The sequence below is a fragment of the Schistocerca piceifrons genome, chromosome 4 (genome assembly GCF_021461385.2).
Source record: "Schistocerca piceifrons isolate TAMUIC-IGC-003096 chromosome 4, iqSchPice1.1, whole genome shotgun sequence".
Taxonomy (NCBI): domain Eukaryota; kingdom Metazoa; phylum Arthropoda; class Insecta; order Orthoptera; family Acrididae; genus Schistocerca; species Schistocerca piceifrons.
In genome coordinates, this window is record NC_060141.1 from 509,528,384 (window position 1) to 509,816,741 (window position 288,358).

Below are 288,358 nucleotides of genomic sequence, written 5' to 3' on the forward strand. Positions count from 1 at the left end.
AAACTCGTCACTATACGAAAATTACACACAATGACTCTTTATCTCCAACAATACCATTCACACGAAATGTTTCCCTCAAACACGATTAACGAGCAATTGAAATAATTGCACTAAATTGTCAAACCCGTAGACAAGACAACAAAAATTAAATTATGCAAAAAAAATACCATTAGAAGAAAGACAATTACCAAATCTACACATGCAATATAGACTACAATTACTAAACTACAAATTACTACAACAATACTACTGTCTGCTATTTTTACAATCAGAAGAATTCCAAGGGACGATCCGAAGCAGCGGTCGCCACGTGCATGGGGGCTTAATTATTAACTTTGAAAATAATTTTTTATTTTTCGTTCGTAGCTGTATGTCCGATTACGCTGTGTCTCGTAAACGGTTGGCCCTGACTAGTTTTTGTCCGCAATCTGACTGCATGGAACAACAACAAAGAATGAAATGAAAATTTTCGTTAATACAATTAATTAATTAAGTCCCCAGCAACTATAAAACCTACGAGTCCAACAAAGCACAAGTGTAGCTGTTCTGTGTGTGGAAGTGTGATTCAACGTACACATCTGGCACGGTTCTTCTTCACTAAGACAAGAAATTTTAAATATCATTTATACTGAAGTAATTAAAAAAATAGAAATACTATAATTGCGTAAGGAAAGCAGAACTACACTCTAATACAAGAACACAAGCCAGATGCTTTGTTGACTGAACCTGTAATGCTGCATTATTTAAGACACTGAGATAATAAAAAGAAAAGGAAAATTTTTTTTATTTTACCTTCATATATTGACCAAAATCACTCTAATCATTACAATATATCTCCACACCGACTCTCTACTACCACATCTCAACAAGAACTCTCCACCACGACCTCTCGACAAGCCCTCTTCACTACGACATCTCAGCAAGCACTTTTCACTAGCACATCTCAACAAGCACTGACTACTACGAGTTCTCCCCAAGCACTGCCAGTGGAGGCGGCTGAATAGTACTCTTTGGCGCAATCTCTGGCGCAGTGGCTCAGTGTAGCCACCTTTCAACCCATGACTATTACATTTCCGTCTCCCTTAACTATCTAAATAATTTCTTTTATCTCTTCATACATTTCCTCAATCTCGTGTCATCTGCGGAGTTAGTTGGCGTATAAACTTGAACTACTGTGGTGGGAGTGGGCTTCGTGTCTATCTTGGATGCGTTCATTGTGCTGTTCATAGTAGCTTAACCGCGCTCCTATTTTTTTATTCATTATTAAACCTACTCGTGTATTACCTCTATTTTATTTTGTATTTATAACCCTGTATTCAACTGCCTAGAAGTCCTGTCCCTCCTGCCAGCGAATTTCACTAATTCCCGCTATACCTAACTTTAACCTATTCATTTCACTTTTTACATTTTCTACCCTACCTGCCCGATTAAGGATCTGACATTCCACGACCCGTTCCGGAGAACCCCAGTTTTGTTTCTTCTGGTGACGACATCCTCCTGAGTAGTCCCCACTCGGAGATCCGAATGGTGGTGGGGGGTGGGGGGGGGGGGGCTATCTTACCTCAGAAATATTTTACCCAAGTGGATACCATCATCATTTAACAATACAGTAGAGCTATTTGCCCTCGGGAAAAATTGGGCTGTAGTTTTCCCTTGCTTTCAACCGTTCACGGTACCAGCACAGCAAGGCTCTTTTGGTTGATGTTACAAGGCCAGATATGTCAGGCATCCAGACTGTTGTCCCTACAGCTACTGAAAAGGCTGCTGATCCCCTTCAGGAACACAGATTTGTCTGGCCTCTCAACGGATACCCCTCCTTTGTGGTTGAACCTACAGTACGGCAATCTGTATCGCTGAGGCATTCAAGCATCCCCACCAACGACAAGGTCCATGACTGATGGGGGGAAGAAGGGAAATGTGAACTATTGTATCAAAAATTCCGAACTGCACTAAACTACGAACTAATGAAACGTATACTATTTACAGATGTGTAAGTAAATTTCCTGTGGACATCACAAAAGGTGGAACATGGTTCTTAATAAGGCGTGTGATCAGCACAGACTGTAAAGCATTGTCTGCATCGTGCTCCCGTGCTGGCCACAATGTTGGTAAGGAGACTTTGTGGTAGAGCTAACCATTCCTCCGCCAGCATGGCTGATGACTGCTTGTGGGAATATAGTGTCACAATGACGTTGAACGGTGAGAGTACCCTGCGCAAAGATTTGGCAGTAAGTACGACCACACAACATTAGGCCTTTCCCACCTGGACTACCCTAATGGTCATGTGCGTCAATGTTTCTGGGTGCATACATGTTCCTCCTCTCGCCATAGGAAGGTAGGTGCAGCATTGTCGAAGATGGTTGGTTTTGTGTTTCAGATGTTATGGTGTGGGGACGCATAATACTGCATGAGCGTACTGATCTCCAAATCTTTTAACAGTGTCCACTTACCGATCATTGCTATTGTGACACTGTACTCCTTCTCTGTGTGCATTTTTTCAGCAGTGCATTCGATCATGACTTCATTTTTATCCATGACAGTGCGCGACCACAGTGAATAGCGCACATGGAGGAGCTCTTAGAACGAGAGGATGTTTGGCGAATCGACTGATCTGCGCTCCTCAAACGCAAATCCCATCGAGCATGTTGGGGAGACGAATTGCAACACGTCCACAAGCACAAACGACCATCCAGCAATGAAGGAGTGGAACACCCTTCCACAAGAATTCATTACAAAACTTGTGGCCATCATGGGAGCACGTTGCAGAGCCTGCATTTCCGTTGGTGTCTCTCGCACGCCCCATTAAGAATCATTTTGCGATGTGCAGGGGACCATCATGACTTCAGTTTAATTATTGTCTTTGAATAAATGTGTAATTTATCTTTGTCTTACTGCATATTTCTCTCAATTACCTTCTGTAAAATAGTGTAGTAGTTCTTTCTGTGTGTGATCCATGTTTCATCGAGCTTATGTTATGCAGCAGTCACAAAACATGCGAAAGTTTCTTCGCCCTTAAGTTTACACACTAGCGTACACTGATCAACAAGAATGGTCTAACCACGTACCTAATAGCTGGTTTGTCCAACTCTGGCACTGATAACAGTAGCGATTCGTCGTGGCACGGAATCAATGAGGCGTTCGTAGGTCGTTGGAGGAAGTTGGCAACACATTTGCACACTTGTCACCTAGTTGCCGTAAATTCTGGGAAGGGGGTCGATGAGTTTGGACGCCGCATTCAAACACATCCAAGAGGTGGTTTATAGGGTTCATATCTGGAGAGTTGGGAGGGAAACACAAGCACATCAATTGGAACCCTCCACTGTGCTCTTCAAACTATTCCGTTACACTCCTGCCCTTGTGACAAGTCGCATTATCTTGTTAAAAATGCCACTGCCGTCGGGACCATGATCGTCATGCCGGGGTGTACATGGTCTGCAACCAGTGTACGATACTCCTTGACCGTCATGATGCTTTGCACGAGCTCCACTGGACCCACGGATACCCGCATGAATGTTCCTCAGAGCCTAATAGAGCCACCGCCAGCTTGTCTCCGTTCTGCAGTACAAGTGTCAGGGAGTTGTTCCCCTAGATGACGACTGATACACGACTTCCCATCGGCATGACGAAGGTATCGGGATTCGTCATAATATGCAACGCTCTGCCACTGCGGCAACATCCAGTACTGATGATCACGTGTCCATGTCTGTCATTGTTGCCAATGTCGTGGCACAAGCATGGGTTGTCGCCTGTGGAGGCCCATTGTTAGCAGTATTTGGTGCAGAACGTGTTCAGACACACTGTTCTGTTTTACCAGTCTGCCCAACCTACAATGTCACATCTGTAACGAATGGTGGTCGCCCACCCCCATGCCATCTGGACGTGGTTTCACCTTGTGTTGAAGACACTCACCACAGCACCCCTCAAACAGCAAGCAAGTCGCACAGTTCCCGGAATGCTCGTGCCGAGCCTCCAGGCCAGCACAATCTGCCCTTGGTCAAACTCTTGACAGGTCGCGTACCTTCCTCAGTAATAGTACATGTACCGTGCGTGTGTCTGACTAGCAGTCATTCGTCTAAAGGTGACGCTGCTATCGCCAGGACGGGTTTATATCGATAGCAGGTCGGTAGTCATAAAGTTCTGGCTGATGAGTGTTTGTTGTCTGAGCAGGTGAAGATAGAGGCAAAGCTTTGTGTCCCTGTTAATTTGGCCTACAATGACACTGTAATAAACACAGTCAATGACGTAAGTGGACCCTGCACTTAACATCAATTAGCAATTCCAACATCTTCGTCACAGTGGTATCGCATAGACAGATCACTAAATCCCTGGAAAATCTGCTATGGGAGATGGTGTATGTTGTGTCTGCATCCGATATTCTCATTGACTTCATCACTATTTACCACAAAGGATGTAATGAATATATGTGATAGAAAGGACACAGCGTATGTGAGGTTGTTGAATTATCTGATGTGTCAAAAGGCATGATTAAACACCCTTGTTACCAGTGCAATAACTGCAGAAACTTCAGAAACTGTAAAAATAGGAAAAAAACATAACTTCGATGATCGACGTAGACTTTTACGTGTACATGTGTTTAAAGAAAGTGTAACACATTCATACAGCCGAAATAATTGGCCAAAGCCTTTTAAAATTACGTCTCGAAATAAATATCTTTTGAGTTGTGGGCCATTACACTCTATAATTTCCAACAGCGAACGAATGAAATATGACTTAACTGAAAGCAATGTTTCGCACTCACCTTACTTAGCTAAAAATTACACATAAGCTCAGATAATAATGTTGTTGCCATAGGCAGTATAAGAAATGTTGCCTCTGCTGAAGTCAAAGCAAGAAGTATTTCAAATATGTTGCATGTGAGCATGGTGCTTTCATGACCAAAGCTTGAATGAGCACAGTGCGGATGAGGATTAGAAAATGTCTTCCTGAGGAAGGAATTCAATAGAAAAATGTTTGATACCCAGGGATCATTCAGGGAGTAGACACAAAAGCTCATGAATAACATATACAAATGACATCTAACACACCACAGGGGGCTACAGAACCACACATTTAGAAAAATACAAAAATGTAACCGCATTTGCATAGTAATCCCTTAAGTAGGGGAACAGTGTACGGAGGAGAGGCAAATTAATGTCAAAATATGTACTTAATTGGTAATGGTTTATTAATAAGCGGTGGACCACCATTTTCCCCTAATACCTGAGATTTTTCTTGGAATACTGGCATATAAGGATTGTATAGTCTCCAGTGGAATGTTATGCCACTCTTCAACCAGAACTGCTTCTAACTCCTGTAGTGAAGAGGGAGGCGGAAAGCTGCCACGCCACGGAGTCTGCGCGCCATTACATCCCACAAGGGTTCCACAATGTTCAAGTCCGGGGACTGCGCTGGCCAGTGAAGACACTGCTGTTCTGTTTCATGCTCCTCATACCACGATTGTACTGTCCTGGCTGTGTGAATGGTGCATTATCGTCCTGAAATATGGCATTATTGTTGCGGAACAACAATTGAATTACGGTGTGCACCTGATCACCTAAAATGTTCGCATAATCGTTTGCTGTAACACGGCATGACACGGCCTTTGAGAGTAATGATGGGACCAGCAGAATACCGTGATATGGCTGCCCACATCATCACACTTACACCTCCATGCTTAACCGTTGGAATCAAGAAATCAGGATTGTAGGTTTCTTTTGGCGTTCTCCCAACGTAAACCCGGCCCAATGTCGGAAATAACGGAAACGTTGACTCGTCGGACCATACGACGTGTTTCCACTGATCAGCCGTCCAGAATTTATGCTCCTGACATGTTTTACGCTTCTTTGCGTTGGTTGTCGTCACCAATGGTTCTCGCTCGGGAACCCTGAAAATCCATAATGAGTAAAACATAAAAATATATCTTTCAGAAATTGATCATAATCTCTTTTGTCTAAAATTTTCAGAGATCAAATAATTGACCGCTGGGATATCGTATAAAAATAATTAAATATGATTGGTAATCAACAACAGTACTATGTTTATTTTTTGATTTCTTTTCTGGAGGCGGCGAATGACTGACACCATATTTTCGTTGATAAATAGAGTTCTTTATTCATTATGAATTAGACTCCTATTGGGTAGGGGTCTAGAAATATCTTCACATTTACTCTAATCGTTTGATCAGTATTTTCTCCATTTACTCTAATGGTTTGATCAGTATTTTCTCCATCTTTTAGAATAGAAGGCAAAACTTCTCATAAACCCAATCTTGAAAACCTTCTGCAAAGGGTATTTTGTATTTCATAACTAAAGAATATAGACCAGGTACATTGACAAATTTTGTTGAATTTTGAATGTATTTAGGTAGATTGATTTCACTGCTAGTGAAATTTGCATATGTTTTACAATACTTTTCTTTAACTTGAAGTTTTACAGCATCTCGAGGACGGTTATATCCTAGAAGTTCAGCGACTTGATTTCCATAAAACCATGGATTGCTATATTTTTTGAATAGCTCTTTGACTGCGACATGTTAGCACTTTGAATTTTTAATATCGGTTAATATTTGCCTGAGAAATTAATTCTCAGCGACTAAATGAATAAAATGATCGTAGGTCAGTGGCTCTGAAAAGGCTAGCAGATGGAGAATGAGTATGCATCGAATCGCTGATTGCGCTTGGCCTCTGATCTCTGCTGATAGTGATAAAGATAACTGACCTAGCTCAACGCACCACAAGTGTTGTCTCAAGAACGGACTCGCGTGCGCCTAGGCAATTAGCGAGCATGATGTAGCCAAAGACTGCTTTAGCTGTCACTGAGGAGAAACGTGAAACCTCTTTACACATTCTGCTATCCTAGTACAGCGTCTCACAATATTCAGTATAAGTTAAAATTAGTGCAAAATTCTGTTAACAGATGGCGGTGCTATTTGTTTCATTTTTAATTAATAGGGTCCCTTTCTTGATTTTAAAATCGAATAACATTTTTCCTAATTTTAATTTGAGTATTTTGACTGTCGTTACATTTTATTTACAATTCGACCCTTCAAATAAAAGTATATTTTGATAAAGTAAGTCGTATTTTGCTCCAAAATAAATTGATGAAAAATAGCACTTTTAGAACATGCTTTGTCACTCAAATACCAACTATATATACAATCTTCGAGCATCTTTGCTCTGTCAAGCCTGTTAACCTAGTACGTAGACTGAAGGATTTTGATCCTTATCTCATGGAGTCATTAAGTGCCAGTGGTTTGACGAGAGCTAGCCATTGGACAGAAATTTTCTATCCTCGCTTCTGTATGATTTATCGCCATCGAGGCGGGTTTAGGACCTGTCTGTTGGTGGGATGACATGTTTCAACTCGAATGATGGGGGTTGATCTGTTAATTCAGAGACGGGACTCTGTGCTGAGTGAACGTACAGGATGCAGAGGCCTGAAGCTCAGTAATCACTGTGTGGATGGTGTTCGATAAGAAATGTTTTGTACTTTTTAAGAATGAATTCCTTTATTTTCTTACGTTCACCTGGGGAAATGAGTCATTTACGAGCCATTTACTTTGGTTCACCAATTCATTTTAGTTATTTTCTTACGTTCACCTAGGGAAATGAGCCATTTACATTTGTTCACCAGTTGATTTTATCTATTTTCTTACGTTCACCTAGGCAAAAGAGTCATTTACCTTCGTTCACCAATTCATTTTTTTTTACGTTCTCCTTTCATAAAAATTGTATTTACTTCATTTTCAATAGTGGTTCAAATTGCTCTAAGCTTTATGGTATTAACATCTGAGGTCATCAGTCCCCTAGACTTAAAACTACTTAAACCTAACTAACCTAAGGACATCACACACATCCATACCCGAGGCAGGATTCGAACCTGCGACCGTAGCAGCACCGCGGTTCCGGACTGAAACGCCTAGAACCGCTCTGCCACACCGGCCGGCGACTTCATTTTCTTATGTGCACCTCTTTAAAAAAAAGTAAAATTAATTTTTCTTTTGAATGAATACTGAGTGAGTTAGTCCTTAATTAGTTGAGTATAGTAGATGAATTTGGCGGGTCCTAGATAACTGGATCAATTCCTGCAGGAGGCAGGAATTAAGCCAGTGAGCCAGAAGCCGCCAATTTCATCTACTCATATGTATTCCTACTGAGTTGGTGATTACTGAAAGTGATGACTAAGTAGTTTTGCAAGCTCCAGCTTCTCAGGACGTGTTGATGTGAAATTTTGGTTCAAATGGTTCAAATGGCTCTGAGCACTATAGGACTTAACTTCTAAGGTCATAAGTCCCCTAGAACTTAGAACTACTTAAACCTAACTAACCTAAGGACATTACACACATCCATGCCCGAGGCAGGATTCGAACCTGCGACCGTAGCGGTCACGCGGTTCCAGACTGTAGCGCCTAGAACCGCTCGGCCACCCCGGCCGGCTGAAATTTTGGACGAACATTCCATCTACTCGTCGAACTGAATGTCATGTGTAAACCAGTACCATTGCTACTGCACAAGTGTTATACTAAAACACCATAGTAAATTCAGACATTACTGGATTATGAATGAACCCTACAAACAATGTTATTTTGTAGTTACTAAGAAAAAGGACTGGTGCACCTAATGCAAACTATTAATACCTTTCTATAGTTTTAATTATTTAATGTTGAAATTGAGACTCTGTTGTGTCACATCTTGCAACATATGGTTGATATATTTTGTGTGTTAAGCTCAAAATGGTTTATATGGCTCTGCGCACTATGGAACTTAACTTCTGTGGTCATCAGTCCCCTACAACTTAGAACTACTTAAACCTAACTATCCTAAGGACATCACACACATCCATGCCCGAGGCAGGATTCGAACCTGCAACCGTTGCAGTCGCGCGCTTACAGACTGTAGCGCCTAGAACCACTCGGCCACTCCGGCCGGCTTGTGTTAAGCTTCGATTTATATCTACAACATTTACCATGCATGTACAAAGTTGATATTGTACTTCTGTGCTGTTAGCATGTCCGCTTGTCACCCTTGTCACGTGTTACCAGTTGTAATAAGTGGTGGAATACATCAAAATGCAATAGTAAAAAATATTGGTAGAATTAGGTGCCTGACATTAAGATAAAACATATCCTTCTTGAGTAATTGCATGGTTGCCTTTAAAACCAGTAGGGGCACTGCCTTCACTGGAAAGAAAGATTAACTTTTACTACCCATCAAAGAGTTGATACTTCGTCTGCAAGCTCATCAAATCATGGCTACCGCCCAACTTTTACATTCTTGCACCATAAACGGATGCCTACAGGAGAAAAGGTTCCGTATATGTACAATGTGATTCACCGTGTCATATGACACCCCACCAAATGCATAAGACACATGCTGTCGAGGTCATGGTCATCTCACCTGCCAAATCTACCATCTGAGCTACCCACTGTAGAAAGTCTTCAAGGTAGGTAACAAAAACGCCATTTTATAATTACTTTTTTTTCAGAATACTGGAATAATGCACATCCTGCATCTATGTAAATGTCAGCACAGTGTTAATAACTACCTACAAAATTTACATAGAGAGACTGTACAGCACCTGGATGTCATGCAGCTGACCTGTTTTCAGTTTCTTATTGAGTGGTTTTTGCGAGATACTGCATCTCCTTTCCTGTCTCAACTCGCCACTCACTGCTGCATCAGTGAGTTTATGGCTAGTGAGAATTCAGCACACAGCCGATTTTCAGAAGCCTATTCGCTGTGATATTTTATGGCCCTCAACACACAGCTACTGTCAGCGTGGACACGTCCTTACTGCCAAGTACAGAAGCATATAGCAGTCGTATTTCCCTCAGCCTTGATATTTTACGTAAGCACACGTCCTGCCCGCTGTTATACACACTAAACAAGCAGTCTATATATGTACATGTATATGTTCGTATTTCCGGCGCTGGGTTAATATTCTTACCATCCATTCAAATTATCAACAAACTACACATCTTCCAAACGTTAACCCAGTACAATACTGACTGGCAAAGCCAACACTTATAGAGCCCCTAGAGAAGCACACATGGATTGCTGAGCACACACATACCCAAAATACGTGTTTACGCCTATTGATACTTGCAACAATTCACTCCAGGGTCACAGAAAAACAAGTGTCGATATCGGTATGTCTCTTGGTAAGCTAAGGGCACTACAAATACCCACATCAAAAAAAGTTTTGCACCACCTCGGTTTCGAAAGTTCCGGAACCTGTACAGAAAATTGGAATCGAGATCAACATAAACATCATTTCTGCCCTTTATACTGCTCGTGAAAACCACACATCGCAGGAGACCTTCACAGGTGGTGGTCTAGATTGCTGCACACGCCGGTACCTCTAATACCCAGTAGCACATCCTCTTGCGTTGGTATGTGCCTGCATTCATCGTGGCATACTATCCTCAAGTTCAGCAAGGCACTGTTGGTCCAGATTGTCCCACGCCACTCCTCAACGGCCATTCTGGCGTAGAGCCCTCAGAGTGGTTGGTGGGTCACGTCGTCCATAAACATCCCATTTCAAACTATTCCAGGCATGTTCGATAGGGTTCATGTCTGGAGAACATGCTGGCCACCCTAGTCGAGCGATGTCGTTATCCTGAAGGAAGTCATTCACAAGATGTGCAAAATGGGGACACGAATTGTCGTCCATGAAGACGAATGCTTCGCCAATATGCTGCCGATATGGTTGCACTATCGGTCAGAGGATGGCACTCATGTATCATACAGCCGTTATGGCGCCTTCCATGACCAACAGCGGCGTACGTCTTCCCCACATAATGCCACCCCAAAACAGCAGGGAACCTCCACTTTGCTGCACTCGCTGGACAGTGTGTCTAAGCCGTTCAGCCTAACCGGGTTGCCTCCAAACACGTCTCCGACGGTTGTCTGGTTCAAGGCATATGCGACATTCATCGATGAAGAGAACGTGATGCCGATCCTGAGCGGTCCATTCGACATCTTGTTGCGCCCATCCGCACCGCGCTGCATGGTATCGTGGTTGCAAAGATGGACCTCGCCATGGACGTCGGGAGTGAAGTTGCGCATCATGCAGCCTATTGCGCACGGTTTGAGTCGTAAGATGACGTCGTGTGGCTGCACGAAAAGCATTATTCTACATGGTGGCGTTTCTGTCAGGTTTCCTCCGAGGCATAATCCGTAGGTAGCGGTCATCCACTGCAGTAGTAGTCCTTGGGCGGCCTGAGCGAGGCATGTCATCGACAGTTCCTGCCTCTCTGCATCTCCTCCATGTCCGAACAACATCGATCTGGTTCGCTCCGAGACGCCTGGACACTTCCGTTGTTGAGAGCCCTTTCCTGGCACAAAATAACAATGCGGACGCGATCGAACCGCGTTATTGGCCGCCTAGGCATGGTTTAACTACAGACAACACGAGCCGTGTACCTCATTCCTGGTGGAATGACTGGAACTGATCAGCTGACGGACCCCCTCAGTGTAATAGGCGCTGCTCATGCATGGTTGTTTACATCGTTGGCCGGGTTTAGTGACAACTCTGAACGGTCAAAGGACTGTGTCTATGATAAAATATCCACAGTAAATGTCTATCTTCAGGAGATCTTGGAACCGGGATGATGCAAAACTTTTTTTGATGTTTGTATTTCGTAATGTATTCTCGTTTTTGTTTATGATATTAAGAGATGATGCTCACACTATTCCTATATCAGGTTTAATGTTGTGAAAGTCATTTGTTCTTTCAGATGCTATGCTAGGGATATTAGAAGCAGTGATTTTCTTCTTAGCATCTGCACTTACGGTACATTGACTGACACTTTACAGTTATTTGATGCATCATAAAACATAACATTAGAGATGGTAGATGAAATGTCTGTCCGGAGTAAGCCAGGCTTTGAACAGAAATGTGTGTTGTGTGTGTAGAAACAGCAAAAATATGGGAGGTTCCTAAGCGACATGTATATACAGTGACGGGATAAAAAATCGCAACACCAATAGGCAGTTGTGTGACATAAACGAAAGTTGGTAGGCATGTTTCTACATCTGAATATGATGTCTATTCAAATGTCGTGCCAAAAATCGCAACACCAAAGAGCAGTTGTGTGACACAAACGAAAGTTGGTAGGCATGTTTCTACATCTTAAAGATGATGTCTATTCAGATGTCGTGCCACCCGAATGAGAGTGGCGCTAGTAACACCAATATGTGGATGGATATCCGGTTTGCTTTAAGAACACGTCGTAACAGTCGCGAACGTTAGTAACCTTTGAGATTGGACGTGGTAAGTTGATATTAACCAAGAATGCCTTTAAGGCGACCAAGAAGTCATTATCAACACCCCACTGAGTTTGAACGAGGTCATGTTTTAGGATTACGAGAAGCTGGATGTTCCTTCTGCGATACTGCAGAAAGACTTGGCAGGAATGTATCTACTATGGTCACGAGAATGTACAGTCACAAGAAGACTGGGCTCCAGGTAGCAACATGGCACTACCAGGAAGAAGCCCATCGTATCTGGCATATGGCTCTTGCGTACCATACTGCATCTGCCCCAGCAATTTGAACAATAGTTGGTGTCATAGTGACACAATAAACTATTACAGATCGCCTACTTCAACGACAGCTCCGAGCCAGACATCTTATACCAGGCATCCCACTGACCCCACACCGCCGCCATTCCCGATTTCAGTGGTATCAAGCGAGAGCTCATTGAAGGGCAGGTTGAAGTCATTGTGTTTTCTAATGAAAGCTGGTTCTGCCCTGGTGCCAGTAATGCCTGTGTGTCGGTTTGGATGAGACCAACTGAGCGCCTGCATTCAACCAGTCTGCGTGCTATACACACGGGACCTACATGTGGAGTTACCGTCTGTGATTATACCTCTTATGACAGAAGAAGAACTCTCGTATTTGTCCCATGCACTCTAACTGAAAATTTATACGTCAGTCTGGTGATTTGACGCTCTATGCTGACATTCATGAAGAACATTCCACACGGGTTTTCCGACAGGATAACACTCACACATATGCCGCTGTTGCAACACAACATGCTCTATAACAGTGTGTCGGCATATTTCCTTGGCCTGCTCGATCAACAGACCTGTCTCTATTTGAGCACATACGCGACATCACCAGATGACATCTCCAGTGTCATCCACAAACAGCATTAACCATCCTTTTATTGACTGATGAAGTGCAACAGGCATGGAACTCAAAATGGTTCAAATGGCTCTAAGCACTATGGGACTTAATATCTGAGGTCATCAGTCCCCTAGACTTAGAACTACTTAAACCTAACTAACCGAAGGGCATCACACACATTCATGCCCGAGACAGAATTCGAACCTGCGACTGTAGCAGCAGCGCAGTTCCGGACTGAAGCGTCTAGAACCGCTAGGCCACAACGGCTGGCCATGGAACTCCATCCAACAAACTGACACCTAGTACCTCTATGACACAATATATGCGTGTCTGCATGCTTGCATTCAGCATTCTGACAGTTACATTGATTATAAATGTACCAGCTTTTCACATTTGTATTGGATTATCTTGCTCTTACCTGTGATCTTGGAATGTTAATTACTTAAATATGTTACCTAGATAAATGTATTCTAGAAATTTCACTAGTCTACATTAATTATTTTTTGGTGTTGCGATTTTTTCGATCAATGTATTAAGTATAACCCTAGGTGTCTCTTTTTTATGCAAGATATCACTTCCAAGTGAACGTTAGGTCCCACCCAGGCTACTATATAGAGCTAACTGTGAACGCTAGAAGTTACCCTAGCATGCATTCACTTTATTATATTGTGGGTTACTGCAAGTTTTTGTTATAATAAGATATGAAACAATTGTGTTTGATGCTTGCATGTGACCAAGATTAGGGTATGAATATATCATCATTGTACCCCCTTCCTAAAGACTGGAAAGTTATTTTTAAGATTTTCGAACATATACTGTTTTCGTACATCAAGAAATATTGTAAATTGAAGAAAACAGCATGATATGCAGGAAATCAAATTTCCAGATGATTGATTTTTAAATCGTCAACCACGTGCTAATACTGTGTGTACACAGAGCCCTCACAGTAGCAAAATACCATAAAAATGTATATTCAATTGATGTGCTGATAATTATGAAGTAAGAATGTAACCCATGTGTTACACAATTTGTAGTGGTGTGTAGATAAATATCAGTCCACCATAACTATGGAACAGCATGCACAAGTGTTTTCCAGTATGATGCACTGGGGTAGAGAACTGAGTTTCTTTTTTTTTTTTTTTTTTTCAAAATTTCAGTTTCCAATATCTCCAGCGTCAACATCATGGGTACCTGGCTAAATTTATTCAATACACGGCATCAGTTCGTGTTTCATAATATTACCAATAGAGAAAAATGGGTAACAAGTACCGTCCGTCTTGCTGAGCGACTACCAAATTTTGGTATAACAATTAATATGGCTGACAGATTGGTCTATTATGCAAAAATGATTTTATGTAGAGTAAAAAAGGTGGAGCGATGCCAGCATTAGTCGTCAATCACCACAAATTAACAGGTTCCTGTGTATTGAGTCAATCGGCTACACAGAAAGGATCTCACCCCACAAGGCTCATTGGCGAGGAAAAAGCGTATGTTCGTCATCTAGTACCAGTTTCCTTGATGGCGTGTATAAATTAACAGCATCATTGATGAGTTTGGTCAGTTGCCTACCTGTGGGTGATATCAGGCATCTTGCTCTTTTCCTGCATTACCTATGCTGGTAAGTCATAATAAGTACATCTTATTAAGTCACATTCTGTTTATAGGAGAGGGACGAATGGAGTATAATGTTCCATCGCACCAACATATTTAGATACCTCGATATTAAAGTTTATACAAATTAATGACATTATGGTACATAATGCAAAATGCCAGGAAAAAATTTGGAATGTGGAAGACGCAAACATATCCACTAGAAAGCATAACACTGCTTCTAAATTTGATTCTTGAGAGCTACCTCGACGTTACGGTGTATGTTACAAATTAATGGTGTCATGGCTTGTTCTGCAATAGGCAGTAAATATTAACATAAGATACTTTGGCATTACGATGTGTATAAATTAACGCCACTGTGGCATCATCTTACCCCTTTTGCATTATGGTGCATATAAATTAACGCCATCGTAGCATCATCTTAACCCTTTCCTAACGATTGCAGAGTTGTTCTTAAAATTTTGGAAGATGTACTCTGTTCAAAAATTAAGAAAGAAAAACTTCGAAGGAAACACCATGAGATTCAGGAAGTGTCCAGATGGTTGCGTTTTTAAATCATCACGCCGCATGCAAGTACTGATCGCACACAGAGCTCTTATAACAGCAAAACCTTGAAAAAAAAAAAAACGGATCTTCTATTGCAGAGCTGAAAATTTTGAAGTAAGAAGGTATTAACAAGATGCAACATTATATGTAGTGAATGTAGATAAATATTAGCCTATAACTATGGAACCAAGCAGAAATGTTTTCCGACAACCTCCACGGTTCTCTGCAGTAGAATACATAATTGTTTTCCACACTTTCAGTTTTCCATTATCCCCAACATCAACGCCACACGTATCTATTCGATACATTTCATTAGATAGGTATTTTGTAATATTACGAATACAAAAAAATTACCAATGACGAAATCGTTATGTAAGAATTAGTACAGCAGAACGAACAGTGGATTTTGAACAAAATGATTTTACCTAGAATAGAAAGTGTGGAGCCAATGCCAGACATATTTGTCAGTGGATCACTTCAAATAAACATATAACCCTGCCTTGAGTCAATCGACTTAATAGCACAGATCTGACCCCAGTAAGTTATCTGACCAGAAAAAATAAATGCCCGCCATCTAGTACCCCCATCCATAATGGTGCTTGCACATTAACCTATCATGGGTAAGTTTGCTTAGTGCCCAACCTGTGAGTGACGTCCGATACCTTGCTTTTCTGACTGCATTACAACTGCGTTGTTACATCAATAAATACATAGTGTTAGCCTTTTAACACTACGAGTATATGGGAAAGCTATCATCCACCTAAGGCTGATATTGAGGAGAGCTGAATTTGATTGCTTGGCTGGGTGTGAGTCAGTGGTATGAGGACTTCGTGCAGCTGCCCCAGGTGATCTCAGATGCAGAGCAAAAAGCACATCACTGGAAATGGGCAAATCCCGGAGTTGGGAATTTGGAATGCTGTGGTTTACATGATCTCTGTGCACGAGATCCATCAAACATGCTGGAGCATCACACAAACTGAAAGGTGCCTTCTTGCCTTCTTACAGCTCTTTCAGAATCTACAATAATTCACAGTCAAATATTATAGCAAACCTGCACACATTTGCGAGCTTAGAAAAATAGGGTGCAGCCAATGACACAACAGTATTTCAATATCTTTAAAACTACAGAAGTTAATATTTCACAGTGAAGAAATATTTTCACAGTGAACATCTCAGTTAGCAACTTTTAAGTGGTTCATGCAGTTTCAACACGCAATAACTCAGATGACAGCATTGCACCATAGCTATCATTTCTGAAACAACGTTCTGTATGTATTTTATTTCTTGATTTAATATATTTTTTATGTCTTTTCATTATGCATATATTTGTCAAACACTGTGTTGTCCACAATTATACCTAAAATGAACATAACATGAATACCTGTCATATTGTCATATTTGGGAAGCTATTTAGTAAACAACTTTATTTAAATACTGATTGTAAGTGCTATTAAAAACTGTGCTAATTAAAAGTGGCCAGTCGCAGGTGTTAGTGAACCCCACAACTGAAAAGACTGACAAGTTGTTACACATCTGTCAAGAAGATGTAAATAATTTTTAAAACAATGTTTAACGACAAACTCTTATCATTTATAATTAGCACACTTGTGCAAGAACTATTACTTATATTTATTGTAAATGATCTAGATATAACCAAATGTTTATGACGTTTCTTTATTTAAATGTTGTTGTAATATATTAGTTTAGTCCGGGAAGTGATCATGAGTCAAGTGATGTCTGTGGTACATAAGAATGATGTATTTTTGGTAGGGATGGCCTTCAGGCAATGCAAAAAGGGACAGCAGTGGAACACCTTTTGAAGTGAAGAGCTCAAGGGAGCGATTCCGGAGACTTTTAAGTTTGTACCTGAAGGAGGCAAATCTGCTTGTGCTGACGAGTGGTACTCGATTGTGTACGTGATTGATTCTGGGGAGCGAACGACCACTACCATACTTTAACTTCTGACGAGACTTTATATTTTGTGAGGTCTGAATTTATAGGATTCTAACTTTCTCCACTTGTATTACGGAACTAAGGATAGATAGAGTATGAGTTACTATTCTTTGTATCACGTATGATAATTTGTAAATCATCACATTGAACTCTGAACTGGTTTCAGCTAGTGAATATTTCGTATATTGTGATTGCAAAATGGATTTCGTTTTCGCATATCTTTGATGACTATTAAATTTTGAGATTTTGCTACTGTTTTCGTATTGCTCTTAACGTAATTTTACTGCATGTGTTAAGAGTATTTTCTGTCTGCAATTTAAGTGAATATTGTAGGACCACTTCCCGTTTACTTGAGATGCTCTTTCTCTAATAAACATTATTCAACGTGAAACTTCCTGGCAGATTAAAACTGTGTGCCCGACCGAGACTCGAACTCGGGACCTTTGCCTTTCGCGGGCAAGTGCTCTACCATCTGAGCTACCGAAGCATGACTCACGCCCGGTACTCAAAGCTTTACTTCTGCCAGTATCTCGTCTCCTACCTTCCAAACTTTACAGAAGCTCTCCTGCGAACCTTGCAGAACTAGCACTCCTGAAAGAAAGGATATAGCGGAGACATGGCTTAGCCACAGCCTGGGGGATGTTTCCAGAATGAGATTTTCACTCTGCAGCGGAGTGTGCGCTGATATGAAACTTCCTGGCAGATGGTAGAGCACTTGCCCGCGAAAGACAAAGGTCCCGAGTTCGAGTCTCGGTCGGGCACACAGTTTTAATCTGCCAGAAAGTTTCATATCAGCGCACACTCCGCTGCAGAGTGAAAATCTCATTCTGGATTATTCAACGTAATTCTCTGTCGTCTACATCGGTTACTGACTGACTGTTATTAAATCATTCGTTTAACTTTTATTTTGTATTTCTGTGTATTTTATTAACTCGCAACTGTAGCCAATGCACAAACTGTTTTACTGCAGGATCACAGCTACAGGTTATCATTTGCAGCGAATCGGCTGCCAGGCATGAAAGCAGATTTGCTCAGCTCGACCCTATGACTACATAGAGCTATTCTTTTAAACTGACCTATGCATTGCCCAAGTACCTAAAGTACTTGTAACAGCAGGCGAAGATACAACTGGTTTACTGTATGGGGGAGCAACTACACTAGAAGTAACCGTTAGGTACCGTTGCAGCCTGATCATTAGAATACATTTTGTTTACAGGAGCGATGACTGGAGTATAATGCTTCCATCACACCAAGACAGTAAGACACATGGAGAATCACATGTGAGGTGGTAAAATTCCCCGCCACTTCACAAGGGTCGCCGCATTCAGCGTTCCTATCTGACGTATCGATCACCTCATTCAATGACACACTACCCCGGTGTCTGGAAGTTAATCCAAGACAATGGACCTCATTGCCCACAGATTAGGTCTATGCATGGGACATACGCTGCTCGCTGCTGTAGCGAAGGGGGGGGGGGGGTGTCTCTGGCGTGTGTTTTTAAAATTAAAACCGCAAAATGCAGAAATTCATAGTTTAGGATCTGTTGAAAGGGGACACCACACTATTGGACCGCTGCGAGTAATCAATCGTTAATTAAAGCTTTGGGTTAAGTACTGTCCCACCAGGTATAGAAAATTGGACAGTGCCCCTTTTTTCACAGATTACATCAATGGTTGATCGGTAAGGGTAATGCTCCCAATAGCGCATGTAATTCGTCGTGCAGAAATTGTTGCTCTATTAATGTGAATAGTAAAGTAGAGTTCATACCATATTATGCAAAATGTCACAAAATTTTGAAAAAAAAATAATTGTTCAGTAAGGTGGAAGACTCCTACATATCCATTACAAAGCATGACATTGCTTCTAAATTTGATTCTTGTGAGTTACTTTGACATTACAGTGAGTGTTATAAATTGACGACATCATGGAATATTATACAACAGGCAGAAACTATTAACATAAGGTTCTTTCATTCTACAGAGTGTATAAATTAAAATCATGACATTTCCTGTAAAATGACAGAAAATTTATCCAATCCACAATTTTTTCAATTTACGCTGAAACACACATGGAGTGCTGACTTAGGTATCTTAAATGTTACTCCATGACTACATAGAAACAACGATGATATTCATTTATACTTTTCTGTCACATGTTAAGAACACAGAATACAGCCCAACTAGGAGGCTGTCAACACTTAGTGTGTGTGTGTGTGTGTGTGAGAGAGAGAGAGAGAGAGAGAGAGAGAGAGAGAGAGAGAGTGTGTGTGTGTGTCCTAAAGCTGTAAGATTTATGTGATAGATGGAAATAATAATAATAACAACGTTCAAGAAACTGACTCTACCCTATTGTGAAACACCCACATAGCTCAGTCTCATCCCATGTATGAGTGGAACTGGAAAGGGAATGACTGGTGGTAAATATTAAAATAAATATAGAGTATAATAGCCCATCATACAAACTGTCTGAGGGCAATAATTGGATCTATTAATAGCTTACTTTGTTGTTAATGCCTTTATCGTTTTGATAATTAGAGGAAAACAATGGACAAATACTTACTGCTAGACTTCTATGCCTTTAAGTAGAGTTAAAGTATTGCATATATGAAAAAGAATACTGGAAATGAACGAGAGCGAAATCAAAAAACGAAAAATTGAGTATGACAAAGACAAATGCCACAAAGGATGAATATAAACTGATATCGGAAACTGATGGAATGGTCGCTGCAACACCTGATCCCCTCACCACAAAGCAGAGCCTTTGAATGGAGAGCAACAGCAAATGTTGGCGCACATGTAGTTGAATTACAGAAATTAAAATTGCTCAAAGGTTGGGGGAGGCAATCTTACACACCTTTGGCAGACAACACTATGTTCGTCAATAAGCAGTCGTGTGATGAGTGCGAGGGAATTCCTGGAATGCTGATGCTGATCAGTGAAATGTAGCAAATGCAACTGCCTGAGCACTGGATGCTGATGATGGTGGTTCTGGCATTGCTGATGCTCATGTCATCGATTCCTGGAATGTTTATGCTGATTGCGACTACTCTCGGGCCAGAACATGCAATGATTCCCTACTCCTGGAATATTATTAAATGGCTGAGAAAGTAATGTGGCAAACCATTGATATTATGCTCAGATGACCCAAAGAAAATCAAATACTAATCTCCATATATTCTAGCAAAGATGCAAATCGAAGAAACAACTAAATTGCGTATGTCGAACTCATTTGCAAAGTATGGCTCATATGGCTCTGAGCATTATGGGACTTAACATCTGACGTCATCAGTCCCCTAGAACTTAGAACTAGTTAAACCTAACTAACCGAAGGACATCGCACACATCCGTGCCCGAGGCAGGATTCGAACCTGCGACCGTAGCGGTCGCGCGGTTCCAGACTGAAGCGCCTAGAACCGCTCGGCCACTTCGGCCGGCTTTGCAAAGTATGTCCCGTAAACAAATCTGAAAAAGTTATATCATATAACCATGCATGAGCAAGCAGCTGTCTCTGACCAATATCTTGGATTAAGTAGCTCCAAAAAACCCATTTATACCTCACGTGGAAGGTGTCTATATTGTACTTTCTAGGTAGGCAGCAAGTAGAAGATGTTCACAGCTACAGTAGCAAAAGTAGAGTCCTTTATCTGCCAGTCCAAATTACTGCAGGTAACTCAATCCTCGGCTCCAAGCAATATGATTGGCCAGCGTGACTCTGCTATCAAAGTCCTTGGTAGAGACATGCTTTACTACAAAACCAAAGATTAAGGTACGCTTAGCAGACGGAAATCTTGACTATAGTGTCTTTGAATTACACAAATGCTTAGCACTTGTGAACGAATACACTACATGAAAATCGTTTATAGCTGATGGTTTTCACAGTCTTTCGTTGAATTATGTTGCTTACGAATTATTGTTTTTTTTTTCTCTGTACTCATTCCATTTACTGTTACCCTGACGTCAATCATAGTCGACACCTTTCTAGCAGTGGCTGAGTGCTGAAGTTCAGCGCCTTAGATCTGCAATTGGTACTAGCATTTTGTCCACAAATGAGGTGGAATTTGTACATAATGGAATAATAAAATACCACGAAGCTTTTGCACGTCAGATCATCGAGCTACCATGAGTGTAAGGCAAAGTGTTCACTTCTTATCAATATGTGGGCAAGAACTGTAGATGCCAGATCTGTATCGTAAGCCGTACACATTTACTACTCACATTAACAGAGCAACAATTTCTGCACGACGAATTACATGCGCTGTTGGGAGCATTACCCTTACCGATCAACCATTGATGTAATCTGTGAAAAAAGGGGCACTGTCCAATTTCCTATACCTGGTGGGACAGTACTTAACCCAAAGCTTTAATTAACGATTGATTACTCGCAGCGGTCCAATAGTGTGGTCTCCCCTTTCAACAGATTCTAAACTACGAATTTCTGCATTTTGCGGTTTTAATTTTAAAAACACACGCCAGAGACATCCCCCCCCCCCCCCTTCGCTACAGCAGCGAGCAGCGTATGTCCCATGCATAGACCTAATCTGTGGGCAATGAGGTCCATTGTCTTGGATTAACTTCCAGACACCGGGGTAGTGTGTCATTGAATGAGGTGATCGATACGTCAGATAGGAACGCTGAATGCGGCGACCCTTGTGAAGTGGCGGGGTATTTTACCACCTCACATGTGATTCTCCACGACACCCCGATTCGGTTGATACGGAATGTGCCATGCTTTGGACGTAATTAGCTTGATTTGCATAATGAGGAGTGCAATAAGCGGTAGGCACATACGAGGATTGGCTTTCGTGTACATGGTATTAACACTACCTTCCTACTTTGTATGCAGATAAATGCATATATTTTTATGGCAATTTGCAACTGCAGTGAAAGTCGCTCAGGACGCAGAAGCGCGACATGGAAAACCACTTTAGGAAACATTTGCGAGGCACTACAAACCGACCCTCACCGCTGGAGCCAGTTTAAGACGACAATGGTTTGGGCCCTCACCTCAGCGCATTTCTAACGGAAGTGGAAAACAACCTCTGCGTCACAATTTTAGTAAACACTCGGATCATATGATGCTGTCATGAATAACGCGTGGACTTCACATGTAAAGAGACATGCTCTGGCGTAACTTACGCGCAAAAACAAAAACTCGGACGCTGATTGATCGAAAGGAAGACCAGGAGGGAGAAGGCGACGTTACTAGGACGCAGAAGACTACTAGGAAAATTCTGAATGGCTCTAACAAGCAAGTACAGAATGTACCGAGCGCTCCCATTGACCGATACTAGTATCGGCAAGGCCGCGGTACAGTGGGGAAGTTCACGACAATACAGTCAATTGCGGATGGATAAATGAAGCTCTCTCTTCTCTCGAGAGGCGTCGGATATTGCACGGGGCGCTTAATGCCCTAAGGTGACGCAGATAGAGGTTCTTCTGCGAACAGTAGTAGTTTATCCTGTAGTGAAGTAGAAGTGGATAGTTCCTGTGAATTATTATGGGTGGAGGTTACACTCAACAACCGAGCTAGGTTAATAATTGGCTTCTTTTACCGATCTCCCGACTCAGCAGCATTAGTGGCAGAACAACTGAGAGAAAATGTGTAATACATTTCACATAAATTTTCTCAGCATGTTATAGTCTTAGGTGGAGATTTCAATTTGCCAGATATAGACTGGGACACTCAGATGTTTAGGACGGGTGGTAGGGACAGAGCATCGAGTGACATTATACTGAGTGCACTATCCGAAAATCACCTCGAGCAATTAAACAGAGAACCGACTCGTGGAGATAAGATCTTGAACATACTGATAACAAACAGACCCGAACTTTTCGACTCTGTAAGTGCAGAACAGGGAATCAGTGATCATAAGGCCGTTGCAGCATCTCTGAATATGGAAGTTAATAGGAATATAAAAAAAGGGAGGAAGGTTTATCTGTTTATCAAGAGTAATAGAAGGCAGATTTCAGACTACCTGACAGATCAAAACGAAAATTTCTGTTCCGACACTGACAATGTTGAGTGTTTATGGAAAAAGTTCAAGGCAATAGTAAAATGCGTTTTAGACAGGTACGTGCCGAGTAAAACTGTGAGGGACGGGAAAAACCCACCGTGGTTCAACAACAAAGTTAGGAAACTACCGCGAAATCAAAGAGAGCTTCACTGCAAGTTTAAAAGCAGCCAAAACCTCTCAGACAAACAGAAGCTAAACGATGTCGATGTCAAAGTTAGCGTAAGGAGGGCTATGCGTGAAGCGTTCAGTGAATTCGAAAGTAAAATTCTATGTACCGACTTGACAGAAAATCCTAGGAAGTTCTGGTCTTACGTTAAATCAGTAAGTGGCTCGACACAGCGTATCCAGACACTCCGGGATGATGATGGCATTGAAACAGAGGATGACACGCGTAAAGCTGAAATACTAAACACCTTTTTCCAAAGCTGTTTCACAGAGGAAGACCGCACTGCACTTCCTTCTCTAAATCCTCGCACAAACGAAAAAAAAGGCTGACATCGAAATAAGTGTCCAAGGAATAGAAAAGCAATTGGAATCACTCAACAGAGGAAAGTCCACTGGACCTGACGGGATACCAATTCGATTCTACACAGAGTACGCGAAAGAACTTGCCCCCCTTCTATCAGCCGTGTACCGCAAGTCTCTAGAGGAGCGGAAGGTTCCAAATGATTGGAAAAGAGCACAGGTAGTCCCAGTCTTCAAGAAGGGTCGTCAATCAGATGCGCAAAACTATAGACCTATATCTCTGACATCGGTCTGTTGTAGAATTCTGGAACATGTTTTTTGCTTGAGTATCATGTCGTTTTTGGAAACCCAGAATCTACTCTGTAGGAATCAACATGGATTCCGGAAACAGCGATCGTGTGAGACCCAACTCGCTTTATTTGTTCATGAGACCCAGAACATATTAGATACAGGCTCCCAGGTACATGCTATTTTCCTTTACTTCCGGAAGGCGTTCGATACAGTTTCGCACTGTCGCCTGATAAACAAAGTAAGAGCCTACGGAATATCAGACTAGCTGTGTGGCTGGATTGAAGAATTTTTAGCAAACAGAACACAGCATGTTGTTATCAATGGAGAGACGTCTACAGACGTTAAAGTAACCTCTGGCGTGCCACAGGGGAGTGTTATGGGACCATTACTTTTCACAATATATATAAATGACCTAGTAGATAGTGTCGGAAGTTCCATGCGGCTCTTCGCGGATGATGCTGTAGTATACAGAGAAGTTGCAGCATTAGAAAACTGTAGCGAAATGCACGAAGATCTGCAGCGGATAGGCACTATGTATTGCGAATACATAGAAAGAAGGATCCTTTATTGTATGATTACATGATAGCGGAACAAACACTGGTAGCAGTTACTTCTGTAAAATATCTGGGAGTATGCGTGCGGAACGATTTGAAGTGGAATGATCATATAAAATTAATTGTTGGTAAGGCGGGTGCCAGGTTGAGATTCGTTGAGAGAGTCCTTAGAAAATGTAGTCCATCAACAAAGGAGGTGGCTTACAAAACACTCGTTCGACCTATACTTAAGTATTGCTCATCAGTGTGGGATCCGTACCAGATCGGGCTGACGGAGGAGATAGAGAAGATCCAAAGAAGAGCGGCGCGTTTCGTCACAGGGTTATTTGGTAACCGTGATAGCGTTACGGAGATGTTTAACAACCTCAAGTGGCAGACTCTGCAAGAGAGGCCCTCTGCATCGCGGTGTAGCTTGCTGTCCAGGTTTCGAGAGGGTGCGTTTCTCGATGAGGTATCGAATATATTGCTTCCTCCTACTTATATCTCCCGAGGAGATCACGAATGTAAAATTAGAGAGATTCGAGCGCGCACGGAGGCTTTCAGACAGTCGTTCTTCCCGCGAACCATACGCGACTGGAACAGAAAAGGGAGGTAATGACAGTGGCACGTAAAGTGCCCTCCGCCACACACCGTTGGGTGGCTTGCGGAGTATAAATGTAGATGTAGATTTAGATGAACATTTTGGTTCACTAGGCTCTCTTTCAGACACATTTGTGCTGAATCGTAGCACTCCAAAGCGGAGAAAACGGGACGAGTTGTTCTAGTTCACGTTCTTGCTAAAACTTCCGAGGGCAATATTGTGCACGTCGCCCAGCATTGGCGAGTGTACAGGGCCATTTTGTCTTAGCCTAGGGACACTTCACGGAAACTTAGGGAAGTTTTCGTTTGGTTAATTTCAGTCAGAGGCAGCACAGTGTTATTAAGTTAGCAGGCACAAGCCACGTCACACGTAACAGCCGGGCATCGCCGCTACTGTCGCTGTGCACTTCGAAAGTTAAATGACGCATTGCTGAGGCTCAAAATGTTGAAGTCACTAGTGCGCTTTCAATTCAGAGCTTCGTAAGCTTTAAGTAATAGTTAGAATTTCCTCGTGTTCGTGACGGCCTCGTTATCCTGAGGTTTAAATTCTGGAAGTCATAGAGGTGATGGAAAACATTGCTCCGCTACAGTAGCTTAGTTTATGTTGTTCGGGTGAATATTTCTGGCGGGAATTTCAGATGCGAGTTTTACTTGCACTTTTGTCATATTTTTTCGTATTAAGTTTTGTTAAATTTTATGAATACACTTTTCTTGCCTTATGTTTTTTGACACGAGATCTTTCTAGACTGTATAGGATTTTCCTAAGACTATCGTTTCCGCATCCTGAAGCCGAGTGTTTATGGCAATTTGCGTAATAAAAAAGTTCTGTGTACAGGAAATAAACTGTTTGTCCTAAAATAGAGATCCCTCTCTTCTGATGTCCAACAGTGGGCGTGTCTGAGATCTCCCAACCTGGCAGGGCCTGGGTTCACAGGCTTAACATTTTCCTTTTCAAAGCACTCCTAAGTGGTGGGATAGATTACACAAAAACCCAGAGCACTCTGCACCTTAGACCCTGTTGCTGCAGCTCATCAATTCCTTCCCGACTCCATTCACGTATTGAAACCGTCTGTTTACATGCCTACGTAACCACCTTTATTTCTCTTACCTTATTCTCGTTATTCCTATGCGAGATACGTGCTGGTGTCAACATAATACTCACACAGTCTTCTTCGAATACAGGTTCTCTAAATTTAACCAACAGCATTCCGCGGGAACTATGTCCTCTTTCTTCCGAGGAGTCCCATGTAAGTTGCTGTAGTATATCGGTTATGGATACAATGATCCCAGCAGCACGTCTCTGAATGTGGTAGCTGTGTCTTATCAAGCGTGTTTGATAAGGACTCCAGGCACTGGAACAATATTCCAGATTCGCTCGCATTACCGTCTCGTATGTTATTTGCCGTACTATTTGACTTCCCCCAAATAATCACGTGCTGTGACGTGCCCAAGACATTTTTCACTAATCTTGTGATCAGATGCTATACGATTCTTTTTTTTCTGTGGCCGTCATTTTACGTTTATACATGCGCCATAGGAATGTGTGATGTCATGGTCACCATTTGAAATCATGTCTATGTTAGTGTCGATAAATGAAAATTGTGACCAGTGAAATTTGCGCCCGTAGCGCCCGTGCAAAAATCTGTAAAATTTACGCACAATATTCATAGTAATGAAAGTGTGTGTTGAGTGATAGTGACAGACGGTCACCGAAGAGAATTGTGAAGAAAAACTAGGGAACTACAGCTACAAAAGCCACTCCAGATCTAAATATCAGACCCTAGAACACTATGGGGAATGGAAGCAATTCATTTGGTGGGATGAATCTTGTTTCCCAAGCGTGAAACATGGAGAGGATTAAGTGATGATTTGGGTAGCCTTATCGTGGTATCCCAGGGGCCCCATAAATATTCTCCAAGATAACATAATTCCCAAGGATTACGGGAGCATTTTGGTTGATTAGTTGCATCCCCATATACAATGTTTGTTCTCCCACGCTGACGCTATATTCCAAAACGAAAGGTCCTTGTTGACATAGTTCACATCGACCACGACTGGGTTTGTGAACACGAGGATGAACTGTCGCATCTCCCATTTCCACCACAATCAGCAGACTTTTATATTATTGAGCCTTTATGGTACGCTTAGGAGAGAAGGTAGCGTGATTTTTGTCAATCTCCATCATCTTTACCTGAACTTGCCACTATTTTGCAGGAAGACTGGTGTAAGTTTCCCTTGAAAACCAGTCAGTACCTGTATTTATCAATTCCGTGACAAACTGGAAGCTGTTTTGTAAGCCAACGATTTTCCTAGAGAGTATTAGGCATGGTAATGTGTTGTGTTTTTGATGTTTCTGTATGTTCGTCCACCCCTGTATCTTCCACTTCATAGATCTGCAGAATTATAATTATAAACAAAATCATTGTCAGGTGTTGAAGTCACATATAGCAGACACGCACATGTAACGCTAGGGGTAGATGGAGAAGATTTTTACAGCTTGTGCGATGCATACACGTGTATACTCTGTCCTTTCAGTTTGTGTGACGAGGCATCTTAAGTACATTACTTTTAGCATGTACTGATCCACCGTATGAACATATTTTGTTTCATAGTTATTTTAAAATATGCTTCGCCACGATGGTACAATTTTTAAATTCTGTGCTTGTAATTTGGTGTATAGACTGAGATGACAAAAGTCATTGCTAACCTCCTGATATCGTGTCGAATCTCCTTTTGCCGGGTGCAGTGCAGCATCGCAACGTGGCACGAACTCAACAAGTCGTTGAAAGTCTCCTACAGAAATATTGAACCATACAGAATCTACAGCCGTCCATAATCGCGAAAGTGTTGCCGATGCAGGATTTTGTGCACAAACCGACGTCTCGATTATGTCCCATAAATATTCGATGGCAGTTATGACAGGCGATCTTTGTGGCCAAATCACTCGCCAAAATTGTCCAGAATGTTCTTCAAAACCAATGCGAACAACTGTGGTTCTGTGACATGACGCGTTGTCATCCATAAAAAATTCATCGTTGTTTCCTGCAAATGGTCTCCAAGTAACCGAAAATAAACATTTCCAGTCAATAATCGATCCAGTTGGACCAGAGGACCCAATAAATTCCATGTTAACATAGCGCACACCATTATGGAGCCAACACCAGGTTGCACAATGCGTTGTTGACAACTTGGTTCCATGGCTTCGTGGGGTCTGCGCCATACTCGAACCCTATCATCAGCTTTCACCAACTGAAATCAGGATTCATCTGTCCAGGCCACCGTTTTCCGGTCGTGTAGGGTTCAACCGATACGGTCACGAGCACAGGGGAGGGGCTGCAAGCGATGTCGTGCTGTCAGCGGAGGTACTAACGTCGGTCGTCTTCTGCCACAGCCCATTGATGCCATATTTCGCCGCACTATCGAACGTCCCACATTGATTTCTCTGGTTATTTAAGGTAGTGTTGCTTGTTTGTGACCACTGCAAATTCTAGGCAAACGCCGGTGCTTTCGGTCGTTAAGTGAAGGCCATCGACAAGGGCATTGCACGTGTTGAGAGTTAATGCCTGAAATCTAGTATTCGCAGCAGACTCTTGACGCTGTGGAGCTCGGAATATTGAATTCCCTAATGACTTTCTAGACGTAATGTTCCATTTCAAGTTCAAAGTAATTCTGGGATGTGTGGGTATAGGGATATATTCAAGCTTTACTCAGACGTAAGGACAGGGTAGAGCTCATAGCCTGTGACCTTACTAAAAATGTTGGTTATCATTAAATCCAGTTAGTGGGGGGCCTCGATGATTGCACGAGGATCCCCGCTCAGTGCTAACGTTGTGGAGAGATAGAGCCAGTATAGTGGAGGTGTCAGGTAGTGGGCCTGAGTTCATCGACCCTATGAAGCAGTTTCTGCGTTGCATATGTAATGTGATTGGAGATGCGTGAAATGTTCAGTTCGGCCTGAAGGCCGGCAGTCCAGGCCCATCTTGGAGCTCCTAGTATGAAGCGGAGGCATCTGTTTTTAATGACTTGTAGTGCTCGAAGATTGGATGGGCTGGTAGTTCCCCACATGGAGCAGCCATAAAGGAGTGGGTGTAAAGCTGTCGCTCGGTATAGCCAAAGCTTCTTTCGAACATTCACCTGGCAACTGCTCAACAGTGGGTACAATTGGTGTAGGAGGTATAATAGTTGAATCCTCTTGTTGTTGATATGATGTCTGAAAAGGAGTGTGCTGTCCTGGGTGACCTGCAAGTATTTTACTTCGTTGCGAGTGAAGAGGACGACCTTCGTTGTGCCGGCGTTAAGACGAAAGTGATCATCTGTTTCCAACAGTTCCGTCAGCATGGGCTGACGCTGTAGTATCCCCACGACTCCTCTAATCCGCCGGCTACCAGTGAGTAAGGCTGTATCGTGCGCAAACTCAGCCAGAACGACCTGGGGCAGGATGGGTGTCGGGGAGTGAAGACTCTACACACTAGTGAAGTCAATGAATCAATACAGTAAAACTTCTGCTCCCACACATTTATTTTCACAACGTCCATTTACAGTGGAGAAGTTATATATCTGCTGCAGAGGGCAGCACAATCTACAGTCCTAACACAAGACCAACAGATGGCGCAAGAACCTTTATTCCCTGACATCCTCCCCACCCTGGCCCATCTCGAGGGGGATCACCAGCTGGACCGCTCGACAGATCTTCATACCATTTGGCTGGCGGAGGACGATGCACCGTATTTTATTGTCTCTGTCGTGCCGCACTTCTTCCACCAGAGTCCTCTTTCACAAGTACCGTGGTTTGCTGTCTTCTTGGAACAGAACAACCTCTCCAGTTCTCGGTTTCCTTTGCGAAGGGTATCCCTTTGCCTGATGGTATTGTCTTAGCAGCAGGAGGTATTCGGTCTTCCACCTACGCCAAATGTCCTCACTGACAAAGTACCTTCTAATTGCTGGCTCTGGCCCACATGGAATTTTTACTAATTTCCCACCATTTAGAAAGAGAGCCGGCTTCAATACAGTATCGCACTCTCCTTGAGTGATGGGTCGGGACTTTTATGCTGATCCAGGTGGTCTTCAAACTCTCTTCATCCATCTGGGAGCGACCAAGAACTTTCCTCAAGCAGAGCTTGACAGAACCTACCATGCATTCCCACCAGTCTCTACACCAAGCCGCACGTGGTGGTATTAATTTCCAAGTGATTCCATGGTGAGCATAGTAGAGCTGTACGCCAGTATGCTGATAAATCGAAATACAAAGGCTGTTATATGCAGTACTCACCAATATGAACTAAACCTTGCTGTGTCCAGTAGTGGTTCAGTGACGGTGATCTCTATTACATTGCAGGTTCAAATGTTGAAATGTGTGTGAAATCTTATGGGACTTAACTCCAAAGGTCATCAATCCCTAAGCTAAATTATCCTAAGGACAAACACACACACAGCCATGCCCGAGGGAGGACTCAAACGGATCAGCCGCACAGTCCATGACTGTAGCGCCCTAGACCGCTCGGCTACTCCCACGCGGCCATTGTAGGTTCAAATGGTTCAAATGGCTCTGAGGACTATGGGACTTAACTTCTGAGGTCATCAGTCCCCTAGAACTTAGAAATACTTAAACCTAACTAACCTAAGGACGTCACACACATCCATGCCCGAGGCAGGATTCGAACCTGCGACCGTAGCGGTGGCGCGATTCCAGGCTGTAGCGCCTAGAACCGCTCGGCCACCCTGGCTGGCCATTGGAAGTAGAGGCATCATATACGATTTAAAACGTCAACGCAAACATTCAAGACAAAGAAGGTATTCTACCAGACCAGCAACGTCTGATTTTTGCAGGCAAACAGCTGGAAGATGGAAGAACATTCGCTGACTACAATATCCAAAAGAAGTTATATATCCACTGCAGAGGGCAGCACAGTCTACAGTCTTAACAGCAACAGATGTCTTAAGAGTCTTTATTCCACGACAATGGGTAAGTCGTTGACATAAATGAAGAAAAGAGTTGGAGATAAAACCGAGCCCTGTGGGAGGCCTTCCCGTAGGCGTCTATCGTTGGAGCGTTGCCTATGAAAATGGTTCAAATGGCTCTAAGCAGTATGGGGCTTAACATCTGAGGTCATCAGTGCCCTAGACTTAGAACTATTTGAACCTAACTAACCTAAGGACATCACACACATCCATGCCTGAGGCGGGATTCGAACCTGCGGTTTTAATCGATCGATTTTTCCTATTCCGATAGGGATGTCAGCAACCTACAATTAAGGGCGTGGCATTGAATGAGCCGGACACAGTGTACTGTCCTAAGTGGTTTTTTTGTGTCAGGGAATAGATGACCTAGATGGCTAAGCAGGGATTATCGGTGAAAATCGATACGGGCGGGCAGCGTAAACCCGGAACAATAGGCGAAGAACAAGGGAGGCGATCTGCTGGTTCCGCGGTGAATGCGCTGGTCCTGCCGGCCGCGCTGAGCGCGTCGCGGCGCGCAGCCAGCCCCGGCGCGGCGGCTGCTGGGGGCGGTGTTTGCGCGCTGCCGTTTTTCCGGCCGGCGTGATTGGCGCGCGCCGGATTAGGCCCGCTGCAATAATGATGAAGCATTACGCAACAACGGCGCATTGTGTGCGCGCCCCGGCCTGTTTGCTCCCACGCGAGAGCGACAGCGGCAGCGACAACGCCGCTGAAACGACGCCCCGCGCCGCGCCAGGCCGCAGCGCGACTATTAATTAGGGCCTATGCAAATCGCGCCCTTGCGCCCCGTAGCGGCGGCGCCCTGAAGCTCCGTGCACAGCTCGTGGCACCGCCTGGGCGGTGCGCTGCCGGTGCGGCTGCGATTACAGGGAAGCGTCTGTCAGGCTACGATACTGTGCGTGCGTTAATACACTGAAGCGACGAAAGTCATGGGATGGCGGATGCACATATACAGATGGCGCTAATATGACGTACGCAAGATATAAATGGGCAGTGCATTAGCGGAGCAGTCTATGCTCTTGATCAAACTCCTAGACCTGACAACCTTGCCTGACTATTGTTTACCTGGCATTGGCAGTTCTTCCCAACACCGTCAGATAATGGTCCACATCGATGCGCAACGGGCCGGCCGCTGTGGCCGAGCGGTTCTAGGCGCTTCAGTCCGGAACCGCGCGACTGCTACGGTCACAGTTCCGAATCCTGCCTCGGGCATGGATGTGTGTGATGTCCTTAGGTTAGGTTAGGTTAAAGTAGTTCTAAGTTCCAGGGGACTGATGACCTCAGATGTTAAGTCTCATAGTGCTCAGAGCCATTTGAACCATTTGAACAATATTGCATGTGCTACCATGTGGCATGGCGTATTAGATGGTACACGTGTATATGCAGTGTGTGCAGTGTGTAGTAGTTTAGCACTGTTGTTGCTGACATTACTTGCATTGTACAGTGCACCATTCCTATTCTGCAAGTATTTCACGAAGTGTAGTGTCAGTTAAGTACAATGCCCCATTGGCTTTAAAAGATATAGAACGGGAAGAGCTACAACACACTTCCGATTACATGCAAGAAAAAAACTTGAAACGCAACAGTTCACTCCTAGTTCACAATACAAATACAATACAATACAAAATGTGTGATCTGCTGTCTGTGTCTGCATAATACGTCTTTAACTGCTGGTAGCTTATGAAACCGGACAAACTAACATGAAAAGTAGAGTTCTTCAACCTCAATTTACACGCTTTAGCAGTGACTACTCGTAATGCCCAAATAGTGATATTATCCTCGATTACAACACTGTTTTTCGCAGAGTATCAAAAAATTTGAATGAATAAGAGAATATTGGAAACTTTTTGTAGTATCGAATCACTTAGCACTTTTCGAGGAGAGCAGCGAATGGTGGACCCACTAAGTTTTCTTTTATTTGCCTATTTAATGTATCTTGAAACTGAATGAGTCAGTTTTTTTCAATCTTTGTTCAGTTATTACGTTCATTACAGGAAATAAAAGGAATAAAAAACAGTAAATCGGTTATATCAGAAAACAGTTATTTTCAGGGATTTTAACGATCCGGTTATATATATACAATCAACATACTAAATTAAATAGGCAAATAAAAGAAAACTTAGCCCGCGCTCCGTTCGCTGCTTTTCTCGAATAATAATAAGTGGCTGAATATATCAAAAAAATCGCCAGTATTCCCCTATTGATTTTATTTTTTTGAAACTGATAAAAAATCAGGCTTTAATCGGGGATGATAACACTATTTGGCCGTCATGTATAGCCAGTGCTAAAGGGTGAAAACTGAGGTTGAATAACTCTTCTTCTCGTGTTAATTTGTCGGTTTTCAAGGTCTACGATTAGATAAAAGCATATTATATAGACACATGCAGCAGATCGGCTACTTTTTATTCTTGTAGTATAATATGAATGAACTATTATTAAGTTTTTAATTTATTATGAAACCAAGGCCCAACGATACCGACCGGCGGCCGTGTCGTCCTCAGCCCACAGGCGTTACTGGATGTGGATATGGAGGGGCGTGTCGTCAGCACACCGCACTCCCGGCCGTTTTGCCAGTTTATGATACCGGAGCCGATACTTCTCAATTAAGTAGCTCCTCAGTTTGCCTCACAAAGGCTGAGTGCACCCCGCTTGCCAACAGCGCTCGGCAGACCGGATGGTCACCCACCCAGGTGCTAGCCCAGCCCGACAGCGCTTAACTTCGGTGATCCGACGGGAACCGGTGTTACCAGTGCAGCAATGCCGTTGACAACCAATCGCTTACTGCTGGAGAAATTTATTATTTCATAGAAATGGCAAACAAATTTTTAATCCTGTAAAGTAAACGACCCGTTGTACTTCATTGCGAAGTCACTTCGTAAAAATATTTCCAGACTATGGTTGGTGTCATTCTGCAATACCATAGACGTCCGGTGACGACAGCGAGAAACTTCCGTTTAGAACAGGCGGGAGCAACTCTAGCACACTGAACACACACGCATATCTTAAGCCATGACACACGCCAACAGGGACATTATTCTCTCAGAAATGCTGTCTCAACTCTTATACTATGTGCTTGTTGCTCTTTTCTGTCGACATTGTTACTAAAATACCTTTTCCCATTTTGTATAATAACGCAATATTTTAAACCAATACAGATTTTACCATTAAAAATTACTTCCCTTTTATAACCGGTTTATTTCGAAACGAAATATGTTACCCTTACTGCTATTGTTCATTAATATTTCGGTTTTTTTACACGATTATTAGTACAAAATAAAACAACCACCTGCTATATCCGAGTCCAAACAAGTACTGAAAAAATTGTTTATTCCGAACTGAAATACCGGTATCGGTTTTAACTGCTCGGTTTTTCCCATCCATAGTGTGCATTCCTCTGCCTCGGTGGGTAATTTCCTGTAGTGCTGGCTAAGACAGTCGCACCACTTGCCTCTCTCACTCATCAAAACATCTCTTCGTTAATTTTCCTTTATGGATCAAAACTAAAGTGAATTAGGATCGAATGAAATGTATTAAAGAAGAGAAATAAATGTTAATTTCAGTAATCGCAGATCGATTACTGTGTGAAATATTTTAAAACGTGGTGATGCACACTAATAAAATGCCTCTTTTTCGATTGCATAGGGTCGCCAGATTTCTCAATTTCCCGGGTCAGTCCCAATATCAGATTACGGAAATAGGTGTTCCGAAAAATACTTCCGGGATGCAGATTGCCCTGGACTTCGGATTTCAGAGAAATATTTTCATCCTACCTTTTGTTTTTCCAAATCCTTGTTGTGGATCTATATTTCTTTGAACATTGCTTTCTCCGAACTTTCCATACATACCTTACCTCCATTCTTGTTCAAATCAGATTGTAGATACTCCTACGTCCCGACACAATGGATGTCTTGTGAATTAATAGATCATTATGATTTTATTTTGTACTGATCACCATATTGCACTGACAATTAAGCCCTGCAAAGTGCCCCTACATATCGTCAAATATGGAAAGGCCCTTACCCAATTACACTGCTCTCTCACTGAGGGCTTGAATATCAGAGCGCGAAACCAACCTCCAATCATATCGATGTAGTAAACATACAATTCATATCCTGCGCCACACAATATCTTCCCTTTTACATCATTCATGCATATACTGCGAAGACAGAAAGCACCGTATATACTCCACGCAGCACTAGATATTTCCCTGCGAGACTAGGTGGTCATCTATTTAGTTGAGAGAAGATCGATTGTTGTATGTGCATCTAGCATGTGGAAGACTTGTTGCCAGTTCACTAGACATGAGAAACACCTTAGTTGATGTTGTAAATTATTGGGATGATTTGGAATCTGTTACATCTCCATCATCGGTATTCGCAAGTGGAAATATCAGTTTCCTCTATTTGTTTCGAGTTTTCACGTAAAGGTCTTCACAGACGGGATAAGCGCTAAAGTTTCAGGTTTGTATAGCATAATTTCCAGTCTACATCTTCGGAATTATGTTGAGCGAGCGATCGTGAGGGTACTGCTGTGTGATTGATATCGAGAAGTACCTCGAAACTGGTATAATATCATGGCAAACCATGCGATAATACACTCCTGGAAATTGAAATAAGAACACCGTGAATTCATTGTCCCAGGAAGGGGAAACTTTATTGACACATTCCTGGGGTCAGATACATCACATGATCACACTGACAGAACCACAGGCACATAGACACAGGCAACAGAGCATGCACAATGTCGGCACTAGTACAGTGTATATCCACCTTTCGCAGCAATGCAGGCTGCTATTCTCCCATGGAGACGATCGTAGAGATGCTGGATGTAGTCCTATGGAATGGCTTGCCATGCCATTTCCACCTGGCGCCTCAGTTGGACCAGCGTTCATGCTGGACGTGCAGACCGCGTGAGACGACGCTTCATCCAGTCCCAAACATGCTCAATGGGGGACAGATCCGGAGATCTTGCTGGCCAGGGTAGTTGACTTACACCTTCTAGAGCACGTTGGGTGGCACGGGATACATGCGGACGTGCATTGTCCTGTTGGAACAGCAAGTTCCCTTGCCAGTCTAGGAATGGTAGAACGATGGGTTCGATGACGGTTTGGATGTACCGTGCACTATTCAGTGTCCCCTCGACGATCACCAGTGGTGTACGGCCAGTGTAGGAGATCGCTCCCCACACCATGATGCCGGGTGTTGGCCCTGTGTGCCTCGGTCGTATGCAGTCCTGATTGTGGCGCTCACCTGCATGGCGCCAAACACGCATACGACCATCATTGGCACCAAGGCAGAAGCGACTCTCATCGCTGAAGACGACACGTCTCCATTCGTCCCTCCATTCACGCCTGTCGCGACACCACTGGAGGCGGGCTGCACGATGTTGGGGCGTGAGCGGAAGACGGCCTAACGGTGTGCGGGACCGTAGCCCAGCTTCATGGAGACGGTTGCGAATGGTCCTCGCCGATACCCCAGGAGCAACAGTGTCCCTAATTTGCTGGGAAGTGGCGGTGCGGTCCCCTACGGCACTGCGTAGGATCCTACGGTCTTGGCGTGCATCCGTGCGTCGCTGCGGTCCGGTCCCAGGTCGACGGGCACGTGCACCTTCCGCCGACCACTGGCGACAACATCGATGTACTGTGGAGACCTCACGCCCCACGTGTTGAGCAATTCGGCGGTACGTCCACCCGGCCTCCCGCATGCCCACTATACGCCCTCGCTCAAAGTCCGTCAACTGCACATACGGTTCACGTCCACGCTGTCGCGGCATGCTACCAGTGTTAAAGACTGCGATGGAGCTCCGTATGCCACGGCAAACTGGCTGACACTGACGGCGGCGGCGGTGCACAAATGCTGCGCAGCTAGCGCCATTCGACGGCCAACACCGCGGTTCGTGGTGTGTCCGCTGTGCCGTGCGTGTGATCATTGCTTGTACAGCCCTCTCGCAGTGTCCGGAGCAAGTATGGTGGGTCTGACACACCGGTGTCAATGTGTTCTTTTTTCCATTTCCAGGAGTGTACATGTGATCTTGTAATCCCAAAGTCTGGAGATGGATGTAGAAAAGCAAGCAAGCGATCTGGTCCAGTCCAGAAACAGTTACGCGTTTGTGCCGAGGGGAAACGAGTCCGAATTTGTAGAACAGTTCTGAGAGTGACTTCAGTCACTTTTTTGCGATGTGAACGTTTAACGTTTCTGAAACGTATATTGACAGCAGGACGAACATTTCGCCACAAAGCGTTAGCCGCACTGGATATGCGTGCATGCTAGACACAGCTCACAAGTTCTGTTAGGATCACGAGGAACAATGTACTATTCTGGAAACTATTTCTACAGCGTCTGTGAGGGTGAGTCGTTCAGCAATTAGGTCTTTGCTGGACCACAGGTAGAGAGAGAGGGTTCACACACCAACAGCGATGAAGGCATGCATGCAAGGCCCAGAGGATGACTTGGCACTTATTTAGACAGACATGCGACGTCGCAGTCGAAAACTTTCACATGCTGTTGGCAGTGCCCCTGCACTGATTTGCGGTGGCTGGCCTGGCGGAGCATGTTGGAGTTGATGATAGTTTGGAAGCGACTTTTACATGTACTGAGTGTTTCTGCAGCGTTAGACATGCATTATGGTTTGAGGATTTATTAGATGTTTTAGTGTATGCTGCATTATTTTGTGAATGGGTGTGCAGTGCACGATTTAGAAAGTTGATGATTAGCAAGCATGTTTGAAGAGTCTTTTAAATGGAGCCGAGACACACGCTCCCCAGTAGCATCTGCGCTCTGCAAATAGGTCTTCACTCCCATCTGCTCGCATCAGCAATGGTTCCTAGGTGATCATGTATTTTGAGAGGAATTCTCAGGTGTCAAGTAAGAAAGGGGCGCTGCCGGCTCATGCTTCTGGGTACCTGTGCATCACTTTGCGGTGGGTGCCGCTGCATCCCGACTTCTGGGAGCGTGTGCAGTAGCCTCCTGTGTGGTCCAGTGGACAGCGGGGGCTGCAAGCAGTGTCTGTGCACGTTGTTTACGAGCATGTCTGTAGGCTGCGCTATGCATTATTTGGATGGTTTACAAGTTGTTTTCGTGTCTCCACATCACTGTACTGCATTATTTAGGAGCAGTTTGCATGTCTGTATGCTGTGCAGCGAAATTATTTTGGTAATTACGAGTTGTTTTTAGTGCATTATTTAGAGGTCTGTAGGCTGTGTGGTGTGACCCCAAGCATGTCAGAGCTTGTGTGTTGTATCAGTGTGATAAATATACTATCCCCTCAAAATCCATCACTAAATAAATTGTTGGAAAATAAATAAAGTACATCCTGCCTCTCTCCAGCAGCCCAGAGCGGGCTGAGTCATTTTCCCCTGCAGACAACCATCTTGGGTAATGTCACAGAATGGATGACACCACTCTCTAGTGACAGTACTGTGTACTAGGTCAGTTGGAGTTCGGACCCCATTGCGACCACACTGGATGGCGGTAGTGCCTCAGATTGTTTGCATAAATACTGGATGCAAAATAAAGACTCATGCCCAGCACAGGCTGCGTCCGTTTCCCCACCAATCCCTAGGAAGAGGTGGCGGTTGGGTGGCTTAGGTTAGTGCAGGTAGTCCAAGTGTCCTTTCTTTCCCACCATTTTCTTAGGTTAGTAGAGATAGCACAAGTGGTCTTCCTGGTTCCTTCCATTTTGCCCCACCATCTTGGATTATGTAATGGGAGGAATGACAGTGCACTCTGGTGACAGTACTGTGTACTAGGTCCAGACCCCATGGTGAACATACTACTTGTGTCATCAACTACCATCATGGCAGCCATCTTGGATTACGTCATGGAACGGACGACAGCGCCTTCTAGTGGTGGTACAGTGTACTAGGTCAGTTGGAGCCTGAACCTCCTGGTGAACACACAAGATGGCTGTAGTGCATCAACTTGTTTTTAAATAAACAGTGCATGCAAAATAAAGACTTATGTCCAGCACAGGTCACGTCCTCTCTTACCTATTTCCTAGGATGAGGTGGCAGTCAGGTGACTTAGTTTAGTGGAAGTAGTCCTAGTGACCTATTTTCCTGACATTTGGTTAGGTTACTAGAGGTTGCATTATTGTGATGGAATTTGAACAGCCCACCATTTTCTGGTTGAGGATGCAGTCGGATGACTTAGGTTAGTGGAAGTAGTCCAAGTGTCCTTTCTTTCCTGCCATTTTCTTAGGTTAGTAGAGATAGCCCAAATGACCTTTATTTACTGCTAAAATTCAAACTTCACGCCAATCTGTAGGAAGAGGTGGCGGTCGGATGATGGGTTAGTGGAGGTAGCCCAATTGACCTATCTTCCCGCCATTTTTCTTACGTTAGCAGAGGCTGCATTGTCCTGATGGCATTTGAACTTTCTGCCACTTTCTGGGGGAGTTGGTTAGGTTAGTGGAGGAAGCCCAATTGACCTGTCTTCTTGCCAAAATTCAAACTTCCCGCCAAAATCAGCCATTTTGAATGACGTCATTGCCGCCATCTTGGATGACGTCATGCACTGTTGCCAATTCTACACGCCGCCATCTTGGATGACGCTGTCGCTGCCATCTTGGATACATCTGGCAACAATGCAGAGTGCACTCGTGTCCCCCTTGTCCCAATTTTACCAGCCTGTAGTCCGTCATTCCCATCAGCTACAAGTCACAGATCACTGCAGCGAGTGTACAGGATGTAACAGAAAAGCGTGACCACATTTCCAGGTAACATCCCTGATATGAAGATGAATGAAATGTGTTATATAGGGGCTGGGCCTGGAAAAGCTTTACCTCATGTAAGAGCCCATTTTCTACTTTTCCTCATATTCATATTTATCCTTGCAAAGAAATAGAAACAGAACGTACCAGTATTACATGAAACGATTTCGTATATGAAATGATCAAAATAGTCTCTTGTTATGTTTGGCTAGAATGTAAAGTACGTCGCAATTCTTAGATAGAGCGCCAGTGTTTGCCGTTCCAGTTGAACGAAGGTAATGCTAAAATGCGACTAACTTCAATGCTTATGTTGCCATGCGACTAATTTCAGTGCTCTACTGGCCTCAAGCACATACCATCAGCTGTTTAGTCTTCAAAACGGACTTGATTTCCAGTACGGTGCAGTGGATGTGTTCGCAGATGCAGGTTGGCAAATTGGCAGATGGTAATAGGCCGTGGCGCTCAACGTATATATTGGGAGAGATTTTTCAGAACGACACTCCCCCCAACAGGACGACTTTTGAAGCAACTAATGGTCGATCTCCGGAGCACGGGACTTGTAAGTCTATTACTTAAGAGTGGGGGAGATCATGAAGGACGAGGACACCTCACTTGGAGAAGGAACTACTTCTTACAGTTGACGGTAGCCCTAGTGTCAGCGTAAGACCATCAGCTGCAACAAGTAATGTTGACCACAATGAGTGAATGGAAAGTGCTTCATGAGAACCTGCTGTAGCAGTACTACGTACGGCGTGTGCAGGCGCTATCAGTAGCTGATTTCCCTGCACATGTACACTTTTGTGAATGGTTCATTCAGCAATGCGTCATTGCTTACTTTAGTGTGAGAATGTGCTGTTCATGGACGAGGCTTCGTTTCAACGTGGTCAGATTGTAAATTTTCGCAACCAGCACATTAAGGGCTGTCGAGAATCCACACGAATTTGTGCAATCACGTCATCAACAAAGATTTTCTGTCAACGTTTGAGCAGCGTTGTTAGTAACTGTTAGGGGCCCATGTTCTTCACTCAGTCTCAACGGAGAAACTTACAGTGTTTCTTACATAATATTCAACCTCTTCTGCTAGCACATATGCTTTTACAAGCACGACAGACTTATACGTCATGGGCGGTGGTGCTCCTCCTCATTCCTGTGTTAATGTTGGTAGCCTTCTAAGTAACAGATTCCGACAAAGATGGATTGGTAGAGGTGGACCAATTCCTTGGACGTCACGTTCTCCTGACCTATACCCACTAGACTTTTATTTCTGGGGTCATTTGAAAGCTCTTGTGTACGGAACGCCGCAACAAGTTGTATAGAATCTTCGTGCTCGTACTGTGAACGATGCACAGTTTTCTGGGCATACATCAGCACATCAGGGATTCTGTGCTACGGCGGATTGATTCATGCATCCTTGCTAATGGAGGGCGTTATGAACGTTTCATTTAGAAACGTGTTTCATACTATGCTGATACGTTCATTTCCTATGTTTTTGTATGATTAATCTGTTAAAGAGTTATAGAAAGTGAGCTCTAACACGGAAATAAGCGTTTCCGTACCTATATCCTTACATCATTTTCTTTCTCTACGTATGAAGAATGTTTGCTGAAAGTTTTGCCATGCCTTTTTGTTACAACTAGTATCCATCGAACCGACTGATAATGAGCAATATGTGGTGGATATATGAGTATCACTCAACGCCACTGAAAGGGTTACGGATAGTTGATTTCATTGGCTTTTCCTACCGCCACTAACGAGGTTGGCAAATGCGTTAGCAAACTCACTCATCACATGTTTGTGTTACAGGGTCGGAAGGAAGATTTGATTTTTACAATTCGTTGACTCTGTGATCATTAAAATACGTAGCACCAACCCGTTTGGAGGGAAAACCGTGAAAGAAACTGATCGTGGCCTCGTTGAAAGAAATTTATGAAACTGTTTAGGAAACCTGGGAAAACTTAAATCAGGATGGCTAGAGATAGATTTCAATTCTCCTTGTCGCAAATACAAGGAGAGGAAGAAAATTTGAGTTTTCATTTCCCGTCGTTGATTAGATCATTAGGGGCGGCTCATAAGCACTAAAAATGGTTCAAATGGCTCGAGGTTATCAGTCTACTAGAACTTAGAACTACTTAAACCTAACCTAACCTAACCTAAGGACATCACACACATCCATGCCCAAGGCAGGATTCGAACCTGCGGCCGTAGCGGTCGCGCGATTCCAGACTGAAGCGCCTAGGACCATTCGGCCACAGCGGCCGGCTCATAAGCACTAATTCTATTTTGTGTTAAATACTGGGAAACATTGAAACTGTCGATACCACCAGCCTGTTTTGATTCACGACGTCTTTAACATGGCAGACAAGAACCAATCATCGAATTCCGATATCCATAAAATACATGCATCACATTTGTTGGTTTCGTCAAACGACAACCCAGGTGTACGCTACAGATTAAGTCTGTCACCACAACCTACATCCAAAAATATAATATAAAAGCAAAGTAAATATGTTATGTGTTGCGTTCTATCTCTGCCTGTGCAGGTAGGACGTTATCAACGAGCGAGATGCCGCAGTGGCTAGCACACTGGACTCGCATTCGGGAGGACGACGGTTCAATCCCGCGTCCGGCGATCCTGATTTAGGTTTCCCGTGATTTCGCTAAATCGCTCCAGGCAAATGCCGGGACGGTTCCTGTGAAAGGGCACGGCGGACTTCCTTCCCCGTCCTTCCGTAATCCAGTGAGACCGATGACCTCTCTGTTTGGCCTCTTTCCACAAATAGCCCAATCCAACATTATCATTCCGTCATGGGTTGTTATATGTACAGCACTGAATGCTTAGGAATCGTGGGAAATAGTAATCTGCAACCGTAGCAGTCGCGTGCTTCCAGACTGAAGCGCCTAGAACCGCTCAGCCACAACGGCCGGCAAAATTTTGTAATTTCTAGATACAAACTTCTTTTCCTAAGATTCTCGGACTATTTTTACAATTTATGCTTACACATTACAAAACTTCTATTGGAGTGTAGCATTTACAGTTCTGTTCTTATCCTGTTTCATACGGACATGTTCCAGGTATACAGAAAATTATTCGTTGGTTACGCCGGCATAGAAGTATCTGGTTAGATCCGTCAATATTTTTTTTATCGCGTGGATAACGTTAAGAGTACGTGGCTACAGTGATGCATGTTTGAGGAACACACAACACACACTCCTGTGTAGAACGAAAGTAACTTCTTCGTGGTGTGTCGCTGCCGAATAGCGCAGCTCGATGAAACTTGGACGATAAATAAAAAGAACTTCTACATTATAGTACACATTGTAACTGAAAGAAATGTGCAGTGAGACGAACATAAATGACACTTTTATCCCAAGATAATAATTACACGAAGTCAAGGCGATTTATGATGGCATCGTGGACATTAAAAAATGCAGGACATTGTTCCTAAGTGGGTGGACCTCTTTGGATTTATTTATTTATTTTGCTTGAAATGTTCCCTGGTATATCTACTTTATTGTAATGTTCATTTCAAGTTCACCAGAAATTCTGTTATCGAGTTACAAGGAGATTTGTGAAAAAAATGTATCTGATAGCCATTCACAGCGGGAAAACAATAGCTGTCTTCGCGGCCAATGTGGAGGCGAGTGTAATATCAACGACGGCCTAAAAAGCATTATGGAAATTATAAAAGTACTCGAAGTTGAAATCGGAGCTGCTTGCTGAAAGTTCTGCTCAAAAGCGAAGGAAAAGCGTATCGAGCGAGCAGAGCATTAGGTGACAGAAGCTAACGAAGAGGACCGCGGGACCACCGTCGCCACTAAAAAGATGGAGGAAGACCTCCTTTTGGATTTTTAAGGATTTCTGTGTAGTCAAGGAATCTCTGACTAGAGGTATGTTGAACCTAGCTACATAAAAGTGCCGTGCCGTAAGCCAGAATTTCAAACGCGTTTTTCTCGAAACTGTATGTGTCAAATTGGTGAGAAACATAACTTTGGAACGGCAAAAACGATTTTGATCGGAATTTGATGCCGGCATTATAGATGGAATTCTTTATCAGAATATGCAGTCGATTTCCGTTTTGTGATATCTTTTGTCTTGGGCAAAAACCATGATATTTATTTCTCTACGGGCCGGCCACTGTGGCCGAGCGGTTGTAGGCGCTTCAGTCCGGAACCGCGCTGCAGCTACGGTCGCAGGTTCGAATCCTGCCTCGGGGATGCATGTATGTGATGTTCTTAGGTTAGTTAGGTTTAAGTAGTTTATAAGTCTAGAGGACTGATGACCTCAGATGTTAAGTCATAACAGCGCGCCGACTACACCAAAGACTGAATAATTCATACTGTGCTTGAAAGATTCTTAGCTCTTTGGAGCGTAGGTTCGAGGCGATGCAGCACACGCAGCGAAGAGATAATGAATTGTTAATATTTGGTTAATTGGAAGGGACAATATTGGTTGGAAATGCAGACTGAAGTGAGTGAGCAGTCAATGAAAAATCACTAAACCTGTGGTGATGAGCAACCCAATACAGGAGTAGTGATGCTGTGTTCTCCTTGGGGCTACCTCAGCACACAAAATACAAACATGGAAGCGGCCAACAAGTGCGCTGGGACGTTACGAATGGCACGGATATTTGGAGATTTCACCGATGTTCAACCATTTTCAAACACACTAGAAAGTCTAACTTCTGTAAATTTTCATCTGACTTCTTCACATCTTCATTGTAATAATTTTTTCTGTGTAACTTAAATATTTGTTGGAATCTTTTTTTCTGTTTGATGATGCTTTGCTACGGTAATCTAAAGTTGCATGTTTGGTGTTTAAATGAAATTAAATTTCAGATTTATTCCACGTTTTTTACCATTGGAAGAAACATTAGCATATTTCTAGCTGTCTCTTTCTCAAGTATTTTGGTATTTATTACATGGTATACGCTCTTGAGTATCTTCTCACCATGGATCTCTGAAATTACCTGCAATAAAGAGAATATTTTGAGTTGCTTCCCAAGTTTAATTTTTAAAAAAATCTTTAAATTCATCTAGAGGTATTGGTTCGATAATGTGAAAACCGTGACGCAATCTGACATATTTGTGTGCTCTACCTACTATGAAAAATTGAAATCTGGAGGAAGCTATGCTGCAAATGGAATAATAAATAATTATTTGGTGAATGTACTCAGTGGTGTAAGATGTTGTAGCAGCATCAGAATACGCTTATCATATTCTTGAATGGTGAAAACTAAATAAGAAACAGGAAGAAAAATATTTAAATTTTGTAGAAATGAGAAATATTTAAGTCCAATAAGTTAATCACTGTTTCTACAGACATCAGCTGGTCGATATTGCAAAGAATACTAAGGTAGTCATTTTCCTTAAATATTTTAGTATTACGTATTTACAATTGCTTTTTATTATTTACAATTATTATTATTATTATTTTACTATTTACAATTGTTTCTGTAAGCAGTCTTTGCTGTATGTTTTATTTATTTACTTATTAGCTTACATGACGCACTGCTTGGTGCAACCTTTCTAATTGATGTCAGTCAAATGTCATACTTTTAAGTGCCTTTACTGTTAACTATTTCGTGAGTTCGTGCAGGTGACTCCTATACGTGCTTGACAGGGAGAGCGGTTGAGCCGGGGGGGGAGGGGGGGGAAGGGGGGGGGGGGGGAAGAGAGGCTGTAGCCGTAACAATGCAATGCTGGTACAGACTTCGCGTTTGGAACTTCTGCGCGTAGTCTCTCTTACAAGTTACCAGGGAGCGGTCGGCGCGGTAGAAAGAGTACAGAACGGTAAGTGGAACATTGCGGGGACGATTCTCTGTGCGAAAACATTTTCCGTTATTTTCAATTGTTACGTTACTCACAGTGCAAATAAACCAAAGAATGTTTAATAAATTGTATTTAGTAATATTTTGATAAAAAGCATGAAAAGGATAGGCAAAGGAAAATTTGGGACTGCAGATACATTTCCAGGAAGGTATTGTAAGGCGTACACGAGAACTTATGTATAAAATTAGATACTTTATATTTTACACTTGATGATTTACTCGTGCTGTAGTGATATTAATCCTAAAGACAGGGGAAGCTGTAACGCACTCGGCATCTTGCCACGTTTTAAAAATTACATTGTAGTTTTAAAGCTTCTTTAGAAAAATAACATTCCCGAAAAATTTACGTAACTCGGTAGAAAGGTAGCAAGCGAATGAGCACCATAGCCATTGTCCCCCACAGCTGATGTGCTGATTCTACCTGCACCGGGAATTTATTATTTGCGTGCAGCTGCCGAGGACTGCTCGAAGGTCAAAGTCCTCTACACATTAATTACAGTCCCTTGTTGGTAAGTTATTTGCAGAATCCTAGAGGATGCTGTAAGTACAATCCTTTCTTGGAAATTATTTGCAGTCCCAGATTTTTCCTTTTCCTTTCCTTTACATACCCGTTATGAAAATATTAATTGAAATAATGTATTGAACATTATTTCGGTTTATTCGGAGCGTCAGTAACATAAAAATTGAAAATAAAGTTTCCATACATGGGCTCGACACTACGACCTTCGTGTTCCGGTTCTGCACTCTTTCCGCTACGCCAATCGCCGCCTGGAATTTACGCTAGCATAAATGGCCATGACTCACCCGATCAGCACCATAATAGCTATCTTTTTTGGACATTTGTGGCTAATCCCTGCATATATCTTAAACTTGGACGATATCGGTGATGACGAATAGGCGTGGTTCATCCATTAGTTAAGAAATTTCTGAAATCTTGATAGTCGCAGTCTCAATAATCCTCACACTTTCCTACACTTATATGAAAATGTACTGTTTCACAATTTTCTACATTCAGAAGCAAATAGCAATACTACCCGCAGGGAATAATCATTAGTGCAATGTTCAGCGGCACTACTTCCATCAAGTGTGCACTCAATGAAACAGTTACGTTATCCTGATATATGGACATCGACGGAATATTTGCAACTGAAGACCGTGCTATTGTGTCCTTAGCCACACTACACTCATTCCTGCCTCAGTGGTTTCACACCCGGAAAAAGTAGGTGACCTCCCTTCCTTTCGAAAGCTTCTCGAAAACTGAGTACTTGTTACGTTATTTGAATATGTTTCTATAAGTAAATTAGATGTCTTGTATCGGTGGGGTGATTTTAGCTTCGTAAAGCTTGATGCTTTCCGGATGCACGTCGCAGTGAGGAGGAAAAGGAATTTACACTACTCACTAGTGAATGCACATAACTGCATGAGACACGATAGAATCTAAAGTGCCATGTTTGGTTGTCTTTCTATCAATTCTGTTAGTACGATGACTGACCTGTAATTTAGTACTGTCTTTGTGTCGCCACATATGGGAAACTCAAAGTAAGTGGTGAGAACCAGGAGCCAACTTATCCCCCTTTTTCATCGAATGGGTCCGAAGGACCCTTCGAATTTAGCGGATGTAGCCGAGGAACGAATCAACATCAAAAAATCTTTCTTAGTCTTACTGTTTGTGACAGAAATGAATATTTTAGCCATTGCTTTACGATGTAGGCAGGCTCAATTTTGATCAGGAGACACATACATAATTTCTTTCCAAATACCGTTGACGAATAAATTTACCATCAGCTGTATTGAATCCGTTACATTCGCAATGGACTAAACGCGTAAACCGTAAACCATTTTGAGACATATAGGGGCAGGTCACAGATGCTGACGGCGCACAAATGGTAATCAAGAGGTGGTGTTCTCTCTCTCTCTCTCTCTCTCTCTCTCTCTCTCTCTCTCTCTCTCTCTCTCTCTCCCTTTCCCTCTCCCTCTATGCTCAAAAGTATTCTCTCTGACAGTTTTTCCGACGTCAAAAAATGATTACGTAACACCTAAACTCCTGTCTCATAAGTTAATTTTACTCTCCCTTTGTAATATATTGCAGAAGATGGAATAGGGGAAAAATGTCATTATATATGTATGAAACGCCTGACAGTCTTGGTGCTGTAAGTAAAAATAGCAGCCGTATAAAATTATTTTTGAGAGTTCTAACAAATCAGTTCGGCTGATATGTTTCGATCGACGCTATTAGAAATGATAGATTTCCACCATTCTTTAAGTTATAATTCATCAACTCTCTTCGTTAATACATTTGTTGTCGTCGTCGTCGTCGTTGTTGTTGTGGTCTCCAGTCCGAAGACTGGTTTGATTCGGCTCGCCACACCAGTCTTTCCATCTCCGAATAGCTGCTGCTACCACCCGCATCCATCAGAGCGTACTTATCGTATTCAGGCCTAGGATTCCCATCTCAGTCTTTTACCTCAAATACTTCCCTCCATTACCAAGGTACTATTCCTTGATGTCTCATGATGTCCCCTATCAACATAAAAATGGTTCACATGGCTCTGAGCACTATGGGACTTAACTTCTGAGGTCATTAGTCCCCTAGAACTTAGAACTACTTAAACCTAACTAACCTACGGACATCACACACATCCATGCCCGAGGCAGGATTCGAACCAGCGACCGTAGCGGTCGCGCGGTTCCAGACTGTAGCGCCTAGAACCGCTCGGCCACCCCGGCCGGCCCCTATCAACATATCCTTTCTTTTAGTCGAGGTGTGCAATAATTTTTGTCCCCAATTCCAGTCAGTACCACCCCCCCCCCATTAGTTAAACGACCAACTCATCTAATCTTCAGCATTATTTTTTACACAACATCTAAAAAGTTCTATTCTCTGCTTGTCTGAAATGCTTGACGCCAATGTTTCACTTCCATATAAGGTTGCACTTCGGACAAATGTCTTCATAAACGACTTCCTAACACTTAAATTATTTTAGATGTTTACAAATTTCTCTTTTTCAGTAATGCTTTTCTGGATAGTCACAGTTAGTATTTCGTATCCTCTCTACTTTAGACGTCGTTAGTTATTTTGCTGCCCAAATAGCAAATACATCTATTCCTAGTATTCCATTTCCTTCCCTTAGTATCACCTGATTTACACTGACTACATTCCATTATCCTTGTTTTATTTTCGTCAATGTTCATATGATAATTTATTTTCAGAACAATATCCATTCTGTTCAGCTGCTGTTTGGAAATTCCTTTGCTGTCTCTGACAGAACTATGTTATCAGGTATCAGCGAAAGGTTCTATTTCTTCTTTTATTTTTTTTAAACTGCTTTTCCAGATTTATCCTTGGTTTTCATTACTGCTTGCTCAATGTACGGATTGAATAACATCGGTGATGGCCTGCAACCTCTACCTCACACTTTTCTCAACCACGGTTTCCTTTTCACGTCCTCTGACACGTATAACTGTAACCTGTTTGCTTTATAAGTTGTAAATAACCTTTTGCTCCCTGTATTTTACCGCTACTACCTTCGAAATTAGAAATAGTAGAGGCTAGTCAACATTGTTACTGATGTAGGTCTGCTAAGATAAATTCGTAGGGTCAGTATTATCTCAAGTATTCCAAAATTTCAGCTTCTATCAGTTTTTCCATTCTCCTGTTAAAAAAAATCGTGTATTTTTCAACCATGAGTTAATGCGTAAATGAAGCTTTCCTAAACCTGAAGGGTGGTTCGACCACCATAGTAGGTTTCTACGCGTAGCCGTGTTAGAAATAATAATTATTCCCTTGCTTTCCTCCAAATTGAGGTCTGACTGAGACAGTTAATTTTAGGACGACCTAGGTTTAATGTGGAATCGATCCACGTTCCTCATTGTTTTCGCATAAATGAATGGAGGAAGCAGTAAGTACCAAACAATTTTTGAGCTAAAGCCCATGTTATTTTAATCTTATACTGCATGGTATGAACTAGATTGTCCTAAATACGTATTGGCATTTAAGTGAATAAGCTGACATGTGCGGTATTCACTCAGCTGTTACTGATGATTTGCTTCTTGACTCAAGAGGTAAGAACATCTTAACATTTTCCACTTACATTTCTGGAGATCGTTCTCGTACATAGATGTTTTTTTAAATATCTCGTTTACGAGCAACTTCCACCATGAGGTTTGAGGATTAGCATGCATTTTCATAGTTGCTTCGCATGTACCACTTTACTTAAGTCATGAATTGTAAGAGAACACATTTTAAACTACTATCTTGTTGTGGGACGTGCTTTTCCTCGAGTGTAGGTGTAACAACTCTGCAGATCTGCAAATTGAGGGGAGGGGAAGCGATGAAACACAGCTCATGGAGTTCGGCTCATTTCGAAACATGTGTGTCACTTTTTATGTCTATTAGTTTATAAGATGAATCTTTCGTGGGACGACATTTGTTTGATATATCCTTATTTCCCTTAAACGAAACGAAAGAGCCAATAAAATTTATTGCCATCTGTATTTCACAGGGCAGTAGAAGGACACTGATCTGAGATCCAGAAATACGGTTAAGGATTAAAAGCGCTGCTAATTAGCTTTAGAGTGTTAAAATTTTAATTTGGCAATGTAACAAATATTGCTGATCTACATAGCTATTCGTCTGCGTAGAATGAGGGCTTACAGGAGTTGAAATCGGCAGGTTACCATGTTAGCTTTAGTAGAACTGCTATATTGAGCGTGGAACGACACATCGTAAGAAATCCGAACAAAAAAAATGCGGAAATTATGGCTTACTGTTAGCTATAAAACAGCAAAACAAAAAAACGCTGTGTATGAAACAAACTCCTGTTGATCCCCCCCCCCCCCCCCTATACTTGACTTGGCAAACATTTGCGAAGATAGGACATAAGGACATAGTTTAAATATTTCATGTACAGAGGTTTATTGTGAGGGACTGGCATTGATCGTCTTGCCTATTTTTACACAGACCAAGCCACCACAGTACTCAACCTCAGGGTGTAATGGGTATAAGTGCAGATATTTTTGTTTGTGATGCCTGAATGCATACACACATCAGTGTGTTGGGTGCATGTTTCCCTGCATCAAAAAATCTTCCCACAAACACGCTACAAACTTTACGACCTGATGTCTCCTGCATGACGGTAACTGCATTATCAAGTGAACTACACCTGGCAGTATAGACTAACCGTTTGGCCGCCATGTGTCCACATTTCAACGCCAGACCTGCTCCCCAGGGAAACATTAGCGCTAATGGCTTGCTCTTTCCACATGTACTTGGAGGTATTAACCAACCCAAAAACATATGACTTGGAATACTACAATTATTATTATTTTGCAAGTGACACAAATACTGATGTAATGCTGTTCAGTATATCGTCCTCAGTCACCGGTAGCAATATCTACACTTATACTCATTACACCCTGTATAACTCATTCGCGAATTGTGGTTGCCTGTAACAGCTCGGAAACAGGAGATTTCAGATCAATGTACTTGCCGTCTTGATCATATTTACATGATTGTGATAAATCGTTTCATGATGTCACAAGTATCCGACTTGGTCTTTTGAAAAGGACTTGGGGTAGGGTGTAAGTTACATGAAACTTGGCTATCTGAGTGATGTTCTTACTTCACGCCACATGTGTATGCCTCTGGTTGTGTAGCTGTATTTTTTGATGGTGACAGTGACAATATTATTTCAGTGTCTGCTTGTTAACAATTTTTGCAGGTCGAAAAAGTTTATGATAGAGTATGAATGTATGGTCGAGTGTAAAACTAAATTCCGCAGACACTGTCGTGACAATTTTACTTTCTAGGGATATTCATCATGTGTAACGATCCATTCTTAAATTGAGTTCTGCTCTGTCACTTAGAACATTACAATGTGTCCTCTGTCTTCCGCCTAGGATTACTTCCATTGCAATATGCTACAGCTAGCTGACACGACACACACAATACGAGTGCTGGTTGTAATAACACGAAGACGTGATATTAACATATACTCACACCAAACAAATTAATTCGTAAAATTTTAATATGATTATTTTTGTAAAGGAAATGCTGAGAAAATACAGCACGTACTAATGAATACTGAGAAAAGAAAAGATTTACAGCGATCCATTTAATTTGTGCTTTTTCAATTTGAATTTAAAGTAACTTAATCATATTATTTAATTTAAGACAAAATATATTAAAATACAAGCCACAACAACACATCACTATGATTTTTACATTAGCGTCCTTTTTTTTTTGGAAAATTCTACAATTATATGTACGATTTTGTACAATGAGAATTATTAAATTTGTTTACAAAGACAACCATTAGAAGATAAAGACATTGCGAGGTAGTAAGAAAGTTTCTGAAAATAATTAAACAGCGTTAAGAAGGTGACAGTACTAATAACATGAAATGAGGTAATTAAAGACTGCACTTTTGAGTTCCTCTAAGCGATAATCAGAAGTAAATCGAAAGTAATTAATTTCGAATTTTGAGAATCTTAATACAGCTGGTGGTGAGTTGAGTGGTGGCCAGTCCACGATGGGCAGGGTGTACTGCAGGTTTCTCGACGTTTTCCACTGCCATTCAGTACCAACACCTCTTCCCCATTATTTCTTCCTTTTTTGAAACACGGAGACCACTGCTGGCTGGAACATCAGCTCACCAAACGCACAAAGTAAAAGTTGCTGGAAACAGAGCGAGTTGCGCTTCCTATAGTACAAAAGGCACTGAAGCTGCCAAGAGTCACAGTCTCTTAGTAACTGTATTTAATGCAGATCTTCCAGAAGGCTAACACATCACAGGTCTGGGATGGTCCTTTGATAGACGGCGAAATCCATGAAATTTCAGCGGAATTTAACCGTTATAGTGAACAGACTCGCTGCATTCTAAAATTTCTTCTCGTAGCTGGTAGGTTTATTTCGTACCTAATTTCTCGTCAGTGAGACAAGGAGTCATTTTTTCTTAACATAACGCTCGCACGCGTCGAAAACATCATAGCAAACGTTGGTACGTTTTTGTGAATATAAAAAGCTCTTCAGTTGCTTAAAAAACAGAACACACAATTCACTCCAGAATAAATTACGTTAATAAGGTACAGTCCAGGCACCAGCTCTGGTAACAAAAAGGAAATCTACCCCACGAAGAAGTGTGGGATTTAAATCTGTCAGTGGCGCCTCGACATTTCGTTCTTGCCGACTGCAGCGTTACGACAATGTCCGAGCACAGTTTTTTCTGGGGCTTATGACCTGTGCATCTGAGTCCTGCAGAGAACTTTTGCAGGGGTGAAAATCGTGTGGAGATTCCATTGTGTGGTAATGGAAGCTATCGACACGGTGTAATCCATTTCTAGGAAGTGGTGGTAAATCGGCATTTGGTTTGTGTCCTTTGCATTATCCCACAACTTAACGTTTTTTAGGACGCTCCCAGAACGATATCTATTAGAACTGCTCTCGTGTATTAACCCGGTGGCGACGACCAGATAGTAAAGTGTTTCGGCAATCTATCCTGTCGCCTTCCTCCACAGGAACACACTGCCTGTGGGTGACTACATCTCAGATTTTGGAAGTACTGCAGCATTTATAAGATGGCACCCGCGGGTAGGGATAGGGGTAAACCGGGAAAGCCTAAAACCACACAGAACGCCTTCTGCCACCCGATGAAATCACGAGTGCGGCGTCAGACACACTTAGGCTCGACACACGTCAAGACCAGAGACGCAGAATAGCGAGACGAGCGTTAGACCATCTGGTACTTGTCCGGGGTGATCTGGTAGTCGAGCGAGCAGTCCGGGTGCCTGGCGGTGTTGAAGGCCTGGTGGTGGGCGCCGGCGTACGATCCCATCTGGTGGTGGTGATGGTGGTAGCTGTGCGCCATGACGTGGTTGTGGCCGTGGTGGGCGGAAGTGTAGTTGGACTGGTGGTGGCCGGCCGACGGCGGGAAGTAGTCGACGCCCATGTTGCCGTAGTAGGGCGAGTACGTCTGCGAGTAGCAGTGCGTCGAGGACGTGGAGGCGGGCGTGCCCCAGCAGAAGCCGTTGTAGGCCGTGGCCGAGGAGGCGGCGGCCGCGGCGGCGGCGGCGGCGGCGCCGGGGGCGGCCGTGCTGGGGGCTGCGTCGTGCTGGTAGCCCGAACCGGGCGTCACAGGCGGGCTGGGTGTCGTCAGCACCGAAGACACCGAAGCCGCGCTGGCAGAGCCCGCCCGTTGCGGCTGCGGCTGCTGGGGCTGCGGCTGCGGCTGGGGGAGCGCCAGCGGCAGCGCCGGGAACGTCGTCGTCCCGGGCTCCACCTGCCGACAGGGTCACAACACCGTAAGTCCTACGACATCTTTTCTATATTAACAACCAAGCTTTCGATGAGAAATTTATGCGATCAGTTTGGCTTTAGGAAAAGAAAAGGGACGAGAGAGGCAATTCTGACGTTACGGCTAATATTGGAAGCAAGGCTAAAGAAAAATCAAGACACTTTCATAGGATTTGTCGACCTGGAAAAAGCGTTCGACAATATAAAATGGCGCAAGCTGTTCGAGATTCTGAAAAAAGTAGGGGTAAGCTATAGGAAGAGACGGGTCATATACAATATGTACAACAACCAAGAGGGAATAATAAGAGTGGACGATCAAGAACGAAGTGCTCGTATTAAGAAGGGTGTAACACAAGGCTGTAGCCTTTCGCCCCTACTATTCAATCTGTACATCGAGGAAGCAATGATGGAAATAAAAGAAAGGTTCAGGAGTGGAATTAAAAAATAAGGTGAAAGGATATCAATGATACGATTCGCTGATGACAGTGCTATCCTGAGTGAAAGTGAAGAAGAATTAAATGATCTGCTGAACGGAATGAACAGTCTAATGAGTACACAGTATGGTTTGAGAGTAAATCGGAGAAAGACGAAGGTAATGAGAAATAGTAGAAATGAGAACAGCGAGAAACTTAACATCAGGATTGATGGTCACGAAGTCAATGAAGTTAAGGAATTCTGCTACCTAGGCAGTAAAATAACCAATGACGGACGGAGCAAGGAGGACATCAAAAGCAGACTCGCTGTGGCAAAAAAGGCATTTCTGGCCAAGAGAAGTCTACTAATATCAAATACCGGCCTTAATTTGAGGAAGAAATTTCTGAGGATGTACGTCTGGAGGACAGCATTGTATGGTAGTGAAACATGGACTGTGGGAAAACCGGAACAGAAGAGAATCGAAGCATTTGAGATGTGGTGCTATAGACGAATGTTGAAAATTAGGTGGACTGATAAGGTAAGGAATGAGGAGGTTCTACGCAGAATCGGAGAGGAAAGGAATATATGGAAAACACTGATAAGGAGAAGGGACAGGATGATAGGTCATCTCCTAAGACATGAGGGAATGACTTCCATGGTGCTAGAGGGAGCTGTAGAGAGCAAAAACTGTAGAAGAAGACAGAAATTGGAATACGTCAAGCAAATAATTGAGGATGTAGGTTGTAAGTGCTACTCTGAGATGAATAGGTTAGCACAGGAAAGGAATTCGTGGCGGGCCGCATCAAACCAGTCAGTAGACCAAAAAAAAACCACGGATTCATTGGGGGATGGAGGCGGGACTGCTATGGGAAAGGGGGAGGGGGAGGACTGTGGGGAGGGGCATGGACAGGAAGGAGAGGGGGTGGGGTGGGGGGAGGTTAGAGATGTAGGGGTGGAGCAGGGGAAGAGAAGAGGGTGAGGGTGAGGGTAAAGGGGAGGGCGAGAGGAAAAGAGGAGGAGGAGGAGGAGGAGGAGGAGACTAGTGTTTAACGTCCCGTCGACAACGAGGTCATTAGAGATGGAGCGCAAGCTCGGGTGAGGGAAGGATGGGGAAGGAAATCGGCAGTGCCCTTTCAAAGGAACCATCCTGGCATTTGCCTGAAGCGATTTAGGGAAATCACGGAAAACCTAAATCAGGATGGCCGGAGGCGGGATTGAACCGTCGTCCTCCCGAATGCGAGTCCAGTGTGCTAGCCACTGCGCCACCTCGCTCGGTCTGGTGAGGGTAAGGGTAAGGGTAAGGGTAAGGGTAAGGGTAAGGGTAAGGGTAAGGGTAAGGGTAAGGGTAAGGGTAAGGGTAAGGGTAAGGGTAAGGGTAAGGGTAAGGGTAAGGGTAAGGGTAAGGGTAAGGGTAAGGGTAAGGGTAAGGGTAAGGGTAAGGGTAAGGGTAAGGGTAAGGGTAAGGGTAAGGGTAAGGGTAAGGGTAAGGGTAAGGGTAAGGGTAAGGGTAAGGGTAAGGGTAAGGGTAAGGGTAAGGGTAAGGGTAAGGGTAAGGGTAAGGGTAAGGGTAAGGGTAAGGGTAAGGGTAAGGGTAAGGGTAAGGGTAAGGGTAAGGGTAAGGGTAAGGGTAAGGTTAAGGTTAAGGTTAAGGTTAAGGTTAAGGTTAAGGTTAAGGTTAAGGTTAAGGTTAAGGTTAAGGTTAAGGTTAAGGTTAAGGTTAAGGTTAAGGTTAAGGTTAAGGTTAAGGTTAAGGTTAAGGTTAAGGTTAAGGGTAAGGGTAAGGGTAAGGGTAAGGGTAAGGGTAAGGGTAAGGGTAAGGGTAAGGGTAAGGGTAAGGGTAAGGGTAAGGGTAAGGGTAAGGGTAAGGGTAAGGGTAAGGGTAAGGGTAAGGGTAAGGGTAAGGGTAAGGGTAAGGGTAAGGGTAAGGGTAAGGGTAAGGGTAAGGGTAAGGGTAAGGGTAAGGGTAAGGGTAAGGGTAAGGGTAAGGGTAAGGGTAAGGGTAAGGGTAAGAAGGGTAAGAAGGGTAAGAAGGGTAAGAAGGGTAAGAAGGGTAAGAAGGGTAAGAAGGGTAAGGGTAAGAAGGGTAAGAAGGGTAAGGGTAAGAAGGGTAAGGGTAAGAAGGGTAAGGGTAAGAAGGGTAAGGGTAAGAAGGGTAAGGGTAAGGGTAAGAAGGGTAAGGGTAAGGGTAAGAATGGTAAGGGTAAGGGTAAGAAGGGTAAGGGTAAGGGTAAGAAGGGTAAGGGTAAGGGTAAGAAGGGTAAGGGTAAGGGTAAGAAGGGTAAGGGTAAGGGTAAGAAGGGTAAGGGTAAGAAGGGTAAGGGTAAGGGTAAGAAAGGGTAAGGGTAAGGGTAAGAAGGGTAAGAAGGGTAAGAAGGTAAGAAGGGTAAGGGTAAGAAGGGTAAGAAGGGTAAGAAGGGTAAGGGTAAGGGTAAGGGTAAGGGTAAGGGTAAGGGTAAGGGTAAGGGTAAGGGTAAGGGTAAGGGTAAGGGTAAGGGTAAGGGTAAGGGTAAGGGTAAGGGTAAGGGTAAGGGTAAGGGTAAGGGTAAGGGTAAGGGTAAGGGTAAGGGTAAGGGTAAGGGTAAGGGTAAGGGTAAGGGTAAGGGTAAGGGTAAGGGTAAGGGTAAGGGTAAGGGTAAGGGTAAGGGTAAGAAGGGTAAAGGTAAGGGTAAGAAGGGTAAAGGTAAGGGTAAGAAGGGTAAAGGTAAGGGTAAGAAGGGTAAAGGTAAGGGTAAGAAGGGTAAGGGTAAGAAGAGTAAGGGTAAGAAGAGTAAGGGTAAGAAGGGTAAGGGTAAGAAGGGTAAGAGTAAGATGGGGAAGGGTAAGAAAGGTAAGGGTAAGAAAGGTAAGGGTAAGGGTAAGAAAGGTAAGGGTAAGAAAGGTAAGGGGAAGGGTAAGGGTAAGGGTAAGGGTAAGGGTAAGAAGGGTAAGAAGGGTAAGGGTAAGGGTAAGGGTAAGGGTAAGGGTATGAACTGAGAAGGAGCTAAGAGGTTAGGGAGAGGGGTGAGAGGAGGGGAATTGAGGAACAAAAGAAGAGGAGGGAGTGGAAGAAGGGAGAGAAGGAGAAGGATGGGAGGGGGGACAAATAATTGAGGTAAAAAGTCAAGTAAAAGTGTTTACATTTTTTCATGTATAACTTTCCAAAATATCAGTTAATCTTCGGAGAACAAGGCAAATTGTTAACTAGGCTAATAGAAAATAGCATGGAATTCTAGAAAACCAGTAATCCTCCCCTTCTTTAAAGACACGAACCCTTGCATAAAACAGGTTCAAACGTCTAATTACTTAACAAATGAGTTAATGTGTTAAATATTTGACGTTAATCATGTGAAACCTTTATTGTTGACGAAGCACACTCGTAATTATGTTAGTTTTATTATTTTCGGATTATTCATTTACAGATTAACGAAAAAGTGAAAACAAAATTGTTTTGTAGGGCTGTAAGCGAGAAAAGGTTAAGAAAAGGCATGAAATGGTGTTTCAAGTTGGTTGGAATCACTACGTGCTTTGATAATCAAACCCTGGATGAATATAGTGCTCTCAGTTCCACGAAAAACTAGTTTTTCGACGCAGCGCAATGTTTATGAATAATATCTCCTTAACTATGTGTCAGGCAATGACATAATTTTGCAAGTGTTGATGGGTATATGTGGATACTGTCTGCAAAATGAGTTGCTAATTGAGTTGCTAGTAAAGAAGTAATAAAAACCTCATACCTGACGCGGAGGTTTGCCTGCATAGACACTTTTTTTTTTCCTTTCATCATTTAGTGGAGGGGATTTCAGCAAGAAAATGTTAGGAAATGATTGAAAATATGGGTAAAATTTATTGGAAGCCGCTAAGTTTTTTTTTTTTTTTTAATCAAATAATGGATGAGTATACTCTGTGTACGTTACCTCAAGACAAACACACGACTCTAATTTCAATACAGGATTTATTATCTTAAACTTTTAACTTAAGATTATACCTCTTATACCTCTTAGTAAGTAGATTACGACAGCATTTTATTTTTTTAAATCAGTCGATAATTATACGAAAAACTGAAAGTTTTTGTAACCCCTGGAAGACGTTAGAAAGGCAGACTGCAACTGGGATCGGCTGACCATTTAGTAAAACAGATTGCAAGCTATGTTTAATACTGGCTGCTTTCCCGTTTCTCGCCAACGAAGAACGGCTTATCTCCTGGCCACCTCTAGAGGATCTCACACCCGGGTGAAAGCTCCATTAACTGGCTAAGGATGCCTTCGTGCTGACAACAAATCCGGCACGGTTCATAGTTGCAGAGACAGGACTGGAAAAGCGCAGGAAGTTGAGGGAGTCAAGACAGAAAGGTAAACACCAAGCCCTAGATCCACAAATAATAATAATAATAATAATAATAAACAGAACTACTGGGTGCTCGAACGTAGGTGGGAATGACATAGAAACAGCCGTAGACTACAGACCTTGAAATAATCGTCCTGCTCCATGGTACCAAAAACACACACAAGACATCACAGAACCATCACTGACGTTATCTATATTCTCCACACACTGCCAGTTAACCACCTCCTCGGGTCGTCGATGCGATCTGCGCCTTGCATCGTTTGAAAAGAGGCGGGATTTCGACTCATCGGGCCATACTACACGCCTTCAGTGAGCCGCTGTCATAGCTACTGTCAAGTTTCTGTGTAGTTTGACCCGTTGAAGACGTCCAGCTTTAGATGCAGCTGAGAGCAATGGACTTTGCGAGTACCCCAACTCCTAATATCTACTGCACGAAATTCCTTTCGCAGCGTTATCTCGGAAACTGATTGAGATGAACGTGTAATCAACAAATCAGGCTTTTCATTCACAGTGTGCTCACTCGCAGGTCCAAACACGATAGCTCCTTTCAGTCATTCTGTCAGGTCTATAAGTCTATCCGTCTTACTGTGTTGATTCCATACAAACAGCGGCGCCCCCCCCCCCCCCCCCCCACACACACACACACACGCACACGCACGCACGCACGCACCACTTCACTGTCATGACGTAAGTCGGTTGTGGAGGCTCGAATGACGACCTGGTTCCATTTCACCGCCTATAGTGCTCCAAAGTGGCCAATGCGCTTTTTTTAAATGTGTGATTTTTAATTTACCGATTGGGCTTCGATGTACAACATTGAAGAAAGTAAGATCTGCAGTGGACGTTTGCTCAGATACAAGAATGTGATTGGTGAGCAGTTGGGGAAGACTGTCCGCCAGTCGTATCTCCAAGGTATGAACAATATTGTTAGAGGCAGATGGCTGATAGGATGTACCGAATACGTTGTCTGTGGAAGTACTGACCTTGCACTTGGGGGAGCTGTTGGAGAGGGCGGCGGCCGTGGGAGGCGGCGGCGTGCTCTTGGAGGCTGCGGTCTTCATCTTGGGGGTGACGGCGGACACGGCACCGGGGGCGGAGCGCGTCTGCGACTTTGACGCCAGACTAGACGGCGGCTGCTGCTGGTGCTGCTGCTGTTGTTGCTGCTGCTGTTGTTGTTGTTGCTGCTGCAATTGCTGCCTGCATTTCGCCCGCCGGTTCTTGAACCACACCTGTAAGCAGTTGCCACTGTATACGTAACGGGTCAAGTAATAAACCATACATATATATCGTAAGAGGCGACTCATCACTGCAGTTATTTCGGGAGAAGGGTAACGAGCTGAGACACACACCACCATCTCCCGTGTTCTCACAGATTATCACTGCACTCTCTATCTAGCAAGTCAACGGTCTGACATTGACACTGAGGGCCTGCCACATCCGGGCAGAGCACTAAGCGACGCCACATTCTTGCAGGCAGTCACGCGGGAAGAAATACGCATGGCCCTGTCGCGGGTCACGAGAAACTGGACCTGACTGTCTTCCGCTTGAATTTTATAACACCTTTTCTGACCGGACGAGGAAAGTTTGGTGGCAGATGTGCTCCGAACTCCTGGATCCAGACTTTAGCCCCCCCCCCCCTACTTTTTGGTGGCAATGATCATCCCTGTGCCAAAACCAACTGGTGGTGGGGATGGGGGGGGGCCGCAGACCGCAAAACTTTCGGCCTTTGACATTAGTGAATTCCGATTACAAGCTGTTCGACCGCAGACGTCGTGCTTACCTCCTTGCTACTATCAAAGACGTCATTCATGCCACCAAACATGTGTAGGAAGTAGCAGTAGTATACACAGGGCCTTAAGCTCTTATAGAGATGTGGGTGGCGCTCATCTCAGCACGCCGCTTAGAAGGCACTCTCGTGGTAGTTCATTTGGACCACGCATTTGACCGAGTTGAGCGCTATTTCTTGTAAGGTCTCTTATAGAAGATAGGCCTGTCTCCAATATCGGCAGGTGTTGTTCTCCGTCTCATCCAAGGATGGCTACAGCTCGCTACCGTTCACTAATGAGAGTTCAGTGCGGCAAGGCTGCCCTCTCTCTTCGCCGTCGCCCTTCAATCTGGCCGGCCGGGGTGGCCGAGCGGTTCTAGGCGCTACAGTCTGAAACCGCGTGACCGCTACGGACGCAGGTTCGAATCCTGCCTCGGGCATGGATGTGTGTGATGTCCTTAGGTTAGTTAGATTTAAGTAGTTCTAAGTGCTCAGAGCCATTTGAACCGTTTTTGAACCTTGAGCCTACACTTCATGGTCTACGGCAATCTTTGGAGGGTATTCACCTCCGCAATATGGATTTCAAATTCTGTGTCTACGCGGACGAAGTATGCTTCTTGGCGAGGTCGGCAAAAGATATACAGGGTGGTCAGAAATTCCCGTTACAAACTTGTAGGACATGTATAGGGTAGTGAGTACATAACGTTTTGAACAGGAACCTATGTCCGGAAACATATCGTTTCCGTTCTACGACAGTTTCAATGCAAATGATCATCTCATCCACACCCAAGTGAGGAATGTACTTAGGCGTGACCCATTACAAATGTTTACATTTGAAAAGAATACTGACTCGTTCCGTTATTACTTACGCATTTGCATTACAACTTACACCTTATGGTTTACATTAGTCGACAACAACAATAACCCAGCATCTACGGCATCAGCCGCAACGTACCGATGCATTACAACAGCGGCTCGATGTGGCGACCACCGACGTTATTACACACATTGTACTTCCGAAGCGTGTTCTGGTACACACTCTCCATCCCACCTGGTGTCTCTCCAATGTCTTGTGCAGCGGCCAGAACTCGTGCCAGCAAATCTTCCTCTGTCTCTACAGCTGTCTCATAAATTAGGCTCTTCATAAGACCCCACAAGATATAGTCCATAGGGGTTAAATCCGGAAATCGTGGCGGCCACGCGGTTGGACCACCACGGCCTATCCATCTTTCACCATACCGTCTGTTGAGATGTCTCCGGACAGCCAGTGAAAAGTGAGGTGCTGCTCCATCATGCTGAAACCACATTTCCTGACGGACATTCAATAGCACAGCTTCCAAGAACGGGTCCATTACGTGTCGTAGGAAGACTAAGTATGCGGGACCCGTGAGCTTGGATGGAAGGAGGTATGGTCCAATCACATGACCGTCCAGAATACCTGCCCACACGTTAATTCAAAACCTGTCTTGAAATACCTGAACATGCGTGGCATGAGGGTTTTCATCCGCCCAGACATGGCTATTTCGAGCATTCAGAACACAATCCCTTGTGAACGTACATTAATCTGTGAAGAGAACTCGAGGTGGAAACAGGGGCGCGTCGATGCAACGGTGCAGGAACCATGTGCAGAAGGCGACGCGTTGTGGAAAGTCTGCTGGACCCATAGCGTGTACCCTTTCTAAGTGGTACGGATGTAATTGTTGCTCATGCAGGACGTCCAAGACGGTACTGTGACTAACAGCCATTGCACGCGCAATTGTTCGCGATCTCGTTGACTGGCTATCTTCAATGCGACGCAGTACATCATCTTCAAATTCGGGAGTGCGGCGTCGCCGTGGAGCACCACAGTCCTGCCTCCTCACGATGAAGGTACCTGTTTCTCGTAGGCGTTGTGTAACTTGGGCAAACAGTTTGTGCGATGGAGTGTGACGGTGTGGAAAACGCTCGTGATACAGCCGACTTCCGTTACCTCCAGCTTCGCCACACACATGGAGCATCTCTGTGTATTCCGCAAACGTGTACTGCACCATGTTTCCTCTGTTGGAGATGCACTCGGTCTCACAGCAAAGCGGAAAATAATTGACATCTGGGGATCGTTCGACGTAGTACACGTCATCGTGTCTACCCTGTTGCATACCAGGACAGGGAACTCTGAGACGTTTCTCTCGCCTCTAAGCAGACGTTGACGAGGTACTCATCTGAACTGAAACTGTCGTAGAACGGAAACGATACGATTCCGGACATGGGTTCCTATTCAAAATGTTCTGTACTCACTACCCTCTACATGTCCTAGAAGTTTGTAACAGGTATTTCCGCCCCCCTGTATGTGCGGCGATTGCGTGGCCTTAGGGGTATGGCGAGATGGCCGGCAGCCTATCAACCTGCGGAAGTTGCACTACATGGATGTGGGCAGAGGACTGAATATGAATACACCAGTGCCCATTACGAAGGTCCCGACGATGAAACGCTTGGGAGTGACCATCCGTGGGAACGTGCAGCGTACATCAGCAGATTACTTAATGTGATCCTCACGCAAGTACGTCTCGATACGTTTCGAACACTTGACTTGATCGTGCGGATACAGTTTGTAAATTTCTACTTCGATCCGAAATTTAATCACTACACACACTTTCTCCCAATGGCCGTACGGTAGCTGCCAAGCTTCAGGCGGTCTTAGGTCATTTCGGCAGCGGTGGTAGGGTGTTCAAGAATCGTTACGAGACACTAACGTTTCCCACACATGTAGGCTGTATTGGAATGATAAACGTGCACAATAGAGCGCGCACTCTCTTCCTGCGGACGATGCATCGCCTACATACTTCGCACAAGAACATCCTCATTGGTACGCTGATTGTGGAGGTGGCGCCCCACTCCCTCCAGCCGCCGATTCCGCGCCAGCACTGTGTCACATTTTCAACTATCTGGTCGACATGAGGTATCTGTTGGATGTCCTACGACCATGTAGGCTCCTAGAAGCAAGGACTTCTACCGCTAGTTTCAACGGACACAGCCTGCTAATGTGATTGACTGGAAGCGGGTGTAGAGTAACATACAATCGCCTTTCCTTCTCACCGCGGTGAAGGCGCTGTGGTTTGTGATAAAGCTGAAAAATTCCCCACCCGATAACGTTTATACACTATACATCTTGCCGAGGACCCTTTCTGTCCCATATACCCCGCTGCCGACACAGACATGCACCGTTTCGTTTGCGATATGACTCCTGGCTCTTCACACGGCGCATATTGCCATTGTTGCTGAGACGGACGCCTCAGTCCGTAGAACCCATCCAACTGATCCATCCCAACGTCAGTTACTACCTGCTACTCGTCACACGGAAGGACCTATATCAACATATACAGGGTTCGATGGTACGAGCAGTAATATTAACTTTACGCTAGCAAATAATGCAGGAATGGCATACATAACAAACTGGACTGGACACGACACCACAACCAGTAGTGATCACAATGTCAGAATACACACACTGACTCTCACTCCGAACAGAACGACCAAATCTCACACCAGACACTTATTGTTGCACAAAGCAGACTGGAACAAATTACCGGAAATTACCCAACAACTTGATCTAGAAAACATCATAGCCGGCCGGAGTGGCCGAGCGGTTCTAGGCGCTACAGTTTGGAACTGCGCAACCGCTACGGTCGCAGGTTCGAATCCTGCCTCGGGCATGGATGTGTGTGATGTCTTTAGGTTAGTTAGGTTTAAGTAGTTCTAAGTTCTAGGGGACTGATGACCTCAGCAGTTAAGTCCCATAGTGCTCAGAGCCATTTCGCCAAAACATCAGTGGAGGTATCGATTGTAGAGCACCCAAGCCAACATAGGTAATACAACATGCACAAAACACATCAATTCCGACAGCAAGGAATACAAAATGCTGACCAGTACCATAGGCCTTCCTATAGGCGTATGGCAACGGCAAACCACCTCCATTAGGACTTTGCCTAGTAAGGCGGTGCGGGTCTCCCGCATCGTTCCCCTACGCTCTGTAAAGAAGCATGGGACTTCATTTCCATTTTCACCATAGGCCAGCGAACTCACGAGACTCAAACAAGATGCCAGACGCAAATGAAAATTATGGCAAAGGGGGATAGTAGATAGGGACGGACACATAAGACTTTAAGCAAACAGGCAAGCACAAGACTTATACAGACAGACCCTATACAACACGCGTAGACAAGAACTATTATAACAACACAAACAGAGAAAAATATTTGAGGGGGGGGGGGGGCGGGACCATACAAAATACTGACAGAGAAGATAAAAACCCAACAAATTCTGGGAACGGTAAGGCAGGATGACGGCACGATGACGAGGGGATGGAGGAATACAGCGGAGTTTTTGCTGTATAAACTGTTCCCTGACGACGTCATCGATACAGACGCACAGTGTCATACAACAGTAAGAGAAAACCAACACACACCACACAACAGTGCAACTGCACTTTTGCGCAAGAAGAGGTTGCGCTAGCAATCTCCGAGCTCAAAAACAAGAATGCACCTGGACCAGATGGTATCCACTCGGAAATACGGAAAAAAACTAGCACTGCAGATCATCCCGTTCCTAACGACGTTACTGAACGATACCTTACGGCTACACAGGATACCTACAGTATGGAAAACCTGCTAAACAGCCATTATTAAATAAACAGCGGACAGGGGTCCTTCAGATCCAAAGACTTACAGGCCAATATGCCTAATAAACACCCTAGCAAAGATTCAGGAGAAGCTACTATGTAAGCGCTTGCAAACACACAGAGCTCTCAGGGGTATGAGCCATCACCAATTTGGCTTCAAAACAGGTAGATCAATAGATGATGCCGTCAACCAGGCCCTACACGTAGTTAATATTAGAACACAGAAATACGACATGGCAATAATGATTGACACTGCCGGGGCATTCGATAATCTCTGGTGGCCCGCAATATTTCAGAGGTTAAGACATCTGGAGGTACCACAGTCACTGTTCAACAGTTTGCTAGATAACTGTACAGACCGAGTAGTCTAATGGCAGATGGACAGCCGGAAAGTAATAAACAGAATTACCAAAGGCTGTCCTCAAGGTCGGTCTACGGCCCCATCTTCTGGAACATAACAATCGAACCCATCCTCTTACAACTTCTGGATCGGGATAACAGGTTAGATGGAATTGTCGACTATGCAGATGACCTATTAGTTGTAGTCAATGCAAACAACAGAGCCCAGTTATAAGAGAAAGCCAGTGGAATACTACAAACAATTACACAATAGTGTCACAACAATAAACTCAGGATAGCCGAAAACGAAATAAAATACACATTACTGAAAGGATCACTCCAAAGGGATCCTTCTGTTAAAACTGGGGGCACAAACATCGAACGAGTACACATAGATGAAAAATTGAATTTGCAAGAACACACAAGACTAACAACAGACACAGCAGAAAAAATGCTACAAAACTAGTGAGGAATTCAAAACTGTACACCAACAAAGCATCGGTCAGACGGGGGCATATAAGTGTCCTACATAGGCCATCTGGAGCCTTGGCACCACCTCAGTGGTGCACTGTCTGTGATGCTCGGAATATGCCGCATAGATATCACGATCAATTACAGAGCTGCAAGGTGCTGGTTAAAGATGGCAAGACTAGATAAGGTACGCGCAATTACTGGTGTATCGATAGAGACGATATGTCACCTTAAAAGTTGGTGTTTGGATACGTGGCAAGATGAGTGGGACGTAAGTGATAAGGGACGCAGAGTGCACGACTTCCTCCGTGACATAAGGAAACGGTTGAGAATGAAACATATCTATCCCAGTTGTGGTATGGTAAATTTTTTAAGCGCGTGAGTCTGAGGCAGACACCTACATGCACAAGCGGGGAAGAAGGTGGCCCAGAACACACTGTCTTTTTTCTGCGGGCAATACGCGAACGATAGACATACACTACACTTAGACTACACAGAAACAGACATAGATATATAAGAGACGAAGAACAATGGGCACAATTAAACCTTTGACAAACAGTATTTCAAAAACAGCGCATTAACAGTACATGCGGACACGACATAACAGACATATCTATGTGCAACGTAACAACAGTCTCCAGAGGGTGGACAGCAATACCCACAGTGAAAGCGAAAACAGTGACAATGAGGAGGAACAGGAGGAGGAAGACGAGATGTGAGAGTAAATAAGCATAAAGTGCTGGCTGGCTATCTAGCCAAGAAATCACCAAATGGTTCAAATGGCTCTGAGCACTATGCGACTTAACTTCTGAGGTCATCAGTCGCCTAGAACTTAGAACTAATTAAACCTAACTAACCTAAGGACATCACACACATCCATGCCCGAGGCAGGATTCGAACCTGCGACCGTAGCGGTCGCTCGGCTCCAGACTGTAGCGCCTAGAACCGCACGGCCACTCCGGCAAATCACCAAATGCTGTACGCGGATGGGCACCTAAAGTTAATACATAGGATTAGTAATAAATAGGATTAGCAATACTATTTCTCTACTAATAACCGTGTGTGTGTGTGTGTGTGTGTGTGTGTGTGTGTGTGTGTGTGTGTGTGTGTGTGTACGTAGTCACCGACAGTCAAAATCGGTGACGGTACTAACAAATCTCTCCTCTATCCTATCATCTTTTTTATATTCTTCTTTAAAAAACAACAAAATTTTATTTGTATTTAAACCTCAAATTGTTATTTTCAAAAGTATTATTCTTTGTAAATGTTCTAGATAAAACAAAAGAAAAGAAAACCGCAAAAAAATGAAAAACGAAAATTTTAAGATGTACGACCTGTTTTAAAATATCAGGTAACAGGTCTATAATTTGGCAATAAATAAATAATACTCGTCATAACGCCACGGTGTGGGTTAAGGGTACGTCACTGTCATACTTTTTAGTGAGAGCTTTGCAGGGTTGTTAGGTTTTTGACACTATTTAACGAACAACTACACGATTTTATGGCGCAAGGCGTCGTATGGTTCGCTCTTTGCGAATTACTTGTTTACGCGCCCTCAAGACCATTGGGGTGTACCGGGTGTGACAAGAGATTGATGAGAGACATCAACGGTACTTTTAGGGTGTTTCACCCTCGTTGAACGAGTTTACAACCTGAACATCCCACCGTCTGGCTCCTGTGGACACCCCCGGAAGAAGATTTTTTTTAAAAAGGAAAAGAGAACATAACATAACAAAATTAAACAAATAAAGTATAATAAAAATATTGTATCCGTTCCTTTATCCTTTTATTAAAAATAAAACGATCAGAGGCGTGTTTATTTTTTTTTTGCGGGTGCAGACCCTCAAGTGGTGGCAAACAGCCGTCCTAGTTAGCTTTTAGGGTAAAAGTAGCTGTGGCACTTGCGTTGTTTTTGTTTTTAGGTTAGATAGGTTTTTGGGGGTAGTATATGTGATAGTGGCCAACGCCTGAAGGGGAAGAGGTCTAGGGAAGAAAAAAAATGCTAGCGTGATCTGGCGGAAACCGATGTTACCACTGCGGCAAGGGCGTGGGCTACTTCGAACAATCGTTGTCTTAATCTGTGAAAGAGGAGGATGAACGTGTAGATACAATTATGAACTTTACACTGAATATAAAGATCCACGTATTAGAAGAACAGTGAAAGCCCCATATTGTGTTGGGAGGGGCACACGGCACTGACGAGTGACTCGGAAGTAGCTAGAATGATGTTAGATAGAAATCCATCGAGTCAAATAGTACGGGGTCGACCGAGAACTAGACGGATGATCGAGTCATGGGAAACCTTCAGAATACGGGGTTGGGGAATGGGAAGCTCAGCCGGCCGAAGTGGGCGAGCGGTTCTAGGCGCTACAGTCTGGAGCCGAACGACCGCTACGGTCGCAGGTTCGAATCCTGCCTCGGGCATGGATGTGTGTGATGTCCTTAGGTTAGTTAGGTTTAAGTAGTTCTAAGTTCTAGGCGACTGATGACCTAAGAAGTTAAGTCCCATAGTGCTCAGAGCCATTTGAACCAATGGGAAGCTCAAGCGTTGGATCATGAAAACTGGTTGAGAATTAACTGAAGAGGTCAAGTTTCACAATGAGCTGTACAGCCACTGAATAAGACCTACACTACTTAAATCGGCAAATTCCCTTAAAAATTTCACCCTGACGTCACTGTTTTAATTCATTCATTATCATCATACCTGTGCGATTCATTTGACGCCTCATTTGGAGAGAAAAAAAAAAGTGTCACCGATAGTTGGTCTCGACTGGAGGGAAAAAAAAAAAAAAAAAAAAGGAATGAGAAGGCTGGAAACGTCCACGCCCTTTAAATCACCGTATCTAAAATAGAACCATAAATCTCAGTTAAAACCACACCGAAAAATCTCTCCCCCGTTTCATGCGCGCACGACCAGAGCTAAGTATTATTTGCAGTGGTGCAGCGGCTGAATACAGAGGAATAAAGAAAGAGGAGGAAAGAAAAAAAACGGTGAAAAGAACTGACGGATGGGGTGAGGGCGACTGGGAGCGGGGCAGAACAGCAGAGCAGAGCAGGTACGTCGCAGCTCGCCGCACGCAGCTGCGCCCGCTCACACGCGACGCCCCGCTCTTCCGGCCCGCTTATTGAATATTGATAACAGCGGCCGCCCCGCAGGCAGGGGGGCGGTTTTTATTTTCGCCCCCTGGCCTCGTCGGCGGCGGCGATGAGCTTTATCAATTCATTGCGAAAATTGAAACTCAATTTGCGCGCGCGCTCTCCCGGTTCACGCCCAGCCGTCCCATCCCCATCCCCACTGCCGCGGCCGCAACCGCCGCCGTCGCGGCCGCCGCCTCCCTATCGGTTTTCACGGTGAAGCCATTTTAAACAGTTGATGTGATTTCATTATTCCGTTGAGCCGTGAGCGCCCCCCCCCCCCCCCCCTTCTCCCCGCGGAGCGTACGTCCCTTGTAGCAAGTAGCGCCCTCGCGTCCCCGGGCAAACATTGGCCCAGTCATTTACACCCCTGTAGAACAGGCCGTCGCGCCCTATTCTCCGAGGACTAATCCTCTTCGCTAATGGAAACGGCCCCTGCCCCTCCCTAGGGAAAGCTGCGACCCGTCCCGTCCCGGCCGGCCCCCTCCCCCAATCTCCGCCTCGGCCCATCGCGCGGCATAAAAGCTACTGTGTCTGCCGACGCGGTACGGTCCACAGCGGAAACAACAATGGGATAAGGGGGCGGCCGGTGCATATCGGAACCCCACAATGGCACGCCTCCTGCGGCGTGTCGCGCATAAAAAAAATATACGCCCCGTCTTCTGCGCGCTCATAAAAATTGCATTCCGCCCGAGATCGGGAGAAAGGGACACCGAGGAGAGACAGATCTTTATGCTGCCGGCATAAAGCCGGCGAGGCACGGCATCCCTCCCTGCGGCTCAGACATCCCGGACCGGGGCAGCTGGGAAGTGCGGAGAGCCCTCCACGGTTTTCCAGAGGAGATCCGCGGTTCGGTCGTTCAACGCCTACGCCTCTTGAGCACCATCCACGAGTTAACGAGCTTAACAGCACAGTTTGACATCATCTCTTTTCTTGAATGTTAGTCTCTTCTCAGTTATACAGAGTCACTTTCCGATGTGTACTGAAAAGTCACCGGCCAAAAGTACAGATAATATGCAGGCGAAAATTCCTCTTGCATTTTTGGGGTCCCGTACCTCAGTCTGTACGCTTTTGACAATGTTGATTGGAATACTCTCTTTCAAATTCTAAAGGTCGGCAGGGGTAAAATACAGGGAGCGAAAGGCTATTTACAATTTGTACAGGAGATGAAGAAGCTTGCACAGGGTAGAGTAGCATGGAGAGCTGCATCAAACCAGTCTCAGGACTGAAGACCACAACAACAACAACCACCTCAGTCTGTAAAAGTGCAACTCTTATAGCAGTTGTCGTCAAGCTATTTTTCCTGAAGAGTCAAAATACTGAAACTGTGCTGACGCATCTTGGACACATATACCACGACTTAATGAACCCCCCAACAGACCAGTTGGTAGAGTGTAGCAGCAGCAATAACAACAACACTATCAGCTGGTGTACTAGTTTCATTTGATTTTTAAAAGAAAATCAGCTATTTGACTGTGTGTTACTACATTTATCTCCTGTACTATCTAGATTTCGGCTTTTATGCCATTATGAAGCACAGTGCTAAAAGTTATATGCTAAGGCAGTCCAAACAGGTAAACAAGTCTTTTTTACCTGCTTTGGAGTGCCTTAACATATGTGACATAATAATGGTCTAACGACTTTTAGCATTATACTTGATAAAGGCAAAAAAGCGGAAACGTATACAGGGTGAGACACCTAACGTTACCGCTGGATATATTTCGTAAACCACATCAAATACTGACGAACCGATTCCACAAACCGAACGTGAGGAGAGGGGCTAGTGTAATTGTTTAATACAAACCATACAAAAATGCACGGAAGTGTGTTTTTTAACATAAACCTACGTTTTTTTAAATGGAACCACGATAGTTTTGTTAGCACATCTGAACATATAAACAAATACGTAATCAGTGCCGTTTGTTGCATTGTTGTATTTGTAACCACATCAAATAGCGACGAATCGATTCCACAGGCCGAACGTGAGGAGAGGGGCTAGTGTAATTGGTTAATACAAACCATAAAAAAATGCACGGAAGTATGTTTTTTAACACAAACCTACGTTTTTTTAAATTGAACCCCGTTAGTTTTGTTAGCACATCTGAACATATAAACAAATACGTAATCAGTGTCGTTTGTTGCATTGTAAAATGTTAATTACATCCGGAGATATTGTAACCTAAAGTTGACGCTTGAGTACCACTCCTCCGCTGTTCGATCGTGTGTATCGGAGAGCAACGAATTACGTAGGGATCCAAAGGGAACGGTGATGGACCTTAGGTACAGAAGGGACTGGAACAGCACATTACGTCCACATGCTAACACCTTTTTATTGGTCTTTTTCACTGACGCACATGTACATTTCCTTGAGGGGTGAGGTACACGTACACAAGTGGTTTCCGTTTTCAATTACGGAATGGAATACAGTGTGTCCCGACATGTCAGGCCGATAGATGTTCAATGTGGTGGCCATCATTTGTTGCACACAATTGCAATCTCTGGCGTAATGAATGTCGTACACGCCGCAGTACATCTGGTGTAATGTCGCCGCAGGCTGCTACAATACGTTGTTTCATATCCTCTGGGGTTTTAGGCTCATCACGGTACACATTCTCCTTTAACGTCCTTACAGAAAGAAGTCCAGAGGTGTAAGATCAGGAGAACGGGCTGCCCAATTTATGCGTCCTCCACGTCCTATGAAACGCCCGTCGAACATCCTGTCAAAGGTCAGCCTAGTGTTAATTGCGGAATGTGCAGGTGCACCATCATGCTGATACCACATACGTCGACGCGTTTCCAGTGGAACATTTTCGTGCAACGTTGGCAGATCATTCTGTAGAAACGCGATGTATGTTGTAGCTGTTTGGGCGCCTGCAATGAAGTGAGGACCAATGAGGTGGTCGCCAATGATGCCGCACCATACATTTACAGTCCACGGTCGCTGTCGCTCTACCTGTCTGAGCCAGCGAGGATTGTCCACGGACCAGTAATGCATGTTCCGTAGATTCACTGCCCCGTGGTTTGTGAAACCCGCTTCATCGGTAAACAGGTAGAACTGCAACGCATTCTCTGTTAATGCCCACTGACAGAATTGCACTCGATGATTAAAGTCATCACCATGTAATTGCTGATGTAGCGACACATGAAACGGGTGAAAGCGGTGACGATGCAGTATGCACATGACACTACTTTGACTCAGTCCACCGGCTCTCGCAATGCTCCGTGTACTCATGTGTGGGTTCATGGCAACAGCAGCTAACACACCAACTGCACCTGCTTCTCCTGTGACGGGCCTGTTACGGACCCGTTTGCGTGCTACGACCATACCTGTTGCATGCAGTTGGCGGTAGATGTTTTGCAATGTGTGGCACGTTGGATGCTCTCTGTCCGGGTACCGTTCTGCATACACCCTGCAGGCTTCAGCTGCATTTCGTCGACACTCGCCATAGATGAGTACCATCTCTGCCTTTTCAGAATTCGAATACACCATGGTCACAGTTCCTACTACACTATCACAGACGTCTGGTAACACGGTGTACTACAGTTGGTCTGCGTGCGGAGACGAATGCAGAATAACAATAGCAGCAAGCGCTACATGCGGACACTGCGACGGCTAGACCAAACCACAACAGTGCACTACAGCCACACTCGTAAACACGGTCGTCATCGTAAACATGTCCCTGCAGATGCTGCTCGCCGACCGTGGCTCGTGTTTGTTACAACACGCAACTGAACGTCGGAGGTTTCAAGCGTCAACTTTAGGTTACAATATCTCCGGATGTAATTAACATTATACAATGCAACAAACGGCACTGATTACGTATTTGTTTATATGTTCAGATGTGCTAACAAAACTATCGTGGTTCCATTTAAAAAAACGTAGGTTTATGTTAAAAACATACTTCCGTTCATTTTTTTATGGTTTGTATTAAACAATTACACTAGCCCCTCTCCTCACGTTCGGTCTGTGGAATCGGTTCGTCAGTATTTGATGTGGTTTACGAAATATATCCAGCGGTAATGTTAGGTGACTTACCCTGTATAATACAAAATGCAAATATAGTAATACTCAGTCAATTCGGTTTACTCTTTTAAAAAGTATTGCGTGGCTATGGTTCACCACCATCGAAAACTTTTTAGTTTCATTTGACTGCAACCGGTTTCGAGGATACAACAGACTCTCGCCAGGCCCCTCTACAACATAGTTTGATGACGCTCACATCAGGCATCAGCACTATATCTGTAATAAAAGGAGCGGAAACGATTGGCGTTCGCGAAACCTTTCGTTAATGGTGTATCTGGCTGCAGCATAAACAAAAAGTTCCCCCGGCGCCGGTGGTTTTTGCTCCGCTTATTAGAGATAAAGTGATGATGCCCGCTTTAAGCGTCATCACACTATGTTGCAGAGGGACCTGAAGATGTGGGTTGTATCCCCAAAACCAGTTGCAATTAAATAAAAGTTATACAGCGGGCTACTTGTGTTGTTATTGCTGCACATAAATAAGGCAGCTGCTCTCACATCATCCATTAGAAGATGGATGTACGGACATTACCTAAAGTAAGGGTGCGATAAAGTGGCCGCTCGTCCCTGAAGTGCTGATCGTTGAAAGGCAGCACTATACGGAACACATCGTCGACTGTGGTGTTTCAGATTGTTGTCAGCCTCAGAGATCCAACAATTGTGGCACTACAGCTGCGTGTTGAAATGTTGTCAGTTTCGATGTGTGTGTACATGATTTTGATTTACAATAGTATTTGTACTTATACACTGAAGAGCCAAAGAAACTGGTACACTTCTCTAATATTGAGTAGCGCCGCCGCGAGCACGCAGAAGTGTCGCAACATGACATGACATGGACCCGACTAACATCTGAAGTAGTGCTAGAGGGAATTGACACCATGCCGTATTCTGTGTGTTTACGTATACCTGTATTTGAATACGCATGCCTATACCAGTTTCTTTCGCGTTTCAGTGTATTTAAATGTAGTACTGAATATGAGACACATCACAAATGTTCCATAAATGTTTAAATGCCAGATACCTTCTGCTCACTGAATTGATTACTGTGGTGTCACAGCCAGACACCACACTTGCTAGGTGGTAGCTTTTAAATCGGCCGCGGTCCGCTAGTATACGACGGACCCGCGTGTCGCCACTGTCAGTGATGGCAGACCGAGCGCCGCCACACGGCAGGTCTAGAGAGACGTACTAGCACTCGCCCCAGTTGTACAGCCGACGTAGCTAGCAACAGACACTGACGAAGACTCTCTCATTTGCCGAGAAGATAGTTAGCATAGCCTTCAGCTAAGTCAATTGCTACGACCTAGCAAGGCGCCATCACCAAGTTATATTGAAATGATAATACTGTATCAACAAGACCAATGTTCCCCAATTGTGGATTAAAGTTAAGTATTCCAGCAGCTACGTACTTTTCTTTATAGCATTCATTACGTATCCTGTTTCAGACCTCTCGCCATCCTGCGTGAGCTTATAGCGTGCATTTCGGCTTCCTCAAACAACACGGTGTTGGCACTTCTGCCGACACTTCAATTACAACAACCCTAAATAATTCAGTGTTCCTTGTTACAAATAATTATGATACTTGAAGTTTTACGATTCAGCTGTTAGCTGCTAGATGCGGTATTATAAGAAGCGACTGAGACCCGCGGGCCACACGAACACTTGATTCGGGCTGCATGCGGCTCGCGGCGGCAGTTTGACGACAACAGGATAACATTGTAGAGTTTCCGACTGTCCCATTGCTGAGAACCGTTTTTCTCTAGAACGGGCAGGCGTATCAAGTTCAAATTTTTCACATACTAACATCTAAGGTGCCTTGGCGGTGTATAATATTCGAGCTTCTATGTCAATGCAACTGAAAGCTACGGCGTTTTATGTCACATATTTTGATACCCGCAATCTCACTTATCAACACATGGAGGGTACTTCCAGTTGGTCTGTAGTCATGAAATTTGGCAGGAAGCAATGTTCCACAGTATCAGTAAAGGGAAAAGTATGAAAAATGTTAAATTCTAATTCATTACATTAAAATATATTATAATTTACAATGTATACTTCATACATCAAAAACTTAATAGAAAAATATTACTGCATTCAAAAATAAAACTTAAGTATTAGTCATGTTTTAGTATGTAAATAAACATATTTTATTAAGTGTTCTATCTGTACTTATATAAACTAAATAACCCTGCTCGGTTCTGTTGCTGTGTCCGGACTAGTCTCAGGAACTACTGTAGAGATTCTGATACAGTCTTAGAATTCCCCGGACCGATATCTTGCCAGGATCGATATCAATAACAGGAAATATTTGTTCAGAGTCTGGATCCCGGGATGGATGAATTGTCTACATACATAATCAAGTTTGCACGGAACACTCATTGCGTGAGTCCTGCTAGCTCTTGGCCATTTTTTTTCTTTATCCAACGATGGCGTCAATAATTAACAACACACCGTTTTTGTTTATAAGGATGACCTTCGGAAGGCGTCTGTGGCTGGATTATGCAGCAGTGCCAGAGAACTACACGGGAATCTTTCTTCATTTTAACAATACATACAGATGCATACAAAGAAACTTATGCCATATTTACTCTGTAAGCCAAACCCACGTAAGTTGGTGTGCACGGTGGCAGTAAATCAACTGACGGTTGGTGGACTGTCACCACACACATCACAGGCGCTAAGTATCTTCAGATTAGCGGTCACTAATGTTTTGGACCTTCTACAGAAACTATACACGATTCTATGGAGCAGCGTGGCCAGCCAGAGTGATTAATTTGCCTGACAGTGGCGCACTCTAAGACAGAAACCGTTGGCGTGTAAAATAAACAAATACTCCTGACGGTATCATCGTTACTACAAGTAACACACAATCGTAGCTGTTGTCCTAGTATCCACCAGAGGCCAGGTGTACAGAGAGTAGACCGAACAAGAATCTATCTTACTAAGCAACTCTCCCAGGGCACTCCTCCCCCGCCCCCTTCCCCCTTCCCACCCCAACACACACAGAACGAGGAGAGAGGAAATCTTTATCACTTTCTATATTTTGGTAATGATCCAGCAAAACTTCAAAATCTGGCATCATTTTTTAATTTATTATCTCTTTACTACTAACTGCACTCACAACGCCTTTTTCAGACGGTATCCAAATACAGAGTGATTCACCTGCTTGCTTCCTATGGTTCTACGCAAGCCGCAACGCCTTCAAAAACCTCGTGCGATGTTTTCGTATTCTCTCACTTGCTATGCACAAACTACTCGCCCCACAGAAGAAATGGACAGGAGCTTTTTGTAGCAAATGTAACCTAGTTAAATCTTGGACTGGGATACATTTCCTCTGGCGGCCACAGTTTTCGAGTTATTGAAGAAAAAACCATTTGGAGGAAACTTTTGTATGTTTTTCATGAAGAATTCGAAAACTACGGCATCTATAGAAAAGTTATTTCAGAAAAAAATTAACTACATTAATTTTCATACGGAAAGATGCTGTTCATTTTTTCTGTAGGAGTAATAGTTTGCGTGTGGCGAGTGAGAAAAAATGAAAATTTTGTGCGTGGTATTTGAAGGCGTTGTGGATTGCATAGGTAGAGGCAACTGAATCAAATGGTTCAAATGTCTCTGAGCACTATGGGACATAAAACTGAGGTCATCAGTCCGCTAGAACTTAGAACTACTTAAACCTAACTAACCTAAAGACATCACACACATCCATGCCCTAGGCAGGATTCGAACCTGCGACCTTAGCAGCAACGCGTTTCCGAACTGAAGCGCCTAGAACCTCTCGGCCACCGCGGCCGGCGGCAACTGAATCATCCTGTATACCACTGAATATAAGAGAGTTGGGGCAAGTCATTGTAACTACTTTTTACTTGCAGATGTGGGCAGGACACAAATTGTTACTTGTCGCGTGGAAGCTATGCAGGAATAGTACAGGATTCGCAACAACGGATCTGTCTGTGATTGCTGGTAGTAGCATAGATTGAGCTGTGAAATCAGTTGGGTGGCCAGCGTCGCGCGAGATGAAAGTAACTCACATTGAGCAGCATGCCTACTTCAAAACAGCTGTTCTCCGAGGAAGGATCGCGAGAGAACGCCACAGTGAATTGATGGAAGCCTATGGGAATAATGCCCTCCCATACCAGTAGCATGGACGGTAGAAATGTTTCAGCAAGAACGTGTGACAACTAGCGTCCAACAACGCTCGGGACGACCTGTCACTGTAAGGATCGAAGTGGCACGTGCAGTCCTCGACCAGCTGCTGGAGGGAGAGACAGACAATGGACGCTACTTGAGTTACAGAGAACAAGTGGCGTCGAGAAACGCACCATCCACAGTATATTGCGACAGAGCTGCCTTCAACTGCACAAAATCACCTCGCAGGGGGGTACTGCTTGAACTGACGGGAGTTCAGTGGAAGCGATATGCAACATGCTCCAACTAGTTAGCACGCTGGCAGTAGGATGGTAACCACTTCCTGTTACGAATAATCGCCATCGATGAATTTTGGAGCAGGGCATACGGACAGGATCTAAACGCCAGTCCGTAGAGTGGCGACATGCCGCATCACGAAGTTGGCAGAAAGTTCCGTCAGACTCCTTCCCCCGGGAAATTGATGGTGATCGTCAGGAGTGTGATTGTCTCCACTTCGTGCCATACGGCAAAACAGTGAGCGCAAAGTACTACAGGCAAGGGCGCCCAAGTGATAGTGTTTAGGGGCGGGGGATGCTAAACCTAGGGGTATGGAGAATTTTTAATATTTTTTAAGTCGAATGGTGACATGTAAGTGGCCATAAAAAATTCCATTTGCAACCCTCTTAAAAACCAACATAATACCAACTTTTAAATAATTTTATTAAAAGAAAAACCCCTGCCCCCAGGTAAGGCTGCCCTTAACTACAGGGACTTTCTGGTGCGACAGGTACGATGTGGCGTTCGGGAGAAACGTCCGGATTTTGCGGACAGTGCACTCACGCTACACGACAGCGCAAAGCCACGTAAAGAAGCGAGCGTACGGCGGCAGTTGCGATGCTGGGAATGGTAAGAATTGGGACACCCAAAGGACTCTCCTGACCTTACGCCCTGTGACTTTGATCTCGTACGAAATGTAAAGGAACCGCTACGCGGTAGGCGGTTTGCAACAGGAGAGGACAACTGCCAATGCTGTGTCACAACAGATGACCCTTCTTCAGCGAAGGTGCGGCAAATGGTGATGCAGATGGTATTCAGCGCCTCTCCATCGTTGGCAGCCTGTGGTGAACGTTGTAGGGGACTGCTCAGAGTGCCTTTAGACCCGGCTGCGCCTTGTCAACTGCATGTGTGCTAGAATGAGATTTTCACTCTGCAGCGGAGTGTGCACTGATATGAAACCTCCTGGCAGGTTAAAACTGTGTGCCGGATCGAGACTCGAACTCGGGATCTTTGCCTTTCGCGGGCAAGTGCTCTACCAGTTCTGCAAGGTTCGCAGGAGAGCTTCTGTAAAGTTTGGAAAGTAGGAGGCGAGGTACTGGCGGAAGTAAAGCTGTGAGGACGGGTCGTGAGTCGTGCTTGGGTAGCTCAGTTGGTAGAGCACCTGCCCGCGAAAGGCAAAGGCCCGAGTTCGAGTCTCGGTCCGGCACACAGTTTTAATCTGCCAGGAGGTTGCATGTGTGTTGTGTGGTAATTATTTTGCACCTTGAAACCCGTATTGTCCTGTAAACTACCGTAAAAATTATGTAATGCACGAAGTTCGCGTGTTCTTGAATATCTACAAACGCATTTCCCACCTCTTCCTTTCACTTGTAAGCCTACATGTCACATTTTCTAACCGAGATGGCATGTGCTAGAAGCAAAATAGTAGCAATGTCTTTTGTCCTAAACCTCGTACTTTCAAAATCATATAATTCTACCGCACGAAGTTTAGGAAATATGACGTCATAAGCAGGCGTAAAAAGTAGCTTCTGCTTAGAGCGGACCGCAAATTACCTAGATTACTCAACCAGTATTTGATTATGTGAGCTCATCGCGACTTACAACAAACCTGGAACATAGTTTCAAACCTTTTCTAAAATTTTTCTCGCTTACGTGCTTATCGTCAAAGATTTAACACATTAATTGATTTGTGAAGTAATCAGAATTTTGATACTCTTTTATACATGAGAGTTTGATTCTTTAATGAATCGTGGGTTTATAGGTAGTCTATCAGACAGAGGTTGATTTTCTTAGGTACCGTTCTTCATCCAACATACTTCTTGAGTAAGATCTAATCTGACCTATAGACACACACATTCGCACATGTGCAATGCAGTATGTTTGTTGTTGTTGTCTTCAGTCCTGAGACTGGTTTGATGCAGCATTCCACGCTACTCTATCATGTGCAAGCTTCTTCATCTCCCAGTACTTACTGCAACTTACATCCTTCTGAATCTGCTTAGATTATTCATCTCTTGGTCTCCCTCTACGATTTTTACCCTCCACACTGCCCTCCAATGCTAAATTTGTGATCCCTTGATGCCTCAGAACATGTCCTACCAACTGGTCCCTTCTTCTTGTCAAGTTGTGCCACAAACTCCTCTTCTCCCCAATTCTATTCAATACCTCCTCATTAGTTATGTCATCTGCCCATCTAATCTTCAGCATTCTTCTGCAGCACCACATTTCTAAGGCTTCTATTCTCTTCATGCCTAAACTATTTATCGTCCATGTTTCACTTTCGTACATGGCTACACTCCATACAAATACTTTCAGAAACGACTTCCTGACACTTAAATCTATACTCGATGTTAACAAATTTCTCTTCGTCAGAAACGCTTTCCTTGCCATTGTCAGTCTACATTTTATATCCTCTCTACTTCGACCATCATCAGTTATTTTGCTCCCCAAATAGCAAAACTGCTTTACTACTTTAAGTGTCTCATTTCCTAATCTAATTCCCTCAGCATCACCCGACTTAAATCGACTACATTCCTTATCCTCGTTTTGCTTTTCTTGATGTTCATCTTATACCCTCCTTTCAAGACACTGTCCATTCCGTTCAACTGCTCTTCCAAGTCCTTTGCTGTCTCTGACAGAATTACAGCGTCATCGGCAAACCTCAAAGTTTTTATTTCTTCTCCATGGATTTTAATACCTACTCCGAATTTTTCTTTTGTTTCCTTTACTGATTGAGCAATCAACTGAAATGACTGTGACACCGTTTCGCTGAGTCGTTTACTGCCGTAGCATATCGGAATGCTGCCTCTCAAATCGTGCAGCGCAATTTAGCACATTAATAAATCCATTGACTGCTTAGCAGCGGTAGCACGAGTGGAGTGGAGCGTTAACTGTGAGAAGTCGCATCGGCGAAGTGACTCGGCTGTGGAGGCGGCGACGGGAGGGCGTGCTGAAAAGGCCGCGGAGGTGGCGACAGCCGCGAGGGTCCGCGGGCCGCAGATCCGCGCGGGGAGTGCCGCCTCACGCCTCACGCCCTGCGCTGCCGCTGCCACTGTGTTACACGTCTGGAGCCACTCCGGACAGCCGCCGTAGCAAAGTCGTCGCGCGACGGACTGTTTCGTTCGCCATACAAATTCTTCTGCACCTGTCCTTCATGGGCCAGGTACAGTAACAGGTCTTTGCGTATTCGTTCGGCGTAGATCGAATGTTTGAGCGAATGATCCCGTTTCTCAAGGCTCGTTACCCGCACTAGAAACTAACATTATAGTACCATCTCGAAAATCGTGGTGGGTCCTGAGTCGTACCTGGGAAGCTCATTCGATAAACAGCGTAACTTGACATCGTTCCCGGTTCGAGTCCAGCTATATCACACAGTTTTAACCTTCCGGTAAGTTTCATTCTAAATGCATTCGCTGACGCTTCATCCCCTCCTCCCTCGGACGGTATTAATGACTATTATCATTTAATCTCATTCACCGCGAAGGAATCGTTTTCTTCATTACGGCCCAATTTTTATTTTCTCATGCTTTTCCTATTTATAAGATACAATGAGTTCCTGCCTCTAAAGAATACATTCAAGAGGGATTGGGTTCGATGTCGGACGGAGACGTGCGAGTTACAGCATGCTAAGCTGACATCGCACTGGCCGTCGGAGTCATTGTCAAGCATATGGTGAGCAGGAAGCTTCTTATCAATGCTTTGATCACAACCATGACACTTCTGTGTTTGAGCAATGTATCTCTGAGATTGAGCAGTCATTGTGGTTCCAGGTGCCACTATGTCGAAGGTGTACCGCCGGTTCCTCCGTTTGAAAACACCTACCGCTGCCAGAATTAACTGCCACATGAAAGTACAAGCTGATGACGAGGTTCGCTATCAGCTATTGGAGGTTTAACAGTGGAAGGCTGGGCATTACTGTGAACCCATTCCGTGTTCGCAGCCTATGTAAATTGCTTGGTGAATAACGGCGGAAGAACCAAGAGAATGTTTGATGATAGAGTTCCTGTGTACAGGGCACTTACACAGCAGAAAATTGCAGTGAAATGTAGAAATGCTGAGGACCAATTCTTGATCCTGAAGCTGTTAGTTGACCCTAAACATAATCTAATCTAACATACTGAGCAGAAATAGGCGGAAAACCTATTACCGTTGCTTATGTAACTCGCAAACAGTCACTAGAAACTTTTAGTATACTGGTCCACAATTTAAAGTGTATCGCCCGCATAAGATTAGTTGAAGGAAAGGCGATTGCCAAACACATTGACTGGAAAAAGTCTCGAGAAAAAAGGTACCCTAAAATCTGTCGCCGGCCGGCGTGGCCGAGCGGTTCTAGGCGCTTCAGTCTGGAACCGCGCGACCGCTACGGTCGCAGGGTCGATTCCTGCCTCGGGCATGGATGCGTGTGATGTCCTTAGGTTAGTTCTAAGTCCTAGGGGACTGATGACCTCAGATGTTAAATCCCATAGTGCTCAGAGCCATTTGAACCATTTGAATTAAAATCTGTCATTTGATGGGTTCTTGAGTAATGCACTTTAATCTGCGACCCATACCAGGTAAAAGTAATTGAAGATGTTGAGCAGCTCGAAAGAAGAGCCCAATGTTTCATGACGGGTTCAATTAGCTAGCGCGAATGGTTCATCATGATGTCCACTTATCTGCAAGACATGCCTTGTGTTTCCTGGAAAGATTTACAGTTAAAATTCCGAAAACATGCATTGCAAGAAGGGCGAGGCATTCCCTTATAGCATACGAAATGATCACAACGAGTTAATACAAACCGGCATCGTTCTTTCCCCTTACCATTCGTAACTGAACCTCGGAATTGGAAGAGGGACGTGAATTCTGGGGGACAGACAAGACACACGAGAAGTACCTTAAACCATTCACCATAAGGTCCTTTTTTGTGTGCATGTAGAACAAAGAAACTCTAAATACAACACGTAAGCTCTAAAAACAAGTGCAATATATACTGTTCGTTTTTGGAGCATCACCTGTGACCAGCTTTGCGAAAGAAGCGGCGACACTTTCTGCGTAACCCACCCAACATTTTGCACGACAATGCGCGGGCGCATACAGCGCAAGCTGTAGCTGCTCTGTTCGGTCGATGGGACTGGGAAGTACTGTACCATCCCCCGGACTTAAGTCCTCGTGACTTTGATTTGATTCCTAAGATGAAGGAACCACTTCGTGGCATTAGCTTCAGAACTGTTCCAGAGATCCGACAGGCAGTAGACCACTCCATTCGCACCATCAACAGAACAGACTCTGCTAACGGTACACTACGCCTTCAACATCGCTTGCGACGGGTTCTACACAACGCTGATGACTACTTTGAAGGACAGTAACAGGTGCAAACATGTAACTCTGTTGTATCGGTTGTGAATAAATAGTTGCCACTATTTAAGTTCCAACCCTCGTATTTCCACTGTGCACGAGGTCCCTCACAGGTGGCGGTGGTGGTGGTGGTGGTGGTGGTTAGTGTTTAACGTCCCGTCGACAACGAGGTCATTAGAGACGGAGCGCAAGCACGGGTTAGGGAAGAATTGGGAAGGAAATCGGCCGTGCCCTTTCAAAGGAACCATCCCGGCATTTGCCTGAAACGATTTAGGGAAATCACGGAAAACCTAAATCAGGATGGCCGGAGACGGGATTGAACCGTCGTCCTCCCGAATGCGAGTCCAGTGTGCTAACCACTGCGCCACCTCGCTCGGTCACAGGTGGCCAAGCCCGGGATATAAGTCGGAAGTCCAAAAGGTTTGCTCGAAAACGCAGCAGAATGTTGGCGAGCATTATTGGCATAATATGTGAACGGTACGACAGTAGGCCGTTGTATTTCTGGTCTCTCCATTAGGATAAAACAGATTACAGCGCAGATCCCGAAACAATCTGACCATATCATTTCTGGCGTTCAAAATTCGTTTGGCTTTTTTTTTAGGGATCTTGAATGATGCCATTCCAGTGACTGGACCTTTGTTTCCTGGCTTTTATGTGAAACGATGTCACATCACCAGTAACAATATGGTTCAAAAACTCCCGTTCTCGCTTCCCACGCTCGGGTTCCCGGGTTCGATTCCCGGCGGGGTCAGGGATTTTCTCTGCCTCGTGATGGCTGGGTGTTGTGTGCTGTCCTTAGGTTTAAGTAGTTCTAAGTTCTAGGGGACTTATGACCACAGCAGTTGAGTCCCATAGTGCTCAGAGCCATTTGAACCATTTTTCAAAAACTCCTCGCCATCCTTCTCGAGTAAGAAAAGTCTGTGCAGCTCCCACTCGTTAATTGAGTTCAACTGTGAAAAGTCAAGGAATCCACAAGGCACACGAGTTTCTATAGTCTAAATCATCACTGACAATTTCGCATTTGAAATTTTAGGAAATCACAATTTCCGTCCATCAGTACGTTGTAACATGTGTAAGGTGGCTAAAATTTCGCACCTTACTAGAACTCATTTACATACTTTTCCGTGATTTACAACCGCAATTAGGTATCATTTGATAGTTTGTATATCGTATATATGAATATTTAAATAAGTCTGACATAGTCACATACATCTTGTAAATAATTGTTAACGCTTATTGCATGAAAGGTGACGGAGTGTCTTTATTATCAAAACGGCGTAATGAATGATTGTCTATACTAGTAGAGGTTGGAATGCCAATGGAAATGAAACGGCAGGCGTAACTCAAACTATGGGTAAAAAAGCCCGCACAGGTGTGTTGGTCTTGCTTCACACAGGAAGAGCCAAGACGGACGGTCTGGGCATCTGAGCGCGGAAGCACAGCGGCGGCCGGCTAGTAATGTAGTAGGGCCGGAAGGATAACCAGATAATATTTCAGAAACTCTGAAAATCTTCGAAGCAGCAGAGACGAACGAGGAAGCGTTACCTAGGAAATCACAGGCTGGGCTATTTCCGAGGATGTTTTACTCTGAGAAGCGTACCATTGTATGAGTATAGGTATTTCCTGACAAACTTTCCGCGCTGGACGACAAAAGATTAAAATATGGTTGGTCGGCGTTCGGAAGAATCTGTAGAGAGGAAGAATATTCCGTAGTTTCGAGAATATGATTCGCCTTCTGAGGGAGGGGAGCCGAGCTTTGCTGGGAAGTCAGCGGTGGAGAGAAGAGGTCTTCTGTTTTGAGCACCCGAGTTTGACGGTCGTTCAGTATCAGCTTTTGTTGGTACAGACGGACTTGCTTTCTTTGCTCTGAGAAGATTTTGTAGTTAGAACGGTTAGGCACTGCACTGTTGCGAACTTATACAGTTCTGGACTTCGTCTCCGGGTAGGGAGTCATCGTTGAGTATACAGCATTCAGTGATTGAGAGCACTTCTCCTGCCTATACTCACGTTGAGACGTTACCTGAACTCCGTCCTTGTGGCTGGGAGTTCGCGTTTCTCGTTTGTAGAACACAGAGAGGAGAAGACAGTATTAGATTACGCTTGTCAGCGGACAGTCTTATGCCGTCCTAATGTTTGAATGAGTTTTCTGTATGTTTAATGGCTGGAGTTTTCCCGTCGTCGCAGACGTGTACGAGAACCATCACTTCGAAAATTCAAATGGTTCTAAGCACTATGGGACTTAAAATCTGAGGTCATCAGTCCCCTAGACTTTGAACTACTTAAACCTAACCAACCTAAGGACATCACACACATCCATGCCCGAGGCAGGAGTCGAACCTGCGACCGTAGCAGCAACGCGGTTCCGGACTGAAGCGCCTAGAACCGCTCGGTCACAAGGCCGGCCATCACTCCGACGCACCGGACGCAGTACATACGGTGATGTTGCTAACTGCTTCGGCTTATTAGGGCTATAAAGCAAAACAGCTGTGATCACGTAAAGTTTATTTCCACTGAGGCTACACACCACTGTAGATCATCTTTGAAAGTAGTGTCTTCTAGTATTTGGTACGTAGACGATGTCAGTCGTCTCGCGTTATTTATATTAGACCGCGTAGCCATAAATAGGGGCAGATTTGGACAATTAATCAATAACATTAGGTAGGAAGTTAACTTGTACCTCTTTATGTCCATTGGACATTGATATATAAACAGTTGTAATATAAAGGGATTTTAATCTACAATAAATGTATAAGCAGAAACAACATTTATTATTTTATAGTTACTAGTTCCCCTAATCATCCATTTATGTTTATGTTATAATTTACATGTTGGACATCGCATAATTGTATTATGTAGTAGTTACAGTATGTTACATTTTGTCATCTTTTTATCTTGTTTTTCAGATTAGAAACAACTTTTGTAGAACAAATTTCCTGATATTAAATTATCGTTTGATGTTGCTTACGATTTCCAGTGTTGCTAGTCCATATATGTGGTACCGGAAATGGTTTCAAAAATGGTTCAAATGGCTCTGAGCACTATTAGACTTAACATCCGAGGTCATCAGTCCCCTAGAACCTATAACTACGTAAGCCTAACTAACCTAAGGACATCACACACATCTATGCCCGAGGCAGGATTCGAACCTGCGACCGTAGCGGTCACGCGGTTACGGACTGAAGCGCCTAGAACCGCTCGGCCACACCGGTCGGCGAAATGGTTTCATTCGGTCCCCTTGTGACGGTAACTACCCGCCGTTAAATAGCTGGGAGTGAGGGGAGAATGAAAACCTTTCTTCACTCTGAAAATTGCGCTTACATATGCAGCAAGCAAAATCTGAACTGGAAACGTAATAATACCCTGTAGTCTACTGGAGAATTCTTGAGTCAAAGGAGTAGATGCATTCCGAGATACCTTCAGTTATCTGGCTAAAAATTTTCGTCGGCGCCATGGAGTGTTCACAACATTATATGTTTTCCTTTGATTTGACAGTTTTATTGATTACTTTGATATTTACCAATTATTCACATTTAAAAAGGAGAAAAACTTGCTTGTGGTTTTTGTATCCGTCGTTCACAAGAACCTACAGCCTTGTCTTACCGTATTGTAGATGTAAGGGTGTGCCACAAAACCAAAAATGAATTCTCTCATATTCCCCATTCTTATTTTCAACGAGATGTCAGAGCTGTATAGATACATATACACACCGTCCGTCCAAGAAGTTTCGAGACCACCTTTATAGCCGGCCGGGGTGGCCGAGCGGTTCTAGGCGCTACAGTCTGGAACCGGGCGTCCACTACGATAGCAGGTACGAATCCTGCCTCGGGGATGGATGTGTGTGATGTCCTTAGGTTAGTTAGGTTTAAGTAGTTATAAGGTCATCAGTCCCCTAGAACTTAGAAGTTAAGTCTCATAGTGCTCAGAGCCATTTGAACCATTTTGAACCACTTTTATTCCTAGCGTATAAGCCACGTCAGCTCAGTAATTACGGTGGTAGCTTGATCTGACAACTGTAAACATAAGGTGTGCATTTGACTAGTCAGTTGTGAGCAGGCAGTTTTAAGAATTTGACCGTAGTGAGTCAACGTTGCTGCGTCACAAATAGTAATGGTGCAACATCTCTAAATCAAATATTGAAAACATTCTCCGCAATGTTAGAAGAGAAACGTGCGTGCAGAGCTGACCGACACTAAATTCCTACTGCATAAGAACTATACCCTGCAGACGCCTGCTGCGACTTCATTGAAATACGAAACGTGGACAGTTCACTCCGGGTACAAATCACTGCGGCTGGTGAAACTTTACGTTATCAATACGGACCTACCACAAAACGAATCAGTCCACAAATTTGTAATGAAGCCAATGTGACGCCCGAATTGAACAATATCCCAAAGAAGGACTTTTCTGACACACACGTGAAGTTAGTACGGACGTATTTCCCTGTCTCTGGCCAGGAGTACGTTAAAGGAGGCAGCAGGATCCCTTATTACAAAACGACTGAAAGTAAAATGTGCACATTCGTGTAACTAATAAATGAATGACTACTTTATCTAGACAGAAAATCCTGATGTGTGTTGTTGAATCCCCGCTTCAGTTCTCGCTGTCAGGTAGCAGCTGACGTGTACGCTGTGTGTCAGACATGCAGAAGTGGTTCCAAACGAATCGGCAGCGGTGTCTGTGGTGGGGGCCAGCAGTGGAAGCTGTAGTGGTGGGGGGCCGCGTTATGAGGTGAGGAGGCGGGGAACTAGCCGTGATTAATGCGCGGCCCTACTGGCCAGAGAGTCCGTACGGCAGCCACCCCGGTCTGGCCGGCCGTTGGCGTGGATTATAGGACTGCACCGCCCTATCAGCCGCAAACACGCCTGCCGCGCCAGCTGCCAGTCACTGCTAACACCCTCGCCTTCCCCTCTGTGTACTGGTGTAGCGGAAGAGGGAAGGGCGCATGTCTTTCAAGCGGCGGTACTCTGTTTCCCTTAGACGTCACATATATACAGACCGCCTACGCCCCACCTCTCCCGTTTTAAGGTTTGAAACTACAACGACGAAAAAAAATCGCTACATCAAGGAGGAGTTATGGGGCTTAAGCTCAGGTTCTCATTCAGAATGGTCCAAAATTCGATATTTTTATAGCATTTCTTGAAAAGTATGTGTGTCTAGAACGTTAAGACAAAAACGTTTATTAATCCGTGCGGTACTAAAGCTTCTATAGCACATCGTTCGAAGCTCTGTCACTGCCTCTGTGGGAAGCTCTCAGCCCGCGACATACGGCTCAGGTAGAAATCTTGTCAGGCCGTGACGCACGTCCACAAAATGATTTATATTGCAGTATGCATGCGAACGTAACTGCCGAAAAACTGACGAACACCGTGTGCACGCTGCCGAACGCAATATATCCACCAGCTCAGACAGATGGGCTATCTCGCCGAGAAGAACGAGGAAGTTGCTCTCCAGGAACAATTCGAGTTAGAGGAAGGATTAATATACGGTCCTAGAATTGCAAACTAAACGTAAGTAAGGAAAACACTTTTTATGGTCAAAATTGGTCAAAGCATAATTTTTGGTCCGCCATACTGGATTTACCATTTTGAATTTTGAAAACCTATCCTCACATTTGTGGTCAACGACATTAAAAGTGTTTAGTAACTTCTAGTTTTTATGCATATTATACTACTAAAACGTATAAAATTTTTCCCTATGCTTTAAACAGGTTTTTTCGAGAGACGATTTTTCACAACTGCGTGCAACATACGATAGAAACGGTACAACCTTTGACCCTCGAAAAGTATACACTTTGCGTGGGAGCTTATAACTATTGTAAGTTTGTTAATACTTTTTTTGTAAAGCCATAAAGAGTGAAACAAACCCGCAAAAACTGAACTTAAGGGTTTGAGTTAGCATCATATCGTTAAATTTAAGATTATTTCATTGTAGTTAGGTATAAGCTCCCATATATTTAATGTAGTATCGACTGATGTTATCATTTATTTCAGATAACCTCAGAGGGGACTACATTGCACGCAGTCTACATACTTCAAACTCTCACGAACTCGATCAAGCCACCATTATGGGGTCAGGTTTTTTTCTGAAAATCCGAAATAAAGTTCAAAGTAGATCAATCATAATACCCAAACAGATCCTTTGTATGTCTTTTCATCGTCAAAAAATTTTGAACCTTGGCCGATTTCTTGCTTTTTGATTGAGAACCTGTCCATAAACGAAAGTTGGTAGGCGTGTTGCTGCATCTGAAAGAAATGTGTATTCCAACTTCGGGCCAGTCGCATGAGAGTGGCGCTAGTAGCACCACTATGAGGAGGCAGATGACGTTCTTTAAATACACGCTGTGACGGTCGTCAGTGTTAGTTACGTTCGAGGTAAGACGTGGCGAATTGATGTTAGTCAAACATGCCTTCAAGGCGACAAAGACGCCGTTGTCAACACCTCAGTGAGTTAGGACGAGGTCGTGTAATAGGGGTACGAGAAGGTGTATGTTCCTTCTGCGATATTACAGAGAGACTTGGCAGCAATGTAGTCACTGTACTCGTAAATGATTGATGGCAGCGGTGGCCACAGGAATGTACGGTCGACCGATCACGGGGCACTACCGAGAGGAAAGAGCATCGTTTTCAGCGTATGGCTCTGGCGAATCATACTGGAACTGCAGCAGCAATTTGCGTATCATTTGGAACCACAGTGACACAACGAAATTGTTACAAATCGGTTACTTCAAGGACAACTCCGAGCCAGACCCCCGTAGGGTGCATTCCAATGAATCCAAACCACCGCCATTTGCGACTTCAGCGGTGTCAAGCAAAATTCCATTGGAGGGACGGATGGTAATCTGTTGTGTTTTCCGATGGAAGCTGGTTCTGTCGCGGCGCCAGTGATGACTGTATGGTGGTTAGAAGCTAGCCAGTTGAGGGCTTGCAACAAACCTGTATGCATGCTAGACGCACTGGTCCTACACCTCAAGTTACGGTCTGGAGTGCGATTTCTTATGACAGCAGGAGCACTCTCGTGGTTATCCCACACACCCTGACTGGAAAATTGTCGTCGGTCTGGTGATTCGACCTGTTGTGCTGCCATTCATAATCGGGATTCCAGGGGTGTTTTTGAACAGGATAACGCACGGTCACATACCGCTGTTGTAACTCATTATGCTCTTTAGAGTGTCGACATACTGCTTTGGCCTTTTCGATTACCAGATCTGTCTCCAGTCGAGCACATATGGGACACCTTCGGGCGGTAACTTCAGTGTCATCCACGACCAGCATTAACCGTGCCTGCATTGTCCGATCAAGTACAACCGGCATGGAACTCCTCCAGCCCACAAACTGACATCCGGCACGTGTACGGCAAAATGCAAGCACGTTTGCAAGATTTAGTTCAATTTTCTGGCTGTTACATTGGTTATTAATGTACCAGCATTTCACATTTGCAATGCCATGTACACTGATCTATGATCTTCCAATGTTAATCACTTAAATATATTACCTAGACAAACGTATTCCAATAATTTAATTACTCTACGTGAATAACTTTTCTGGTGTAGTGATTTTTTTTCCGTCAGTATAAAGTCTAAGTCACGTGACGGAGGGCAGAAATTGGAGTTCCTATCATTATGGATTATATGATATGGAGATGGAGTCGACACTTAGACATTTTCATAGTTTAAATTAGATTTTAACAACTGAACGACTTATGGTATCAGCATTACACAGTTAGTAGTACAGTTAAAATACTTCCTCCAGCATTATGCGATTGGTTCCCAACGACCTTGCCGCAGTGGTAACACGGGCTCCCGTCAGATCACTGAAGATAAGCGCTGTCGGTCTAGACTAGAAATTGGATGGGTGAGCACCCGGTCTGCCGAGCACCGTTGGAAAGCGGGTGCACTCAGCCCTTGTGAGGCAAACTGAGGAGCTACTTCACTGAGAAGTAGCGGCTCCGGTCTCGTAAACTGACATACGGCCGGGAGAGCGGTGCGCTGACCACATGCCCCTCCATATCGGCATCCAGTGACGCCAATGGGCTGAGGATGACACGGCGGCCGCCCGGTACCTTGAGGCCTTCATGGCCCGTTCGGGCGGAGTTTAGTGTTTCTCGAGCGATTGATTATCATTTTTACATTCGGTCAGGGTAACAAACAGTCAGACACTGTATTGATAGTTCTTTCTTTTCTTGCAAAAGATAGATTTGCAGTTCTTCAGTGAATTACTGTTGTTGTTGCAATGTGGCTCGCTTTCACGGGAGTAGAAAACGAAATATTAGCCTGACAGGAAGCATTAATCCCCAGCACCACGTTTGATACGATTTATAAGTAATCACGTTCGCTTTTATCCGTAAATAAAAAAGTACTACAGGAATAGTGTTGGAAATTCATTCCGCACCCACCTTATTCAACTGATCTTGCGCCCTCAGATTTTCACCTTTTCGGCCCTCCATCGAATAATCTTCAAAGAACTTCCTTTATGGATGAAAATGCGCTCCAAACAGCCGCGCGGGTAGCCGCGCGGTCTCAGGCACCTTGCCATGGTTCGCGCGGCTCCGCCCGTCGGAGGTTCGAGTCCTCAAATTAAGTAGTGTGTAAGCCTAGGGACAAATGACCTCAGCAGTTTGGTACCATAGGAAGCTACTACCACCACCACCGCGCTCCGAACATGACTCGACGAATTTCTTCGCCTCAAAACCGCGTGATTCCTACAATCGCGAAATCGAAAAGTTACTCCGTCGTTAACAGACTGTTGTAAAAAGTGAAAGAGAATGTACTTATTATTAATGACTTAAGTCTTTTTCTGTCGATCTGTTGTAACTTATGGGAAAACTCTACGAATTTGAGCTCCAACACAGTACTCGCTGCACAACATGGCCTATGCCGCCGCTACTGTGAACGCAGGCCGCCCTCCCCCCTCCTCCAGCGTGGGCGAGGACCATTCTGGGTGGCGTCGGAGCGTACCGCGGAGGTCACAGATGTGTGAAATGAATGCTAACCGAGTTTATTCCTGGCAAACAGATCGTAATTCACTGGCGCGGGGCGCGTCCCCGGAGCGCATAATGGCCGGCGAGGCTGCGCGTGACAAATTGTGTGCGCATTGTGCGCGCCCACCACCTCTGACCTCCGGCAACAGCGGCCAGCCAGCCGGAAGGCAGCCACCCGCCACCCGCTCTAATAGTTTCCTGCCTGCCCACCCTCGTACGTGTCGATCTGCTGCGTTGAAAGCACCGCTGACAGCCAGCACAATTGTATGCGGCTGGTGAATACGTTTTTGAGAGAAATGGGGTACGTCATAACCAGTATTACCTTCACTTGAGACTAAGTTCTTTAGAGTGAAAGGAGTCATTATGCACATTGTTTTATGTAAAGGTGATCTGTACTGCCAGACCGTTACGTAATTCGAATTCCATGTACAAGCGACACTGAAAGACAGTTGGCTTAACTATTTATTAAGACCCGTTGCCACAGACAGCGAAAACTTTGACGTGCTTCTTCCCACCACTGCATCGGACAGCAAACTCGTCTGCAGAACGCACTTGTGGCTAACTGCTGTGCTAGCTGGCCTGACAGTCAGAAAAGTTAAAACCCTTTTAATTAACTGCGATGGTGTACCTTCCCCCTTATCATCATCAAAGAGCTTCACCAAATGCCTCTCTATTGTCCTGCTCTCATTCTGCTTTAGGTCATTCGTCAGCATGCATCTTTAATCGTTGGTCTAGTAGTTAAAAACACACAAAAAATCATAAAAAGTGGGTTCCGTCATCATATAAGTAAATAAATGTTCTGTAAGTTGCCAAAAGGTTCTTAAGCCTTGTAGTAGAAGTCTCACTCTATTTTTCAGCAATTGGTTGTAATGACTTATCTGTAATAAAGTAACGCAGCACCATTTGAAGTAATGATATGTAGTGCAGAAGTATTCTAACTGTATCGTTATACTCAGATACATACTGGGTGATCAAAAAGTCAATATAAATTTGAAAACTGAATAAATCACGGAATAATGTAGATAGAGAGGTACAAATTGACACACATGCTTGGAATGACATGGGGCTTGGAATGGCATGAGGTTTTATTAGAACAAACAAAAAAATACAAAAGTTCAAAAAATGTCCGACAGAGGGCGCTTCATCTGGTCTGAATAGCAATAATTAGCATAACAAAGTAAGACAAAGCAAAGATGATGTTCTTTACAGGAAATGCTCAATATGTCCACCATCATTCCTCAACAACAGCTGTAGTCGAGGAATAATGTTGTGAACAGCACTGTAAAGCATGTCCGGAGTTATGGTGAGGCATTGACGTCGGATGTTGTCTTTCAGCATCCCTGGAGATATCGGTCGATCACGATACACTTCCGACTTCAGGTAACCCCAAAGCCAATAATCGCACGGACCTGGGGACCTGGGAGGCCAAGCATGATGAAAGTGGCGGCTGAGCACACGATCATCACCAAACGACGCGCGCAAGAGATCTTTCACGCGTCTAGCAATATTGGGTGGTTTTTTTTTTGTTTCTAATAAAAACCCATGTCATTCCAAGCATGTGTGCCAATTTTTACCTCTATATCTACATTATTCCGTGGTTTATTCAGTTTTCAAATTTATACTGACCTTTTGATCACCCGGTATTATTACACAACAGTCAACATAATAAAGATAATTCAATTACAGGAAAATAATGATAATTTTTTGCTTGTCATTGAGTACCAATATTAGGATGAATTGGAAACAGAAAATTTATTGGTACCTTCAGAGATGTAAAGCTATACTTGAGCGTATTAAATTCCATGTACGTATAATAGTGTCTTATTGCCGCAATCAGTTAATTGCGGGTGTTCTGCACAGGAGTAGAGTAAACGTCATATTTATAGCACCTATCACCTATCTGAACCTTGTATAACTCTAAAAATAAAAACAATATTTCTGTGAGCATGGGTCTTTCGTAAACGCTCTCGTTCTAATATCTGCACAATTACATTTTCTCCTGCACGATTTATTTCATTTGACACCATCTCGCAGGCAAAGTCAGTGGAAAACCAGATCTCCCGTATGAAAACGCACATTGTCCTCCGAGAGCAATGAGGGGGCATGCTTGTGCAAATTTTCACTGCCTATGGAATCGCTGATTACCACTATTTCCCTCGTCAAGTGGTTTACGTTTCTGGCTCTACAGAAAATGGTTCACGTGCGCTTCCGATCATTTTAACGATTCACAAGAGAAAAATTGCCTCTGACGAAGTTTGCTTGATTTCGTGACACCCACTTCGTAGTGCATTGAAGCTCCCCGGTACATTTAAACTGCGTTACGGATCGGGATTCGACTCTGCCTTTCCCGGACAGTACTCTTACTTACTAAAGTAATCAGTCATAACTCACGCCCCCTCTCCCTCCAAGGTTCCAAACTCCACTGAAGCTCGCTCTCTCTCTCTCTAGCATAATGTGCTGGAACAGCACTCTTGGAAGAAACGGTGTTTCGGGAAAAAGGTTTAGCCTTAGCCTAGGGATTTTTTTCCGGAAGCGATCTTTCACTCTACCGCACTGTGTGAGCTGTTTTGATACGTGCTGCAAATAATCCCTTTGTCTGTGCCTAACCACCTCCCAGTAACATCCTTTCTTCCATCAAGTTACGGAAAGGAGCTTCTTTGAAGTATGGCAAGAATGAGAGAGATATGCCTACGAGGACAGGGCCGGGAGTCGTTCCTGGATACCTCGACCAGTAACGGCATTGTCTGTGAAAGGCAATGTTCCGAATTAGAGTTCCTGTTCGGCACACAGAGTGGCAGATATGTTCTGACTACTTGGGGGAGGACTTCAAAACCACATAACATTGGCAGGCCAAGTAACTTTTATTGTATTCTGGACAACACCTCAAGTGAAATAGATACACGAAATTATTTTCCAACATGGCCACGATGTCTCTGCAAACACGGTCGCAAAGTTCTACCAGTCGTTCAAGTCTTCGACCATAGAAATCCGTACGTTGCTCTCTGTGTCATTAGAGAAACGCTGTGTGAACGACGTCCTCTTTGGAAAAGCTCTCACCCCACCTTCCCCTTATTGTCTATTAGCTTGTCGAAAACATGGAAATCGCATGGTACAAGATCTGGAATTCCTGATCAGAATCACCCAAGTCTGCCTGGTCTTGGTCAAATTGTTGGTACGATTTCAGCACTCTTGGACGCGACGTTGCGTTTGGTCCATATACCGACAGAATTTCGCGGTGAATCTGTGTGCAGTTTAGACATTTTGCATTCAGGGATCGTTCTGTACTGCGTACTTAAACTTTGGAGTACCTTTTCAGTCGCCGCGCCTTTCACTCCAACACTTTGATGTACCGGTTATCGTTATTGATGCAGAACTGTGTCTGCAGGAAGCGCAGAATACCCCCTCTCTTATAACAACGCGTCACTCTTGTCGCGTTATGAGCTTAGCGTGGGACGACACGTGTAGTGTCTGAAGTCCCTTCGTTGACTTAAACTACATTATATTAACACTGTGACGCAGCCGGCGTTTTGACATTTTCACGAAATTTAACTATAATAATAATTTCTTATGACTGTCGAGGTAGGGAGGATATAAAATGGAGACTGGCTATGGCAAGGAAAGTGTTTCTGAAGAAGAGAAATTTATTAACATCCAGCATATATTTAAGTGTCAGGAAGCCTTTTCCGAAAATATTTCTATGGAATGTAGCCATGTACGGAGGTGAAACGTGGACGATACACAGTTAAAACAAGAAGAGAATAGAAGATTTCGAAATGTGGTGCTACAGAAGAATGCTGTAGATAGGATGTGTTGTTCACGTAACTCATGACGAGGCTCTCAGTAGAATTGGAGAGAAGAGTAATTTTTGGTACAACCTGACCAAAAGAAGGGATCGGTTGATAGGACAGGTTCTGTGGTATCAAGGGATTACCAATTTAGAATTGGAGGGAAGCGTGGAGGGTAAAAATCGTAGAGGGAGACCAAGAGATGAATACACTAAGCAGATTCATAAGGATGTAGGCCGCAGTGCAGTAGTTATGCGGAAATGATGAGGGTTGCACAGGATACAGTAGCATGGAGAGCTGCATCAAACCAGTGTCTTGACTGAAGACCACAACAACAACAATAATAATGATTTCAATCACATATGCAACTGAAAGACTCATTGAATCGAAAACTAGATTAACAAGAAATTCAGAAAGTAGAGAGAAAAATTATTAGAAAAATTCAAGACCATGATACACACGAGATGGATACAGACTGCAAACCATCGAGACAACACAAAGTATCAAAGATCGAAACTGACATCACGAAGAGAAGAATGAAGTTCTATGGACACCTACACAGATTACCTGGAAACAGGCTAACCAAACGTCTGTCGGACTATGTGACATACCTTGGGTAACTGAAGTTAAGAAGGATTTGATAAAAGCAAAAATTGACGTAACAAACATATCAGACAGGGATGTATTAAGAAGCAAAATTGGTACGGGGAAGCTTATTCCAGAGATGGAACCAAACCCATAGCGACCAAAGTGAACGGAAGAAAGAAAGAAGGCCTTCGGTGAGAAAATGAAGAAATGTTGGGAAAATAAGAATCCTAAGAAAGATTGAAAATCATCTGCTTATCGTTCTTCAATGGGGAAATTCAGTAATAATAATAATAATAATAATAAGGCTTGGTTGAAGAAAGACATAAATTTCTTGGTCCGGCCGAGATTCGATTCTGCGACCTTAATGTTTCCAGGCATTCTCTTTACCACTGGGCCACGACACCTGACTATAGAGAATGTAATTGAAAACGTGGAACAGGGTGTGAATCGTAGCAGCCTTCTACTGCAATCATAGCTTAAAGATATATTGTAGGCGAAATACCGTTCCTATATGGGGACGTTTCGTCCAGTACTCACTCTCTGCTTTCCAGAAGTAATATGTCAAGAGTTAGATGAATCGGGTTAACTTGCAGCTCTTTTAATTTATGCACTCTTCAGTGTTTGTCTGAAACGTAGGCTACTGTAAATGTTCCGAGCATAAATAAATTTCTGTCCCTATTTGGGACAATTCAGCAGTTAAAAACATCCGATATTATACTAGATTCTCGTTGAAACTTATACTAAAAACGACTAAAAGAATAATGGAAGCTCCCGCCCCGTCTATGGTTTTTCTCCCTATGCGATGACGTGTGAAAAGGGAGTAATGTGTCCTGGTCCATTATTATAGGGTACACATTAGGATGTATGAGTATATGCTTACGTTAGGCAATTAAAACAACATCATAATTAGAAAGTGGATCCTAGAGTATCTATCAAAACAATTCTTTGTCTACAGCTGTCTGACGACTTTTCGATCTATAAAACACACCAGATGATAACGAGTGGATAATGTTACGCTAACTTCCCAGGTGACAAATTCAACGTAGACAAGTCAAAAGCAGTAACAAAGAAAGAGAGAAAACCTGTTGTACATAGAATCTTCCCAAACACTCTTGTATTCACAATTTTTTGCGTCAATGGTATGTACAAATCTGGCATATTTCACACGATTGGTGATTTGAAACAACTTCATTTGCTAAGCCGATTAATGTACACAACGACGAGGCTAACATCTGAAGGAAAGGTGGCGGGATATAGAACTGTCTTCCTCATGGAATGTGAACATTTTGAGATAGCCCTTTATTTTCGCTCTAACCTGTTTTCGTTCATTCAGTCCTTTGTAGGTCTGTCATTGTCTTCGTAAAATTATTATCTTACCTGCCTTCTCCTTAAAACCTACAATGCTCAGGAATACAGCTGACACCTTCACATACTACCTCAGGGGAGGTGGATAATAGTGTGGCTACGTCATCGCAGTTTGACACAAAGCCGCACTGCAGACTTAACGAATGACTGAGCGTACGGAATAGGTTCTCAAATATGTGAGTGGCTCGAAGATATTTATGTAACAGAACCCAGGACGTTATCCTGGGTGGTGAAAGTTCATCGGAGACAAAGGTATCGTCAGGAGAGTCAAAGCGGGGTGTAATAGGACCGCTCCTATTCTTTATATACGTAAGCGATCTTACGGATAGGGTTAGAAGAAGTCTGCGAATGTTTGCTGATGACGCTGTACTGCATGGGAAAGTATCATTGTTGAGTGACTCTAGAAGGATACGGGCTGACTTTTATAGTACGTCTAATTGGTGTGATGAACGGCAGATTGCTCTAAATGTGGACAAATGTATGTTAATACACACGATCGGGGAAAACAACCCTGTATCTTTCGATTACAGTACCAATGACGTGCTGCCTGATACAGTTACATCAGTTAAATATGTAGACGTAACGTTGCACAGCAATTGAAAGTTCACGTAAGTCGGATTGTTGGGAAGTTCTACTATAGAGACTGCCTACACTACGATTGTCCGTCCTTTTTTTTTTTATTACTGCTGCGTGGTGTAGGATCCTTACGAGATAGAATAAACGTACCACATCGAGTAAGTTCAAAGAAGGGCAGCACGTTTTGTATTATCGAAAAATAGGGGAGAGAATGCCACTGCCATGATACAGGATTTGAGGAGGAAATCGTTGAAACAAAGACATTTCTCGTTGCAGCGAGATCTTCTCACGAAATTTCTATCAACAACTTCCACCTCCGAATGCGAGAATACTTTGTTGACGGAGACTTACATAGGGAGAAATAAGCATTATAATAAAATAAGGAGAATCAGAGTCACACGGAAATACGTATATAGGTGGTCGTTTTTTCCGCGCGGTCTTCGAGAGGGGAATGATAGAGAATTACTGAGGTGTTTCTATGAACCCTCTGCCAGACACTTAAATGTGATTTGCAGAGTACCCATGTAAATTTAAATGTAGATACAGCTTAGGAGCATTTTAGGAAAATGTAGGTTCCATAAAGAAAATTACGCGCAGAAAGATTATTCAACCAGGAAGAAGCTGCTTCTCTCACTACGAGATAGTGAGTTGTTTTTCAGACTTATAACCAACATTTGAGTGATACAATGGAAGATCGAGTTTCAATGGCAAAAGTTATCTGAAGAAACAGTTCTGCTTGAACGAGATGGTATCGTTGCCTGGAGATGCTGTTTTTTGAGGGCAGTATATAAGTGAAAGCCTCACAAAATCGTGCCGTTGGACGAACCGTGGGTAAATGTTGGTCATTCCAGATAGACTACAAGGAGTGATGACACTGCACAACGAAAGGTCCGGTTTGTAAAAGGCAATTGGCTCGTTCTTTTACATGTTGGAAAAATTGGCGGGTTTATTCCAAGTGCTTTGTTGTTGCTTACACTAAAGAAATCTGTGGCCTCAAAGAGGAAATGACGGCAACAAAATTTGAAGAGTAGTTGTATACCTTTTGCTTCCAAACGATGGAAGGAACTCCAGCATAATTTTGTATTATGCATCATGTAACTCCATTCATTTAAACGAAGTCTCTAAATGCAGAAGCAGGAAGAGTGGGAAGGAGGACTTGATAGAGAAGAACGGCGTAGATTTATCTGATAGGGAAATGAAAAAGGCAGAAATGGTGCAAATCGCAAATGAGCATAAATCACGTAAAATCACTTAAGATAGTGACAAAATACCAGAAGAAAATGGTCGTAGTGTGTGGCCCTTTCCATTATATCATTGCCACGTCAGTGTAATAAAAGTGATGTGTGCTCAGGTGAAATCATATGTTGCAGATTGAAATAAATCTTAAATTGAAAAACGTCGAAATTTTAGTGCCTGAGACATTCGCCAGTATTAATCCCACAAGATGGAACAACACTGTTAATGTCTGTTAGAAGAGGTTAGGGGATAATAGTAGTAGTAGTAGTAGTAGTAGTAGTAGTAGTAGAAACACAGTAACCTTCACTTTGTTTTGACATATATTTCCAGACCTTAATTTCTTTGTAGTTACGTCGAGAGTATGTCGTAATTCCCGAAGGTTATCAGCGGTATTTCACGCTTCAGTAGTTCGGCAATGCAAAAGCTCTACAATTTTAAGGTGTGATATTCGTAACGGGGCGACCGACGCGGCGTAACGATAACAGCCGCTTGTAGCATTGGCAACATGGCTGCCGGCTGTCAGCGTCGTTCTTTCGGCGGCTCGACTGTACCTTTCGCGTGCACCGCACGATGGATTGCGGAGTACGTACGCAGAGTGAACATGTTTTTGCTGAGTGCTGTGGCTGAGGAGCAGGGACACTTACCTGTACCCTGGACTCTGGGAGGTTGATCTTGAGGGCGACCTCCTCCCTCATGAAGATGTCCGGGTAGCGCGTCTTGGCGAACAGCGCCTCCAAAACGTCCAGCTGGGCGCGCGTGAACGTCGTGCGCTCCCGACGCTGCTTCCGAGGGTTTACACCTGCCACACACAGACAACACACACAGTAAGCTACCTGCCTGACAACTTACAACCAGTCTCTGTGCTCACAGCAACTGAACAAGTGTCGCATCTGCCAAAAACCGAACAGCCGGACGCTCAAAAAGACTAGCAAAGCGAAGCGAGGCCGCAATGCAACTTCAGTGAATCACAGTTTCTAATGTTCATTCATATTCGGTGCCTTTCTGTAAGTTAATTGATTTTACTTCGTGGGGTATATTTCCCACTGTCTTGTTTATGAGCGCAGCAATAAACAGTTGGCTACTGAAAATTAGCTAGAATTTCTAATTTCAGCGATAATAGCTATGGCTAGGAGTTGAAAAACCGTAATGCAACTTTGAGTTCCACCGACGACAGAGATTTATGTGGTCTGGTATTGTCAACCCCCATCTCATTGGCTCGTATCTGTATAATCTGCTCAGGTACTAAACTACCGTTTCTTTCTCCACAAACACCATCGGATATGTTGGCGAATTCCCGCTTGAAGACGCAACGGGTATGGTTCCAGATTGACGGGGCCCACCACACTTTGCCACTGACGTCAGCGAACATTTAGAAAATGTTTTTCCCCATTTTTGGATTCAGAGGAATGTATCTGCACCGTGGCTACCACGTTCTCCCGACCTCACACCTACGGTTTGTGAGCGTGTGAGCGGGAGGGAGGGGGAGAGGGGGGGGGGGGGGGGATGAACCGGTTGGTGTGTGAGAGACAGCCCGTTTGGATGGAACTACAGAGAAGCTTGACCTCACTGCATTGCCTGTATAGAGATAGGAATTAGTGATCATGATGTGGCACCGACGTGGTTACAAATTGTAATAACTCTATCATGAAGGATGGGAGAGTATTTATGTTGGAAAGAACAGGTAAGCAATTGTTAGCATCGTACTTGGACATCATTTAGTTCCAAACTTTCTGAGACCATTATCCCGGAGTGCAATCAGATATTAGGTTGTATTCGCTCCCCCCCCCCCCCCCCCCCTCCCATAATCAACAGTAACGCCTAGCTAAACTTTATAACGAAAAGAACTTCCTTTGAACGATATTATATATTATATTAAAATGAGAATATAATGAAAAAGAACTTTCTTTGAACAATGTTATATTAAAATGATGAAAGATACATGTAATTTATTTATTTACAGAAATATGAAGCAACTCTCAGTGCTCTTTTGAAAAAGATGAAACAACTCCCAGTGCATCGCTGGTACTGCCTAGAATTCCTTCTCAGAAAGGGGACGTAACTACCCACATTGAGGGTACACCCGCGTCACAAAACGTGCTTCCTCTGCACCAGTGCTGTCCCCAGCAACGCTTGCTTCATCTACACCGTACAACCCAATTTAAAATGAATCAAGTCGAAATGTATGCACTATACATAGGCCTACGGCTTGTAATTCACTTGATTGATGCTCCTTACTTCTGAACTGACAAAGGTTGGAAGACTTCAGGCTGACAAAGCTTTGTGTATGGTAACTTCCACTACTACTACTACTACTACTAATAACAATAATAATAATAATAATATGTAAGCCCCAAGCAATGCGGTAGTCATTATGTAGTTGTCCGCAGGTCGTGGTCTACTGGCTAGCGTAGCTGCATCTGGATCACGGGGTCCCGGGTTCGATTCCCGGCCGGGTTGGGAATTTTATCTGTCCGGGGACTGGGTGTTTGTGTTATCATTTCATCATCATCATCATCATCAACAACAACATTCGTGACAGTGGCTAGATTGGATTGCGTAAAAAAATTGGACTATGTAAAACTTGGGAATTTGTACCGGCGCTGGTGACCGCGCAGTTGAGCGCCCCACAAATCAAACACCATCACCATTATATAGTTACTGTTGTGCTTTCATGTAGTGCGTTTATTGTTGTTAAGTAAATAACTAAGCAATTTATGGTCTATTGCTGGAACTACCTGGAAGTCCGAGAGCGCATTTTCGTGATATACTTAAGTATGTTATGTCTCAATTTTACTGTCATAGATGCATGATATAAAACAGAAAGTATGGGTGTAGTGGAAGGACTATGTCAGAAATGAGATGTTTATACATTCATTTCACCAGCAGTAACCTTTACCACATTGTATCACATGTTGAAGCTAGTACTTGAAGTGATAACTTACGTAATCAGTATTGAGTTCTTATGAAATAGTGGTAATAGTAATGTATTTTGAAAAATAATTTAGTTTCATGACTGAAACACAATTGAATCTTTTTGCTTTTACCCCACAGAAAATTACACTTTACCCGCAGCGAATAACACCTAATGATACATGTACTTAAATGGGAAGAAGAGAAGACGAGGTGCTTTTCGCAAAACACTGTTAAGAAAATTTAGGGTACAAGCATTGGCAGCTCACTGCAGAACGATCCCCCTGCCGCCAACGCGCAGGGTGACAATTACTGAACTATATGAAGAAAAACTTAAATTAGTTACAAACTAAGGCGTGCACACACTTTCTTTCAACATGTGGCCGTCACTACAGATATTCGCATTTTGGTTATGACGTGTTTGATATGGCTGCCATCATTGGCGATGATGGGACATAGACAAATAGCGAAATTCTGCAGGTTACGCTGAAGTGTCGGAACATCGATGCTGTCGATGACCTTCTGAATGGCTGATTTCAGCTCAGCAATGATTTTGGGGTATTTGCTATACACCTTGTCTTTAATATAGCCCCACGAAAAGGAGTCGCACGTGTTCAGATCTGAGGAATATGGGGGCCAATCGAGGCCCATGCCAGGCGCCTCTGGGTACCCCAGGGCCAGAACGTGGTCCCTAAATTGCTCCTCCGGGTCATCAAACATTCTCCTGCTTCGACGGGGTAGAGTTCTGTCTTGCGTTAACCACATCTTGTGGAAATCAGGTCACTTTGGATAATGGGGATGAAATCATCTTCCAAAAACTTCACGTACCGTTTGGTAGTAACTGTGCCATTAAGGGGAGGTTTAGAATCTTTTGGTTCAAAAAATCGATTTTTTTAATTGCAAATTTGGATCCATAAAAGTGTTTAGAATCCACCCCTAAAACGGTTTTTCCGAATACGGAGCGGAAAAAACGCACCTGCCCGCAATCGGCCTTTTGCACGCACCAGTTTTTTTCTTTCGAAGGACAAGTTATTGTACTGGTGCTTAGGAGGAAACACATAAAATTCAAATGCAAGTTTCAACGCGTGTGTTTGGAAGTTAGCCCCCAAGCATTTGCATTCTGGTGCGAAAACTGTGGAGACTGCGACTTTCATGCCAGTGAGCAGCTTCAACGAAAGGTATTCAGCAATTCTGAAGACCATGACAACGATGGACGTCACCCTAGGATTCTATTCGACGCAGTTCGCCAAGCATTCGGACGACCACCGGATTCAAGCGGCCGAATACCGCTTGTCACCGGCCGTACGAACAGCTCTGGAGCAGCGCAGGATGGCCCAGAACGCCCTCTATGAGGAAGAGAAAGGACTAGTTTATGGACCAGGAATAGCAGATTGAACGTAAGTTGGATAATATTGCATTTATATGTAGTCAAAACTTCAAACGCGTTCTTCTCGAAATGACTTTTTTATCGCGCGGTATGGTAACATCAAATCTACTGAACCGATTGGCATGATTCTTAGTTTCCGACGAAGCTAGCTAAATTGTCTAGGAGTTGCAGCACTTGTATTCCGATCCATCAACTATAAATATTTTTACTTGGCCGACGAAGTCTAAAAATCGATGGAAAAAACCTATTTTTTCAAATGGCTGCCATTTTATTTCCTATGGTCCAAATAACTTAAGCGAGGTACAGCTCCTAAAGAATCTTACATACTTCGCTAACGTCAACTCAATTTTGATTTCAGACGATCCGGCTGACCTGAGACATAACGGGCGTAGAGGTCTACATCGAAATTTTGTTTCGTTCCGACGGCACTTCCGTCTTTATTCTTCAACATCTCCGGTCTAAAAAAATCCAGTTTGTAGAGGAGATATCAATAAACGTTTTGGCCAAATTTGACATTGATATCTGTAACACATCAAGAGAAAACAATTCTCAAAGAACATGCTATTTTCGGGCCAAAGATAGTAAATCATCCCTTAATTAATGTTCCACCGATTATTTGGTGACTGGACATTGAGCACCACACAGTCACCCGTTGAGGATGAAGAGACTTCTCGATCGTAAAATGCGGATTCTCAGTCCCCCAAATGAGCCAACTTTGCTTATTGAAGTACCCATCACAGGAAAGTGGGCCCCGTCACTAAACCAAACTATACTTATTCCAATCATGCCCCGCGGCCAACTGTGCATTTAGAACGTCCTAACGCAAAACGTCCGGAAGTTAATGACGACTTTATTTCATATAGTTCAATAATTGTCACCCTGTACGTCTCGCATAAGGACTGCGAAGACAAGATAAATTAAGGCTGGTACGGGGGCATACCCACAGTCGTTTGAAAATTGAGGAATGTTGATACAAGGTACTCCCCGCCACGCACCATACGGTGGCTTGCGGAATATGGAAGTAGATATAGATGCAGATGTAGACGAAGCTACAGCTATTATTTGTGGAACATCTAGTTTTGAGCCTGTCAGACAAACATTAGTACACAGATGTCAGTTGTGCATTAAGGAAAACGGGCGACATTTCCAGCAATACCTCTAAAACAATATTCATTACACGGCAGTTCGAACATCATAAGTGTCAAAACTTTCATGGATCCCTAGCGGGGAAACGATGCACCAGTGCAGTTTTTGCCACATAAAAAATGTTTATCTCCTCTTTTATGTATCTTTTTTCACTTGTTTTGTCAAACAATCTGTAAGATGAAAGTCAAATCAGCAATGAAAAAGTGTATAATAACGTCTGAATCACAATGAAAGGCAGCGAAGCAGATACCAGGGCAAAGGATGGTAGACGATCTTTTCCGGTGGGGCCGAAAGAAGGGATGCTCACTGAATGACTGTTCAAAGTAACTAAACCTGTAGTAGACTGCCTCAGAGGACAAGCAAACTTGTTGAAATGGATACTTGATGAGCAACCGCTAGAAGTGAAAGAATTTTCGTGTGTCGGGAGACAGATTACATGGACTGGCTATAGAAAAATGAAGAAGTGAATTGACACACTGAAGGAATGTTCAAATTAAATGGACAACGTCGAAACGAATAGGTGAAAATAAGATATTGTGAGATACACGAAGGAAGAATCGAAGTACTATGACGTCTGGGAATAGTTAACTTGGAGGTGGAAGGAGCAATACATGAAATCGTCGTATAGTAACTGTTGGACAGAGGGGGAGAGGGGGAATCGTCAGTGTTATGACTGGTTCGATTGAGCCAGCTACAGTTTCCTATCCTGAGAAAATATCTTCATCCTAGTGTCCTTTGTTACTCGATAAAGGTAAGATCATCACAAGAAATGAAAAAGAGTTGGAGGGTGTCATGACACCATCGAAAAGTTGGCGCCTAAAAAAATAAAGTTATGTTATTGTGTCCGTATGTTAACATATTCAGGTCTCCTAGGAGTCATGCTCTCTGATTCTGATAACTTCTTCCTGGCAATAACGTAGTACTGTTAGTACAGTTTTTAGTCTATCTAACGTATAGTCAGTAGCGAGTTGCTTTGGCACTTGTACTAACTCATAGATGGAAGGATGAACCGCAGCCTAGCCGAAGTAATTACCTAAGCGTTTACCGAATCTGATTTAGAGAATGGTAGTAAACAAAATATTCATACTTAGATTTGGACGCAGGATCTTCCAACCCCTTCCCCAGACTGCAGATTAGGAATACCGTTGTCGTTCAGAGTGCTTGTAATGCTTCGAACGAGCTGTGATAACGCAAATCTCGACGGCGCTCCTGTTAGTATAAATTGAGCGATTTTGTTGTCTGTTGTGTAGTCTACTAAGCGGATAACGGGCGATAATTTTTCGCGAACTGTGTTTGGCCAGAGGGAGTGGGGAGTGGGGGGCGGCCTCTGTACCTGACAAATGGATGTCTTTCTGTTGATAAACCGCCCGGCCAGCAGTGCATAACAGCCTCCTTCTGGCCCCCCCCTCCCCCCCCCCCCACACACACACTCCCCTCTTTTGTAACTCTTTTTCTCCACCCGCACTATAGCTTTCGCACAGTTGCTATGCAACTGCTCACATCGTTACTACTAGTTAGAGCGTCCCTTATCTTCATCGCACTTTACACAGCACCATGATTTAAGGTGTTAAATTCGTAAGTTTAGTTCATTGGCGTGTATTAACGCGTAAGTTTAGTTCATTGGCGTGTATTAACGCGTAGTGAAGTACTGATTCTAATCTGTGGTTCTGAGCGACCGAGAGACTTGGTCACTGGACAGCGAAACTATGGACAGTCGCCCCCATTTGTCCGGACGAAAGCGCACCGTAGAGCACTTTGTTCACACGATCTGTAAAACACAGAACGAAGTGTTCATGAATGTGAGAACAGAGTGTTCAAGGTTCTTCCAAAGGGATGTCTATACTGAAAGAACGTTTTACGTGTACAGATTTCTAGACGTGCCGTTGTAAATGCGCGTTGGAAAGAAATAATCGATGGCGTTCATCAATGTTTCTTTTCAATTATCTCAAAAACGAACGGTTGCTGGACAATTTTAAACACAATATACATTATCTCCATTAAGTAAAACCATTAGAGTTTAACGTCACGTCAAGATCATTGTCATTAGAGATTCACGACTAACTCGATTGACAAAGACAGTGGCTAAAGGGCGTGGAAGAGAATTATGGTACATGCGTGTGGCAATCATTATAAGTAATTTCTACTTTTTCTTTCTCATTTCAACGTAAGGCTTACTCTGCAGCTAACTGCCCGTAATTATTTACTTTGTTGTAAACTATATACCAAATGTAAGCATAAGATGTTACAATTCGCAGTTGTAAAATTAGGCTTCCCTACAGTGCAGACGCTTGCAGACTATCACGAGGCTAGCCGCTATGGCCGAGCGGTTCTAGACGCTTCAGTCCGGAACCGCGCTGCTGCTACGGTCGCAGGTTCGATTCCGACCTCGGGCATGGATGTGTGTGCTATCCTTAGGCAGTTAGGTTTAAGTAGTTCTAAGTATAGGGGACTGATGACCTCAGATGTTAAGTCCCATAGCGCTCAGGCCATTTGAACTATCACGAGGTATCGGCGTATTTACAGAAAATTATTGAAGATAAGTCTGCTTAGCTTCAGCGTTGTTTTGGCTGTGCAGCACCGTAGAAATCGAAGAAAACAGAAAATACAGAAAAATATGAGACTAATTATCACATCAAGCGATGAGTGTTCTTTGACTATGCGTGAAGATCAAAACTCGCTACAGACATAATGGCTGACAGTCGTTGCTGACTAATAAGATTTTTCAGAGACCACCGCCAGTCACAATATTTTGTGAACTTTCTTCAGTGATGAAATGTTCCAAGATATTTCGATGTATAATCGCGAATTTAAGACCTGTGTGTATTTGGTTAAGTGTTTTTGTATTGCCTTTTGCTGCCTGATGATGGGATTGTTACTCGAAACATATTGAAATGTTAAATATTTAAACAAGTTGACAAAGAACTGTGACTAGAGGCGGTCTTCGTAAAACATGCTTCTAAACATAATAAGAACTGTATAGTTACGGGAAGTTAAAAAAAATCCCCTGTTTATTAGGTTAACCATCCACGACTCAAGAAAAGCGTTTATCATCGTGTTATATTCCTTCCTTTGCTGCCAGTCTCTAAATGATAGCATCGCCATTGTGCAGGGAATTACTCTTAGTTGAGAGCATTAGTCTCGTCCAACAATAGCTTAAGAAGATTGTTAAACGAGAATCTCATTACGGCGGATTCCGACACTAAGGCTGTTAGCTAGCGGCAGGGCACTTGTTTGTTGAATGGCTGGAGCCTACGGGATAGATTCCAGGTAGCGCACAGGTGAGGGAGATGGCTTCCAGATAATCAGAAAGAAGGAACGTTCACAGCTTTCTCTGCCCTCTTAGAAAACAGTTGGTGGCAGTACTACCCGTATTTCCGCAATTACTTTTGTCTGCTAATAATATCAATTTAATACTGTACTAACCAGCGTTGCCAACAAGCCAGAAGCCAGTAAACGTATCAAGTTGAAATTTATGACACATACTAAGGTCCACAGTCCCTTTACGGTGTAGGACATTTAAGCTACTGAGTCAATGCAATCAAAAGATACGGTCATTTACGTCACACGTTTTGATACTGGAAACTCAGTCATCATAACCTATATAGGGTACTTCCCATTGACCTAGAATCATGAAATTTGGCAAGAAGCAAGGTTTCACAGAACAAGTGAGGGAAAAATTCCGAAAATTGTTAAACTGTAATTATATCACATAAAAATACCTTTTCGCCATTAGAATTTACATAGCATTCCTCATCCGTCAAAATCATGATAGGAAAATGTTACTGCATGCAAAGAAAGAAATGTAAGTTGTTGTCATGTTTTAGTAAGTAAAAACATTTTATTAAATCTTCTCGTTTTACATATATAAACTGAAGCCTCCTGTTCACAGGTTCGAATCCTGCCTCGGGCATGGATGTGTGTGATGTTCTTAGGTTAGTTAGGTTTAAGTAGTTCTAAGTTCTAGGGGACTGATGACCACAGATGTTAAGCCCCATAGTGCTCAGAGCCATTTTGAACCTCCTGTTCGCTTGTTTTTGTAAGCCCTGGCTAGTCTCAGAAACTACTGTAGCGAATTTGATACGATCTTTGAATTCCCAGGACCGATACCTTGCCAGTACCGATATTGATAAAAGACAGAAATCTTCGAGATTCTCGATTCCCAGAATGGATGAACTATCTGTGTACATAATCAGGTTTGTACTGAACCACCAGCGCAAGGGCTCTACTCGCACTGGTCCACTTTCTTCTTCTCTAGCAACGCCAGTAACAGCAATAATATAAATGTACTGTGTGCGTATGTGTTTTACTATAGCTTCACAATAGCCAGTGGAGTGTAAGTGATGAGACAGTTTGATTCCATTGACAAGAGTACATTACAACACGAAAGTGAATATTTCCAGGCCGATTCAGTTGTTAAAGCAGTTCTGATACGTAAAAATATGTTTATTTCCTTGAGAGACAACATTTCACAATAAAAATAAGGAGGCACGAAGACGGAAAATAGAGTTCGGTTTGAAATGGCGCTGTTAATGCAATATGCCGGGAAATAAGTTCATGTAGCCAACTGGAGGTATTAGGCATTGAGCTGCCAAAATATCTTATTATACTATACTTTTTTTTTTTTGAGGCTCTGTTCATGAAGACAGAACACACGCTTTCTAACACTCCTAGCTCTCATCTCTGAATACGTTGCTGGTGTGGAGGTATTCAGACGGTATTTTACAACCTGATTTTCTTTATGTCTTACGTATCTGCCTTCGGTGTGGATTAATTCTCTGCCCCGCTGCACTTTACTAACAGTGTATAAAAGGTTAGCTAGCCTCGATCTGACCTGCGAGACAAGGCTAAACTCTCACTACTCCAAAGTCAATTATATTGAAGGCCTGTAACTAGCCAACTATTCACAGGTAGATTCCCAGATAAAACCACTGGAATAGACTGTACACAGCCGTAACACCTCATATATCTCCCCGAACTGGTTCGTAGCAACTTCCACCGGTAATCTTCACAAACAAAAAAAAAAATGGTTCAAATGGCTCTGAACACTATGCGACTTAACATCTGAGGTCATCAGTCGCCTAGAACTTAGAACTAGTTAAACCTAACTAACCTAAGGACATCACACAAATCCATGCCCGAGGCAGGATTCGAACCTGCGACCGTAACGGTCACTCGGTTCCAGACTGTAGCGCCTAGAACCTCGTGGCCACTCCGGCCGGCCTTCACAAACACAAAATAGGTAAACAGATTAAACTTAAATAGGAAAAGGATACACGTCTCTCGAAATTATCACAATGAGAAAATTAGCGAAATTATGTCATACGGAGCTTCACCGACAATCATTTCTCCCACGTGCCATCCGTAAATGGAACAGGAGAGGGAGGACAGATGCTGGTAGAGGAGTATGCTCTCAGCGCGGCTGGCTGCCATGCACAGGACACAGGCTCGATTCCTGGTACTGCCAGAGATTTTCGTTGGTGGCATGGTGGAAGGACTAGAAAGGGGTGTACTCAGCCTCGTGATGTCAATTTAAGAGCTGCTTGACCTAGTAGTAAGCTGCTACAGGTCACGAAAACTAACAGCGGTCGGGAGGGCAGTGGGCTGGCCCCACGCCCCTACGTAGCCGCATCCAGTGACACTATTGGCAGAGGATGATACGGCGGTCGGTCGGTCTGTCCCGATGGAATCGCCAGGGCCTTTGGACGGAGTTTACATTTACGTTACCAGATGTATGCTCCGACGCACACTGTAAGTTAGTTTGCGGATTCTGGATGTAGATGTAAAGAACACTGTACTTAATTTCCACTGCTATAAAGTAATTTCACTGTCTCACACTACACCTTCTCAAATCAGCTTCTTTCACTGAACACCATTTCCAACTAGCTACTGAATGCGCAATTTGATATAGAGCCTGTGCCTACACTCACCTAGATAATAGGGAATGATTCGAACAGAATTCTATGGCCGAGAGCTGGAACGGAATGGTGAACTCTTAAGAGCGAATCCTCTAAATAACTCTTTTGGATCACTCATGAGCTAAGTGATGTTAAACACTTTTAAACAATCACCTTTGCCTCTGAGGGCACAGGACTCTCTTCCTACGTCCGCTAAGGTTGCTGGCTGAGTTCCTGATTTCGGGACTTGTAAAACCGCTGCATGAATTTAAATAACTTTTGCAGCCTTTCAACCAGTCACCAGCAGGAACAGAAATCATACGTATCAGTTGGACAATCCGTGCTCCCACTATTCGCAATATTTTGTATAGTGCTGCTTCCGAACAGCACTTACAGAATGTTTTGTCCAATGGGTGCTGCAAAACACCGACAGTCCTGGAAAACTTTAAGCCCTTAAGCCTTGTAGGCCTTGACAAAAACCCATTTAGGAAGACACAACAAATTTCAAGACTGAACGAAGTCCCTTTCCGGGATCTGGCTGCAACGCCCACAACAGTGACCCGTCTAGCATCCAGGTGCGGCCAATGATATGTAACAGTTTCTTCTTCGCGTTAATCTCGTTTAGCACGGGGTGCGCTGTACTCCAAATATGACAATTTTATTCAGCTCTGCGGCCGAATGCCTACCTTGTCACCGCAGTCGCGTTACGTGAGGGAGGGAAGTCGTGAGCTCCATCTGCCTGTGAACTGTGTAAACTTCGTCTGTGTGTGATTATATTTTCGCTGATAGCGTTCGTATTTTCTCGGGTGTGAATTGGGGACGAGCTTAAAAGAGCGTGGGAAACCGACTAAAAACCATACTCAGGCTGGCTGATCTTCCTCTCTCGGAAGCTAGAGTGCTTCCCGTTACCCTAGACGAGCAGTTTTCTTACACAGTGTTTAGCCTAAGATTTAGGCTATTTATATTGTATGCCACCGGTAGTACTAATCAGTCATCGTTATTACACATTATTGGCGGAGTTATGCTATATTGGTTTGTAGTGCAGTGTCCTGGAGAGTTGGGTTGGGTTGTTTTTGGGGAAGGAGACCAGACAGCGTGGTCATCAGTCTCATCGGATTAGGGAAGGATGGGGAGGGAAGTCGGCCGTGCCCTTTCAGAGGAACCATCCCGGCATTTGCCTGGAGTGATTTAGGGAAATCACGGAAAACCTAAATCAGGATGGCCGGACGCGGGATTGAACCGTCGTCCTCCCGAATGCGAGTCCAGTGTCTAACCACTGCGCCACCTCGCTCGGTCCTGGAGAGTGTAGATGGTTTTTGACATCTACAGAGGTCAAAGATACGGTGACATTTTCTGATTTCTCTCGTTTTTTTTCTTTTGTGCAAAACCACATTTGCATTCTACGTCCGTCGTGCCAGCAGCTGCCTAATGTTTGAGTGATTCCTCTGTGGAGACATTTCCTACTAAATCAGCGGAGCAGTGCGTCGTGTAATGTACCTCAACCGCTGCACATCGTTAGCAGTGCGGTGATTACAGTCGTGCGCATGAGCAGGACTGGCGCTATGCTACGTAATCTCCGAGGCCGGACAAAAGTAAAGTTTCAACTATCCCGTAATTTTAATCAAAACGGACGAGGTGCGTTCAACAAGTGCTGCAACACATTTTTTTTTCTGAAAACTGGTTGGTTTTATTCACGATTCCAATACATCGTATTATTCCCCACTCTTTTGGCCACGAAACTCTAATTTTCAACATAATCTCTGTTCCATGCGACGCCCTTACGACACCTTATTGGGAAGGTCTGTATGCCCGCATGGTACCACACTACCAATCGATGTCGGAGCCAATGTCTTGCTGCATCAATAAACTCCCATCATCCGCGTACTGCTTCCCGCGTACTGCATTCTCCATTGGGCCAAACAGAGGAAGACGGCAGGTGCGAGATCCGGGCAGTAGGGTGGATCAAAAAGAACCGTCCTATGAAGTTTTGTGAGCTCCTCTATGGTGGGCTGTCTTGTGTGTGGCTTTGCGTTGTCATGGAGAAGGAGAAGTTCGTTTGCATTTTTGTGGCGACGTACAAGCTGAAGTCGTTTCTTCAGCCTTCTGAGGGTAACTCAGTAAATTTCAGAGTTAATCGTTGCACCACGAGAGAAGACATCATATAGGATAACCCTTTCAGAGTCCCAGAAGGCCGTCGCCATGACTACCGGCTAAGGGCGTGGGTTTGAATTTTTTCTTCGGAGGAGAGGTGGCGGTTTGTTTCCGGTTCGAAGAGATGAGCCCATGTCTCATCACCTGTGACGATGTTCGGCAAAAAGCAGTCACGATCAGCCTTGTAACCCGCTCCTCGCAGAAAGCCCTTCTTTGCCCTTTATGGTCTTGTGTTAGACAGCGACGAACCCAGCTTGCACACAGCTCTGCGTAGCCAGTGGTGGACGAGCAAGTGTATCAGCACTACCAACAGAGGCTTCCAATTGAGCAGCGATCGAGGTGTTTGTTTGTGTTGTGTCGACCATCTCCAATGTGTGTGTCGTCTGCACGTTCCAACATTGCAGGAGTCACAGCTATGTGCGGCCGGTCGGCGCTCTGGAGATTGGAGAGGTTTGTACGATCTCGTTTCGACAATGAGAGACGTCTCGCCCAACGATTTACCGTGCTTTTGTTCACTGTCATGTCTCCTTCGACTTTTGCAATCGCCTATTAATATCTGCGACGCATCGGTTTTCTAGCAAAAGAAGCTCATTGAGAGCTCTCTGCTTGGAACGCACCTACGATAAAAGAGGTCATTTTGAAGGCTACGTATAGCGTCACCACCTGTCGGAACGCCATGAAATTGTAGGCGCCGAAGCGGGAATATTCTGCAATGTCCCACAACAAATTCTCATTTTTTGCAACGCCCCCCGTAAGTAGTATTGACGATAATCGCAGTGGTGCATGCTTCCACGTTATCATTACTGCGGAAATCCGCGTAAGTCGGCATCTCCGCAAATCTCTTGCAACAGCCGTTCCCTTCCACAACTGGCATTGCGTATAATTTAGGCTTTCTGGGAAATTGGGGGTTTTTTGGACACCAGGAGTGGTGGTGGAGAGGTATCACAAGTGCCGCGGTCGGCTATCGAGATGAGACCACAGAGAGGGTGGAAGGGAGAACACGCGCGGTGGTAGCGGCAGCGGGCAGCGGCGCACTGTGCCGTGCTGGTCGGCTGCAGACGTCCGCTGCTCGCTGTCGGCAAATCCGGCTTAGCGTCGGCCGCTCCAGAAGCAGCGGCGGGCCGGCCCACTGATCAATACGGCGCGGAGCGGGCGCCACGGAAGAGCGGAGCCAAACACAGCACAACAGCACAGCGGCGCCGGTTGGACGGCTGCCTGCTCTGTCGGTGCCCACTCTGCCGCAACAGAGCGCCCATTGGCACAGCCGTCGGCGAACGAAATTATCCGCCATCTATACTAGCCGCAGCCAGCCGCATTTACTCTGCAGTTCCGAGACGTATTTCGGCTGAAGAGAATGCAAATATGGTCTTCTTTTACTCGTACACACTTGAGCACTTTGTACTATCTGATTAGAAGTATCCGGACACATATTAATGCTCATTAATATGGTGTGTGTCCAACCTTTTCCTTAATGACCACGTGAACTCGGCTGGGGACACTTTTAAAGAAGTATCAACGTGTGCAGAGAGAAATGGCAGTCCATTATTCCTAAACAACCGAACCGGAGAAGATAGTGACTTTAGTCGCTGGTGTCTGGAGCAAGGTCGACGTTCTCACGCTGCCGAATGTTCAGGACGGGACTCTGGACAGGCCTGTCAGTTAGGAAAGTTCCCAGAATGAGATTTTCACTCTGCGGTGGAGTGTGAGCTGATATGAAACTTCCTGGCAGAGCACTTACCCGCGAAAGGCAAAGGTACCGAGTTCGAGTCTCGGTCCGGCACACAGTTTTAATCAGTCACAAAGTTTCAAGTTTCAGTTAGGAACGTTATTGCCCACAGATTATTGCTTCATATATATTGCTTCATGATGGGGTAGACAGTCATCTTGACACAAACAATCGTCGTCTTCAAACTGTTCCTTTACAGTACACAGTTTACAACACTGTAAAATACATGGGCGATTCAGATGCCCCTATCAGTTGGTTTTATGCAACCCGCAACATTTTTTAACATCAAATGTAAGATTTTCATATTCTCTCGCTTACATCGCAAAAAATTTCAGTGCAACAAAAAATGAACAGCACGTTTTTACAGGAAGTTTAATGTAATAATATTTTGTACTGGGAAACGTTTTCGCTAGGGCTCTAATTTTCGAATGATTCAAGAAAAATATACAAAAATGACCTTCGAACGCGTTTTTCTTGAATAACTGGAAAACTGTGGCTTCCAGCGGTAGTTATCACAGTACAAAATTTAACTTTTTTTTTTTTTAGAAAATCTTCTCTTCATTTTTTCTGTGGGACTAATAATCTGTGCGTAGCGAGCAATAGAATATGAATATCTCGCCTGTGGTTTTTGAATGCATTGCAGTTCGCATAAAACCCTTCAGTAGGGGCAGCTGAATCACCCTGTTTGTTCATATCTTTCCAAATTCAGCATTTTCTAAAGTGCATTAAGGGGACCATATCCTAAACACGCAATATACCCACATAATGTAACATCACTTCCTCCATATTTCACTGTTGGCAGTACACATGGGGGCAGCCAAACGGAGAACCCTCCGTCTGATTGGCATAGGTCACAGTGTCGTTCATCACTACAAACCACTAAATTCCAATCGTTCACCGTCCACTGGATCGCTCTCTGCAGCACCTTAGTCATCACTTGGCAGTGACTACAGGAATGTGTGGCGGATGAGGAGCTGCTCGACCACTGCACCCTGTCCTTTTAAACTGCTAGCTGGACCGCTGGTAGCACTTTGCAACTCACGAACGAGGCCTCCTGCTGAATTCATTAGATTTTTTGTAAGTAACCTCCGCAATGCTCGGCGGTCTGCCTGGTCTCAGTTCAGCTGTTTCCACTTCACACTCACCACATCACCAAAAGTCGACACGGGTAGCATTTGAACGGCTTAAATGTCCCAGATGGATCTATTACTCAGGCGACATCCAATGCGTAACCCATGTTCCAAATCACTGAGCACTCCTGACCTACCCATTTTGCAGCTTCTGTTGTTCTGCTGGCATCAAAATACTCCCTGTCTCTTTTTATACTGGCGGGTGTGCTGCTCATGACATCTAGTGTTCAGTTCCGCTTTACATAAGAGTGTTTCAATACTTTTTATCAGTCTGTGTATCTTGAATGTTTTTGCCGGCCGCGGTGGCCAAGCGGTTCTAGGCGCTGCAGTCCGGAACCGTGCGACTGCTACGGTCGCAGGTTCGAATCCTGCCTCGGGCATGGATGTGTGTGATGTCCTTAGGTTAGTTAGGTTTAAGTAGTTCTAAGTTCTAGGGGACTGGTGACCTCAGATGTTAAGTCCCATAGTGCTCAGAGCCATTTGATTTTTTTGAATGTTTTTAATTATTATTATTATTATTATTATTATTATTATTATTATTATTATTATTATTCCTGAGTTTTTTGTGAAAACTCAGTGGAGGCTCATATGAAACTAACTTCAATATATTTTTATACAAAAATAAGTGATAATCTAAAAACAGTTGCTTTATTCTATAGCCACACTTTTTTTTTAATGAGATTACGCGTTTCGCAGCAAGTACTATCATCAGACAATCCCACAATTCAAAACATCATACTGCATAATTTAAAAAAAGGCACAAAATTCAACATACACAAACCCTTACTCCTTGTGAGCATTCGTCAAGCTCTATTACCGAAATAGATCTGTCATATACTAAAAGTAAAGATCAATGTTTTGCTTTAAGGTGCAAATTGCGGCCAGAAATAGCAAGAGTGTCCCCTATGTACATTGGCCTTTTTTCTAAAAAAGAGTCAATGTACAAGATATGTAAAAGTAAAAATCATATAAAACTGTAAGAAAACAAATAATAAAATAAAAGTATAATAAAACAATCCCCATGTAATTAAAGATTAAAAGTATATTAAGCATTTAAGTTGCTATGTTTTCATCAGCTGTTTCTGTATGGTCCGTTCTACCATAAAAAAATTGGCCAGGCGCGAGTAGAGCTCGTCACTGAGGTTGCGAACCCACTTCGTTATGTGTACGGACAACTTATCCATTCGGAGCGTAGAGGATCTCGACGATTTTTGCCTGTTATCGACATTGATACTGGCAAGACTCCAAGACTTTCGCGAATGTTTTAATTTCAAGTTTGAAGTCGCATAACAAATGACAAAAGAAATACTGTTTTCATATGTTATTATAAATTAACAAGTTCCTGATTATTTTCATTTACTTGTGCTGTCAAACTTTTCTTTTTGCCAGTTATCATGACTACGACGAAGGGCAGTACCCTACAGGTTTCAATGATTGAGTTCGAAAATATCAGAATATCTTACATAAATGGCCGTATCTTTTCATTGCATTGACAAGGGAGCTTCACTTTTTTGCATCGGCAAGGGACCGTAGGAGTCAATAAGTCATTAATTTCGACTTATGTCTACCAGTTCCTTAGAAAAAGGGTTTCGAACAATCGGACAGACAGGAAGACAGACGGACAACAAAGTAATCCTATAAATAGATCTGATGATGATGTTGTCCGTAATAATAGCATTATTTCTTTAGTACTAAGATTATTTATATCGAAAAGATACCCAGCATCCTCAGGGAACAGCGGTACAGTGTGGCTATACAGTACTCTGCAACTGTCAGTTGACGATGCTTGATCATGCTTCCTGTTTCCTGATGATTTGAATAATTTACATTATTACACTTAAGGAGCTAAAGACTGTGACAGGTGTTGTACAGTAGAAGCATGGAAAATAACACGTGTTTCTTCGTGTTAAAAATTAGGCCTACAATATTATATTGGTAAATAAGATGGTTATACTGTACCGTATTATTTACCTAACGTGACAATATCAATTACTTTGTATTTCAGTGTGGAATGTAAACACACTTTATACTAGCAACAATCCCCCAGGCTGTGGCTAAAGCATGTCGCAGCAGCATCCTTTCTTCCAAAACGCTAGCCCTGCAGCTTCGTAGGCGACCTTCTGTGAAGTTTCGAAGGCAGAACATCAGGTACTGGCAAAAGTAAAGCTGTGAGAATTGGTCGTGAGTCGTCCTCGGGTAGCTCATTTGCCCGTGAAATGCAGGAGTCCCAGATCGAGTTCCGGACCGGCATACAGTTTTAATCTGTCATGAAGTTTCATAGCAGCGCGCACTCTGCTGCAGAGGAAATCCCATTCTAGAACATTTTCTATTTTTCTATTTCATATTTCATTACTTACTGAAAATCGCTACACCAAACAGATTGTTACGGCTCTGAGCACTATGGGACTTAACATCTGAGGTCATCAGTCCCCTAGAACTTAGAACTACTTAAACCTAACTAACCTAAGTAAATCACACACAGCCATGCCCGAGGCAGGATTCGAACCTGCGACCATAGCAGGCACGCGGTTCCAGACTGAAGCGCCTAGAACCGTACGGCCACACCGGCCGGCACAGATTGTTACCAAGAAGCTCCCCCCCCCCCCCCCCAGTATTACAGAATAGAACTACCACGTATAAAAATAGCTTTAAACGCCTTATTACTTTACAGATGAGTTAACGAGTTAAATGTTTACGTTAATTATGTGTACCTAAGGGAGGAGCAATTTAGAAAACTTTCAAGATTATGTGCAAAGTTTGTTGGAAGTCACTAAGAGCTCTCACTCTCATGAGTTACATTGCCCCGAGACATACTCACAGTTTCTAACTCCACCGCCTATGTTCGACGTCAGCGTGCAATAATCACACAGAGACGGCAAGTGGCACACTAGCAGTGGAGGGTATATAAAGCGCATTCGTGGGTCGTGGGACACAGTGCAACCGTTATCGTAACGCGCATACTGAGGGATTTAACTGAAATCCAAGTGGGCATAATTGTTGGCATTTGGGCCAAAGGTAGAAGTATTTTCCAAAACGGCTATGTCTGTATACTCTTCGTATGCCTCCGTGGTCAAAGTGCACCGTCCACGTCAAAATGGAGCTATTCGAAGCCAGCACCGAGGCAATGGAGATGCACCATGGGCCATATATGAAAGGGGTGAATGACGGTTGCGGAGATGTGTACGTGCAAACAGACGTGCAACTTTTGAGCAACTGACCACCCAGATCAACCAAGGAGTCTTCTCAACGACCGTTGAGCGAAAGATGCTGCGTGTAGGCCTCCGCACTAGATGCCTGGTTCATGCACCCATACTGATTGGTGTTCGTCGGCGACAAAGACTGGAATTTGCACGCCAATACCGCAAATGGACGTCCAGTGAGTGGTGACAGGCGGCCTTTTCAGATGCATCTAGTTTTATGCTCCATCGGACAGACGGTCGTTGGCGTGTCCGGAGTTCAACGTCTGAAAGCAAAGTGTTCAGGCCTGATGAGGGACCATTACGGCTTGGGGAATGTTTTAATGGCATTTACTGGGAGGCTACATCGTTCAGGAAGACACAATGTATCAACACAAGTATGCATCCATCCTTGGCGACTATGTCCACCCCTACATGAAATTTGTTTTCCCTATGCGCGATGGTATCTACCAGTAGGATAATCCAAGTGCCACACAGTCGCAGTGCATGAGCGTGGTTCTAAGGTCACCAGGATGGTTTTACCGTACTCCCCTGGTCACCAGACTCACCCTATTTAAACCCAGTTGATAATCTGTGAAACCACATCGATCGGGCTGTTCTCACCACAGGTCTTCAGTCGAGAAACATAGCGCAGCTGCCACGGCATTGGAGTCGGCATGTCTCTACGTCTTTGTCGGCTCCTTCCAGGACCTCACTGACTCTTCCTGCACGTTTCGCAACGGCCCGTGCTGCAAAACGTGGTTATTCAAGCTTCTGACAGGTGATCACATTAATGTGACGGGAAGGTGTAATTGCGCCATCTAGCTTTGTTTCTGAACAATAAGTCTAACTATCACTAAAAAAATATATTCTCATATTAAATTAGAAAGCGTTCTATCGTAATAGAACAGTCTGGTCTGGTTTTCCTACTAACAGTAATAATCTCAAATTTTACGTTCGTAATCAATGTTTGATATTGTGCAGCGTGTTTTAAATCTTAGCTCATGTTCAGGCGATAGTTCAGATACTCCTTTTTTAACGCGAAATATTCAATTATGCCCGTAATAATATGTTGCAGTCTGCAGATACAATAATCCTAGGCGAAAATATCTAACACCTTTGGGGTGAAGAACTAAATAAATTCAAATAATTTCGACCAAAGTGTCTGCGAGATTTTGTGTAGTTGTGAGGCGAATGCCAGAATTGCAAGTTCCCTAGCAATTAATCCCAACTGAGGACCTATTCACACCAATCTTGCAAGCTGAGATCCGACTGTAAAGATCGGAGCTCCTCTATGGGGTGAGATCTTAAACACTCCGCTCTTTCCACTCTGAAAAGGAATGTATTTAAGAAAAGAGAGCACCATCCTTCTCACCGTAACCACCGTCCTTTCTTTTGCATTCATATCCTACAGCGCTGCATTCAGGTTATTCGGAAGAGAACGTAAAATACGTTGCATGTTCTACGAGTCTGACAACGTTTCAACAAATCGCGTTTGCCATTGACAGTAATCATCTTTGTTTGAAACAAAGACTTCGAACTGTAAATTATGTCACTCTTTGAGTCATGGAGGACAAAGTGTACCTCTGTGTCTCGGTAATTTTACACCATGTTTCGGCATTTTGCTGCGTCACTAAGACCATGCCGCTTCTCATTAGAAAAGTAATAATTATAAAGTGCCTTTCGAAGATCAGAAAAATCAAGACAGTAACAGTGAAGTATGGGTAACGTAGCATATTTCCTATAGATGTAGAAGAGGAAGTAGATACTTCAGCAAAAGGTTTGTAGTCTGTGGCGTCGCAGAAAATGGCATGCCACAGAGATATTTCACAATTAAACACTTATTTCTGGAAAAAGTCAGCAGAAAGGTAGGCCAGGCCTGAAACGAAAATAAACTATACCTATTGTCTACTGTAGCAAATAGCAAAAGCTGCCTAAACGTTTTTCCTAAATTTTGCTTTTAAAAATTATAACCACACCTGTGTCATTGTCACTGACTCAGAACTTCAGTGAAATGTATAAGCTTTGTTTTTGCTTCCGCATGTCAGCCTCGTACGAACTAAGACACGCCATTGTTTACATACTCTTAAACAACTTGAAGTATTCTTACAGACGAATGTGTAACTACCTCCTTTTATTTTAGGAAAACAAAGAAATTTTTAGAAGCGCAATCTGTTAGTAGTTTGCGGATATTACGACTAAAATCTGTGACCTATCCGAGAAAGGTGGGCTACAGGTTCTACGCACACTGAAGCAGCGACTAGGTATGAAAGTACACACATGTAATGAGGCGCGTAATCTTAGAGGAGTAAAAATGACGACTTAGTCTTTTTCGTTTATATCGAATATCGTGTTGTAGGACTCAATGTTTTAAGAGCATTTGTTTTAAAGGTATTACAGTCAGCACAGCTGCAATAATGGTTTAACATACACAAATGAGTTCGTAAACACTGGTGTGTGTGTGTGTGTGTGTGTGTGTGTGTGTGTGTGTGTGTGTGTGTGTAGAGAGAGAGAGAGAGAGAGAGAGAGCGTTCTAGGAACGATGCACAACCGCAGATTAGTTGGTTAATTACACCTACTTTCAAATGACTACCGAAAGCGGGATTATTTGTAACTGGCGCGGGTAGTGCGAAACCGGGAGCTCAAAAATGCATTTTCAGTTATTAATGTGCATGCAGTTTAATTGCTTTTCGAACGACTGGATGAAGCTTTTGCATCGAGGTTCAGTAAAAATTAAATACAGATTGCAAGCTCGTAGGTCTGTACTATACGATCGGTGAAATGTTATGGAGCGGCACATCAGCGCCAGCGACAGAAGATGACTGTGCCACGATTGAACTTTATAATTTAAAAGAAAATGTCCTGACAAGTATTTATGTTGTTAAGAAACTTTATTCCAGAATTACAGGGTGTTTCGAAATGAACATACCGGTTTTAAGGCGTTGTAGCATTTATTACGTTGAACTTACGATTGTAAATGATACACCAAATGAAAGTGGAACTCAGACAGTTTTGTTTATATACCTGTGCGCAATGGGGAGAGTATGTAATGACAAAGACTAACTGAAAAACGTGTTGGACGAGTGCGAGTCTTTAAAGCTTAGCCCCAAGAAATATACCCGCGGAAAGTTTATGGGCCTTTCTTTTTCTGTGAACCAACTGTAACTGATGTTTCATATCTTGATGTGCTACAGTTATGATCCGTGCCTCAATGGTAAGAAGCTGAAGAACACATCTTTATTTGGGAACAAGATGGTGCGCCGCCTCACTGGCGTAACGCAGAACGCGACTGGTTAAAGAACATTATATCCGACCGGTGGATTGGGCGCAAGAGGCCGGTTGATACATCATTTTATGCATGACCACGTTCACAAACTATCTAACGCGATCACGTGTATGTGCCTCCGATACCAGCTGATATGTCCGACTTTAGAAACAGTGTTATTGCAACAGTTACTCCTGACACATTGATCAAGGTTTCGGAACAACTCTCTTATCGACTCGATGTGTGATCGGTATTCACACTGAATAACTATAAGAAAAACTGAGAGATTCTTTTTCTTTTGGTGTATTATTTATAATTGTAAGGTGAATGTAATAAGTGCTACAAAGCCTTAAAACCCGTATATTCATTTTGAAACACCATGTATTTCTGGATTTTTGTTGTTAGCTCATCAACTTTCTTCGAACGTTTACAGTTACTACAGGCGTAACCGCTAATTTGCTTTCTTACCTTTTTGAGTATAAAATTATTTTCAGCAACCATTTCAACCACTTTCACACTCTCGAAGCTATCTAATCTAAATACTGTGCTTCTAGTGAGTCAGTCAACTGCACGTACTTCAGAGCCCTGCTAGGTTGGAGTGTACGAGACAAACACAGCAACTATGAACGAACAGCAAAGTCGAAATGTCTGCCTACAAACATTGTTTCTCCAAACATTGTTTACATACAATCAAAAGTGGTTCAAATGGCTCTGAGCACTATGGGACTTAACTTCTAAGCTCATCAGTCCCCTAGAACTTAGAACTACTTAAACCTAACTAACGTAAGGACATTACACACACTCATGCCCGAGGCAGGATTCGAACCTGCGACCGTAGCAGCAGCGCGGTTCCGGACTGAAGTGCCTAGAACCGCTCGGCCACGCCGGCTGGCTACATACAATCCATAATCAAACCAGTTTCTAGAGCAACGAGAACTAACACATCATTCTTAAAGCACATTTGTTGAGCTTTTAGGGAAATAGATATGCAGCTGATCTGTCACCTCCAGCAGAGTGCTCCTATGTACAAACACACAGAATGTTCTACACTTTTCCGATTTTCATACATACGTAAATCCCTGAAACCTTACAGAAATGGCACATAAAATTGCAGGTGAATGGGATCGAGCCAGTGATCTGCACGTCGCCACCTGAACGTTAAAACCGTTACTTCACGGTGGACGATGTACAGCACGCGATATTCTCCCGGAGTGGACTAGAACCTCCTGGACGTGCATCTCGGCAGTAGATCTTCGTATGGCGGCGCTTGTGTATCCTCGCGATATTCTTGTATTGTCATATCCCCGTGACAACCGCCACAGTCAAATCCAGTTACCCTGCTTTCGTGGAGGCATCAATCGTCGAGCAAGCGCTTCACATTAATCTGCTCTTCAATACTGTGGTAGTAGGTCTCTAGTCTGTGGACTTCACGATATAGGACCACCCTCCTCCACTTCACCGCTGACATCTGACAAGCGACGTAAAAGCCGACGCGGTCCAGAGTATCGATTTAAATGTTTTATCGCTCTGTCAGATCGACCAGGTTGCCTGTATTGTAGTTTGCATGTTGGTGTTTGGACTTACAATTTCACTATCCTTATGCTGGACACACAAGGTCCATTTGCACGTCAGCTATGCTGTTCCTTCAGTTCTGGTGAGAAGCTGGTTGGCTTAATCGGGCTGAGCATCATCGGATTGAAATGAAAACAATGTATTGTTTTTTCAGTCTCTCAGCCATGACAGGAAAACTGTTTACACGTCACAGTATTGTAGCCTATCTGCCGTCCGCACAGCACGCGGCAATGTCTCTCTCCCCTTTACGAACAACTCTGACAAACGCCACAAAAATTAACAACTCAATAGCCCGTGTAATATAGCAACTAGTACTTACTTATCCTTAGGTGATAGCGACAAATGTGTTTCCGTCTTCAGAAGTTTGTACTGTTTTGTGGGAAAAATAATTAGCCCTCAAGCACCCTTTACAATGAGTCGCGTAAACAAAGTAAGCAATAAAATAGACGTTAAGAAAGACGTAAAACCCACTAATTAAACATGAATTCTTGTTCTGTGGTTCTACAATTCATAGTGAACCTATGCCTCTTCAACGATTCACCGCCAGATTATCACGATCCAACGCTCGAGCTGTCCATCCCCTGCATCCCTTTCCTGATGGTCCTCCATGACTCCATCTGTCCATCTGGATTTGGATCCCACCCGTCCTATATGACATCCTGGCTTTCCATCTAGTGACCTTTTAAGCATTTATGTTTCACCCATCGGTGCAACATGCCCACGATCTGAATGTGGTTGATTTTACTATTCTTCTTATGGTGTATCTTTACACACTGTCTGTTAAGTAAGAGCGTGGTCAGCATTACACGGATCGGAAAAGATATCGCCGCGTCTGATTTGTCAAAGATGTTTGATGCCGACTGCGAAACGTTGGTTCATCGACAAAACTGAAGACTGGATACTGCAGGGAAACAATGATTCGAAGCATCGCAGAAGGCTTCGCATCAAATGGGAACGGGAGAAAGGTGTGCAGGGACTGGATTGGTCCTCAGAGTCGCCTGACGCTAATCCTATTCAAAATGAATAACCTCATATCAAAAATAAGTACGGCTGAAAAGGGACGTCAGCATGCCCTCAAACAGCCCGCCTTCCTCCTTCAAAGGAAGGAATGAAAAGCGCAAAACAAAAGAAAATAAATAAAGAAACAAGTTGCAAGTAAAAACGATCTTCATTTTCATACAGCTGTCAAGCCAGATTCGACGCATTTGGTTGTCTTTTCCACATGAATACGCGGAAAACCTGGTTTCAATCATGACTTGGAGATACCAAGAAGTTATCGACGCTGCGGGTGTCTGGACGTATTATTAACTGCAGTTGCATTTTTTTGTTGAAAAAATGTATGAATATGTTTACGTTTGTTGTCAGATGCATTTTTCTACTGATTAACCCAACCACAATCTTACTTAACAGATTGTACAGCGTGCATCTCATGATCGTACCTCACCTCCAAGTTACTCTTTCACAGGCTGACCCAACGATTCTTCGGAGAACATTTCTATCAAACGCATCTAGCATTCCAATATTCACTGATGCTAATGACTTTAATGTCAGTTATCACAACAAAACTACACTGCCTGACAAAAAAAATAAACATCCAGAAGCGATTATGTAAATAATCCGAGCTGAAATTATCTGTGACAGGGAGGACGGCCACCAGCGTAAATTAGTGTTGTTCGTATGCACTGTTGTTGCCAGGCTTGGTAGGGTATATATGGTGTGTGAACAGCGTCGGATGTTGAGTGATCAGTGTGAAGGACACGCAGATGCCGCGCATTCGTATGAGACAGCGTTATCAGCACCTGACAGGGATCGTAAGCATCCTCATTGTGGGGCTCCATTTGGCCAGCTAGTCTAATAGTGGAATATCTATAATTTTTGGGATTTGGATGTGAGAGTGGGCCCGATGTTCCACTGCACAGGAATGAGAGGGCAGACATAATCTCATCAGACACATCGTAGCCCGTTCACATCTGTGCTTGCCATCGAAGAACAAGTAATGGCCTCCCTGCAATATTTTATCTCATCCCACACCATTCGTCCGATACCAACCGCGGCCGGTAAGGGAATTATCATCTCATGTGCAGGATACCGTTAACAGCAACGCAAAACGTTGATCTTGCAATTGAGTCGTGATCGGGAGACATGGCTTGCTGATGAATGTCGCGTTCTGTTTAGGAACGAATCGCGGTTTTTCACTGGCCCAGAAGAGCATCGTTGACGACAATAGTGAGGACCTGGGAAGAGATTCCATTCTTCCAATATTTTGCAGAGGCGCAGCGGTGTTACTACTGATGTCATAGTATGGAGAGCTACCGATTATGCCTGCTGGTCACGGCTTGTAGTGACTGAAGGAACTATGACGCTACAACGGCATGTCACCGACGCATTGCGTCCACGTGTGTTCTCACATGCTACAATATCGTGATGCTACTTTTCTGCAGGACGATGATCGTTCACACTTGCTATATGTCTCTATAAACTGTCTGCGTGACGGTCGAGGTACTCCCGTGGCCAGCAAGACGCCCAGATCTGCTCCCGGTGGAACACGTGTGGGACCATGTCGGACACGAACTTCGCCCCAGCGCCAGTAGCCAGAATGTCAACGGATGTGGGCCATCTTGCTTCAGGAGAGCTTACAGTGGCTTAGAAACACCCTTCCTAACAGAATAATTACACACATCCGGGACAGAGGTGGGCGCAACGCCTTGCTGATAAGTGGAATTCAAGTTGGATGAAAAGGACATGCGCCGATGACATAAACCCTGTTCAGAATTGTGTGTTTGTGACACTCCCATAGCGGGACAAAGTTTTCGTCTCAGACGAATGTGCAATTTATCGATCTTGTTGGAATTGGGGTATTTTTATTTCTGGAACTTGAAAAGGGCATTCTATTATGAAGAGCTACAGAATAAGCCCTCACAAGTTATGAAGTTAATGATCTGCACTGCAGTGTCCAGCAAGTACCTCATAAGGCCGTGTTTCTTTCACGGTGCAGTGAATCAACATTCTTACCTGCAAATGTCGCGTGAATGGTTTATTCCAGAGCTCCAGAGACTGAACACTCATGGTGACAGTTGGCGTCAACGTGATGCGGTACTGCCTAGTATTCGAGAATTCTTGGACGAAGTGTTATCCCAGAGGTGGATATGAAGAGGATCAGTGCATGTGCTAGCGCCGATCGAGTGGCCTCCGAAGGCATGCGACAATTCCCTGTGAGGAATATTAAGCAGGATGTCCCGAAACAACGATACTACACGATTGATGAACAGAATCAAGCTGTTAGGGAGGCATGAAAGGAAATCACACTGCCTATGCTTCGAAAAATTTCACATTGGACCTGGCGCCGTATAATTTTTGCCGCGACAGTGATGGTGCCCATATTGACGTTCTGTACCACTAAACAAGCTGGAACGTAAAGCATCAACGTTTATCACACATATGCTATGACACGTCCCAAATAAATAAATAATTAAACGTCATTCCCACAAGAAAGGTGGGGGGAGGGGGGGGGGGGGGCAGAACATTCACATTCACTTCAGAATGTAAACTGAAAATAGAGATGTCTGATTTTTTTCAGAATTTTTACTAGCTTTTGACATTTCCACTAACTGGCAATACTGTACGACGGTGATATGACCTTTAGGCGCCTATTTTCGTGACGGCCACTGTAGGAACCACGTCGGCCACGTCGGAAGCTCGTGGCACTGTGTACTTCAACGCTGCAGCGAAGCAGCCGCCCGCGTGCTGCCGCTGCGGCCGGTCTCCTTGCCCTTCCCGCTCTGCCACACGTCCCCGGCCGAGGCTGCGCCGCGTGCGCTCTCTCCCACGCGACGCGCCGGCCAATCAGTGCTGCGAAAACAGTGCGGGGCCAAAACAAACGAGTGTCAGTGTCGGCGCCCCCGGCCGTATGAATGATTCACGGCGCGGGGAGTGCGAAGCCTTGTCGCCTGGGCGCGCCCCTAATAGGCGTGTAGCGGCCACACACTGTGTGCACACGGCGCCGCAAGTCAGTGCAGGGGCGGCGGCAGCAGCAGGGGGACAACAGTCCGGTCTTCTGTCACAGGAAGAAGATCGGTTCGCACTGGAAGTCAAAGTAATCGAACACGACATCGTCACACTAGGCGGAACGCAACACAATTTCGCTTCCCTTAGCCCAGTACCGAAACGCGAAAGCGAATCCGGAATATACACCGATGAAAAAAAAAAAAAGAATCGTAGCACCAAGAACTAGTGCGACATAAACGGAAGTTGGTAGGCGTGTTTCTACATCTGAAACATGATGTCTATTCTAATTTCGCACAAGTTGCTTAAGAATGGCGCTAATAGCGCTATTATGAGGATGGAACACGTGAGGCAATACTGACCCTACGACTTATCTTAGAAAATAGATTACGGAAAGGCAAACCTACGTTTATAGCATTTGTAGACTTAGAGAAAGCTTTTGACAATGTTGACTGGAATACTTCCTTTCAAATTCTGAGGGTAGCAGGGGTAAAATACAGGGAGCGAAAGGTTATTTACAATTTGTACAGAAACTAGATGGCAGTTATAAGAGTCGAAGGGCATGAAAGGGAAGCAGTGGTTGGGAAGGAAGTGAGACAGGGTGGTAACCTCTCCCCGATGTTATTCAATATGTATATTGAGCAAGCAGTAAAGGATACAAAAGAAAAATTCGGAGTAGGAATTAAAATCCGTGGAGAGGAAATAAAAACTTTGAGGTTCGCCGATAACATTGTAATACTGGAAGAGCAGCTGAACGGAATGGACAGTGTCTTGAGAGGAGGATATAAGATGAACATCAACAGAAGCAAAACGAGGATAATGGAATGTATTCGAATTAAATCGGGTGATGCTCCGCGAATTAGATTAGGAAATGAGAGGCTTAAAGTAGTAAATGAGTTTTGCTATTTGGGGAGCAAAATAACTGATGATGGTCGAAGTAGAGAGGATGTAAAATGTAGACTGGCAATGGCCAGGAAAGCGTTTCTGAAGAAGAGAAATTTGTTAACATTGAGTATAGATTTAAGTGTCAGGAAGTCGCTTCTGAAAGTATTTGTATGGAGTGTAGCCATTTATGGAAGTAAAACTTGTACGATACATAGTTTGGACGAGAAGAGAATAGAAGCATTCGAAATGTGGTGCTACAGAAGAATGCTGAAGATTAGATGAGTAGATCACATAACTAATGAGGAAGTATTGAATAGAATTGGAGAGAAGAGAAATTTGTGGCTCAACTTGACTAGAAGAAGGGATCGGTTGGTAGGGCATATTCTTAGCCATCAAGGGATCACCAATTCAGTATTGGACGGCAGCGTGGAGGGTAAAAATCGTAGAGGGAGACCAAGAGATGAATACACTAAACAGATTCAGAAGGATGTAGGTTGCAGCAGGTACTGGGAGATGAAGAAGCTTGCACAGGATAGAGTAGCATGGAGAGCTGCATCAAACCAGTCTCTGGACTGAAGACCACAACAATAATAACATGAGGATGCAAATCAGGGGAATCTTTAAATATAAGTTGTATCGACCGTGAGCGATAGTTAACTTTGAAGTGGACGTTTTGAGTTGATGTTAGCCAAGAATACCTTTAAGGAAACATAGACGACGTTATCAGTAAATCGTAGAGTTTGAAGAGGGCTCGTGCAATACGGTTACGAGAAACTGGACGATCCGTCTGTGATATTACAGAAAGACGCTTCAGGAAAGCAGCCACTCTACATGATGCCAGCGTTGGTTACGAGAATCTGCGGTGGAAAAAAGACCGAGCGGCCATGTGGCACTACCGAGAGGGAAGACTAACATGTTCGGCGTATGGCTCTGGCGCATCGTACTGCATCTGCAGCGGCAATTTGAGCAACAGTTGGCATCACTGTGACACAACAAAGTGTTCAAATCGGTTACTTCAAGGACACAACCGAGACAGACACCCCGTAGCGTGCATTCTTCTGACCCCAAATAGATGTTTCAGTGTTGTCAAGCGAGAGCTTATTGGGGAGCAGGGTGTTTTTCTGATGAAAGCTGGTTCTGTCTCTGTGCCAGTGATGGCTGTATGTGTTACACAACTAACGGGTAAGGCGAACTCTAGACTGCTGTTTATTGGTAGAATCCTGAAGCGATGCAGTCTTTCAACAAAGGAAATAGCTTACAATACGTTAGTTCGTACGCACTTAGAGTATTGTTCGTCTGTATGGTATCCTTAAGAGTTGGGTCTGATTCAAGAGATTGAGAAGGTCCAAAGAAGAGCGGCAAGATTCGTGACTGGTACATTTAGCCATCGCGAGAGCGTTACGAATCTCATAGAAAGTTTGAAGTGGGACACACTTGCAGATAGACGGCGCGCTTAACGGAAGGGGCTGCTCACTAAATTCCGAAATCCGATCTTCGCCGAAGATGTAGAGCATATCCTACCACCAACTTTCAAATCGTGCAATGATCACCATTCAAAGATATGGGAAATTAGAGCTCGTACTGAGTCGTTCAGACAGTCGTTTTTCCCTCGCGCGATCCGCGACTGGAACAGAGGGGGGGAATGATTTTGGCGCGAATTGTGCCCTCCGCCACACACCGCTTGGTGACTAGAGTAGTATATATATATATATATATATATATATATAGAGAGAGAGAGAGAGAGAGAGAGAGAGAGAGAGAGAGAGAGAGAGAGAGAGAGAGAGAGGTTAGAAGGAGGCTACTTGAAGGCCTACAACCAACTGCGTACTAGACATGCTGGACGTACAACTGTAGTTATGGTCTGGGGTGCGATGTTGTGTGTCATCAGAAGCACTCTCGCGGTTATCCCACGCACCCTGACTGCATTTTTGTACCTCAGTCTGGTGAGTCGACTTGTTGTGCTGTCAACCACGAAAAGCATTCCAGGGGTTTTTCCAACACGATAACGCTCATATACATACCGTTGTTGTAACCCAACATGCTCTGCAGAGCGTCGACATGTTACCTTGGCCTGCTCAATAACCAGACCTGTCTTCAATTGAGCACATGTGGGACATCAACGGACGACAACTCCAGCGTCATCCAAAATCAGCATTAACTGACCGACCAAGTGCAACAGGCGTGGAACTCCACCCCACAAACTGATAAGCGGCAGCTGTACAACACAATGCATGTACGTTTTCAGGCTTGGATTCAACATTCTGGCCAACATTCTGGCGGCTGCATCAGCATTTCACATTTGCAACGGCTTATCTGATGATGGTCGAAGTATCTGAAGAATAGAAATTTGTTAACATCGAGTATAGATTTAAGTGTCCGGAAGTCGCTTCTGACAGTATTTGTATGCAGTGTAATCACGTATGGAAGTGAAACATGGACGATAAATAGAAGAATGCTTAGGATCAGTAGGGTAACTCGCACAACTAACGAGAAGGTATTGAATAGAATTGGGGAGAAGAGAAATTTGTGGCTCAACTTGACTAGAAGAAGGGATCGGTTGGTAGGACATGTTCTGAGGCATAAAGGGATCACCAATTTAGTATTGGAGGGCAGCGTGGAGGGTAAAAATCGCAGAGGGAGGCCAAGAGATGAATACACGAAGCAGATTCAGAAGGATATAGGTTGCAGTAGGTACTGCGAAATGAAGAAGCTTGGACAGGATAGACTAGCATGGAGAGGTGCATCAAACAACTCCCTGCATTGGAGACCAAAACAACAACAACAACACCTCGCTCGCACATTAACGTGTGATCTCGCAACGTTAATCACTTAAATATGTTAACTAGCTAAATGTATTCCTGAAATTACATTACTCTACATTAATTACTTTTTGGTGTTGTGATTTGTTTCCGTCAGTGTAGCATCAGAATTAAGAAACTACCAATGATGAACTATATTAATGAAGTAGGTACTGCTAATTCCTATTGTGTTAAGTAGCCTACTGGGTAACAAATATATTCCAGTGTACTCGATCAGCAGTTAGTTTTTCAGCGTCCTCCCAGTTTACGTCCATGCAATGAAAATGCTTTGCAAAAGTTCCAAGTGTTGCGAGGTCTTCCCCAGCTTCTACATTCATCCATTGGTTTCCGCATCAGTGCTGATTTGGGGATTCTTCCATCTTTCATGCACAGAACATGTCCTACAAGCTACAGGCTTCTTTTAGCAACGTTTTCGTGCAGGCTGCTTAGACCACATTTTCTCAGGACTTCATCTCAAACTGGTCGCAGTAATTGATCTTCAGAACTAGCTCCAAGTATCGTTGGTGAAAAGCATTGATCTTTCGTGCTGATTTTACTGCCAAGCCTCCCATTGGTGTATGTCCATCGGTATGATGATAGAGGAGTACAGCGAAGGCTTTGTAGACGTTTTATCGAGTATGGAAGATGGCAGGAGCCTTCCCAGTTCTGCTGCTGATGTCTGCATCTATGTCCGCGTTGTTACAGATAAAGCCGCTGACATATGGAAATCAGACATCTTACAGTACCTTCTTTCGCACTATAATTTTAGTAGATATATGTCGAGTTTTTATCCACAGTGTGTTTGCCTTATCACCGTTTATTTTTAGCTCTATGTAACAGGCCATTCTGTCCAGCTTGGTAGTCATTAGATGTAAAATTCGTGGTTTTACGCCAGAAGAACAATGTCACCAGCAAAATACAGATACTTAAGTCTAAATTGCTCCTTCGAACGTACGACCATGTTGGATTTAGTTTTTCTCGTAAAGAAATTTATGAGAAATATGAAAAGAAATGATGACAAGATGGAATCCGTGGGCGTACAGCCGGCCCTACAGTCCGACCTTGCATTCGCCTATTTCGACTTTGTAGGCCGAAGCTCTTCGATCAATTCGAATTAGGACCTGTCTTGAAAATTAAAATTCCTCAAACTTGAAATCAGAATTAAAGTACACCCGTCTGTAAAATCTGAACTGCATTTCTTCCATTATGTATGCCAAACATATTCCCGTACACGACTTAGTGCTATGCCAAAGCATTACTGAAAGCTAAGCGTATGGGGATTTGCAACTAATGGAAGCGAATCTCGATTCTGTTAGTAATTTTGAGATATGTTTTTATATAACTACAGTCCACTTGACGCTCCAACATCCAGTGCTGTTACAAATGCCGCACGGAAGGCTGAAGGACACCTGAGCTCGGCACCAAGCCTGGGCAGGTGGCCGCATAGGTGCTGAGCGAGCACAACAACTACTCGAATGCAAAATTAGTGAACATGATGCAGATTTATGACCAAATACATCTTCCACTAGAACGAATTTTAGTTGTGAAGCTAAGTCTCAGGCATCACCAAATTTGCAGTAAGGAGATATTTTGTACCTTCGAAGAATTTAAAAAGCTTGTGAAGCTATGGAACGTAAGACTCTCTTCCAGATTCTGAAAGAAAAAAGTCCGGGTCTCAAAACCACAGCACTTCATAGTGATACACTGAATGGTGGATAATCTAAGGTAGAATCAGTGGGAAAAACCGGAAAAATTTTGAAATTAAAACATTGAGAAAAAGTGATGAACTTTCACAATTAGTTTTGAGCTGTCTCTTAGAAAATGAAATCCAAGAGTGGCGAAAAGTGAAATCAGACCATAAAATTGATGAACTCATTGAATTAGAAATATCCATTATTCAGATAAATTGCTTAATGACCTGGCGATGGAGTGTCAGGACACTGAAAAACCGAAAAAACAAATTTGAATTCTTAAAGCTACAACCGAAGGAGAAGCGCTCAAAATATCAGTCGAAAAAACATAATACATGTCTCTCAACTACTCGGCACACAAAAATCCTCAAAACTAAAAACGAAAAAATCGAGTGCTTCTCAGATCAAATATTTAGGCGAAACCATTCACGAAACTATACTACAAAAGAAAGGTTACGAAATTTGTTGCCACAAAATCGAAACAGCTTTCAGACTTACAAAACGCATCTATAACAAAAATGCATGCAAACTGAGGCACTACAGTTGTGATATCAAACCAGAGTGGCTTTATGGAGCTGAAACACTCGTTTTAAATAGAAAGATGGCCATTGAAAAAAATAGAAAAAAAGAACGAAAAGCCGAAGAAGCGACATAAAGACGAAAACAAAATTAAGGAACTGAAAAGTATACCAACTTTTATTGGGCTATGAAAGCACATACAATAAAATTTTGTAGTTGTATTAAAATCAGTCAGATTAGACCAGTTGTGGAATTGTGCAAAACTCTCAGTAAAGCAATCACTGAAGTAATAAAATTGATCTGTGTAGTTAGGGAGACCTGGAAGCACGATTAACACAATGTAATACACCAAACAGAAAAAAAAGCTTAGGCAGAAAATTTACGGCAAGACAGTTGACCTGGAAGAAGGACCTGAGAAGAGGTGAACTCAGGAATGTGCCCGTTCTGAGAGAATGAAAGTAATATGGACCCAAATAAAAGCTAAAAAAGAAACTCTGAAAATGCCCCTTGTTCTACATCGCATGGTCCAGTAAAGCTCAGATGTGAATAAAATATATTTTACATTTTTGATAAAATTTTTGGGAAAGAGCAACCTTGTATGCTGTGTGAAACAACGAAAAAACAGTCTACATAGCAATGGTTATTTTATTAAAATGACCAATTTCGACCTGGTCTTAGGCCATCTTCAGAGTAGCACCATCAGCTGAAGTTGATGATGTCTAGAACAGATGGTGCTTCTCTCAAGATGGCCTAAGACTAGGTCGAAACTGGCCAGTTTAATAAAATAACCATCGGGACGTAGACAGTTTTTCCACCTATTTTAAGTATATATTCTCTCCCTTCTTCCGACATACCCCGTTAGAGAACTTCTGGATGTTGGGTTTGAAAATCTTCTATAAAAAACATGAAATGAAAGTGTGTGCTACTCTTGAAGATATGGTACTTTTAGCCTTTCGTTGCTAAGGGGACACTTTTCCAAACATTTTGTATAAGAAAAATGAAATTTAGCATTCCTTAAGAAAATGAGACACTACTTGCACAGAGACAAAAATAATGTGAATTTGCGGTGCTTGAGGAGCAGAAAGCCGTAACTCTTAAGACAGACAGACAGGGTATATAGTAAAAGAGGAAAGGCAGACTACGATAGAAAGTATTATTGAAAAATCATAATTGAGTTACCAATGATCGACACTTCACGAGAAAGATTTTCGGCTAATTATATAAGACTTACGACCTGCATTTGTGAAAGAGAATGGAAAACAATGATACTTAACATATCCAGGTGAATTTTCACTTTTAAGAGGTGTGTGCAACGAGTTTAAACTACGTGGCAGATTAAAACTGCCTGCCGGACAAGGACTCGAAACTGGACCTTTGCCCTTCGTGGGCAAGTGCTCTACCGACAGCTCTGTACAAGCCTGTTCCTGATCCCCACACCCTGACACAGCTTTAATTCTGCCAGTAGCTCTTCTATATAACGGTCCGGGACTCCAATAACTTTGCCTTTTAGAGGGCAACAAGTGGCTCACCAACTGAGCAATCCGAATTTGGAAGGTAGAAGAAGAAGTATTGGCGGGAGCGGAGCTGTGGGGGAGAGTCGTGAGTCGTGCTTGGACAGATCGGTAGAACAGAGGCAAGGTCCTCGGTTCGCACCCTAGTCTGGCATTGCTTTAATCTGCCATGAAGTTACGATAGTTAGCGTAGTTTGTAGGGTATCCTATCGGTATGTGAAGTAGTACGAAGTGTGTCCTCCGATAAAGCTCCTGAACCCTATCGCAGCCAGTTGACAGTTCCGGAGGCATCGACGACTGCTCAGTGGGCGGCACAGAGACTGCTCTCCCAGCCGGCGCCGCCACACACGGGCAGAAGAGGCTGCGGCCGCCTGCTCGTAATTTGCCATTGTATGGAAAGGCAGCGCCCCTGGCGCCATTGTCATGCAAAGTGCGGACCGCTGAGAGCGCCCTCGGCTTAGGCCTGTGGTCCACCGCCGCACCGGACCGCGTCGCCTCCACAGCGACTCTATTTTAGAGGCGAAGGACGCGGGTTCTTCGTACCCGCTTACGTACAAGGCGGCTCGTAAATTGTCACTCCACTGCAGGAGAGCCTTTCTCTACCGTTATTTACTTCGCGGAGTTTGTTCGCTCTGTCTGCATAGCCGGCTCCCGATAGTGACAACAGACTGGAACCGGGGCTGCATGAAATATTTTAACCTCAGTTTAACATTTTCTTTATGGAGGTCGCACAAACGTCTGTTAGTGTAGTATTGATTTACTGGGTAATAGCCGGTCGTGGTGGCCGAGCGGTTCTAGGCGCTTCAGTCTGGAACCGCGCGACCACTACGGTCGCAGGTTCGAATCCTGCCTCGGGCATGGATGTGTGTGATGTCCTTACGTTAGTTAGGTTTAAATAGTTCTGAGTTCTAGGGGACTGATGACCTCAGATGTTAAGTCACATAGTGCTCAGAGCCAATTGAACTGGGTAATACTGCTAAAATCTTTTGACGAGCAGGTATAGTGAAAACTTTCTCCTATGTGTTGCGTCAATTTATCAGCGACGTTATAGGTTAGAATGAGTTATTATACATGCATTGTCCCCAAGGACATTACCATACCTGAATAATAATAATAATAACAATAAGCTGCTCGTGGTTCTTTTCTTGTACTAGCCAAACACTAGTCCATCTACACGTGCACTGACCGAGATGGTGAAATGGTTATGACATTGGGAACATGTTCGAGAGGACTTCTGAGCAAGAACCAGCCAGCTTCTTTAAATTTTTGCCATTAAATAAAATAAGTAGGGTTTTACTTTAAAATCACGTAAACAACATAGAAATGTCATTAAAGAGGAACCTCTAGCATAGTTGGAGATAGGTAGGGAAGAAATCAGACTGTCAAAGAAACAAATGGAAACTGCCCTTAAATAACTTTAGGAAACTACAGAAAATGCATAGCTCGATAGCTGGGCGGAAATTTGAAGCTCAGTAATCCCAAATACACATACAATGCCTTAACCGGTGAGATAACTTCCCTTTTTAGATTTTTCCTTCTGGTGACAATGCCACAGAAATACGCAGCGTAACAGGTGACTAGCGGCTATAATAAATTATGTAACTACATGTGAGGAAGTGACCAAGTTGCGAATTTACTCAGACACAAAATGGTGGCCCACTTGTTGCTGAGAAAAACAGACGCGATGCAACATGAGGAATGTTGCTTTTGTGCCTGATTTGCTAAACACGAATTACTCTATAATTTAGTTGAACGCGCCTGCGGCGATAACCCAAAGATTTAGCTTCCACAATATCTCTCTCTCTCTCTCTCTCTCTCTCTCTCTCTCTCTCTCTCTCTCTCTCTCTCTCTCTCTCTCACACACACACACACACACACGCGCCATGTTTATGCCTGATATGTATCCAAATATGTATACTTCATTCAAACTTAATGTCACTTGTCGCTATGCGAGACATGATGTAAATATATTTCATACTTTTAATTCATTTTCCTTCAGGGTACTCAATTTGTAGTTTCGCATGCAATAGATATTCTAATCGAATCAAGTTAACTATGAACTTTTCATTACTTTCCAAATGTTTAGAACTGTTCGCGAACACTGTTTTCGACGAATGTCCTGTATACGTGTGTTTTACTGGGTCTCATAAAATTGTTCCTGTGGAAAAAAGTTATCAGACAAGTTCGATGAAATTTTTCATTCTCAAGACATTTAGTACGAAGTAACAGAATATTTGGAGGAAGAAAATGAACCAGATTCTAGCGAAACAGTGGTGAAAGAGGAAAAAATGCCACAACAGTGACTTCGAAGAATTAACAGAGGAAATCCAATGTAATGCATAGAGATTTGTATTTTCGTATATGAAACGATGGAGCAGCTATTAGGGTAAGTGAAACATTGTTTTCAAATTCAATGACGCTGATAATGAGGAGGGGAGATTACATTATTTTTAACTGGCTTCTTCCTGTGCAGATCAAAGAACATTTAAAACAACGAAAATTATTTGAAACATATATCCAGAGAATATGCACGCCTTGTTCGCGAGGTTTAGGTGCGTGGAAGCACCAGCTGAAGAACCAAGAAAATCTAGTATCTGTTATACATATGGCAAGCGCATAAACAACAGAACACAGACACGCAAAATTTGTTCATCATGGAAGTGAGCGGCAAGTTTGTTGTTCACGACAGGTATATTCTTTCTTCACAAAAGTATAAATCATAATTTCTTTCTGAGGTAAAATATTTCTCAATGTGGAAAAATATGTAAACTAATCATTGCGGTGGAAAAGCCACAGGGCACGCGCTTATAGAAGTTTTAATGACGCGATCAGCGAGGTGTTAACTAAGGAAAGCATTAGCGGTCGTAAGGCTGCACCGATAACCACAACTGATAGCCATGTTATTAGTTTTTTTTTTTTTTTTTTTTTTTTTGCAGTGCCTTTGGCTCTGTGAGGAGCTGTGGCTTCGCCTCTGATTACTCCTACCCCCCCTCCCCCACCTGAGCAGTGCCCTTTACAGCGCGGGGCCATCCGACGAAGCTCGCGTTGTGTAAACACAGGTCGCGTGACGAATGTTGGGCGCCGAGGACGCGGCTGCTGGCTGCATTGCGCACCGCTCTTGTTGGGCGCTGTTTGCTCAGCTGGCCAGACCTCAATGCCCCGGCGCGGTCCCCTTCTCCCGGCTGCGACAAGACGACGCTGGTCGTCTCCCACACGATTTTCGCAACTTGTCCGCTAATGTCAGCTACCGCGTGAACTTCCCCGTTGGAAAAACAAACTGAAGCGGACCGCTCTGGGGAAGGTGCTCTGTCGGCTCACGCTCTCTTCAAATGGTAGAAACCTGCTTCTGGCATCGTTCGCAATGTTAAGAACGCTGATATTTAAATGTCGGAAGGAGACAGTTTGTAGCGCTCTCCATTCGGATGTGAACTACTTGCAATCTAAATAAACTTAAGATTGATCAGAATAGAAGTCTGTGTAGTTGTGAGTCACTATATAGGAGCTAAGTGAATTCGAATGTGGGCAGATTATTGGTGCTCTTATGGTAGATGCTTTCGAAATCAAGGTATCCGAAGAGTTTGGTGTTTCATGAGGCACCTTTTTTATCGAAGATTTCTACCGCATACAGGAAAAGTGGAAAAACGCCAAGCGCTAAGTAACAACGCGGGTGATAGTGCTTGCTGAGTGATCGTGACTGACGGTCATCGAAGATGATTGTGACGAAATATAAGAGGACGACAGTTACATAAGTAGCTGCAAAACTGAACCTCGCGCTAAAACAACACAACCGGGGCTCCAGAAACAGAGGAACTGTAAGGCGAGCTGAAATCCCAAAACCACTTATCAGTGGCTCAGACGCTCCTAACTGGAAAGGTGTTGCCGAAGCTATAAAATGTGAAGGATAGAGCAATGAAAAATAGGCTTCTGGTCAGATGAGTCTTGTTCCGTACTGTTTCCAGCTTCCGATCTAGTTTATGTCGCAAGACTGAAACATGGCAGTGGTTCGCTGCCGATTTGAACAATCACATCGTGGCATTCCCATGGGTTCCTTGGTTACTCTGCAAGGATTCTGTGTTCCAAGACGAGAGGTCCGCCGTGTGCACAGCTCGCGTCGTAAAGAGCTGATTTTGTGAGCACGAGGATGAATTTTTACGTCTCTCCTTGCCACTAGAGTCACCAGATCTTTAAATTATTGAGCCTTTGTGGTCCACTTTCGAGAAAAGGGTGCGCGATCACTATCCACCTCATCATTATTTGACCTTGCCACTATTTTGCATGAACAATACTGTAAATTCCCTGAGACGACTGGAAGCTATTTTGAATGGCAACCGGTGTGTTACACAGTATTAGGCACGAGAGCGTGTTACGTTTTGCTATTTACATATTTTTATCCAACAGCTGTAGATGCAGGTGTACTGGTAGATGGTTTTACGTGCTCGTTACAACAGCATAGAAATTAGACTTATGCTCATGAAATCTTATCCAGACGTACAGCTGCACGTACTGAGTTAGCAAGGGTAATGTTGCTACGTGAAAATGAAATGATCGTATGGCATTTATTGGCCGGGATACCCCTTCGAGGTTCGGCCACGGTATTGCAAGTGTTTTTTTAGGTGACGTCACATCGGCTACTTGAGAGTCAATGATGATGAAGGACACAGAACATCCAGTCCCCTGCCGGGAATCGAACCCGGGCCCCCTTGCTTGGTAGGCGGTAACGCTACCGCCGCGGTACGGAGGCGGCCATGCTGCTAGGTGAAATGAATATAGACTTATCCATACGTATTATAAAAAAGGATGTGTGTATACGTGTGTGTATGTACGCTCCACATCTCCTCCCAAACCACTGCACCGATTTCAACCAAACTTGCTACACTTATACCTTACTGTCAGGCAACAATTACACCTCCCTATCAAAGGTGTGGGGATGGGGGTGAGTAATGATAAAGGTGCGTAGGGCGTGACGCGTGAATTCACAGATTTTATTCACGCAGTGTTTGAGAATGGGAGCACTTTAGGGACTTGCAACAAACTTTACTCTCCGCCAACACCTACAAAACGATGAAAGGAAAAAAAAGTTAATCGCTTACTCCTTTTCCGGTGTTCCTGCAGTAAAAGTACCGCTTGAGGCATGACGTTGTAACTTATTACTTCTTTACTACTAACTGTATTCGAGATACGTTTTGCAGGTAATACTCACATAAACCGCTGAATGTAACTGCAAAATTATCATTGTGCGACACATAGTTCAGGAAATATGACATCATTAGGAATGACATGGGTGAAAAGCTGCCGCACAATGCATGATGTTTAATTTTGTTACATCTTTGCTGCTAACTCTATTCGCGATAAATTTCACAGACAGTATAAACTTATCCGCTGAATGTACCTACAAAATTATACCATTGTACAGCACATAGTTCAGGAGATATGACGTCATAAACTGCCCATATACCAGTTGCTGTCGAAGTCCTACGGTGTTGCATTTCCATCAGCTGTTTGAACATTGCATACACCAGGAGAAATTAAAGTTTCACAAACAAAAAGTTAATTACAAATCTTTATTTTTTCGAAGTGATAATTAGGACTGTACGAATACACCTAGTGCTTTGTATACCTTTGAGAACGTTTCGGAGAATAAATTCATAAGGCTAGTTGAAAGGGTCAGCAGGTGAAGTTTTTAGTACACAACGTTTTGAGAACACCGTCGCATCGACAGTTCGCAAACCATCCTACGGCATATGGCGGAGATTACTTCTCGTGCAGTATAACTTCCCAAGGGTCTGTTCCATTTACAAATATTGCACGAAAGGAACTACGGGCGGTGATCTACGGTGTGATGTCGAATTTCCCTCATGTTACGGCATGTATTATTTTGTTATGTCTACGAGGAGCATTCAATAAGTCAGGGAACACATTTTTCTCTGAAAGCAAATTGGTATTATTCAAGATCCCAATACACCCTGTTATTTTCCGTTCTTTTGGGGCTAAAAAATCCAATTTTTCAACGTAACCTCCGTTCAATGCGACGGCCTTACACCAAGTCACTGGGAAAGCCTGTATGCCCGCATGGTACCACTTTACAGGTCGGTATCAGAGCCAACGTCTTGCTACAGACTCCCTCGTAACGAGCAAGCAATTCACCACAGGTGGTCCTTCATTGTTCTCTACAGTCATCTGTTAGGCGACGAAGAACCCAGCGGACAGACACCTTTGAGTACTCCAACTGATGGACGACTGTGTCAGCACTACCAACAGACACGTTCAGCCGTGCAGCAAGGTGTTTAACTACCATCCGTTGATCACCTCGCATGAGTGTGTCCGCACGTTTCAACAATGCAGGAGTAATATGTGTATGGCCGGACCGCACGCAGGAGATCGGACAGGTCTGCGCGATCTAGTTGCGATGATGACAGATACCTCGTCCAACGATTCATTGTGCTTTTGTTCACTTTAAGGTCTCCGTATGCGTTCTGCAAGCACTTATTATGATCTGCGATGCACTGGTTTTCCGGGAAAAGAAATTCAGTGACAGCTTTTTGCTTGGAACGCACCTCCGTTACATAGACCATTTTGGAGGCTAAATACAGCGCCGCCACATATTGTAACTTCATGAAACAATAGAAGCTGAAGCGGGAATATTCCAGTATGTCACAAAAAAAATTACGCATATTTTCAACCGAAACTGGCGAGAAAAAAAATTTGTTGCATTACTTTTTGTACGCTCCTCGCAAATAGCAGGACGTAATACGTTAATTGACTATTCCTAGACATAAGCTTTGTGAATTTTAACAGAAAACTTTTTTTTTGTGAAATACCTTTCTTGTAGCTTCTTACACTGATGTTTGATAAACCTCCGTAAATCTCTTGCGCTTACTAGATGAACCGGTTACAAATTATTACTTTTTTTGTCGTGTCTCTTGGCCGGAAGGCAATACAGCCATCTCCCAGTGTACTAGCAATTTACCAAGATTCTGCATGTTAGAGTTACATTTATTTCTAAATTACGTAATTAGTTTTAAAATTAATGTATTCTTTTGATGAAGATGAAGTTGGTAATGGTTGATGAGATCTGATTAACTGCTGCGTGAAATCAGTTTGCTGGATTGCATACAGTTTACGTCCGAAAGAAATGTGACGTGTCTCTTACTGTTACTCTACCACATTCATAATAACGAAGATGGCTGGGAAATGACCGATGATAAATCTCTTGCGTATTATAGAGCTTATGAAATTTTTATCTGCATTAATTGTATAGCACTAGGTCTCCGACGGAATGTTTGACTCTATTTGTCCTTAATATTTCCCTTTACTGCGTTTCCATGATGATATTCGCCTTCCCATTTGGCGTCCTGCTCTTCTAAATGATATAGTCTGATCGAGGTTAGTAAAATGTTAGTTTAAATGAACCGGTTTGAACGGTAGTCTTTACTAAGTAATAGACTTTTTTTCTATTTAATGCAATCGTATCCTTGGAGCCGCATAAAGTTTGCCTTCTTACAGAGATTTTAGTTTTCCTTATTGGATTTCATATTCTCTGTTACCGGTGGATTAGCTTTCTTGAGAAGGGTTGGCATCTGCTTATCTTGGAAAAAGCTTCTACAATCCGTTTAAATCAAAATATTTTGTACCGCGAGGTTCTGTAAGTAATGTAAGGCTGTTGCTTCTATAAAATCGATTCCTTGTGACCTGTTAGGAGACTCAGGGACGCAGAACCCGCTCTACCAAGACCTGTGATTTTGGGGCGTTCTACACATCTTGGAATACTCAGTGGAATTATCGGCAATGCAAGTTTTTACTGAATGAGATTTTCACTCTGCAGCGGAGTGTGCGCTGATATGAAACTTCCTGGCAGATTAAAACTGTGTGCCCGACCGAGACTCGAACTCGGGACCTTTGACTTTCGCGGACAAGTGCTCTACCATCTGAGCTACCTTCGCAGGAGAGCTTCTGTAAAGTTTGGAAGGTAGGAGACGAGATACTGGCAGAAGTAGAGCTGTGAGCACCGGGCGTGAGTCGTGCTTCGGTAGCTCAGGTGGTAGAGCACTTGCCCGCGAAAGGCAAAGGTCCCGAGTTCGAGTCTCGGTCGGGCACACAGTTTTAATCTGCCAGGAAGTTTCAGGATTTTACTGATTGCTCTACTCCGGCGAATGTTTTTGTTGTAAGTGTGGAAAATGTCGGTTGTTAAAGTTGCTTCGTAATGCTGGTAATTGAAATTGGCATATGTTACCCCTCTTCGGATATCAGGCAAAATATCCATTAAATCTACAGATATTATATTAATTCCGGTTTTCGGGCACTGTCTCTGGGCATTCATTTCTCCATGGGAAAATTTTTGTACTTTCTGTATTAGTGGGAGGTCAATTGCAGAAAATCTTTTCAGAAGGAATACGCCCGTCACTGATTTCCATCGAAGGGAGTAGGGCATTTCTGCAGCTTCCGTTAACAGTACGTTTGTTTGTGTGGAGCACACGACGGGGCTTTACAGGCACCGTGCTTCACGAGCAGGCGGTGAGCACAGGCGTGCGAGCAGCACTCACCCTACCCCCTCCATCGTCACAGGGAACAGGGAGGCGATCCGTATGCACACCTTTGTAAGCGACGAAATAGATCTTGAGCGATATGCTTAAGAGATCTAGAATCTATACACGTATTCTCTGTCGCACTGCAAATCAAATTACTTTCAGCTCCAGATTATGGCGAAACGGGTACAAGTTGTAGAAGGTTTTTCCGTTTTCCCATTCAGATGGCACTACAGCTAACGACTTATATCAGAATGTGAATGGCGTTGCGTCTGTAGAAACACAAACTAAAAAATTCCATGGCAAACCTACATTTTCTTCAACTCTGTTACGAATTTCACATCCAGCTGTGTGACTGTGATGTCTACCATTTCATACAGCGGTAAATAGTGTGCAATAAATTCTTTACAAAGATTTTTCAAGTTAGCTCTGAGCGTCGTCTTATGGGGATCGTTGTGTCTGATAACGGCAGCTTGCGAAACTGTTCTCCTGAAGTTGACATAAATGTTCAGGTCCAACTAGGACCAAATGGCTCTGAGCACTATGGAACTTAACATCTGAGGTCATCAGTCCCCTAGAACTTAGAACTACTTAAACCTAACTAACCTAAGAACATCGCACACATCCATGCCCGAGGCAGGATTCGAACGTGCGACCGCAGCGGAAGCATTCTTCACATCAGTGAAACGGCAGAAGGAATTTGCTAAAAGTAGCAGCTCACAGCAACGGCACGCTTATTTGATTTTACTTCCTCTTCGTCAGAAAGCTTCCTTATACGTTTTATAATCTCTTGTAAACGCTCACGTTCTTCACATATTTCATTCCTTGTATTACGACGTGGTGAGACATGTTGCGTCTTCGTAAACTGACCTTCCTGAAAATATTAAATGTTTTGTGATAGACCAAACATTTTGCGAAATCATCTCTTTGTAAAAACATAAGATTCCTCACAGAACACATTGAAGTGCGAAAACATTATAATATACAATGCTCGACGCCGTCAAAATTGGCCCTTCTCCATTTCAAAATTGGCGCTTCTCCTGTGTTTTCGTGGTCACATGGCGCCCGCACGTTTTCCTCACTCACCACCACACCGCCACTGCTTTGCTCGCAAACATGAACCTGAGAAGGCATGGGTGCTTGTTGAGCCCTGTCCTAAAAAAGTGCTAACACTGGATTTTTCTACTTTATAAACTAATTTTTCTGTTGCGTCTGCAGAACAACAAGCTATCACAGTCAATTTTAGATCTTTTTAGTTTCATGCACGGAGCTTCCCCTCTATCTCTTCTATTTATCGTATCTGGCAGTTATCCAGGCTGATGAGTACAGTTCAAAAATTAGCAGGAGGAGGATTTTCTGACCTACCTGCTCTGTCTGTGAGGTACTTTTTCTTAGGACTCATCGAGAGAATCTCAGCCTCAGATATGCCTTTCTTGCGACTATTTGTATGTGGTCGTCTTTCACTTACAGCTGCACACACGTACTGACCACAGATCCGTAGACAAAACAGTTCCCTACAGCGGTACAAGTACGTTATTACTGCATCTGGTTATGGAGATGTGAACTACGGAACGCACCGTGGAGATAAGACACCAGTGAGCGTCTGGAGTAATTAAAGTGCGTTTGAGTTCGGGCGCGTCCCGAGCTAACCGGTGGGCGGGGCACCTAGCGGCGAGACGGCGCGGCCCGCCTCTCATTTGTTTAAACGCACAATCACGTCGTTACGGAGAGAGGTAATGAAAGTCCAAGTCCGTGCGCTGATCCGCTTACCGCCGGCCAGGGCTGATTGCCAGTTGCCAAGGGAACCGCTTCCAAATCCCATCTCTTAATAAGCGCCGGTTAATGACGGCACAAAGGTTGTCCATTCGCAAACACGTCCCCCCTGCCCCCCCCCCCCCCCCGCCTCTTCAAAAGTCGCTCAGACGCGGCTCATTAAGCGCCGCTGACTCCCCCACCCCTCCCCCACTTCCTTCCCCACCGCTCCTGTGCCGTCGCTGCCGGGGCCAACGCTTTCTGCGTCCTCCGCACTCCTAATGAAGAGTTCGCCGTGTCATTCTCTTATCATCCAGACGCAGCGCCACTTCTTTCCAGCTTCGCAACTTTTTTTTTCCTGGTCGCGTCACTTTTTACTTTAATGTAATTAGTTGCAGTTTTTCGTCTTCACCATCATCCATTTGATCCTCACTGCTGCACAAAGCCCCCTATAGTAATAATAATCGTTTCTGTGAAAAGTCATATTCAGGTACACTCATCGACATCGCTCCAGCATTTTTTCACCTTCCATTAGATGGTCGTTCTGTCTCCGTTTTTTCAATGACAAGACGGCAATGTGTCACACGTAGGGGCTTTAGAATTCACGTAGCAGTTGATCTGAAGATGACACTATAACTTGACTGAAACTACTAATTAGGATATGTATCAACTGCGACCTAGGCACTAAAACTTATACTCGTACTTTGGAAGGTTTTTACATTGATATAGAGCCCCCTTTCCTGCTGACAATGTCAGGAAATTACCATAATTACGTTTGTTTCATCATCCAGTTGTTTGTAGGGTTGTCAAATGGCTCTGAGCACTATGGGACTTAACATCTGAGGTCATCAGTCCCCTAGAACTTAGAACTACTTAAACCTAAGGACATTACACACATCCATGCTCGAGGCAGGATTCGAACCTACGACCATAGCGGTCGCGCGGTTCCAGACTGTAGCGCCTAGAACCGCTCGGCCACCTCGGCCGGCGTAGAGTTGTCAGATTTTCAAATTGAAAACAATGGAGATTCTGAAACCTGCTAACAAGTTATACGATGTAGGACGTTACACTACATTACCGACGTTTTCTATAGTATTTCAATTTCTAGCTTCGATAGGTCCAACGGAATTTTTATTCTCACACCATTGAAATACATAAAACACTTGAATGCACAAACGTGGTTGCAAATGTTTCTCCATGTGAGGTGACAACTCTTCACTGTACAAGGAACAATAGTTGTTTTCACCAGGCCAATCCAAAAATAATTTTACTCCCAGCGTGAAAGATCGGCATACATACAAAGACGTTACTTCTTTGGTAGTGTTTGATGCTATTCCTCATAACTTTCGTCACACACTACACTAAGGCGAAAAAAGCCATCCTAATATCACGTCTGATCTCCTTTTGCGCGAAGTAGGGCAGCAACTCGACGTGGCATGGACTCAACAAGGTGTTGAGAGTCCCCTGCAGAAATATTGAGCCATTTTGCCTCTGTAGTCGTCCATAATTGTTGTCAGTGCAGGATTTTCTGCAGGAACTGACTTCTCCATTATGTCCCATAAATGATCGGTGAGTGGCCCAGTCATTCGCTCGAACTGTCCAGAATGCTCTTCAAACCAATCGCGAACAATTGTGACCCTGTAACAAAGCGCATTGTCCTCCACAAAAAATTCATTATTATTTGGGACAAGAAGTCGATGAATGGCTGCAGGCGGTCTCCGAGTAGCCGAACGTAAACAGTTAGTCAGTGAGTAAATCAGTTGGACCAACAGGAACCTGTCTATTCCATGTAAACACAGCCCACACCAATGTGCAGCCGCTACCAGCTTGCACATTGTTCTTGTTGACAATGGTTTTGTGGGACCTGTGCCACACTTGTACCCTACCACAGCTCTTACCAACTGAAATCGGGACTCATCTGACCAGGCCACGGTTTTCCAGTTGGCCAGGGTTTAACGTAACCGATATGGTCACGAGCCCAGGAAAGGCGCTGCAGACTATGTCGTGTTGTTAGCAAAAACACTAGCATCGGCAGTCTGCAGCTATAGCCCATTAACGCAAAATTTCGGCGCATTCTCTTAACGGACGTTTGTCAAACGTCCCACACTGATTTCTGCGGTTATTTCAAGCCGCCTTGCATGTCTCCTAACACTTGCAACTCTGCACAAATACTCGGTCCTTAGGAGAAGACCGTCGGCCACAGACTTGTCCGTGGTATGCCTGAAATTTGGTATACTCGGCACACTCTCGGCACTGTGGATACTGAATTCCTTAACGGTTTCCGAAACAGAATATCACTTGTGTCTCACTGCAACTACTATTCCGCGTCGGAAACCTTTTCACATTAATCACCTGAGTACAAATGATAGCTCCGCAAATGCACTGCCATTTTATACCTTGTGTACGCAATACTACCGCCAGCTGTATAAGTGCATATCGGTATCCCACGACTTCTGTCACCACAGTGTATAACAGACACACCATAAAGAGAAGACAAACACCCAGCGATCCAACTGCCGCCAAAACAAAAGCAAAAGAAAATTCGAGGCGAGTTCAAGGAACATTACCATTTCCACATCTTCAAATTCCCCCACATGAACCATGGACCTTGCCGTTGGGGGGGAGGCTTGCGTGCCTCAGCGATACAGATGGCCGTACCGTAGGTGCAACCACAACGGAGGGGTATCTGTTGAGAGGCCAGACAAACATGTGGTTCCTGAAGAGGGGCAGCAGCCTTTTCAGTAGTTGCAGGGGCAACAGTCTGGATGATTGACTGATCTGGCCTTGTAACATTAACCAAAACGGCCTTGCTGTGCTGGTACTGCGAACGGCTGAAAGCAAGGGGAAACTACAGCCGTAATTTTTCCCGAGGACATGCAGCTTTACTGTATGATTAAATGATGATGGCGTCCTCTTGGGTAAAATATTCCGGAGGTAAAATAATCCCCCATTCGGATCTCCGGGCGGGGACTACTCAGGAGGATGTCGTTATCAGGAGAAAGAAAACTGGTGTTCTACGGATCGGAGCGTGGAATGTCAGATCCCTTAATCGGGCAGGTAGGTTAGAAAATTTAAAAAGGGAAATGGATAGGTTATAGTGGGAATTAGTGAAGTTCGGTGGCAGGAGGAACAAGACTTTTGGTCAGGTGATTACAGGGATATAATTACAAAATCAAATAGGGGTAATGCAGGAGTAGGTTTAAGAATGAATAAAAAAATAGGAGTGCGGGATAGCTACTACAAACTGCATTGTGAACGCATTATTGTGGCCAAGATAGACACAAAGCCCATGCCTACTACAGTAGTACAAGTTTATATGCCAACTAGCTCTGCAGATGATGAAGAAATCGATGAAATATATGACGAGATAAAAGAAATTATTCGGGTAGTGAAGGGAGACGAAAATTTAATAGTCATGGGTGACTGGAATTCGTCAGTAGGAAAAGGGAGAGAAGGAAACATAGTAGGGGAATATGGATTGGGGGGAAGAAATGAAAGAGGAAGCCGCCTTGTTGAATTTTGCACAGAGCATAACTTAATCATAGCTAACACTTGGTTCAAGAATCATAGAAGAAGGTTGTATACCTGGAAGAATCCTGGAGATACTAAAAGGTATCAGATAGATTATATAATGGTAACACAGAGATTTAGGAACCAGGTTTCAAATTGTAAGACATTTCCTGGGGCAGATGTGGATTCTGACCACAATCTATTGGTTATGAACTGCAGATTGAAACTGAAGAAACTGCAAAAAGGTGGGAATTTAAGTAGATGGGACCTGGATAAACCGAAAGAACCAGAGGTTGTAGACAGTTTCAGGGAGAGCATAAGGGAACAATTGACAGGAATGGGGGAAAGAAATACAGTAGAAGAAGAATGGGTAGCTCTGAGGGATGAAGTAGTGAAGGCAGCAGACGAACAAGTAGGTAAAAAGACGAGGGCTAATAGAAATCCTTGGGTAACAGAAGAAATATTGAATTTAATTGATGAAAGGAGAAAATGTAAAAATGCAGTAAATGAAGTCTGCAAAAAGGAATACAAACGTCTCAAAAATGAGATCGACAGGAAGTGCAAAATGGCTAAGCAGGGATGGCTAGAGGACAAATGTACGGATGTAGAGGCTTGTCTGACTAGGGGTAAGATAGATACTGCCTACAGGAAAATTAAAGAGACGTTTGGAGAGAAGAGAACCACTTTTATGAATATCAAGAGCTCAGATGGCAACCCAGTTCTAAGCAAAGAAGGGAAGGCAGAAAGGTGGAAGGAGTATATAGAGGGTTTATACAAGGGCGATGTACTTGAGGACAATATTATGGAAATGGAAGAGTAGACAACGTTCCATTAGAACTACTGATGGCCTCGGGAGAGCCAGTCATGACAAAACTCTACCATCTGGTGAGCACGATGTATGAGACAGGCGAAATACCCTCAGACTTCAAGAAGAATATAATAATTCCAATCCCAAAGAAAGCAGGTGTTGACAGATGAGAAAATTACCGTACTATCAGTTTAATAAGTCACAGCTGCAAAATACTAACGCGAATTCTTTACAGACGAATGGAAAAACTGGTAGAAGCAGACCTCGGGGAAGATCAGTTTGGATTACGTAGAAATGTTGGAACACGTGAGACAATACTAAACCTACATTTCTAGCATTTGTAGACTTAGAGAAAGCTTTTGACAATGTTAACTGGAATACTCTCTTTCAAATTCTGAAGGTGGCAGGGGTAAAATACAGGGAGCGAAAGGCTATTTACAATTTGTACAGAAACAAAATGGCAGTTATAAGAGTCGAGGGGCATGAAAGGGAAGCAGTGGTTGGGAAAGGAGTGAGACAGGGTTGTAGCCTCTCCCCGACGTTATTCAATCTGTATATTGAGCAAGCAGTAAAGAAAACAAAAGAAAAATTCAGAGTAGGTACTAAAATTCATGGAAAAGAAGTAAAAATTTTGAGGTTCGCCGATGACATTGTAATTCTGTCAGAGACAGCAAAGTTCTTGGAATAGCAGTTGAACGGAATGGACAGTGTCTTGAAAGGAGGATATAAGATGAACATCAACAAAAGCAAAACGAGGATAATGGAATGTAGTCGAATTAAGTCGGGTGATGCTGAGGGAATTAGATTAGGAAATGAGACATTTAAAGTAGCAAAGGAGTTTTGCTATTTGTGGAGCAAAATAACTGATGATGGTCGAAGTAGAGAGGATATAAAATGTAGACCGGCAATGGCAAGGAAAGCGTTTCTCAAGAAGAGAAATTTGTTAACATCGAGTATAGATTTAAGTGTCAGGAAGTCGTTTCTGAAAGTATTTGTATGGAGTGTAGCCATGTATGGAAGTGAAACATGGACGATAACTAGTTTGGACAAGAAGAGAATAGAAGCTTTCAAAATGTGGTGCTACAGAAGAATGCTGAAGATAAGGTGGGTAGATCATGTAACTAATGAGGAGGTATTGAATAGGATTGGGGAGAAGAGAAGTTTGTGGCACAACTTGACTAGAAGAAGGGATCGGTTGGTAGGACATGTTTTGAGGCATCAAGGGATCACAAATTTAGCATTGGAGGGCACCGTGGAGGGTAAAAATCGTAGAGGGAGACCAAGAGATGAATACACTAAGCAGATTCAGAAGGATGTAGGTTGCAGTAGGTACTGGGAGATGAAGAAGCTTGCACAGGATAGAGTAGCATGGAGAGCTGCATCAAACCAGTCTCAGGACTGAAGACCACAACAACAACAACAACAACAACAACAACATCTTCAACTTTCGGTCTCTAGCTTAACCAACTTGATTAATAATTTTTTCCCATGTGGCAGCTCTAGAAACTAATACCGACATAAACGTACATACATGTACATTTGTGTACACGCTTGTAAAACTAATTTTATGTTGGCAGTGACACTAATGCGCTGCTTAGTAGTTTCATTACGGCTTTAGAACAAAGCTACGATGCCAAAGCACAGTTCGATCTATCACTCAGAATATTTCGATAACCGAAGTTGAATCACTGAAATTCGAAAGCACACAATGTCATATCAGAATGCAGTAAGGGAGAAATGTTCTTAACTACGTGAGATGGGAGACTGAAAAAAATAATTTCAAAATATGTGAATACCCAGGGAATACGGAAGGTATGGCAACCCTAATTGTTTGTTTTAGGTCCCTCTCAGAATTATTTCTCTACAATACAAATGGGTTATTGTGGGCAGCCTTAGCTATCATTATCACTGTAAGTACCCTACAACATACCACGAAAAAGTAATCGACTGCAAATTGTTTAGCGTACTACCCGATACTCATACTTTATATCTAGGACATTGTCTCAGACACAATATAATAGGAGCTCCAGTTCCTTGGTTCCAACAAGATTCTCGGGTGGTTTTTCTAAGTTGTAACGCAAATACCGGAGCCGTTAATACCCTCAGTAATACTCTCAATTGAGAGCTCCTTTCATCATTTCCAGCTCACTTGGCTGTGCCCGAAAAGACAGTTCTAAATTGGACAGGATTTCAAGCAGTAGGAAATGTGGATAGAAAGATAATGAATTCATCCGTAGATACACGAGTGTAGCATTCTGATTGAAATCTTTCTCCTCCTCCTCCTTCAGTTTATCTCAGTCCACTGATCGTTACAGGACTACTCCATGTTTCCGTGGTCTTAGTCCTGAGCCACTTAGCACCATCGTATTCTAGCCACCACTTTCACGTCAACAAACAATCTCTTTTGGGGCCTTCCAATGTCTGTCTTGTGGTAACCATGGTCTCCAGTGAACAATTCTAGGAGTTCACTTGCTGTATTCTTGTCGAGGGCATGTCCTATTCCTGACACTGGCTCCTAGCATCTGTCGCTCCACTGCTCGATGTGTGCGCTGTAATTTATTAACTGTTGCCTTTGTCTGAGTTATAATTCCCAGACCGTAGGTTGTTACTGGTAGTACGGGTATGTACACATTTTTGACCTTAACCTTCAGGTTATCTGGGACATACTTATTAGTCAAAATGAATCTTCGTTTCCAGAACGGTGCCCAGCACAGTCCTTATTCTGCGAGGAATTTCTGCATTTTGATTGTTTTAACTCATAAGTCCTGTCACCGAGGCAGATGTATTCATTAACAGCTTCCGTAGACTAGTTTTCGACTATAAATGCAACTACTTAACTTTTTTTAAAACTTAGAGTCGTTTTTAGACGAACTATAAACCACTGTTTTTCAGAATTCCTCTCTACCTGATCTGTGGCAAGATTTGTCTGCTTGAAAACTTCGGTGCCCTCGGAGCTGAATGTTTTATCCGAGTGACACGCATACCTCTGCTACTGACTATAGTTTCGAGAACTTTTGTCTTATGAACGAACTGCGTGCATTTTAAAACTGTACAAGCTGTTTCTAAAATGTTCAATAAATGGCACCATACAACAAAGATAGCTGAATATAAAGATAGGAAAAGTTTGCTTTCAAGGTAATCCCTCTATATTTCTAAATGGGTGTCCTGTATTTGGAAAAATAGAGCAAAATGTCAAACAACTCTACCGACTAAATTAAGGAAATAAAAATGGATATCCTAGAAGAACTGGAGATATATTCACATTAGAGAACATAAGAAAATAAAATATTAAACGAAAAACTTGAAAGTGAATCAGTGAATTTCTTCAGATGTTCCGATAGTAAACTTAAATAAAAATTGTAACAAATACAAATAAGCACAATTGTGAAATAGATATAAGTAAATTACGATCAAAATTGTTAAGGTAAATAACCTCTGTACAAAAGCATATCATACTCTCTGGAAGACCTATAATGTCATCTCTGTTGACTACTAGTAGGAACATCTGTGTAACTGTTTTGTTTATTTGAAATGTTTTCGATGTTTAAAAGTGTACAACAAGTTGTGGGCGATGTTTAGTGTGTGTGTGTGTGTGTGTGTGTGTGTGTGTGTGTGTGTGTGTGAGAGAGAGAGAGAGAGAGAGAGAGAGACTCTGCACAAATGGACAATAAGGAAACTGTAAGTACAAATTCTTCTAAATTTCGCCACTAACTTCACAAGAAGATCGACAACCAACTAAAAATCGCGTGTTTTCTTATATGTTGAAGTAAAGTCAACGAAATGAAGCAGAGTCTCACACATCGACAACATCACATATAAATGGCATAACAAAAACAAAAAAACGCACTTGAAAATGGGAATATTTCCCGAAGCGCGTCGTGTGAAAAATAAAATAAAGAAAATCGTGACTGCTAGCAGATGAGTTATTTATAAACACAGTCGCAGGCTTTCAGAACCAATGGATCAAATCAGATAAGTAAGAGTCGCTGGAATATCGTTGCTTTTTGAAGTCATCACTATTTGTTCATAATTTCTTGGCACTTTCTAGAACACCACTTGTTAAGTAAATGCATTGTACAATATTTCAAGATAACACAAAGAACTTGATGGTTACATTGACGAATCTCGACAACTGAAACTAATGAGGTGCGTTTGGCGGCTAACATTTCTGTAAGTATCACGTACGTAGCTTCCATATCCTTCTAGAACAGGATGTAGTTCAAGTGAAATTACTTTTCAGGATAATTTATATAATGTTTTCTGTAGGTAATTACTTATATAAACACTTATGCGCCCAATAATGATAGAGGTTGCAGATTTTGGCCGTATAAAAACTACCAGCTTCCTTTCTTTGTCTAATTGTCGACTCAGTTATCGATAATAAAATTAGAAAAATTAGAAATTAAAACAGAAATTTTGTTAACGTGAAAACTGAACCATAATAATAATAGTTCCACTATAAAATGTCTTTTCACTAATTTAAGTTAACAGTCGTGCTTACTAAGTTTCGTGGTTCAAGGTTGATGTTGTCACATGGATCGATATGACAAATAAAATTACATTATGACACAAATAGTGTTTTGGTGATCAAATATATGAAACATTATCTTTAGATGTAGAATATATCATTTAAGTAAAGAAATTAACTCGAGTCAGGTCGAAATTTATACGGAATCGAACATCTCAATCGAAGCACGAAAAGTTCTGAAAAGGCAAGTTTCATTAACCCTCTCCCCCAGAAAGTCTCACTCTTTCCAGCATATTTTTTCGTGGGTGCTTTTTTCAGTCACGATCAGTCTTGCAATTGAGGTTTTTTCCTTACGTAAGTAAGCACAAGGACGTCATGGTTAATCGAATCTACTGCTAAGCGGCCAACCTGAGATCATAGAAAAAAATTAGGAAGAATCTCATGAGTACTTTAATAAGTGTTGGTACAAGTAAGCAATTTATTATCAGAAGGCTATATCAATCTGTCCACATTTCGATGCAGCTACAGTTAAATTGTCCGCTGTTGTTGTTCATATGCAAAGACCAGTATTCTTTACTGTAACGGGGCTGCGTCTTCACAATCTCGTTCACTATTCCGTTATCAATCTAAGGTAATTATCAGATGTGTAATGAGCTGGCAACTCTCACGGTAAACCAATCCATCCTAACCTGAGTTAACCCACTTTTCGCACCTATCGATTCCGCCACTGTCACTACCACTGATACACAGATTCTTTCGAAGTGTAAGCCGTGGTCGTTACGAAACGGCACACCTAGAAATGGAGTCAGAATGCACTGCACGTCGCACAACTCGGAGCGATGCGTGGATTCGTTGCTGCACGAAACCAGAGTTACGTAGAACGGAAAATAGCAAGGATGGGCATTGTCCCAGAACTTCCGTCGATCACAGTTTCAGATAATGATAAATCTGAGTGTGGCCTAAACGATGTATTGATTAGGCACTACAATCAGCCGTTATCATTAAGAACCCGTTTCTCCATTGTCAGGTTGGTTCTTTACACCGAGGGGACACGAAACGCCTTGCCCGCGGCTACAGCTCGGGCACGCGGCAGCAGGCAGTGGCGGCATTATATATGTGAGGGGGTGTTAGCCGGACAGCGAGGGGGGTGTGCGGGAAACCCCGCTGGTCTCCGGCCGGTGCGGCTGGCGGCCACCGGTCGGCGTCGGGTTGCACTCCGGCCCGCAGGCGGCTTCTCCGGATAATCCCGTAATCCCGCGCGGCACGCTCCTCGCTCCTCCAGCAACCGCCTAACGAGCGCCGGGCCTCGGAATGCCTTCCGAAGACTTCCCGCTATGGGACGTCACCTGCTTCTAACGCGGGTCGAGTATCGTCGCAGCTTCGCAAGTGGGAGGGTCACGTCGAACGTCAAATTAGCAACACAGTTACTTCTCACGTCGAGTTCTAGAGAGTTGTTGTTGTTTTTGTGGTCTTCAGTCCTGAGACTGGTTTGATGCAGCTCTCCATGCTACTCTATCCTGCGCAAACCTCTTCATCTCCCAGTACTAACTGCAGCCTACATCCTTCTGAATCTGATTATTGTATTCATCTCTTGGTCTCCCTCTACGATTTTTATCCTATACGCTGCCCTCCAGTACTAAATTGGTGATCCCTTGATGCCTCAGAACATGTCCTACCAACCGATCCCTTCTTCTAGTCAAGTTGTGCCACAAACTCCTCTGCTCCCCAATTCTATTCAATACATCCTCATTAGTTATATGATCTACCCATATAATCTTCAGCATTCTTCTGTAGCACCACATTTCAAAAGCTTCTATTCTCTTCTTGTCTAAACTATTTATCATCCATGCTTCACTTCCGTATATGGCTACACTCCATACAAATACTTTCAGAAACGACTTCGTGACACTTAAATCAATACTCGATGTAAACAAATTTCTCTTCTTTAGAAACGCTTTCCTTGCCATTGCCAGTCTACATTTTATATCCTCTCTACTTCGACCATCATCAGTTATTTTGCTCCCCAAATAGCAAAACTCCTTTACTACTTTACTACTTTCCTAATCTAATTCTCTCAGCTTCACCCGACTTAATTCGACTACATTCCATTATCCTCTTTTTGTTTTTGTTGATATTCATCTTATACCCTCCTTTCAAGACACTGTCCATTCCGTTCAACTGCTCTTCCAAGAACTTTGCTGTCTCTGACAGAATTACAATGTCATCAGCGAACCTCAAAATTTTTATTTCTTCTCCATGAATTTTAATACCTACTCCGAACTTTTCTTTTGTTTCCTTTACTGCTTGCTCAATATACAGATTGAATAACATCGGGGAAAGGCTACAACCCTGTCTCACTCCCTTCCCATCCACTGCTTCCCTTTCATGCCCCTCGACTCCTATAACTGCCATCTGCTCTCTGTACAAATTGTAAATAACCTTTCGCTCCCTGTATTTTACCCCTGCCACCTTCAGAATTTGAAAGAGAGTATTCCAGTCAACATTGTCAAAAGCTTTCTCTAAGTCTACAAATGCTAGAAATGTAGGTTTGCCTTTCCTTAATCTTTCTTCTAAGATACGTCGTTGGGTCAGTATTGCCTCATGTGTTCCAACATTTCTACGGAATCCAAACAGATCCTCCCCGAGGTTGGCTTCTACCAGTTTTTCCATCCGTCTGTAAACAATTCGCGTTAGTATTTTGCAGCTGTGACTTATTAAACTGATAATTCGGTAATTTTCACATCTGTAACACCTGCTTTCTTTGGGATTGGAATTATTATATTCTTTTTGAAGTTTGAGGGTATTTCGCCTGTCTCGTATATCTTTCTCACCAGATGGCAGAGTTTTGGCACGACTGGCTCTCCCAAGGCTGTTCAAATGGCTCTGAGCACTATGGGACTTAACTTCTGTGGACATCAGTCCCCTAGAACTTAGAACTACTTAAACCTAACTAACCTAAGGACATCACACACATCCATGCCCGAGGCAGTATTCGAACCTGCGACCGTAGCAGTCCCGTGGTTCCGGACTGCGCGCCTAGAACCGCTAGACCACCGCGGCCGGGCCTTCCAAGGCTGTCAGTAGTTCTAATGGTTCTAGAGAGTATACAGCAGAAAATGAAACAATTATGGTATTGCCTCTGCACCTGTCATACTTAGGCTATAATGTTTACGGCTTTGGAGAGTCTCTTGCGGTAAGAATATAGAAGGTGGTGACACGGACTGGTTCCGAAGTGCTCGTCAGTAGAACGACCAATAATGTTCTGTATTGTACTACATCTTCTAAGAAACTTTGGCGTGTTTTGTTACACCACATCGGAACTGTAGATAAATAAAAGTCCCAGTAAAAGGAAGTGACCAAATCTCAAGTGGGGGCAGATACAAAGGTGCAAAAGAAGAAAGTAGTTAAAGTAAGGACAACGTGAAGGACGAGGATGAGAAGAAAAAGTAGGAGGCGATGGGTAGTTCGCAATGTGAGAAGGAGAACGACGACAGTATGCTGGTAGATGGATCAGGTGTCAAAACGCAAAGCAAAATTATTTCTGGGCTCTAAATGTCTCCTTGCGAATCTAGACGTGTGTGTCACAACATGAACCATGAAAAAATACTTCTTCCGCAATAATCGATCTGGATATCCACGGGTATATCTGGGGATGTGCGCAATAATAATTACTTTGTGGCTGAAAGTTGAAGGACAATTATTATTACCATTATTTTCTATTTTATCAGCACAAGGAAAATTATTATTATTATTATTATTATTATTATTATTACTGTTTAAATAATTATTAATTTATGACTCATTCCGGTCAGAATGCCGCTGTAATGGTTTGAATGAGCAGTGTCCTAGAGACAGTCGACGAGTTGCTGACATCAGCAATAGCTGCAAACGGTGACAAGTCTATCTTATTGGTTTTCCGAACAATCACATGCAACTGACATCACGCTTCTATCGCACCAGCACCTGCCTTACGTCTGACTCATTCTTGTTTCGATTATAACAACAAAACCTACCACAAGGCTACGTTAAGGCTGTTCTGCAACACTCCACCCGTAGAAGTCTTCGGTAAATGGTCTGACGCCAATGTACCGCTTACGACATCAACAGCCGTCCGGTATAAAGTCAGTGAATCTATCACCATTTCTCTTACTCATCATCATTGCCCGGCCTCCACATAAGGGAACGGAAAGGAATGAAAGAAAAATAAATAAATCGTGGACTCGCCAATATTACGACTAATAAAACTAATAAAATACATGGTAATTTAGAACATAAACACATTGCACACTTATTACACTGAGAAGTATAATGCATGATTTAATATTACGATCAATTAAAGTACATTTGATAAAAGACCTAAATGACTAACACTTAATAGTATGGAACTTGTGACCAGTGTGGAAATATTCTTCAGAAAATTTTACCAAATCTGTTTTTGTTATTATTACGAATTCTTAACGTAATCAAGAACATGACAGACTATGCTTCATTAAATTCTTACTCTGTGGAATTACTTCAATAGGCATAACCAGACCAGATGCGGACTTGCAGTCAGAACTCTAGCGCATTGAAGAGGTTAAGGTGCTTTACAGGGTTTTTAAAATGCGCGAATGTGGATGAAACCAGTTGCGGATGCGGATAAGATACTTCCTAATAGAAATTTTCTTTTCCACGCAGGCGTGACAACCATAAAGAACCACACGTATTCAGCCACCTCGGGTGGTCTATTAAAAAGAAAAACAGAAAGTGAGACACATGCAGCCTCGTTGCTCCGGGAATACCGGGATAGCAAACTGCTCGCTGCAGGGGGATTCCAGGGCAGGCACAAAGGGATTCCTGGTAAGCAGGTCATTAGGGCAGGGGACGTGGACTTGACGGATGTCTCCGTTTAGTTGTCAGACGCAGCCCTCTCCTCGCCAGCTTTTACCGTGCCAACATTCAGCGAGTAGTCTGCTGGTCACTTCAGGGATTCTGGTTTGTTGTGCACATCGAAATATACCACCTAATGTTAAGCGTGTGTTATTCAAAAGGCAGGACAAATTAGCAAAATCATAGAAAGAAGCACTAAATAACTAAGAATACAGCTGTAACAAGTAATATACTGTAAGGAGGCCACCGCAACACTCATATAAAGAGTCCTAACAGGACAAAATAAGATAATTTAAGGCGCTAAAATGATGACAAGTCATCAACGCCTCCACCTCTCACCGTAAGGGAATGGAATGAGAAAAAAGAAAATCGTACACTCGCCAAGTCTTAGACTAATGAAATACACGTCGATTTAGAATGTAAATTATACTGACTTGGTCTGTGAAGTCATACCCAGTTTCAAGCATTCAAAGATCAAATAAATTTGGTTTCGTCATTTTTATGTTTTCTGTCTTTCCTTAGTTGCTTACAGCATCATCAGTAGTCTGTAATAGAGTGCATGCTTATTCTATTACTAGCTTAGCGCCCGCTGTGTTCGCTCGCATAGACTTTATCGCAGGCACAGATTTTATTTTTGTTTTTGTTTTCTTGAACCGAACTTTTATGTTGTTCGCAAATTGAAACACCTTCTAAACTTTTCACGCTAAATAAGGTCATAGAAGCAAGGTCTCTAATGAATGTACTTCTGTCCAAAAACCGTTCCTGGTAATTAGAGTCCAATATTCTTGTTAATCAGCCCTTTTGCGTGCTTGTGTTGGTTTCTCTATAGAAACGTCATTCCCTAACACATATTTCTTTATATCTAACAAAGACGGGAAATACCAATTTCCATAAATTTACCTTTAACTATTTCTTAATGTAACGAAATATTTTCTTAAACATTATCATATCCTATTTTACCCTCTTAGTGGTTGAATGTCCAAAAATTCTGAAACAAGTATTTCTTTATTTCTAACCGAGAAATCAAATACCGATTTTCGTATGTCTGACTTCAAAATTACCTTAATAGCGACAGTTTTCAAAAAACCTTTCATCCCCTGTTTCAACTCCCTTGGGGTGGAATTTTGAAAAATACCTTCTTAAACGACGCCTACAGTATAAGATGAACACCCTCTGCAAATTTCAAGTTTCTATCCTCAGTGGTTTGGGCTGGACGATTACAAGTCAGTCAGTCAGTCAGTCAGTCAGTCAGTCAGTCAGTCAGTCGAGACATTGTCTTTTATACACACAGATAAACGAGTTACAAAATGTTTACAAACATATTACTCTATTGAATTTTTTTCGCTGTTCTCTTATTCCTGGGTGAGCAACAGCTTCTTAGAGCGCAAGTTTCGTGAAGTTAGATTACTGTCTGGTTCTAATTACGATTTTTTGGTGTCTGTTTATGACTTGTATGTCGTGTTGGAATTTTATCCTGCTGGCCCGCGCACACAAGGATGTCCGATGTTTGGCATTTGCGAGCACATTTTCTGGACGCACAGAGTAGTTAAGTGAAACATACTCGTAAACGCTGAAAATCGAACACCCTGGTGCATACATAACAACGGGGTATATTTCCAGGCCGACACGTATGAGAACAATATGTCAAAAAATCGTAAGTGTAACTAAGCAGTACTTCAAGTTTACGAAGCTTGCGCTCCATAAAGCTATTTCTTACCTAGATATAAGAGAGTAACGAAAAACTGTAATACAGTAATATATTTGTCAACATTTTGTAAAACATTTATTACATGCATAGAAGAAACTTGACTTACAGGTCACTTATGATGCTTCATAAATAAATTGCAAAGACGAATCACATCTTCGAGAAGATAACAATAAAATTTTGTTTCTTTGGGATGGCTGAACAATGTGTTTTAAAAGATTTATTTTAGAGAATTTCTTCAATTTTTATCTCGCGTTACCGAGGAACATACGTATAGGATGTCTTAAGGGCGAAATTTATTTAGGTATAAATACAGCCGCGTTAATAATCACGTGTTGTGGGATACTTTAAACTTTCTCTCCTTTTAATGGCCAGTTTGACATCTTTAACTTTTGATGAATTAATTCAACCGTTATCATAACTGTACTTCGCATCCCTATAAAGCCGCATATTTACGAAACCTACTTCCAACAAGACAAAATGTGCTCTTCAGTTCACTGCATATCTTACACGAGCTTCCAGCTATTTTGCTTCATATTTATGTAAAACTTACGTGCCGCTTAGTTACGATGAGTAGGTAAGTCGTATATTCGCTGACTAGTGGCCAGTACGAAACCCTTGTCATATGAAAAATTGATTTCTTTGGAAGAGTTAGAAGTGTTATTAAAACTAAGGAAACAGAACATGCCTCGGGCATGGATGTGTGTGATGTCCTTAGGTTCGTTAGGTTTAAGTAGTTCTAAGTTCTAGGGGACTAATGGCCTCAGAAGTGAGCCATTTGAACCATTTTGAAACAGAACAGTAAACAAAATTCATATTCAGAAACATCAGTATCCGTGCCCTTCTGTTCTTCAACAACGCCAGTTTTCTCTTCAGTTGAAAATTATCAAATAAAGAAAGAGACGCACAACAGCATGCCTCAGAAATAAGTGCCATTTACATATTTTGCTTATCTGTGTGCATTAACGATAAATGTCCACGCTGCTGCGTACTTTCGTACCTTCGGCAACAAAAAGCGACAGATTTGACGCCCAAATCAAAAATTCAGTTCTTACCAATAAAATTTTATCGTTGAATGTAAGCGCTACTCGATTCATCTCATAACTACTGTATATTCCAATGGATTAACAAAGTATCACGAAACGTTTGACGCCTTGGATGGAGCACTTGCAGCCGACAGCATTTTTGCAATTATGGTGGAAACTATGTAGTCTCTTCAAATAAACTGTGTAGATTTTGCACTTGTGTTGTTCCTTCATGCAAATTTGGGCCTTTAGGAAATATCTAAACAGCGCTGCCGGCGAGCATTTAAAATGCTTACATCTTGATTTCGTGTGCATGCCATGTTTCCCCAGTAGCCTGTATTTAGTAATACATTCCATGTGTTACGAGAGAATGGTTTCGTTATCCACCCACTATCCTAAATTACTGAGACTATCGTATGCCATCTGCTTTTCATCCAGGCTATTACCATCCAACAAATATTAAGCGAAAGTGCAGAATAATGCACGAATTTCCACGGAATAGACATGCTGCAAGCCTGACTGTATAGCTCCTTGACGCCTCCATTCTCAGATCACTAATAAACAAAAGGGAACAAGAAATACAACAACTAGAAACAAAAAATCGGGAGGGTGGCCAACCTTATGTGCCTTCTGTGGCCATTACAGCGCAGGGAAGATTAGACTGCACAGTGTTCGCAGGTGGTACTTATCTACGCCCACAGCCATGACTTACGTGGTTGATATTAAAGTGACATATCAACAGAAGTTTTTTGGTTCATCACTGAAAAGTGATTACATTTAAACTGTCAGATTCAAAATCTACATTATATATATATATATATATATATATATATATATATATATATATATATATATATATATATTACTCCGGAAACCACTGTACAATGAAAGGATGGAGGGACTTCGTGCCGATATTACCGATTTTCTGATCTATAAGATTCGCGTATTTAGCCCATGAAAATTGACTGTACACAGGCCTTGCTCCATCTTCCGTTATTTTCACAACTGCTATGACAGATTTATGGTGGTTCAATATTCTGGCAACACAGTATTCTTCAAATACATATTCTCGCGAATATTCGTACGTGTTAAAGTGCCGCTTCCGGGACGGGGAGGTACGCTGACCCCCGACCGAATCCGCCCGATGGATTAACGAAGAGTGTCGGTGTGCCGGACAGCCTGGATGTGATTTTTAGGCGGTTTCTCACATCCCACTAGGTGAATACCGGACTAGTATCCAAGTCCCGCATCAGTTATACGATTCGCAGACATTTAGACACCTTTCGCTCACGACCACATGACAAACATTGTATTTGGGCCACACTTGTCTACGCCAAGTGACTCCGATCCCACTTTGAGCGGTGGCGGAACGATTTTGCGGTGAACTACAGCTGTACCGCCTGCCTAACTGATCGATCCAAATAACCATACGCGGCTGAGAGTAGTGGGACTACGATACACCATTACTCACTTGATTCTGACGCACAAGACGCGTGATACGTGGCTGTCAATAGGAAGTGTGTGACACACGGACGCCTTTATAAGATCCGTCTGGGGGATTCACCCACTTGCCGGACATGCCACGAGGTGGATACCGACGACCATCGTCTCAGCTGTGGGGATGGGGGGCAGGTCTGGTACCTTTTGCGCCAGATTTTAGCATATATCCTAAGTACAAACGCCTCACTATATTGCCGCACACATGACTCTTCTACCGAATAAAACTATCTACTCCAGGGCTCGGACGAATTCGGTCTTGTGGATCCGCGGAGAGGCCCTGAAATGTCTCTACCGTGACGACCCCAAACGCGTTCTTGATTTCTGGTGTTATCTCCATGAGCGGCATCATGCCACTGTTCGCCGTCCACAATAGCATCAACATTTTTTAAATTACCTATGGAGTGCCTTACACCATTCGCCGTGTAGCTAGAACGTCCCCGTCGAGAGAAGTTGATGTGACTGATTATATTCTTAAACAAACCAACTTGGCACAACACAGACTGAAACGAGGATACGCTGGGCGACCCGGCGTCACGTACGATGATGCATCTACTACCGCTGTGTCTGTTACTATAATGTTTTTTATCTGTTTCCTGGGTGTTCATCACACGCTAGAAGCGTCATTTAGTTCTCCCTCTTTCGTTCGTCATGTTTGTATATAAAGTTGTTGCTCTACGGCTGCAGACTACGATATTTGTCTTGTTTAGGTTTTCCACGTACTTCCCCTTCTCTCTCTTTTCCTCAAGGTATGACGGGGATACCGTGACCAGATCTCGGGTTGCGACTTCGACCCACTCTGCCCCCTGACACCCTTCTATAGGGTGTTACAAAAAGGTACGGCCAAACTTTATGGAATCATCCCTCACACACAAATAAAGAAAAGATGTTATGTGGACATGTGTACGAAATAGCTTAATTTCCATGTTAGAGCTCATTTTAGTTTCGTCAGTATGTACTGTACTTCCTCGATTCACCGCCAGTTGGCCCAATTGAAGGAAGGTAATGTTGACTTCGGTGCTTGTGTTGACATGTGACTCATTGCTCTACAGTATTAGCAACAAGCACATCAGTACGTAGCATCAACAGGTTAGTGTTCATCACGAACGTGGTTTTGCAGTCAGCGCAATGTTTACAAATGCGGAGTTGGCAGATGCCCATTTGATGTATGGATTAGTACGGGGCAATAGCCGTGGCGCGGTACGTTTGTATAGAGACAGATTTCCAGAACGAAGGTGTCCCGACAGGAAGACGTTCGAAGCAATTGATCGGCGTCTTAGGGAGTATGGAACATTCCAGCCTATGACTCATGACTGGGGAAGACCTAGAACGACCAGGACACCTGCAATGGACGAGGCAATTCTTCGTGCAGTTGACGATAACCCTAATGTCATCGTCAGAGAAGTTGCTGCTGTACAAGGTAACGTTGACCACGTCACTGTATGGAGAGTGCTACGGGAGAACCAGTTGTTTCCGTACCATGTACAGCGTGTGCAGGCACTATCAGCAGCTGATTGGCCTCCACGGGTACACTTCAGCGAATAGTTCATCCAACAATGTGTCAATCCTCATTTCAGTGCAAATGTTCTCTTTACGGATGAGGCTTCATTCCAACGTGATCAAATTGTAAATTTTCACAATCAACATGTGTGGGCTGACGAGAATCCGCACGCAATTGTGCAATCACGTCATCAACACAGATTTTCTGTGAACGTTTGGGCAGGTATTGTTGGTGATGTCTTGATTGGGCCCCATGTTCTTCCACCTACGCTCAATGGAGCACGTTATCATGATTTCATACAGGATACTCTACCTGTGCTGCTAGAACATGTGCCTTTACAAGTACGACACAACATGTGGTTCATGCACGATGGAGCTCCTGCGCATTTCAGTCGAAGTGTTCCTACGCCTCTCAACAACAGATTCGGTGACCGATGGATTGGTAGAGGCGGACCAATTCCATGGCCTCCACGCTCTCCTGACCTCAACCCTCTTGACTTTCATTTATTGGGGCATTTGAAAGCTCTTGTCTACGCAACCCCGGTACCAAATGTAGAGGCTCCTCGTGCTCGTATTGTGGACGGCTGTGATACAATACGCCATTCTCCAGCGCTGCATCAGCGCATCAGGGATTCCATGAGACGGAGGGTGGATGCATGTATCCTCGCTAACGGAGGACATTTTGAACATTTCCTGTAACAAAGTGTTTGAAGTCACGCTGGTACGTTCTGTTGCTGTGTGTTTCCATTCCATGATTAATGTGATTTGAAGAGAAGTAATAAAATGGGCTCTAACATGGAATGTAAGCGTTTCCGGACACATGTCCACATAACATTTTCTTTCTTTGTGTGTGAGGAATGTTTCCTGAAAGTTTGGCCGTACCTTTTTGTAGCACCCTGTATATCACCAGACTTAAAAAAGAAAAAAAAGACATCTGCACGCAGACAGCATACACGTATTCCGTCCCGGGGTTTAACGAGGTGGTAAGAACAAGGACCCCTTAAAAATCAGCCACGCCAAATCCGTTCATACCCACGCCAACCCTGCACCGATGAGGGCGAATGGCACAAGAAAAAGAAAATGGAGTATTCTTCGAATACCTGTTCTCTAAATTACCCAACAGTACTTCGCCAGAACTGTCTCCTTTTCTTCCAAGGACTCAAAAAAAGTTCAATGTGTGTGTATTCCTAAGGGACCAAACCGCTGAGGTCATCGGTCCCTAGACTTACACACTATTTAAACTAACTTAAAGCAACTTACGCTAAGAGCAACACGCACACCCATGCCCGAGGGAGGACCCACTTCCGTATGGGCAACACCGAGGTTGCGACACTAGCAGCGCATCTCTGAATTTATTTGACGTCTTTTGTCACGCTTGCTTTATCAGGACTCCAGTTACTCAACAAACACCCTAGAATTTATAGTACTGATGCTGTGTAAGTGACTGCCTTCGCAGATGCGCTGTACTTTCCCCCGATGCCCTCCATCAAATCGAAGTCTTTCATAACTCGCCTTCAAAAATGGTTCAAATGGCTCTGAGCACTATGGGACTTAACTTCTGAGGTCACCAATCCCCTAGAACTTAGAACTACTTAAACCTAAGTAACCTAAGGACATCACACACAGCCATGCCCGAGGCAGGATTCGAACCTGCGACCGTAGCGGTCGCGTGGTTACAGACTGTAGCGCCTAGAACCGCTCGGCCACACTAGCCGGCAACTCGCCTTCCGTGATGATGATTTTAGGTAATATAGCACCTCAACATTAGTCCTAAATACGTGTACAATGTGATATCCTGTAAATATTCTCCACTAATTATGTAATGTATCAAGTGGAAATTTTGTCGAAATGTTGTCGCACTTCATGCATGCGACAGCATTGGTAACGAAAATATTCTAGTGCTGCTGAATCTATCTGATAAATCTGCCAGAAACACTGGTAGAAGCCGCTCTCAGAGAGAATCAGTTTGGAAGATACGTAGAAACACACGAAGCGGTACTGACTACGACTTATCTTAAAAGATACACCGAGAAAAAACAGATCTACATTTATAGCATTTGAGGAATTGAGAAAGATTTGGACAGTGTTGACTGGCGCACATTCTTTGAAATTTTGGAGGCAGCAGGAATCACACCCATTTTTAGTGCTACGTACAGCACCGCCACCAATCATATCTTTATGAAACTTTAGGAGCTGAAGCGGAAATATTTCATGATATCGCACAGAAAATTCCGCATTCTTTTCAACGGAAACAGGCCGAGAAAAAAAAATTGTATTGCATTACTTATTGAACCCCCTTCGTATTATGACAATGCTCTTACACATGCCCATGGGTAGACTAAAAACCGCAAGGCTTCAGTTTCTATTATTTCACATTACTGATTTCGAACGACCGGAATCAACTTTTCCAACCTGTGAACTTTTAATATCCATGATCCAACCGCCTGACGAAATACACAGATTATGTCACGTGGATACAAAACTGTGTAACCACTGACGGAAATTTTCCCGAGAAAATGAAATCCTTCTTGTACAACGGCCACATCTAAGTAAACCCTTCCGATATTTTTGAGAGCTTTTACCGTTAACTGAATTCAACAGCGGTATGAGTTGCTACGCATGACGTTAGCAACTGAGGGACTATGAAATTCTTTATGTCGGAGGCCGTGGGATAAAGCGACGTTGGACGAGAGTGATGACTGACGGTGGAGCCACAAAACGAAAAGAAAGACACAAAAGAACGCACTGTTAGCTAGAGGTCACTTTGACCTCATGACGGATAGCTGCAATTACATGCACCGAGATAAATCTGCGCTGCCTAGTGTGCTAATCTCTGCTCGTTTGCAAAGAAAGTGTAGAAAGCGTGCACGTCTGTCACTGAGGCACGCCTACAAATGCCCTCCGTATTAATCGCTATGCGGCTTTCCGACAGCTGTTAACGGTTTCTTGGCGTCCTCCGCCATAAGCTGTCGTATATTTCGTAAGGGGGGAGTGTCTAAGGAGAAAGATGCGTAAAGTTCTTCCCCGTATGAGAAGTCTCATTGTTACTAGTGCGTACGTTATTAAAGTGTGTTTTATACGTTCGAATTTCTGGTCAAAATCGACTACTGGTGTGAGAGTGCGTCTCGTGCCTGTTTTTAAATAGACTGCCAATCATCCGAGTAAGTGAGTAACATTAGTGATCGGTTAACAATGTAACTTTTAATTGTTTAAATTGCGAGTTTATAAAATGATATGACCGGTTCGATTGTGCTAGCAATCATTTTTGTATTATAAAATATCGTCACAAGGCATAACACATAACATGTTGTACAATCAAGTACTGAGTCATTAAAACTACAGTACGATACTGTATGATGTGAAGATAATTTCTATCACACCGGTTATATCATTTTATAAATTCGCATTTTAGGCAAAGATGTTTCAAATGGCTCTGAACACAATGGGACTTAACATCTATGGTCATCAGCACCTAGAACTTAGAACTACTTCAACTTAACTAACCTAAGGACGTCACACAGATCCATGCCCGAGGCAGGATTCGAACCTGCGACCGTAGGGGTCGCGCGGCTCCAGACTGAAGCGCCTAGAACCGATCGGCGACACTGGCTTGCCGGCAAAGAAGGGTTATGCTGAAAATTCACTTTTCTACATTCTTGACCACATCAATTCTTATAAAATGATCAGTTGACTACGCCGAGTGTTTAAGTTGTAAAATCCTGAGCGTACTGCAGATTACGTACGCACAGAAAAGAGTTTTGTAGCGTCGTTTGCTAACATCTGAATTTAACGTATTCTCATCGCATCCACTTAAGCTTACACAAATTTGTTTCGTGTTCTAATGTCTTCATAGTTTTTATTTCTAATCTGTTTCATGTTCGTATCATTTCAAGGGTTACCTGGGGACTTTATATTCTTCCTACTAGTGTCCTGTCTCCAGAGTATCCTGCAAACAGTTGTTTGTGTTTTGCAGTAGATGGACAAACAAAAAGCCTATACTGTGCATAAATGAGACCGGAAACAGATAAACGTTTTTAATTACAGTAATTTTAACCATGAGAAAATCAGTTCATTTGAAGAGAAAAATAATTTTCTGTTAATTCCACTTAGGAAAAAAAGACAAAGTAAAAAGACTTCATTTATTGCATTGTATATATTGTTTGACGTGTTCGTATGATTTTTCGATCAAATAAACGCGTTGTCGCCGTACCACCTTTGTCAAGAACATCCACTTTCAATTTCTCTTTGGTCACAAATAAACTATTATCATTGCAACAACTGATTCCATATTTCGACTTTCAATGAGTGGAACGGTCCCGCATAACAATCTCTTTCACCGTTCGAATGCCAAATTGTACATCAGACAGATCTCACAAGACATGCCATTCTGGCGCCGACATGTAAACAAAAACGACCACTCGAGAGCGATGAGACGCAATAACGAAATGATATGTTGGGGGCGCTGAGGAAGACTCATTTGCCACAAGTACTCGATTGAGACAAGAAGGACGCTTCTGTAAAACCTGGACGGTGGGAGGGGGGGGAGGGGGGAGGAGAGGGGAGGGCATAATATAAACCCTTTATAGCGCGTTCGTCCTTTGCAATGCAGTGCAGCATCGATTCTGTATGTTATAGTTTCGACGAATCCTTCCTATTTTTCCGCTATTTTTCCGGGGGTATATAACACCAAACGTCGAGTTACTGCATTATCTGATAGCAGGTCTTCACCATTCTCATCTTTTAACTCCATCCGTCTCATTGACTGTGAGAGCACAAAGCAACCAATAGCCGGCGAACTTAAGAGAGACGCCCACTTCTGCATTACCAAAAATCAGTTTCCCCCCTTAACGACTACTACAATCAAAGTCTGAAGAGACTATTTAGCCTACATTTTTTATTTTCATGCTTAGTGACAAATCTTTTATTTTAGTATTTCTTTTCTTGCTCTCACCTATTATAAATAGCTTTACACTGATGCTTCTTTTGAAATGTTGTAAATAAATATAAAGCTGCAACATCAACCAAAATTGTAACAACAGTGATTCATTATAGAATGTGCAAAGTGCTATATTAAAAATTCTATATTTTAAGTCGTACACCAGAGGGGTAAAAGCCGTTCCACATTTCCAGTTCCTACTAGCATTTCGCATCTACATCGTTATTTGGTCAATTTTTTTTCTTCTGCGTCTTTTTTTAATACGCGTAATACAAATAAGAAAAAACTGGACAATAAACGACACCGAGTATGTAATTTTCTATCTTAAAATTTATGTTGAAACGGACACGATATCAAAAACTATTTGTCATGACTATAAAGAAAGGTTCAATCTTGATAGTGAACGAAAATTCAAAGATCCACCACAAACACATTGCACTACAAGACTACTTCTATCAGTCAACACACGAATATGGAATGCCTTATTGACAGGATGAAAGTAATATTACGCTCGTTGCTGTTTCCCAATAACAGCACGTAACACAGTTTCAGTAATAAGCGCATAACATCAGCAAAAAAATAAAGCGATGCCCATACGACTAATTTCGACACCTAGTTTTTGCATCATTTTTGATAACTTTATATTTTGAAATACGTCTATTGCGCAATTTTAACTTAATAATTTGTTGCTATTTATTATGGAAGCCAAGGTGGATGTAAGTGTTAACTCCGGAATGAAAATATTTTGGAACATGTAGCTCGTCGATATGACTGATCGACTTGGCATGATGATTGATGGAATGGAGCCACATTGGAGAAGAATTCAATTCAAATTCGCTTCTGACTACCGATATCGATGTTTTCTGTGCGTTTCCTAATTCGCTCAGAGTAAATAAACGAATAGTTCCTTGGAATAGATATGACCTGTTACCCTTCCTATATTCGGTCTCTTTCACGATGACTTCGTCGTCTTTTGAACGTTAACCCCTATTCTTCCTTCATTTTCGTCAGTCTAACCATTTTGTACATATTCTCGACATTTTTACGCTCTTAATGCAAAGGTGTGCGTATATTGACGAAACTACAACTTGTATGTCCGATACATTTTTTTATTGTAATGAAGTGCTTTTTTTCTAACGAGAAAAATGCTAAGTTGCCCAAAAGAGATCTCTCTGTTCGTTATTGTCTCTCAGTTGTAGCTTTCCCTCCTCCACCGCACTGTAAGTCAGCCACATTATATACGAATGCATATAAAACTAATTACATTTGACGCTATAAGCCACAAGACAGTAAGTTACATTAACCTTTGACTAAGTTGAAAAATAATTCATCTTTAAGAAAAGCAGTGGCTTATGAACTGACGAATTAGAAAATAGAGAAGGATCCAAGGGACGGGAGGAAATGTTCTCTGAAATAACGTCACAGCTACAACTGCTTCCAATCTCGCTACTACCGCTCCATCTAGCGACGAATATTGCAACTACGTACGTAGCTCAGGTACGTCACGCACGGTATAGCGAACACATACTACATTCACTTCTGCTGGTGGGCAGTTTTGCAATTGGAACTAGGAATGTGGGCGGAAAGTAAAAAAAAAAAAAAAAGATATTTTATAGATATACAAAAAAAAGAACGATATAGGAGACATTGATTCTGATAGGTTCACACACAAATGTGGTTAAATGACGCTCGTTTAAGATCTACGTAGACTTCTTAACTCAGCTTCATTATGTACAGCAAATCAGCGGTATTTACTGTTAAGTAAACCTGCATCTGAAAATCTGTGTGGCAGCAGAAACATTTTGATGTATACAGTGTGTCTTAAGACGTGACCGACAAGCTTTGAGTTGCGATACAGCCAGCCATTTCCTGAGGAGGAGCAACGACCACTTAGTCAATCAATGCTACTGTGGCGACAACTGAAGCACCGTTTAACACATTTACGCCGGAACCATCGATACGTGTCGCGAGATGAAATAAGAATCTCTCCGCGTTTGACACATCGAAACAATAACTGCTATGAAAATACGAAGCATATAATGAGGCTCTGGGCACACAATTTGATCACCTGTAAACTTATTTCAACGTGTTTTAATAAATTCAATTTGTGTGCAATAGTTGATTCATGCTCATAAACTGCATGTTAAAAAGAACATGTACCTGAGCAAAAAACATCCCTGTGTGCTCTCCAAGATTGACGGTGAGGTTCTGAAACACAAAATAAAACAATTATCTGTTTGTAAATTAATATTTCGTTCAGACTTTGCACATTGTACATACGGTGCTTGTTACAATACTTGATTTTATTTCCTACGTTGTTTTCGGTTTTTTTGGTCAGCTCATCTGTCACAACTACGCACGACTATGTCGTTGACACGGATTATTCTGCCTACTTTTTGGTGCTGGACCTCTACCTCCTTGTGTGAATGCCGTGTGCACGATTTTTTAGGCAATTTGAGGCACTAATATTTAGATGACACTCGCTGCTTATGTCGAACTATCGCATACCTTCATGCTTTTCCCAATACAACCATACTGTGACAAGGTGCAAAATGATGCGTCAACAATGAATGAATGAATCCACGTGAAAGAGGCCTAATACTCAGGAAGACGTTTTGAAATTTGTTTGTATCTAAGGAGGTGTCAGTGAGTGCAGTCCAATGTAACCACGCAACGCCTAGAGAACTGTCAATATGGTGCACATATAACTTAACTGTGAGGTTAAGACTTCATAATCTCCATTAAGAGTGGTGATAGCCCTGTGAAAAGTATGTCAAATAAAAAAAGGAAAGAAAAAATCCTAAAATAACCAATGTTAGTGTCGAATCCAGAATTTTCGGTGTCGTTGGGGTAACACTTCCGATAACGTTTGATTCATAAGTTAGTCGGACGGTACAAAATACTGCGGAGAGGAGTTGAGTTCGCCGTATTAGTGTCACGGTCAAATTAATTTATTTCGCTTGTTCAAAATTTATTTATCCATAGCCAAGAGAGGAAACTAGAGTTTTCACATGATGTTTTGTGTTAGTAGTAATACTGAACGAATCTGGAAAAGAGTTTTCTCAATAATTTCCTAGCTTAAGTTCCACTTTGAGTGAGGATTTGGTTTCTTCTTACCATATAATGAAAAAGTGTGACAGAATAGACAACGTCGGGTAATCAACAAATTGAGAAAGGTGATCAGTTACTGATTAGGTGTACTGTAATTTTAATTCTTTTCGGACTCTTCAGTATCATAAATAGGAGGAGCAATCTAGTCTTATATGTAAAATATGCCGCACTACTCCTGTTTCGTATTGCCAGTTTCGCTACGCTGTGTTAGTCAAACAGTCACTGTGCCACCATTTACATAACAATGTAAAGTTGCAAACAGTGTACTCTTGTCTTAGCACTCCTGATGCGTTTTGCTGTACAGCATCTTCAGATCTTGCTGGATACTCAGTATGTAATCAACACTTATCATCCTTCCTTAAAAGAACATGGCATTTTCCATTTGTGCTGTTTTCATTTTATTTGTTCACAACTAATTTCAAGCATCTTGGCCATTTTCAAGTGATTTTGTGGTTCTATTCAAAATAGAGGGGCTTACATTACTTCCACGAATAGAAATGCAATTATGTCAGTGTAAGTATATTTGAAATACAATTACCTGCAATAGAAAAACTTGCCTTACGTACTGAAATGACAGCGTCTCTAAATTTGTGTTTATTTAACAGTGATGTTAAGCAAGCATTTTCAGTACTGATCATATTCCGTGTATCCATCAAGATCTGAAAGTGCCGTACAGTAAAACGTGTCAGGCGGAAAAAAAAAAAAAAGAATTTTATTTTGACGACTAAGACAGGAGTGCTGGCGGAGGTAAAGCTGTGAGGCCGGGTCGTGAGTCGTTCATAGGGAGCTCAGTTGTTAAAGCCTGTGTTGCCCGCGAAAGGCAAAGGTCCCGAGTGTTTCAGAGCACATTCCAATGCAGAATAAAAAATTCACTCTCGAGACGAGAGTAAGTCGTTTGAGCCAAACATGGTCGCACATTCACTGACGGATTTTTTGTCCAACGTAATGAAATTTCAACTCCGCCGTGAAATATGGTCTTCTTTGATGCGTAACGCAATTTTTATATCATTCATTTTATGTGCGCCCTATCAATCTGAACAGGCAAATGTCTGCATGTAATATACGTACAGTACACACATAGAATATTAAACAATGTATGCAACACAATATGTACCTTCGTTTTTTAACTGATACAGAGGCTTATATCAAGTTTGAAGGAGGACAATATTGAGCTGAAAAACACAAATACCTTCATAAATCGTTTCTCAACATGTACGAAAATTGTAATTTGCTGTAGGTGTAACTTACGATGTAAACAAACGCATGAGACGCCACAGGGTAAATGCCCCGCAGTTGGACGTCAATCCGTATGAAAGATTTACTTCATTCGGAATAGAAACAAGTGCAGCTAACTTTAAATTTGATATAAGTATACGACATCATAAATGTGGTAAGAAACGAAATGGTTTGTGTAAAAATGGGTTGCTGTATTTTTCGTGTAATTTTAACGCACAACCACGGACATCTATCACCAGTATGATGGATACTAAGCTCACAGGAAGTTGTTCACTGCTGTGTTATGGAACGTCCCTGTTTTCATTACGGAAACGGCCTCTATGTTGTGACGTCGTTCTGAGCCAGTCATCTGTGTGCTGCCTGGATGTTGAACTTCGGCTGTCTGATCGTACCAGCCATACATGCTCATATACTAATTTTTTTGCCAAACTACAACATGGCTGCTAGGAAATGTCACTAGAACACGAAAAGGAAGTACTTTTAGATTCAGCTCCCACATCAGTCTATTAGATCACATGTTGCCAAAGTTCAAACAAGAAATCAGTCTACAATTCTTTGTCACGTACAGACCGATGGAAATTTGTTTGTCAAACTATGTCATGGCGGACGATGCAAAGCACATGAATCTGCAGACAGGCTGCAGTTCTATACTCTGGGACCAGACTTCTACATCCAGGTTGTATGGAAATCGCTGCTCTCGGCCGAGCAAGCAGGCCTATACTACGCATGCCGTGTGATCGTTTAGCAGCGTAGCGGCTGTAGGAGAGCCTACTTGGCGCTCGCTAATAGCTGGCCGCCCTAGGACCGCAGCCAGCTATCAATTGTTCAGAAGCAATAATGCTGGATTACAGCGCGTAGTGAAATAATCCCGGACTAATAGGATTTCTGAGGCTAACAATTACCAGCTCTGCTCTCGCCGGCTGCGGCGTGCAAGAACCCGCGGCGGCGTGCGCTGCGCTCCAATCCGATCCGCAATTTGCGGTGGGGCTGTGCTTTCTCGCTGTAGACTCGCCGCTTCCGCGAGAAGCGGCGCATGTCGCACGCCCGACCGGTGAGCCCGTGCGACGGAGACTGGTAGCTAAGAAGACACGCCTGTTTCGTATGTCAGATACCTACCACTGTCAACAAACATACCATCATCTCTGTTGACATGTTCGTAGCTCTCTTGATGCAAAGCAACTGCAGAAAGTAATGGAGAGGAGCATGGGAAAACAGTGCCCCACTGTCACTGTCTTACTGCACAATAACGTCTTATACTCGCAGAAATAATTATTGTTAATGCTACCGACTAACGGAATGTAAGTTTTCCCTCTACTCACCGCATGCTGTCGCTGGGACACGCCGTAAAGAGAACTTGGATACACAAATACTTGTAAAATCCTCTGGCGGCCACTGTGTTTTTATCCGACTACATGCAGCACCTAAAATTAGCTTCGCTAACAGATACTCAGCCACCTACAAGCCACTCGTATAACCAACCATTGACTTAATATGTAACATCAAATCAGAACTTTCGTTATTTAATGAAAGGATGAACCAAATGTCTTGCAAATTATAGAATATTCCGTCAATACTTGAGGAACATAAATATAATAAAATCTTAAATACACTGTAGGAGAATCCTGGACATGACGATAATGCTGACATTAATGGTTAAAGTCGAATTAAACAGGCAAAAAACTACTACATTTCTATGTACACTTTAAACAGTGAGAAACTAATGTAAAGGCACACTGGTGAACACTATAAGATAATTACAAAAGGCTGACAACTGATCGTTTGGGGCAGTACAGAACGGCATTCGCAATTCTAATATTGTGAAAGGGCTATTATTAATTTACATTTCCTTACAAGTTTCATTTAAAAGTGTAACAAGGTGACAAAAGTCATGCGATAGCGGTATGCACATATACAAATGACGATAGTATCGCGTACATAAGGCGTAAAAGAGCAATGCATTGCCGAATATGTCATTTGTACTCATTTGGCTCATTTGAAAAGGTTTCCGAAGTGATTAGGACCGCACGACTGGAATTGAAACAGTTTGAACGCGGAATAGCAGGTAGAGCTAAATGAACGGTACATTCCATTTCGGAAATCGCCAGGGAATTCAATATTCGGAGATCCACAGTGTCAAGTGCTTGCCGAGGATACCAAATTTCAGGCATGACCTCTCACCAAGGCCGCAGCGGCCGACGGTTTTCACTTAACGACCGAGAGCAGCGACGTTTGCCTAGAGTTCTCAGGGCTAACAGACAGGCAGTGCAACATGAAATAATTGCAGAAATCAATGTGAGACGTACGACGGATGTATAAGTTAGGACAGTGCGGCGAAAGCTAGCGTTCATGGACTATTTCAGCAGACGACCGACGTGAGTGCCTATTCTAACAGCACAATAACGCCTCCAGCTCCTCTCATGGTCTCGTGACCACATCGTTTGGACGCTAGATGACTGAAAAATCGTGGCCTAGTCAGATGAGCTCCGATTTCAGTTGGTAAAAGCTGATGGTAAGGTTTGAGTGTGGCGCAGGCTCCAGGTTGTCGACAAGGCACTGTGCAAGCTGGTGGTGGTTCCATATTGGCGTGGGCTGTGCTTACATGGAGTGAACTGGGTCCTCTGGTCCAGCTGAATTAGTCATTGACTGGAAATGATTATGTTCGACTACTTTGAGGCCGTTTGCAGCCATTCATGTACTTCAAAGTCGCAAAAAAACAATGGAATTTTTATGGATGACAATGCCCCATGACACCACGCCACAGTTGTTCACGACTGGTTTGAAGAACATTCTGATCGATTCGAGCAAATGATGAGCCATCCAGATAACCCAACATGAATCCCATTGAACATTTATGGGACATAATCAAGAGGTCACTTTGTGCATAAAATCCTATACCGGCAACACTTTCGCAATTATGCACTATATTGAGGCAGCATGGCTCAATATTTCTGCAAGGGACTTCAAGATGTTGCACTATACAGGCCAAAAGGATTTCCGACACGATATTTGGAGGTATCGCGTGACTTTTGTTACCTCAATGTAGTCACTTCATCCACGGCATTCAGGAAGTCACGTGAGGAAAGCCCAGCTTGGGCTTCACATGATCGATGTTTTCTTAAGAAATATTGATTAACGTCTACATCCGCATGATTAATCTGAGTTCACACGTAAGTATTTGCTCGTGGTTCATAGAACTTTCAGACTATATCACGACTGTTCCGTTCTAGAACAGCATGTTGGAAAAATTAACGCCTAGAGTTTCCCGTCCTTGATCTGATATCTCTTTTATTACGATGGTCGTTTCTCGCTATGTAGATGGGATTCAACAGAACATTTTAGCATTCAGTGTAGGAGGTTGGCGGTGTAAATATGGTGAAAATCCTACCGCAATAAAAAAAAAGTCTTTGTTTGAATGACTGCCACCCCAAATCGCATATCAATATCCCTGACGGTCTCTCCCCTGTCTTGCAATAACACAATACGAGCAGACTTCCTCTGAACATTTTGAAGTCTCTTATCAGTTCTATCTAGTAAAGATTCCATACCGCCCAGCAACAGTCCAGAAGAGGATACATGAGAGCAATGTAGAGTGCCGCTTTAATACATTTGCTACGTATTCTAAGTATTCTGCTGATGAAACGCAATATTTGATCCCTCTTGTCTGCAAAATGTCTGCGTCACGGTTCAAATTCCAGATATTCGTAATTTTAATCCGTAGATATTTAGTTTAGTGAAAAACTTTTACACTTATGCGAATTATCTTATTGCCGATTTTAATGGATTTTTTTCTTTTTTTTTTAGAATTCATGTCAAGGAGTTGATATTTTTAATTGTTTATGGTCAATTGTCACTTTTTGGTGCATACAGACATCTTGTCTAAATCATTTGGCATTTCTGTTTGATCTGATGGTGAAAAAATGACTCTGAGCACTACGGGACTTAACTTCTGAGGTCATCAGTCCCCTAGAACTTAGAACTACTTAAACCTAACTAACGTAAGGACAGCACACACATCCATGACCGAGGCAGGACTCGAACCTGCGACCGTGATCTGATGATGATTTTACTAGACTGTAGACAACAGCATCAAATGCAAACAATCGAAGATGCCTCCTCAAATTATCTTCTGAATCTTTTATATAGCTTAAGATCAACAGGGGGGGGGGGGGGTGCAACACTTGCTTGAGGAACTTCAGATACCATTATGTTTTCATTAGATACGTCTTGTCAATCACTGAGGACTGTGGCATATCTGATAGGAAGTGACCGATTCAGGAGCACAACTGAGACGATAGTCCATAGACAAGCAATTTGATTAGAATTCCGTTGTGGAGAACTGCGTTAAATGTATTCTGGAAAGCTAGAAATATGAAATTAACTTGAGGTCCATGGTCGATAGCAGTCGTTACTTCTCGTGAATAAAAAGCCAATTGTGTTCCAGAAGAACCATATTCCCTAAATCCCTGCAGACTATGTACCAATAGATTGTTTTCTTCGAGGAATGTCATAAAGGTGTAATACAATATAAATGTGCCGAAATCTTACTGTAAATCTATATCAGTGAGATGGGTGTCGACCCGTGCAACTTTCGAGACGTTAGGTTCCGATCGTTCGTGTAGCGAGCTGTTGTATATACGAAGGTTGGAACTTAAATCTGCGAGCAGCTTTGCGAAAGAAGCCGTTGCACTTTCTGTGCAATGGCTGCTCTGTTCGGTCGGTGGGACTGGGAGTAGTGTACCATCCACCATCTTCCTGGACTTAAGTCCTTGTGACTTTGATTTGATTCCGAAGATGAAGGAACCACTTCGTAGCATTCGCTTCAGAACTGTTCCAGAGATTCGACAGGCAGCAGACGGCTCCATTCGCACCATCAACAAAACAGGCTCTGCTGACGGTATACTACGCCTTCCACTTCGCTGGCAACGGGTTCTACACAACGCTGGCGACTACTTTGAAGGACAGTAACAGGCGCAGTCATGTAACGATTGTGAATAAATAGTTGCCACTATTTAAGTTCCAACCCTCGTAATTGCTAAACAATACTTGAGAAGGAATCTAAATCGTCTAAAATCATATTCATCATATTCTATATGAATCTAAACCTTTTTTGGTGAATGAATTTCGGAAAACCGTGTTTAGTAAGTGCGCGTTAGTGACGCTGTCCTCGGTAACATTACATTGCTAACGCGCAATGAAGGTATTGTCTCTTGCCGCTTGTACACTTCATATACCAGACTCTCCTTGCATTCGCTACCAGATTTCGAGACGGAGTTCCATTGTACATGTGATTGAAAGTATCTCGCATTGAAGTTCGCGCCAAGTGTCAACATCTTGGAGATTTTGCTTTATTTTACACCTAGCATTCTTTTTTCGCTGCTTCTGCGGCAGTATCCCGACCAGTATACCAAGGGAGGTCCGTTCTTTCTCTTATTAATTTACTTGGTATAAACCACCAGCTGTCGTCAACACTGTTTCTTCGAACTTAGCTATGCTTGTTCGACGCTTACACAGTCTGTATGGAAAGAATGGAGACCTAATGGCGTCGATCAATGACTTTCGGGGTGTCATGTGGGAAAAGCACAAGTCGAGTTTGAAATCTGCAAAGACGCACCATTGATAGGTTAACTGCCAGCAAAAAACTTTCTCATCAACATCGTTTTTTTGCAGATGACAAGCTACCTGTAGTAATTAACATAAAAGTGATCCAGAAAATTCATGCACACCGAATGTAAAGGTATTTACAAAGAGTAACGATCTGTTGTTTGTACTAAAAATGCACATAATTTTATAATCATTTAAGAAAAATGTTCACATTGCAGAATAAATAAAAACGAAAAACCACTGATGATGGCACAGCGGTGCCGAAACATGTTCGGGTACTGAGTAAAACGGTGTTTTGCACAACTGGCGGACCTCACATCCAAAAATTTTAACTGCAAACACGGCCAATACATGAAACTGCTAATCAGAAAGATGGATGATCGATATATTTATAACGCACGCTGGCTGTCAGAAGTAGAAGCGACGGATCGACTTACCTTGCGGGAAGGCGACGGCGGGGTGGACGGCGTCGAGCGCGGGCGGCAGTCCGAAGGGCCCGGCGAGCCCCGGCACGGGCGGGTGGAACTGCGCGCCGGGCGCAGACTTCAGGTAGCCCGCCATGTAGCGCGGCAGCTCCAGGTCGCCGCCGCCTCCGCCGCCGCCACCGCACGAGCCGCCGCTGCTGCCGCCGGGAAGAAAAAACACAGTGGCCGTTAGAGAAGCAGAAGGCGAGTCAGCTCTGACGTTACACTAACGAGGGAATGGTTCGATCACACATGTCGAAACAATTTCTGAATATTTTTACTTAGGAAGAATGCAAAGAAAGAAATGCAGTGTCGAAATTTTAGCTGATAAGAGGCACAAAAGGTGCTTTGTTTTTTGTTTAATTGTTGAAATTAATCGTTTTTGTCGCACGAAGTGACTGAGGCGAATTTGAAGCCCCTAACGGTACAAAAAAAAAAAATACCACATATCATTAACGTTTTGAACAAGAGGAAGCACTTATCGACAGCTAAAATGCTGCACATGCAATTCTTACAAAGTGGCTGGAAGAGGAAAATAAATCAAGGTAGTATTTGATGTTAAATTGTAGACGACTTCCATCAGTTGTGACTTTTATTTATCATATCGAAATGAAATATTTCTTGCACACACATCACATTACCACAATTCCTGTAGCACACTTCTTGCGAAATTTTTTGAATAATGTGTATTTTAGTAATAATGAGTTCCTAGTTTATTTTCCGTAGTTGGCACAATAAAGCCGGCCGGTGTGGCCGTTCGGTTCTAGGCGCAACAGTCTGGAACCGCGTGACCGCTACGGTCGAAGGTTCGAATCCTGCCTCGGCGTGGATGTGTGTGATGTCCTTAGGTTAGTTAGGTTTAAGTAGTTCTAAATCCAGGGGACTGATGACCACAGATGTTAAGTCCCATAGTGCTCAGAGCCATTTGAAACTTTTTTTTTTTTTTTTTTGGCACAATAAAACGAAGTCTCATTTCAATGATGGAAACAAACATTTTCATTACGCCAGGAATACGTGACGAAAGGAAAATTAATGCTTTCAGGCACTTCACCGTATTTACTAGTTTTATTTGGACAGAATTGCGGTGGAGTAAGAAATGGTTCAAAAGACTCTGAGCACTATGGGACTTAACTTCTGAGGTAATCAGTCCCCTAGAATTTAGAACTACTTAAACCTAACTAACCTAAGGACATCACACACGTCCATGCCCGAGGCAGGATTCGAACCTGCGACCGTAGCGATCGCACGGTTCCAGACTGTAGCGCCTAGAACCGCTCGGCCACCCCGGCCGGCAGTAAGAAATGGTCCTGGCCGTTGCTCTTCTTATTGTGCGGCATACCGGGCGTACTTGAAGCAATTCGCAAGACGTGACGATTCGAACTGATAATGCACAAATGACTGAAATTTGAGAATACTTATCTCCTGATAAACTTCAAATGACGCAGAGCTATTGGAAATTATGTTCTCCAAAAATTTCCTTAAAAATACTTTCCACAGTCGAAAAAATTATTAATCGACACTCACACTGATTTTTCCAGGAGGAACCTGAATTAATTATATCAACAGTTTTTTCTTCATCCTCCTCAAGCACAATATCGTTATTTTCAGTCATTCAGTCGAACAAAAGCAATGAATTAATTACTGCAACTGGTTAGAAACCGCTTGCAATCAAATGTCGAAAATTATTCTTTGCTACTTTTCCAGCTTTTTATAGGTCGATTATAAGAATTTTGTCACTAAATAGTCCTTTTTTATTTTTGGTCCTAATACGCCTTGAGATTCCAGAAGATAGAAACCTGTGGAAACAGTAATCCACTCACACTTATCACTGTCATTCTCGTACGTGAATGTGTCATTGCATTAATCGATTGCACAACAGACTGTTTCTTTTGTCTCCTCAGAATGATAAAGTGCAATTTGACATCAGCTACGAATTAATGGCGTATTCTCTACACTTTTACTTGAACTAAACTTCGTTATTTTGCGACTTCCTATGCTGTATGACTTCCTCAATCTCCTTAACAGGTTGAAGAAGACGTGAACTCAACAATGTTCATTTCAATTGTGATTCACATTGGTCAGTCTCGTAGATGTTCATCAGTAACAGCGCACAGCCTCTTGTGAGCAACTCCACAAGGTTCATATCGCAAGGAAACTCCTCTAAAGAAGGGTTGTTCGCATTATTTACTTAATTTTACTGGTTTATGTTCGTTATTAATGAGAGTAACAGAACGTTGTGGCCACCCTGCACAGTAAATATTTCTGATAGTTTTTCTTTCACATTTTTGCGAATTTTATTTTGGCGCATATTTATTACTTCGTGTAAGTCTTTCTCGAATTTATACAGTTCACGGTCAGATGTTATAATGCAAAAGTGGCTTTGCACACTGATTAACATTAAGTGTTAAACACAATGAACATTTATTCAGTTTTATTTCTATTGTCAACACTTACGCTACCGCAAAACCAACTGATATTAAATAAGACGCAAATCTGAGTGGACACTAACTATGGACAATTATTTCAGAGAAACTATCAACGAAACTGAAATTTCCTTTACAAATTACGATCCCGCCAAGTTGTGTTATCCATTTACTAGTGCGCCGTCAACCTAGGATATGCGCCCGCCATGTTGCGCAAGTGCAATCTGCTACTGCTCCAGTTGTGGTGTACAATGGTCCAGTTGGGGTGTACAATTCTCCAGCCGCTTGGTGAACTACGAATTTGGCAACTTTTAATATTTTTAAGAATATTTACAGTGCGCCTGTGCAACTAAAATTTTGACAGGGTCTTTCTTTCGGTGAATTCTTCCCGTGTAAAAAAAAAAGTGTCGTAGGAGTAAGACAAGCAGTTTCGGACAGCAGATTGTGTCGGATAAAATCTGTTTCTAAAGGTTAGTGCTAGCGACACCACTTCTTGCGCCACTTCAGTGTGTACTACGAAGGAACAAGACCATTTACACGATTTTGAATCAAAACAACGATGCGTTTTAGTGTGGTAGCAACTTTCTCTCTTCCTGGCGGGTTTTTCGGCGCACAAAATTATCTTTGGTGTGTGGTGTTTAGTTAGCAATTAAGTGATTTGATACTGTTCACCCTAATACTCTATTAACTAAGAAAGAGAGGTACCGAATGACTGGTTCTCACCGTACCTCAACGTACAAAGAGTAGACATAAAAATACCTGAAAAGTCCAAACTTTTAGTAGGACGCTTCTCAGAACTAAACTACCTTAATATAGCCTAGCAATTTCCCAGCGTAGCTTATTGTGGCCAGCAATATTCCTGATTTACAGGGGGTGGACAAAAACATGGAAACGGCAAGAAATGCATGCTTGAACATAAATGCAGATGCCAGCCACGACTACAGGTTTTACTGCTGTATCTGTCCACGAACGGCGTACTATTCATATGTACACTCATTTATTAGCCTTGAAATTCTTTTCTGGCGAACATACGTACAAAACACGGACAGAGTTCTCAAACTGCAGGAAAGGGCTATAAAAATAATAAGCAAAGTAGTAGTCGAGCTTACTGTAAAAATCTACTAAAAACACTAGTGATTTTAACTGCACCGTTAAGTACATCTACCAGTCAGTTTTACACATCAAAAATACCATTAATAATTACTGCACAAGCAACTCTCTCCATTACCACGGAACAAGACCAAGATTGAACTTACGCTTACCAAGAAAGAATAAATATAAAACTTAAAACAAAATTTTGTACCAAAGAATAAAACTGTACAATAAATCGCCAAAGGCGATTGAAGATATTACTAAGACAAACTTATTTAAAAGGCAATGACAGCTACCCATTAAATTAATTCTACACAGTGAAAGATTACGGATTACTTAGATAACAGAGACCAGGTGTTCGGAGAAAGAAAAAAGTAACACATTTGAACAATAAGAATAATAAAGCACGTTATTTCACATAATACTTCCCCACTACGTTTTTTCCTTCTTTTTTTCTTTTCTGGAAAAACTTACTCCGAAAGTTGTACAATGTGCACTGATCAGCCAGAACATTATGACCATCAACCTACAACCGATATGTTCGCCTGTGTCACAGATAACAGAGGCGATGCGTCATGGCATGGAGGTAGTGAGGGCTTGATAGGTCGCTGGATGGAGTTAGCATGGCATCTACACACACAAGTCACCTAATTATCGAAAAATTACGGGAAGGGGGGCGATGAGCTCTGACGCCACGTTCAATCACATCCCAAATGTGTTCGATAGGGGTCAGATCTCCCGTGTAGGGGGGTCAGAAAAACAACTGGAACTCGCCACTGTGTTCCTAGAACCACTCCAAACTCCTGGTCTTGTCACATGCGCATTGACTTGTTGAAAAATGCCACTGCTGTCTTGGAAACGTGATCGTTGTGAAGGATTGTACGTGGTCTGCAGCCAGTGCTCAATATTCCTCAGCCGTCATGGTGTCTTGCATGAGCTTCCACTGGACCCATGGATGTTCACGTGAATGTTCCACAGAGCATAATGGAGGCCGCCATCTTGTCTCCGTCCCGCAGCACAAGTGTCAAGAAGCTGTTCCTCTGGAAGTCAACGGATTCGCGATTTCACATCGGCATGATAAAGAAGGTATCGGGATTCATCAGACCATGTAACGCTCTTCCACTGCGCCAGCGTCCCGTGCTGATGGTCACGAGCCCATTTCAGTCGTAGCTGCCAATGGCGTGTGTTAACATTGGCACATTAATACGTCGTCGGCTGCGAAGGCCTATATTTGAAGTGTGTGTTCAGACACAGTTGTACTCTACTCAGAATTAAAATCTGATGTTAGTTCTGCCACAGTTCGCCGCATGACCTACTTTACCAGTCCATCGAGCCTACAACGTCCGGCATCTGTAATGAGCAGTGCCAGCCCAACCTCACAAGGTCTGGATGCTGTTTCACCCCGGTTTTCACCACGTGTTTAGGACACTCACCACAGCACTCTTTGCAATCCGACAAGTTGTACAGTTTCCGAAATGCTCGTGCCGAGCCTCCGGGCCATCATAATCTTCCCTCGGTCAGACTCAGGTAGAGGCGATCCTTCCCATTCCATGCACGGACAACACACACACTGATACGACATGCAGCGTGCGTATGTCTGACAAGTAATCATTCCTCTCCAGGTGACGCTGCTACCACCTGGCCGGATTAATATCGTTGGTACATCAGTGGTCATTATGTTCTAGCTGATCAGTGTGTAACAGTAACACCTTATCCTCATTCTCGGCTCAACACTCACTCCTTAGTTTTTCGGGCTACTATCAGGGAAATTGCGGTACACTAAATGGAAACCACGCATCGCCTCCATGGTTCTGTCGTCAGCTGATAGTGTGTGTAGTGTTACGTTATGGAACAATAGGTGCGTGCAGTGACTGGGAGTGAGAAACGAAGCGTACCACTAGTTTTTTACTTTATTCAACAACTTCTTTGTGTAACAATACTGAACAGTAAGAATAAACCGAATGAAGTAGTAATGTTTTAAACAGACTAGTCTTGTATTGGGGAGGGTGGAGGCTCCGAGCGTCTTTCGCCAATCTGATTTAGGTTTTCCACGGCTAACCCAAATTACTTAAGGCAAATGCCGGGACAGTTTGTACTATAAGGCCACGGGCGACTACCTGTTACATCCTTGTCAGACTAGATCAGTAAGTACGTAAATAATTGACGTATAAATATTTTTGATTTGTAGCTCTAAATTTGTAATAGCAAGGCATGTTCAGTATACTTGTAAAAGTGTTCTACAGGTGAATACTACTACTTATATTACAATTTTATTGTATCTTTGGTTATAACTGATATTATTCTCCACAATGCGGACTGTGTCAATGTGTAGCTCGAATAAAGCATGTTAAACTTCCAAGGCGCTCTGTTCGGGTTGTATAGGACCAAGCAATTTCAGGTTGTACCGGACAAAAAAGATACTATAAAAACTTGCGTTGTTGAATCTAGAGTGCAGATATGTAGAGTAACTGAAAATAAAACAACAGTTCGTTGATACAAAAATGAGAGCGGTAAAGATTTCTGCTATGATTTTATGAAAATACATGAAGACTTAAGCTGAGTTCAGCTGAATCCCCAAGTTTGTAGCGAGCAATAGTTTCCAGCAAGGAACACGATTCTTTGACAAACTACATGAGGTAATGGAAACTTTACATTTATTATCATTTACGATCCATTTAAAACATTTTTGCAGCGAAAACGACGTTTTTTATATATCAGAATTTTATGTCTGCTGCAATCGTCCACAAATTTAAACAACCAAAAATGGAAAGGGTAAAAAAATATTAAAAAATTAACGAATGTATATTCTTATCGCGCAGCTACGATTAGGGACATCAAAATAAGTTAAACGTAGTCTCATGTCAAGGTTATCACACATATAATGGTTGAATCACAGTGAGGGAGCGAAATCGTGCGATAAAGCGAAACGTATAACAAAATTGAAATACGTGGGAAAGTACGATTCTTGTGGGCTTAACATCTAAACTGCACACAGATTGACCGTGAAATTCTGCCGGTGTATGAACGAAATGCAATGTCGAGTCCACCCGAATTGAAATGGTGCCATTTCATTAGGGCCGCGCAGACGTGGCTGATGCTGATTGGGAAGTCTAGCTATTACATTACGCTGTTTCTATCTTTTCGACAAGCCGAAAGACCACCTGTGGTGGAGTGGGGACGGAAGGAGGTTGTAACGATGGGAACGTTTACCCAGCGGTTCTCGAATGGCTCTGGGACCAAGGAGCGGATTTCAGTCGTCGAAGAACTGAACCATTGTTAGAACGTTCCGACCGTTGTTTACAGAGACTGGGTCACAGTGTTGAAAAATAATATCATGTAACTGTGTCTATTTGCAGTTTAGTGCAGCATTCAATAAAAGTGACTTGGTCTGCAATAATAATGTGTTAACTTACTATTTGAAGTTCGCTCGTATAATTCTAGTAACGTATCATACAGATGTTTAATGTCCCAGTAGGAAATCATTCAATCCGCCTCTGAATTGCTTCATTAGCTTTCTTTAATCCGACCCGTTGGGGAACAGAGGATGAACCACATTTTCCTGAAATTCCACCAATTAACCGAAGTTGAACATCCGCATCCCGCACTACTGTCCTTAAATGCTCCATCCATTTAATATCGCTCTCTAACGTCGCGCCTAGGTCAAGCACCAAACAACTAATACAGCATTCGAACATTACGGCATTATTTTTCCTACTTACTGTGTATACATTAACTTACATTTTTCTACATTTAAATAAACAAAGTACGCGAAGGAACTTGCCCCCCCTTCTTGCAGCGGTGTACCGTAGATCTCTAGAAGAGCGTAGCGTTCCAAAAGATTGTAAAAGGGCACAGGTCATCGCCGTTTCCAAGAAGGGACGTCGAACAGATGTGCAAAACTATAGACCTATATCTCTAACGTCGATCAGTTGTAGAATTTTGGAACACATATTAGGTTCGAGTATAATGACATTTCTTGAGACTAGAAATCTATTCTGTAGGAATCAGCATGGGTTTCGAGAAGGCGATCGTGTGAAACCCAGCTCACGCTATTCATCCACGAGACTCAGAGGGCCATAGACACGGGTTCCCAGGTAGATGCCGTGTTTCTTGACTTCCTCAAGGCGTTTGATACAGTTCCCCAGAGTCGTTTAATGAACAAAGTAAGAGAATATGGACTATCAGACCAATTGTCTGATTGGATTGAAGAGTTCCTAGATAAAAGAACGCAGCATGTCAGTCTCAATGGAGAGAAGTCTTCCGAAGTAAGTCATTTCAGGTGTGCCGCAGGGGAATGTCGTAGGACCGTTGCTATTCACTATATATGTATAAATGACCTTGTGGAGAATATCGGAAGTTCACTAGGGCTTTTTGCGGATGATGCTGTAGTATATTGACAGGTTGTAACAATGGAAAATTGTACTGAAATGTAGGATGATTTGCGACGAATTGACGCTTGGTACAGGGAATGGCAATTGAATCTCAATGTAGACAAGTGTAATGCTCTGCGAATACATAGAAAGAAAAATCCTTTATCATTTAGCTACAATATAGCAGGTCAGCAACTGGAAGCAGTTAATTCCATAAATTATATGGGAGTAGGCATTAGGGGTGATTTAAAATGGAATGACCATATAAAATTAATCGTCGGTAAAGCAGATGCCAGACAGATTCATTGGAAGAATCCTAAGGAAATGCAGGCCGAAAAAAAAGGAAGCAGGTTACAGTACACTTGTTCGACCACTGCTTGAATTCTGCTCACCGGTGTGGGATTCGTTCCAGATAGGGTTGATAGAAGAGATTGAGAAGATCCAGCGGAGGGCAGCGCGCTTCGTTACGGGATCATTTAGGAATCGCGAAAGAGTTACGGAGATGATAAATAAACTCCAATGGAAGACTCTGCAAGAGAGACGCTCAGTAGCTCGGTACAGGCTTTTGTTGAAGTTTCGAGGACATACCTTCACCGAGGAGTCAAGCAGTATATTGCTCCCTCCTACGTATATCTCGCGAAGACACCATGAGGATAAAATTAGAGAGATTAGAGCCCATACAGAGGCATACCGACAATCTTTCTTTCCAGGAACAATACGAGACTGGAATAGAAGGGAGGTCTGATAGAGGTACTTAAGGTACCCTCCGCCACACACCGTCAGGTGGCTTGCGGATTATGGATGTAGATAAAGCAAGCTCCCATTCATCACATCGCTTAGGAATCCTTAGTTGTCTGTATCCTCCAACAGTCGCTCAACGACAGCTTCCCGTACAACAGAGCATCATCAACAAAGAGTCGCAGATTGCTGCTCACCCCGTCCGTCTGATCCTTTATGAATAAAGAGAATACCTTCGTATCCGCCACGACGTAATATTCGTTTCCAGGGTAGATGTATCTTTGAGAAAGGCGCCTCTGGCGCTCAAGCTTTTCAGTGCATCCTCAAACTTCCGTGTTATACATATAGCAGAAGATCAAAAATAAAATAAAGGGACCAAAAAATCGCCTAAAACTGTACAAACAAGTAACTGCAGTCGGAAGAATCGAAGGAGATGAAAGAGAGGCAATAAACAGGAAGACGAGTGCGACTCTTCCACCATGTTACTCACTATCTGCATCAAGTAAAGCAGTGAAGAAGGCTAACAAAACATTTGGCAAGAGAATTAAAGTTCTTGTAGCAATAAAAACACCAAAGTTTGTCAATGGCTTTGTAATTCTGTATGATACGGAATGCATAGTGTCTCGAAAACAAGTTACAACATGAACATAGCAGAAAAATACGGATTATGAATTGTTTCCTGAGCATCTTCCGTAGGGTATAGCTACATGTTACGACCTTACCATTGAGACTCTAAATTCTTTGATATTTCTACAAGTAGTACCATTCGAGCTCGATAAGGACTGATTTTAAGCGATCATTCCTTTTCATATAGTTCTTAACATTGCCCCCAAATGCGTATACGGTGAGATGTTCTCCAAATGGTCTCCACAAATCTTGTAATTGTTACTATCGGGTTTTATCTCTTCGTTTTTGACATTATATTGCATTCGTTAACATCTGAAGAGAGCTGTCACTCGTTACACCAAGCGCAAATACTGTCCTAGCCTTCCTTCGTTAGCTTGCATCGTTGAACTACCATACTTCCCTGTAGACAATAGAGAGCTCTGCGTACACTGACAATGCTGATGACGGGTAAAACGGAGCACTAGATCGCGAGAAATATAGATAGCCAGATGTGGATTTGAATCCCGAACCTTGCCCTTGAGAGTAAAAGTCCTTGGCCCTAGCTTCTACATCATCTCGTTCGTTGATAAGTGATGAAGCAGGAACTTCGAAGATAATTATGTGCCAAGGTTTCACATTACTGCTTGTTGTGTGAAAGTAAATGCATGTTCCGTAGTAGGGTGCGCAAATGATCACTTAGTATGCGGAAACAAAATGAATAAATTCTCTGTGTGAAACTATCGGCGAGTTTATGAGTGTGAAGTTTATACACCATCTATGAAAACTATTGCGTTATAGCTCGATAAGTTCCTCTCGATCGTATCCTTTTTTCCCAAGGAACAGTTACAGAAAACTGATAAGTAGTTATTAAGAGTAAGATTAAGATCATAAAAGGATAACTTTTGCCAGGCGAATTCGGCATGATTTCGCGGCGCCGTGTGGGTGACAATTCTGTCAGTGAACTTTATTTTTTTTAAATACTTTTCGTAAGCCCTCCTTTGGAGTAACTAATAACAAACACTGTTCGAATTTCAAGAGCGCAATACTTACACGCTGCCATGGAATGTGTTCAGGTTAACTCGTAGTCTAACATCTCCTGATGGCTACATCGCCGTAAAAGAGATATAACCATAGTTCCACCTCGCTTTTCCCACATGGACCTCTACTGTATGTTCTCCATGTCTTGTTTCGATAGTTATTGCCAAGCGGTACGTACACCTTTAGCATATAATATACATATCCTGCCACAACCGCAGTGTGATACAAATATGTTTCAGCTTGCAGTCCAACGTAAAAACACACAGCTTGCCTATACGCATCGCATAAAAACGGCTAACGAGTTAAACTAGTCACGAATCAAATACAACAGAGAACGATATTGAGTGGCCCAAAAGAAATAAATATTTCTTTCCTGTAACATATTTTAGGAGAGGGAGCACACAATAGAGAATCTCATTGGTGCTACATTTAACGTTGTAGAAACGATGAAGGGTGTTCTGTATCTTGAGTTTTTGAGGCCGTTTCGTTTATCTGTCCCAGTACAGACGATTTTAACCCTATGTTATCTTTAAGCAAACTGGTACTTACTTCCATTGCGCAATAATTCTTGAAATACCAAATTCCAAATTCCCCTATCGCTGAATAGAATACGAAAGATTCATTCTTTGGTTACCTCATTTATCACACGTTATCTGACGAGTGGCTTTATTTCTATTTTGGGGATACACACTTTTTTTCCTGCAACAAAGAACATGAGAAGAAACACATACCATGCCACTGAGCACGACATATCATTATCTAGCTTTGTAGCAAATAGTACAACAACATTAAGTTCTTGGTTTTGATGTGATAAAAAAAAGGTCGTCCTCTATTTTTATTGCAGCGAAGTTCTAATAAGCTGTATCGTCTGTCAATACACTTGTCTGAAGCTCCCACAACACTACATATAACAAGACGTTCTGTACAAGACTTTCTGCTGACTACATAATCATTCCCGCACAGCCAGTGACATCCACTCTTTAGAATGAAGCATTTTCCCTCCTGTGTGTGAACTGGAAATTGCTGCAGGCGAAGTCTGATCATGATGAAATAATATATGTAATGCACGTCAATCGATGTTACGGAGTGTAGCGAGAATGGTACAGGACCTTCATCGTCATTTTGACAACTGACAATTCAGAACACAGTCTTTTTCGAGTACACACAAATGGACATAAATCTCGAGCTCTGGTCACATTTACTCATCTATATAGCAGTTATGCAAGATTATACCATTTTGGATAAAAAAAAATTCAAATAAATTTGCCTGGATATTATTATTTTCAGTATTCATTTGGTGTGTAGTAACGGAAAACAAGCCATATATTGTTTTCAAAGTACATTGTGAAGTCCTCCGGCCGTGGGGTAGCAGAGCTGCAGTCGGCTTTTAAGATTGAAGCACGTGAAGTACAAAACGAGATGATAAAACATAACTATTTTGTTTAAGTGGGTGCTGGTTTTCACTGTAACTTTACTGGCTTCCGTCACTACGGCTTCAGCTGTTGCGATATTTAGCGGAATCTCTGTTTCTTATGTTTCGATCGTCTTATCAGGAGACAGCAACTGAAAACTTCCTGTTCGCTACGCTACTTAGGAATCTTAGGGTAAACGGAGCAAATGGGTTAACCTGTGGTAAATAAGTAATCCAGCTGCCACTGAATTCAACAGAACACGTGTATTTGGAGTGGATTTAGTGACTACAGAGTTACTAACTTAACTGACACTTCAATGAAAGTGTTTCGATACTGAAAATAGTGTCGCTATCTGTCAAACGTCAAGTTCGGAAATGATTTGAAGGCACTCTTTGCGTAGGAATTATATTAAAGTTTATCTTTGAGCAAGTATGTTTTCACTTTCTTAGGGTAGGGAAATCATCTGATAACTAGTAAAAATTGTCTTCACGTGTTTACATCGGAGAAATGTTGAAGTCGGAAAGCATTAGTAATCATCGACGTTAACAAATAACTTTCTTATAGTTAACAGAGGAGAATAATGAATTAGAATTTCTATGGTTTTCTCAAACCATTCCATGAAAATGCAGGGTTACCTTCCACTTTTCATGCTAAAAATAAAGACAGTTAAAATTATAGTTATTATCCTGCACTACTACCATTACGATTATTTTTATTATTACTACTTACACAATCACTGTCCTCGGATATTTCATAGTTTCTTCACTTATTTTCGATTTTTCAAACTATTCTTCATATTCTGTGACGTGTTTGGTAATGTGTGCTCTACGCTCACTTCCCATGCTGAATAAGGATGAAAATTAAATAAATGAATTATCCTGTCAAGAACGTCATTACAGAAGGCTGAATCCAAACCACTGATGAAGGGAAGAGTAAAAGACTGTCTTGACTTGGTATAAAAAACACCCTCGCATTAACCCAGAAATATTTAAAAAATTATAAGAAACGCAAACCTGTTTCGCCGACCCGGTATCTGAGCCCCGTTCCTATTGAAATGTTTGCAAGAGGTGTTACTCGACGATATTCAAGTGCCTGTAGACAGCGAGTAGAGAACTTGACCAAATATCGTATCAGGCGGTTCTCTTACTCGGTAGATGATTCTGGTGGATACTGTTGGTGAAATGCGGAAGAACGTAAGAAGCATCTGCATAAAAATGAGTGTGATGTCACACTAATTTTAAAACAAATATCATATATTGTGAGGGAAACCCACACGGAGATTTGGGGAGTGTATGTATGGAAAACTGAACATCGTGAGCTTGGGAGACAAACTTCGAAATATAATGGTCCATGTCAAGAACGAGGCAAGAATACATTATTTCATTTCTGTCACTTCAATGGCTTGGCTTCACTTCTGTAAAGTACGTTGGGACGCTGAAGACGACGAAGGTACATGAAAAATTTAAAAGCCTTGATACATTACACTAGTAGTATCAGTAGCATTCTGTTTGATGAGATGCGAAAACTAGTAACGGATAGCAACTGTAGAAAAGTTGCTGGAACTAACGTGCGTACGGTGGTATTTGGATTCACATCTAAGGATGCAATTCTTATATTAAAGTATTTCTTTACCCGAGCTAAGAACAAAGGAAGGTCACAAACCATTGGAAAGTATCTACATAGTTCCTATATTCAAGAAAGTTTCTGTAACCAGTATCAATAACTGCATCCATCTGTAATGATCTTGTAGCCGGCGCGTCATTAAACGCTGATCTTCCATTCTTCCTTATAGGAATATAGGGTCGCCTGTTATGCAGACAACTATTTCTGGATACGAATTTCCATAACCTATTCTGCTAACATAGCTACTGGTAGAGCTTCAGGACCAAGATGGTTATTCCCTTCTATCTTTTAATGACTGTAGAAATATAAGTCACATAAACTGTGGACGTAAGCCTATTACCGTGACATTCTCCAAATGTCCTCTATCAGCAATCGAGATTATCTTTGATACTAGAAAATAGTAGGTTCCGTGGAACATATCGTGCACTAATAACGTTTTCGTGATTGAGCCACACATTGAGAAAAGAAGGAAATGAGACCGAAGCTTCTGTATTTAATTTGGTTGGACCATATTACCATCTTGAATAGACTAATGACAAGATCATGACTGACTATTGTGATTCTTATATGGGATAGACTGAAAAATATTTACAACTAAACTGACGTGGAATTTCCTTTGTTAATGAACATAACAGAAAGTGTTGGAAATGGCAACCGTTAACATCAATGCAACGCTGTGCTCGACCTGTCAATCTGTGAGACACCTGTGGTAGCTCTGAGGGATAGCTGCAACAGCGTACATAATGTTCTGCTTTAGCTCATCCAGTTTGTGAGGATTATTTTACTACGCCTGCCAAGTCAAGTGAATCCACAGGGAGAGAGATCAGGAGATAAGGTGACCAGGAGATTGCACTGCCTCTGCCGATTGTCCTCTCCTCACGGAACACCTCGTGCATGAACGTTGGAAGGAACATTGCAACGTTTTTTCTCAAAACCACAGGCACTGCAGTATCGTATTTAGCAGCTGGTACCAGGCAGCGACTTTCAATTAAAATGTGTTCCCCTGCACGGGAATAATATAATGTACAGAACATCTATACAGAAAACGTAAGCATGGACGCACTACAAGACTCTGTGTACGTCACCAGTATTACTTAATGTATATTTAGAACAAAATATACAACTTTTATATCAGGTTTTAACAAGGGAAATGAGCGTAGGGACATTGTGGGCCGTGAGTCCCCCATTCGGGGAAGTTCGGCCGCCGAGGGCAAGTACTTATTGCATTCGACGCCACACTTGCGCGTCGGAGATGGGGATGAAATGATAAGGACAACACAACACCCAGTCCCTGAGCGGAGAAAATCTCCTGTCCCGGCCAGGAATCGAACGCGGGCCCCTTGGAATGGCATTCCGCAGCGCTGACCACTCAGCTAACGGGGGCGGACTGGGTTTTAACAGTGATATGAATGGTTGTAATTCGATTATATTACTTCTCTTTACAGATGTTATAGTATCAAGCTCTGAGAATGCGTTACAGCGAGCTCTGAATTACAGAAAGTACTAGTTCTTAACATCAAGCCTATGAAATAAGTTACTTTGACTGTACACTTTCACCCATCGACGAATTTGACATTAACATCGAAAAAAGCTTCCGAAAAAACAAGGCGAGAAAGAATAGGACTCTTGAGTGTTTGCAAGATAATGACGGTATCAGTAATTATGTATGGTTCTGAAACTAAGGTTCTTACAAACAAAGACAAATCACTGTTCAAATAAAAACTTCTTAATGTAACACGCTTTTAAAACGGACTAAAAAGTATAAGTTCTCATAGCCCCATACCGATTCCGAACCCCATTCACATACTCCTAAAAATCTGTGCTTGTGAATTTTTAATAGCTATGAAAATACTTGAAGAATTTAAAACGAGAAACGTGGAGCGCATGCAATAGATAATAGTCAGAAGGTTGACTATTCACGCATCAATCATGTACGAGTATTTAAAGCACCCCTCGTTTTCCGTTTTAAATTATACAAGTATTTTTATAGCTACTAATAGTTCACAAGCATAAATTTTTAGGGTTATCTGTATGAGGTTGGGAATCTGTAGGGCTATGAGGAATTATTTCATACTTTTTACTCCGTTTCAGAAAGGTGTTATATTAAAATGTTTATTATTTATATAATTTTTTCTGCTTCTTAGTCTCGTGCGTGTCAATTTTTAAATAGATTTCAAAAAATTTGACGAGATTATAACAGAGACATGTATTAAATTTCAGGACTATTTCAGTTTCCTTACCTTAGTCAGCTCCGTGCTACAATTATCCCACGAAAAGATGTCGAAGGTAAATATTTAGAGAGAATCAAGGACTGTTCTTATCACGAAACATTCTCAAGTGGAACAGGAAAAGGGAGAAGTAGCAGGGGTACACACACACACACACACACACAAACACACACACACACACACACACACACACACACACACACACACACACACACACACACACACACAGTACCCTCCGCCACACACCAGACATGAAAGTGGGTTAATACTGCGTTTTTGTCCAGGTCTGAGCTATGTTGAAAATTTCAAGTCTCTAGTTCCTCGGGGAATTACTTCAGAATGAACTAAAAAATTTGACCGAACAAACAGACCGGAAAACGAACTAATAAAAACGTGTTAAAAATAGATCACAGGCTTGGAAAATTCGTTTCTTTGGTCGATTATACGTGAAAGAGACATGGAATACACAATGAAAGGATGCACCACTTTTCTAACATCTGCAACGCAAATAATATAAACAAGCATCATCAACGGAAGTGTAGATCCAACATGCATATGATGAATGGTATATATCTACAAGAGCAGTGGGAAAGTGTCAGCCTATGAGAGTCCATAGAGCGGGCAACTCGAACATCACATGATAAGATAAACTAACTATGAACAACGGATAGAAAAGTCAAATGCTCGAGAGCTGATTTCTTTTTTTTTTCCTTTTATTTTGCACAACACTGAAAAAATATCTACGCCATAATTTACATTTACTTTGTCAGCCTAGTGTTTTTTTTTGCATTAAAATGATAATAGGAGTCGCATCTGTTAAACGGAGCCCCACTAATAAACTTTTTCTCTGCAGTGGTGGCTATTTTCTCAGGAATATTTCAAGGCGTAGGTACTGGAACTCCTACCGTAAAGTCTGTGATAAGATCGAATGCCAGAGGTGTTATGCGGCACTAGCAGACCGTAAACTTCGGGCGTTCGTGTATTACATGTTAATGGTAGTGTGTTACCTCACGAACCCAGAAATTAGACGTTGGCGTATCGTTGTTGCTGTCTCGAACCCGTGCAGTTACTGTATTGGCAGCCCCCTTAAAATTATCTGGACGGCTTTCCGTTGCTTTACATTGACCTTAATGGAGTAGTATAAATCTACCTACGACATACTTTAAGAATCATATTATGCAAAGGGAGATTACTTTTGTGCTATCGAAAATAACAAGTAAATAATAAGCAATACGTGAATGATCGAACCAAGCGAATGCATCATGTAGCAGAATGGTTTCATAAACGTCAGCAGTTAACGTGGGAGGAAGTCTCTGTTGATCCATCACGGACAGAGGATATCAGCTGGTCGAATAATTGTCCGTATCAATTAAATACGCCAATAGCCATGTAACTGATATGTTCTCTTGCTTTATTGCTGTCAAGTCTTCGAATGAAGCACTTGTGAAGTGGTTTGAACTCACGACATCCAGGAATATCTGGCAGTGTATTATGACAATATAGTTTATTTTGGGAGATGCATTTGAGGTCTGAAGATGGCGCAGTGGAATGCCGAAACTGGTAGTTAAAATAAAATAGCATCTCAGTTACACGGCTGTTGGCGAATTTCATTGATATCGCCAAGTATGGGAGGAAGTTGTTATTCGGGCGCTTTTGCACATTTTCACGCGTTGGAGATGCTAACTGGGCTGAACGAAAACAAAGAGAATGGAAATCTTGTCAGATACTCTGAAATTCAATTGAAAAAGTGGTTGCTTCGTCATTGTTATGGATTTTGTTTCACTCTAACGTTTTTCTGAGAAAAAATCTTATCGAAAGACCGATTTTCAAGTATAAGAGAAAACAGTCACTTCGTCGCAAGAATTAATTGTTTTTTCCCGCGAGTAATATCAATTGTTACATCGTTATCTTGAAATGTAAATTTTCGGTTTACAACGATTAACTGATCTGCAGATCTCCAGGAATAACAACAGGCGATAATACTTGAAACGTTCGAAAAAAATACTGAAAATAGTGGAGGTGAACAGCTTTCTCTCTGCAATTTTCTCGTTCCACGAACAACAGCTCACCTGTCAGTCGAAAGTGTAGGACGACGTCATACTCAGCAATTTCAAAGTTGCGGTTCCTTCTATTTGCATTGTCTGACGGATGTTATGCAGATATTTCTACGTTACATTTAGACTGACAGTAGGCATCAACTGAATATTATTTAGAAATGTTTATTTAACATATCTTCGCTAATTTACCGGCTGAAATGTAAAGCTGCATAACAAGGAATCTTCGACAAGTTAAATACCGTCACGTACTTTAGTTGCTACCAACTTCCTCTTCTCCATTTTTTCCCCACTGTCCAAGTATCAGTACTAAGAATAATAAATAAATGTCGTGTGACTAGGGCTTCCCGTCGGGTAGACCATTCACCGGGTGCAAGTCATTCGATTTGACGCCACTTCGGCGATTTGCGCTTCGATAGGAATGAAATGATGATGATTAGGACAACACAACACCCAGTCCCTGAACGTAGAAAATCTCCGACCCAGCCGGGAATCGAACCCAGGCCCTTAGGATTGACATTCTGTAGCTCTGACCACTCAGCTACCGGGGGCGGACATGTTATGTTAAGAAAGAATCGTTTCAGACATATTTATGCAGTCTCATTGCATTGTTAGAAACACTTACATATCTGTTGTTGAAGTTAGCTTTCTTCTCTTTTGCCAAATGATTATGTTGTTTTACTCTTACAAAAACTTAATAGCGTTAAACATTATTATATTTATGTAATAACATTTTGCTGTTCCTTCACTTTTCATACAACCGTAGATTATCATAGTAAGTCGGTAATATTTATTGACAGTAACAGTAATAACACCGTCTCTTCATAAAAACTGCACTGCAGTTTCTAATTATCGCACAAACGAAAGTGATGAAACGAGATACAGTAAGTTGTTTTAAAATAGTCAGCGTTTCGATGTATTTCATGGAGTTTTCTGACTCATCTTATGACAGATCTTCATCTCTATGGACTTACTTCTGCCAGTTACCCTATAATATAGTAGGTTGCTTAAAGACAGCAAAAGATTACAACGTAAGTAGTCAACGACGAAAGGGCTGAAAACAAAACAACTTTGCTCACGATTCTTGGTTATGTGAACCTGGAAAAACCAATGTATTCTAACACGCACAGAATCCCCGACCATTCGAAACTGCCAATGTATCGGAATATAGCCCCGGTCTTTTATAAAAGTTTAACAGCACAAATCTCAAAGTCTATCTTGAGCGAAACAATGCTGTGTCTCTGACAGTGTTTCTAATCTAGGATGACTCACCGAGGCATCCAGTGAATGAGTTTGGTTTTATAAAGATATTTTCCATCTCAAGATCACTTCTCTGACTGTGCATACACGTCGGTTATGATATACGAATATTTGAAGAAGTTTACACAAGAGCGTATTTCACCAGCAGTTATCTCCACTCTCAGGCTAGCAACATGACTACGAAAATTTTGAAGGAAAAACTAAGCATTGTCATAATTCTAAAGGCTTAACAATAAGAAACTGGATTCAAATCAATGTGGCAGAAACTGCATCTTTCAAACGGTGTAGTATATTCTTGCACTTTCTTAAATTGAAACTAGAAAAGGTGCCAAAAAAAGTAAATTGAAATTTCTTGCCATTCTGTGGATGGGGAAATAAAAAAAAATTACGACCACTGAAATAATAATATTCCACAAAAGTGCGAGAATGTTAAAACTGTGGCTGTGAAACGAAACCCAAGCATATCTGATGTAATTGGAAGTGATGATTAGTTGATGAATAGTTCATGAAACTTTTAGAAATTCTTTAAACGGACGCAGAAACAAGGATTTGATCATTTCCACGGTCATATACCAAAACCCGAAGTGAGCCCATTTCCTCTGGTGGAAAACTGATAACTAAAAACGTTTCATTGACAATTTAAAAATGGTTCAAATGGCTCTGAGCACTATGGGACTTAACGTCTATGGTCATCAGTCCCCTAGAACTCAGAACTAATTAAACCTAACTAACCTAAGGACATCACACAACTTCCAGTCATCACGAGGCAGAGAAAATCCCTGACCACGATTGACAGTTTAGCATGACATTTTCAATGAGATTTTTCCGAATTATTGTATTATTATTATTATTATTATTATTATTATTATTATTATTGGGGTGGCAAGAATTTAAAAAAAGGTCGTGTTTCATTGCGGCGATACCTTTTCACGAAATTTCAAACTCTGCGTTCTCCTCTGAATGGAAAAGAACATCGTCTTCCCTCCAAGGATTCTCATTTGACTTGACGGACATATATTCCCACAATGATAGAAACCATCAGTAGCAAATCTAACAGCACGTCTCTGAATTGCTTCGATGTCTTCCTTTCATCCGACCTGGTAGGGACGCCAAATACTCTTTCAGTAATCAAGAGTACGTCGCACTAGTGTCTGATTTATAGATGAGTTACGCTTTCCTAGTATTGTCTCAATAAACCGAAGTGGGTCACTCACATTCCTTATGTGCTCGTTCTGTCTCATGTCACTTTGCAATGTTACGCCTAGATATTTAATCGACTTGATGGTGCTAAGCAGCACATCACTAATCTGTATTCGAATAGTACAAAATTGTTTTCCTAGTAATTCTAAGTTTAGGGCAAGATAACGTTGTTCGCACCAAACAGATATTCTGCCCGTCATCCTGTATTCTCCTACAGCCACTCAATGAGACACTTCCTACAGCTTCATCAGCAAACCGTCGTAGATTGTTGCTCACCGTATCCGTAGATAGTTTATGTATATAGGGAAGAAGAACGGACATGTCACACTTCCCTGAGGCACCCTTGACTTTACCCTTGTCTCTGATGAACATTTGCCATTCAGAACAACGTACTGGGTCCTTAAGTAGTAGAAGTCTTCGTGCCACTCTCATACCTGGAAACCTATTATACCGTATGCTCGGATCTTCGTTAATAGTCCGAAACGTCATATTGTATCGGACGCTTTCCGGGAATCTGGGAATAGGTCTGTTGCCATTCACCCATGGTTCGCAGAACGTCGTGCGAGAAAAGGGAAAAGGGAAAACAGTTCGGCGTGAGTGATGCTTATTTGTGGATAGAAGATTTTTCGTCTCAGGGAAATTTATTATACTTGAACTTACAATACAAAATGTGTTCGAAAAGAAACAGAACTGTGGCTCTAACGCATTTATTGCTTATTGTAGAACATCTTATGCACTGTCTCCTCAAAATAGTCCCCTCTACTGGCAATATACCGCTTCCATTTTTCTTCCACTTTTAGAAAGCTTCCTGGAACGCATTTTCTGGGAAGGCGCGCAGCTCTCTCGTCGTATTGTCCTCACTCTCCTCAACGATTTGGAAACAAAGTTATTTCAACTTGGTTTTAAGTTTAGGAAACAGCAAAACGTCTGCTGGAGCCAAGTCCAGAGAGTACTGTGGATGGGGCACAACGATGATGTGATGTTTCGCTAGACAGCTGCGGGCAAGGAAAGAATGACGCATAAGGCGGCACGATGCATCAACCAATTCTGATTTTCCCGCAATTCACGCCTCTACCTACGAACGGCGTCCCTTATGCGGGCAAGCAATCCTTGTAGGCTTCCTTGTTCACCATCTGACCGGGTGGTATAAAGTCTGATGGACAATGTCTTTGTAGTCAAGAAACACAACCAACATGCGAAAATAGTTCAAATGGCTCTAAGCACTATGGGACTTAACATCTGAGGTCATCAATACCCTAGACATAGAACTACTTAAACCTAACCGACCTAAGGACATCACACACATCCATGTCCGAGGCAGGATTCGAACCTGCGGCCGTAGCAGCCGTGTGGTTCCGGACTGAAGCGCCTAGAACCGCTCGTCTACAGCGGCCACAACGAACATGACCTTGATCTTTGACTGACTCGTGCGTGCCCTTTTTCTCGACTGGGAAACCCTTTGCCCACCCATTCATTCAGTCTTTCCTGTATGCACGGCTAAGCATTTCCAATGTGTCTCTGAAAGTTTGACACACACACACACACACACACACACACACACACACACACACACACACACGTTGTTTTTCAAGCTCTTTCATTATCCCTGGTACGAATCCAATGAGGTGCTTCTACACGTGCTCCAGTCAGCGGCTGTAGCTAGCTTATTAACCGTCAAGAGCGAAATGCGAACGGTTAAGAGCGAATTGCGGGAACAAGTAGATGAATAAAACTGCCGCTACGCGCACTCGGTAGCCGCAGCGCTCTTTCTCTGTCGGTTCGTACATTATTACATAAGTTTGGCTTTTTTTCGAACACACCTCATATGCTCAAGAATTCTGCAGCAAACCGATATTATGGATATTGACCTGTAATTTTACGGGTGCTTTCTTTCACCCTTCTTACATTCAGGGGTCACATGCGCTTTTTTCCAGTCGGTTGGGGGCTTGCGCTAGGCGAGAGATTCGTGACAAATGCAAGCTACATGAAGGACACATTCTGAAGAGTAAAACGGAATTGGGATTCCATCCGAACCCGGCGACTTAACTGTTTTTTGTAGCTTCTTAACGCCAAGGTGCCTACTTCCCTGTCCTCTGTACGGGAGACAGTGCGACGGTCAAACGTCGGTATTTCTATACACTCCTTTCGCGTTAATGATTTTTTAAAAGCTAAATTTAAAAGTTCAGCTTTCCTTTTGCTGTACTCATTGCCACAGACTGGCCGACCAGCTATTGAATTATTTTACGTAGGATCAGAAGCCTGAAATAGAATGTCGTAGCCATTGGAACGTGTTTGGCGTACTCTAGTCTTTATCTGTACATGTAATTATTGCCTCTCTACTGCTCCTACTATTGTAAAGGTAGTTCATGGACGCCGCAGCAAATGTCCTTATAACCTGACCCTTCACCACCCCTCCGCCCACTCGCGGTAAAAGTGTTCAGCATCATTCTTCTATTAGTTTCACTACCTCCACTTTATTTTTTAATATCCTTCTGAATCACATTTTAACTGCTTGTCAGTGCTTTTACGCTCCCTTTTTCACTTTCATAGAATATTGTGCTATAGACGTACTTTTTCAGTAACTTCACCCTCAGTGTCACGTCGCTATTTAACACCAGCAGGGCTCTCTTACTGAAGACAGCTTTCTTCATATGCACCAGTCCTAGCTTTGGGCATCCTCTGTAACATTACAGCCTAAGCGGGAGAATTCTTTCGATTCTTCTATGTGGATTTGTATATTTTTACGCGAAAAGAAATTCTGTCATTTCTGCCAGTAAGCATACCGTCCGTCATAAACGTACTCATTGCATATAAAATACTGCTGTAAAACAAATATTCTTCATCGTATGGATACTGGTTGCTATAATTTATTCTGTGCTTGTCAGAACAGAGTGCAAACGAAAGATATTTGGGTGAAAATTAGCCTAAATCCGGATTCTGAGTGAGAGACGTAGTTTGAGTTTCAGTATGCAGTAGGATCGAAAAGTCGCGCACATGGAATTAGAAGTGTCTACATGAGAAGTTGCACTGGATTTATTCGATCAGCCACCGCAAGGCAACACCACAGATATGACCAACAACAAACCGAGACGCCAATTTAAAGAGTATAGGTCACACGACGTGTTACTGTACTATCATGTCCTTTTCTCAAGAGCAACGAATTTTCATCGTTGAATTGTATTTTGTTAGTCGTTCGTATACGTATTTAGTGGTAAATTTCCAGATACTGCAGTGCTGAACATTTAATATTAACGAGATTAATCTCCCATTTGGGCGAATATGAATCAGTTACAGAAATGAGGAGAAGCCAAGGACTATCCATTTTTAAGGATGCTAAACTGGGTGGGGTGAAGAATGTGATGCTGCGTTCTCCTTCATAATATTGGAAGCTACTTTCTGTTCAGCCCCATATTTCGGGTGGTACTGCTCAGAAAGCTATGAAGTTGCAATTTCGTGCATATTACGTTAGTAATGTATAGCAGTTGAAGTTTTAGAATGAAGAAAAAGCTTCTAGCGTACTGTACATGGTTTCGTTCATTTGTTTACACTCACAGAATCGCAGAAACACAACACTGTCAAAAAAAAATTGGAGTGTAGTGTGCTATAACACGTCGACGAATATTAGGGACATTTTTTTAAAATACAGTGAACAATGTTGTGAACCAAGACATTATCAAGTTTACATGCTACTTTGTGCGTAGGGCACCCACAGCTAATAATAATTAACGCCTTGTAACACTTTACTAAGAAACACACATACAGTTACCATCACATTGTATTACGATGCCCATACTTCAGCTGTTGACGAGTTACATCTATACAGGGCCCCAGCTGCCTAAGATCACGCGCATGTGCGATTCTTCATTGTCATAAAGCAAGCTCGATTCCGGGTTATTTACTCAGGTCCCAGCTTACTGCATGTAACCTACAACAGCTGTGCTGCGGGTGTCTCCCATAGTAGTTCTACGTCTGCCACAGCAAACACATATTATAGGATGCTTTTACTTATTTTATGCTTTTTATTAAGATGTCTCTGCAATAAAAAGGGTTGTTATTTTCATTTTATGGCACTTGCCGTTGGTTTACCATAGCGCTCGGCCACACAAAATGCAAGCTGTGCTTTACTATAGGTTCATTCCTTTTTCATCACAGGGAATCGCATGATTCATTGTATCAATGAGTGGATGAACGTTTGTCGATACTAGCTTCTAGTACTACACTACCAGTTGCCAGTCCGTAGCATTGGCATAACAATCTACGTTTTCACATGTGCTTAATGGTGAGTGATTCTTAAATGCAACAGCACTCCTGATAGGTTGCTATTATTTACTTTCATATAACCCGCAGACGTTACATGCCACGAACATTGCTAAAAGATTTGCATACGCTTTAGCCACAAATTTTAATGGCTGTAATTATTTTCTACGTTAGATAGTATCGCTCATATGTTCAGTTTGACATTAACGTAGTAATACTTAACGCCAATTTTCTGTTGACAACAGATCAACATTTTAGATTTGAAAGTGAACTAAGGGCCATCGTAGTTTCCCGATTGTTTGAGGGCTAGTCATGGCATCATTTTTCAGTCAATGCACGTGTGACAAATATTTTAAGAACTTTTATAATTTTTTCTCCTGTTTACAAAATTCTATTCTAAAAATGCTCCTTATTTTACATTGCATCTCCTGAGGATGCACCTGTAACGGTGGGAAATCTGTAGCGTTCCCAATAAAGGACGAAGCAATATTCTTAAATGTTAACAATTAGTTTATTTCCCTTCTTGAGACAAATAAACATTATTGTTGCTTTCCGCAAGACAGTGCCAATTGTCACATATCTAGCGAAACCACTCATTTCTTAATTGAATTGTTTGGGGATCGAATCATCTTTAAAGGATTATAGCCCCCACGTTCCCCCGGTTTAACGTCTCCAGGCTGCCTCTCGTTGGGCTGCCTTAAAGGAAGGGTCTTTTTCAGTCCACACACACTGACGGAACTAAAGGCTACTATTGCAGCTGAGACTAACAGCATCACTGTCAAGGTGCTCCACAAACTGGTCTTAAACAAGGAAAAAGGTTTTCTGCATGTATTACTGATGGTTCAAATGGCTCTGAGCACTATGGGACTTAACATCTGAGGTCATCAGTTCCCTAGAACTTAGAACTACTTAAACCTAACTAACCTAAGGACATCACACATATCCATGCCCGAGGCAGGATTCGAACCTGTTTCAGACTGAAGCGGCTAGAACCGCTCGACCACCACGGCCGACCTATTACTGAACAGTGCATCCATTATGAGGATGTGTTATAAACAATGTGTTTGTGTGAATATATGAAATAAAATACTTTTCCAAACAGGTACATATTTCATTACTTTTTGATCTGTGTGACTTTTATATCAACCTGTAGTTAAGGGGCCCGAAGTAGGGGAATGCGAAGGTAGCTGTTTAGCGTCACGTTGACGACCACGTCTTTAAGGCCTGGGCAGATGCTAGTGTTATGGAACGTTGGGAAGAAAAACGAAGAAGTCCTCTCTAAAGAAATAAACGCGGTAATTGGCTTGAACAACTTGGAGGAACTAAGGAAAACCTAAATTGCGAAGACCGAAAGGGGATTCGACTTTCTATCCTCCGGTACGAGTGTCTGATCTCTTACCTCGTTCGCTAGGATCCCGAAGGAGTAACTCACCGGAGAAACTGGACCGTTGCTGCGGACGCCGAGCGAGATGAGGAGGACAATGGGATGGTGGGGGGGAGGGGGGGGGGGCGGGTCTCTGGGTAATCCCCACGCCCCGCCAGTGCGCGGCTGCAGTCCAGGTAGCCTGGCGCCGCATCTGCCGGACCGCCCGCTGCGACACAGGCCGCGCGAGGCGGAGCGCTGCGCTGACGGCTCCCAGCGCCTCCGAGCAACCCATGGCAACAGCTGCTACTCTGCCAGCGACGCTAAATTTCCCGAACCGTTTACTTTCTCACTATCTGCCCCCAGTTGTGCTACTACCAGTTAAATAGTTATTTATAACGAAATTTTAACGCCGGAACTCATTAACCAACCGTGTGCGCCATCACAAAAGTTATCTGTTGGAGGTATTGAGGCGCCAGCCATTCATGGCTCCGTAGACCGTTCGGAAAAAAAAAAAAAAAATCTAAGGTCATGGGAGAAGCTGACAATACATATCGCTCACAACTAGCTCGCTTACTTGAGGAAAAACTAATCTCTACGTTAAACTTAATGCATTCATTTGATAGTTAACTTTAATGAATGACTTTTTAATCATGTTACCCACACCAGGCGAACATTAGTCACGCTGACCATCCCACGGGTACAGCGATTTCTCCCCCCCCCCCTCCCCCCCCCCCCCCCCCGAGTAAAGACTATTTCCAGTCCGAAGTTCATCTTAAATGCGTCCAGCCGCTTCAGCGTGAAGAAGCACAAACATATTAAGCCGACGAAGAAAGAAAATAAGCAATATCTCAGTTTGCTGCAAAGCAAATTTTATAATATCTGTACGGGTAACGACGTCATCTGCCCTCACGTGGGCGCCTGTTAGGAGTGGGTACGCTCGCATATCATAATCAAACCCAGCCTCACTAACAGCCTACCACATTCTTCACGTAAAGGCACAACGTCTTTCTGTCGTACAGCATTTAAATGACACCGCCGTTGTGGGGCCTCAAGCCCCTCAGAAGACATTAGATACGCCTCACGCTCACCGGCTAAAATGCAACGGGTTTGTATGGAAGTAGGCATTAAACACTTTGAGGATTGTATAAGCATTGTATTCATTACACTGAATCATATTATATAGGACATATCAAACAATAAAGGAATTTTCGCAATACGACACAGTTGAAAAGTCAAATAGTAAATTGCTTTTTCTGAGACTAATTGTTGTACCACATTTCACGTTATATTCTTTAAATCAGTAAATATCTTGTACTACACATTTTTAAAAGGAGCCTGTAAATTCAGGGTATAAATTAATTCTACTCCAGATTTCTTCGAAATCCCCCCTGCCGTTTCAGTGAGAAAAAGTAACAAACATCCTTACGGACAAACTTTCGCATTTGTCATATATAGAGGGTCTACTCTACTCTGGGTTCGGTTGCATTGCCAACTCCTGTAGGTTTACGGCTTGCTACGTTCCCGAGCCAGTTTTCGTCAGAGTGTGGGTTTATCAAGCCTTCTATAAATTGATGTGGTAGTGGTGTTTGTCATTTTGGACTCCGGCACTCAATACCAAAGAGATTAGCCCTTAGTCACACCACTTCACAGGACAAGTGTAGTTAAAATCTGTGCAATACTCTGGTTGCGGTACAAACAATTATTTGCAGTCGTATGTAATCCGCACGTTGAACCCGCAGTTAAAAAATGTCATAGAACTGTCTGTTTAAAAATATTTTAAGAAAAGAACTTCTTAACACACATTCCTTTTAGTGTATTAATGTAGTTGACAACAAAATATTTGCAACGGATCCTGTGTAATCTGGCACATTAAAATCACATTGGACACGATTCCTGACACAACTAAATGCCACATTTTCGACGCACGTACCAAACACTTAAAATTTACCGTCGGTCACATTACGTGCCAAGGGCTTCAGTCGTAACATCACGATGTTAAAATTTTACGTAATATGAATGGTAGATAACAGATACTTCATTCCAATGTGTCTTCGCTTCGGAGTAGTCAACTGTATACCGGTACCGGAGGACACTGTACAGGAGATAAGCACAATAATGTGAACACCTCTACTTACTTGGGAATGGTTTACTAATAAGAGGTTGGACCCTCATTTGCCCGTAATACAGTTGCGATTCTTTTTGGAATACTGGCATATAATGATTGTGTAGTCTCCAGTGGAATGTTATGTCACTCTTCAATCAGGACCCCTTCAAACTCCTATACTGACGAAGGAGGCAGAAATCTGCTCCGGAGTCTGCTATCCAATACCACCCACAAGGGTTCGATAATATTCAAGTCCAGGTACTGTGCTGACCAGGCAAAACACTGCAGTTCAGTTGCATACCCCTCATACCACGATTTTACTGTACTGGCTGTATGAATCTGTGCATCATCGTTCTGAAACATGGCATCATTGTTGGGGTACAACATTTGAATCATGGGGAGCACCTGTTCACCTAATATGTTCACATAATCGTTGGCTGTAACACGGCCTTTGAGAGTAATGATGAGTCCAGCAGAATACCATGATATGGCCGCCCACACCTTCAACTTCCACTTTCATGCTTAACCGTTGTAATCAAGCATTCAGGATTGTAAGCTTCTTTTGGCGTTCTCCAGACATAAATCCGGCCCCGATTTTGAAAATAACGAATACGTCGACGCGTCGGACAATATATTGTGTGTTTCCACTGATTAGCCGCCCAGGATTTACGCTCTTGAGATCATGTTTCAACCTTCTTTGCGTTGGTTGTCGTCACTAATGGTTTCGGCATAGCAGCTGGTCCATCAGTATTTACTTCATGGATTTCTCGGCGGAGCGTGTCGATAGATACGACGTCTCGAAGATGGCTATTGAGCTCTACAGTCACTTTAGCCGCAGTAGTTTTGTGTTGTTTTGACACAATTCGTGTCAGTGTACAACGATCTATGTCATTTAGTTTTGATTTGCGCCCACTACCACGTTTACACGATTCTGTCTTTTCATATTTGATGAAGGCTGTCATGATTGTTGAAACAGTTGCTCTTGAAACATTCAGTAAGCTGCCTCTCTTGGTTACTGATGCTCCAGCTAATCGGGTCCCTACAATCTGCCCTTTTCGGAACTCTGTAAGGTCTTTCATTGCACGTCGACCTCGGCCTCTGCATATACAAAGTGTGCACTACTCGTAAACAAACTGCACTCATGCCTAGTCCGTACTGAACACTCACACAGTCGAGCGCGACACGTGCCTTAGCTGCGTTGCTGACCGTCAAACACAACTGTCCCATTACCATCACTATTCACATTACTTTGCGTGTCCCCTGTACAATATGGAATTGAGCGAGCAATACTTCATAGTCTGCCACAAGCCGGAATAAAGTGGGCTACGACTGATAAACCAACTGATGTAACTCCCTAGTGATTCATTCGAGTGTCGCCATCTTATTTACTTTCTACACATTCCTTTCTCTACATATAGAACGACAAGATCTAGTGTAACAAATATTACAGACACTAAAATTTATGGCTAAAGCGTTTGTAAAACTTAAACCGAGTTCGTGTGATGTTACGCCTGCGGTTTCTATGAAGGTAAATAACAGCAACGTACCAGAATTACTGATGCATTTAAGAAGCACTCAAAGACCAGCAATTTTGAAATGGATGGAGAGATTACCAGATTATCAGTCGGGAAAGTTGGGAAGGTGGGGAGCGAAAGTGTGAAAGCAAAACTTCGTAAACTTAAACGTTACAATATCGTTTCTTTGTTACTTTTATTTTGGCTGCACCACTTAATCGAGCGAACGAAGATGGTATCTGAGTTCACCCATTGTTTTAGATAGCTACCGTTTGATAATTAGTTAATCTTGACACGATTTTTACGAATTTTATAATTATATAGGGATTACCGCTTTAGTGTACGTTTTGTGCTTGTCTCCGTAGCTTTGTATCATGATAACGTTGTTCTTTCTTTCTGTTTGTTTATCAAAATTGTAACTGTGGGTCTTTGTGCACCAGCTGTCAGTTATATCTGGCAAGCTACGGTGGTCACGCAATAGTACATACAGAGATTAGTCTCCTACTGGTTTTTGCACGCTAACAATAATGCTCTGACCAATCTTTAGACACTGACAAGTTACGCTTGATGGCGATGTTGTGGTAATTAACAATTTATTCGAGTACCAATTACAGTGCATACATAATAGGGTTTTCACTATTTTAAATGTTTTAATACTCCTGAAAAGATTTGTTTTCAAACACTGTTACGCGGTTTCCATAGTAAATGAAATACAATTTTTCTGTAAATCTGAGGATGGTCACTAACCAGCAGAAACCGGTGATCATCTGGTTGTTATTGGATTACATTGCGATCAAGACAATTGAAAGTTATGATCGTTATGTCTGCTTCACATGACAATGACATGTCTTATAAACAATTGACAGTCTTTTTCTACATTCTGTCAATACTTCCAGTGTCTTCTACTGATTTTACTATTATATGAAAGTGTTCTTATGCAGTCTACTGCACTCGTTTTACATTAAGATCCTGTTGTCATGCTTGCAAAACTTCAGATTTTTTCCTCATTTCTTCAGATGGATCATATGACTCTGAGAACTATGGGACTTAATATCTGAGGTCATCAGTCCCCTAGAACTTAGAACTACTTAAACTTAACAAATCCAAGGACGTCACACACATCCATGCCCGAGGCACGATTTGAGCCTGCGACCGTAGCGGTCACGCGGTTCCAGACTGAAGCGCCTAGAACCGCTCGGCCACAACGGCCGGCCTCCATTCTTCAATTGAACCGTCATGTAAGGCTCTAGGTACTGAGATTATAAAATTTTCTTTTAATAATAGTGCGAGATTAAACTTTCTGAGCGTACTGTTTGTATCGCTAACATATTTAAAGTCGCCTCTCTGGCGAGAGTAAAGCGCATCATTTGAGTGGTAGCTTGATTACTGTGGGACACGTGCTTCGTGCAGTGTTGGTACCATGGCTGCAACACGCATTTTCCAAGTTATTGCGATGTAATTAACAATGTTTCCCATGCAAGTTGTACATTTCTTATCAGTGTTTGCGGTTTAATATTAATGGTTATCCAAAAGGTGACTATTTTCCGTCTCGTATGTCATGTCGGAAGGTGAATAATCAACCGCGTCGGGACTGTTACGAGAAGATAACGTGAGCTAGATTGGCTCTAATTACAAGCTCCAAGTGAAAGAAACATGTATGGTTTGACTGTTTGAATATCGCGAATGCAGGTATTTTCTCGGTTCGTATGTCTCACTCTGACTTTCTGAAACATCAGCGTCGCGATTGGGTCACGTGCACTCTCGTGTAGTGAACGAAGGAACTGTTTAGTAACGACCAGCAAAACTGTGGTTTTCGTCGAAATATAAAGCACTTTTGAACAGTGAATTTCATATGCGTTTTGTGTTGCATATTTCTGAGTTGGATAATATTACTTCAACAATAACGTGGTTGGGATGCAAAAACCGACTGCGTCAGTTACGGAATTATGTTGATTGTGAACCGTGCAGCCCAATTCAGTGTGTGTGTGTGTGTGTGTGTGTGTGTGTGTGTGTGTGTGTGTGTGTGTGTGTTTTCAACAGAATATACAGAATTCTATCGCACTGAGGTGAGATTATTTGTGTGAGAGGCATCGCATCCTCTAACATAATAATGATAATAATTAATAATGTTAGTGCAAGGAGAGAAGAGCAACCGCCGCGGGAAAATCAGGAGAGTCAGGTTTTAGGCATACAGCCTTTAAAGATGCAGCCCCCGTTCCTGTGTCTAAAGAGTATTTGTGCGTTACAGCTTACATATATTTTTATCCTATTTTCTTCTTTCTCAGCTTAGATTAATATCCTTTCAGTCAGTCTCATTTCTGCCCACTAGCGAGAATGTCTACCTAATGTCATATGCCCCAATACCTCAACGTAAGACGCGTGCTCGTACGTGTATTTCGCGTTATTTTTACTGGACAGATACGTCCTGAAGCTCTCTCTGTGACGCGATAATGTTTTGATCTCTGCACAGTTATTATATCCACCACTCTCAAAACCTATTTGCATGTTCTACTCCTCGTTTTCCCCTACTTATTTTTCTGCGGACTGAGCCACACAGCACGTAGTACTGGCGTAGTACCACTTTCTATGTTAACCAGTTTACATCGACTTGTTTTAACTTTACCAAATTATTTTATGTGCGTAATGAAACTGTAAAATCGGCATTCGATTGTCGTCGATGTTTACCAAATAATACTAGGTTTACAACTTTGCTTCCGAAGTTTTTTCTCGAAGTTGACTTTTATTGTGAAAAATTTACAAAAATATTATTATTCATAGCACTGCCCATCGCTGGCCACTGCATTCTCCCATCTTTCGGACAGCACACGAATCCCGTGGCGGAAGAAGTGGGCGGCTTTTGTGGGACTCCATGAATCGATTCAATTCTTCACTTGTTCATATGATCGGAAGTGCTGAGAGAAACGTATGGAGAATACGGTGGGAGGGATGGGACTTCTCATTTCAACGTTTCCGTGTATATTTTGACGGGTTTTGCGACATGAGGTCAAGCACTGACCTGCTGCAAAATAACCTTTACGTGTCTATCGATGTATTGTGACCGTTTGTGTTTCAGTGTTGGGCTCGAACGCTTCAACTGCTTTCGGTAATGATGTCCTGTGACTGTCATTATCTATTTCAGTAGCAACGAAAACGTTCTGTCTTCCTCCGACATGCCGGTCTTCGACATCAAAATCACCGTTCTTAAGGCGTTGAAAACATTCTCTGCACGTTCTTCCACTAATAGTTCCATCACCACCCAGCATTTTAAAAGCCACAGCGGCAGATTTCTTCATGTCAAAGCAGAAAATTAAAGCTTCCCGCAAATGGCGAGAAATGGTTACGTAAGTTGACGTACTTAATCGAGGATAACCTTATGATCCAATCACTATATATGCCTAAGCTTATTGTATTACACCTATGACCAACCACCTGAACCCCACTTTCCGCTACTGCCGTCTATTGCATACCGGCGGAAGCAAAGTTTTGCTCGTCTATTTTTTACTGGAGCATAAATCCCACTGCCAACATCACTTCTCCGTGTTGTTGTGGTCTTCAGTCCTGCGACTGGTCTGATGCAGCTGTCCATGCTACTCTATCCTGTGTAAGTTTCTTCATCTCCCAGTACTTACTGCAGCCTACATCCTTCTGAATCTGCTTAGTGTACTCATCTCTTGGTCTCCCTCTACGATTTTTACCCTCCATGCTGCCCTCCAGTACTAATTTGGTGATCCCTTGATGTCTCAGAACATGTCCTACCAACCGATCCCTTCTTCTTGTCAAGTTGTGCCACAAACTCCTCCCCAGTTCTATTCAATACCTCCTCATTAGTTATGTGATCTACCCAGCTAATCTTCAGCATTCTCCTGTAGCACCACATTTCGAAAGCTTCTATTCTCTTCTTGTCTAAACTATTTATCGTCCACTTTTCACTTCCATACATGGCTACACTCCATACAAATACTTTCAGAAACGACTTCCTAACACTTAAATCAATACTCAATGTTAACAAAATTCTCTTCAGAAACGCTTTCCTTGCCATTGCCAATCTACATTTTTTATCCTCTCTACTTCGACCATCATCAGTTATTTTGCTCCCCAAATAGCAAAACTGCTTTACTACTTTATGTGTCTCATTTCCTAATCTAATTCCTTCAGCATCGCCCGACTTAATTCGACTACAGTCCATTATCCTCGTTTTGCTTTTGTTGATGTTCATCTTACACCCTCCTTTCAAGACGCTGTCCATTCCATTCAACTGCTCTTCCAAGTCCTTTGCTCTCCCATGCAGCGGCAAAATTCAGTTTGCACAAAATATTAATAGAAACACTGAATGGTTTGAGGTGTTAAGATTTGCACCTCGTAACGCAAGAGCGGCGCACAGTTCCTGAAACGGCCACTTGGACGGAGAGAGGAGTGTACAGCGGGTGGTCAGCCAGCCAGGCGCGCGTTACGCAAGTACTCACCCTATGGCCTGGTCGTGGTGGTCGGCGTCCCAGCGCGCCGAGTTCTCGTACCACGGCTCGCGTATGCGGATGCCGCCTCTCGCATGGATGGTCGAGATTTCCCTGCACAACAAAAAAGCACAACCTGTCAGCATCTCTCGGGCTAAAATGAAGTGATGGTTCTGCGCGCACTGTACAAAGGCAGAAGACGTTCGCCGATTGCGGGGAGTGGTAGTTTTGGTATACGGACAAGAAAGCATCATGAAGGTTCATCTAAAGCAGGGCTTCCCAACCTGTGGTCCGCGGACCCCTTAGGGGTCCGCTGGCTCTTTCTAGGGGTCCGCGGCCACCTTTCACCAAATCGTGCAAAATAATGAGTAAAATTATTGAATAAAAATGTGAAAATCAAATTCATCACTATTTTTTTCGTGTGAAAAACATGTGTACTTTTACTTCAGGTCGTATCCCCAAGCAGCCTTTGCGGTTCCTAAGTGAGAACGTATACACAAATTAGTGCCGGAGAATGCGGCTTCTCTGATCGACTGTTTTGCAACAATACGGGGGTCCAGAATGAGATTTTCACTCTGCAGCGGAGTGTGCGCTGATATGAAACTTCCTGGCAGATTAAAACTGTGTGCCCGATCGAGACTCGAACTCGGGACCTTTGCCTTTCGCGGGCAAGTGCTCTACCATCTGAGCTACCGAAGCACGATAAAAATATGTACAATTTTGTAAATAGTCTTCACGGGTATGCCGCCGGATCACGTTGTGCAAACTCCACAATATTTCCTCGGAGCAACTGTCCGACATCTTCAGGTGGTTCAACCTTGCTGATGGCTAGGTACGACTGACAGTATCTGCACGTCGACGCCCCGTTTCTAGAACACGCGCGCGATTTGCAGATGGTAGAGCACTTGCCCGCGAAAGGCAAAGGTCCCGAGTTCGAGTCTCGGTCGGGCACACAGTTTTAATTTGCCAGGAAGTTTCAATACGGGGGTCGTTTGTGCGCCGGCTCGCGGCGCTAGATGCGCTGAAACCTTTTACGCATGCGCGGAGCGATCTTTGTCGACCAATCACAGCGCTCGCTGACACGTATGCCGCCCCAGGCATCATTAAATGTTAAACTTGCCTTGTCAGTGCACTACCTATTTCATAAGTCGAATTTTGACCAGTTTATTACTTCTAAGATGAATCGGTGGCTGAAGTCAGGATCACTGAAGAAGGGTGCAGTTTCTCCATCGCCTTCACAAGGGAAGTTTCCAGTTGAAATGAATGAGAAGGGAGGACGAACAAAGGCAGACCTTACATACATTTGAACATTTTTCTTCGGATTTCACGAAAACACACACACACACACACACACACACACACACACACACACACACACACACACGACTGTTACGAAATATGCATGCTCCTTACATAACAGTAGCCAAATAGTGGAAGTGAACAGACCATAAGCGACAGCTTGTCAACAGCGAACAGTTTGGACGTGACGTTGATTGCTCTTGGAGGAAGACAGGTCCATCGTGTGAAATTTCAATTACCAAGTAATTTTAATCAAGATATAGTGTGTTGCACAAAGGGAGTAAATCCACTAGTAACTGTGTGGACACAGTGAGAATTCCAATTGGATGGTTAATTTCAAGTTGTTTTCGTTTATCTCTACGCAAAAGACTATTGATACTTCGGGGGGGAGGGGGGGGGGGGGGCGGGGGGGGGTCTGTCATTGGAAACATGGCACCTGCATTAAGAAGCTTTCAGTTCCCATGGGTTTCGCTCTGAAATTTGGAGTTACTGTACTCTTGACTGACTAGGGGTCCGCCATGGATTTTCGACTGAGGAAGGGGTCCGCCAGCTGAAAAGGTTGGGATGCCCTGACCTAAAGAATACTGCACAGAAACCTTGACACCCGCGGGCAACAACGTTTGTTGCTTCCACAATTCTCCGTTCATACAATGTGTATCATAATTCGAAAACTGACAGGGCGGAAATTATACGGCATTGGAAGCAAAACATCCCAGTCAGTCTTTTGCAAGATAGCAGCGAATTTTTCGTTTTGAGCTGCCACTGACTTGAGTATGAACTATCATTCTAGTTAGCACAAATGTTTTTGAAATGTGAACTTTACGTGTAAGTTCCTATCTAATAGGAAATCGCATTTCAAAAACTACGGTTTGGTGGTTTGGTATACTACATAAATGACGTAGTAAATGGTAACATTAAGATTACTGGTAATACTGGTAGAACTGGTAGGGAAAGAAACATAGATGAATGTGTAAGAGAGAAAATGGGCACCGACGACCTTTTTTTTCCACATAATCAGAGCCGCACATCATTCAGTGTTAGTTCATTGCGCCTTGCGCAATATAAATTATGTTTTACACGTAATAAAAATTAGTTGATCGCGTAACTTCTGCCCTTTTATACAAGTAAACCAATTATTTTTGCTGCAAGTATGTTTACATACACAAAAATAAAAATGTGTATAATTTTGTAAATAGACTTTACGGGTTTGCCACCGGATCATGTTGTGCAAATCCCACAATATTTCCTCGGAGCAACTGTCCAACATCTTCAGGTTGTTCAACCTTGATAATGGCTAGGTACGACTGACAGTATCTGCACGTCGACACCCCGTTTCTAGAACACGCGCGCGATTTACAGATAGATGGTGCCATATTCAAACTCCCTCTGCCTAAAATCGCAGAGCGGCTCTCCTGCGCGTGCGCTTACGTTCCGTTTGCCAACAGTGCGGCCAGACGTTCCTCACCAACGGCCGTACTAGACCAATGTTATGACAGGCCTGTTATCTACATCTACACTCCGCAAGCCACCTGACGGTGTGTGGCGGAGGGTACTTTGAGTACCTCTATTGGTTCTCCCTTCTATTCCCGTCTTGTATTGTTCGTGGAAAGAAAGATTGTCGGTATGCCTCTGTGTGGGCTCTAATCTCTCTGATTTTATCCTCGTGGTCTCTTCGCGATATATACGTAGGAGGGAGCAATATACTGCTTGACTCCTCTGTGAAGGTATATTCTCGAGACTTCAACAAAAGCCCGTACCGACCTACTGAGCGCCTCTGCTGCAGAGTCTTACACTGGAGTTTATCCATCATCTTCGTAACGCTTTCGCGATTACTAAATGATCCTTTAACGAAGCGCGCAGCTCTCTGTTGGATCTTCTCTATCACTTCTAACAACCCTATCTCGTACGCATCCCACACTGGTGAGCAATATTCAAGCAGTGGGCAAACAGGTGTACTGTAACCTAATTGCTTTGTTTTCGGACTGCATTTCCTTAGGATTCTTCCAATCAATCTCAGTCTGGCATCTGCTTTACCGATGATTAATTTTATATGGCCATTCCATTTTAAATCACTCCTAATGCCTACTCCCAGATAATTTATGGAATTAACTGCTTCCAGTTGCTGACCTGCTATATTGTAGCTAAATGATAAAGGATCTTTCTTTCTATGTATTCGCAGCACATTGCACTTGTCTACATTGAGCTTCAATTGCCATTCCCTGCACCATGCGTCAATTCGTTGCAGATCCTCCTGCATTTCAGTACAATTTTCCATTGTTACAACCTCTCGAAGAATCTGGATTTTCGCGTCGTGATGCTATTAAATCACGACTCGAAAATCCAGCTAAATATTCTTACAACACAAAATCAAAAATATTACCGACAAATTGTAGATGGAGTGCAAAGAATAGAAAATCTGTAAACAATTGCAACCGTGATATATTCCGCACTAGGATTTTTAAGAAAATATTTAGGCAGCTCTGTATATGTGCGAAAAGCTCAAAAGAACGAAAGCGATGAAACGGTAATGCGAAATTACTTTCCACACAAATCGGAAATTTAATATACCCATTCTGTGACAGCATACGATGCAAAAAAAAAAAAAAAAAAAAACAGAATTAAGATCTGCGCCGTCCCTTACCTTCAGCTTAATCTGTGTACCTTCTTTTACAACTTCCTAATGTCTTAAGAATTTCAGAGACGGAAGGCAGTGAGCTGCAGACAGATTTGGTTGATTTTCTTATCTAGCAAGAATCGCAGTACAATGAGGACTAGCATATAAAACTTGCCACTGGAAAGTAAAGTGTTACTCATGCTACAGTCAGTGATACTGCACAGATCCTCTTCGATCACACAGACTGAGCTGTTTTGACAGCCATATAACTGCTCTGCAATTCTCTAAATACACTACGTGACAATTTTCCTTACCCCCAATAGTAAGCGACTTGGCCGCATTGGGATTTCGAAGTGACATAATTAAATAATCACAAGAAGCAAGCACAGCTTTGTGTCGGTGACACACACACACACACACACACACACACACACACCTTATCGGATATTACGGGGTGAAACAACATTAAAATTATAATTTTAACGTTTGGAATTACTCCCGTGACATTCCTCGTCATATTATATTCCCACTTGTATTGCTATGGGAGAGCAAAAGCTCTATCAATTTCGCACTTTTTTCCTCAAATTACAGGCAAATCTTTTTACATCCAAAAAGTTTCGAGGGTGAGTTAATAAAAAACAAAGAAAAGGTGCTGGTTTTAATGCTTCAGATGTTCCACACAGTCACCCTCCACATGAGAACAAGACACAGAAAGTTCATACAACCACGTCAAACTGTCATAACGGTACTTCCTTGTGATGATGTCCAACTCGCTTCTCACATTGCTTTGAATGCTGGTTAAGTCGTCTAAGCGTTGATCCTTCATGTGAATTTCTGCACTTTGTCGTTTTGTGGTAGACTCATATTCATAACGCCATGTCTAGTCACCCGTGATGATTTTTCCAGAAAAGAAGTGTTCGCGGTTTGCATTTCAATCGAAGTGCGGCAGGCGTCCATAGCTGTTAGTGAAGCTGTGTGCGACAAATTTAGCACAAACTCTTTTCTTCTTCAAAACATTTTGGAGACTGTCTTGACCATTTAATTTGGAGATGTTGATCCAATATATGTGACGAAACAACGTTGAAACACTACGGTCACACACGCACTACTTAACATTGTGTGCTAACAGCTAACTCGAATTTACATTTGTCGTTTACAATGCTACATCAAGCTGCCACCGTAGTTAGCTGCGCAGACGTCGTATAAACGCAAGGAATAAACTCAGTCTCGTAACTTTTTGGACAGACGGTGTACGTTAGACAGTTCAACGTTCTCTGGTAATCACCGCACAGAAACGAAAGTCTCAAATAGTTTCTGATAAATCACCACTAGTCATCACATTTGTTTAAAATGTTTCACATAATGGATGCCGTATCACCCGGACACAGAGAGCTTGGCTGCTGTGATCACGGAAATAAATTTCGATCGTCTTTAGAATGTTGTAGTTTTTGGGACTGTTCTCCTTTGTTAAGTGTCAATTTACATTCTTAGAATAGCAACATTGCTGTCATGAAAGCAGCTATGCCAAAAAGTGGAAAATGTTGAAATTTATTACTGCGGCCCATCGAAATGTCTTGTACTGTGAGATACGAAGAAACTATGGCCAAGAAATACAAACGTATGAATACCATCCCAACGCGGTAATCGTAACTGTGCATAAATTAGTCGTTTTTCCAATCTTGCGTCCTCTGGAGCAGATGAACACAGAATAAACGCAACTCTTCCTGGAAATTTGCGACCGATATAACTGGCGCATGAACGTATCATTGGAAACAGCCTGTGTTAGGTGGGCGATCTTTTTCATTTGAATATCTTCATTTCTTCGGAGTTCTAAAATAGTAACAGGATTTAAATGGGTAGCAATGTATGACTGACAAGCGCAATTCAAAATTACATGTTAAGGACAGAAGCATAACAAGCAAACAGCAAGCGAGTGTTGATTGTATTTATTGGACGAAATGGAATCTGGAATTCGGGCTAAAATTGTAAAACCAGCACGATTTACAATTTCATTAGCAGAAGTTTAGCGCCATCAGTATTTGTTATTCTTGTAGAGTGTGCCAGTAATATGCTTACAAGCTCTGGGGAAGGTATCCACCCATCAAAACAGAAAGTAGTCCACATAAAAGTATGTCCGAAAGTCTTTCGTTTCTGAATTATTGCTTAAAGAAAATCTAACTAAGTGTTCCAGCTACTAACTGAAAATCAATTATAAAATTTTCTCCGCTCACTTCAATTCATTCACGAAGTGAACTGGATACACGAATTACTAGCGAAGTATCCTCCATGTGGTCCTGTTGACAAGTACTACATGCTGCGAAGACATACGGGCTGACACTTGAATCTTCTTCGTCTCGCTGCTGAATTATTCTTTCTGGTCACGCGTGCCACCGAAATCTACCCCACATCGATCCCAGTTTTGTGATATTACGTATTCTGTTTCAACAACACAACGGTAGACATAACTCGAGCGTTTTAGTCTGATACGTCTGACCAGCCTCGCACCCATTATCGTAAGCGTGCTCTGTATAATGGTCGCTACTTGCTCAGAAAATGAATATCTAGCCGTGGTTAAAATGGAGCACTTGTCGGGTAACTCACCCCTACATCCACTGGTAGATAAAGGATGTTTCCCTCTTTAACAGTAGTTGACAAGTAACTCAAAAACGAAGAATTTTCGGGCATACGTTTATGTGGACCTTTTCCTTTGTCCTTGTATGAGATATCTGTCCGCAAAGTTTTCAACAGCGTTTTCAACAAAGACTGTACTTGAGAAGAAGACCCATGGTAACAATGAACAATGAAAACTAAAAAAAAAAATGACAGCTAACATACTGGTTGACTACAGACTTTCACATTGCCAATTACTGCATCGGTGAAAATTAAGTTTAAAACTAACCGCTTACCGATATTCTTTAATCCTCTACGTGACGTAGACAACATACAGGACAGTTTATCATGCCATCGTGAACGAACATATGGCATTACACAGAACGTCTATTTAGACCTCTACATATTAAACATTTCAACTGTAATTCCTTTCCGTATTGCGATACATAAATACTTTTGCTTGCGAGTTTGCGAGCCGGCATGTTTTCGAAGGTAAAGAGTCAAGCAACGTCGCTGTGCAGACTTTTGATGTGTGACGGCTTTTGGCTATCAACAAATGAATCTTCATGAAATACAACTTCCGACGTTCGTTATTGTCACTGGTCTCTGATCTGAAATCACTCCGTGTGCACCGTCGAAGAACCGAAGAAAACATGTCGAATATTATGCAAGATGGCGATCGAATTCTTTTCATATTGATATCGTTAAGTGTTGGAGTGGTGACGCAAGGATTTCAGAAAACTGATCGCGTACTGTAATCTTCCCTAACCATTTACCATATTGTCGTTTCAAGCTCTGGCCTTCCTTCCAGCGTCAGAGTGTCACAATATACGGTAATCTAGAAAGTAAATACAGTTGCTGCGCAACAATGTTACTGATAAGAACGAGAGTTTTTTTATTTACGTCAGTGTTATGTGACACATGGATATGAATCGCAGTACCTCTGATCAAATAAGATACGTGACTTTGTTCTGAGTACTCTTCGCGATCGCAACCACACATCTGAAAACGAGCTGTCAAAGAATGGTGTGCGTACGACTGCACGTTCTGAAGTGCATCGCTGTAGGGATCGTAATCTAGCAAAGGCTTCTTTTTTCTGATATCTACGGTCCCAAATATTACACGAGAGAGATACCAAATGAAGATAAAAGACGTAGCATACAATGTTTCGAGCACGCACCGGCAATACAAAAACAGAAAAGGATCAACCAAATTAGACACAGGTCACCTGGGAATCATTTTCAACTACTAATCGAGAACCAGAAAAAAATTTCAGATATGGGGCAAACAGTGCATTTTGCACAAAGTCCAATTACATGAATGAAAATAAATAACAATGCAGTTTCATTCACGAGTAATGAATTTTCCAAGAGGGTATTGTATAGACAGTTTCAAGTTATATAAATATGTACCCTTCCTTCAGCGGATACGGAAAACCAGCAGTCTGGTGTTCGCGTTCGCGTTTAAGATTGAGTAAATCGAACAGATGGCTAGTAGTCGCAAATAAGTTGTCTGAATGAAACGATGCGTTTGCTTCAAGGTGATTGGAAAAACAAATATTTAAGACAATACCCTACATCTTTAAATCTCTTGAATACATCAAGGGCGCATTTTCTTATTTTATATGTAAGGAAATATATTGCTGTGCGTGAAGAATATAGTTGACAGTCTCCTAACAGCGTAATATTCTACTCAGTATCCGTATCTAACGTTTTCAACCAATTTTGTGAGCCTGGTACAGCTCTGAAAACACACATTTCTGAAAGGACAACCGAACAATATGGGTACGAAGTAAGAATCATTCTTTAGTCGATAGCATGTAGCAGTATACAAGTACATAGTGAATTTCACCGCGTCGCATTGTTCGACGCACACATGTATGATCAACATTTTGTTAATAGGTCTGAATTATTAGCTACTGCAACCCCTTCACTAGGTGAGCACAAGAAATTTATAGATGCTTCAACGCTAATCTGAAAGTAATTACATTCATAATTTGTCCATTAATGAAGCCACTTTCACGTCCGAAGGCATCAACAATCATAACACTTAACTTACAATTATGGTGGACATATCCAGTCTCTTTGCTCAGTATATTTATCGTACGATGTCATTAAAACGTTACCCTATGTAAAATGAGTTAGTAATATTATTTGAAGGCCGTTTGACTAAACGACCGGCCATCATCTTCTACTGCAACGAATCCTCGGCGCATCCTACCGGCCAATTAATACGTCGAAATCTGTCATATCGATCACATTTGTATGCCACTTAGTTAGGCACGTCTTACTTAAACGGAGTGTTGCTTTTCTGAGAAGATGAGCAGTGAAGGATAAGACACACACACACACACACACACACACACACACACACACACACACACACACAGAGAGAGAGAGAGAGAGAGAGAGATATCCTCAGAACAGATACACGAAGTGATGTGAGCAGAATAAACTTACACGGTACGATTTTTCAAAAAGTGGGAAATTTTCACTTGTGCAAACTCCTCCATGAAGTTACCGCGAACCATCGATAACTTTTATCATGTTACTGTCTAACATACATTGGACACCCTCTAGCACCTGAACACAAGTTAATGATTCATTTTAACATAGGTTATCAGTGCTATCGCCACCCGAGCTATTTACTATTCCTCAAGGGACACGTTGGCGAAACGTAAGCTTTCTCAGCAATGGTCAAATTTGTTAAAATCATCCTGAGTGTGTGGATACTTTGATACTAAATAGTTCGCAATAGCTGCGTATCTAGAAACATTTTAGTGACAAAATAAACGTTCACCGTCTTAACTTGTATGAATATTTACTCACCGCAATTACCACAAATATTCGCTCGCTTGACACTATAAAGCGAGCTAAGCTTAGCTAAGTGACATCTGCTTAAAGTCGGATAGCTTTTAATGACCAAGTCTGGTAAAGACGCTACGAAACCAAGCAACTTGACTAACTCTCATTGTTAGATTTCACGGAGAATAGAAACGTATTATTAGCTACAAATATGAACATATAAACTCAGATCTCCTCGGAAACAGTATTACCCTCAACAGTCATCAGAAGAGTAAGTCGGGCTTGGTGGTCTACTACTAAACTGAGAGCCTGCAGACCGTAAGGTCACGAGATCGAATCCCGATCAGACACCAGAATTTTTCAATCTGCCTTTACGATAGCCTTCACCTGTGAATGCTGTTAAGATATGCCATTAACAACAAGTTATTCGGGTTCCACGTTAAACATTATCTCTCCTTTCCCCTGTAGCGTTACGGGAGAACGTGAAGGACATGCAAGCATCTCACTCAGATAATGAACTGCAATCATTTATTTCCAGTATGATGGACACAGAGGAATTACGGACAGAGTTTAAACTGCTCTGGTCGAGTATATACCTACTAAGAGGATTAAGGACATAAAAGACCCACCGTGGTTTCGTAACGAAATTCGGAAAATGCTGAAGAAGTAAAGGCTGTTGCACTCTCGGTTCAAAAGAGGACACGGCAGGTCTGGTCCTGTATAAAGGCGATAAAGGGTCTAAGGCTTCGATCGAGTCATTCGCTGACCAGTATGGTGTGGCACTTGAAAACAGCACAACGAAAGCCGAAGTATAAAATTCTGCGTTTGAGAAATCGTTCATGCAGATGAAGCGTACAAACATACGTCTGTTCGACTATCGAACAAACCCCTACTCGGACGACATGGTAATAAACATCTCTGGCGTAGAAAAACAACTAAAATAGTTGAAAACAAATAAGTCACCAGATCCAGATGGAATTCCAATTCGGTTTTACAAAGATTTCTCTTCGACACTCGCCCCTTACTTAGCTTGCATTTATCGTTAATCTCTCGGCTAGCGTAATCCCAAACGAGTGAAAAAAAGCAAAAGTGACTCTTGTACTCAAGAAAACGGATCATCAAAGTTAAGGAATATTATCCTTAACTTCGGTTTTCTGCAAAATTCAAGAATATATGCTGAGATCGAATATAATAAATTTCCTACTGACCGAAAAGCTCATATCCACGAATCAGCACGGTTTTAGAAAACACTGCTTGCCCTTTTCACATGATAGACTTCGAACTATGGATGAAGGGCAACAGGAAGACTCCATATGTCTATATTTTCGAAAAGCATTTGACACGATACTTCATTGCAGACTGTTAACGAAAGTAAGAGCATACGCAATAGGTTCCCAGATATGTGAGTGAATCGAAAAATTCTTAAGTAATGGAACCCATTATGTTGTCCTCGATTGCGGATGTTCACCAGAGACAAAGGTATTGTCAATACTGCCCCAGGGAACTGTGATAGGACAGTTATTATTCTCTACATACGTAAATAATCTGGCGGGCAGTGTGGACAGGAATCTGAGGTTGTTTGCTGAGGATGATGAGATATAAGGGGAGGTGTCGAAGATGAGTGAGGGTAGGAGGATACAAGATGACTTAAATAAAATTTCTATTTGGTGTGTTGAATGGCAGCTGGCTGTAGATATAGATAAACACGGAGGAGTAGAAAAAACAAACCAGTAATATTCTGATACAGTATCAGTAGTGTCCTGCATGATACAGTCAAGTCATTTAAATATCGCGGCGTAAAGTTGCAAAGCGTTATTAAAGAAAGTGAACTTGTGAGGTTGTGGCATGGAAGGTGAATGGTCGATTTCGTTTTATTGGCAGGATCTTAGAAAAGTGTGGTTCATCTTCTTGAGTACCGCTCAAATCTTTGAGATATGCACTAGGTCGGATTAAAGGAAGACATCGAAGCAATTCAGAGACGGACTGCTAGATTTATTACAGCAGGTTCGAGAAACACGCAAGCGTTACGGAAATGCTTGGGGAAGTCAAATGGGAATCCTTGGAGGGAAAACGGCGTTCTATTAGAGGAACACTACTGAGAAAGTTTAGAGAACCGGCACTTGAAACTGAATCGAGAGGATCCTGCAGCTGTCAATACACATTTCTCATAAGGACCGCGATGGTAATAAACCAGAAATTAGAGCTCTTAGAAAGGTATATAAACAGTTATTTTTCCCTCGCTTTATCTCCGAGAGAAACAGGACAGGAAATGACTAGTATTGGTGCAGGATACCCTCCGGCGCACACCGTACTGTGGCTCTCAGAGTATGTAAATATATGTAGAATTTATAGAACTTGTTGACTGATGGTTCAACATCCCTCTTCAGGACTCCCACAGCCAACATGCCATACGAATTTACTTTTTATCAGGCCTAAGGCTAAGCACGCCATAGAGTAACTGAACACACAACAGTGAAGTCAGTTCCTCACGGAGCTCGGAGGCCGCGGCAACGTCGATTCGTCGAAGCACGTGTTAGCGGGTTCGAAACCTGCTGCAGGGGAGAATTTCAAACGCGCCGTTCCTGGAAGGCGACTTATTTTGATCAGTCTTTTATAACTATGTACCTGAAAAAGTGATCTGAAAATTGCGGCAAAAGTTCTCAAGAATGATAGGACAATGGATACTTTCAAATTTAATTATCTGTTCGCAATTAATAAAACAGAATATCTTCTTCGGCAAAATAGAACTAGTGACAACTACACTTTATGACTAAAATTAAGCGCAGAGTATAGGTATAACAGGACGAAAGAATTTAGTAAAAGTAGTAAACATGGTTTTACACGGTTTACTTTCGATACAGGCCCCAGTATACTCATCTGAGACACACCTCCTATGTAACGTGAGCTTTCCGAATTTATTTTGCCGTTTTGATTTTTATAACGAAATGTGCATTAAGTGTGGCGTTAACGTAAACCGCAGGCTACGCGACATATCACATTCTTTCATCACTACCCACTATCACATGGGGACGTTAAGTTATCAAGCACGTTTTCGAAAGACAGGTGTAGCATTCGGTTGAACACAAGATGTTTGTAATGAAAAACTATTGCCTGAAGGAAAAAAAATAAAAAACTTCAGTCACTAACTCGCCCAAAACACATATTCATCAAAACCATAAATTTAGAATCAGTAAAAGATAATGGAAAAATTGGACAGAAAGCTTATGAGCAACTTATTCTGGAATAAAACAACAGTATAAATGTGAAAATTAATTAACACATAAGTATGCATTTTTAAAAAATATGTTAAAATTAAAATAAAAAAACAAGAACAATTGTTCAGTGGGCACTCCGAAATTGTCTAAGCTGCAGGACGTTTGAAAAGCTAAGTGGCAAGGGAAATTGGCATAAATAAGCAAGAAGTGAAGCTATAAAATATTTAAAGGAAATTAAGAAGCGGATAGGTTTAGAAGACAAAGAGGTAGAAGAAGGCGAGGAAGGAAACGAACACCAGAATGAATAAAGAAAAAAGTGAACAGATGGGGGACGATGGCAAAAACTTAAACCTAACCTAGCTGTTTAAACATAGTCCTTGGCTAGCCTGTAACGGAAATAGAACAAATGTTTGTATGACTGACAATTAATTAATAATGAATATAACAATTGACATTAATGCAGAAAATAATTAGAAATTCTAACTTAGCGGATGTACTCCAAATAACGAAGATGGGACTCAAGTAGCACAAGAAACATTTTCGTAATCAGATAACAGATAAAAAGAGAACAACAAGCATCAACGTGATCATTTGAACAGATTACGCATCTAAATTACTAATGGAGCTTCACTTATGTTCAATATTTGAGTAAAATCAGAGCGGTCTGTCAAATAGTACAGCATATCGTCGTGCAGTTAACGCCTATAAAACGAAACCACCCTAATAAATAACAGTACACAAAATTATTTCATCCTCTTGGGTGAGAACAGTTTGCCACAAGCGCAATGAAATACGCTGTAGGCTTTGGCGGTCTGGGCACTACACCCACTACAAAAGCATAACTAGCTTGTCGACACTATTCACTAAGTCAGCAACAGATTTCGCTGTCGTTTCAATAATGTTTTAGTCTTAACACGCATTGTGACTAGATTACTATAGTTACGCTACATTTGCTGTTAGTGCGCCATTAATCGTACTACTGTAACCTAATAAGCTAGCAAACCGCTAAGAGATGTTTAGTTATCAACAGCATGAGCCTTTGTTTGCACCCAAGTTGTCAGTTGCTACACGGAAAATATCATTAGGTTAGGTGACAGATGAACGTACTTCATAATACCGTATGGGCTCCTGTGGATGACGGCGCGCGAGAAATCGCGACCCTTCAAATTGTGCAGGCTTGGCGATTCTCCCGAATCTCTGCAGGCACCGACAGGACGACTACACCAGGGGGTTTTCGTCACTTCTAGGCGAACGGTGGGATGTTCCTCGAGTTGCATCACAACCTGCTAGAGTCACAAACACACGGAGTAGGGTTTACACCACGCAACACTTCACAAGTTTCACAAATAAATAACCCACACCCACTTCCTCTAAAGCACAGACCAATTCCCTTGGCCAAAGTGGTCACAGGAAGCCGAGGTCGTTCCAGAGGGACAATTTCTTTAAATATAAAATCTCACTGCTTAGAATATTTTCCGCCTGTCGACCACTATTTTTATTATCTCAAACTGACCTGTTTCGGACAGTGTGATCCATCTTCAGATATGTTAAAGAACACAAAACTCAACGATAATTATTTTTTGATTCCGTATTGACAGTATCACGGGACACAGAATTAGAACCCACCTATACTTTATTTTCATATTTTTTAACAGCTATGAAGACGTGAGACATCGACAGAAACAGATCGGTTCTAAATAATAAAAACAGAGACCCAATGATGAAAAATTAGTGTATTTTCTCCATACCGATAAGCATTCTCAAGTTTGATGTCACTCTATAGTAAGTCCTAAATTTTCATCTTCTTACCAACTATAAAGTCAGCGAGACATTTGCTATCTCAGATTTTGACAAGTACACTATTTACATATCAACGAAAATTATATTGACATACCGAACACAGTAGCGAAATATATGGACACGGAAACTGCCAAGGTGTTAGAATAATAATAGTCCTACGATTAAATTTAACGAGAAAACTTGAATCTTATTATTAAGCACAAAAAAAATTACAGTGCAACTGCATGTTGCCGAGGCGAGCAATCCGAATTACGGTTAAAGGATATCTGTATTTACCGTAAGCAGTGAGAATGTTTAACCATAGAACAGTAGAGGAGGAAAATGTTACAATGCTAGTAAACCATCGTCAATTCCAAATTTATTCAAAAGAAGTCATAATTTATTGGTTATGTATTAGTTAATTATAGTTATTAGATCCCGAATGGTATGTTATGTACCAAATTAAATAAAAAATGCCTTGTTTTGTTCCCTACTGCAATAGTAAATTTTACAAGAGTTTAGTATTCTAGGATTGAGATTGCTGATCTTACGGCACTTTATTAGCGACGCGCTTCGAATCAGTAGTTGTCACATAAGACACCAAGACATACTTAATCACTTTTAACATTTGCACTGTTTATACTATTAACCAGATTATCGCTAATTTCTTGATTTTCCAAGGTCTTCATTAGGACCAGGGTATATTCCTCTCTATAAAGAAACGAATATTACGTACAGTGTATTTTTTTGACAAAAAAGGTGCTGCCATGTATATGCACATATATACCGAGTTACGCATTAGTAAGTTATGCTAATATCCTCGATTTAAAAATATTGCGAAAAGAAAGGGAGACTTAATACGGCAGCGCAATTAAGTTACACACACAAAAAAAAGTAGAGCTTCGGTCACCGCAGTAAGCAGTGGAGTGTGGACGTTCATACAGTTAGCTGTCACCAAAAACATTTACACGATAGTAAATGTTTTGTCAAGAAGTGAGCCATAAACGTTTTCAATTTCTATCTCGGGAAACGTATGGTCTGGAACTAATGAAGATTCTGGCAACTCAAGTCAACTAATCAACAATAATCTAGTACATTTGTTAGTAACGTAAATAATGTTTAAGTTGTTTGCAGGTCTTGCTGTCTGATGAGGAGTACTAGTGGGTGGAAACGCACAGCTAGTAAATTAATGTAATTTTAATAATCATAAACGACGTGATGGGTTGTTGTGCACGCATAATCCTTTATTATAATGCACTCACGGAAACTTGTCAGCGAAGCTAATGACTGTTCGAATTAAGAGTTAGTACAATAACTTAAAGAACTTCGTGTGCAACCTCATATACAGACACTACACATATTAACGGAATATGAATGGTGGGAACCTCGTTAGAAATATTCAGTAGTCTCTTCCTGTTATCTACCGTGTATAGTGACAACGTAGGTACTGACTATACTGTAGCAATTGCACCGATATATTCTAGTACAAACAGTGGTCTTACGTAAGGTAAAAGTGTCAATGAGGTGGGTACATTTTGTGAACCTAAGAGGAATAAAAAAAAGAATTCTTTGTCGCTTATCTAACCGTTGACTGTAGATTTCACATTTAAAAAGTGCCTGATATGCTAGCAACGAAATTTCAAATGCGAAATAGTAATCAATAAACAAACAACTGAGAAATGAATAAACGAATAACTACTAATATTATGCGCGTATTTGCTTACTGAGTGATAAGTAATTTAGCTCTTAAGCTCATTGCAGATTACATTTTATGCGGATATGAAATTATGTTTTACTATATTGAGTACCATATCTACTATGCTCACAAAGTAAATGAACTGAAAAGGCGTTACATAATTACAGATAATAAACATCATACATCATTATATTTTTTTGGTGATACTTACTTTCAGGGAAATCCACTCTCAATTGTATTATAGAAACGTAGTCAACACTGAATGCTTACAGAGAATGACAGAATCCGTAGACACCAAATACAGATAAAATACACAGAACACTGTGATAGCGCCTTATCGTGCTGTATTAGTTTTTACTTAATCGCGCAGACTATTATGACACCTCCATATGTTGATTGCAACGCGCATCAATATCGATCGGCCGTAAACAAAACACTGCTACTGGCCGAACTACCTGTTGTCATCGCTTCGGAAACAAGCCTGCCGAAGCAGTCCACACAATCACTTCCAATGGCGCTGAAGACGGCGACAAAGACGCAACGCAGTAGTGCAGAGAGGCAGCGGCGGGCGGCTGCGACGTGGCCTGGAGGTCGGCGCGGTACTCACATGTGTGCCGCGGCTAGGGGCGCAGCGTGCTACGTGGTCCTGCGCGGGTCGCCGCCGGCGAGGCACTGAGGCGCGCGCCCGCCGACAAATATTTTGGGCGGCGTACCTGCCCCCTCCCCCTCCTCCGCCCTCGGCTGGCGCGTCGCAGACTGTTGGGCTGCGGAATGCCGCCTTCCGGGAAACCCGGCGGCCTTTGTCCCGCGGGAGCAGATAGGTGCTCGGCTGTCGGCGGACCACGCGACGTACTGCCGGCAGCGGCGCGACGAGACGCTCACGTCTCCGACAGCCTCGCAGCGAACGGGTTCCCCCCAGCTGGGGCGTTCGGCGCCCATTAGCCACAGCTCGCTGGGCAACTGACGTTCGGGCCAGCTTCCCGCGAGTTACACGCGCCAGCATCACAGCCGCGGCGACGCGAACTCCTCCGTAACACATGCAGTCCACTGTATGTGTAACGAATAAGTAGTAGTGGAACACGTTTTACTCGTCCAGAACTCGTGCTCAAATGTCACCAATAGCTGATAGTGAAAGTAAGGCAAAAAGTAAAATCACTGACAGCAACACATTTCCAATATATCTACAGGGCGAGGCAGCTAAGGCATCCTATCCCAGATATCGGTACACATCCGACAGCACACGCTATCAATATGCTCCAAAACGCCGAGCGTGAAAACGGGATTTTTCCATAGCTCATACCTCGGGCCGGCCGCTGTGGCCGAGCGGTTCTAGGCGCTTCAGTCCGGAACCGAACTGCTGCTACGGTCTCAAGTTCGAACCCTGCCTCGGGCATGGATGTGTGTGATGTCCTTAGGTTAGTTAGGTTTATGTAGTTCTTAGGGGATTGATGACCTCAGAAGTTAAGACCCATAGTGCTTAGAGTCATTTGAACGATTTTTTTCGTAACTCGGGTTTTATTGGTGATAGAAACGTACGGTCAAGTAATTTGGATAACCCTTGGACTAAGAGTAAGAACCATTTGTATACCCAACAGAAGCACCGTTTTGCTGTAACCTACGTACAGTGTAGGGTCAAAGTTCGAATATTGCACACTCCCTCCCGCTTAGGCAAACAGATTAAATCGGTTTGTTCTTTTTGGGTTAGATGTGGTTTACGGTGTGCCATATGACGCTTACAAGGCCACCATTTACTTTAGGGGCGGATCCTGAGAAAACGCCAGAAAACCTTTTTTTCACCACTTTTCGCCGTCAGCAAATTGCTCAAATTTTAACAGTGTATTCTCTAGGCATTTATCTAGAAGAGTCATTATTCCGCCTTCAAAAAGTTTCATTCGTTGTCGAGAAACACCGGAAAACATGGTTCTTGGGTACCAAAACCGAGTCGAGAATTCCACGAGAGCCATGCACAGCCAATGGCTGTAATTTTTACGATATATATCTAAAAACCCGATCTTCCGGTGTGAGGCGAAAACATTGTTTATAGAGCGACGTAGCACGGAGAAATACGCTGTAACGTGTCTCCGTAATCATCAGAAGGGTTCTGGGAACTCCATTTTGTAGCACCGAAGCACATGCAAAATTTTTGTGCACGTAAAATCCCATCTGAGGTGTAAAATTAGTAAATTAATTTTACATCTTAGACCGGATTTTATTTATTTGAATTTCGCGAAGGTAAACTATCAAATTTTTGATAAGGCATGAAGTTCTTTTCATATGAGTAACAAGTCCCGCTGCAACCGGGAAAAGAAGAGAACCAACGGAAAAAAGCTATCAGCGCACAAAACAGGCGAATATACTCGTGTTTAAAAGACTGGCCGGAAAGTGGGACAGCAGCTGCCTCATTCAACCTTCCTCAGCACCTTTAAAAATTTTCCCAAATATTTGGCCATGCGAAAATATTCGCGCTCTTTCAGGCTGAGAAAGGAGACCATAACAATGGGAAAGAGATGGAAAAGTAATAAATGCTGGAAGACAGTTGTGGCATAGAGTGAGCGAAAGAGATAATGCAACTGTGAGAGAAAGAAAGGGACACTTTGGCAGTGGAACATAACTGACATTGACAGAACAGTGCTAGGAAAAGAACACAAGCACAAAGTGGAAGTGGGTAAGAGTCAGTGATAAATGAGAGACAGAGTATATGTCAATAACAACGAGGAAGAGAGAGATAGTGAAAATGTGAAGAGAAAGCTGCAGTGGGAAGGAATGAATGAGATAGTAGCAGAAGAGAGAGCAAGAGGGAGGCAATGATAGTGAGAGGATACAGTATTAGTAGAACAGAACGAAGGAGACTGTGGCTGTGAGACAGGAGACAATGACAGAAAAGCACAAAGAGATAACGACAGTGAATGAGAAAGGGAAGTGGGACTGGGTAGGTATGAGTAAGCTACAGTTACGGGAGCTTGTGGGAGTCACAGGTGAGTTGCACGTTAAAAAGAGCGCGAAAATGTTCGCCTGCTACAATTTTTAGAGGTGCTAAGAAAGGTAGAATGAAGCAGCTGGTACTCTACTTTCCAGCCAGTGTCTTTTAAACAGGACCATACTCGCCTGTTTTGCTCTTCCGTAGGAGCATTTTTCCGCTGGTATCCAGAATGGGCAAATATGAATCCTGTACAGCTTTTATCACAGTCTTTACAATTAATTTTATGCCTGGCTGTGTGTAGTGGTGGTTTTGTTTATCTGAATACAACAGTTTCTTGAGGTTATGTCCAGATCTCTACGCGAATTTAACTATTGTCTTCTTTAGTAATGTGTTCAGTTCGTTGGACATATAGCATATGTTAAGTTTGCGGTATGTATCTGAATTTGTTATTAGCTATAATTTTACAACTGTTAACAAAGCATATTTGCCGGCAAGTAGCCTGAAGATGGCCGTAGAGTTGACATACTCCTATTGCTACTGTATAATCTACAGCAATAAGAGACCATGAATAATAGTAGCATTCGGCTTCAATATTATTATCACAAATAGAACATCTAAATACTACACATTGCATTCAGTAGCTTTTAATCACTGAAGCAGTTAACTGTCAGAAAACAATAGAACGAATTAAAAAACAATCGCGTATCTACGAACAAAACAGTTCTGCCAGCTTGTGGCCTGCCAACTTGTAACTTCCAACGTAATATACATCCGTAGTCCATACACCAGCGCACAGCTACTTTCCGAAAGTACTGTGTTAGCTACTGTTAAGAGCTTGACGGGAAGATTATAACAGAATCGGTATTCTTTTCAATTTATTTTTACTTCCTTATAGTACTGTTATCCCGTTCCTTATCCTTACTTTTGTAAAAAAACTGCACTCATAACGCACATACGAGGGCGACCCTAAAAAAATTAGAATGCCTTGTTTCTAAATACAAATGAATTTTGTTTATATTTGAAAAGTATTTCCTACTCTTTTTCGAGTAGTTTCTTTAATTTTCTCCAATAGTTTATTATCGTCATTTAAAAAAAATTGTGTACAAAGAAATATGAATTTGACTAGAGAAAATTTCCGGGCTATGATTTTTTGCGATTTTAAATAGTAATTAACGACAAAAATGTCTGAAAATTGGATCAGAACTTGGAGGAGAAGCCCCATCTAAGACAACAATTTATAACTAGTAAAGTAAATTCAAAAAAGAGATCGATTTTTCTCCTTAGTGATGAATTTTGCGAAAGACGTCCAAAAACTCCTGTTACGGATGAAAATATTGCCTCCGTTCGAGCAATGGTCGAACATGATTGAGAGACATGTTATGAATTTATTCGACCGTTATTGGGCATTGGTATCAGTCAAACCCAAAAAATTTGCGTCAACAGTTAGATGCGACAAAAGTTTTTGGTCGAAGGGTTTCATATAAACTCACTCTCGATCAAAAACGAGAATGCACTGACTGCTGCAAAAAAACCTCTGGAAAAATTCGAAAGGCGGTGTTTCGAATTTCGTTTGGATATCGTTACTGACGATGAAACTTGGATTTATTGTTATGATCCTGAAAAGAAATGTTCTCGCCTTTACTGAAACCATGAAAGACAGAAACACATATCCTGCAACCAGTGACTGTCAAGAAGGCATTGTGAAGGACACCTGTAATCTCCCAGTGCGATGAAGCTGTTTTGGTGGCGCACGTGGCTTCTATTTGTACTGTGCAGTTGTAATTTTGCCAGGAGTGGAAGGGTGGGGCAGTGGGAGGGGAAGGGGGGACTCCAGTATTTTTTTAGTGGCCCAAGGCCTCTCCTTGTCCCCACGACTACTCAGTCTACAATCTTACTTCGTGGCTTTTTTCCCTCTCCAAGTGAACAGCTCGACCTCTTCACGTCGAGGAAACTTCAACAAGTTTTTACTTCCATTTCAGCAATGAGTTACAATTACTATTTACGTCCAAGCATTTAAGCAAATAACACATGTACCTACATACTAAAAAAAAATCAAAAACGAATATTAAACGGCGTACATACACAACAGCGCAAACAAAAGACGGCTGAAAATACACAGCGACAGTTAGCAACAGTATAAATAGTAAACGCATGCAAGCTGCACACATTAAAAGAGGAAGCCAAAAAGTTAACGTTGAGTGTTTAGGTGAAATGTGCTCTCAAATGCCAAAATGGAGCATCGCTTGCAGTTATAGCATGTGCCATTCAGTGATACTTTATTTACAGGATTAACTAGAATAATCACTCGTGCGACCAATTGTAGAATATTGCTCAAGTGTGTGGAACCCATATCAAACAGGAGTAGCAGGGGATACTGAACATTTACAGAGAAGAGCAACACGAATTGTCACACGTTTTTTGACCCGTGGGAGAGGGTCATACAGATGCTGAAAAAACTGAATTGGCACACCCTTGTAGGTGAACGTAAACTATTCCGAGAAAGCCTACTTGCAAAGTTTCAAAAACTGGCTTTAAATGTTTAGGAATATAGGCTACTACAATCCCCTACGTATCGCTCACAGAGGGCTCATGACGACAACATTATGTTAATTGGAGCACGCACACAGACGTTTAAACAATCATTCTTCCCTCACTCCATACGTGAAGGGAACGGGAAGAAACCATAATGACTGGTACAATGGGACGTACCGTCTATCAGTCACTTCACTGTGGTTTGTGGAGTACAAGTGTAGGTGTATAAATCGGGCATTCTGGTGCACGCAGGACAACGCGGTAAATTGCAGGGTGTCACATATGTGTTATTTTCAATATCCCAAAATACTGTAAGTAGAACCGAACAGAGGGCGGGCCTATTAGTTATAGGGAGCTCCAACGTTAGGCGGGTTATGGAGCCCCTTAGGAAAATAGCGGGTAGGTCGGGGAAGAATGCCAGTGTGCACTCGGTGTGCTTGCCGGGGGGTCTCGTCCGTAATGTGGAGGAGGCCCTTCCGGCAGCTATTGAACGCACTGGGTGTGACCGGCTGCAGATAGTAGCACATGTCGGAACGAATGACGCCTGCCGCTTGGGTTCTGAGGCCATCCTTGGTTCCTTCCGGCGGCTGGCTGATTTGGTGAAGACAACCAGCATCGCACGCGGAGTGCAAGCTGAGCTTAATATCTGCAGCATAGTGCCCAGAGTCGATCGCGGTCCTCTGGTTTGGAGCCGTGTGGAGGGTCTAAACCAGAGGCTCAGACGACTCTGCGACTATAATGGTTGCAAATTCATCGACCTCCGTTATTGGGTGGAGAACTGTAGGGCCCCCCTAGACAGGTCAGGCGTGCACTACACACCGGAAGCAGCTACTAGGGTAGCAGAGTACGTGTGGCGTGCACACGGGGGTTTTTTAGGTTAGAGGGACCCCCCCTTGGGCGAAACGATAAAATACCTGACGGCTTACCAGAGAGGACATTATCATCGTTGATAAAGAACGTCCGTCCTCAGAGACCAAAAACAGGAAAAGTCAACGTAATATTGGTAAACTGCAGGAGTATCCAGGGCAAGGTTCCTGAATTAGTATCTCTTATTGAAGGAAATAGTGCGCATATAGTATTAGGAACGGAAAGTTGGTTAAAACCGGAAGTGAACAGTAACGAAATCCTAGACACAGAATGGAATATATACCGCAAGGATAGGATAAACGCCAATGGTGGAGGAGTATTTATAGCAGTAAAGAATTCAATAATATCCAGTGAAGTTATTAGCGAATGCGAATGTGAAATAATCTGGGTTAAGTAAAGTATCAAAGGTGGGTCAGATATGATAGTCGGATGCTTCTATAGACCACCTACATCAGCAACCGTAGTAGTTGAGCGCCTCAGAGAGAACCTGCAGAACGTCGTGAAGAAGTTTCGTGATCATACTATTGTAATAGGGGGAGACTTCAATCTACCAGGTATAGAATGGGATAGCCACACAATCAGAACTGGAGCCAGGGACAGAGACTCTTGTGACATTATCCTGACTGCCTTGTCCGAGAATTACTTCGAGCAGATAGTTAGAGAACCAACTCGTGAAGCTAACGTTTTAGACCTCATAGCAACAAATAGACCGGAACTTTTCGACTCCGTGAATGTAGAAGAGGGTATCAGTGATCATAAGTCAGTGGTTGCATCAATGACTACAAGTGTAATAAGAAATGCCAAGAAAGGAAGGAAAATATATTTGCTTAACAAGAGTGATAGGGCACAAATCGCAGAATATCTGAGTGACCACCATCAAACGTTCATTTCTGAGGAAGAGGATGTGGAACAAAAATGGAAAAAATTCAGAAACATCGTCCAGTACGCCTTAGATAAGTTCGTACCGACTAAGGTCCAAAGCGAGGGGAAAGATCCACCGTGGTATAACAATCATGTACGAAAGGTACTACGGAAACAAAGAAAGCTTCATCATAGGTTTAAGAGTAGTCGAATCATAGCTGATAAGGAAAAGCTGAACGAAGCGAAAAAGAGCGTAAAGAGAGCAATGAGAGAAGCATTCAACGAATTCGAACATAAAACATTGGCAAACAATCTAAACAAGAACCCTAAAAAGTTTTGGTCATATGTAAAATTGGTAAGCGGATCTAAATCCCCTATTCAGTCACTCGTTGACCACGATGGCACCGAAACAGAGGACGACCGAAGAAAGGCAGAAATACTGAATTCAGTGTTCCGAAACTGTTTCACTGCGGAAAATCGTAACACGGTCCCTGACTTCAGCCGTCGCACGGACGCCAAAATGGAAAATATTGAAATAAACGATATCGGAATTGAAAAACAACTGCTATCACTTAGTAGCGGAAAAGCATCCGGACCAGACGAGATACCCTTAAGATTCTACAGTGATTATGCTAAAGAACTTGCCCCCTTTCTATCAGCAATTTATCGTAGATCGCTGGAAGAACGTAAAGTACCTAGCGACTGGAAGAAAGCGCAGGTCGTTCCCATTTTCAAGAAGGGTCATAAATCAGATGCGAATAATTATAGGCCTATTTCGCTTACGTCAATCTGTTGTAGAATAATGGAACATGTTTTGTGTTCTCGTATTATGACGTTCTTAGATAATACAAATCTCCTTCATCATAACCAACATGGATTCCGCAAACAGAGATCATGTGAAACTCAGCTCGCCCTATTTGCCCAAGAAATTCACAGTGCCGTAGACACTGGCGAGCAGATTGATGCCGTATTCCTGGACTTCAGGAAGGCATTTGATACGGTTCCGCACTTACGTTTAGTGAAAAAAATACGAGCTTACGGAATATCGGACCAGGTTTGTGATTGGATTCAGGATTTCCTAGAAGAAAGAACACAACATGTCATTCTTAACGGTTCAAAATCTGCAGATGTAGAGGTAATTTCGGGAGTACCGCAAGGAAGCGTGATAGGACCTTTATTGTTTACAATATACATAAATGACTTAGTTGACAACATCGGTAGCTCCGTGAGGCTATTTGCAGATGACACGGTTGTCTACAAGAAAGTAGCAACATCAGAAGACTCGTACGTACTCCAGGAAGACCTGCAGAGGATTAATGCATGGTGCGACAGCTGGCAGCTTTCCCTAAACGTAGATAAATGTAATATAATGCGCATACATAGGGGCAGAAATCCATTCCAGTACGATTATGCCATAGGTGGTAAATCATTGGAAGCGGTAACGACCGTAAAATACTTAGGAGTTACTATCCGGAGCAATCTGAAGTGGAATGATCACATAAAACAAATAGTGGGAAAAGCAGGCGCCAGGTTGAGATTCATAGGAAGAATTCTAAGAAAATGTGACTCATCGACGAAAGAAGTAGCTTACAAAACGCTTGTTCGTCCGATTCTTGAGTATTGCTCATCAGTATGGGACCCTTACCAGGTTGGATTAATAGAAGAGATAGACATGATCCAGCGAAAAGCAGCGCGATTCGTCATGGGGACATTTAGTCAGCGCGAGAGCGTTACGGAGATGCTGAACAAGCTCCAGTGGCGGACACTTCAAGAAAGGCGTTACGCAATACGGAGAGGTTTATTATCGAAATTACGAGAGAGCACATTCCGGGAAGAGATGGGCAACGTATTACTACCGCCCACATATATCTCGCGTAATGATCACAACGAAAAGATCCGAGAAATTAGAGCAAATACGGAGACTTACAAGCAGTCGTTCTTCCCACGCACAATTCGTGAATGGAACAGGGAAGGGGGGATCAGATAGTGGTACAATAAGTACCCTCCGCCACACACCGTAAGGTGGCTCGCGGAGTATAGATGTAGATGTAGATGTAGATGTAAAATAATCTTACAAAACTTGCGCTCAAAAAAATGTTTTTTTTACCTAACTATAAGAAAATACCGTAAAAAGCGGTAATACGGTAATATTGTAAACATCATCCAACACATTTATTATGTACATATAACAAACCAACTAATAATTTAGTTTAACAACAATGAGAACGTAAGTAAATACCCTATATTAACAGGTGACACAAAAAAGAGACTTTTAATCATTTAGTGCTTAGCTTCTTAGTTAGTTTGTAAGCATGCTGCTCGGAAAATAGGTCCATACGAGTTGCAAGAATAAGAATATAATCATAATTCAGCCTTTTACTAGTAGCAATATTTTCAAATAAAGTAGCAGACAGTGATAAGGTCACAACACTAACGAGCAACGGACGTGAAAGATAAAACTTCTGCGATTTGTGAGAGTCGAGCCCTGTTCAAGAAATAAAGTAGCTATCGTCTTCTAAGAAGTTCATACACTGTTCGAAAAATCTATTTATTTTCCAAAAAATATTTAAATTCAGTGCTGAAATATGTCCTGCTGTTTGAAGTTAGTCAGGTTGTCCATTTGCATCAATCCGCGTGCCGATATACTGGAGGACGAGGAGTAGCTGGAGGAGGAGGAGGAGGTTAATGTTTAACGTCCCGTCAATCGATATACTGTACTTCCGGGTGTTCACCTGCAGACTGATTACTACATCGTTTTAAGTTCATTTCCTACTATTGTATCTTCAATTTCTCCATGTTAAAGACGCAAGAGTGCAAGGCCCGTTTTGTATGAATGATATTGGATTACTTTTTCGACTACAGAAGCTTGATTTGGTAAAGAGCAATGTGAGCAGATGTCTCATCACGACAGTTTAATTTAAAATTTCACGCTTTACTTAAATATGCCTCAAACAGGGGGCCACCATCTTGCTGGCATGTGACGTTCACCGGGCATTCGCTATACCCACACCCTGCCACCGGATCACCACATTGTGTACCGTGATTCGTCACTCCACACAAAGTTTTTCCACTGTTCAATCGCCCAATGTTTACGCTTCTTATACCAAGCGAGGCGTCGTTTGGCAATTTAACGGCGTGATGTGTCGCTTATGAGCAGCTGCTCGACCATGAAATCCAAGTTTTCTCATCTCCCGCCTAACTGTCATAATACTTGCAGTAGAACCTGATGCAGGTTGGAATTCCTGTGTGATGATCTGCATAGATCTGCCTCTTACACATTACGACCCTCTTCAACTGTCGGCGGTCTCTGTCAGTCAACAGAAGAGGTCGGCCTGTACTCTTTTGTGCTGTACGTGTGCCTTCACGTTTCCACTTCACTATCACACCGGAAGCAGTGGAGCTAAGAATTTTTAGGAGTGTGGAAATCTCGCGTAGAGACGTATGACACAAGTCACACGTTCGAAGTTTGCGAGTTCCGCGGAGCGCCCCATTCTGCTCTCTTACGATGTCTAATGACTACTGTTGTAGGTGGCAGCAAAATGCACGTAATATGAAAAACGTATGTTTTTGGGGGTGTCCGGACACTTTTGATCACGTAGTGTATTAACAACCGTGTATGTTGCACATACACACCCATGTGAAATTCACATTCGTTTGTACTACAGCATGTAGCAAACAACCGTTTGTGTTTACAAAGTTCAGACTACGGTGTCTCGTAAACTACTAGCACTAGAGTCCTGCAACAAACATCGCTGACATCCTAATTTAGTCCGCGTTCATCGTGGTACCCTCAGCAGGCATTGTTCCATTTAAATATCGGTACTTTTTATACATAAATACAAGGTTGAAACTCATAACACTCTATATATGGGCTGCAAAGGCGGGACCTTACCTAACGTTCAAGTCTGTGAAATCTGCATATCAATGGCACCTTCCGTTATCGAAAATTTTGGTGTGCAAGTTTTAGGTGATTCACTAGGTACCGGGTGATCAAAAAGTCAGTATAAATTTGAAAACTTAATAAACCACGGAATAATGTAGATACAGAGGTAAAAATTGACACACATGCTTGGAATGGCATGGGGTTTTATTAGAACAAAAAAAAACGCAGTATTTCTAGACGCGTGAAAGATATCTTGCGCGCGTCGTTTGGTGATGATCGTGTGCTTAGCCGCCACTTTCGTCATGCTTGGCCTCCCAGGTCCCCAGACCTCAGTCTGTGCGATTATTGGCTTTGGGGTTATGGGGTTACCTGAAGTCGCAAGTGTATCGTGATCGACCGACATCTCTAGGGATGAAACTTCCTGGCAGATAAATACTGTGTGTCGGACCGAGACTCGAACTAGGGACCTTTGCCTTTCGCGGGCAAGTGCTCTACCAACTGAGCTACCCAAGCACGACTCACGCCCCGTCCTCACAGCTTTACTTCTGCCAGTACCTCGTCTCCTACCTTCCAAACTTTACAAAAGCTCTCCTGCGAACCTTGCAGAACTAGCACTCCTGAAAGAAAGGATATTGCGGAGACATGGCTGAGCCACAGCCTGGGGGATGTTTCCAGAATGAGATTTTTATTCTGCAGCGGAGTGTGCGCTGATATGAAACTTCCTGGCAGATTAAAACTGTGTGGAAAATAGGAGACTAGGTACTGACAGAAGTAAAGCTGTGAGGAGGGGGCGTGAGTCGTGCTTGGGTAGGTCAGTTGGTAGAGCACTTGCCCGCGAAAGGCAAAGGTCCCGAGTTCGAGTCTCGGTCCGACACACAGTTTTAATCTGCCAGGAAGTTTCATATCAGCGCACACTTCGCTGCAGAGTGAAAATCTCATCTCTAGGGATGCTGAAAGACAACACCCGACGCCAATGCCTCACCATAACTCCGGACATGCTTTACAGTGCTGTTCACAACATTATTCCTCGACTACAGCTATTGTTGAGGAATTATGGTGGGCATACTGAGCATTTCCTGTAAAGAACATCGTCTTTGCTTCGTCTTACTTTGTTATGCTAATTATTGCTATTCTGATCAGATGAAGCGCCCTCTGTCGGACATTTTTTGAACTTTTGTATTTTTTTGGTTCTAATAAAACCCCATGTCATTCCAGGCATGTGTGTCAGTTTGTACCTATCTACATTATTCCGCGATTTATTCAGTTTTCAAATTTATACTGACTTTTTGATCACCCGGTATATCAAGCAGGAAGCCCGTAAACACGAGGAGTGAGCCCGTTTTTGCCTCTTCCAGTGCTGCCTCAGTGTTTTTTGAGAAGGGTGTAATGAGACTAGATGGCAGTAACAAGCGCGCCTGTGTGTGGACGGAGCAGTCCTGCGACTGGCTGGGCCCAGAGCGGAGCAGGGCAGTGCAGCGTCGCTGTGGGCGGAGAGGCGTCCGTAGGCCGCCCGCGCTACGTAGGCGCATGCTGCCTGCTGCCTGCCGTCGGGATTTGCGCTGCCCGGACGCTGAATGGCCCGAGTTTTAAACATTTTTATGGCCGGGCATTTTTTTTATTTCGCCAGTAATCCTCTTAATTACGTTTCGCCGTATACGCCGCTGTTTTTGTCACGGGACGTATAAAAGAGCGTCTGTGGGTCCGCCTGTGTGCATGTATATGTACGTATATATGTAGGCGCGTGTGTATGTGTTTTAGAATACAGCGTACGTGAAATAAATAAGCACCTCCTCCCACTGCCGCTTCCTCTCTCTCTCTCTCTCTCTCTCTCTCTCTCCCCTCTACAATTTTTCCCTTGCTCTTTCCTCTACTACATTCCTCCGCTTTCCGTGCGTTGTACGTACGCAGCTGATCAACTAGCGCAAAATGTAGCAACAGAAGCGTTGGAGACTCGCGACTCGCTTGCACTCAAGCACGACTCGTTTCACTTAGCCCAGATCTGCAGCCGGAACATTTTTGACTACAACATACTTCATTTCTTTCAGGTGAACGTACAGATGAGTTGATGAGTTTAGCAATACAACCGTGGAGCGGGATTTGAAAAATGTCTATATAAGGGAACTCGGGTCAGAACGGGACAGAGGGACACAATGGGAAATTGCTCTTTTCTACACTGGATAGTAATGCAACCTGTTGTATGGGCATGTAACTATTTCTCCGAATGGAAGGGAAGTGAGGGCAGCCATTCTGATTTAGTTTGATGTGCGAGATCTAAGTGAATTGTTGTCCGTCACGTTACCGCTTGCGTTGTTCTAACGTTTGATGAATTTCAACGCCTGGTAAGCTGTTAATTGTACACCCTAAAATGTCACATTCCCTTAAAGTGCATGCAATTTGTTATACTTTAGTTGTTTAACGCGTTTAAATACGTCAGTTATTACACTCCATAAAAGTTGTTAACCCCAAAAGTGCTCTTGGGGCGGAACGGGACGGGGCAGAATGGGATAGTGTTCCGTTCTACCCCGTCATATTTTGATTTAAGTAGAAAGCAAACCCAGCCTGGATGTTCATGGATGCCAGACTCTCCCAACCAGCCATGTTCACCGAACAACTCAGCTTTCCAGATATCGCCCGATATCGCCCAATCCCACTAATCGGTCAAAATACTCGGCGGACTACAAGACGAAAAGGAAAAACCGTCGTATTAACAGATTCTCCTTATAAGAAGGAACTGCAGAATGCTGTCGCACGCAAAGTATGCCTACAGAAAGGAGGAGGGTGCACAAATATAAACAATGTTAGGACAGTACGTCAGGTGCAATGCAACTTAAGGAAAAAATATCAAACTTTACACCCAAAAAAACCAAAACTGAGGACATCAAAGATCATAAGAAAAATGAAAGGAAGAAGATGACGGAGAAGAGAGAATCAGAGAGAGAGGATGCTGAGTGTCTCTACCGTGGGGACTTCTACTCCGTTTCTAATGAGGGCTGAGTCGCATGCCAGAGTGGGCACACAATTCGTGTGCTGGCATAGACGGTGAAGATGAAGAGGAAATACTGATTTGTGACTATTGTCGAAAGGGTTAGTAGTAAGTGGTTTGGTGGTTATTAAGCATGTATATTTTTCAGAATGACATTAAAATATTTCCTTATTTTGAAGAATGACTTTTTAATTGTTTAAATTACACATTCCTTAGTCTGAATTGCCTGTTATATAACATTTGTCATAGTTTAATATGATATTCGTAATTCAAATTCAACGTTTATGCAATAATTTAACCAAAAATACCCTTATCGCATTCTGCCCCGTCGGTGGGGCGGAACGGGAAATATGCAAGACTTTCTTTGAAAAATTGTAAAAAATGCAAAATGTATTGTTTTAAGTGATTTTAAAATAAGGTACATTAGGTTACACTACAAGGTGTTTTTTATCACTTTAAGAAGTGTTTCCTTGTGTTCCCTTATTTTATACAAATTGTTAAACATTAAGTAACCCGTTCCGCCGCGAGTTCCCCTATATAAAGTTCAGCCTTCGTATATTTGTGCTCGCTAAACTCGAAACGTAGTCATCGGTGGACTTGAATTTTTGACTCAACGTTGCATCTGAATAGGCGTATGTTTTGATGCCTGGGAAATGATTTGATTATCCGTCTTCGAAAATAAAAATGTGAGCTATTTTGATTCCCATTGTTACATTCAATTAATTTCTTTTGTTCGCATTGTGATTTGATAATCTATTTTCGAAAATCGATTTCATTTCTTTCGTTTCTTTCCAGTTGATCGTCGTCGTCTTTGACGGGCCACGTCACGATTTTTACGAGTTGAAGGGGAAGAGAAAACACGTTCTAACGGCCATATTGCGTTAGCTCTTGCTTCTTCACGCATTGCTGCTTGTAGGGAGTAGATATTAATAAAATCATGCTTTTCCGAATGTGTGTCCAGTGTCATAACCACCATGCCTCTCTCGTGGTTTATCTGTATAGAACTGAACCATTCGTTTTGTCAAGCGAACGTTCTGGTACCATATGTTGCTTCGTTCATGACGTAATTTGTTGTGGCATGTGACGCCATACGTGTGTAAAAAGAAAGAGATTCGAATGCTGGCAATAGTTTTTGATTATATTATTTTTTGAAATATAACTAGAATTATAGGTTAGGTTGAAAGGTGACAATTCGGTTGTGAGTTGACGACGGTAACGAATATGAACTCTAAATCTTTTTGTGATGACACAAAAATCTGCTCCTTGTCGGACGTTTATGTTACTTTGAAAGATGCTAGCTTGGTTATGCGGTAGCCAAGATTTCAGTTAATCCGTTGAAACCAAAATAGTTATGCATGAATACATTCTGAGCAAGGCTTTAAATAAGTGACTGGATTTCTCTACATAGTTCTCTCGGAAGTTTATACTCTTACCTTTCTATGATCTATATACCTGTACGAAAAAACTAATCAGGGGACGTAGGTTTGTTCAATATACATAAAAGTTTTAAGGTGCGCACTAAAATGCCACGATCTCCTCTACCATATTGATACTCTCATGTTACTCAGTTTTTCACTTTTTATAATTTATCGATCATTCCGCTGGTGCATCCTTAATGATCTGCACAATAAATTGGTTAAAATACAATTTGATTGTCAGAAACGAATATTATACAAGAGAAATATGCTGTGTTTCTATCCTACATCTCTCAGCTGCCACTCTAGCATTGACAGAGAAGGCGCAGCATATTAGAATACTGGTTTATTTCAGATCTAAATTGTGTTGCATTTGGAAAGCAGAAACTTTTTTGTAGACTCCCATGGTTGTGACGGACGTATTTTGTTTTCATAGCTGTAAACCGAAGTTCTGCACAATTTCATCTTAACAATAAACGGAAACATCTTCGCAAAAAGCGGGCGAAATGTTACCTTAGTCGACTGACAATGAGACAATTGTTAAAGGATGCTCAAAATGAAGTTAGTCTGAAAAGAGTTTCTGAGTTTTAATGATAAAGTATTTAACCAGCAACGATTCCGTTAGAAATCTTTCGGAAACCAGATGGAACACCAGAAATTATTGCGCAAATGGAACACGCTGCAGCAAAATTCGTCAAAACTACAATGTCAGTTAGCTCTGCGGCTGGAAATTAAAAAATTGACGTGTCAAGTCAGTATCAAATAAGACCTCAACCCTAATCCTTACGTTCTTTGTTATGTACTAGCACGCTAAGACTCCATTACATCATGTTAACATACGTTTGGTGAACACTTTCGCGCCAGTTTTGTTTCGGCTATATTATATTACCTGCAAAGTGCTAGATTACCTTCTTGTCTATTCCTCCAGAAACATGAACACAGCCCCAGACGAAACGTTTCTTCAATTATTGTATTGTATTGTATGTCAACCAGGGACGTAGAAACGACGGAGAGGCTCCGTCCTCGCCGCAGCCGCAGTGGTCCACAACCCCACGACGACTACCGCAGTCCACTTCACCTCTCCGCCGCCCCACACCGAACCCAGGGTTATTGCGCGGTTCGGCTCCCGGTGGACACCCCCCCCCCCCCCCTCCCAGTGAACGTCTCACATCATACGAGTGTAACCCCTATGTTTGCGTGGTAGAGTAATGGTGGTGTACGCGTACGCGGAGAACTCGTTCGCGCAACAATCGCGGACGTAGTGTAACCGAGGCGGAATAAGGGGAACTAGCCCGCATTCGCCGAGGCAGATGGAAAACCGCCTAAAAAGCATCCACAAACAGGCCGCCGGGCTGATTCGTGCCGGGGACCAGGTGCTACTACTTCCATAGAAGATATAGGTGATTCGTTAGCCGCTTATGACAATGGATTTTCAAGAAAATTTAGGAAAATAAAATTCATTAAGGATTAAAAAAACTAAAAGGAACACATATTACCAAATAGCTTTTGCGGAAATCAAATTCTATAATTAGTCTCAAAAAATTCACGATTATGCGTGAAAAACGTTTGGATGTTCTCGTAAGTAACAAATCATTCTACTCCTCCTTTTCCATTCCCGTTAGTTATAGTATTCGTTAAATATCTCCCCACTCGCAATTCACTTAATCGTCTTATTATCTCATAGTAACCATAGTGCCTATTTCTGGCTGAACTGTTAAAATGAACTGAATGGAAAACTTAATGAATGGAAAACTTTATTACGAAGTCTGTTTAGCGTCTTTTCAATGGGATTTACTTCATTTGCTATTGTATATTCTTCTTAGCTTCAGCATGACATCGCAGCAAAATTTACAAGTAGGCCCTACGTATTTTTGTAGTCCCTACGTATTTTTGTGTTCTTCACATCACAGTGAAGGTCTTCCAATACCAAGCTAAGTCACTTCAGGGTACGATATGCAATGGTAGACACGCACGACACATATATCGATAAGTTTGCTGGATCACCTCAGTCCATCAACGTGCCATTTTCATTCGACTGCAGCAACGGATGCAAGAATCTTGTATGTTCACTTCTGTACGGCTGACTGTGGTGCTACACAAACGCACATCACGGCTTGTCGACAGTGTGTGTGGAGGCATGTTTCGCAGATACAGCTCGTGCAACGAACAGCAGGATGGCCACTTGTGACAGCTCCTGTAGAGCATCGGGTTAGAGCCCCTAAGATTTGAAAGTGATCCGATCTTCGAACTTATTTTACATCCAAACGGTATATTTCTAGGCATGGCTAGCTAATTACAACTTTATCTGCACAATCCCCTCTACAACATCTAACAACCTGTAGTAGGAATTGTGAAATAATCTATAAATAAATTATTTTGTAGACAACGCCGGAAGCTGTTCGCGAATTGTACGGTTGTCTATGAGAATGTAGCAATGCCAAAAACTTGTATCGAGCTGCAGGAATACCTGCAGAGGACTGATGATGGGAGAAGGGGCTGACCGTTGACCCTGAAAGTAAATAAATGTAATATATTGAGCAAGTATAAGCAATAAAATCCGCTATCATATGATTACATTACTGGAGACAATTAACTGAGAACGGTAACTACGGTAAAGTAGCTAGCAGCAACCATATGGAACGCCGTACTGTGGAGTGACCGCATAAAATAGGAAAACCAGTCACCAGGACACTCATAGTAGGTATGTTAAGGAAATTTAACTCATCTCAAAAGGAGGGGGCTGGCAAAACTATTATATCGATTATTGCGTAGTGCAGGTTAGTGTAGGATCCTTACCAGGCTGTATCAATAGAAGAGATAGCGAATATCCAACGAAGAGCGGCGCGTTTCGTCACTGGATCGTTTAGTCTGCGCGAGAGTAATACGGAGATGCTCAACAAACACGAGCAGGAGACACCACAAGATAGACGTTGTGCATTCCGGAGACGGGTACTATCAAAATTTCGAGCGAGTATGTTCCTGGAAGAGTCGGGCAACATATTACTTACTCCCACGTATGTCTCTTGAAATTAGCACAACGAGAAAATTCGTAAAATTAGAGCTAATACGGAGCTGTACCGACAGTCATCCTTCCCACGAGCCATTCTCCCTACGAGCCATTCCTGAATGTAACAGGGAAGGCAGAAACAAATAGTGTTATCGTAAGTACCCCCTCCCCCCCGCCACTCACCGTAAAGTAGTTTACGGAGTCTACATGTAGATGTAAATTACCGCTATACGAGGTTTGGTGCACATCTCAGGAAGAGAGGCCTCGAGCACATTTGCTCCTCAGCGTGTAGCTGACGCCGCGCTAACCAGGGAATTCCAGCCCTAACGGCCGCGCCGAAAAGCAACCCCCCCCCCCCCCCTCCCACCGCATCGCCACCACCCATTGCCTGACGTGACGCATGCGAAGTCCACAACTATTCGGGCCTGCTCACTTCTTTCATTTCCATGCTGCGCACTGAGGCATCGACTCAGTCATTACAGGATCAGTGTTTTCGTTTTTGGGACTGTAACAGGCGGTGTCTGGTCTATTTCTTTACTCAAAATGCCGCATCCAGCCTCAGACAGATGCGAAAATTTTATTCCGCCTCGAACATAATCCGTAGCTGCTTTACACTAGAAAAATTGTCTGATAACTGCACTGTAGAATCGAGAGTGGCAGTGCAGTAGTTAAGGCGCTGGACAGGCAGTCAGGAGGTTCGGTGCTCAAATCCCCTCCACTTGTCCAGCTTTAGGTTTTGTGGTTTCAATGATTCTGTTAAGGTGAATTCCAGGAAAGTGTCTTTGGAAACAACATTACCTGTTCCGATCCCTGCCTTTCTCCAACGTGCTCCAATAATCTCGTCGTTCAGGGGAGTTTAAACCTTAATCTTCAGCCATTATGGTTTTCTCAAGCTCTTATTGGCGGGATTCAAAAGGTCTTGTAAACATGATGCAACGCTTGTCAGTGTTGATGTTGAAACTTTTCGCAAAAGTATCCCAAAAGTTGCTAAAACTAAGAGGCAAGCCATCATAGGCGACTATTGCAATGTTCTGGTGGGCATTGTACCTGTCACAGAGAACTGTAACTCTAATCATTTACGTACCCGCCAATAGTGTGTCCGTGTGCAAAATTACACTCATATCCGACCATGTATTCTGGTTGCTTCACTTTCTTTGTCAGGCAATGTATAAAATACACTTGCTTCACTATCTCGGTTGATACAAAAATTAAGAATATACTACAGTAACACGTGTGCCTCTATCTACTACCATTCGCCGAAAACCTCATTTCGATCTTGAGCTGCTGACTAAACAAGAAGTTCTACGTATTAAGCGGCGCAATTTCGTATGGCATTAGCAGAGAGCGTGCGCAAATTTGAGACTATATACACTTCAAAAAATTAAAAAATATATAATAAACGACACACCACGAAAGAATTATCCGAATGGGACGGAATACGATAGATGTAAGGGACATGTACAGAAACACAAATGATTACAATTTCGGAAAAAAATGGATGATTAATTCAAGTGAAACAGCTTCACTAACTGAGCAAATCAATAACGCGTTGGTCCACCTCTGGCCCTCATGCAAGCAGTTACTTGGCTTTGCATTGATTGATAAAACTGTTAGATATCGTCCTTAGGGTTATTGTGCGAAGTTCTGTACACCTGGCGAGTTAGATCGTCAAAATGCCGTGGTAATTAGAGGACCCTGCCCACAATGCCCCAAACTTTCTCAGCTGGAGAGAGATCGGTCGACTTTGCTGGCCAAGGTAGGGTTCGGCAAGCACGAAGACAAACAGCAGGAACTCTCACCGTGAACTCTTGCTGAAACGTAAGCCCAGGAAGACTTGCCATGAAGTGCAGCATAACAGAGCGTAGAATATCGTAGACGTACGCTGTGCTGTAAGGACGCTGCGGATGGCAATCAAAGGGGTCCTGCTATGAAACGAAATGGCGCCAGAGATGATAACTCCTTGTTGAAGAGCTGTCTGGCGGGCGGCAATCAAGTTCGTATCCCAGAACTATCTATTCCGTCTCCAGGCACGTCTTCACTGGCCATTGGGACTCATTTCGAAGCGCGACTCATCACTGACGACAACTCTACTCCAGTCAATGAAATTCCAGGCCGAAGACATGTCTGGAGATGCCCCGGACAGTGTTGGGATATCAAACTGACTATCGCCCGCCATACGACCAACAATAGGGATTGATGGTCTGGGATACCATTTCGTTTCATAGCAGGACCCCTTTGTTTGTCACCCACGGCACCCTTACAGCACAGCGGTACGTCAACGATATTGCACGCCCAGTTTTGTTGCCCTTCACGACAAGCCATCCTGGATGGCATTTCAGCAAGATAATACCCGCTCACAAACGGCGAGTGTTTCTATTGCTTGTCTTCGCGCTTTTCAAACCCTTGGCCAGCGTGATCGCCCGATCTCTCCTCAACTAAAAACGTTTGGACCACTATGAGCAGGACCCCTCCAACTGAATCGAGGTTTTTGACGCTCTAATGCTCTAAATGGACATAATTTGCCAGAATATCGCTCAACAGGACATTCAGTAACTCTGTTAATCAATGCCATGCCGAATAACTTCTTGCATAAGGGCCAGATGTGGATCAACGCGTTATTGACTTGCTGAGTTGCCGCCGCGGTGGCCTAGCTGTTCTAGGCGCTTCAGTCCGGAACCGCGCTGCTGTACGGTCGCAGGTTCGAATCCTGCCTCGGGCATGGATGTGTTTGCTGTCCTTACGTTATTTAGGTTTAATTAGTTCTAAGTCTGGGGGACTGATGACCTCAGGTGTTAAGTCCCATAGTGCTTAAAGCCATTTGAACCATTTTGAACCATTTTGAACTTGCTCAGTTTGTGACCTCTTTCTCTTGATAAAGTTGTTGTATATCGTCCTGAGGGATATTGTACCAAATTCTGTACACCTGCTGCGTTAGATCGTCAAAATGCCGAGGTGATTGGAGGGCTCTGCACACAGTGCCCCAAACTTTCTCATTTTTCCGAAATTATAATCATCACATCTACCGATATCGGTACCACTCAGATAATTCCTTTGTGATGTGTTGGGTTTCCTTTTGTCTTGGAGTGCATTCACTGCAACTTGTTAAAGAGTTAAAATATCATACAAGTTGTCATTGTGTTTCCTGAACAAAAGAAACAAAGATGTCAGAAAATCGTGTTTAAAGCGCTTACTGTCAACAACATACCACGCTATCCGCATAACGCTATGCTACTCACGTATCGTGCATTCGTTTCAGGGTGTAATGAATATCATTCGGTTCTTACTGCCCAGATATCGTCCTGAAACCCGCGTTTTGTGTCATGTTGCGCCGTTTGGTCGAGCCCCTCTCATGCTTCCGCAGTAGGATCTGTATTGCCCGCACGGGAGAAGCGCGGTCGGAATTCGAGAGACGGCCCCAAGTGGCCGGCCTCATTCGCAAAGTGCGCGGACTCGGTCAGGAGTGGATTTGCGCTCGCGTCGCCGCGGAAAGGCGCGTTCCGCTTTGTGCTTTGCGCGTAATCCGACGCGCCCAATTAGCTTAATGACGGGCCGCGCCGCTTTGATGTCTGCGACGCACGCGGCGCGCCCGGCGACTGCCGGCTGCCAGCTCGCTCTAACCAGATTCCAGGCCGCTCAGCCGGGCCTGCGGCTCTGCTGCCTCCGCGCCACGCCCGCCACACACGCCACCAGAATTTTCAAATTACTTCCCGTACTCGCATCCGGTATTTTCTCCTCTACGGAATACCGATAAAGGTCAGACCCGCGTAACTCTGGTTATCTTTTCTCAAGCTGTGTATTTTCTCTATGTATTGTACGAAGGGTCTTCAATAGGTAATGCTTTCTGAAAGGAAGCTGGTTTTATTCATGACTCCAGTACTCATTATTCCCCTCTCCTTTCGCTATTAAACCCTATTTTTGAACATAACTCCGTTCTATGCGGTGGCCTCACGCCACCTTACTGATACCACTCTACTGGTCGACGTCGGAGCCAACGTCTTGCTATATTAGTAACCTTCCCATCATACTTATTTGGGCAAAACAGATAGAAGTCGCAACATTGCTAGAGTCACAGATGTGTGTGGCCGGCCAGCAACCGGGAGGTCGTAGAGGCTTTGCGCCTCCTTGTTGCTATGGTAATAGACGCCTCGCCCAAAGACTCACCATGCTTTTGTTCACTGCCATATCTTCACCTATGAATGTCTGCAATGCTCCAATTTTCCGCCCGAAAAAACTCAATGAGAGGTCTCTGCTTAGAACGCACCTCAGTTACAGACGACATGCTGAAGGCTACGTAAGCGCCGCCACCTATCTGAACTTCATGGAACTGTAGGTGCTGAAGCAGAAATATTCCACAATGTCCCACAACAAATTACACATTTTTCAATCGATACTGGGAAAGAAAAAAGCTCGTTGCCTTACTTAGGTAATAAATGGCGCTCGTAGAAGCTAATCTCTGGGAAGATCATTTTGGATTCCGGAGAAGTGTAGGAAAGTCGTACTGGCCTTAGCACTTATCAGAGAAGATAGGTTAAGGAAAGGCCAACCTACGTGTACAGCATTTGTGGATTTCGACAATTCTTTTCACAGCGCCGACTGGAATACACTCTTTGCAGTTCTGACGAAAGAAGGGGTAAAATAAAAAAAATAAAAAGCTCCGTGAAGTGTGCAGATATTGCAGATACCAGATTGCAGATGTAAAAGTTGAAGGGCATGAAAGTAAAACGGTACTTGGTGTGACAGTGTTCTAGTCTCACCCAGATGTTACTCAGTCGGTACGGTAATCCAGCAATAAAAAACACTAATGGGAAATATTTGAATGAAATTAAAGGTCAGGGAGAAGAAGCAAACCAGTGAAATTTGCTGAATACATTGTAATTCGGTTAGAGACGGAAAAAGAGTTACGAGAGCAGATGAATGGAATGGATAGATACTTGAGAAAAGGTTAAAAAATGAATTTCAACAAAAGGAAAGAGAAGTTAATGTAGTGCAGTCACTTTAAATCAGATGAAGCTGATGGAATAAGATTAGAAAGAGAGACACTAAGAGTCAAAGTCGAGTTTTGCTACTTGGGCAGCAAAATAACTGACGATGGAAGAAATGGAAAGGATTTAAAGTTAAGGCAAGCAACAGCAAGAAAAGCTCTTCTGTTGTGTACGTGGAATATAAAACTTGAATGTAAGGATTCTTGTCAGGCAATGTTGGTATGAAAGTGAAACGTAGACGAAAAGCAGTCCAGATTGGAATAAAACAGAACATTTTTGAAAATTACATGTTTTGATCAAATAACTAAGGAGGGGGTAATATATCAAATTTGGGAAAAAATTTATGGCACAGGCTGACTAAAATATGGGATCCGTCAATATGACACATCCTGAGGCATCAAGGAATTGTCAGTTTGGTAATGGACGCACGTAGGGTGGGTGGGATTGTCAAAGGAGATCTAGGCTTGAATATATAAGCGGGTTGAACTAGATGTAGGCTGCAGTAGTTGTAGAGAAATAAACAGGCTTGCACAATGTAGACTGGTGTACAGAGCTGCGTCTGACCAGGCTTAGGACTGGAGACTACATCAAAAACAACAATGTACTAGCCAAGTTGCAGTTTTTCATCTATCGATAGCTACCCAAATTTGACCTCTAATGTTTCATTCTCTCTTGGAACTGGGCGAGGCAGTTGGGGCTGAACGGAATTTGGAAATGGGAGCTGCTCCGTTGGCGCCGGCCGCGGTGGCCGAGCGGTTCTAGGCGCTTCAGTCCGGATCCGTGCGACTGCTACGGTCGCAGGTTCGAATCCTGGCTCGGGCATGGATGTGTGTAAACTCCTTAGGTTAGTTAGGTTTAAGTAGTTCTAAGTTCTAGGGGACTGATGACCTCAGATGTTAAGTCCCATTGTGCTCAGAGCCATTTTTCGAGCTCCGTTGGCAGTTTAATTTTGTCGGCAGAGACTTACTGACGCAGTTATCTTTCTATCCAAAAGAATACATTGATGTAAAATTTGCCTTGAGCCACAGATCCGATCATGAAAGCAGGTAAAAATATCTAACACCAGTCAGTGGGCCGGTACGTGACTTGAGTCTTCCGGTGTACTCTTTATTCAGCAAACTGTGATTATTTCTGCGCTGTGAGACATGTACTAGCGCCAGAGGATAAAGGCTGACTGTGCATCTTGGTCTCAGTAAACACACATCCATCACATTTTTATCTACTATTCTTCTTCTATTACTCATTATTCTTATTTTTTATAGGCTTACTAATTTCACATAGTATTGACATAATGATAATGGTTTAAATAACAAGTTATCATTAAATTAACTATATTTTTCAAGAACTCAACAAACTATTCGCAGTTATTCAGCAAAAAGGCCTTCTGCAGCTGTCAAAAGAGCGAAGGATGGAGTTTTAGTTCCTGCAGTCTGTTCACAGCCCGTCTTGGAACAAAACCGGTATCCAGTATCACCACAGAGACGATGTGTGTAGACTTCGGTTGCCACGCGTGTATTACTTTATTTGCCAGGTTCCTGTATTTGGCCACCTTCTCCTTGCAGGTGTTTACTGGCTACAGTGATGTCTACAACTAAGGTGACTTCATCAGCTTTAACGAGCCCTTTTATGTCAGTCTATCACAATGGATTATCTGATCGGTTGTCAGGTTCAAATGGTTCAAATGGCTCTAAGCACTGTGGGACTTAACGTCTGAGGTCATCAGTCCACTAGACTTAGAACTACTTAAACCTAAATAACCTAAGGACATCACACACATCCATCCCCGAGGCAGGATTCGAACCTGCGACCGTAGCAGCCGCGTGGTTCCGGACTGAAGCGCCTAGAACCACTCGTCCACCGACCGGTTATTAGGCTGTGGTACCACTAAATTTTTAAACCTTTTGTTTTTCACAACAGTGAAAGGGAAGTCCTTCATTAATTGGTACTGCTGACGAACTTCTGTATTCTGGCTGCCACGTCGTGCCTTTCCAGATATTCTGCGGGTGCAAAAAGTTTCATCCAAATTTATTATGTGATCTCATTTTGATCCCCACACTTCCGATAGCTGTCATCTGTTCCTTGCTCTTTCAGTATATAATTCGGTAGTTCATCGTTTCAATCAGCGGATAATGATCGCCGTCAGAAATCCCTCAGTTTCTGCCTGCTGTGCGTCATCCAGGTGTTCGATGCTTGCAAATCGACATTATCCTGCCTGAGGTCATCTGCATGTGTTTCGTGTAGTTCTTTTCTAAGCCAGCCTATTACACGGTCAATTCACATTAATGTGACCAACGCCTAAGTTCAACGTCAGCGTACAATAACCACTCACAGACGGCTGGTGGCAGTACTAGCTGTGGAGGGTATAAAAAGCGTGTCGAGCGGCGCGGAAAACGCTGCAGTCGTTGTCGTATTGTGGAATTACATCGTTTTATGTGACGTCCTAAACGGGATAATCACTGGCTTTTAGACGAAGGATGGAAACATACCCGAAATGATTACGTTTGTAAACTGCCACTGTTGTTAAAGCATACCGAGCATGGCAAGTTTCTCTGTCCAAAACAGGCGCCGATGCAGTGTGATGCACCACAGGCCATAGATGACAGGGGACAAAGACGGCTGCCAACATGCGTAGAGGATAAACGTGCAACTGTTGAGCAACTGATCGGCAGATCAATCAAGGGGCTACCAACAGTGTCTCCTCAACGACCATTCGGCGAACGTTCTGCGTATGGGCTTCCACAGCAGGGGTCTGGTTCACGCACCCTTGGTGGCTGCTGTCCGTCGACGACGAAGGCTGGAATTTGCACACCAATACCGCAACTAGATTCAAAATGGCTCTGAGCACTATGGGACTTAACATCAGTCACCTTAGAACTACTTAAATCTAACTAACCTAAGGACGTCACACAACACCCAGTCATCACGAGGCAGAGAAAATACCGCAACTAGAGGTCCACCGAGCTGTGACAGGTGGATTTTTGAGATTCACCACGTTTTATATTGCATAGGACAGACGGCCACTGGCGTGTTCGGCGTGAAAGGTCTGAAAGCAAACACCGTGTAAAATCGTCGGAATGGCCCAGGCCGGACGAGGGAGCATTAGATCTGGGGAACGTTTTCGTGGCATTTCTTGATTGATCTCGTCATTCTGGATGGCACAATTTTTCGACACAAGCATTATTATATCCCTGGTACTATGTCCACTCCACAAGCAATTTGTTTTTCTTCGGCACAATGGCATCTACAAGCACGACAATGCAACGTGTTACATAGGCTCTTAATACATGTGTGCGGATCGAAGAGCTCCAGGATGAGTCTACCGTATTCGCATGGCTACCCAACTCCCCGTATGTAAACAAATCGAGAATCTGTGGCATCACCTCGATTGGGCTGTTAGAGCCATGGATCCTCATCCGAGAAACTTAGTGCAGTTGATCCAGTACTGGAGTCGGCATGACTGCACATCCCTTCCGGTACTTTCCAGATCCCTATTGACTCTGTTCCTACACGTATTGCAGTGATCCGTTCTGCAAATGGTGATTATTCAGGCTTTTAACAGGTGGCCATATTAATGTGACTGGACTGGACTGTGGTCAGTTGTTTCTGACTTAGGTATTGGGACTGTTCTGGATGTTTCTGCCAGATTGAATTAAGTGTAATTAGTGTCTGTGGCCACTATTGCTTTAAAGAGTGTTAAGTAGCTGTTGTACAATAATAATAATAATAATAATATTCTTTCGTTTCTGCTTCTTTTCCCGCCATTACTTGGTTCGCTGATGAAGAACAATTGTTCATGAACAATTCACTATTTTTGCTTTTGAGACTCGATGTCACCACAAATGTCAGTTGCCCTCAGTGATGAGCGCGCATTAATTGTGTAAACCCTTTTCAATGTGTTTCCCTATACCAACAGTTTGTAATATTGTTGTCCAGAGGTAATTACAGTGTCGTCGCCGGCCTCAAAGTTTTTCTTTCTCCTTCCTGAACTTTAATTCCCTTTCCACATTTCTCCTCGGTTTCTCTTACTGCTTTCGCAATGTTGTGACTGAATGAGATCAGGGATAGGCTACAATCCGGGAGCACTCCCTTCCCAACCACTGCTTCCCTTTTATGTCCTTCGACCCTTGTAACCGTAGTGTGGTTTCTGTTGAAGTTTTAAATAACACTCCCGGCGTTTTATCCCTGCAGCCTTCGGCATTTCAAAGAGTGTATTCCCGTCAACACTGCCAAAAGCTTTCTCTAAAGCAATGGAAATTATGTTATGTGTTTATTGAAATCGTCATTCAAGACTTATTCGTCTGTAAGATCAAAGTCTAAGCTTTCAAACTAAAGTGTACAGGCGATCAGCTCTAATGAAGTGGTCTTTTCCCTACTTCCTGAGTCGGCGGACGAAGTACAGACAAGAATATGGAAACCGTAAGGGAGATATATCCAAGTCTCTTCCAAAAGCGAACGTAAACAATGTAAGTGGTACCACTACGACGGAAGGTAATATGGAATTACAATACACACTCCGGACTTGCAAGAAGCAGTCATTACTTGCGTGGACGAGCAGCCATTAATCAGCACTTCGTTGCTCGTGAAATAGCTATTGCGCTCAGTACTGTTGAGGAATAGAACGGAAACAGGAGCTTCAGCTCAATCATTGACACGAAGTGGAGGCTTTAAATTTTCTGGGTTAGAACTTCTCGACACGCTGACAGCAATGTTTGCTACATCATTATATTGTCGACTCTTACTCTCCTGCGTATGTACTTTTCTCGCATAAAACCTGTTTCACTAGGGACGGAACGATCAATAGTCGCAATAGTACAGGCTGTAGGGAATCCACACGGCACAGTTACGAAGGGTCGTAAATGTAGATTTGCAGTGAATCTGTCGGCGGGAGTAGTTAACGATTGTTTAGCAAGTACTATCTGATTCCTACATCTTTACATCACCAGTGCGCGCACACTCTCTCTGAGAGGCGTGCTCTCTACGTTCTAGCAAGATATCCTACTTGACCTTCAAGCACGCACGTTGTTCCTACATGATGGAGCCCCCGTTCACTTTACACATCTTAGTCCTTAACACCCGCATCAGACGAAGAAAGGTGCGACATATTCATGCAAAAGGTAACGCAAAATGCAAACAAAGCGGTGCAGCTGAATAAGTCGATGGTGTGTAAATTACGGCAGCTAGGACACAATGCTGAGTGCCCTAGATAAGGGAACGAAAACCCCGTCTTGGTGAAAATTTCACGATTTTTGTTACACAGAACTGGACTTCGAGCGTAGCGAGGAAACTTTGAGAAAAATTATTCCATGTGATTTGGTTTTCAGAGATTTCAGAATAAACAAGTCGTTATATGTGCGAAATGTATGACATAGCATCAAAAAGGCAGACTACATTGAACTCTGAAGTAAGAATGAAGCATCGCTATTAATGAGACCAGTAGCTAACTTACTGAGCTAAAACGTAGATTCATATTTCGTTGTCAAAGTGGGCGAGGATTAGTTTCAAACAGAAAAGCCGAACAGTGTTTAACAATTGTTCTCCGCAGGATATAATCACACAGATATAGAGGGTGGACAAAAATGTGGGAACATCAAAAACACAAAGCGTTACCATGTGTAATACGGTATACGAAAACCGCTGGGATTCAAAACAGCTTCCAGTCATCTCGGAAAGGATAAGCTGACGTACTTTATGGTTTTCAAGGAGATCTTACGCCATTCTTCCTGATAAACAGTGGCAAATTAAGGAAACCACGATGTAGGTGGATAGAGACTACGTGCCGTTTTTTCCGAAGCAGACAATAATGGCTCAATAATACTGAGATCCGGTAACACCGGTGGTCAAGGGAGATCCTGTAATAATTCGGCTTGATGCTCACAAAACCAATCCTGGTCAATGCGAGCTGTGTGAACAGGGATCCTGTCGTCTTCAACCATAGCATCGCGACTGAGGAACAAACGTCGACCATGGAATGGGCCTGTCAATCAAAATGGCCTCATAATCCTTCGCAGTAATCAGACTTTGTAGAGTAACCAGGGGGCTTATGAATACCGCGATATGGCTGCCCGAATCATCACCGAACCACCACTATGCGTCACTCTTGCGACGTAAAGTCGATCAGGAGCTGCAAACAGTGCGAAGCATGACTCATCCGACCAAATGACTTTCTTCCATTGGTCCATAGTCCTGGTTACAGACATTTGCATCATTGTTTAGTGATTTTGGATTTACAGCTCGCACTGTAATCCTCTGATTATGGCTTTCCCTTTGTGTTGTTTTGATGCTGACAAGGTTCGCGAGTGCAACATTCAGCTCTCCAGTGGCGTCTGCAGCTATCGTCCTGTCTTTTCTTTCTTTCTTTCCCACAATGCTCTTCGATGTTCATCCGTCACGATCACTCAACACACACTATCGTGACTTAGCGGTTGATGTTTTTCAGCATTCCCTGCATGCGGTATAAATCTTCGATTCGGTATCTCTTGGACACTTCGGCTACCTAGATTACGGAAGCAGTCACCAACGGACACCAATAATTTACTCGTTCGGATTCACTTAGCTCCGACGTAATGCATTCAGAACTACACAAAACACTGTTCATACCATGACTGACACTTGCAACGTGTTGAGGACATTGCTCAAGCTGCCGTTGGTAGGCAAATATAACAGCGTAACCTGCAGGTTTCGCCAACACCTGCATTTAGACTATGTGCCAAAAGTATCCGGACACCCTCAAAAACATACGTTTTTCATGTTATCTGTATTGTGCTGCCACCTATTGCCAGGTACTCCATATCAGTGACCTCAGTAGTCTTTAGACATTATGAGAGAGCAGAATGGGGCGCTCCGCGGGACTCACGGACTTCGAACGTGTCACTTGTGTCATTCGTTTGTACGCGAGATTTCCACACTCCTAAACATCCCTAGGTCCACTGTTTCCGATGCGATAGTAAAGTGAAACGTGAAGAGACACGTACAGCTCGAAAGCGTACAGGTCGACCTCGTCTGTTGACTGACAGAGATCGCCGACGGTTGAAGAGGGTGGTAATGTGTAATACGCATACATCTATCCAGACCATCACACAGGAATTCCAAACTGCATCGGGATCCACTGCAAGTACTATGACAGTTAGGCGGGAGGTGAGAAAACGCAGATTTCATGGTCGTGCGACTGCCCATAAGCCACACATCAGGCCGGTAAACGCCAAACGACGCCTCGTTTGGTGCAAGGAGCGTAAAAATTGGACGATTGAATAGTGGAAAAACGTTGTGTGGAGTGACGAATCACGGTACACAATGTGGCGATCCAATGGCAGGGTGTGGAGATGGTGAATGCCATGTGCACATCACCTGCCAGCGTGTGTAGTGCCAACAGTAAAATTCGGAGGCGGTGGTGTTATGGTGTGGTCGTGTTTTTCATGGAGGGGGATTGCATCCCTTGTTGTTTTGTGTGGCACTATCACAGCAGAGGCCTACATTGATGTTTTAAGCACCTTCTTGCTCCCCACTGTTGAAGATCAATTCGGGGATGGCAATTGCATCGCTCAACACGACCGAGCATCCATTTCTAATGCACGGTGTTTGACAGAGTGGTTACACGACAATTACAGCCCTGTTATGGATTAGCCTACACAGAGCTCTGAGCTGAATCCTATAGAACAGGGCCGGCCGGGGTGACCGAGCGGTTCTAGGCGCTACAGTCTGGAACCGTGCGACGGCTACGGTCGCAGGTTCGAATCCTGCCTCGGTCATGGATGTGTGTGATGTCCTTCGGTTAGTTAGGTTTAAGTAATTCTAAGTTCTAGGGGACTGATGGCCTCAGAACTTAAGTCCCATAGTGCTCAGAGCCATTTGAACCTATAGAACACCTTGGGGATGTTCTGGTACGCCGACTTCGTGCGAAACCTCACCGACCAACATCGATACCTCTCGTCAGTGCAGCATTCCGTGAAGAATGGGCTGCCATTCCCTAAGAAACCTTCCAGCACCTGATTGAACGTATGCCTGCGAGAGTGGAAGCTGTCTTCAAGGCTAAGGGTGGGCCAGCACCATATTGAATTCCAGCATAACTGATAGAGGACGCTACGAACTTGTAAGTCATTTTCAGCCAGGTGTCCAGATAACAGAGTTGTCATACGCATAGTGTATGTTGAAGCATGTATAAAATTCTCATGGTGTTTTCGTATTTTTGTCCATCCTCTTTATACGGGTGCGACAGCGCTTCACCTATAAGAAAACTGTATGGTAAGCATACTGTTATTAGTTTCCCTCGCTGATCCTCTGGCACCTACGGCGTCTACACCTACAGTTACACACATACTCTGCAAACCACTGTAAAGAGCACGGCAGAGGGTACCACGTATTAGGGTTTCTTCCCGTCGTAATCGCGTGTGGAGCGGGAGAGAAATGCCTGCTTGTGTTCCTTTGTGAGTTTTGTCTTCGTGTCTTAGTGTTCACTGGCGCTACAGGAGCGTCATTCTGACGGATGAAAGATTTCTCTGGATTCTTCACTTAATACTGGTCCTTGAAATGTTGTGAGTAAACTTACGCGCGATGATTTACCTCTGTCTTCGGGAGTCTGTTAATTCGGGGTTTTCAAAATTTCCACTGTGCTCTGTGCAAGGGAAACAAACCATTCGTGCCACCCTTGTTTGTACCCACGCAATGGTCGCTATTGGTCCCATTTAGTATGGGTCCAAGAGAACTGCTGAGAAATCTCCAAAGTTGTAGTTGGCTAATAATATTCAAGCATTAACACTGTATGTTTTAATGAAGCACGTCTGCTGCAAAAAAGGTGCGAGAGGCATTGGCAAGAGTCAACTGAATACAATGAGAGAGAAATATGATACGAAGGCATTTTTAATGCAGATGAAACCAGAGCGTGAGAAATATAGTGACGAAAAGAAATGGAAGTAGAGCAGTGTAGCAGCGTAACAGAGTACGAATTTACAGGCACCCAGGAAGCTCGACCAGCCAGACTAGAAACTTGAGACTGAACAAGCATTAACCAAGTAACATGAAGCTGTTGACATTGTTCGTTATTACGACGCTATTGTATAGCTGAACATACTTTTTTGTGATATACCTTTCTGTTTGATTGGCATTGTTAGACAAAGGACGGATGTATGGACGGATGGATGGATTATGGAATGTGGGGCCTTGAAGGACCAAACTACAATGGTCATCAGTCCCTCCATTCCCTCGACTTCTTTTTGCAAGGTGATGCGTCCACCTCCACCTGATCAGAGAAGTTTCTTCCTCACTCACACTGCCACCTCGTTGCGAGAGAGTGATGTGTCTAAAGTGTAGCTTTCGTGTGTATGATTGTGGTGACTGTTCTGTATAAAAAATGGTTCAAATGGCTCTGAGCCCCATGGGACTTAACTGCTGAGGTCATCAGTTCCCTATAACTTAGAACTACTTAAAGCTAACTAACCTAAGGACATCACACGCATCCATGCCCGAGGCAGGATTCGAACCTGCGACCGTAGCGATCGCGCGGTTCCAGACCGTAGCGCCTAGAGCCACTCGGCCATGCCGGCCGGATGTTCTGTATAGCGTGGTGTATTTCTTGTATTACTACGACAAATGGAAGGAACAAAGAAGGCGAAAACCCCCTTGGTGACCGACACCTTACTCGTCTCGAATAATGCCAAGGGGGTTGCCCCTCTTAAAATTCGTTGTCATTGCTCCTGTATAAATGTCCAAAAAATATCAGTGTTCTTTTCCTTACTGTTTCTGTCATTTTTTATACTTCTTGATCTATTTCATCACTGCTTCTCAATTTCCAAGGTTCCTTCCTTCTTATTTGACCTAAAACTTTCTTCGTCATACTTCTGACCAGGAAAATTTTAGGTCCAATAAGAAGCAGAGACATTTGGAAATTGTGAAGCAATGATAAAAATATAACTTTCCATTGTCATGACTTCTAACCCTTTTAAGTCTCATGTATAGCGATAAAATGTTCATTATTTCCTATTTACTTGCGTCCACAATCGTGCAATACTTCAGAAAGCACCACAGTTTTCTCTTGGATTCGCTCTTCTCTTTTCCTGGCCTTTCTCCTGTCTCTTTAAGGGGTCGGCATAATAAGTTTTGGACTTGGCAGTGTTGATGGTAGAGGGTGGCCGGATGCCACTCCTGTTGCCTTCCTGGAGTATGTGGTCGTTTATACCCTCAATATGGGCATTGGGACAGAGTTGACGCCCGAGTAGTCCCACACGTGTTGTACCGGGGACAGATCTCGGGATCTTGCGGGTCGCGGGAGCATCTCAACATCACCAAGACAGTTCACAGAGACACGTCCACGGAAGTACCTCAAAATCATGGAGACAGTTCATAGAAAAAAGTGTCATTTGTGAGCGAGCATTGCCTGTTGAAATATGGCACCACAGTACTGTTCATTAGAAGGAAGACACAAGATTGCACGATATACCAGTACTGTTGTGCCGTCAAAGTTCCCTCAGTCCCCACCAACCGTGACCTGAAGTCATACACGATAGCTACCCATCCCATGACGCGAGGAGCAACACCGCTGTGCCTCTTCAATTTGAAGAATTGGACTTCCCCAGGTCGCCGTCATACTCGCCGGCGAAAGTCGTTCGATATACTGCAGAACGGCGATTCATTGCTGAACACACTGTCACGTCAGTCATCATCAGCCCATACCTCCAGGTCATCGCACCATTCCCAACACAGTCGTTTCTGTTGTAGTGTTAAAGGTATCTTGCACATGGGGCGGTAACTCCATAGTCCAACAAATCTCCGTCCAATGATGCATGATAGCACAGAATAATGTAGAGAGCCGACTGCTTGTTCTCTGATGGCAGATGCAGATGTGAAAAGGGTTACGACGTGTTTGGTGCACAATACGGCGATCCTCCCTTCCAGTGGTCACCAGTGTGTCTGTCCCCACGTTCCCATATACCCCAACATCGGCCCAGTATAACATCCGAATGCTCCGCAAACCTCGACATTATGCTGATAACGCTCTCTCAGACCAGTCGCGGTATTTCCGCATCCCTCGCAGTGATCACTCAATATCTGACGCAGTTCATGTCCTATATATACCCCACTAAGCTAAATACGAACAACACTTTCTGCCGAAACCGAGACTCGAACCCGGATTTCCTGCTTTACGCGAGCGGGCGCCTTAACCGCTATCGGTCATCCGAGCACGAATCAGGACCAGCTCCAAGCTTCAGTAATGTCGTCGTCCATGTGTCACAATCTGCACTGGTACGTTATGTGCACTACTGGCCATTAAAATTGCTACACCACGAAGATGACGTGCAACAGACGTGAAATTTAACCGACAGGAAGAAGATGTTGTGATATGCAAATGATTAGCTTTTCAGAGCATTTACACAAGGTTGGCACAGGTGGCGACACCTACAACGTGCTGACATGAGGAACGTTTCAAACCGATTTCTCATACACAAACAGCAATTGACCGGCGTTGCCTGGTGAAAAATTGTTGTGATGCCTCGTGTAACGAGGAGAAAAAGTACCATCACGTTTCCGACTTTGATAAAGGTCGGATTGTAATCTGTCGCGTTTGCGGTTTATCGTATCGCGACATTGCTGCTTGCGTTGGTCGAGATCCAATGACTGTTAGCAGAATATGGAATCGGTGGATTCAGAAGGGTAATACGGAACGCCGTGCTGGATTCCAACGGCCTCGTATCACTAGCAGTCAAGATGACAGGCATCTTATCCGCATGGCTGTAACGGATCGTGCAGCCACGTCTCGAGCCCAGAGTCAACAGATGCCCGAGGCAGGATTCGAAACTGCGACCGTAGCGCTTAGAACCGCACGGCCACAACGGCCGGCCGATGGTGTACTCAACGACGAATCTGGCTGCGCGAATGGCAAACGTCATTTTTTCGGATGTATCCAGGTTCTCTTTACAGCATCACGATGGTCGCATCCGTGTTTGGCGACATCGCGGTGAACGCACATCGGAAGCGTGTATTCGTCATTGCCATACTGGCGTATCATACCGGTGTGATGGTATGGGGTGCCATTGGTTACACGTCTCGGTCACCTCTTGTTCGCACTGACGGCACTTTGAACAGTGGACGTTACTTTTCAGATGTGTTACGACCCGTGGCTCTTCCCTTTATTCGATCCCTGCGAAACCCTACATTTGAGCAGGATAATGCACGACCGCATGCTGCAGGTCCTGTACGGGCCTTTCTGGATACACAAAATGTTCGACTGCTGCCCTGGCCATCACATTCTCCAGATCTCTCATCAACTGAAAACTTCTGATCAATGGTTGCGGAGCTGCTGGCTCGTCACAATATGCCAGTCATACTCTTGATGAACTGTGGTATCGTGTTGAAGCTACATGGGCAGCTGTACCTGCACACGCCATCCAAGCTCTGTTTGACTCAGTGCCCAGGCGTATCAAGGCCGTTATTACGGCCAGAGGATCTATGCACCCAAACTGCGTGAAAATGTAATCACATGTCAATTCTACTATAATATAACTGTCCAATGAATACCCGCTTATCATCTGCATTTCTTCTTGGTGTAGCAATTTTAATGGCCAGTAGTGTAGATGTAGGTGTACCAATCGACATCGACATCCAACCATGTCTTCTGGGTGTTCCACTACTTTTTTTAGGCATTGTATAAAATACTGGCTTTGCATATGAGGGCCGTAGAACAAGTCACAGCTTTTATCAATGAATTACGAAAGTGGAATAGTAGAAGAAGTGGACAGTTGAGAAATATATTCTTACTGAAACACCCAGAACCGGAATTTTGTCACACTGAGGGAAATTAAATGCAGCAATCTTGCTACGGTAATCTCTATCGCTCTCGCAGGTCCATCACTGCGCTGTTAGCGCAGTGTTTAGAAACACGTCCGAATTATTCAGCAGCGCGGACCGCCATCGCTGCTACAAACCCCTGTAATTCGTCCAGCCGACACTCTCTCGCACACAAACACACATACACGCGCTCGCGCACACACAATGCAGCAGATTTTCGCGGCTTACAGTCTGCAGTTAATTCAGCCAAAGGGCCGCGTGCTGTCCCAAAACAAAACACGGCGGCGGCCGCGAGGGGGGAAAAAAGGAGCGGGAGAGGGAGGAGCGGCCGCCAGAGGGCCAAAACAAATTACTAGCGCCGCGCCGCGCTGGGTTCGCGGGGGTCTGCTCATTTCCGGACCGAAATTGGAATTGTTAAAGCGAGCGCCGAATTAACTGAGTTATCGCAGAAAATTGATGGGTCGCCCCCGCAGCGCGCCGGCTCCGCCGCAGCATCGAATTACCACCCAAGATAACTTATTTACACGGCCGCGAACTGACGCGCGGTCTTTTCGGCAATCTGCGTGATCCCAGGCGTGACGGAGTGGTTCCGTGCGGATTTTAGCTTCGTAAATGGCGCCCTACATTGATTTATCGCTTAATGGCCTTTTGAAATAATTACTGGTGCATTCGGATTTGCAGAATCATTACTGAGCGGTGGTTGGAGGCTATGTGGTACCTTTTTTTATTCAGGAGGATGATGGTTTGAACGTCTGACTAATTCGAAAAGCAAACGACGAACGTTGCAGAGTTTTATCTACCCCGTCGCGAGTGGTTGACACTGAATCATATTCGAATGGACATCGGAGATTTGGCCACATCTTTAAGAAACGGAGTTGTTGTCAAAGTAGCGCATGTTCTTGCGATGTGGAGGACCGGGCAATAAGTCGTATTGCAGAGAAAAGGCCACTCCATGCTTTTACAGGAGTGCGAAAGACTGGCTTGGAGTAACAGCGAATGCTGTGATCTCTCTGTGAAACTAAAACATTATCCTATCGATATATAGCGTATGTCATGCAATAATAGTAGTAGTAGTAGTCTAGTAATAGCGATTTGAATCAAAGCCAAATTATTCGTATTACGCAGTTTCTGTTGTAAGGACTAGACAAAGGACAGAACGGAAACGCAAGCCGCGCAAATATTCCATGAGATAATAAAAGTCTGACATAAAAGTTACGTAGGAGGCTAGCGACCCTTCTAGTAAATGTGCGTAGAACTGTAGTTAAACTGACTAAGTCGCATAAAAAGTCATACAGCAGGTGACGAAATATTTTATTGATCACAAAGTATCTACGACGCGTTTCGGAATTATTTCCATCTTCAGAAACCCAAGTACAAGGGTAGCAAAGGACAACAGCGTTACCAGCTGTGCACTTAACATGAGGTGATAAATGGGATGTCATCTCATGTTACGTTCACAGTTGTTATCGCTATTGTTCTTGTGCTACGTTTGCACTACGATTTCTGAAAATTGAAATAAATCTGAAACGCGTCATGCATACTTTGTGATCAATAAAGTCATTCTTCACCTGCTCTATAACCTTTTATGCGACCTAGTCAGCTTAACTACAGATCTACGCATATTTACTGAGATCTTAACAAGAGGCCGCGCGGGTTAGTCGTTCGGTCTGGGGCGTCTTGCCACGGCTCGCGCCTCTCTCCCCGTCGGAGGTTCGAGTCCTCCCTTGGACACGGGCGTGAGTGTTGCCCTTAGCATCAGCTAGTTTAAGTTAGATTAAGTAGTGTGTAAGCCTAAGGACCGATAACTTCAACTTTTTGGTCCCATAAAACTTACCACAAATTTCCAATTTTTCTTAACAAGATTTCAGCGTGCTACAACGATTGAAAGCTTGCTTTCAGAAATGTAAAATGCACATTTCAGAAAATGCAAAAATATGGTTTCTTATGACTGCAATAACAATCAATTACAACAATGGAATCAGTAACTCGTACAAATACCTGCGAGTAACAATCTGTTGGAATATAAAATGTAATGATCACATGGGCTCAACGAAAACGATCGTAGGTAAAGTACGCAGAAAGCTTCTGTTCATTGGCAGTATACTGCCGAAATGCAGTCGGTCTACAAAGGAAATTACTCGCAAGACATTCGCGCGACCCCATCGAAGAATATCCCTCAAGTGTGTGGCAGACGTGGAAGAGCGTTATGGAGATGCTGAAAGACTGGAACAGACATCTGAAGATACAAGGCAGCTATCCTACAAAAGCGTGTAATCATATCACCTACTTTTTGTTTTCTTATCTGTTTTAAGCGTACTGCAATGTAAGATAGTGTTGCACCACACTGCAAAATAGGCGAGACAACAGTAAAATCTCTTGTGTGGAGTTTTGCAACAGTGAACGGCAAACTACGTCATTGTAGTGGAAGAAATATCGGGTTCCTAAAAGTCGACAAACAGCGAAACGTTTTCGAACAAAATCTCTGCTGGCAAGTAGATAGGGTAATATACTGCCGTTATCAAACCATCTACAGCACTCCGTCTTCAGGCCACAAGTGGCCCATCGGGACCATCCGAACGCCGTGTCATCCTCAGCTGATGATGCGGATAGGAGGGGCGTGTGGTCAGCACACTGCTCTCCCGGTCGTTATGATGGTTTTCTTTGACCGGAGCCGCTATTATTCGGTCGAGTAGCTCCTCAATTGGCATCACGAGGCTGAGTGAACCCCGAAAAATGGCAACAGGACATGGCGGCTGGATGTTCACCCATCCAAGTGCCAGCCACGCCCGACAACGCTTAACTTCGGTGATCTCACGGGAACCGGTGTATCCACTGCGGCAAGGCCGTTGCCAAACCATCTACAGAGGAGTAAAAAAGCGCCAATCAACGGTGATGATGCTTTCCCAATAAAAGCGAAACGCATTTGGTGTAACACTCTCAAACTGCAGAATGATTAAGACTAAAAAACGTAAGTAAATAGTAATATATATAGATAAGAGTTGTTTCTGAATATGGCCATCAGACAAATATCTTGTCAAAGTTTCAAGAACCAGTAATAAGTGAGCAATATAAGAATATACTCCAGCTGCCGCAGACAGAGATGTTTAAGCTGATACTTTTTCCCGGCTCTGTTCAAGAACAAAACTGAAAGAAGCCCTAACAATGAAGCTGAAAGTAGCCCTAACAAGTGATCGAATGGGAAGTACCCTCTGCCATGCTCTTCACAGTGGTTTGAAGACAACGGATGTAGAAGCAGATATGTGCGCTCGAGTATTTGTCTTTTATCTCCCAGATTAATCAGTGTGGATCCTCTTCAGTTAAATGAGAAGTTGATTGCTACCTATACAGAGAAAATGAACACAACCGATTTGGGCATAGACGAAAGTTCCTTGCAAAGCTTAACAATTTAGGGGATCGGAAATTCAACCAGGTTCCTTGCCATACATTCTGAGCTATCCACGCGGGACACGCGATCTGGATTCTCTCCCTGTCCCACAAGAATCCGTACTCCACTGACGTGTAGGGCTGCAGGGGAAATGGTTTCATCGGAACCGAGGACCCCCTCGGAAGATGTGAAATTGCTATGTCAGAGGCGGTATTTTAGTAATTAGCATTTCTGTCTAGCGGTAGCACCTTGTAAAATTTTTGTCGATATATTGGTTTACGGGGGGACTTCAGAAAGTTAGTTACACATTGTTATTTCATCCATCTTGTGAAATCCAAGGCCGCTAATGATAGTTGCTGAATGAAGCAACCAGCTACAAATACTTTTTAAATGTTTTATTTTACTGGCATAACCGGTTTCGGGCTCCAATATTTTTCGTTACATGGATGTTTTGATTAACAGAATGTCGTGTGCTCCACACGGCACAAAAATATATATGATTTAGTACCACTTTATCAGTTCTTTCATTAATAAAAATACCTTAAAGTGCATGCATTTCACGTATATATGATGCAAAATAGTCGTGTTCACTTACATATGTTCCGGTAGATGGTGGTTTGTTTTGTTGTGGTCCATGTGGTTTCCTACCTCGATGTATATGTTCTCGAATTCCATCATAACACACATATTGTAAATAAATTACTGTGGCCCACTTCACAACATTCTTAAAGCGCATATTGAGCATGTGTTATACACTTGATGTTTATCTTTACAACGCAAAGATATTAATTAAGCAAAGAGACAAAGATATAAATATCGACCAAGGATGTAAACAGAGCAAAGATTATGTTTGGCATGTGCAAAATGTAACATATTAATAACAGAAAAACATTTACCAACGAAGTTACACAACACTTTTGCAGGCAAAACAACTTTTCCTAATGCTGCACTACTCTCCACAGTTACACAGATACATGCCACTATTTTTCAACAGTCAGCAAGTCTCTGGAAACAACGGCCGGAACGCTCTACCAATTGCCCAGTGAGTCGGCGACAGAAATCCGCCCCTTGGTGACGCAGCCATTCTAGAACCACTGTGTGAACGTGCTCATCGTTGGAAAATCTCTTTGCCCCCAAGACGTTTTTTCACCCTGTCGAAGAAATTACCTGGACGTTATCGTCTTTGTTGGATGTCAATGGCCTCCCTTCTCGATCAAAATCACCCACGTCTGTGCGGCCTTGATCAAACTGTTGGCATCATTTCATTACTACTGGAAGCGACATTGCATTTGGTCCACATGCCGCGAGAATTTCACTGTGACTCTATGTGCCATGCAGACGTTTTGCCCACATGGATCGTACTGTCTCGCGTAGTGAACTTCGGAGTACCTACATTTCGAGTTTCTGCGTGTGCCCTATGATCGACATGTTGTCCGTTGCGCAATGATCTTAGCGTGGGATGATATGTGTAACTATATACATATATATATATATATATATATATATATATATATATATATGAACTAGAAAAAAGAGAGAGAAAAATATTAAGAAAAATTCTAGGTCATGAGAAAAACAAGGAAAATAGATGGATTAAAAGGATAAATGAACACCTATACAAAAATACAGAAAAGATGACAGATACAATGAGGAAGAGACGGCTAAAATTTTATGGACATTTAAAAAGAATGGAAGAAACACGGATTACAAAGAAAATTTTTAATTACGTTAGTAAGCTGAAAAACACTGTAGGATGGATAGAAGCAGTAAAGAAAGACGCCAACAAAATAGGTGTTACAGAAGAAATAATACGTGACAGGAATAACCTTAGGCTACTTATAGAAAACGCAAACTATGAAGAAGATGCGCCAAAACATCGACACAAGAGAGTGTGGACAGATGAGCAGAGACGAGCAGTTGGCGAGAAAATGAAGAACTACTGGGAAGAACGGAAGAAAAAGAAACACCATAAGTCTTAAGTTGTATGCGGTCCATAGCTGGCCAAATTCATAATAAGAAATATATATATATATGTAACAAAATAAGTTTAACCGTAAATTACTTGTCTACGAGGCCGTGCTGAAAAGTAATGCCTCCGAGTTTTAATGCCTCCGAGCTCCGAGTTTTAATGCCTCCGAGCTCCGAGTTTTAATGCCTCCGAATTTTTATGTGAAAACCCTTAAAGCTTTTTAAATAAGACAAACGTTATTAACATTCTACATCTTCCTAGAATGACGGGGCGTGAGTCGTGCTTGGGTAGCTCAGTTGGTAGGGTACTTGCCCGCGAAAGACAAAGGTCTCAAGTTCGAGTCTCGGTCCGGCACACAGTTTTAATCTGCCAGGAAGTTTCATTCTACATCTTCATTCTTCATGTGTATATATTTGCAGACTTGGGCCGCTATAGAGCTCCCAATTGTTGGATGTAATATGGCGGTCTGTAACGTAATAATGTCGGCGCGTGACATACAGCATGCTGTAATCGAGTTTCGAAGAATTCGTCCATACAGGGAGCACATATGGACTACACACGAGGGCTGCTACATATGCAACAATCCCGTCTCCTTGGGTTCACTGTCATCGATTATCTGTCATAGAGTTCCGACTTGGCTCCAAACGATTTTCATCTGTTTCCAAAACTTAAAGAACACTCTCAAGGAGTCCACTTTGACAGTGATGAATCTCTGCAAGCAGAGATGAGGTTGTGGCTCCGTCTACAAAGTCAAATATTTTTACACTGACGGTATCACCAAAATGATCTCTCGTCGGGAGAAGTGTGTTCGTCGCCAGGATGACTGTATTGAGAAATAAATATGCAGACGTAGAGAATAAAGATGTGGAATGTCAATAACGTTTGTTTTGCTTAAAATGTTTTCAGAGTTTCCACATAAAAATTCGGGATTACTTTTAGCACGTCCTTGTGATTAACAGTTAAAAAATGTAATGAAAGTATAAATAAATGCCATGTCCATGACTGACAGGCTGACATAAGAAACTGCATTACCCGTTGAAATCCGAGACTACAAAATTAAAAACGAACTCTCAAAGGCTTCAGTTCTTTTCTGTTTCCACGTATCTCAGTTTTAATTTCTCATCCTTTTTTCAGTTTTTCCTGTCTCTTATTTCATTGTAAGACGGCAGAAGTGGAAGATCGTGAAGTAATACTTATTTCATGTTCACTTTCACCAGATTATTAAGTTTGTAAGTCTCGTTTTAAACAGGTAAGAGCACCTTCTTTTCCTGAATATATTTTTCTTGAAAATTTTACACTTCGCAGCATTTACATCGACCTCACTTCACAATTGCAAATTACACTTCTCTTGTGCTTCATTATGATTACGTCTGGCGCTGCAGTCCGGAACCGCGAGGCTGCTACGGTCGCAGGTTCGAATCCTGCCTCGGGCATGGGTGTGTGTGATGTCCTTAGGTTAGTTAGGTTTAAGTAGTTCTAAGTTCTAGGGGACTTATGACCTAAGATGTTGAGTCCCATAGTGTTCAGAGCCATTTGAACCATTTGATTACGTCTGGTCAACAGAGACTATCTCAGACACGTAATAACTGAACAGCATACGAAAGTCTACGCTAAAAAGAACGACATTCCCAGCTCTTCGCACTCCTGGCCGTCACCTGATAGTCTTTTGCGGGGTGTTTCCAGCTTCCGAGCTGACAATATTCTTCTTTGTTACAGAGGGCTCTTTGGGAATTTTGCTAATCCTCCCTGTAGCGGACATACCTGAGGTGCTTTTGTCAACAGCGGCATCCCTTCCGGTGAGCCGAGGCGGCTCGTGATCTGCTATAGATCTCCACCACTCCAGCTAAAGGGCTGCAAAACGTTGCCGTTGCTGCTGTTTGACGCTTTCAAGTTGAGTTTTAAACTCAGACTTTAAGGCTGCACCTTGAGTACAATTTCTGTTCAAAACTACCGGAACTCGAACCTGAGTAGGAGATACGTCTTCAAACGGACATTCCGATTTTTTGAAGTTAAGGTTTCAATCGGAAGATCTGATATTTCGGAGTTAGAGGCGAACTTCCATTTAATCATTACTGCCCAGCAAAAGATTCAGCAAGAGTTGCCCATGGAGACTCTATAACAACTGCATGGTGATAATCACAGTGTATAAAACCATTTTCCGAGTACAACAGGGTAGGAAATTACTAGACTTCTGTCATACAATGTATGGTGCCTTGCGGTGTGTGTACGCAGACGTAGTTTCAGATGATTATTAAAGCAAGGCAGGTATCTAAACCTCTTTCAGACTCGTGGCGACTTCACTTGGAAGATCAACTATTTCTTTGATTTTGTTTACTGGCCTTAAAATTGTGTTACGTTGCCAAATATCTTTGACAAATCTTATAAAAGCTACGATAACGCTACAGTTTTTATATAAGATATGATAAAAGCACCACACTACACCGTCAACTATTTTATAAAAAGGTTAGCTATAAAAATATCTTTGATAAAGTTGTTTGACGGTGTAATATGAACCTTAGCTTGCAATGTACAACCAGCTTATTTGTCGCAGGTTATTATTATTATTATTATTATTATTATTATTACAATCATTATTATTAAGACGTAGATTGCATAGTGTTGATGTTAAATGTGGATGTCAACAGCACCAGAATATCTGCGAGGCACGTCGTAACTTCTGTTATCTTGCGTTGTTTACAGAGCGAACTGCCACGTTGGCTAACCAAGCTTCAGATTTGCGCATAAGAGCTCTACCATAGTCTCGTATCGTCTGAGACACACAGAGAATATATTATCTACGCCCTCCTCTTCTCCACAAGACCAGAAATAAATTTCCTCGGTGAGCAGCTTATGTAAGCGTTTGCGGAAACGATCGTGGTTAAATTTGAGCGCAGATATTCAAGAAGCCATGCGCCCAGAAGCTGAATGCGGTTGGGGTTGCTGAGGACGAAATGAACGTAAGTTATCGCATAGGTTTTGCCTTTCTTTCTTGTTGCCTTCTACCATTTATATACCTGTGACGAGGTTCCCTTCCTTTTTTACATCCAAAAAGTATCACTGACGTTCTACGATTTTCCGTCTTTGTGACTATTAGTGGAATGACAGTTTCCTTATTATATTCTCTTTGTAGTAATTTCAGTTTTATAATTTCGTGCTAAAAGTACTCTTGAATTCAACAGTTATAATTACGAATAAAAAAGACATGTCTGCCAATGTTCTAGACACAAATATATACAGTCCCGATACTCACTGCTGTGAAAATTGTTACCGTCTGAAAGAACGATAGTAGCGGCTCTAGCGACGAGGGAGCAAACTATAAAATTAATGCCTATTGGTGGGCCGGTCGGTGTGGCCGTGCGGTTAAAGGCGCTTCAGTCTGGAACCGCGTGACCGCTACGGTCGCAGGTTCGAATCCTGCTTCGGACATGGATGTGTGTGATGTCCTTAGGTTAGTTAGGTTTAAGTAGTTCTAAGTTCTAGAGGACTGATGACCACAGAAGTTAAGTCCCATAGTGCTCAGAGCCATTTGAACCTATTGGTGGTTATTTTACTAGTTAATTAACGAAATAGCTATTATATTTTTGAGTTCCAAGGATAAGTAAATTATCAAGAGACATGAATGATCGTGTAATAGATGTAAAAACAGCCAAATCTTACTGATTCGGTGACGTAAGTTACAACTTACTCATGAAGTAGCAGGCCTACTTTCGAACATGTGTATAACTGTGGCTTACTCCGCTTAAAGAAAGATAATATAAACACACATTTTATGCATGACAAGCTTATATTTCTGTCGCTTCACTTCTTATTATATATATAGGCACTGTCCTTGACACGTAACAATTTTGTATGCAGTTTAATGATTCGCACATTGTTCATTCAACTTTCTAATACACGAATGTTGTTGTAGATGTAAATTCTTTGCTTCAAAAGCGAATTTGTTCAACAATTTTGGAACTGGTATCTTCTGTTTTGAGAGAAAATTTTATTGTTTTTGATGTTTTATTATAACGTCAGTGCGATTTTCCCTTAAACTATATTTATGGTGGCTTATTTGGTAGGTATACGTTACATAATGTATGTATACTGAATGTATTACCGAAATTAATCATTTAAAACAGAGACTCACAGACACTATTAACTGTGTTACACCAGACATCCTTCCACGTGTGTGGGAGAACTTGCTTTTCATACAAGTTTCCCACGTTCCACATTCGCAGATTTGACTAGACGTCCAGTGACTAAAATTTCACATTATTGAGTAGATGTAGTTCGATGTCTTTTTGCAAAAGGTCAGGTCTCCTGCTGCTTACTAGCTTTTTCTTTCTTTTTTCTTTACTTGTTCTTAAAAGAAAATATATTCTTCAGTAAACAGCTGTACTTTACAAGAGAGCTGTAAATGAGCTGCCCTGTAATGTACCTTTTTATAACTCACGCCGTCCGTAGGAAACTAAAGAAGACAAATGTGGGGGCATTTTTTAGTTAGTGTCGATTTTTATGCCACTACATACGATCCCTACTGTAAAAACTATGTTACAAATCAAGATAAACAATACTATTCGCACTCGTCCGATATCGTATTCAAAAGCTTCCCGTCTGCTTTCGCACTGTGTAACACAAATGAACAGGTGTGCCGTGACTCAGTGTGTTACACTGTAGTTCTAGGTGAACCTCCAAATACAACTTTTTTTCCTCATTATAAAATATGGAACTGTTGGAAGAATACTATGTTACGACAACCGCCTTGGCTTCTCTAGCCTCTTATTAAACCTTGAACCACGGTTTTTACGTATTTGATTATGTATATATTGTCATTTACACCATAAGCAGTTTGTGTTTTGTTTACGCTTTTGTCTATACCGATTACTTTAAAAACCGTTTATTGAATTATGTCGTCCAGATATTTAACTTCTCTTTAGCTTTAACTACCCGTTATAAAAATGTCGTATTTTAATGTTATTGATAAACTTAGTTTACTATAGCTCAGAGATTCTTCACCAAGTTCCACTGCCTGTCTATTGCGAGCATTTGCATTTCTGCGTCTGATAGTAGCAACAGTAGTTGTCGTTGTCCTTATTATTGGTTTGATGCTACCGTAACCTATAAGTTTATTCAATGGAACCTGATAACTATATATATATATCCCTTTTTTATTCAGGACACTTCCTTCCATTAACAAACTTACAATTCATTGGTGCCTGAGTATCGCCCCTATCAACCAGTCACTTCTTTTAATCAAATTGCTTAGCAAATTCCTTTTTTTTTTTCCTCAATTTGATTCCATACCACCTCATTACTCATTCGATTTACTCATCTAATACGCAACATCCTTCTTCACGCCGCATTTCAAACGCTTGTATTCTCTTCTCGTCTGAAATGTTTATAATCCACGTTTCACTTCTGTACGGCGCTACCTTCAGAAAATACTTCCCCACACTCACATTTACATTCGTTGTTAGCTAACAACTTTCTTGGAAATAGTTTTCTAGCTATTTGACAGTCCACATTTTATGTCACCTCTACTTTGCTGTCGAATTAGTAAAACTCATGGACTACATTTAGCGTCTCATTTCCTACTCTAACTCAGTCACTATCGCCTGATTTCATTTAACAACATAGCATTACTCTTGTTTTACTGTTATTGATATGCAGCTTGTAACATCTTTTCAAGACACTATCCGGTTCATTTCGTTTCTTTCATTTCGTTTAATGCATATTTGAAGACACGATGCCTAATACTTTAAAACAGATCGTACGTTTTACAGTTTTCATCAAGCAATAACGTAAGTTTTTCTATTATACAAGCAGATATTGTTTTGAGCCAAGAATAATCGAAGTAAAAATAATACGTCACAAAGAAAATTAAATGAAATATTAATTGCAGATTAGTTAAAGGAAAGGGAAGGTGGCAAATAAAAATGTTAGTAATTTAGAAAAGACCGAAAGAAGGATAGGGAAGCATCAGTAATATGGTTGCATGCCACCGTCAGTGTTCGGGAGGAAAAACATCAGAACTGCACCGAGACTTTTTCTTTCGATTTGAAATTACTAGTTTTCTATATAATTTGACTGTATATTAAGGGTTAGTTTCTACCATTCTGCTCAACTGCCCTTGTAAGTCTTTTAACGTCTCTTACAGAATTACCAGGCCACCAATCACAAACGATGTAACAGCCGAAATTGGCCAATAGATAATAATTGCAATCGAAGTGGTAAAATGTTGTCTTTTCACAAATTTTGTACGACTATAATACCTGTTCGAAAGAAAGTATTTTGCGGATTTTAAGGATTAGAAGAATAAATGTTTCATGCTGAAAGATAGCAACTTTTATTGCACCCATTAAAACAATTGCTTGTACTTAATTCCAGTTGTGTTTCGTTGCCCTTACTACGTGTTCTGCAAGTTGCTGAGTTGATAAGGACGGGCTACCGTATTACCGGAAGAGACTCTGACACCGTGTTTGTAAAAGCTCAGCCTCTCCCGCAGCAATTGTCGGGTGGCTGTCACAAAGTGCTGAGCCCTAAAGCCAGCAGGTGTGGTAATAAACACGACCTCCTCCTACTCCTGCGTGTGGCGCGCGGAGGCGGAGGAGCAATCAATGCTAATTATGACGGCGGCGACCTGTTGTTGACATTCCTGCGTTAAGAAGCGATTATCCAGTAGTAATCCCCGCCGACAGCCGCCGGACCGCTAATAATAGGTGCCCTTTAAGGGGCCAAGCGGGGAGGCGTGGCCAAGTCTCCGCCCTCTTTGCTCGCGGCCCGGCCTCTCGCGCACGATTGGCTGCTCAAGAAGTGCTGGCCCAGGTGGCGGCGCTGCGATCGATGGCAGGGCCGGCGCATGCGCAGACGCTTAGGTCGATTTCCGGCCGCCCTGCCGCTGCCGGTCCGCCGTGCCTCGCCTCGCTGCCTTTATGGCCGGCATGATGGACTGCTGATACACTCGGCCGGGAGAGAAGGGAAGGAGAAGCCGAGGAATGGGGTGGACAGCGACACGGGACGGTTACGACGGCGGCGGCGCGTTCTATTTTCAGATCTTTCCCGGGGGCGGTGAACCATACATCGTAGCAGCTTACGCAGTTCCCCTTCTATTTCGGATGGATACGGATTTCATGTCGAGGACAACAGAGTTAAAAGCAATCAAAGGCAACGCCGTGAGTAGATAGCTATGACGTAAAAGCTGCCGCATAACCGATACGTAACGCTGAGCAGTGCCGCGTTATCATCTTCATGGGTAGTGGCTGTTACAAGCGTCGTAAAAATACGTGTTTGGTTATTCTATTGTAGTTGTAGGGTGTGAAAATATTTACCGCACATCTGTAACCATTGTCTTATTTTCACCTCAGCACTTTCACGAGTTATTCTGTGTATCACGTCTTCCGAATGTCGTAAACAGTGCCGAGTAAGCTGGCGCTGTGGCAACAGAGTGGACTTCAATGCGGAAGGAAAGCGGTCCCAATCATCGACCGGCTGTTCAATTTTAGCTTTTGCCGTGGATTCCCTAAATAATTTGAGGCACATACCAGGCTGATTATGTTGATTCGGACACTGCCGATTCCCTTCCCTGCAAACCGGATTTATACTTCGTCACTTGCGACCCTGTCGTCTCTAGGGTGTTGAACTCTATTTTTTTAAACACTTTCGTTACGTACCCACACAGTTAACTCAACAAGAACTGTCAGTTATGACGATACGTACGTGAGGACAATACAACAAACCCAGACCCCGAGCGGGGAAAATCTCCGACCAGGCCGGGAATCGAACCCGTTCCTCTTTGGTCACCAATTCTTCCCGCTGACCGAACATCTAGCGAGGCAGACCTCTATAGTCTTCGTTCCTTCCGTAAGCACTATTTAACCAACCTCTTCGATGTGAACTGTGGGCATCGTGTCCTAGATGTCAATGCCGCGCGGATATATGAGCTTCTAAATTCTGCCAGAATTCTCATTTGTACAATAAACCATTAACATACAGTGACTTTTGTAACATCTCGCTTCTAGAATAAACCATTAACATACAGTGACTTTTCTAAAAAGTTGCAGGTTACATTTAATAATTCCAACAAAAGGTTTACGCAAACGGCAGCAAATCAGGAGTTCTGAAACTCTTTGAGGTGCAGGTACCAGATTGACAGTGGCAAAATTGTGATTCAATAGCTCAGAAGCAAATATGCGTCGTACGGTATCTAACTTTCTTAGATTCGCGATATAACTTCTGTCTTACGTTAACTGAACTTTTCTCTATTGCTCTTCGTTTCTGTATTCTTTGGTTTTACGATTTGTTGAGTAATTTTTTACCGATTTTGCACCATCAGCATCCCGTTTGTCATATAGCACCCGTTGACTATTTCCTCGTTTCTAAACGTATAATCTACTTCCCAGATCAAGTAAGTTGGCGTAGTGGTATGGCACGCGGTATGTATTAGAAGAGATGACAGTTGGAATGACATCCAGACTTACGTTTTCTGTGATTTCCCTGAATCGATTACGGAAAATGCTGGGATGGTTCCATAGAAATTGCACTCCGGGCTTGTGCTCCGCCTCTAATTACTTCGTTGTCGACGAGGCGTTTAAATTCTTAATCTTTATTGTTCCTTCGTTCTCTAGTTATACACGTCCTTACTTGGTATCCGCTACTTCGCTCGCGTTTGCGTAGTAGTTACAACAAAAATAATTTTATGAACTTAGGCTTACTGAAAGATTTATGTACTAAAGCGCTGTTTCTTTTTTAAGCAGTCTTGTCAAAACCGATTTTTCGTGACTGTTACATAGCTTTCTTTGGTATAGTTCATAAAGTGCAACATCTTATAATCGTTTCACGGTATTCAAGGCCATAGAAGCACGGTTTTTCTCTGAATGTACTTCTGACCAAAAAACTATTCTAGCAGCTGGAGTCGGAGAAGATAACACTCGCTATATGAACACAACCGGTACGCAGTTCCATCTCTCTGTCACTGATTGTGTAAAACAGACTCAAATGGCGAGGTACAGTTCTCATGACAAGGAGTAATATGCAGAAACGTGAAGACAAATTGTAAAGAAGAGTGGTGGAATTTTAACTCACCAAACACGATGATGGCTTTGAAGTAGCGTGATAGAAGAAACGTAATATGTATGTTCACCACATATCACACAGCCGAAACGATATCTGTGAAAATGGACCGCGAAACCAATTTAGAATAATTTAACGCAAAATTTGTTGGGTTACGAGTGAAGTAAACAAATATGAAAGGTTACTTAGCTCAGCTGGATGTGTTCCCAAACAATGGAATTGTACAAAAAACTCTATGTGGTTGCTTTAGGTATTTTGCCGCCAGATTACCATAGTATTTTCAAGGCTCTTGCCGGAAATAATACTTCGGTTCCCGAATTTCATCAGCTCATTCGTGAGATTTTCGGAGAAATACCACCAAGGTAAAAAATAATCAGGACACAGTCGATCAGACGAAACACTACTGTGTCATCGAGAAAGACACTTTCCAAGCACTGCTGAATTTCGAATTAAACAAAAGCGACCTGTGACAAGATGCATCGGATGTAGCAAGAATACAAAGCGAAAGGAATCACCTTATTGCTGCAAACACTGTGTGTTATATACTGTGTGTCGATACTTGCTTCGGAAAGTGTCATCCATAAAAAACTTTCTGAAATGTGCTTTATCTGCTTTGAACAACGTCAACACTAAAGTATGTTTGAAGTGTACTTTATCTTACCAACTTCTCGTCGAGAGTTAATAAGAGTTTGCGAAGATAAACGTTCAAGGCAACAAGTGCTGCAGAGCGCGGCCCGTATCGCGGCAGTAACTTTTGCGCTCATGAGAGAAAGCGTTCAGTCGTGTTGCGTGTTTCCGCGGTTTGATTGTTGTACCTTGCATTTTCACGGCCTTCAGAAATCAACCGTCGTTAATCCAGTGCGAAGATTCACTGCAGGTCTGCCTTAACTTCCGATATAAATAACGCCATAAGCAAAAACTGTAACAGTGGGTCAACTGATGCCGTCCGTCGTTGCGTAATACATACACCGAAGAACATACAAGTTGTAACTTGATCTTCGTCTACATACATGCTCCGCAAGCCACCGCACCGTGCCTTGTACCTCTACTGGACATTGCCTTTCCTGTACTACTTGCAAACAGTGCGAGGGTAAAAACGACTGTCTGTATGTCTCCGTAAGAGCACTAATTTCTCTTATCTTCTCGGTCTTTACGCAAAATGTACGTTACCGGCAGTCCGATCATTCTGCAGTCAGCTTCAAAAATAGTGTTGCTTTGGAGAACGTCGCCTTTCCTCCAGACATTTCCGTGTGAGTTCCCGAAGCATTTCCGCGATACTTGAGTGTTTATCGAACCTACCAGTAACAAAACTAGGAGCTCGCTTCTGAACTGCTTCGATGACTTCCTGTAACCTGATCTGGTACGGATTTCAAACACTCGAGCAGTACTCTAGAACAGGTCAGATTAGTGTTCTGTACGCAGTCTCCTTTCCAGAATAACCACACTTTCCTAAAATTATCCCAATAAACCGACGTCGACCATTCGCCTTTCCTACTGCAGTCCTTACCCGCTCGTTCCATATCACATCACTTTGTAATGTTACGTGTAGATATTTAAACGACCTGACTGTGTCAAGCAGCACACTAAAACAGTAATGCTATATTCGAACATTATGAGACTGTTTTTCCTGTTCTTCCACTTTAATTTTTATACTTTTAGAGTCAGCTGTCATTCATCACTCAAACTAGAAATTTTGTCTAAGTTATCTTGCATTCTCCTAGAGTCACTCAGCTTCGATACCTTTCCGTACATCACAGCCTCATTAGGACAAATATCTGCAGACTGCAGATCGTTTATGTATGTAAGGTATGATAGCGCTCTATCACTCTTCCCTGGCTCACTCATGGAGATACTTTTGTTTCTGATGAACACTTGACGTCGAGGACAACGACCTGGGTTCATGAGAGAATCAAACTATGCGTGCCACATATGAGATGACAATTTATATGAAAGATTAACGTTTCAGACTGACCATCCACTTTAGTGCCAGAGAAGTTACTAGTCAGCGGCTCAGACCTCGTTTTCCTCAATGCGATCGTGGGAGATGTATCTGGTGTGTGTCCGTTCACGCTCTTTTCATCCAACTTTATCTTCTGTTGACTGTGCTGCAGGGTAGCGATATCCTTCTCGTGCCCGGTATTTGATATCTGGAACTTAAAAATTGGATTTCATTTTCTGTCTAGCGTTTCGACAGATGGAGGTGTCGGTCGCAATTCTTAAGGCATTGAACAGCCGTTCGGGAAGTCGGCACTTTAAATCCCCTTTCGCCCAAGAACGTTTAGATTTTCGGCGGTTTTTCTAACTCGCAAGGGCCAGATTAGTTCCACACCACTAGAAATAAGGACAGTATAGACTAATCAAGACAGCTTCCGGAGGGTGCACTACCAATAGTGTTCAGTACCTAACAGTGGAGCATGTTAAAGCAGAAATGAATGACTTAAAAGAACGTCCATTATACCCTGTGAACGAATTCTTTACTTGTGATCGATCCATGATTACCTTAGTTGCCACTCAATGCCGCAACACTAGCAACAATTCTGATATTAATCTTTTAATATTATTGTTGCATCTATTCTACTATCGTATTATTATAGAAGATTAACTTAATTCTGACGCAATGAATCCTGTCCAAACAAGTCACTGTCAATGTCAATGACGGTCACAATAGATGAAAATAACGAATCCGATTTACTTCCCTATTCCTTCCGAGCTGTGCCTAATGACCTCTTTGTCGACGTAATATTGAGGCCAACTCTCTCTTACTTCCTAACGCTGCACCCTTTGTCGCAAGCGACTGCACCAGAAAATTAGGGAATGATAATTACTTTAATTCTTCGGGGTTATTGCCTACAACACGAATAAATGGTACATATGTTCGATTTGATTCTGATAAAGTATTAGGAATATTTTTGTTGCGACGCAGAGATATCTTAGACGTCAAAGTCAAAAGCTTCCTACAGAACACATCGTCATCTGCTTTCCAGTAACACAACGTACAACTACTTGTACCACGTTTTTTTTTAAACATTACGGAAAATCGCGTACTCGCGTACTCCTACCAAGCATCTCGCCAATATGACGAATGGTGTCTTATCGCTAGACACCTGGAAGTGTCCTCCGAAAATAGGTACTATGTTCATATTAAAAACGATCCTGATGTGAACAAATACATGTGCGATGATTGGTGAGTGGTCGTACATCTACATCTACTAGCATACTCCGAAAGTCACACTTAAGTGCCTGGCAGAGGGTTCATTGAACTACCTTCACAATAAGTCTCTTATCATTTCAATCTCGAACAGCGCGCGGGAAAAACGAACCCCTACATCTTCCCGTGCGAGCTCTGGTTTCCCTTATTTTATTATGATGATCGTTTCTCCCTATAAAGAACGGCGTCAAGAAAATATTTTCGCATTCGGAGGAGAAAGTTGGTGACTGAAATTTCGTGAGAAGATTCCGCCGCAATGAAAAACGGCTTTGTTTTAATGATGTCCACCCCATGTCAGCGACAGTTTTTCCCCTATTTCGTGATAATACAAAACGTGCTGCTCTTCTTCGAAACCTCCTCGATTTACTCCTTTAATCCTGTCTGATAGGAAACCCAGACCACGCAGCAGTACTCCTTTTGTTACCGCCTGACGTGCCCGTAACGCCACCAGGCGGCATCCAACGTCTCAGTGGGCAGTGATCATAACGTTTTGGCTCATCAGTGTATTTGTCTGGAGTGCAGGCTTGTACGGCAGTGGAATGTCGACGATTGGTAATTCAGACAAGAAGAGAATATAAGCTTTTGAAATGTGGTGCTTCACAGGTATGCTAAAGATTAGATGGTTAGGTCGAATAACTAACGAGTGGTTAGTGGGGAAAAAGAAATTGTTTTCCAGAACGCCCCGTATCGCTAGACCAGCAGCCGCGAAAACCACTTCATAGAAGTTACTTTAGTGCGGAGCGCGGCTGGGATCCCGAAAATCGCCGAAACCAGCATGTTGCCATGCGTGGCCAATGTGAACTTCATCTGGTGGTTGGACCGCGGAACCTGGGGCGGTGTATCCGCTCCACGCGGCTGGTCCGGGCTGGTCCGCCGTGTTGCAGCGCCCCCTGGCTGTCGGATTTGCGGCGCTGTGTCCCTTCCGCTCCCCTGCTATTGATGCTGACTCCCCCCACAGCACGCTCAATAACGGCGCGGCCGTGATAGCGCGCAGGGGTGCCTCCTTTTCAAAAAATAAAAAAAAAATCAACATTCACATTCGTCCTCCGCGCGAGAGGAGAGAGCACGCCGCTTTACGGCCACTCCGTATTGATGCCACGCTGTGTGCGAGCGAGCTGCCGCCGAACCGGCTGCGTCTCTTCATCTGGACCTGCCCCCTGCGATGCGAGAGGTAGTCGTAAAATTTCAGCTACTACGTCAAAGGAAGCTGCGACCATGAAATGTGGTGACGCTGTAGCTCACCCCCCCCCCTCTCTCTCTCTTCCTCCCTCTCCCTCTCTCCCTCTCCCTCTCCCTCCCTCCGTCCGAACAGGACTTAAAAACTCAACAATACCGACCGACCGCCGTGTCATCCTCATTCATAGGCGTCACTGGATGCGGATATGGAGGTGCATGTGGTCAGCACACCGCTCTCTCGGCCCTCGTCAGTTAACGTGACCGGAGCCGCTACTTCTCGATCAAGTAGCTCTCAGTTTGCCTCACAGGAGTTGAGTCCAACCCGCCTGTCAACAACGCTTGGCAGACCCAGACGGTCATCCATCCAGCTGGTAGCCAAACCCGACAGCGCTTACCTTCGATGTTCTGACGAGAACCGGTGTTACCACTGAGGCAAGGCCATTAGCTCCATACTTAAAGCTGTGACATTTTTCCCAATGGCAGATGATTTGGTTGTGGACACCTGGATTTCGGATGTTCGGGAACGGTCTACCTCGAAAACCACATCGTCATCGTTCTGGAAATGCGTCCCACACAGTGCTTTCTCTATCTGAGGAAGGAAGAAATAGTGACTAACAGGCATGACAGAATACGGGGGATAAGGCAAAATCTGGTAGGCCAAAGAAACAGTGTGTGTGACTTGGTCCTGTGTAGTGTGTGCTGGGGCACTGTCCTGGAGCAGAAATTGCTCCATTGACAGTCAACCCCTACACTTCAGCCTGACAGTGTCCTGTAACCTTGTTAGGAGATTTCGGCAGTACGATTCTGTGACGGTTTGGCTCGTACGAACATAATTTGCCGGGGCCACACGTTTCCAGTCGTACATCTGCATCTACATCTATACTGCGCAAGCCATCTTACGGTGTTTGGCGGAGGGTATTTTGTGCTACACTGTCACTTTTCAACTTCTTTGTTCCAGTTTCCAATGGTTGATGGGCAGTACGATCGCTGGTAAGCCTCGATGTAGCCAGGAATCTCTCTTTTACCTTCATGATCTCTTCGTGAATATGCGTAGAAGGAAGTAATATATTGGTTGACTCTTCTAGGAACGTATGCTCCCGGAACTAACAGTAAACCACACTGTGATGCAGAACGCCTCTCCTGCAGCGTCTGCCGCTGTAATTGACCCGGCATCAAAAATGGTTCAAATGGCTCTGAGCACTGTGGGACTTAACATCTATCGTCATCAGTCCCCTAGAACTTAGAACTACTTAAACCTAACTAACCTAAGGACATCACACAACACCCAGCCATCACGAGGCAGAGAAAATCCCTGACCCCGCCGGGAATCGAACCCGGGAACCCGGGCGTGGGAAGCGAGAACGCTACCGCACGACCACGAGATGCGGGCAGACTCGGCATCTCCATGACCGTTTCGTGCTTACTAAATGAACATGTAACGAAACGTGCTGCTCTTCTTTGGATCTCTTGCTCTATCAGTCCTATCTGGTATGGGTCCCACAATGAAGAACAATATGCAAGTATTAGTCGAACGAGGCTTTTGTAAGCTACCTCCTTTGTGGGTGGACTACAGTTCCTGAGCGTTCTTTCAATGTATTTCTGTCTGGCAATTGCCTTAACTGCGATTACTTTTTGTGGTCGTTCCATTTCAGAAAGCTAAGTACCCACACTGCTAGATATTTTGTAGGCGGCAGTGTGGGGAACTCCGTCGAACGCTTACCGGAAGTGAAAGAACTACGGCACCAGGACGCCTATGTCTACTGATTTTGGGGTGTGGTGAACGAAAAGACCGAGCTGTTTATCACACCATCGTTGTTTCCGGAACCCAGGTTCATTCCTAGATGGGAGATTTGCTACAATACAAGAGCATAAAACATATTCCAAAATTCTACAACACACCATCATCATAGATATAAGGCTATAGTTCTGTACGTCGCTTCGACGTCCGTTTCTGAAAACTGGAGTGACCTGCTTTGTATAGGGGTTGCAGTGATACACCCAACACTCGTCCATGGGGAGCAGGTGACTGACAGTCACCAGGATTTGGCTGCCACATCTGCAACATTTCCACTTCTGCGTCGGTTCTGCGGACTTTTTTAATGGGTATGAGCAGTCGCAGAACCCAGCGGATGGCGACTTTTGTCATGTCAAAAATGTCGTGCAGAGTATTATAATCTCATCCATGACTAATTTCCACTTCTTCCAATATCTTTTGGATTGTATTTTGCCAGCGTCCGAAATCTCCCAATGTTTTCAGGAGAAAAATCCAGATGGAAATCCGTGTCCGAAACCATCATCCACCAAGACAATAGAGCATCGAATTCATAGGAGATAAGATCTTTCTAGGAAACAGCTAACTCCATTTTCTCTATTGGCGATCGTGGCAACCAGTCGCGATCACTAAACAGAAAGAACATTGCGCGACGTTCCGCCCACGATCCGTTAGCGTACAAAGTCATGTTGCTGCCAAAGGGGTGGGCTAGTGGCAGACACCAGCGCCCACAACCTTGACACACTGAAGCGTCGTCAGTGACGTTTCCGGACATGGGTTCCTATACTCAATTCGTTCCTCAAGACATCCTCTACAACCCCTCGAAATCTGTCACGTTTCTGGGACACCTTGTATACAAACAGATATATGTATGAAGGTTCCATATCTCTTCCTAAACCTCTGTATCGATTTCAACCAGAATGGTACACATACTACCTATGCTCTGGAAAGAAACACTGTGGGGATAATAACCACCTGGGTCACACAGAGGGATAGGGGGAGGGTGAAAAAGTATGGTAACCCCTGACATCTAGGCTGACCTGCACTGCAGGCTTGTTGAGTGGGAAGTATCAGAAATCTTTCCAGGGCATATATCTGTAGACAGGCGTGGCTGTGCAAGGAGAGGAATGAGGAAGAGACGGATAGTGAGAGGGGAAGGATAAAACGAATAGAGAAAGGGGAAAGAGGACAGGCAGAAGTGGACATAGGAAATGGACAGAGAGAGCAGAGGAAATGGATTGAGAAGAGAGAGAAGCAGGTGGATAGATAGATAGATAGAAGAGAGGAGGTAATTGGAATGGACAGAGAGAGAAGGGAAGAGGACATCGACAGAGAAAGGGGAGGGAGGAGGAGGAGGAGGAGGAGGACAGTGAGAGGGAGTAGTAAGATTGGTATAAATTAATGTCCGCGCAACCCCAGGTTTTCAGCTAATTCTCTCTAATTGGAAGTCGGCAGCTATCTTGCACTCAATAATTCAAATTAATTTGCCATTTGTTCTGCTAACTGCTTCGTCATTAAACTCTTCTTGTTGTTTAGTCAATAACGATGTTTAGTTAATAATGCATAACGTCGCATACAAATTCATACAGTACGTAAATCAGCTGTAAAAATGACTTCAAAGAAACAGTGTGTGACTCTCGATGAAAAGAAACTGGTTATTAAGGCCGCAGAAACTGAATTGGAAAAGAAGGATGTAGCGAAAAGTTCTGGTATTCCATCTTCCATGCTGTGACAATTCTCAAGC

General features: G+C 42.9%; 1 protein-coding gene across 1 annotated transcript; it reads right to left on the reverse strand.

The window, feature by feature from the left end:
- Positions 1-51,835: 51,835 nt before the first annotated feature.
- LOC124795280 (homeobox protein OTX1-like) lies at positions 51,836-230,482 on the reverse strand. Its single transcript, XM_047259225.1, has 7 exons — positions 230,438-230,482; positions 227,463-227,641; positions 213,826-213,927; positions 180,051-180,235; positions 99,955-100,109; positions 59,645-59,890; positions 51,836-53,910 (listed from the first exon to the last, which is right to left on the reverse strand). The coding sequence occupies exons 2-7, from the start codon at positions 227,630-227,632 to the stop codon at positions 53,362-53,364; spliced, it is 1,407 nt and encodes a 468-aa protein (XP_047115181.1). The 5' UTR covers positions 227,633-227,641; positions 230,438-230,482; the 3' UTR covers positions 51,836-53,361.
- Between the last annotated feature and the right edge of the window lie 57,876 nt (positions 230,483-288,358).

Bases quoted from the DNA above. Each gene is read 5' to 3' on its own strand.
- LOC124795280 (XM_047259225.1), bottom strand. From the start codon at position 227,632: ATGCAACTCGAGGAACATCCCACCGTTCGCCTAGAAGTGACGAAAACC. The intron at 180,236-213,825 runs GTGAGTACTTGC...TCCCGGCGGCAG, and splicing joins CACCACGACCAGGCCATAGG to CAGCGGCGGCTCGTGCGGTG. The intron at 53,911-59,644 runs GTCAGTACTTCC...CCCTGTCGGCAG, and splicing joins ACAGCTCCCCCAAGTGCAAG to GTGGAGCCCGGGACGACGAC.